The sequence below is a fragment of the Topomyia yanbarensis genome, chromosome 3, assembly GCF_030247195.1.
Source record: "Topomyia yanbarensis strain Yona2022 chromosome 3, ASM3024719v1, whole genome shotgun sequence".
Taxonomy (NCBI): domain Eukaryota; kingdom Metazoa; phylum Arthropoda; class Insecta; order Diptera; family Culicidae; genus Topomyia; species Topomyia yanbarensis.
The window spans coordinates 387,538,137-387,824,226 of record NC_080672.1 but is presented as its reverse complement, the minus strand read 5'-3'; the positions used below and the strand labels follow the sequence as shown (position 1 = coordinate 387,824,226).

Here is a 286,090-nt window from a genome sequence, read left to right as displayed (position 1 = left end):
GTATGTTGACTAATGTATGTTTTACTTGAATTCGGTATACTGTCATATGCTTTGGAATTCCACAAGTGATTAATGAATAGAAAGAGGAAAAAACACCGGGAGCGCACTCTGTTTCAAGATCACACGTTGTAGTATGCTTCACACATGAACGCGCAGCGAAAACGGTATGCTATCAACATTTTTGTTTTGATCCAGTTAATTAAAGTTTTTATTTCATTTGGTTTTTTTTTACTGGAAGTATAAAGCTAACAAATTTCAATTATATTTCGAACCTTATCAGTTTATTGCGATAGCACATCTGTCGGAGCTTTCCCAATCGATTGTTTAAATCGTTACTTTAGAAAAGTGTAGGAATTATATAGCACCTACAATATTTCATCCTTGAATATGAACCCTGTCTAAGAAAGCAGGATGAATTAAAAATTTTCCTCTGTATTGACGAATGATAATTACCATCACCTTACCACAAACGCAAGTGTTGTACAAACGATTGAAAATCAAATAATTAAAACTTTTCGCGCTATATCAGAAAAATCAATCATTGAATTATTTAAAATCCACCAAGAATATCATTAATTTATAAAAAAATACTTTAGGTATTCGAAAAATCAATAGTGTCCACAAGTTCCAACAGTGATAACAGAATATCTTCGGTGAGATATTTGTAGAAGTAATACATATTAACTGTTTCCAACTCCACTAGTTTAAATGAAATTATTGCAACACAGATAATTTACTATCAAATTTCATAAATTTATCGAATTAATGTTTTGTTCAAATGCCCCTCTATTTTGTTAATTTTTCCAAAAAAGGACGGGTCAAGGACTAGATGATTTAATATTCTTTAAGACCCTTTTCGAATTTTTCATTGCTGATGAACGTACGAGTACCAGTCCACTCTAGCTACTATTATTCAAAAGATATAGTATTATAATATTTAATTCTACATCTACAAACGGTTTCCAAATTTGTGGCAGCTGTTCAGCTAATATTAACAACTGCAAAAGCTGCGTCAAGTACCTCAAAATCAACAGCCAGTGCCATCAGTGAGGCAGCTCAGACTCGTGATCAGTATGGCATGAAGCAAGGAACGACATATGATCGTGAACATGAAGGTAGCAAACACGAAGATGACACGGAAGTGTACATTAGCGGTATAGAAGTGAACGATCCCTATGACGCAATTGGTGAGCAAACAAAAAAAATACCCACCTTGCAAATAGATCACCGCACGCAATGGCTGATGGCTCGCGAAAGATCTGCCGGAGAATCCTTAAAACTCGTTTTATTGTTTTCATTGTTTACCTTATGACGCTTGACATTAATACTCACAAATAATTTTTGATTCCAAAAGCGGGATTCCAGAATACTCACAACTCGTTATAAAGCGTTCACATGTATGGTTGCATTGATCGTCACCGAATTGATGTAGTTTGACGTTTTGCGGGACAACAATGTTCCTCAAATTATAACAATGATGTAGATGTAATTTGATGTGCCGCTTGACAGGAATATTCACCATATATTTTCGGGACCATATGACCGAATGTCATCGAATCCGGTAGTATAGTGCCAACCTGTATCTGGATTTTGCACAAATCCACCGCCTAAAATAAATGTTCTACAATAATATTCCACAATTTAGTGTGCCGCAAGATAGCACAATTCGCTAACAAATTTTGATCTGAAGAACCGGGTAGCGAAATCGTTTCCTGGATACCCTAAAATTATCCTAGATTAGTTCATGGACACGCAATTTGTATACTCGTGTTTTCTCCTTGAAAATCTGTGATGTTTGATGTGGTATGCACTCTTCTCATGTATGATGCTCTGTACAGGATCTCCCGGAACTGTTTCTAGGATTCCAATAGCATTCCAAATGGTTGTAAAAAGGTTATACGAAACTCATTAAACTATAAAGGAATTCGTTATATTAGGAGGAATAATTTATTAGTATATCGTTCGTATACATGGTTAAATTTCCAGAAATACGTCGCTAAAATTGTCTGTCATTTTTACTTTGGTTGATGACATCACGGAGAATTACATCAATACGATAGTACAGTGAATGTAGAAAATGTCTATTCTATGTAATTGTTTCTAAGGTGCTTGTAGTTTGCATCAGAACTCGAAATCAACGTATACTATTTTATGAAGCTCTCATTTTAGATACCATCTACCAATACGAACTAACTATATACGCAGCATGTGCTGTTATCGATGCTACTGTTTATCACAACGTAAGTTATTATCGTATCATCGTCAGTAATATGATACACGTTGTTCCGGTGAAAATCATTACTGATCATCAATTGCTCATGTGTTATTGTAGCTAAGATATTGACACGCTTGCACTCGATGTGGCACAATCGGTGCATTGCAAATTCATCCATTCCATTCCGATCTAATCAGCTCGAAATCGTTGAAATAATGTCTATTGCATTCTTATCTGGTTCAGTAAAACGAAACAAGTACTGACCGGAAAATCAATTTAATATCAATTAAGCTAGCACATCGTAGCGTACCTGCGCTTGACAGTTAATACACGGTCGTGAGCATACATCATCATCCTCATTCACTACACATATGATAATTGCATTTGGGTTCAGGTACTTTGTTTGTCACCCCGTTGAATTAATTGGAAGGGAATCCCCGATCCGCCGTGTCTGTTGTCTACACTCGTAAAAAAGAAGTCGTGTTGTTATCTGTATATCAGCACACATACTATTTGCAATGCGATATAAACAAAATATTTTAGCTATTGGAGCGCTACCTGCACTTGCATTACAACCGTTGATATAGGGTTACCCTCATTGAAAGATTGAAAAGTCTGCTTGATTGTTATCATTAGTTGGTCCCCAACATTGTTTATAACAATCATTGTGGAACCATAATTGCGTTTTTTAATCTGAGTGCTCCTCTCAATTTAACGACTGTGACAAATTGATGCTAGTCATTCATTTGGTTTGATTGTCAAGACAAACATACGTAAAATCATCCCATTTCTTCCGTTCTGATCCTTCCAATCTGACTCTACCGGTACTCAGACCACGCTGTGTACTTGTGACAATCAGTCTCTCGCGTGTCGGTACTGTGAACAATCTGCACACTGCGAAAAAAAACCCTACGCGAGATTGCCTACAGAAACAAATATAGCGGCATGATCAATTAATTCCCAGACTGCTATCCTACCACCAACACTTGTTATAGGGTTACATACCCTTTCATTTTTTAAAAATTCGATTTTCTGGAATATTTCGATATTTTCTTAAATTTGCATGAAGATCCGAGAAGTACATCGAATGTTACAGCGCTTTGTCTACTAAGAGCAGTGGTAACTTTAAATTTTAAACTCGATTATCTCGAAATGACATTTTTTCAAAAATTGATTTTCCACTCAACCGATTTTATTCATTTAATTTAAAAAAATATAAGATGCACATCTTACAAAAAATTGTAATGTTTACAACTTTCAAAATTTCGTCATTTTTACAAGATATTGCAAATTTTACAAATTATCCTAAATTTAACAAAATTTCTTAATTTTCACAAAATTTCGTAATTTTTCACAATTTTGTCATAATTTTGTAATTTTTACAATATTTTTTTTTTGCTAAATTTTCGTTATTTTTACAAAATTTTGTAATATCTACAATACTTTGTAATTTTTTAAAAAAAATGTGATTTCTACAAAATTTTGCAACTTTTACAAAATTTCGTAATTTTAATAAAATTTTGTATGCCTAGGTATTCAAAATTTCGTGATGTTTAAAAACTTCGTGATCTTTACAATTTTTACAAGATTTCAAAATTCTTACTAAATCTAATTTTTACAAAATTTCAAAATTTGTACAAAATTTGGTAATTTTTACAAATTTCACGTTTTTTACAATATTTTGGTTATTTTTGATTTTTTGGTTATTTTACAACTTTCTGTTATTTTTATAAATCTTTTGTAATTTTCGCAAATTTTTGTAATTTCTACATGAAGTTGTAATTTTTACAAAATTTGTAAATTTGTAATTTTTATAGAATTTTGTAATTTATAATAAAATATCGTAATTTTTACAAAATTTCGCAATTTTTACAATGTTTTGTAATTTTAACAAAACTCTGTAAATTTAGCAAAATTTCGTTATTTTTACGAAATTTCGTAAGTTTAACAAAATTATGTAATTTTAGCAAAATTTCGTAATTTTTGCAAGCTCGTAGTTTTTTAAAAGCTTGATTTTTTATAAATGTAGTTTTCACGAAGTTGTTTAATTTTTGCACATCTTTGCTTATAAATTTTGCTATTTTCATAATCTGTAATTATTACAAAATTTACAAATCTTTACAAAATTTTGCTATTTTTACAAACCTTTGTAAATTTTGCAATTTTATTTAATTTTAATTTTTTGTCATTTTAATAAAATTTCATTATTTTTACAAACTTTGTAATTTATGCAAAATTTTGTAATTTTTACAAAATTTCGTTATTTTTACAATTTTTTATTTATGTAAAGTTTCGTAGTTTTTACAAAATTTTGCAATTTTTACAAGATTTCGTCATTTTTGCATAATTTTTCTAATTTTTTCAAGATTTAGCAATTTTTACAAATATTCGTAACTTTTACGAAATTTCATACCTTTCATAATTTTTTGTATTTTTACAAAATACATTTCGAAATTTTTACAAAATTTCGTAATCTTTACAAAATTTAGTGATTTTACCAGATTTTGTAAATTTTTGTAAATTTTGCAATTTCCGTAATTATTTACAAAATTCTGAAATTTTAAAAAATTTCGCTGCCTTTAAAAAATTTTTGTTATTTTTACAAAAATTTTGTAATTTTTGCAAAATGTATTTTTTTACAAAATTTTATAATTTTTACTAATGTTCATAACTTTTATCAAATTCCGAAAATTTTATTTTTTTTGTAATTTTAACAAAATTTTGTAAATTTAACAAAATTTCGTTGTTTTTCCGAAATCTTGTAATTTTAAGAAAATTTTGTATTGTTAAGAAAATTTTGTAATTTTAAGAAAATTTGGTTATTTTAAGAAAATTTTGTAATTTTAACAAAATTTTGTAATTTTACCAAAATTTTGTCATTTTTACAAAATTTCGTAGTTTTTACAAACTCGTAATTTTTTCAAAATCTCATGATTTTTTTTTAAATGTAGTTTTTACGGAGTTGTATAATTTTTGCAAAATTTTGTTCATAAATTTTGCAATTTTTACTCCCTCCCCTAGGCTGAGGGGTTTGACGGTATTGTAAATATCATCAAGCATACTGCATGCATAAGTGCTACATAACCTCTGACTGACAATTGCTTTATGATGGTTATTGCATTACGCCTCGATAGTGGCGCATCGAGGAAACCGAGAGGGCTTATGGGTCTTTTTTATGATTTATGTTTTTTCACACTCTGCGCCACCCCATACTAACGCTCAACCACTAGCCTGTGCGCGCTGACGTGACCGGCTGGCGGGTCGACGTGCATTGACTTTTGCTGTGGGCTGTGTTTTTACGGCATTATTCCACAGCTAAATGGCAGTATTGGTAGAGGGGCTCACAGTGGGGGCCATTGTGTGTCCATTTATCGGCCGACTTGGTCATCATGCACAGGCTGATTAAATTAATTTAATTATTAAATTAATTTAATAAATCCATCAATAGTTGTCGTTTTGTAGTAATTGTAGTTTTTAGTACTAGTGTACAATTTTTATGTGCTAGTCGTATGTCTATCACAAACGCGACCATGCAATTGCAATCCTCTACACATACGGCCGCGATTTTGCCAACATTAGAACACCCCGGTAGTTAAGTAAACGTAACACCTATAAACTTACAAACGCGGTTTCAAACATTAACCCACTAGTCGCGCGATCGTGAAACGTCCACGTCCGGAAGTCCAATCGCGGTCCTAGCAGCCTAGACTAATGCCTCCAGTTGAACCAACCAAAAATGACGCTCATGTTCACTAGACAACACGTTCCTTGGCCTGAAACGCTAGTGATATGGGGAAACTGATTCTCTTCTATCATCTGTACCATACATTAAAAATTAAGCATTAGATTAACGGTCCGCGCGCGATCATTAAAAACTACACGCAACATGATTATAAAATTGAAATTATACACGCAATGTCACATACACGTGACAAACACGTTAATATACAAATGCTTGAGCCTTTCGCGACCATCCACGGCACCTACACCCGCTATCTCGTAAACATGATAACTTCCCGGTGATAAAGTGAATGTCTCAGCTCGTATAAATTTTCAAACGCGGTCTCAAGCGTGAACCTAAAAACTTCCGCGGTCGCACGATCGTGAATCGGTAACTTCCGGATGTTTCTATCCTTGATATCAGCAGACCAGGTGCATGCCTTCAATTGGATCAATTAAAAAAAAGAAAGCTCTCATATCCACTGGACACCACGTTACATGGCGACATGACCGAGGACTCTAGTGATATGGGGTAACTTACTCCCTGTCAGAATGTGAATTGTACACCGACAACTAACTATCAGAATGAAGGTCCGCGTGAGCATCCAAGAACGCACGCGTATATAGGAATGGTTACACAATCCAGTCTTGCACACGCGAAGTCACATGAAAGCGAGCACACGTGACAAACACGTTAACATACGAACGCTTAAGCCCTTCGCGATGCCATCCGCAAACCATTGCTCTCTGTCCTAATAACTTAGGTACATACATTCAGTAGGACCAATCACAAAATAAAGCTCATATCCACTAGACAACACGTTCCATGGCGACATCACCGGGAACTCTAGTGGTATGGAAGATCTCACTCTCTTTTATCATTTTAGCCGTTCACAAAAAATAAAATATTAGATTCACGGCCCGCGCGCGATTGTGGAAGAACACACGCGAATGTGCGAAAGGCACACGGTTATAAAATAGAATTTATACACGCGAAGTTACATACACGTTAGCACACGCGACATACAAACGCACACGTGATCGAACACGTTAACGTACAAATGCTCGAGCTCTTCGCGATGATACACGCGATCGCGAATCCTTGGTTTTAAAAAAATTAGCGTCTCTGCCGGATCGATATTTTAACATGCATTATATTCATCAACTATCAATGTATTTAAATCTATTTATTCTAAATATTGTGGTCTAATATTATTTCATAAAAATATGCAATGTATTTTAAAAAATTGTCGTGAGTAGCCGTTTAGTTTTTTTTCTTACACACACAACTAGCGACACCCTAGCACTAATGTATTGTATTATAAATACTCGCACACGAACTAAACTTGAATACATCTCTTTCAATAAACTTGCTTTCCCTCCCCAGCCAGCAGCTAGTCCGTTTGATTGTGAATTTGCTCGTCAATTTTGTTACGGTTCAATGATTTCGATACAGCATTAACTTTTGCTAGTTTGTTGCTATCATCATCGCCGTCATCGGTTTAATACATAGGTATGTCGATATCTAAAGCTGTTCGGTAATACTGGATCGATTTTATTCGTGATGTCTATGAAAAACATTGCAACTCTGTTATCTGTTACTTGTATCCTGTTATCGTGAAAATAAAAACAAAAACTCATATGCATTTCTGCGATGGTCGATTGTTTCATGAAGCTCTGTGTAGGTCAACTGTTTTTGACCCCTGAATCTCAACATCGTGATCTCGATGGCTAAAGTACAGCAATTTAATAATTAGCCATGCATACAATGTTCAATTTCACGAATAGTGCACCAATAGGACCATTTCGTGGCAAGTAAACCACAGTGCAGGTGGGATCGGCGGAAAGTACTACACTTTCGGGCTTTTATCCTCTGTTACGAGTCTCTCTGGCATTTTCTTGTGCCGTTTTCGCAATGTTTGGGCAATAATAGCTGGAAAATTGCAATTTAACTGTTCACGAATGTGTTCAGCGGCCATCGGTAGCAGTTCAAATGAAACAGGTCCGAAGTTGATCAATTTGGTTATTGAATAACAACGACAGTTTGTTGTTATAATTTCCATATTTGAAAATATCTGTTAGTTCATTAACCTTGTACTCGATTTATGGAGTATCGTTTGAATGGCATTTAAATACAAACTCTGTCTCGTGGATAAAAATTCCACCCACGAACATTTAGTGTTAATCCACCTATCACCACGATGTTTATGTCTTGAAACTAGCACATAGCAATATAAACAGTAATCAAAATAAAAGACTCGATAAAGCACGACTTCCTACCATGAACGCCTCTAAATCGCACATAAAGGGCGGCAAAATGCTCTAAATAGCTCGGGTGTAGCATTTCCACCAAATTTGGATCGCGCATAAATGCAGTGCTCGCCCTGACATATGACTACTGCAACAGCATCAGCACCAGCACTGCCAACAGCAGCAGCCACGCAACAACCCTTTATTGGTGCAGTTCTAGTGCTGGAAAGTCATAGTTTTATTTTTACCCCCAGCGCGCGCGTCACCCGTTTCGTTTTATTTGTTGCTACATGTTGGGCGGCAAGTTTATGTTTCGCTTGCCAGTCCGCAAGTCGAGTGTTTCCAATTTTATGAGTTTTTGATTTCTCATTTGTTTGCTGGCACTGGCAGCTTTTCTCAGCGCTCATAAACCCTACGTTTTGGCACGGCGATGCTGTCAGTCAGTCGGTTTGAGAGTCTAACGCCTACAGGTAGACTAGTCGTGCATTGTGGCAAGTCGTTACATATTGCCAGTGTTGCTGAAGTAACGTTTGAATATGGTCTTCGCCTGTTCACAAAATAGTTTGATGGATGAGTTTCGTCGAGATTGGAACGATAGTTAGCGTTCACCGTGTCACTGTAAGCTCGGGTAAAAATATGTCGAAAAGGGACAAGTAAAATTATTAGACGGATGATACTGGGGGTAAAATGAACAGGAGAAGTAAAAAGGCCGGTTGCTCGTTTATCTGTATCTATATGTCACCTTTGTATGAAATCGTTAGTGCGAACTAGAACTATCAACAAGCAAAACGTAAATAAACACCGACTTAATCCACCTAGCAGTGGGATGATACATTTCATACACATATCATTGCTTGATCATTCATTCGTTTTTAGAACTCATGCGAAGTAGACACCAACTAGAAAGGGGATGAATACAGTTTCGAGTCCCTCTCGAATAAAACATCGAATAAACTGAATAAATTATTAAAAAGCAATAAAAAATAAAAATAAAAAATTGATAAACCGAAGAAAATGGAAAAAAGTCATCAAACTCATAAAACATGCTACGTATTTTATGAAGCAAACAAATAAAATAAATCATTCAAATTGGGTCGGCTCACTGCATGGACAATTAGATAGTGAAAATCCGATTTTATCAGTACCCGATATTGTCAATATCTCCGTTTTGTCGGACAAAATTTTCCAATGGGCTGATAAAAACGGGTCTTCTCTGTATTTAGAATATTATAAAATTTATAAAATAAATTAGGTTAAGGCCAATTAACGCATTAGGTGGAATAGCTGAACAGAATTTTTAAATGTATTAATTGAACAAAATTAATAAATTGAATAAAATTAATAAAAGGAATAAATTGAATAACATGAAAAAATTTAAGAAATTAATAAAATTAAATTAATAAAATTAATAGAATTAATCAATCAATAGCGGCGGGCATATCGTAGTTGGTAAATCGATTGCCTTGCACGCAGCTCACCGGAGTTCGATGCCCAACCCCGCACATAGGTTTAGAGATTATTCTAACTTGTAGAAAGGGGCGATTTGACCCTAAGGTGAAAACCTCTATAATCAAAATTTAAAAAAACTAAACGATTCAAAAATTAAAATAGTTTAAAATAATGAAATAAATATTTATTTTCGGTAATGTAAAAATATAATGTAAAATAAAGAAATGGATATTATCGATAATTTTATTTAAATTAATAAATAGAATGACCAATGTATACAAAATTAATATAATTGAAATAAATTATTTGAAAGGAGCAAAGAATAAAAAAGAATGAATGATTGAAATGAAAAATTAAACCGTATTGACAAAGTTAGCAAACTAATAAAATAAATTATATTGCGTTAAATTTTTGGAGAAAATGAATAGCTCAATGAAATTAGATTTTTAATATGAAGAAATGTTAAAACTAGGAAAAACAATAATATGCATAAAATAAAAATAGTGATTAAAAGAACTAAATGAATTATCTAAATAAAAGGCATGAAATGAATATACTGATCACAAAGATTCCAAAGAATAAACAAATAAAATATATAATAGTAATATATAAATGAACTCAAAAGAACAAGATAAATATTGAATCAAATTAATGATAAAAATGAAATGACCATTTAAATGAATCAAATATTAAAAATGAATGAAATAAACAAAATCCATTTAATAAATAAACTGAAAAAAACATAGAATGAAATTTACAGCAAAAATGATTCAAATAAAGAAAATTAATAAAATGAATTCGTCTACGACACCATTGTTTCAGAAAGTTCTGAAATGCCTGTAAAAATCCCATTATTTGGAGAAAGGCTACTTAATATACAATGCACTTTCTAGTGTTTCCATTCTTTTCTAATTTCACTTTTTCGTTTTCGTTCGACTTTTCTTTACGGCATCGTTTGAAATTATCTGGTGTTTTTACATTATTGAGTAAACTTAAAACGTTACCAGGAAACTGAAACGTTCAATTTATTTTGGAATCCAAAGATATCTAAAAAAATATTTATTTTATTATGCTATATTTCACCCTAAGGAGGAAAATTTGGTAAAACCTAAATTTCTCGCTAGAGTGAAAATTTGTTGGTAAAAACCAGTCTTTGTACAGGAGGGCACAAATCCTTATTTCATACTGTGTTGCGTTTCGGCTTCGCCTCATCAGAAACCAACACTAACTTATTGTCGGAATAGATTAGCGCCGGCTTGACGCAAATCCCTTAATCATCGGCATAAACAGAACTTCTGCTCGAACGGGACATCACGTTTGATCAGTCGTTCGATTGAAACACAAAGTGTGTTTTAGTTTTAAGGAATTTGCGTCAAGCCGGCGCTAATCTATTCCGACAATAAGTTAGTGTTGGTTTCTGATGCGGCGAAGCCGAAACGCAACACAGTATGAAATAAGTATTTATTTTACTTCAAATGACACAATGCGCTATGAGAAGGTTTAATACAAACAGGTGGCTTTTATACAGAACATGTCCAGTGTTTCAACGCGTAATTGGAAATAGTAATAAGGGTTCACATATAAGGACGTATCTCTGTTCTATATAAAAATACATAATACGTTAAAAGAGCTTTTCAAAAATAATGCTGAAAGAAGTGCGCATTAGAAAAGTTATTTTATGCATTCCAAACGAAAATCAAGGAATATCTAATTAGAATGCTTCTAAAAAGCTTGGCTAATCTGCAAGTTGTGTTCACAGTGTTTCAAATCGTCTAATACTCGAGTGCCAACAGCTACAAATAAAAGAAACGCAAAATAAAATCTAAAGAACCGACCAAATGGATTCGATAGTGAGAATACATTCAGAAGAAAGTCAGTCCATTATGTTCGCATTGTTGATATGCAAATCAAAATATTAAAAGTATTTGTGCATAATTCGCAACATCATTAAAGAATGAATTCATTCAAGGTACTGACGGTTCCCTGCCATAGCAATAGGTAGAATGTGAGGGCTAAACAAATGTTCGAATAATATTTCGTGGCCAAATTTTTCTGCGTGATAATGGATGTATAAACTGAGGACGTAAAAGACTCCAACCTGTTTTATGGCTTGTTTTCCTATACTGCCATGTAGCTAAATGAGGTAACAAAATAATTCTGTATGATAGAGAAGTCCAAGTTCTCCAATAAATATTTGGTTTAACAGGACATCTGCAAAAGTGGATGAATCAGTAAAAACTTCGTACCAACAAAAAGGGACCCCAGAATGGTTACCAGGAAGATTGTTTACAGAAACGATTTCAGTGCACCCATAAGGTGGTATTTTTATTGTGATCAGATTTGGCATCTTCTCAATACGTCAGTGATGTTTTGCATGATAATGTCTACTTTGCACCGAAAATTCACCGAACTGTCCGGAGCTGCGTCCTATGATGCAGGGACAACAGGGCTCACTTGATGAAAGAGCTGTCTAAATGCCAATAACAGGTAACAATCATTGAAAAATACCAAAAGTTGTGGAACAAATCAGCTAAGTGACTATTCCTGATTTTCGTTTGGACTGCACATAATAACTTTTCTAACATGCGTTGCTATCAATGCTATTTTTGAAAGCTCCTTTGCATATCAATTATGTATTTTATATAAAACAGATATACGACCATATCTGTTAGAAATACTACATTTGTTGACGACATATTTCAAGATATCTGTGTGCTTTAGGTGTTCAGATTTTGTCGTGAACAAGCCTTATATGCACGTGGTTATTTTGTTTCAAAGTTATATGCTTAATACAAGTCGTGTTTTGATTAAATCACACATATCTCAGAAAGCACTCAAACCTAAAACAAATTATTAGCGTTGAGTTGTCACGATAGGCTTTTAGTTTGAAACTAGTTTCGTTAACATCGGTTCAGGCATGCTGAGATAATTTGGGCCAATGCGTTGAACCAAGATGGTAGATGCTGCACTAGCCAATGGCGTCATGTTAGTAGGGGATGATAGAAACGTGGTGAAAATAGAAACACTACCCTAGGTAAGGTCATGTGTATTCTAATTTTAACTTCAATTCTGGATTCAAAAAAGCAGTTGTTCTCGGTGATGCCACAAGTATAATATGAATATAAACTATATGAAAAAGGTATTACCTTACTACTAAGAGTATTGTGTATTCATATACCATCAAACATCAAACTCACAATTGATCGCAATGCATAAAGCACGAGTCAAACACCTTATCTTTGCAAAAAGTTTGATCTTTATCTTTAAAGTATGCTTACATATTAATTTTTGGGAAATACGAGGGTTCGTTCAATAAGTCCTTAGAAAAAGATGGAAAAACACTGTTTTTTTTGGAAAAATATAATATTTCTCACAATAATCTCCTTTCCTTCCTTCACGTTTCAAACTGTTTTTTCAAAATTTTTATTCGGTCCAAAAACTAGGATTTAGAACGTTCTGCAAAATATTCATTCGTTTAAGCAATGACGTCTTCGTTGGAAGTGAACCGTCGTCCGCCAAGCCATTTCTTCAAATTGGGGAAAAGAAAATAGTCACTCGGGGACAAATCTAGTGAATAAGTAGGATGCTGCAACAATTCCATTTTATGTTTTAAATTTTTTTCATTAAAAAAATCTTTTGGCCCTCTCTTGTATATTGAATCTTATTTCTAGTCTTAAGATGGCTGTAAACTTTCTTTTCCTTTGTAAAAAAATATTTCAACATTGTAACCTCCTAGTTTTAAGATATCCAAAATGTAAAAACAAAAGCATTTGGCACCGCCAAGCTAACGCATTTGTGCCTATCAAATAAACGAAATGAATAAAAAAAAACAATTCCATTTTCAATTCCACAATTTTGGCTATGTAATCAGCACAAGTGTGCACACGCGTTTTGTCCTGATGCAAGAGGGGGTTTTCTTCTTCTTCATATGGAGGCGTTTCTCTTTGATTTAATCACTCAACCGCTGCAATAACGACGCGTAATACGCTCCTGTTATTGTTTTTCCTTTTTCCAGATAGTCTATGAAAATGATGCCATGCGAATCCCAAAAGACCGTGGCCATCACCTTGTCGGCCATCGCGAAGGCTCAGTTTTTGCCTTTTTCGGGACCCATACACCCTTGAAAATCCACTGTGATGACTTTTCTGGAGTGCAGTAGAGTATCCAGGTTTCATCCACAATGACATAACGACGAAGGAATTCGGCAGGATTGCGAAGGTCCTGCAACGCCTGTCTATGATGTTCTAAAGTATATAGTCCTAATTGCAGACGACGTTCTTCGTCTGGTGGTAGGTTCGACGGACCATTTCAAAGCAATCGATGTAACGCATATCGAATAAATTTGCGCTAGACAGCTTCAACCTTTTGGATTCACGTTGCGTTGCATGGTAGGGGTGCAAGACGATGTACGTTTGCAATTCCAATATAATGCTTTGAAACACAAAGGATCCTAAAATTCGTTGGAAAGTTTGAACATTAAATCCAGTAAACGATTTGTTTTGTCAATGGTTGCTGAGTAGTGATGGGAGTTTATCTTGAATGACATCCTTCGCGGGGTCAACATGTTGAAGTTGAGATCGAGATTGCTGATCACAAAACATTTCGCAACCCTAGAACCATCATGTTTCTTTCACACCAGTTGTAAGAGGTATGTATTTCGCGGCAATCGGTTTCTTTCCTTATAAAATAATTTCAAGTCATCGGAGAAATACAGAAACTGATCTAGTGTACTACCTGGAGATACTCTGGAATTGTTATAAAAGGATTCTGAAACTTCGTCTCTAATTTGAATAACAACTTTACGCTGTACAAGGTAGGATCGAAGCCAATGGTAGAATCTTGCAGCACATCCAAGTTTACCAAGCTTCGCTAACAACATTCCAGGTTTAACAGTGTCAAAAGCAAACTTAGCATTTATTTGGAGTTTATTGGGAATTTTTTTTTAGCAAAACGAAGTGGAACAGACAAGATTTGTCTCATCCGATCGACCTGGACAGAACAAATTTATTCCAGGACTATAAGATGGACGCTTTGTAGCAGCAGCAATTTCCAACACTTTGGGTTGATGTTGTCTACAAGTAGTTGTTACTCTTGTCTGTACTCCCTCGTAACATTCCGGGAAGTGTTTACTAATATGCTATATCTCGGAAAATACTTGTCAGATCAATTTGTCGGATCGATTTCAGGAAATATTATCAGTTAAATATACATTCCGAAAAATACAGAAAAAAATCTCTACCTACTAAATATAGTAGCTAATTAGAATCAATGAGTGGGTAAACCGATGTTTATGTTTAATTTCAATTCAATTTTCCCTTAAGTGGTTACAAATTTGTTATCAGGATGAACAAAATCATTGTTTTAATTAGATTATCTGAAAGTGAATACGTTGAAGAAAATTTCTTAGAAATCTTATCAACATCGGGTCACTACAACCTAAATTACAGCTATTCACAGACCAGTATCTGTTGATTACTCGAAGGTGGCGTTATTACAGCGACCGTTAAACTTGATTATCTCGGATAAGTTCTTTTGCGGAGACCACTATATCTCAGGAACCAATTCACCGATCATTCTGAAATTTTTACCAATTATTCTTTATATCAATTAATTTGTAAACAAAAATACTTTTATTTGAATGACCATCTTAGTTTTTTCATCTGGAACACACAATTTGTGCTACGTTTGAAAGATAGGTTGAACAGTAATGGGTTAATAAAGCGATTGCCGCTTTTTCAAATAATTGAAAAATTATACTGTAATTTTGGCTTATAATCCGTATTAATTTGTATTACTAATCGTGTGACATGAAAAAGTGGTAGTCGAAAGGGTGCTGTAGTAGATAAAGGTTTCAGGGTAACTAATATACAAAAATAGATTGTGCCATTTAACAGTGCAATAACATTCATATATAGTGGCTACTTTGTCGGTAGCATAGCATGAATTACCCAGATTAAAAAAAAATACTGCAAAAAAGGCGTATTATATTTCTCAGTGTATTAGGTAGATGTATTGGGCTCCACAAAGGCGAACGAGATTTTGGTTTTTTATTCTGTTGGCTAATGTTAGAACGATCGCACGCGAATAAAATTCTGTGGCTTGGCAGCAAAAACAAGCGTCACGACAGGTGCAAGAGTGATTAAAATAAAAAAATGCTTTGAATTTTCAGAAAAACAACATTCAAATGTAGAATTTACCATATCAACTACAGAGTTTCCGCCGACCCTGATTATAAGTTTTGTTTTCGATAAAATAATATACAAAACAAAAGTAAAGTTGAATCGTTTGAAATTGATTGAATTAGTATCTCCGATCTCAAGCAGATGCTGTTACGTATCTGGCAATGCTGCTTAGATATTGTAGTTTAAACTCCTACAGTTATACTACCCAGCGTACTAGAGAAACGCAGCGAATGTCTCGATCTGCAAACCCGCAATCCATTTGTGCGAGTTTTAAGAGTTACAAAGTGTTTAAACAACTGTAGATACATGTGGTTTGAGATGAACAAGATGTAATTTTGATTCATCTGTAGATTTTTTTGTTCGGGTGATATTTCTCGCTTACGACTTACAACTTAAGGATAATTAGAAGGCTTAAGAATATATTAATTGTACAAGTCATGTAATGTGTTCGGTGTCGATCTTAGGGAGTTTGAACACCAGTATCAAATCTGTTTTCTTATTTCAGATGATCATTTATTAAAATCAATTTGAGTAATCGACGAGATAAAAACAGTGTTTTTTCAACGCCAAGCAAATTATTTCTCAAGCCATTTCTGTAATTTATTGACGATAATTGGTCAAACGGAACGGGCAATGAATTGGAAATGATGCAAGTAAATGGCGCCTCCGACTAAAATCTAATACATGATTAGAAGAAATTGATACAGTGAGATTAACAACTGGCTGGTTCTGCGCGATGTCTTGAAAAGCGAGCACACATGCTGTGGGAGATCTCTTGTTTTTTAGCTTAGGAACCAAACGCCTGGTACTATGCAAAATTTATTCCCAAAACGAAAAAACGCTTGAACCAATTTGTGTATAAGGGCACGGCGTAAAATTGGATAAAACCAATCGTCTAACTGGCCCCATGTCGGTGCTAGATACTGACGAGATGAATGCTAAACCCGAAAATTCGACTTGATCTTAGTTAGATTTTGCACCCTTATGTACAAATTGATTTAAGAATTGATAACAGACATTTTGGGCAGAACAATACTTTTTAAAAACCATTAAACTTTCACATTGATAACAGTTTTATTTCAATGTTTCACTATTGCCATCTACGTAACTGTTGCAGTTGGACGTTTACCAAACGTGTTTCAGGCGTCCGATTTATTTAGAATTTCAGTTGCGGCTATCTACACACACACTTCGAATCGAACCTAAACGTCTGTTATTTGTGGTTCAATCAATTTGTTGTGAGTATATTTTTAAACACATAATCGTTTATAACTGTGTTGCAGTTAGTTCAAAAGTTGCAGTAGTAAGCATCTGTAATGCTAAAAATTTTGGTTGTACTTTAATTAGTCAAAAGTTTATTTATACTGTTAAGGTTCGACTGAGATTGTCTCTTATAACGGCCATCTTGAAAACGAAAAAAAACAGTTTTCGCTATCCTTTACACAATCTTCTTGAAAATCAATCAATGGATTTGCGGCATTGTTATAATTTGCTGATTGATCTTTATGATGATTTTGCAACCGGTGTGCAAAAAACTACTTTTTTTCGTTTTCAGAAATGGTAGCATTTCGAGGATTCCTCAATTGAACCTTATATAGTGCTTGGTATAAGATCTGCGTAAAAATTAGACGTCTTTTGATTCGTTACACTAGCGTTTGTTCAATTGTTCTTTGAAATCGTGTGACCAATTAAAATTCGGATAGTTTGCTCTTTTAACTGTTCAACAGACCACCTTAACTCCGTACAATTCAACCGATCGAATGTTTTATGCCAGAAAATAAAACGTCCACTGCATATTATACTGCGACTTTAAATCAAAGTCATCGGAAAGATAAAACTCATCCCTATTCTACAAATCGTCGCACAAAAAATCACCTGTTTAAAGTGTCAACCTCGCAGGAGGACGTTTATTGAAGTGGAGCAAACAAAACTCATTTCCCTTTTCGTTTCGGCAAGCAACAGCAAAAGCCTTTCAAAGAGCATTGCTTTTTGAATGCAGGGAGAAAAAAAAACTGCATCCTGCGGCTGTTTACGCCTGGTCTCATTAAGGCGAAAAGGGGTGTTTTCCCCCCTACAGGATGATGGTAATGATGTTGAAAACGGGAACTTTAAAGTAGAGTGTGCATTGGATGTGAAGTTTATAATGTGGGACGGGGTTGATAACCTAAAGCTACTGAGTAGTTCCTTGAAAATCGTTAAAGATAACGATAATTAATGGGTTACAATATTCGTTTGATGTGAAATATTATTTAAAATAAAAGAAACAATATATTTGTGGATGCGTTGTCGAGTTATGGAATCAAAAATGGTGATAACATCTGTTCGGAGGATTTTAGTATAAATTCAAGTGTTTATTCTCCCTCCCCTAGGTTGAGGGGTTTGACGGTATTGCAAACATCATCAAGTATATTGCGTGCATTAGTGCTAAAGAACCTCTGACAGGCAATTGCTTTAAGATGGTTATTGCAATACGCCTCGATAGTGGTGAATCGAGGGGACTGACAAGGATTGGAATGGATGCAGAACTGGCGTATATGTTAGAATAACGGGTAATGTTCCTAGTGTTCAATTAGTGCGCTCGATTCTATTCTTTCGGGAAGATTGGGTTGGATAAATTCAGGTACAATTAATTTACCGACGCCCGTGAATCATCCATTCCCGGTCAGCATGATGCAATTCTAACTTTATTTGCTGGCATTTGAAGTAGTCTGATTGCATGTTACATGTGTTCTTTTCTTCTACTTAATTAGTCTGTTTTTGTTGTACTTCTCTTAGTTTGCTTTTCCACTACTCCTGTATACCAAAAAGAGTATCGGTCAATTTATAGGCTTTGAATTAATCCTTTGCATATTTTTTCTTTATTAGGCATGTTATGATGTCTTTTATTACTACAGGTAATCTTCGATACAACGTACCCTCGATATAATGTACCCTCGATATAGCGTCACTCGATATAACGTACATTTTTCCTCGATATAACGTACATATTTTTAAATTTATTTTTCAGGTCCAAATTTCTCTTCAATTACGCATGTATTCCATATTTTAGGAATTCAATACGTTACACACCATCTTAAAACGTACTAATTGGACTTCTAATGAGCATTTTAGGAATTGGCTACTTCATTGAAGGTTGCGAGAGCGATTTTTTCAATTTCATTTGCGTATGATCGTAATTTATTAAAACCAATCATTTATCTCAATAAATTATCCAAGATCAGTAAGTTCTAACTGAAAACTAAAATTGATAATATTTGTTTGACCATTATTGGTTGGTTTCGGGACTGCGGAATCTTATTCTCTGGGCCGAATGGCAATATTTATGTTCCACGGCATACTATACCACAAAAAGAGTGAGAGATCTTATTTGTAGTTACACGGCAACTGTGCACGCTTTACGATCGGTTTGGGGTATTTAGCGGACTGAACTATCTTCAGAAATTCTTGAATCGTGGATACAAGTGGATCTTTATACTCTATTCTAATGATTAAAGTTCATAAATTGCTTTTATTTTATGAGGCGCAGACGGTGGGAATATTAAAAAAAACACTTTAGAAGCCCAGACAGAATAATAATGACTAATGACTTAATAATTAGGAAAGGAGTCAGAATAAGAATATTTTCGGGGGTTGAGATAGCGTAGTTGGTAAATCGATTGCTTTGTACGCAGCTCACCTGGGTTCACCCTGAACTTGTGTTAGAGATTTTTCAAAAGAGATTTCTCTAACCCGACAAAGAGGCGAATGACCCTAAGGTTAAAACCTCTGTAATCAAAATAAAGAAAAGAATATTTTCACTAAATTTAATTCATATAAGCAAAAAAAAATTGATTGTGGCATCTTTTTTTCTGGAACCACTATAATTTTCTTATTAGAAAAGTTGTTTCGCACTGCTAGGTAAGTTAGATTTTCAAAATTACGTTAAGTTACGCGTTATCAAAATTCTACACAATAAAGTACCATGAACAACAATTCTTTGAACATTTTGCATGCTTCGATATAACATACAATTCGATATAACGTACAATTTTTAAACCGAGATGTACGTTATATCGAAGTTTACTATCCTAAATTATAACGCATAAACTCTCATGACCTTCGCAATTAACACAAAAATGGGCACAAACGCGAACATGCAATCGCAACCATCAACGCCCGCAATCTCGCCAACATTAAAACACCCCGGTAATTAAGAGAACGTTGTAGTACCTATAAACTTACAAACGCGTTCTCAAGCATTAACCCACTGCTCGTGCGATCATGAATCGCTCACTTCCGGAAGTCTCTACCCTCAGTCCTAGCAGCCTAACCTTATGGTATCAGTGGAACCAATCAAAAAAATGACACTTATATTCACTAGATAACACGTTCCATGGCGACAAGACCGGGAACTCTAGTGATATGGGAAAACTGGTTCTCTTTTAGCATTTATACCATACACTAAAAAGTAAGCATCAGATTCACACTCCGCGCGCGGTCATTCAAGAATGCTCACGAATATGCGAATGTTACACACACGCTAGCGCAAGCGACAAACACGTTAACATACAAACGCTAAATCTCTTCGCGATCATCCATGCACACCTACGCCCGTGATCTCGCAAACATGAAAACACCCTGGTGACTAAGTAAACTGTTTAGCACTTATAAATTTAGAAACGAGGTCCCAAGGGATCATGAATCGGTTACGTCCGGATGTCCTATCCTAGTAGCATAGATGCAATGCCTTCAGGTGGACCAAACAAAAATGACGCTCATATTCACTAGACAACATGCTTAAGCCCTTCGCGATCATTCACGCACACCTATACCCGCGATCGCGCAAGCTAACACCCGGTAATAAGGTGAACATTTTAGTACTTACGAAGCTACAAACGCGGTCTCAAACGCGAACCTACAATCGCACACGCGATCGAACACGTGAACGTGCTAGCGCTCGAGGCCTTCGCGATGAGACACGAGATCGCTAAGTCCCTTCACCCGCACATATCTGAACCGTATAAAGATTCAGAACCATGGCCCGCTGCAATTGCTCTTAAGCAGTGTTTGAAAGGGTAACATTTCCCGTCTTATCTGGCGGAGAGCCCTACCGTGAACCTAGCTCTACAGCTCCAGTAGCACAACTCCCGAAAAAAATTACGAAGGTAAAAGATTGGGAGGGTGCTTCACTATTTCATTAGTTATTCTACCCTCAATCGATGGAATGCGTATAAAAGGTTTGCTTCGTTGTTAAGAACCAATATAATAACACAAATGCCCTGAAAAAGGTGAAATGCTTGTGCTTGAGCGCAACGAAAAATCGCACCGAGTGCCCCAATTGTCACCATGCCATTTGACCCAATGCGTTGAACAAAGATGGCCGACGCAGCTGTAACCAACGGCTTCAAATGGGTAGGGTGATAATAGCAACATGATGAAAGTAGGCTCAGTACACTACTTTATTCCACTGAACACACGCCCGCTATGATATTATTGTGCAACGTTCATATTGTAATCGGCCGTTATTTTAAAAGCGCGATCTTAAGTTATAGTCGCTTCAATCTGCTTTCAAGCTACACCAAATAGCTTCATTTTCAGATTTTTCTGATAACGTTAATAAATCAATCAAACCGTCCTGCGACTGAGCTAATGATTGTTCCTAGCAAGCAGCAGCTATGGTTGCGGTAATTGATTTTTATTTATTATCATCCCTGACTACAACTACCGTTGTTGTAGGGTTCGGCAGTGGTTAGCGAGTTTTATTGTAATTTTACTACTGGTAATCATCACCAGTGACCACACGCTTTGTGCACGCGTGAAGACGCACGACTAATTTTGATGAAGGCTATCACAAGTAGGGAAGTGAAGTAATCAGATATTTGGAGGACACAATTTGCATTCCCTGTATTAAATATTGTCAAAACCGTGACCTAATGAAGCAGAAATCACGACAGTGCTCATGAAATTTTTTTGATTTATAATTCAAATTAATGAAGAGTATCGGTTTCATTCAACAGTTCCTGTTATTTTTTCTTTCAAGTCCTTCAACTTAACTCAACTACCCCACACACTACTATCAAAAATCTCTATGGGATTTCCCCGAACAAAATCAAAACATTTTTTATCGAATCAATTCCATTTTAGCAAAGCCTAATACATACATTTCTCCATGGCATTCTGCCAAACTGAGCTTGAATGTGGCAAAACCAACGACCAGTTTCACTCCCCCGCAAGCACATTATTCAGTTGACATAGTTTCTTCGCAAAAAAAATCCACATGCGGAATATTTTCCAACCGGTTTCACGCGATGAACTGCAGCGAAAACACGACCCCGTGTGGTGGGTATTCCCGGAATGCTGAACAGAGATTCACTTTTCTTCATCTTATTCGGTGGTTCAGTACACCGAAAAGGTAAAATTCATGTTCTTCATATGTTTAAGTCAGCCCGAAGCAGACAGACAGTTCCAATAGGACATGTGACTGATTCGCGCTTGAGATCAATGCTGGATGGGCCGACCGTGCTGTGATGACGCACGATCAAAACAACAATAACAACACAGCTATCGGAATTCGATAGCGCCACAGTTGCTTGACCTCTGGATGACGCCGGACGCCCAGTCTGTCTCATGTCACGTTCACATCGGCATCGTTGCTGTTTCTTCAGTAAGCTGTGTAAGCATGTAAACACACGTTTATTGTATTAACTATGTAATTGTAACCGCCTACGGTTCCTAGAAATTCCTAGATAAATGATTCTTTGTGTGCATCGATTATGAAATTCCGATAAGGAAGAACCATTCGAAGGCTTAGTTTTTGGTCGCTTTGAACCATTAAAAAGCTACAAATGTAATCCAAGGTTACCGGGGCCCTTCGACGGGACCGGAATATCTAATGAAGGGGATTGCCGACTGCTGCCCTTCTTTGAATACAGACGTGACGCTGGCGCTGGGTCATTCGCTTTAATTAAGCTGCTCGTTTCAATCACACCAAATGGGGCTCAAAGCGATAGTAGGTACATTAAAACACAAGTGAATAGATACACCCTTTGATTGGAGAAAAGCTGAGCTAAACAAACAGATTTACACTTCAGTGGATTAGAATCGATCAACAGTTATGTCGTAATCTCATGCAAATGCAGCAGCGATAGACTAATGAACGATGATATCAACACAGGAAGAGCATTTTTGATATAATAATCATCATCGTAAATTTACAGTTTTTTCTCGAGTTTTACCTTAATGGTATCGTTCAATGGCGTTGTCAACAAAAACATCTTTATATATTCGAAGAAAATATTGTTGGAATCACTCAGGATTCGACAAGGACACCGATAAAAATCTTGATAAGTGAGATATTGCAAAGGTTCATGATCGTTCATTAATTTGTGTAGTATTTGTTTGTTTTGAATGAAAAGTCGTCTTCTGGTAGCCATTTACAGTCAAATTTCAGACAGAGAATGTTGTTGCTCTTGATAATCAGGATCTCGGGTCTTTAGTTTATTCATCATATTAGATTTCAACCTTCCGTTTTAGCGAACTGTCAATATTCTTTTTTTTTGTTTTGCTCGTATCTGAGGAATTGTTTTCTCTACACACACTCCGACAGATGATTTTTTAAGTAATTGTTTAAGAAATTTAGAACAAAATATCAAGTTGTGGCAGCAGTGCTGCCAAATTTATATTTTTCATAGTTAAATATGCATATGCAATTTAATTAAAAAAAATCGAATGTTATCGTGTTTGTCCGACATCGCGCACAACGACCTAAAACGTGTGGTGAGTTCACATATAATTTATCGTGAAATAGATGAAAAATGATATAGAAAGAAGTGTTGAGTTTGTCTTTTGCTGGTAGGTGTGTTTTATGACCAGTTGCAGAATTTTCAATTTTGATCAATAAAAAGCAAATTGATATGAGAAATTGGGAAATGTTTGTTTTAAGGCTTGAATTATGCTAAGATTTTAAATATTTTATATGTCAAATTATTTCTACACCAGAGTTATGAGCAAAAGAAAATGAAGCTTTTTGACAATTTGTCGGTACAGTCCCATAGGTTGAAGGATAGTCCAATCAAGACCAAATTTGAAAATAATATATAGGCATTAGATGAAGAATTGTACTTAAATTGATGAAGGTGAATTTTTAGTTCGTGGTTACATCGCGCTGAATCATCCATACTTTTTTTTTTGAATGGGTAATTTCTAGAATACTTGACATTTGAAGTATGGATTTTAAAGTTTTTGTTTAACAACGATTTTTTCCGTCTTATTTTTTTTAACAGATCCGTTGCCTCGGTTCGAAACCAATTTTCATATTTTCTTAAAAAACAAACATATGAACCTTTGTTTCAAATCGTAAAACTAGAAGTACATGAGAATTAATTATATTTCATTGAGACTAAGGGGACCACCCAGAGATATTGTTAAGAACTATAGTATATATAGCTTATTTGACAAAAAAGAGTATTCAATTGGACTAGAAAGTATGTTGCCTTATGTATTATTCTTGGTACAGAGGAACAAAGCGAATTAATTCCAAAATCGGTGTAGAGATGGAGCATCAGTTAGAGGAGTGAGAGTTCGGAAAACAATTAAGGTATAGGAGGATGATAGGATGAATCCACAGGTAATGCTCTACAAGAGGCCACACGTTTAGGTCGCTTTGGCTTCGTGGCAGGGATCTGGTGGGATGCTTCGATAGAACGAACTGGAACATTATGTGATCTTATTTTGATCCAAAGCGAATCCTTTGAGCGAGATCTAGTGTCAGAATAACCGGCACATGTCCAGACAACGTGGTCGATCTCGTTATAGCCGTCACCACAAGGGAAAATAACCCAAATAAACGAAAATCTCTTCATAACCCCATGGACATGGTTCAATTCAACTCCCTACCCTTCCCCACTGCATAGTGTTTTGATAGTATTTTTAGATGGGATCTACCCATGAAAACGCCATCACCATGATCCGGTAGATCCGGAACCACCGGAACCAAGGTTCCGTCGCGACAAAAGTGCTTCATTTTCAATAATTCTTAGTTTCAGGAAAGTTAAGTTGGATTCTTTGATCACTGATTTTTTCCCAAATAATATTTTTTGTGTGCTGTATCCCATCCAACGCCATCCAACTGCTTTTTATGTCATCTAAAAACTTAGCTGTTAATAACACTGTTTAAGGAGAATATTTCGAACACAAACTGAATGAGCCAGCAGCACATGTTTTGACCTAATTTGTCGCAAACCTAGAGTTTTCGGTAAATGGACATGTATTACTTGTAGTGATCGGTGAACAGCACTCTAGAGTTGTTGGGCTTTTCGGCTATTTTCCACTTTGTGCAAATTCCTTTATAAATTTCCGTATTTTTTCTTCGTAGTTGATTAAATATTCTAGTTGAAAACGAAGCTCGAATTAAAACATATAATTTTTTATGAGCGTTGGAAGCGAAAATCGCTGTTAATCGGTATATGGGTCTTGCACGGTAATTCATTTCCAGCATCATTTGTTTTCCATATGCGAGAATTCAGAATAGGAGCTAATTTCTGCTTATTGTACCTTTAATCTTTCATTCATAACTTAATAACAATCCCGATTTTTTAAAATGTTCGATAAATTGCTTTAATTTCGGCAAAAATTTACAGATATAAAGATCTGCATCGGCCGCTTTGACTTGTTTTAGACGGATCAGGTACTGAAACAATTCTCAGAATTAACTGCCCATACCAATACCTTTTGCTAGATTTTCGATTTGCTAGCATATTTGACATCGTCTGGTGTTGCATCAATGTTTTCCGTGTAGTAGCCGTCGTTTGATAGAAGAGAGTGAGTTCCCCCTTATCACAAGAGTTCCCGGCAATGTCGCCCTGAAACATGTTGTCTAGTGTATATGAGCGTCAATTTTTCAGATATTCCAAAAGAGGGCATTGGCCTATGCTATAGGGGACCGAAAGTAGGGGTTTCCGAACGTGATCGATTCATGATCGCGTGGGAGAGCTTGTTTGTATAATCGTTCTGGAAACTACGTTTATAAATTTTTAAGTGCTACCACATGAACTTGTTCACCAATTGATTATGTATATGAGATAGCGAGGGTTGATACACGCGGATAATAGCGATTGCATGTTCGCATGTGTAACTAGACTTGTATTATAGCGAACGGACTAAGCGTTTCTATGTTAACGTATTTGAGCGTTATTATGTCGCGTATGCTAGCGTGTGTATAACTTCGCGTGTTTTTATATTACCATATAGCCGTTTGTATATTCGCGTGCGCTTTTGGATGTTCGCGAGAGCCGTCATTCTGATGTTTAATTTTGAGTGTACGGTTCAGATAAAGGAAGAAACTGAGCACCCTCATCTCACTTACTCGATCTAACTGTGTCTAATGTATATAATTTCCTTTTTTTAAAGTTGGACGTGTACGATTCATGATCGCGCGATACCGGGTGTTTGTATGTTAGCGCTTTAAATCGCTTTTATAAATTCGCAAAATAAATGACGGTGCAAACAAACGAAATATACTCTTCAGTGCAGCGAGCATGAATCGAGTTTTGTTCCTCTTGTAAGTTCACCCGGGGATGTCAATATTTCTGAGCTCTGCTCAACGATGCTCAACTGTGTTTTGAGGTAACCAAAATCTAATGGGTGCACAAACGGTTTTGTGCCGCATTGGCGTCAAAATGGCTTAGTATTGATTGTTTTAGTCATTATTTATTGATTTCACTCGGTTCGATGCGTAAGTTTAACCCCTTCATGCCCATGTCGTTTATAAACAACAACGTTTTTAAAGATCTAGGGTAAAGTGCCTATTTTCACCATACTAAGGAGGGTGCCTCACAAATTGATTATTTACTCGCCCTACAATCAATGACATGCGTACAAATTGGCATCAGCAGCTTTACTTTGCTGTTAAGAACCAAGATAATAACACATATGCGTTAAAAATAGTGAAATTCTCGTGTTGGGTGCAACGAAAACTCGAATCGAGTGCCCCTATTGTTGTGCTACCATTCGACTTAATGCGTTGAACAAATATGGCAGACACTGCTCTAACCAACGGCTTCAAATGGGTAGGGTAACAATAGAAACAGTGCGAAAATAGGCTTATCACCCTATAGCTTTTGATTGAGGCAAGAACTTACAAAACAAGTGAGGCTAATGAATGTGACTATTACCTTTCATTTGAGCCCCAACAGTTGTAAATATTATCCATATAACTGAAGATATTGCAATTGCGATGCGATTCTATGGAGCAGTGCTGCCAGGGACGGTTTAAGTTAACGGTGCGATATAAAATTTTGATATATCTTAGTTGTCGTCAAATATTATTGAAAACTGATAAAATCTATCAATTTTGACTACCTTTTCCAAGCAAATGGACTATTTTAAAAATTCTAGGAGAATTGTTCTGAGCGTCGGAAGGTAAAAATTGAGCAGATTCTAACGCTGCAAGAAATGCATCTATCTTAATTAAAACAAGTTATTCCTATGCTTGACCCCAACAGTTTTAGGGAAACATAGTTTATAAAACCCTATATTCGCTATGAAAAAGTTGGGCATGAAAGGGTTGAAGACGATTGTCTTTGAAATATTTACCACAAATAAATAATAGAAAATCATTCAATATGTGTTCATCAAATTATTCATTGAATTGAGATTTAGCAGTGCGTGCGGAGATTCTTTTCCACGGCAGAGGAACTTTCAGTGTCGACTGAAAGTTATTCGATTTGCATTCTTGGTTGTCGTCTTCGTCCATACTGTCATCACTACTGCTGTCAAGGAGGTTGTTGATTTTTTTTATTTGTTTCTTGGGTGTGCGTATTGCTGATTTTCGTCTTGTTGTTAACGATTCTGTTGGCTGGTTCAAATGTACTAAATGTAATGCTAGATAATTTAGGCGTTGGTGATCATTAAACAGGTGCTAGTGTTTGAACAATAGTTTGAAAATTAGTTGAAGATGATGAGGCCACTGTAAAATATATGCATTATTAGATCAATAAAATTTAAATTGGTAGCAACATTCCCTATGGCCACATACCCGGATTCTGGATTGATTCTTACGGAATTTACTCTCGATCGGTTATCCAGAATCAAAATACTTCACATGGAAATGTATATATTTATTCTAACCAATCACTAAACTCTTCAAACATAAGTAAATATAAAACTTTGACAACACAAAATATTATTCTCAGTTGCATCAATTGCTTTAAATGGACCCCGACTAAATATCTACCCACTACCCGATTCGTGGTGGTTATGTAAATGTCACTGAGTCGTGGACTTCCGTTAAGTAAGTACCACATCAATGTTTTCTATCTAATATACCAAGTCATGGTGAAGATAGTCGTGGCCCGCAATGATGGCTCTCAGCCCAAATTCTCGCTTGAACTGGTACAATTGTTATTCAGACATTATTCCTCAAGTAATCTGCGTGGGAATGAGAGTCATCAGTCTGCAATCTAGAATCTATACCGTGCTTACACAACGCAACGTAATTGAAGGTGATGAGGCCGCTGTATTTGTTATAGTGTTTGTTTTAGTTGTTTTTTTCTACGATAGTCCCGCGTAAGCTTTTCCGTTGTATGAAGATTGTTTCCAGTACTGACACGTGAGAGACAGATCGTCATAAGCATGCAGCGTGGTCTGAGCAAGGTTTGAGTCAGGTTGTATGGTTATGAGGAAAGGAATAGGGAGCTTCGGTCGCATTCTAAGAACTCGAACATCATTGCTGATGCCTGGCAATACCTGGGTGGATGGGTCCATTAGCAGGTATTGGGGCTGTGGCGGTGTTCACGATGCTGTCACCGTCCCGGTCACTCTTCCTTTCTCTTTTTCCATGGAACAAGGTCCTAAAAAAATGAACGTTTCTATCCCTTCTTTTCGGTGCCGTGTTTTCAGTGATTTATCACATCGGAAGTGAGATATTTTCTTTAAATTTCTGCTAAATAATGAAGGATATGTTTGCAATCGATATTGTCGAAGACACCTTCTTTCTTTAAAACTTTAAATGTTATTGCTCTTTGCATACTTAAAATACTTCAAACAATCTAACAACATATTGTTGGTTCATATATTGAAAACATGCGTTCTCAAAAATTCAAGTTCCTCTGTATTTAGAGTAGCTCTGAAACTTTGTCGGAGAACCCCACTTTCAATGTTTTCATAGTAAGGATTTTTTTATAGTAAGCCATGTCAAATTTATATGTTTGCGCGAAATCTTCGTATGACCGATTTCTTCACATACACACCGATTCTAGATGGTTTGTTCACTAGTTTTACATTTATTAACTATTGTCCCTATTTGAAACCTGCTGGTACAACACTTTCAATGAAACGATCCCACTAAAAATAATCTTAATGTAATATTATCACTCAGTAAATTTATTATCGATCAAACAGTATTCGGTCGAACTGCCGTTTCGACCAAACGACATTCGACCAATTATTTTAGTACCATTGTGAAGTACTAGATAGGTAACATCAGAGCCACGTACTACAGCATAATTATGTGCGACTCTCGTCATATCCCGCATCCAGTATCATTGTGTCGCTGCAAAACTAGGTAAGGTGATTTGACTATTTTAAACTTATTAGCCAGGTTGTCGTATCGCTTCGTTACTTACTCGACCTACTATTCTGCGCGAAACTTCGAATTGAGCGCTTCACTTTACACCCTAACTTTTGTACTCGTGCGTTCAACATGATAACAGACACTTTAATTAACAGCCTCAAATGGCAGGATGACAGTATTAGCATTGCAAAAATTGATTCAGTACCCTACCTCCACAAATGACACAAGATTTTTTGCATTTAGTTTCACACAACTTGACAAGAACCTCTTTGCAGAACGATACACACCGTACAGATAAGGCAACACTTTTTAATTAATTTCATTAGTTTTTTAGCACATAAAACTACTACCGCCATGAGGCGGCGGAGATCGTCTTTTGAAATGTTGTGACAACAGGGGCGGTCTCATGCTGGTATTCTGCTAATTTTGTGCCAGTGTAGGTCTGGTGGTTCAGAGGGTAATGCGCAGTTCTCATAGGCAACTCGTCGTATGTTCGAGTCTAAGCCAGAATTCTATCTTAGTGATCGGGAGGATCGTAGTATTAACTCTGCTATTACCCTAACTAACTAACTAACTATAAACTAACAAATGAGTACGAAGTTCGTCGAAATACAAGGTTAGGTTCCGCAACGGAATGTAGGGCTTCAATGCTATGTATTTCTGCTTGGTGCACCGGTTGTGCTGACCAGTATACATGCTGTGGGAATATTGTTTTCAATTAATTTAACTACAAACAAATCTGCTATTACTCCTAGTTGGCTGTTACGGTCGTGATTCAGAATATTTCACTCATCGAAAGCATATATAAATCATGCAGCTTGCAAGAGGATTGCAAACAGATGCTACTCCAATTCGAACCGGTACTAAAACGCCGAAACCACTCGACATATTTACCAAACCAATTAGCGAACCCGGTGTGTCGCAAAAAAGAATTTCCCCACAAGCATCCGTTAAGTAATTAGCGCTATTTTCAAGGTGCTTTGCCGTGATTATTCACAACAGTCCCATAGCTATCAATGAAACTGCAGCGCTTGTGAGTTACCAGTCGAAAAAAGCGGCCTTCTAATAGATGAATGAATGAGTAATATTCGCGGTTTGTTTGTTTGTGCACAATTATCGACCAAGTCTGCTAGAGCGATTATCAATGAATCAAAAACCTGCTTTGCAGTTATAGCGTAGGGAGTTTCGCGATGCGATTCAATGGACGTAAATATGATAATACAGGATAAAGTAGTGATCATTTATGGAAGATTTTGCAGAAATGTGACATAGATTTTTTCCAGGTGTTTACAGAAAACACTTGTGCCAATACCACTGCAGTGTACTGAGTTCGGTATTTTTGCGAACACAAGTGTGCAATTCCGACAAAATATTGATGGCAGATCTTATACGTGCGAAATTGAAATAAGAGGTAGTTAATCTTATTTAGCATGTAGCTTTTTTAATTAAAAAAAAATCAGCTGTTTTCCGCAAACGATACGCAGCTCGGTGACGGTTGATGTGGAAATGTAGACCAATCCGAATTACTCATTCGTCTACAGTGAATCTATTATTCAATCGGAAATCCTGTTCCAAGTAAGCTCTTTGGAATTCCCGTCATTCCAGACTTCGTATTGCGTCAACAAACTGTCTGTTCTTTTCCAAGTCAAATGAGTTTAACAAAGAATACCTTTCTCCATTAAGATAGCATTCATTAGACTCGTCAATCGCTGTGAAACGAGAAAGAAATTCCCACTAACCGTAGATTAATTGATGAATACTCAACAGTAATTCAATCGCTGAATGGACGATATTATCAGTGATCGAACGATCAGAACCAGCAATCAATTAGTGTCGAGTGGTTTGTCTTTGTTTTGATCCGCCGTGTGACTTCTGGGAACTTCGCCACAATCGTTACGAACAGTGGGGCAGATCACAGGCCGGTTCTGTTGAACAGCATTATCTGTAAATGGCAATCGGTTGTGTCTGTCATCTGGCATGGTAAACCAAAGCAACAAGCTAATTGAACGTGGTTGGAAATTCTACAATTTTTCTTTACAATTTAACTGAATATCGCGGAGGAAGAAAGTAAAATGTATTCGGTAAAACTAAAAGATTATTTTGTCATCTTAAATAGTCTTTTCAATCGGCTAAATGTTTACTGTTTACATTACAATAGTATTAATATTCATATTGAAGGTGCAAATTTTCTCGGATTTACGCATCACTTTTTTAAATTAGGCGCTTAAAGTTTTACATTATCCTCAATTAGATTTTTTTCAAATTTGTTAAAACTAAAAGGGCACAACTTTATATTTAATTAAATAATTTTTTTCTGCCGAATTTTGGCTTTTTGCTCCTTTTGCCGAATTCTCAACAGCTGAGATCTCAGCAAACATATTTTTTTGCTGAGATCTCAATAAAAGTGACATTTGATAGTTGAGACTCGGCAAATATTTCGCTAAAAAACTGTCACTATGCTGAGGTTATCAGTTTGCAATTTTTTTGATAACACGGTTGTGGGAAATTGCCGAGCTTAATTGACTGTGTAGACAAGATCAAATGAATTGTTTACTATAGTGGTCTAAAAAAGTTTTTGTTCGATAACGCAAAATAACGTAAAATTTCCACCCAAACCACTCACACAAGTCACTTGAAAGTATTTCGATGTTATAGTTACACCGAATTAACAATGCGTTAGTTCAGTAAAATACTTCGAGAAAGTTAATTGTGGTTTATTGCATTAAGTTCTATTTATTTGAACTTCAATTCATATTTTATTTTTCGGTCCACCCTAGCTTAAAAATCCGTTCGGAATGGGAGGGGACTCAAAATGAGGTAATCTGATAAAACAAAGCCCGCTACATTAAAGGGAAACGGTTTACATTCTGCGCGTCGTCGATATGAAAAAATTTAATCCCTTCCAAAGTTGACATGAGCCCTGGGGAAGACCATGTAACTGAACCTAAACGTTGACGAGTCGCCATGCGATTGTCGATGCGGAATCGCGTCACGTTATCGAACAACTTCCGAATACAGGACAGTATTCTAATCGGCCGATACGAGTTGTGATCGGAGGCTGGTTTTCCTGGGGTTTAGATGGTGATGACACTTGTCTCTAATCTAAAAATTGAAAATCCTACGGTTTGAATATTCGACACTTTCGTTAGTATTGTTTCGGTTTCGCGTCCGTCGGATTGTGCCCCAAAACGTGATCATCGATGTTTCTCTCGTTAACCAGTCGACGAACCGGTGCTCCTGGACAAGTTCTGAAAATTTTATTTTGGATTTTTTTTTATGATTCAATATTTATTAAGGTTGTAGGTTTAAAAAAATATAAAAACTACTGTTCTTCAAATGAATATATCTTTTCAGTTATAATTCCGATTATGGTCAAACCGGTTTCTTTTGGAAGAATATTCACTGGGTTTATGTTTGTCCTTCGAGTTGCTTAAGGTTCAAGTTACCTTTTTTAAGCATGTGTTAGAATTGAACGCTTGGTAGTGTGCGTAGAAAAATTTGTGTTCAGCTTTGCCACCGGATTATCCATTTAAACCTTTTTAAAACTCTAAAAGAAGAATATCAGTCGATTTATTAGATCATCACGATTCAATTCATGCAAAATACCTGCTGGAAAAACCATCGGCTTAGCTAAATGGTGCTTTTGAAAAAGTGGCTGTAGTTTTTTCATTGCGCAGTTGTGTTGCGTACCCCAGCTCGGTGTGGTAGTGTGATAAAAAATCACAGCCACTTTTTCAAAAGCACCATCCAGCTAAGCCGATGGTTTTTCCAGCAGGTATTTTGCATGAATTGAATCGTGATGATCTAATAAATCGACTGATATTCTTCTTTTAGAGTTTTGAAAAGGTTTAAATGGATAATCTGGTGGCAAAGCTGAACACAATTTTTCTTACGCATACTACCAAGCCTTGAGGTAACTTGAGCCTTAATGCGAACTTTTCTTCTTTTTTACAAAATGCACGATATATAATGAAGCGTGTACATAATTCCGTTCCATCGCTCAAAGGGGATGTACATTTTTTTTGAAACAGTTCGAAAAGATTGTTTGTAGTGCAGGAATATTTGAAAATTATTGTACTTTTCTCAAATGAACATCGTGTTCTGCATCTGTTTGCGCGAAGGATTATTTTACATAAGGATTATTTTTCATGAATGTTCTGACGTTTGGATATTTAAGTTTTGTAGTGTAGTTTATAGATGTCCTTCAGCTTTCCAAACTCGTCCTGAGATAGAATTTTCAGTGAATGTGAACGGACTCCAACATCGTTTTTGAAACAGTTGTCTACTAAATGGCTAACTATAACTATTGGTTTCGACAAGATATGTTTATAAAAGTTATATAAAAGTTTCATTTAAGCACTCACAGTTATTAGTGTAGAACTGAAGTTATTGCAATTAGCTTGATTGGAGTCCTTTGCAGCAGTGCTGCTAGAAACAGTTTCAGTTGACGGTGAAAAAGAAAAATTTTAAGATAATTTGGAATATTATTGAAAATTGCTAAATCGAATCTGTTTTCGACTAGAGCATTATATTTGACATCGGAAGGTAAAACTGGAGCAGCTTCTAACACTGCGAGAGTAGCACATATCTTGATCTAATCAGGGTTTTTAGATTTCTTGACTCCAACAATCTGACGCAAAAGTAGTTTATAGGTACTTATAAAGGTTGGGCATGAAAGGGTTAAGGCAGTTCATCACCCGTGGTAGAAACCGACAGACGGACGTTGTAGAAGATTATGTAGCTCGACAAATCGGATCTGAAAAGCCAATAAATAATAGTTATTTTTACCGACTAGCGCAAGGAGTCCTTAAAACAACCGACTCCATATTCCAGCATATGCTCGCACATTGAACGCTCATTGATGAAAACACCATCTATCTTAACTTTGTTAGCAGGTACACAGACATTCCTTCGTAAAATGTAAAAAAAATGTTATTTCATTTGCTTGCCTTGAGCTGCTCAATGCATCTCTAAGCTTATGACGGCGGACCTTTGTGGTTTAGTTCACCACCGATTAATGATTCATCCAGTATTTCGAGGTTAGTAGTATATTTAACGGTTGGTACTTCAAGGTTATCATTATATTTAACAGTTATTTTGAAAGAAGACCACATAGGAGTCGGTTACAACAGAACAAAACATTATTAGATTAGATTATATTATTATTCCACACTATTCACTCAAACAAGTGTGCAGAAATCCTTGACGAGGGTATATCCCTAAGGCATCTTGGTTGTACACGGTACTATGCGGTTTACGAGTGTGAACGATTCAGGAAATTCTGCTAGCCTAAGTAATCAGAAAACAATTTTATAATCATTTTCCTCGAATGTTTCAAAAGAACTTTGCTGTGGCGTTGGGAGTGTAATTCTTTTAAAATAATTAAACTTTTTGAACAACAAATAGAACGAATCTTCAACTCTTCTTCGAGCACAGCGAGCTTTAACCATTATGGAATAATGCTAGATGCCCGAAATCGCCAAATATTTACTAGTAATCTGGCTGTACCAAACCCAAAACTTTTGCTATCGTTTTGTTGAAAGTGAATATTAGCTTTTTTGCCCGAGGATTCCGATTGGATCGCAAAGGAGAAGTTCTCATAACATGGTCATCAGTAATCTAGGTTTTCGATACCAAAATCTTACCACCCAGATCAGCGACGAATAGTTGATAGTAATTCTCAGCCCTTTTCCCAAGGATTCTTCAAGGATTGTGGTCAATAATTCTAAGACCGAAAGAACAACCGGGAGGTTCTAAGATTTACAGTAGCTCAAATTGCTGTTTTTGGGCAACTTTTTACTTTTTACGATTCGTGGAGAGCATCATCCACCGACAGATTCAAAACTTGTTCGAATTTAATCCTCAAATCTTTTCCAAATAAAATTATATATAATTAAATATGGAAGTAACTCAAGTGATAACTTCAAGAGTAATTTAATTCAATGACTTTTATGATCTTACCTTATAATGCGTATGCACTGAATCAAGCACGTTGCTAGAGGGCCCCCCTAAATTTTTCAAAATAAATTAAAGAAAAAAGACATGGTTCTCGGTAACTCTTTAATAATTTGTATGTTTTTAAGTTTCAACAACTTAATAAGAAAATTTTGAGGAAGATTGCTATTTCGAACTACCAAGAACACCGGTCACGATAGACAGTGTGCTTTCTGCTTTTGTCCGAGCCAGTGGGAGCGAACGACAAAAACAGTTCCTTTAATATTGTTACCCTGTAGGACAGAAGAAACTGTTACTTTAATTCTCGCTGTGGCGATCTGTCGAGATGAGTAAGTTTCCGAAGTATGAGGTGCTGCCTCAGCCAATTACGGAGGCTATTGAGTTCTGGCCTTTTCGCATTCGTTATGCGAAACATTTGCTGAAGATGAAAATGGGAGTTAGGCCTGGGGAAATTGCTTCTATCGAGTTCTACCATGTCAGGCATTCAGTGCTGATTGCACTCAATAAATTGACTCAGGCGCATCCAATCATTTCCCTAATTAACACATGGATGTGTATGACAACGCTATAATTACGACGACGAGGAAATCAATGCTCGGCTACAAGATTTGATATCATTTACTTGCACCGTGACCATTAAAGTATTCATGTCACATTTGGGAAAATGGAATTCCCTATCAATAACACATTTAGGAACTGGTTCCCGGTATTTTAAATGGTGCTTTTTAGTGTGAACCCAGGTGGACCGACTCTTTCTCTCCTAACTGACCCTGCACGTACAGAACATAATGTAATAGTATTATTGCACATATTATATATTTGCACATCCACAGTCTCTAATACTATTACCTGAGCCACAAACAATTATCAAATTTGTGGCAGCTGTTCAGGTAATATTGACGGCAAAAGCTGTATCAAGTATCTCAAAATAAACAGCCAGCACCATCATTGAGAAAGTTGACACTCGTGACCAGTAAGGGCAAATAACAAGGAATAAATCAGTAACACAGTAACCACGACGATGACACGGATGCGTACGAGATATAAACGAACAACCGCCAAGACGCAGTTGGTGTGGAAAAAATGTTTCCCCGCCTAGTAAACAGGTCTCCACACGCAATCGCTAGTTGCACGCACGAGATCTGCCGGACAGCCATTAAAACTCGTTGATAATGTTTTATTGTTCAACATAACGCTGTTTTCCCGTGACAGATTTTTTTATTTTGCTGGTTATAAAATTTATACAACGATTTGTCAATTTTGTTAATTTTTGCGTCATATTTTGGCATACTAGAAACTATAGAAATGGACCAAAATAAAATTTTGTTAGGCTTACACAGGAAAACATAGCGGTATGTTTACCGAATAATTATAAAAATACTTTTATGAAAAGTCTTACTCGGCAGCAATCTCAACATCAATGTAATCAATGATGTTTCAAGGTCGCCAATCAAAATTCAAATTTAAAAACAAAACATGTCGCTTAAAAATTGAAAACAAAAATTCAAGTTCCATTCAATTTAGTAGATACTTTTGCAAAATTGCATGAAATTTTGTTAGCGTGATTCCACCGAACTGGTAGTAGTGGCAAGACGCCAGATCAAGAAAATAGAAGTTGAACCGTTTTCCACATCTACAAATCGCCTGCCGGATCAGAAGATTTAGAGCAAACTTCGAAATTCTCTCAGTTGGAAAATTTTATGGATATTTTTCTACTCATTTCGAATTAACACCTTCTTTGGTTTGTTTTGGACATCTTGCATATTCTAGCACCGTAAGAGATTGTCGTATTTGGTTAGCGCGTAAAAACGTTGAATTCTTGAACACCCATTGTTGTAACTATAGCAAATTGTGACCTATAAATAAATAATAAAAAACAGGTTAATATCAATAATTCGTCGATGTACTATAGACTTGCTTGTAGCAGAAAACATATGTTTAGGATTTTTTGTTTCAATTGATGTGGAATTGCTTTCAATAAAACATTTTTTAACAAATTTTATTTAATTTCTAGTGACTATCTCACACACCAAAAAATATGAATTTTTTTGGTTGACGTAATTGCAAGCATGACACAATTTAACAAACTGTAATTCACGAAATGACGAAATATAACCGTGTTCCGTTTAATTTTACATGAAACAGATACTTTACAAGCGAATTGCCATTCAGAACAAACGCTATATGTGGCGTAAAATAACGTGATTTACTAAATTCATCGTCATGTGAAGAATAAAACGTAAAACTAAATCATTTTTGAAGCTCGTATATGTCAGGGTCAGGAGACGTAAATTTTTTCTAGGTGTGCAGTTCATCAGAATTAATACATTTATGCAATATTTTTAAGCCCCTCCCGAAACAAAATCCTGGCTACCAATCTGCTCTTAATTATGTAAAGATTGTTCACCTTAGTTTCATTAGTTTTTTTTTTAAATTTCTATCAGTTGTATCAAAGAAATGCAATACAATCAAAATTGTGAAGTCGGAAAATGTTTTCTGAACACAAATGGCAACATGTGTCCCATGTTTGCGATCTAAGGCAACACAACAAAGGTTTTCATAAAACCGTCTGTGATCTTGAATAATGACATTTTTGCATTGCTAATATTCATTTCTATTATTCCTCTATTTTTGTATCTCTTTGGACACGATTGAGCACATTGCAGAACTTGCTTTCCTACTTCGTCAATATTTGTCACATTAGTGACGTTCGATCCATTTCATATCCAGTTGAGTAAACCACAGTTACTTCTGTTTGTTGATATACGTTCGAGAATAGCACGCAATACATTATTTCGAAAAGATTAAATTTGTTGGCTGTGACAGCTGGTATTCCTTTTCCGCCTATCCTTCACTCAAACGGCGTGTCGACCATGAATGCAACTTCCTGGCGCATGCAGTTATCCATTTCAGTTACATTTGCAGTATCTAATCCGCCCGAAAGATGTTGAAACTTCTGGTTAAAGTTTGGTTTCTACTGTTGCTCTAATGCATGGGTGCTACCATTACTTCGTGGTTATAGACGACGGCGTTCAGATCCGCTGAACGTGATATTAATTAGTGGCTTTTGGCCACAGTTCTGCAGTGTGATTGATTACGTATACAACTGCACGGTGCATATACTTCGCGTAATTGCAAATCAACTCCATGTTTCAGTAGCATAAAACTAACTTACCATTACAAATACTGCTCAAATAATAACATATAGCATCACAAACGTTGTATGAAAAAGTGACGTAAGCGCCACTCTGGTTGAAATTTGTTCTTCTGTGTTTATAAGTTCGCTTAAGAATTCTTTGTCTGATTTTTCCAGCGTTACAAAGCACAAAAATGTCCGAAAAATGTTCTCAATGGCATTTACGTTGCATTTGCAGACAAGGGCGCTTCAGCTATGTACAATTTACATTCAGTCTCCGTTGCTGCAATGACCTCCAACGGCCGGATTGAACGTCATCTAGGATGGTCGACGCCTTTCGCTGAAAATCGCTGTGTTAGTCAGCTGTTTAATGGGCGATGTTGTTCGTCTCCCCGTGAGCAACAAACTTCATTTAAAGATCAGCTGTCCCGACTAAGCCACATGATGAACGCTGAACCTATGATTAGTGGCGTGTAGTCATTTTTCTTTCTTTCTGCGAACTCACCTTCGATGAGGGAACACAGCGGAAAAAGCAACTTGCAGCACCAAACGTAACTCGACTCGTTTGGCAGCGGAGAAATGGCAAGCTTCAAAGTGAAGATTTATTTTCTGTTTTCGTGAAGCAGAAAATGACATCAAACGTCACTCACACCGATAAACAGTCTGCCGTTCATTGACAAGCACCGAGAAAAGCTCCCCCTCCAGCTGGCAGTTTACAAACGATCTGCTAGAAATGGATGCAAACAACTGGAAACCATATGGTTGAGAACCGGGAGTACGGTTTCTCCAAAGCTTATACTAGGAAGAGAGAGCTTTCGGCGTAGATCGGAGCATGAGAGTGCCGCGTTTTTATTCATAGGGCATGGATTCTCTGACTTCTTTGTCTGTGGAAATTGTATGTTTTACTGGTACTAATCATATGTTTTTTTTTTCTTTTCTTTCCAGGTAAGTCACATACATATACGATGTCACATAAAGCTCATAGTAGCAGTGCTGTGCTACATGTTGGTTGAAAGAAATGGTTCTAGTTATCTCCATGAACAGTAGGTTATATTCGAAATAGTCATCTCTGAAACTAAATGGGCATACTGTTGCAGCAGGTGATGAAATTCTTATATTAGCTATGGATATTGAAAGAAAACTTCAGAGAAAATTTTGCTTGAACGCCTACTAAAATGTTCACGAGACAGAAGCAGGATAATTTAATAATATAAGGGTTCAAACGAAACCTCGCGATTCAGAATGTTCGAAATTTCTGGCCGAGAAAATATCTAAAAAATAACACATTTTTACAAATCTTGGGGCCTTTTCAAAAAGACATCTACAATAAGAGACTCTTATTGTTTAATTTCTCTTCTGGTAATAATTTGGTCGCTTTAACATCTATTCCTCAACTCTTAACTCAACTTAGGGTGTTCCTTAAAAAAACCATTATTCCTTTTATTACTTTTGTAGTTTTTATTTTACACGAAAGTACCCTTTGGACAGCTTGATGATTATTTTAGGGTGCATAATTTGGTTTTATACATCAAATACTACACTAAACTTCGTTCCAAGTTTTGGAAATTTTTCATAAACATTTAAACGTTTCAAATAGCATTATCCTCGATTAGAGCACTTAACATTTAATACCGTTGCTGTCATATGAAATTTCACGCAAAACTACATAGGTTGACAAAAAATGGCAAACACGATATTTTTGTATATCTTGCAATATTTTCATCAAAAATATTTGAAGGTATTGCTAAAGTGCTATGAATAGAGCCATTTGTTAAGAATTACCGTGACTTTTGTGGCAAATTTCTTGTAAAATGAAAAGTACAAGATATAGAGACCAGCGTCTTCGATAAAGTTTTTTTTTATAATTTTGATTTTCTTCAATCTCGAACCATTATAAAGTTAATTTTCCAATTTTAATAAAGTCAGAGCCACCCTACCCACTATTTAAAACAATAGAAAAGTCCTGTAAAGGGCAAAAAAGGCATGAAATCGAAGCTGAATCTTTTATATCTTTCACTGAAGGTCGTATGGTTCTATCTACAATGATTAAAAAGCTGAGTTATTGAAAAAACCCGTTTAAATCCACCTAGTGGTGCAATTGTGCCTTTTTTTATTTATCCAAACTACGATTCCATGGCTGGTTATGTTTAATATAATGGTGGAAATGTCTATTAAATATTCAGTGCCATTTACACATACGTAGCTACGAACTTAAATTTTAAATTAGTTTCTCAACTCAAAATCATTTCAAACCAAATTTTGCACTAGTTTTTCAGACCCACTAGGAAAATTTATTCCAGAGGAATTCGAAAATTTTATTCGCGTAGAGGGGTACTTGATGAGGGAAGGGCGGTTTAGGAAAGGGTGGTGAGTGATGTGAGCGGGGAGGGCATCACCGTATCCCTCTAACTACGACCCTGTTAAAATACAGAAAACCTATGCAAGTCAAAAAAAAATAAAAACTAGGGATTAAGTTGACGATGTTCAAAGTGATTGCATAACCTTTCTATAGGAGAAAGGCAAAAATATGAATTTGCTGTGTGTCCGCACTCTTAAACCCGTAATACCGGAACCGGAACTCGGAATTTAATGAAATTCAGTAGCATAGCCTATGGGAACGTTGTACCTTTCATTTGCGACTAAGTTTGATGAAATCGGTTCAGCCATCTCCGAGTAACCGATGTGCATATTTTTGGTCACATACATACATACATACATACACACACACATACATACGCACACACACAGACATTTGCCGAATTCGACGAACTGAGTCGAATGGTGTATGACAGACGGCCGGGATTAAGTTGACGATGTTCAGAGTGATTACATAACCTTTCTATAGGAGATAGGCAAAAATAGAACAATCCCAACTTTTAGCAGAAAGGGGCTTCCAAACTACGAAAACTTTTCCAAAGGCATAATAAGGCTAAATGGTTTAATTTTAGTAAAATCTCCAAATTCCTGCTAAATATCAATCCTGGTCCACTGTGCATTGAGATAATTTGACTATTAATATGAACGTATATGATGCATATCGATCGATATTGATGTAAAATTATTGTTTTTATATAAAACAATACGTTGTTTATACAATACATTTTTGTATTTCCATTTTTTTTATTAGTAGAAATTCCAAACTACCTAAAAATTGCCATTTTTGGGATACTTTGACCATTGTACTGAGAAATACAAACTAGTATGAAAAGTTTATATAAATATAATTCAATGCAATGACCCAAATTTACAACATTTTTCGATAGATTTTACCGAAATAATATAGGATAAGGTGGGGCAAATCCGACCGTTGGATAAACCCGACCCCCTCTGTTATAGAAAATCGGAAGCACTACGTGGACTAATATCAATGTTGTCGTATAGAGCATTGAAAATAATCATAATTGTGGCATGACAGCATTTTATTAGTCTATATTGAGATGCTCAATCGACAATAAGTGTGTTTTTACAACTTTTGATTTGATTTTTGTGCATCATTGACTTCAAGATATTTCTGATTGTTAAAGTGATAGCATAAAAAATGTAAGTGGATTTAAATTCTTTGATTTAAGTCCTACAAAGTTCATAGATGAATTTAGACTTTTTTATATTTTTTTTAATCGCGTCGTAATGAAAAATGACGCGGTGGGGCAAATCCGACCTCTAAATAGTGGGGTAAATCCGACCGCTTTTTTGATAAGAAAATGTTTATTTATCGATTTTTATATTTTTATTTATTTTTTTATTATTATTTTTTCGCACAATGGTTCATAATTACAAACGAAAAACACAAAAACGTGATGAATATAGTATTCGTCGAGCAATTGCTCCGATGCAAATGGGAATATTTTTACGTGCTACTGCTCGTGATTTTGACATTCCAAGATTGACGTTGAATTCCATTTTCTCTATGTTACAATTGAATAACATAACATTCATCGATTTATCATTGAACAACCATAAAATTTGGGTAATATCTGTACTAAATCAATGGTCGGGTTTACCCCACCATTTTTGAAAACAGCAAAAATGAACTTTTTCGTAAAACGCTTTTATCTCCAAATTTTCTAAAGATACAAATAAAATGCTATATATAAAAAGTTGTCCAGAAGTCCAACCTGGTATATAAACCGACTTGATCCGATGTTAAATGAGCATTTTACAGCCGAAACCATTTACTATGTCGGATTTGCCCCACCTTACCCTATTGTTAATTCCATGAAATTGTGAAAATCGCAATATTTTTAAGTGATTTGTACGATTGGTTTCGGTTGGAATTTTAATTAAAGAAACAGCTTAAATTTCTTGTTTTTGGACCATAATTTCAAAATTCAGTTGGGGCATTATCATACGAAAAACATGTTTACCATCTTAATGCATAACATAGGTCCTACTCCCCGTATATGATGGGACGGAAACACGGCACAAAACAATCCATCATCATTCCGAGTGGTCACAATTTCACAATTGCTTGCGGTGAGCATGATATCTCGTAAATCGCTCAACTGAAAATAATGGATTTAGCAAAAATCGTTAATTTATGGCAATTTTTACTGATTAGGCGAAGGGTTTTCGAAAAAATCCATAAATGGGCACATACAAAATTATTTAGTTTTTTGGCAATAATATTAATTCAAATTGAAATTCCCTCGAATAGTGGTCACAAAGTTTCCCCTAACAAAAAAACTCCTTCGTCCAATCTCTAGATATTGTGATGCTAACCTCTAAAAATTTCAGATCTATTGGTTTAACGGTATTCAAAATAATTCGTCCACCGCCAGGTCAAATTTCGTAAAATGTCGATACCGAGATAATCACGTAGTAGAACGCGTTACTTGGTGCGGACTATATTTATTCATTGAAAATATCACAAGCATAAATTATTGCTTCCAATTTTCGGTCTTAAGTTAAGTGTATAATGCATTCGCTTTATATGACTGCCAATTGATGTTCATGTACATACGACGCAACGAAATAGCGGAGGGATATTAGACAATCAAGGAGAGCGACTAAAATGTTGCGACTGATTGAATCTATGAATTAGTATGTTGGGAATCCCTTTGCGATTTCATTTCATCAGTATATGGCAGCCTCTGAATCTTTTTGTTCGTTTGATATGGAGCAAAGAGAGAGAGAGAGAATAACAAAAATCAGGAGAAAAGAGAGGACAAAAGAATAAATCAATTAGAATCGACTCTTTCCTCTATTCTATACACTCCACGCGATAATATATGCATTGACGCATAATTTCATTTTTATACAGTGAATGTGGACAACACTAAAAGCCTGCTAATCCGAAAAATCATAATATTTCTAACAACCGTACAATAAACAATAATTATTGCTAAACAAATGAAAAATAAACACAGTGGAGGGACATCAATAGACAGTGAGGGAAGGAGACTAAAATGTTGCCACTGATTGCATATATAAGTTAGTAAGTTAGTATTAACGTTTCGGTTTCATCACATAAGGCTATTTCTGGTTCTTTTTTGTGGTAGTTATGGAACGGAAAGAGAGAGATTAAAAGAAATCTAGGAGAAAACAATGGAAAAATGATTAAATCAGTTGGACTCGATTTTTTCACTTATTTTATAAACTAATTTGGTTCTGACCAAAACGACATTTTCGAAAGCATGCCTTCGCTGCTCGTACAAACTTGATGCGTTCCGTTTTACCATCTTAAGTGAAACTGTTTCCCGAAGTATTGTAAAACAATTCTCCAATCGAGCAAACATTACTGCTTTTTTCAAGAAGACGAACATCTCGTCCATCAAAAAGCAAACCAGTTATTGCTCAGATTAGTGCAAAATAGTGGGGCGAATATAATGGTAAGTCATTTGTGTAAATTTAATTGTTTAACAAGTGATATCCCAAAATTTGTTCCACCCACAATCACAATGAAAATTTTCAGCACAATCAAACCTATAACAGAAACCAGTAATCTAATTCTTGGCTTGTTCCTTTCTTGCACTGAACCTCTCATTCATAGATTCGAGTTATTTTGGTGGTGTAATCATTAAACCATTTAATAAGCTTTGTGTAAATTTGATGAAATAACTAATCTGTGATAAGTTATGTTCTCACGATCTTAAAAATTATTTAGCGGGAAGCAAATATCTGCAAAATATTTGAAAATGAAACCAATAGGCAATAACGCAAAAAATCACAAAAAATCATCTGCTATGTCTTATTTTTCCACAAAAAATTCCCTTAAGACGTTAAAACCTGACGAAACATAAAAGTTACTATTTATTATTTTCGCAACATACTTGATCAATTCCGAATCTTGAGCAGTTTACTTTGGTAGATTAAATCATTTTATAGTTTATTTTGCACTGTCCGCAGGTCCATGAATTCCGGAAGATGGATTTTTGTTATCAAATATGCTGGGAAGTCTAGAAGCTTAATAAAACTGAATACTTCAATGCCACGCAGGTTGTTTTTCCCAATCACATCACATTGTAACTTAAAGGAATAGTTAAATAAGCAGTTGTTCTCACTCATCTGGCAGTATATTGCCGAGCACGTGGTGTAAAAGTATACTGAACTCTTTAATGTAGTTTCATTCCTAAATTGAAATTTTTCATGAAATTTTATTCGCGTTGTGTCACAGTACTGATAATAGTAGCAAAACGTGTGATAAAACCAAAAAAGAGTTTAACGATTTCACAACATCAACAAATTGCCTGCCAGATCATTTTTTTTTTTTGGGAAGGTTCCGAAAATCTCTTCTCTCGAACCTTCCCTAACCCTAATACCTAACCCCATACGATGAGCTTTTGAGATTTTTCAATTAAGAGGGCTTTCTACTTATAAAATAAAATAGCGGAATTTTTCGTGAAAAAAGCAATTCCGCCATTTTATGCGTAAAAAGCCCCTAATTGAAAAATTATCTCAAAAAATCATCGAGGGGTTAGGTATTTTTTTACATAGAATGTGAATCGAAATCGGTTAAGTAGTTTTTGAATGGCAGTTAACACCGCAAATCATATTTTTTTCCAGAGACGTTCCATAAAAAGCTTCGTCACCGACTCGCTTGTCGATATTTTTTCATAGAAAAATTACAGAATGTTATTGAAGTGATACATTATAATGTATAAAAGTTTTGATCAATTCGCTTTACCCAAATTTCTCAAAAAAAAATCGCGAAAAAAGTGTTTCTTTTTTCACGCTGAAACCCTTAATTAATATTGCGTTGAAATTATCTATGTTTACTGTTTACTAGGTTTACAAGAAGCGAGCTTTGGTCGCCCAACTGCTGGAAACATGAGCTTTCAGTCACACGCACTCATTCTCTTCAACAAGCACGCGTCCGCTCTTTCTCTGACACGAAATGAATGAGTGTGAGCAGTTGTTTCGACGATCCCTGAGCAACAGGTCTATTGGCTCGACCGATCGCCTTCAAGCCCCAGTTGTCTTCGGTATCGCGCTCAAAACAGACGTAAAAAGTTCCGTGCGGAACATCGCGTGCGTGTATTTTCCACTGAATATTTTCCTCGCTCTCTGCCGTGTGTGGCGTTGTCTTGGGGGCTACACAGCCCACAGGCTCTCTTTCCTGGAGCGTAGAAGCTTTCGAGGTGCTTTACGACGTGCTGATTAAAGTTAGTGTTGTTTCTTTGAACAAACAAATAGGAATAAGAGATAGATTTTATTTACTGTAAGACATTACCAATCGATAGCCGGTTTGTGAACTGTGATGAATGTTGGAACATTTTCGGTGATGAGTGACGTTACCCGTTGCTCCCAATGCCTAGAACTCTATTGCTTGAACTAGATCGCGTTAAGGGGCAAAGCGACGAACCCGCGCACTCTTGGTCTCGTGGGGCGTGGATTTGTTTTAGGGTCGACCCCGTTGTGCAACCCTTCATCATCTGCTCGTTGGAGTACGCCTCACGAGATCAGGTTAAAGCATGAGACTCTTGAACTTGAAGATCCGAGTGAAGTAGGAGAATGATGTGATAAAAAAAGAGCTCCGACAAGACAAGGACGGAAAGGAAGTAGTTATTTTATGTGTACATACTTTCTTTTCACCGAGCAAGAAACAAGTGAAGCCGACTCGCACACAGCAACACACGCGAACCGCGAAGGTGAACTCCGTATGTTTCGTACTTTTTCATGGGGAAGTAAAAAAGTACGAGGACAGAGCATCGTAGCGGTTGGGGCAGTCGGTCGTCAGCTGTGATGTTGCTATACATTTTTTACGAGGGCTCGATCGAAAAAATGATGTGAGAATTGCTTGTGTCTCGTGAAACCACCCGCGAAGACTAGAAGCGAGCCTTCTGAAACCATTCTCCGTGCGATGAATCAAATACTAAAACAAATGATTCGCGAAAAATTATAATAACAATTAAATTATATAACGGTTTAAAATAGGTATAAAGAAGTCGTAATTTTTTTTCGAAATTTGTGTTGTGAAAAAACGATAAAAAACAATCGAAGAACTAGCGATGAAAATCTCAAATGTACATAAACAATTCACGTGCGCTGTTTCCAGTAGTATTAGTTAAAGCTAGACAGTGAGCGTCGAGAGTGCAATCGCGCCAGAAAACTTCATGGAACAAAAGGAAGAAGAAAAATTAAATAATACATATCGCATCGTCTTGCACTCACCATGTACTTTTCTATGTACCTGACCGGTGATGTTGAAATAATGAAAAAAATATGCTTTTTTACTTGTGTGGTTGTGCAGTGCAGTGAAACAAGTCAACTAAACGAAAATGAAAAGAAAATCAAGAAAAAAAAATGCTATTTTTATTGTAATTGTGAACCGTAATTCATTTGCAGTTTCTGTGGCGTCCATTATGTGACATGATTAAATTTGTAGTTTTTTATGCTCGCGGTGAATTGATACGGTAACATGAAACCGTGTTCCGATTCCACTATTTTTGCGAGTCGCTGACACTCCCCCTGGCAAAAGTATGGCATGCTCGAACCAGTTGAAAAGCGATAGTTTTGCGCGCGCGAAACCATGAACAGAGACAGTCGGGACGAGGGAAAATGCACTTGCTTTTCTCTTTGCACGATGAGATGCAATTGATACCTGTCTTTGTGCGCCAGTGTGTTCGAGAGTACGGAATTAAGACACTGGGTCCAGGAAGAAATCATGTGAACTGTTTGAAGCTAGTTGACGTTGATGAAGCAGACTCCTTTGAAACAGCGCTCGTGAATTGTTGAAGATACCGGACAGCTGTGAACTACATGGTAGCGTTTGGCCGATCTGTAACAGGTGGGAGGTAAACATTATTGTAACAGAACATTGTCGAGTTTGCATACCGTTTCTAGAATTGATAAGGAATTTGTCAATTAGGTCTCTCTTGCCCATGTTTTACCTGTCATTTCATTCACTACTCAATTTATTTATGACGTAAATCGCTCTACTTTTGGACTTATAAAGTCTAAAGTGACTTTGTTTCCACTTTTAATCACGTAGTGTTTACAAATAATCAGAAACCGTGTACTTCCCTATTTTACGACTGTATTTATGAAGTTCGTACAGGTTTTTACTCGAGTTCCAACTAACGAGTATATATGTATTGTCTTTGACTGCATCGAGTAATTGTTTGGAATTAATTGAATTGCATCCCAGCTACTGTCACAGGCTTTTTGATATTCCATCTCAATGCAATTTTTGGACTTGTAGACGGTGTAGTCGGTGGTACAATGATTCAACCTAGCGTGTGATAAGTCTATCCCTCTTGTACATTACACCGGTGTAAAACGTGTTCTTTGAACTTTAAAGACAGACTTTTGTAACTTTTCGCGAATCATAAAAATCCCAAAAAAATATCTTTAAAATTAATTTATTAAAGGGGTGACATCCATCCAACATGCAGTGAAGTTAGTGCTCTATTAAAATCAACACTATTTTTATTCAGAAAAACGTACAGCCTTCGCGAAGCATATTTGACGATATTGAATTTAATTAATTCTGAAGCATTTTTCAAAATACATATTAGCTAATTTTGGTAGTACGTAGTTTCTTCTGTCAATGAAGTCAATGAAAGGAATCGTTGACAGCAAAAAATAAGTAAAAGAGTTGAATTAGAACATTTCGAGTTCCACTCATCAGTAACTGACACCAACAAGTTGCTTTAGGCGTTCACACATGTTGTGTAAACTGTTTGGATTTAGTGTCCAACTGGCGCCAATGTTGATGTTAGGTCTTGTGCCGTCATGCGCAATTGATCTATCCAATGTTAAAAAAAATGTATTTTCTAAATCTTGACGACAATTTGAGTTATCTAAAAATGATCATTCGCTTAACACAATTTAACAAAAATATGAAAATATTTCAAATTATTCTTCTGAAAACTAATCTAAATTATTATCTGAGAATCAAAACCCAGTGATACCGCTGAATACTAACTTGCATTTTCACCGCTATGCGGCATTGTATGTATCAGTTTATCACTGCATGTGAAAATAATGATAATTTTGTTGTCTAAAACTTTGCCGAAGACTACAAATTAATCCAACTTACTTGGGAGAAGTTAAAGTCTTTTAATGAAGTAATGTCTGAGTCAGTAACGTCTGTCACCAGGTCACGTCTGAAAACTCCAAAATATATCTAAAAACATTTTAAACGAAAAAACGCCAAACATCGTTTAAAACGTCTAAAAACGACTTAAAACGACGAAGACTGCAAAATACACCAAAATCGTTTAAAACATCTTCAAACGTCTAAACGCGTATAGTGATGTATAAAACGAGTAACCATCCAAAACATTAAAAAACATTCAAACACCTCTTAAACTTCTAAGAACGCTAAACCCTCAAAAACACCCTACACATCTTAGAATGTCAAATATGTCGTCGCTGTTGTGCTATCTTATGACAAGCGCCATTTAGCACATTTCGAGAAAAACGATTTTTAAAGTTTGAGATTGAATATCTTGAAATTTATAAATGGTATAAACAATCCAAAGAAGACAATTGATGCTTCTATCAATTCTGCATTAATCTCTCAAATATTACGAAGATCGGTTGACTAGTTTGCGAGTTTTTACTATGAATGTAAACAAAAGTCGCACTCACACGTGTCATAGGCGTGTATTGATGACAAAATTTGTATGACGTGTCATAATCGTGCATGGAAAATTTTCCATAGAAAAAAATCATCAATTTTTAACTTTTATTCATATCTTTGCGTTTATATGGTCTATGAACAATCAGTGAAATGCATTTTGAAGAAAATGAGTCAGGGAATCTAGAAAAAAATGTTATTTTTGGTTGCATTGTTGCCAAATATACTTTATTTCCAGTTTAAAACTAAAACTGTGTTTTTCTCACAACTCGTATAATTTTCTTTTGAAAATGTTTATGCCATTTTATTACTCAGACATTTTCACACATAAAAACATCTAAAACTTCAATATAACTTGAGCACATCCCTAGATACAGTAATTTGAAGCAAAAAACTCACAATTTCTCATCATGTTTCTCGCTATATCTAAGTAACCAAGTAGAATTTCAAAATTTTGAAAACGCCACTTTGTAGAGATTTTTCAAACAAGTAATATGGTATATCTAACTCAGTTTACCCCAAAATGGCATTTGTCATAAGATAGCACAACAGCGACGATGTATAAAAACTCTACTAATGTCTAAAAACGTCTTGAAGTGTCAAAACACATCTAAAATGCCTACAAACATCCAAAAACGCCTTCGAGGTCTAAAAACGCCAAACAGGGGTCTAAAACCGTCATAAACGTTTAAACATTAAATTGGAAAAGAAACGTCCACAAACTCCTTAAGCATCAAAACATACAAAAAGGACTGAGTACGTCTTAAAACGCCTAAAACTCCACATAATGTATAAAATCGCTAAAACGCCAAAGACGGTTTAAAAATGTTTCAAAAGGCTTAAAAAATTTTAAACTTGCAAAAAACTTCTAAAGATGCCCAAAATGTCTACAAACATTTTTGGTGGTATCCAACGGGGAAAACTTGATCAATCATTGTGTATTGGGTGGTAGCTGCTGTTGTGTGTGATCTCGCTTGGCAGGTAGGGTACGATCACCACTAGTGCGATAATCATATGTTCTTTCTTCTCCAGCGATAGCATAAGGGTTAGTGCATTGGGCCGGCATCTCGAAGGTTGCGGGTTGGAATCTCGATTCTGGAGGATTTTTTTTACATAATTACTTTTGCTTCACCCACCATTTCGATCAGTTTTCCCCGTTGGATACCTCCAAAAAATTCTTAAATAAGGTATTGGCACTTACGTCAAAAAACCAAATAAACTAATTATTAGTCTACTTCTAAAAGCGTGTTAGCATGTGTTAAAGCAGTTAAACAACATCTAAAAATGACTTAAATCGCTTAAAGGCAAACATCCTAAAAACGTCTCGGCTAAAACGCCAAAAAACCACTAAAACATCTAAATTCTATTCAAAACGTCTGAAACTTCTTTACAAGCCCAGGGACAAATGATCACAGTGTTAAAGACTCCTTAAATAAAACTATCCTATCCTTCATAACAAGCCAAAAACGCAAAAATAAGTCCAACAACGTCCAAAACGTTTTACAACGTCTCACAACACTGAAAAACGCTCAAAAATATTAAAAGCGCCTAACAACGTCTTAAAAGGCCAAAACATTTATAAAACGTCTAAAAACGCGCACAAGGGTCTTAAAATGGCTAAAATCACAAAAACATTTAGAAATGTTTAAAATATGCCCAAAAACGCGTTAACATGCCAAAGAATGTCTAAAATTTCAAGAAATCAATAACAACTAATATCATCTAAAAACGCCAAGAACGCCTACAAGTATCTAAAAACGTCTTAGAACACTGAAAAGCGCTCGCAAACATTAAAAGCTGTCAACAAAACGTATCAAACGTCAAAAAACGTCTAAAAATGCTTAAAAACGTCTTTAAACGGCAGAACACACCAAAACCCGTCAAAACATCTTCAAACGCCTAAAAACGTTTTAAAATGGCAAAATACGCCAGCAAACGTCAAAAACGTCTTAAACCGCCTAAATGTCCACAAGCGTTTAAAAATGTCTTGAAACACCTAAAAGCGTATAGCAAACTATAAAACGTCCAACTACATCTTAAAACGCTTAAAACGTCAAAAACGCCCAAAACTTGTTAGAACTCCAAAAAAGCACAAACAAATTTTCAAAAGTTTATTAACGTCTAAAAACGTCATCAAACGTCAAAAATCATCTAAAACGTCTACCAACGTCCCAAAACGGCTTAAATAGCCTAAGAACGTCTTGAAGACTCAGGGGTGGGTCGATTGAGTTTTCAAAAATTCGTTTTTTTTTCTGGGCAATCTATTACACACTTTATTGCATGTAAACCTGTTTTTTGAAGGGGCACACTATTTAGTCCCGTCCAGTGTGATAGCCGTTTAAAATCTTCGCTCGATGCATCAAGGGTTCCTTGGAACCACGAGAGACCGGTAGCCACACCGCTCAAAATTATTGCATGTACTCCGCGAAAACAATCGATAGTTGTTTAATTGTAGCCCTAGTAGCCCAACGTCGTGTCAACCAGCTCAAATCAAGCAAACGAGATTGTTTCTTCCGAGTGTTTTACGAAGTATATTTTGCATATTGACCAGCTCACAAAGTGCAAATAGATGGGGTCGTCCACGACGAGAGTTTGACATGCGAAGAATTGCTGAAATATGAGGTTGGCTGTTTTGAGGACCCCAACTTCAGCCGGTAAAAATGTTGGATTACAAAAGATTGAATTCAGTCTTAATCGCAAAAAACGGGAACGAGATTATATCCCCAATCAAATTCTTATCGAATGACGTTCGCTGGATCTACTTTGCCGAGCTACATCCTCTTGCACAAGATTCGTCTGCCTGTTAGTTTGTTTGTACCAAGGATCATGAACTGCCTTAATTGCACACAATTGGGTCACACAGCACCCCATTATAGCAATAAGGCCCGCTGTGGCGTACTTGCCACATAAGAGATTTATAAGGATGATTCATGCAGTAGGAATACTGTAATGTGCCCTTACAGTGCGTGGGGAGAATCTACATGATCTCTCGACATGTCCCGCATACGAAGTACGCGAAGATAAACTGAAATGTTCCCAACAACGTTCCAAGCGATCTTCTGCAAAAATGCCAAGGAATGCTATGCCACCATCTTCAACGAATCTCTTTGCTCGTTCGTTTTCCGATGAGGCGACTCTGATGACTCACAAGAAGGAACGTCTACTGGAGTGCCGAGAAGTTATAGGAAGAAAAGAAACATTTCTTTTCCGAAGCTTCCTTGGAAAGGTCAAAAAGTGTTCCTTGCGGGGACTCCTAAAGTAATATTTTTTGGAGGTTTTAGATGAAAACTTATTTTCTACACGCAGGAGAACATTAAAAAAAACCGTTTTTGAGCATGAAGAGCATAAAACCTACAATAAAGTTAGTTATGAAATTCATCTCATCAGTATCCGACACTTATTTAGTACTATTGGCTCCTTCTTGCTGAATAATGTCATTCACGATTTCAAGAGCTTTGTCATGATTTTCGTATTTTCTCTTCGCGTTACCGGGTTATTTTATTTGTGATTTTACTCTCGAACTTTTCGCGTGGAATATTGTGATTTTCGTAACTATTCTTCTCGTTATCATGATATTTTTTCATGAATTCATTCTGGGGTTTTTGACGCGAAGTGATGAGATTCATTTCCATGATTTCGTAATTTCTTTATGCGTAGCGTGCTATTTTATTCTTGAGATTACTAGCGAATGTGACACGCAGAGTAATATCACTCGTAGCTTTTCAAATTATGTCAATAACACAAATTATGACTGTATCGTACTTTTGGCGTACAGCATAGTTTTCGTTTTCTCTCTGTACGTTTAAATAAACCTTATCGAATGAAAACAATGTTCAAGGCCCTAAGACTTTTCTGTTAATATCTACTGCCCGAACCTGTGAAGGGTCGCTAACAGCGGAGCACTACTAAATTTGACGAACCATTTCACGGAACTGAAATGAATACTCCAAAATTCGTGAAAAAGCTCACATAAAAATTTCAAAAATATGAGCAGAGTAGCAATGGAATGAAAACGATTAGGACATCCTCTAAATTTGTGAACTTTTTCACAAGCATGCAAAATCGTGTATAATTTGAATCAAAAACCAGTTCTCAACAACCAAATATGTATCGATGAGTAATATTGAGTGTTTTGTCAAATTGTTCACGTGAAAATATTAGCGGTATACGAGGCATAAATAGATTCGTCGATAATCCCAATACTTCCTGGTTCACCATTTCTCATATATTTCCTTATACAACGATTTCAACATGTTGCGAGAGAGATTTCATGCCTGAATTACCACTGAATCATACAGTGAAGAACAAATTGTTATCAGCGTGAGTTATAATTCTGTTATTTCTCTCTGATCGGGTTACTATATCAACATAATTAATTTTTCTAAATTGTCAAAATTTGAGCTTGGCGATCGAGTTTTGACATTTCAACAAGCTTTTCCAAATTAAAATGTTCTCAATATGCCTACGACCAATAGAATGTGAAAGCATCGAAACAATCTAGAAAGCTCAGCAACCATTTAGCTCTGGAACTGCTTCTGCGGTTCCACGAGTTTCACCGCAATTACCTTGCCGTCGTTTAGACTTACATAAATTTTTCCTGGGAGCCTGCCAGCTGAAGCGTGTAGAACTAACAAGAAACTTCTCCAGCGAATCGTTTTGTTGATTTATTCACTTGGGTGTCTGCCGGTTAGCTGGCTGGTGCAACTAGACGTGCGTATGCTAAAAATGCCAAACCCCAAACGCGTTCCGCAGCAGTAGCAAGCAGCAGCACCACCAGCTTATAGCGTGCTTCTGCTGTTGCTACTGCAGGTTCGTGCACTATACACATGCATATCGTGGCGTGACAGTGTTTGGTCGTGCTATGTCTGACTCTGTGTACATAAATAAACATACCGACCTAAAGGTTTCAAACAAATTGTTACTCCGACTGGCAAGTCGCGCTCTCGCGCAATGGCTGTGATTTGACAGTAGCTGTGACTGTGTGTTGTTTTAAATTACGCTACAGCTCCAGTAGAGCGTTTGTTGATTTTTCTCCAAGTTCATTTCTTCTTGTTTAATTATTGTTGTTTTAAAATGATCAGTCCATTAGATTCCAAAATTGAAAATCGAAAAAAAAATCTAGACTAAAAATCAAACTGTTAAAATGCAACGAATTCACTTTTTTCTTAGCGTCCAATGGCTTTATTTTAGCCTAAAATAGCAAAAAGGCTTATAACAATTTGGATTATTTCGTTTTTATTTGCAATTACACAATTGATAACATGTAATGCCCTCGCAGGCCAGAAAGCCGGTCCGAAATGGGTACACAAATAAAACTATTTCTCGATTATCCAGTTCATATCATTCAGTAATTGGCCAATAAAAAAATAAGCATTAGACGGTTACACGCACAGCTGCCACAGCACTTGTTGAATGATAAGGAATACTAAGTTTTCAGGCATTGTATTGAATCAAAAAAAAATATCAGACCGCTTAGCCAAAATGTTTTATTCCTAACCAACTAGTTTTTCGTACATATACTATGCCTTATATAAGCACTGAATGCAATCTTAGCTCAAGGTCGAATAGGTTAGGTTGTGTGCACAAAACACTTGAGGTACTGGGTGCAACCCTTCAAGTTTCACCAATTCACGAAGTTATAAACAACTATGGAAAACTACCGCCGTCATCACGCGCAGAAGGTGCACAAAAATTAGTTCCAACTAATGTGCATTAATTGTCTTGGCAATCATTAGCAGAGTCATTAGGTATTGAGGCCCTCGCAGAACTCGCGCACAATACCTGCCGGCTGGTGTGGAGTACAAAAGCGAAAGGGTTTATTTTATTGTGACCGTTTGCAATAGATTGATGGTACTTTATTTATTGTATCGTAGATTTCATCGAAAAATATAATTCATTCGATGGTCCCTTCAGGAAATTTATGACGTTTAATACCGTGCAATATCAAAAGCGAAACGGTAAACGAGGAGATTTTGTGGGGACCATCCATGCTTTTGTGTTAGTTGAGTCTACAATGTGTAGTTGCCGCATAATTTTTGAAGAAGTATGGACGAAACTATTAGTTATTTGTTGGTTATGGTCTTGGTAACTTCGGCAATGTTTCTACATTTAAATAGATACTTTATTAGAATGGTGATAAAATTTGCTGTTAGGTGATATTTAAGTTATAGAATGAAATTTCGGTATATGTCGAGAGATCATGCAGTAAGGACTTTTTTCAGCATTGTCACTGCATTCCCACGATTCTCACCACACTTTCCACTGCGGTTCTTATTACTACAATGGATAGCTGTGGCGCCCAATTATTTATAATTATGAAGGTTCATGGCCCACGTTACAAATAGATGGACAAGCGTATGAAACTTGTGCAAGAGGTTGTATCTTGGTAATTAGGTCACTCGAAAAGAATTGAATTCAGTTTATGTAAGCAGTTACTATACCATAGAGCAGATCCTTGCACGTCAGACTCCCAGCGGTGACCACACCATCGATCTCAATTTCGCGAGCGGGGATGTAAATGTGGTAGCCGGTGAAGAGCTCACAGCAAACAATATCGTTTGCCTGCTTCGAACTTGCTATCACGGCCCTGAGTTTATCCGATCGAATATTGCTATTTCGGTCACACCATGAAGCAATTCATCAGGTCGTTTGAAATTTAAAAAAAAATCAAAGAATTAATTTTGTTTTTGGTTGGAAAAATGTAAACGGTTATACTTTAAAATCAATGGCGGAATTTCGGAATCGTTTTTTGTTATCTATACTTTAGCTTCTGAGCTAGGTAAATTGGTTTTTAGAAAAGCTCCTGGATCTTTTATGGAGAATTAAGATTCGTATTTTTTGCGTAGAGACCCTAAATCCTTGAAGAAGTGTACTGTATTTTAAATAGAATACATTTTTGCGATACATTCAGTGTCCTAAATTTTCATTGCGAAATGTATAAAATTGGTCGAATGGTAGTGATCTCTGGTGGCGGCGTAATACGGCGTGGGATATTTTTGGGTTGTGAAGGAAAGTAGAAACGACTTCTTGCACAAACCTTGTCATGCTGGCTATTATATCTGCGTTGAAACACGCAAACCAACAAAACCAAGGACTGATGACGTAGCGATATCATCAGCTTTCAATATAAAATAGTGATTTTCAACCGGGAATTAATTATATTTGAGTTAATTTAAATGTTACATGGGTGCGTTTCGACTTCGTCTCATCAGAAACCGACACTAACTTTTTGTCGGAATAGATTAGCGCCGCGGCGGTTTGACACAAATCCATAAAACTAAAAAAACACTTTGTGTTTCAATCGAACGACTGGTCAAACGTGATGTCCCGCCCGAGCAGAAGTTTTGTTTATACCGATAAGACACTGTGAAGCCGAAACCAAAAAATTTTCGCCCTGGTGAGAAATTTTGGCGTTTACCCAATTTTTCTCCTTAGGGTGAAATATAGCGTAGTAAATTAAACGAATGTTGGAGCTTTCGTGAAATGAAATATTTTATGAAAATGGATCTTAGACTAACGGAAGTCGCCTTTCTTCAATACCATCACTTGCACAATGCAGTACTGATATCATTTAACACGCTAGGCCAAGCAGAAAGCTTCGTCTTGCAGAACAATCTTAAACACATTAATGAAAGTGACAGGGTAGGAATTAAGGTTCCTGTGTACAGGAGAAATGTCAATATAGAAGTAAGGTTACATGACCTATCACCGCGTATCACTCCTAAGCTAATTGCAAAATGATTGTTGCAATACGGAGATGTAGAATCTGTTACACTTGATACATAAAGAAGACCTTTTGCCTTCTACTTGACTAAAAAAATTAAGAACTCACGGTATTATTATTAAACAAATCACGCTATGCACCCATTAGAGGCAAACTTCTACGTGCAAGTACTGCAATCAGAGACCACATCATGGACAACCTACGACCCCGTTAAGTTACTGCTATGAGCGATGTCAAATAAACGAAGGAAGAAAAACGATCTAGATTTGGGTCCGAACGTTTCCTGGGCTACTCTGATCGTATGATATACAGAACTCAATAATTTGACCACGCATACTTTAAGCAAAAGAGCTGGTATGAAAAAATCACGAAATGGCGCGGTTTTCTAGTATGGTTTTTAATAACATTAGGCCAAATTTTAACTGCGGAAAAGTTCAACAGTATCAATTTTGTTGGCTTTTTCGACAAATTGATGGCAATGAGAAACAAAAGAAATGAAAATTGAAAGGTGGATAGCTATTCTAGAGTGAAACAGTTATAAACTTAGAACAGAAAACTTTCCATCATACCGATATGAGTCTGTCCAGCCCTAGTCTTCAGTTCTAAGCTTCGTTTCGGCAGACTTCGCAGCCGAGTCTGAAAAATGAACAGGACAATTGCATGACTAGTGCAAGGATCCTACTGATTACTAAGAATCCTTCCTGGCTGATGCTCGAACATACGACGGGTTGCTTATGAAACCAACGTCTTACCCTCTGTACTGCCAAACAAAGGTTAATAGTTAAAGGCCATGAGTCTCGTTTGGTAACGTTGGTCAAGATAGGGGCTCAACCAAATGAAGCGTCTCTTACATTTTATGCATGAGATTATGTTTTGGGTGTTCAGCAACAGTCAAAATCGAAGGCATGATGTAATGTCAGTTGTCAGTATTCAGCTAAGTTGCGCCTGTCCAGACTCGGAACGGAAATGCCGTTCTGTTCGAAAACACCTTTGTTTCCATATCTTCCGAAGACTGAGAATGAAAAGTATCACACAAAAGTGTTATATTCAATAAGGTGATCGTTTCACAAAAAACATACCAGAGTTCTTACTTTCAGTGCATAGTACATAGGTCAAATTTAGAATCGACACGCGTTTAAATATGGTCGGCGGCGCATCTCAAAAAGGACCAACTGACCATTTTTTTACCAACATGTATTTTGCAATTGACTTACTGTGGGTATACTATGCTAGGCCGTGTAGTCGTACCTTTAGCTTGTTATCTTCCTTGTGAACGGAAATTTTAACACCCCTCACCATCAACCACGTGTTTTAAGTTGTTCTGTAAAATAAAACTTGCTACCGGAACTAATGCGTTGAATTGCGTAGGTGATGAAACTGGATCAAGGCGATTTCCGTAAGCCTAAGCTCCATTTTTACCTTGAGCAAATTCTCCTCCTCACGAATACTGAGTTGAATACCACGCAATTCACTAAAGCAGTCGCGGGTTAGATCATCCACTGGATCTATTCATTGTTCTGGAAACAATGTATATTAGTTCGAGCGACTATTAGTTGTCGTTCACTTTGCAACGTATATTTGAAGGATAAGAATTGTGGCAATTATTGACAAAAACTGGAGAGAGGGGTCCATTGTAAGCAATTTTAGCGTGGCATAATTTATGGATGGTATCCAAGGTATTGGGCTCCGCTTTTGAAAGCCTCTTTAAACTTGTTAGTTTTTATAAGGATCCATTTAAAAATTACGTAACGCAAAAATTACCCAAAATTGACTCCCCCATCCCTATGCCACAAATTGTCACAAATGTCGTTATCCCCCCCCCCCACTAGTATGCAACGAATTTTTTTTATTTTTTTTTCTTCATTAAAAATATGTTACGCCACGATCTAGTTTATTATTCATAATTTCAGAACCTCGGTCAAGATTTTCGTAAACCGTTCAGTTCACGAAATCGTGATTTTTTATCATGTATTTATGAACGGATTTTTTCCAGTGCATGGATGAATGTTTGGAAGCACACCCGATCAGCAAAGCATGCTCGCGACTCGAAACTATTTTGAAAGACGTTCGATATTTCATCGGCATAAGGAACGTGAATACGACAAAAATTATACTCGCTAAGCAAGAAAGAAGTTTAACCAATAACGACGCGCGAAAATTTTACAAAACGATCAATAGCATGAGCGGAAAAAGTTCCCTGGTGCCAATCATGTTGATCAACCGAGACGGAAATGTGTTGGATTGGATTCATCAACGATGATGGACACAATATGGATCCACCCATGCTAGACGGATTATGAAGGACTATTCGGTGAGGCAGTTGGGAAGAATGGAAATACTTCCAAAAGACGGGAGTTACCGGCTGTACGAATCGGTATGTTCTGAGTGGAAGAAGAAGTACCTTCGAATTGGTTGGATGGACTTATAAGCCCTACCTCCAAGAAGGGTCGCCAACTCGAGTATCGTAACTATTGAGGCAAAATAATCCACAATGCCGCCTATAAGGCTCTCTCTCTCATGCTCTGTTTAATAGACTACTTCCGTTGGCTGAAGCCTTTGTATGCGAATATCGAAGCGGGTTTCGAAAAGGACGATCAACGACAGATCAGTTATTTACTTTGGAACAAATTCTGGATAATTTGCGGGAATAAAACTTGCAGACTAATCACTTATTTGTGGATTTCAAGGCTGGGTACGATTTAGTTAAACAAAACCGAACTGTAGCAAATAATGGTTGGTATACGACAAAACTGCCTAATCAGATTCGTATTACGCTAGATCAGTCTAAATCAAGCCTTAAAATAGCCGGAGAGACATCTGACACGTCTGTGACGTTAGATGGATTGAAGCGGGGTTTGCTCAATGTAGCGCTTGAAGATGCAATACGAAGATCTGGTATACAAAGAAATGGAACTATCATCACGAGAACCCATATTCTTGTTGACCTCGCCAGCGACATCATTGGGGTGAATCGCAGAGTAGTGCAAGAAGAGATGTTTATGCCTTATAAAAAGGAAGCTGCGAAAATCGGCAGATAAATTGCCATGTAAAGATAGTCCGAACGGTGTTCGTTCTGAAGGGGAAGTGGATGGATTACGGTACAATGTTGTCGACGAGTTCACATGTCTTGGAACACGAGGAACATGCGATAACGATGTTAACCACGAGGTAAAAAGGCGTGTTAAAGCTGCGAATGTTATTTTCTACGGTTCGCGTAGTCGGCTAAAATCATGTAGTAATAGTCAAGTGCAAAACTTGCTCTATACAAATCGCTGACACTCCCTGTTGCTCTGTATGACCATGAAACGAAATAATTAAGTGTTTAGTATGTTCGAGAGACAAATTTTGCGCTTAATATCTAATCGGTAGCACGGCAAGTAGGAGCTGTACTAAGGCTACAAACATGTTGACGTCGGAACCCAAGCAAACGCAAAGCCTATAATTCCCCTTTGCTCATGGTCCAAATTCATCCCCACTGCATGGGGTTTTTCTGGTGTTTGAAATGGGTTCAACCTATGAAAACACCATCACGATGGTCCGGAAGATCCCATGTAAAAACCATATTCTGGTGTATTTATGCGTTTTTGAGACTATTTTATGGTGTTTTGATAGGTGTTAAATTTGGCGCAGACCATATTCATGGTATCTTCATGGGGTGGTATGGTGTTTAAACCCATGACAATTTGCTCGGGAAGGCTGATAAATCACGGTAGACTTCTGTAGGTTGGGCACATAGTGAGAATTCTGGAAAGAGACCAGCGAAAGTCATTTTCATCGGAAAATCTGGAAGAGGTCGTTAACTTCGCGGCAGACCTTGTACTCGCTGGCTGTGTATAATTGAAGAAGATGCGGTAATGGCAAGCATACAAGCAAATTTGCGACCCAGGATCGAACTACCTGGAAGTTTTTTTTTAATAGCCCGCTTCTTACCCCCACACCAAAAAGCTCACAAACGGAGCCCCCTGGTAGTGGACACATCAGTTCTCAGCGTACAAAAAAAGGTCAGCACAACAAAACAAAGTTACGAATCGCGGAAACGCTGAGAACAAAAAAAAACAATACGAGACCGACAAAACACAAAATTTGACAAGAAGCTACGGCGAGTACCCAGCGGAAAAGAATCCTTTTAAGGGTCCCATCGTAGCTTTGCAGGAAGCTCATAATAATTTAAATTTATTTATTACTTATTGCTAGAAAAAATGCATTTATCAATTGCTTTTATTAAAAAAAAATGTTAACCAATATAGCTAAAGGAATAAGCTCGATTGGTGGTGAACGAAGTTTATATTAAAAATTCTCCTATTTTATTTTTTAAAATTAGTTTCAATTTTGCTTGGAAACGAGTGCGACATGTTATTTGCTTTAAATCAGTAGGAAGCTGGTTGAATAACTTAGGTCCGATGAAAGAAATGCGTCTTTGACCAAGGTTCGTGGATACTCTGGAGTATAATAAATTATTGGCTTGTCTAGTGCTGTGAGCTCGAATGCCTGTTGTAAATTCTAGATTATTATGAGCAATAGTGTTATGCAAAGCATTTTGGATGTATATTATTGTTTGGGAGTTAGTCAACCCAAGCAAAGGTAAAATGTTATGGGCATTATTATTGTATAACAAAATAGTAGGGTACATAAATGGTTTTTTATAAATAATTTTAAGACATCTGTTTTGAAGCGTTTGTAGCTTTTTCAGATTCGAGATACTGGCACGGCCCCACATAGATACAAGGTAGTTCAGCAATGAGTGGATGTGCGCATAATAAAATTTTAGAAGTGCATGCTGGGGAACAAAAGAGCATACTTTACGCATAGCCCCACATAACGATGCAACTTTTCTCTCTATAGATGTTATATGCTCAGGAGAGTGTGGGGTCTAAGTGAAGTCCTAAATATTTGAAGCAGTTAGTTTCCTGAAGTTTGAAAGTTCAAAATTCGTTTATTTGACTTGGATCACAGCGGTAGCTTAACGTAGCCGTGGATCCTTGATATGTTTACAATATGTAAAAAACTTAAACAAGTGTTATTGATTATCCATCGGATCTCATACAAGAAACTTTCTATTGCGCGCGAAGACCTTCTTTCGTGGAGGGCAAGCGTTTGTCTGCTCACCTATTGCGTCATGAGGGTCATTTAATTCTGTCTTTTAAGGATGACCAGTGTAAACCCGACGTCATCTTTATTAACTTCCTCGCCGATGTTGCTTTCAATGGATTTCGGGGTGCTGGATGCTGCTTTTGCAGTTGTCATTATGGCCTCAACAGCTGCCAAAAATTTGGCTACCGTTTGTGGTTCATATATTGGTATTGAACTCTTTTGGATTGGTTTGCAATAGATGATTTGGCAATTGATTACAATGCATTCTCATCTGTATCTTTCGCACAAGCTTGTCAATAGTGAGCTGTCTGATTGCAGTTCTTACACGTAGGAATTTGCGCTCCATAGGTGCATAATGTAGTTTGTTCAATAATAGCTCCATGAGTGAGTTTTATTGTCAAGTAGGATGGAATAGGTGTTTGCGATCAGCATCTTTACCATAAGAACTCCGTATCCACGAAGAAGTCTACTTATCCGTATTGCGACATGCATCCTGCAATTACCTCAGGAGGGGTACGTGGTGATAAGTCGTGTAGTCTTACCTCTATATAGTCATTTTCTATATACACGGAAATCTAAATTCTTCTTTCAACCACATGTTTTAAATTGTTCTGCAGAACGAAACGTTCGGCTTGTGCTAACGTGTTGAAAAATATTAATACTGCATTGCGGAGATGATGATACTGAATATAAAGAACCTTCGTAAGTCTATGTTCCAACTCGCAACTCGGTCGTAATGAACAAAATTTAAAGTCAACGACCGCTGCACTATGGTCCCAAAGCTGTATTTAGGAAGACAAAACTGTTTGCGCCTAAACCGTTGGTTTTAGATATATAGTATCTTCGGCAAACTTTCTTAGAACTTTCTTACCGATTTTGTTATATTAGTTGAATTAGGGTGGTCCTTGTGGTTAGGGTGTTCAAAGTATCAACTTCTTAGATATGTAAAATTCAGCTACATAATGTTCTACAAAGTTATAAATCAATTAAATTGAAGCAACTTTTCCGAAGAAACTATGTGGCTATCTCTAATGGTTCATGTGCTATGATTTTTGCAATATTTAAGGTAGGGTGGCTCCTTAAAAATTGGTTTTCTATTAATATCTTTTTATGTGTTAATTTCTCGCTAATACTTTGTTCTATAGGTTTTTAGAACTTTTGTAAATACACATTTTTGCCGAAGCAATAAAGTTTCTATCTCTTTTGTTTGCATAGTTACAGGCGATTTTCAAAACAAAAATGGTTTTTTTCAAAGCTATATATCTTCCAACATTGCAAATGGATTTTCAATCTTTTAATTTCATTTGAAAGATCGAAACTTTTATAGTTTTTGGTGAAAAAACTGCGAGAGCGTTATTTCTGTAAAATAAATAATTAATTTTTGAAATTGGTGTATTTTTCAACAAAAATCGTTCATAACTTTTCAAATAGACGAGATAATAACTTTGTTACTTCAGCAAAAATCTTCGCCATGCAAAGTTCTAAAAGTACTGCAAACAAAGTATTTACGATAAATCAATGTATGAAGTGACAAATGAAAAATAGTAATTCTAAGAGGTCACGTTTTCATCGCTCAATCTCTTATGGTAAAATCAACTGAGAAATAGACATTGAGTGTGATAATACCGAATGGAATGGCAATTCTATTGGATTTGTAAACGTTTTTGAAAGAACAATCTACCGTACATCAAAATAGTACAGTGGATTTACAGTAGAGCTGCAAACTATCGTTAATCCTAAATCGGCCAACAAAAGTTATCTATGCTCACTTAAGTAAATCCTTTTTGGTTTGGACTAGTGCTCAAAACGAGTGTTAGAAAGAAAATGTTTTAGTTCACGGCTTGTTATCTTAAAATAAAATCTTGAAACGAGTTTGTTATTCATAGCAGCGGAAATTATTGTATGCTTTTCCGACATTTATGCAATGTTTGAAAGTATAAATTAATTATCGACTACAATGACGGCTGTGGGTAAGTTAAGGAAAGATTCTCAATTTTTTGTTACTTCAAAATAAATAAAAGTAGGAGGTCTGAAAATCGCTAACCGTGAACTGGTAAAATAACTCATAAAGCATAATTCCCTAGCATCTATATAATGCATGATGACGGTATTTGCTTTTTTGGCCCCGTAATAGATAACTTTTATTTAGAGTTTACTATAGTACGCTATTAACACTATTGTGAATTCACGCTAACATGTAGTTGTACGGTAAATTGTTGTGTTTTCAAACAGTGTCACATATTCAATAGATTTTCATTATAACACACATTGACTATTTCTTAGTTGATTTTACCATAAGAGATTGAGCGATGAAAACGTGACCTCTTAAAATCACTTTTTTTTCTTTGGTCACTTCATACATTGATTTATCGTAAATACTTTGTTTGCAGCACTTTTAGAACTTTGCATGACGAAGATTTTTGCTGAAGTAACAAAGTTATTATCTCGTCTATTTGAAAAGTTATGAACAATTTTGTTGAACAATACACCAATTTCAAAAATTAATTATTTATTTTACAGAAATAACGCTCTCGCAGTTTTTTCACCAAAAACTACAAAAGTTTCAATCATTCAAATGAAACTAATAGATTGAAAATCCATGTGCAATGTTGGAAGATATATAGTTTTGAAAAAAACCATTTTTGTTTTGAAAATCGCCTGTAACTATGCAAACAAAAGAGATAGAAACTTTATTGCTTCGGAAAAAATATGTATTTACAAAAGTTCTAAAAACCTATAGAACAAAGTATTAGCGAGAAATTAACACATAAAAGATATTAATAGAAAACCAATTTTTAAAGAGCCACCCTACCTTAAATATTGCAAAAATCATAGCACATGAACCATTAGAGATAGCCACATAGTTTCTTCGGAAAAGTTGCTTCAATTTGATTGATTTATAACTTTGTAGAATATTATTTAGCTGAATTTTGCATATCTAAGAAGTTGATACTTTGAACACCCTAACCACAAGGACCTCCCTAATTCAACTAATATAACAAAATCGGTAAGAAAGTTCTAAGAAAGTTTGCCGAAGATACTATATATCTAAAACCAACGGTTTAGGCGCAAACAGTTTTGTCTTCCTAAATACAGCTTTGGGACCATAGTGCGCTGCGTTGGAGCAGACCATCAACTTTACTCAGGTTGGCAAGAATAAATACAATGGTCACGATGATGCTGATGAAGTTCTATTGAAGATATTGTCGCCTTGAAATAAGAGTTACAAAATGCAATAAAACATTCCCAATATGAACTGTTTTGTTAATGTTAATGACTGTTAGTAATCTGACATTCTTTCCTGAAAACCGCAGAAAAGCCCCTCATTGTATACAAATAAACCATAATTCTAAAACTATTGAATAACAATACCAAATAGCCGCAACAGCCTCGCGTTCCGATTAAACCATTTGTGAAAGAACAGATTTTTTCCGCTGAATTTCAATCGCTAGTGTCAATCGTTCTGTATTGGTTAAGAGTGTGAAACTTACATCACACGCAGCTTCGTTCAATAGCGCGCGCACGGACCACACATCGGTCGGCACGATGCTAACAATAAAACCTAGCCTAGGTAAAACGTGATGAATCATATCGGCAGCTGCGAATTTGTACACACCCCTGGCATATGGTGTGTCGCAGCCCAACAGTGTGACTCTGACGACCGACGACAAAGATGACGAGAACTATGCAGATTAGAAATTGTGCCGGTGTGATTCAGGTTAAATGATTTAGAAAGATTTTTTCATGGTTTACGGTGGGAGGTACCAAATATGGGTCATGTGCGGCACGGAGCTTGAACGACGTATAGAATATAGGCCAGCCGCGTTGAAAGTTACGTGGCTTTGCACAGAATTAAACAATGCACTCACTTGTCATTTTCACGAACAAGATTCGGTCTTGTTCTCCTCGCCTGTTGAAATTGTACAGCGTTTCAGATAGCAATCAACAGCACAGAATTCCGATCGCAATTCCCCCTTCGCCCAGTCCCGCTTCAGTGATCGATTTCTAAACGAAACCGATTGTTAGTGAAAATAAAATCGCTCAGCTGATCGCGATCGTCGAAACTCACACCAGTAAATCGGGTTGAAAAAAAAATGCGCCTATACGAAGCGCGACGGATTTTTGCCGTTTTTTATTGACATTTGCTAGTAATAATGAGGGAAAAACATAACCCGGGATATAGGTTGAACAATTATCGACAGCCGGGGAGTTTGCTTAGTTCTAATGACATTCTCTCTCCCTCCATGCTGCGTAAGTACTGTACAGCTTCGTAATCCGGTCACTGAGCGACGAGAGTGTGTTACAAGTTCTTGCTAGCGATGCGTCGCCTGATTATTCCGATTTTCCTAGGCTGTACTGCACAGCAACTGGAGTTCCAATGGTTTGTACGGACTGCATTCAACCTTTCGCTCTCCTCCGGTCGCCACCAGTACAATTATTGATTTCGATTTAATTGCCTCTATACGAGCAGGATTTTATAGGCGCAGGCTTTTAAAATAATGACCGTGTCAGGTAAAGCGGTCCCGATTGTCATCCAACCAATCCGCTAGTAACAAGTTCAATTTTACCGAGTGTTACTTAGCTTTAGAGGTTTACTTAGACTGGTTTCCAGATTAATTCTTCGTGATGACTAACATATAGACAAATTTAAAATATTAGATTAGTAGTATATTAAAAAAAGTCGATGTCAGATATCATTGTAGCAAAAAACTTGTTTCCCATATTCATGAAATGGAATCTCGGGACATTTCAGAAAGCTTGTAATCAATACCTTCTCTATATAGTGATCATTCCAGCCCCACATTCTCTCCTCCAGCTAACAGAATAAGTTCTTCGCGAGACGACCGGCTCAAAGCTGTTTAGTTCTTTTAGATTAACGAGCAGTAACAACGTCTGCTCCCGCAAGCTCGTTTACTAAAGTCCAACTACTAGCAGACACCCTCTTCCCCATTTATGAAATCGTCATCAGAATGTAGTGATTCTTGTTATGCAAATTCCTGCTCATTCAGGCTTGTTTTTCTTTCCTTGTCGCACCTGTCCATCTAGTCTTCCTACTCGCTGCTGTCGGGTACCTGCTAGTTAGCCCTAGTGGCACCGTTCAGCTGACTCTAAGGCTGTGAAAATCGTTGTTTAGTGATGCTAATCTGTACACGTAAATTTCCAGCATGCCAAGCTGTTCTCAGCTGTGTTTCCCACAAGTAGCAAGTATCACTACTACTACTACTAAACACAAAACAAATCAGTCTGTCTCCAACACACCTTAGTTCCAGTGCAGTATTAGAGGTCCCATTCACCAACCGTTTCGTCGCTAACTGTTGTGTGTTCGGCTTCGGGTGTTCTGAATAGCCATAGTCTCCGGACTATATGTAGCACTACCTTTCAATGCCCGCTCCTCCGATCGGTTCGTAGCCATCGCTTTTAGTTCGTAACATCGTTACCCCTCGCCTCAATTAACCCTGTTCGTCAAGCAGTGCGCGATTTTAGTTTCACCGACATCGACTTGAATCTATTCCAAGGTCAATGAATTCATTGTATGTAAAGTTTTTTTTCAGCAATTGCTCTAGCTCTAGTGGTAGTGTGTGTGCAATGTCGGGCCCCTGGCTTTTGGGAGTGCTTTTTGTTCAATACATTAAGTACCCTCTCATCCGGCCACTCGTACTGATCCAGTTCGGTCGAGTGGATTCGGCTAAATAACGACAACAGCAGCAACAACAAAAAATCAATCATTATAGGCGTACAGTGAGCTAATTTCCTCCGCGCCCAATAATGGTGTGCGATTTTTAGGACCCACATGCTACTGTAAATTGATACAGGATATTAAAGCAGTGTCTCGATACCTAGCCGTACCGGTAGCTCCGGACGGATGTATACTTATGTATACTCGATTTAATGGTTGCTCTCGACAAACGGAGCCGATTTTATGAGTAATAAAAATTAATTGAGACGAATCAATAACGGGACCAGGTCTCATTTTTTTTTCCTGTGGTTAGCGCAGAAATATTTTGACAGAATTTCACACGATTAAAATTTATTTAATTTATTCGGTTCAAAATTCATTAAGCTAATGTTTTGGTCAAAATTTTAAATACTTTTTCTCGGTGGGCAATCTTTTGCAAATGCTTGGGGAAGGTTTAGTTCGCTTACGCATTCGTCCATATTATCGTCGCTGCTGGTGGCTTACTACTTACAATCGGTTTCTATGTTTCTTCGTCCTACGAGTTACAATTGCACTGCTCGACAAAAAAACTTGAATGTGTTGAAACCGCATTTTTTCGGAAAATAGAAGGGAAATGATGAATATGACGTTTTCGTTTTCTACTAGTACGCCATGATTGGTTTTAATACGCATTTGAAAATTTGTTGTGTTATCACTTATAAAAATTGCCACCCAGTGAGATTAATAATTAAGAGGAAATAAAAAAAGTCAAGTGAGTGGATGTTTTGGTATACATTTGAGTGCAGAATAAAATGATTTTGTGTACAAGCTAAGATCCAAGATATTTTTTTACGATCAAGAACACATAATTTTAAAACCGTCAAGTTTGGACGTTTAGTACCTTCGACATAGCATAAAAAAGCGCATATTTAAAAAACGATTAAATCCACCTAGCAGTGAGATGAGACATTTCTTACACATACCGTCGTTAGATCATTCATCAGTTTGCAGAACTCATGCGAAGTAGGCCCCCAATTAGAGGTGGGATGAACATAGTTTCTAATCCACGCACGAATAAAATATCACATAAACGGAATAAATTATTAAAATCCAACAAAACTCATGAAATTTAAAAAAAAAATTAAGCAAAAAATTAAAAAAAAGTTATCACATTCTCAAAATTCCTAAAACAAAGTTACAAAATTAATGAAATAAAGAAACTAAATAAAATGTATAAATTGAAAAAATGAATAAAATAAACAAAATGTGCTTTCATTAATAAAATGAACAAAGTGAATGAAAAAAATGAATGAAATAAATAAACTGAATAAAAAATAAAATAAATAAAAGGGATGCAATAAATAAAACAAATAAAATAAAGTAAATAAAAAACAAAATAAATTAAAAATAAAATAAATAAAATGAACAAAATAACTAAAAGAAATAAAATACATAAATAAAATGAATAAGATAAATAATGTGAACAAAATGAATTAAATGGAACTTAATTAATCGAATAAAATTAATTACATTATTCAGATTGATAAAATAAATATAATGGATAAAATGAATAAAAATAATAAAATAAAAAATTTCATAAAATCAATAAAAATCATGAATAAAAATAATCAAATGAAAAAAAATTCGAAAAAATCAATAAAAACATAAAATTAACCAAAATATTAAAATTAAAAAATAACGAAACAAATTAAATTAGTCAAACGATTAAAATTAATGAAAAAGTAAAATTAATGAAATTAATTAAATGGAAAAATTGAATAAAATGAATACAATAAAAATAGACGAAATGAATAGAACGAATTAAATAGCTGAATTGAATAAAATAAAATGAAAGTAGGGGTGGAGACAGCGCAGTGGTAAATCAATTGCTTTGTACGTAGCTCACCTGGGTTCAATTCCCAACTCCGAACATAGGATTAGAGATTGTTCTAAAGAGATTTCTCTAACTCTTGTCGAGACGCGAATGACCCTAAGATTAAAACCTCTATGATCAAAAAAATTATGAAAGCAATAAAATGAATCAAATGAACAAAACAAATGAAATGATTGAAACTAATAAAATGAATGAATGAAATAAACAAAGTAAATAAAATGATTTATATGGATAAAATAATAAAATTAAATAATTTAAATGGAAACCAATAAAATGAATAGGATGAATAAAATAAAATAAATGAATCGAATTTCTAAAATGAATAATAAGAAGAAAAAATAAATTTAATAAAATAAAATATGTGATTTAAATCTAAAGTTTATATTAAAAATGCAATAAAATTAATAGATTAAAATAATTTGCATCAAATTAATAATTTGGATTAAATAATTAAAATGGAAACCAATAAAATGAATAGAATGAATAAAAAAAAATAGATGAATCGAATTTCTAAAATGAATAAAAAGAAAAAATAAATCGAATAGAATAAAATAAGTGATCAAAATCTAAAGTTTGTATTAAAAAAGCAATAAAATTAATAGATTAAAATAATTAGGATTAAATAATTAAAATGGATGAATGGAAAAAATAGTAAGATTATTATAATAAAAAAACTACTTAAAATGTATTAACTAGAAAAAAATGAACAAAGTGCATAAAATGAAAACATTAATAAATTTAAAAAATGCATGAAATAAATAAACTATGCTCACCTTGGTTGCTGGGTTTGACGGTATTGCACACATCATCAGGTATATTTATGCGTCAGTTTTTCAGAACCTCTGACAGACAATTGCTTTAAGATGGTTATTGCATTACGCCCCGATAGTGGTGCATCGAGGAAACCGAGAGGGCTTATGGGTCTTTTTTATGTTTTGTGTTTCTTCGTACTCTGCACCTGTCCATACTAACGATCAATCATTAACCTGCGCACACTGGCGTGACCGACTGGCGGGCCGTCGTGAGTTAGCTTTTGCTGCGGGCCGTGTTTGCAGACATTGTTCCACAGCTGAATGGCAGTGTTGGTAGACACGGCTCGCATTGTGGGCCATTGGGTGTCGATTTATCGGTCGACTTCGTCATCGTTCACAGGCTAATTAAAATATATTAGAGTAGAAGATTCGTGCATTCGATTCGATTCATTCGAGATGATCGGATTGGAAAGGTACGGTTAATTTACCGACGTATGTCAACCATCCATTTCCGGTCAGAATTGCATGAGAAAATTCTAACAGAGTGCAACTGTTGTTATTGGTAAATAAGTATCATTTGCTGGTATTTAGACGAGTTCAAGTAGTTTGATTGCATATCATCTTTTTCTTTTCTTCTACTTCATTAGTCTGTTTTGTTGTATTTCTAGTAGTTTGATTTTACACTACTCATGTGTGCTAAAAACAATATCGATCATTTGTACGCTTCTACTTATTTTCTTTCCTTTTTCTCTTTATTCGGCATGTTATTTTTCCTTTTATTACTATATCTTTAATTGCATTCATACTAACACTCATTAATACAATAAATTGCACATTATCTGGTTCCATTCCAAACGCATAAATCTCTACCTTCGGTCCTAGGGACCATCCTCATTCCAAACGCATAAATCTCTACCTTCGGTTCTAGAGACCTAGGTCCATGTGTTCAGTTGGACCAATCAAAAAAATACACTAGACTACACATGACAGAGAACTCAAGTGAAATGGGGAAACTTGCTCTCTTATAGCATTTAGCAGGTTGACATGCAAACGCTTAAGACCTTCGCGATCATCCACGCACAGCAACGGCCGCGGTTTCGATCATGAAAATACACTGGTGATTAAGTGAATGTCTTAGCACTTATAAACGTATAAACGTGGTCGCAAGCGGGAACCTACCAACGCTCATGTTCACGCATCGGTCATGTCCGGAAATCTCTTAGCAGTCTAGGTCCATGCCTTCAGTTGAACCCAAAAAAATGACTCTCTTATCCACTACACCACGTTCCATGGCAACATGACAACTCTAATGATGGGGAATAACTCACTCTCTTCTAGCGTCTGAACCGTACATCGAAAATAAGGTATCGGTATTCACGGTCCGTGCGGGATCATTCAAGAACACACGCGAATATGCGAAAGGGCACACGATCATAAAATCGAATTATTACACTCGAGGTTACCTACACGCCAACACATGCGATATACAAACGCCCACGCGATCGAACACGTAAACACGCAAACACTTCGCGATGATACACGCGATACGACCCGCTGCAATTGGACTTAAGCAGTGTTTTAGTGGGTAACATTTCCCGTCTCGTCTGCAATTGTAGTGAGTAATTCTGATGGGAAGCCCTGCCGAGACGCTAGCAGCACCAGTGGGACAACTCTCGAAAAAAATTTACCGTGCGAAAAAAGTATAAAATCTGTGTCATAAAATCGTATAAAAATCTAGAGACACTAGGAGTTCTTTGCACGTTTTTTGAACGATTCCGGATATAACAATTACACATTTTACAATATTTTGTTTTTAATTTCACATTTAAATGAAAAAATATACTTTTAGAATTAATTTCGTATCAAAATGCTAGTTGTGAATACTTCTAGTTCTATGATATGGTTTTCAATGTTTATTTTTAATTTTTAAATTGTTTTGCAGAGTATGCTTTTTTTCGTTGTCGGGCCATTAGGGCGAAAGTCGTGGTGCCGAATGCTGTTAGGTCGAACACCAATGGGCCAAACATGTCATTGGGTTGAAAGCCATTAGGTCGAATGGGTCACTAGGCCGAGCGGGCCATTAGGCCGCATGGGTCATTAGGCCAAATTGGTTTTTAGGCCGAATGGGTCATTGGGCCGGATTGGTATTTGGCCAAATGGATCATTATGTCGAGTCGAGAGCTAAAGTAATATTTTGCCTTCATTCTATCCTAACGCAAGGCCTCTGATCTAGCGACCCATAGCAGTTGGCGACATTAGTGAACCATCCACAACCATTTCGACGTGTTGTAGTGGTTATCACATGAATTTAATGAGTGTGGAAAAATCAATTCTTATCTTATCTTGTCTTGTTGACTTTTCGCTGCAATTGGTTTTTACGGCTGGCTCGCAGGGTCTAACACCAACCCCATAACTTTCTGGAGGACCATAGTGCACAGTTGAGCGTAGAGTCCTTCACTGGCGCTCGGACGATGATCAGCCGCCCCTAACATGGGGAACAGACGGTGTTTCAGCCGCTCCTCCTGGAGATCAGGCGCTCAGGCTTGCAGCAGCAACCCCCCCCCCCCCCCTTTCCTTGTCAGCCTACGACCAAACTTCCACCTGGGTTGGTTACCCGATCTTCTATCACCTAAAGTAAATGAGTTCGTGGGAAGTTATCAAGCCGACTCCATCGATGGCCGGTCGACAACGGACCAGATCTTCACCGTACGGCAAATCCTCCAGAAATGCCGTGAATACCAGGTCCCAACGCATCACATGTTCATCGACTTCAAGGCGGCATACGACAGTATCGACCGCGTAGAGCTATGGAAAATCATGGACGAAAACAGCTTTCCCGGGAAGATGACTCGACTGATCAAAGCAACGATGGAAGGTGTACAAAACAGCGTAAGGATTGAGGGTGAACTTTCCAGTTCATTCGAATCTCGACGGGGACTGAGACAAGGTGATGGACTCTCGCGTCTACTATTCAACATCGCTCGGGAAGGTGTGATGCGACAAACCGGGCTCAACAGCCGGGGCACGATCTTCACGAAATCCGGCCAATTTGTACGCTTCGCGGACGACATGGGAATTATCGCCCGAACATTTGGAACGGTGGCAGACCTGTACACCCGCCTGAAACGCGAAGCAGCAAAGGTCGGACTGGTGGTAAATGCGTCCAAAACAAAGTATATGCTGGTAGGCGGAACCGAAAACGACAGGATCCGGCTAGGAAACAGCGTTACGATCGACGGGGATACCTTCGAGGTAGTGGAGGATTTTGTCTACCTAGGATCCTTATTAACAGCTGACAATAACGTGAGCCGTGAAATCCGAAGACGCATCATCAGCGGAAGTCGGGCCTACTATGGGCTCCAGAAGAAACTGTGGTTAAGATTCACCCCCGCACCAAATGCACTATGTACTAAACGCTTATAAGATCGGTGGTTCTCTACGGGAACGAGACTTGGACCATGCTCGCGGAAGACCTGCAAGCGCTAGGACTTTTCGAGCGACGGGTGCTAATGACGATCTTCGGCGGTGTGCAGGAGAACGGTGTGTGGCGGCGAAGGATGAACCACGAGCTCGCTGCACTCTATGGCAAACCCAGTATCCAAAAGGTGGCCAAAGCTGGAAGGATACGGTGGGCATATCACAAGAATGCCGGACAACAATCCTGCAAAGATGGTGTTCGCTAATATTTCGGTTGGTACAAGAAGGCGAGGATTTGGCGAGTGTTGGGTGTAACCGACGTTGGAGAGCTGCAGCTACAAATCGAGTACACTCAAGTTTTTACGCAGTTTTTTACGCGTTTTTGCTCGATTTTTTACGCGGATTTTGAAATTTACGCGGTTTTCATTTACGCGGATTTTGAAATTTACGCGGTTTTCATTTACGCGGTTTTCATTTACGCGGATTTTGTAATTTATACGGTATCCACTTTAACGCGGATTCTTAAATTTAAGTGGTCTTCATTTACGCGGATTTTGAAATTTACGCGGTTTTCATTTACGCGGATTTTGGAATTTACGCGGTTTTTATTTACGCGGTTTTCATTTACGCGGATTTTGGAATTTATACGGTATCCACTTTAACGCGGATTCTTAAATTTAAGTGGTCTTCATTTACGCGGATTTTGAAATTTACGCGGTTTTCATTTACGCGGATTTTGGAATTTACGCGGTTTTCATTTACGCGGCATGTATCCCCCGCGTAAAAAAACCTGAGTGTATTGTGGAGGCAATCTGTTGATTCAGTGTTATCATGAAATTGATGTTGAACTAAATAAATGAATGAATGGAAAAAAACAATTATGTATTTTTCCTTTTTAAAAACGTGTTTAATCCTCCTAACAGTGTGATGAGACATTTCTTATAACTCTTATCACTCTTCGGATATTATATCGTTTGAGAGCATTTAGAACTTGATGCTTCGCGATGTTTTTGATAACACATACTAAATGGAATAGTGGCAGGACTCAGAGAATCGCTCAAATCAGCATAGGACAACATCAGTGCTAGAAATCTCAAACCAAATCAATGGGAAAGCGAAAAAATGGCCCATAAAATAGACATACCAACGAATTATTGTTAATGCTCCGTTAATAAAATATCTATATTGTGGTGGAAAAACTGATTTTTCCTAAAGGGGTTATATATTGTACTGAAACAAAAAAACGATTTTTTTTAATCGATCTGAAGTTTATATTTTACTCAAATTTCCAACGCGACTGAGAACTAAGAAATCAACGCTTTTTCTTGAAAAGGGCGATACTAGCAGTGATACCATTCAAAGAAAATCAACAGTGTATATTTCCAGACTTGTTTTTATTTCCTATTCAAGAACTATTGTATTTTTTGCATCCTAGATTGCATGATTCAGTGATCGAAACCCAAAACTTCATAAAGTATTTGAAATTATTAAATTAAAATTTGTTTTTGCTATTGAAATTGACAAAATGATAGTATCGGCCCTTTGCCGATTGTTTACTTTTTCGGTCCCATCTATCAGCATTGAAGTATCGCCCTTACGTTTTTTTACAATAACTACCGTTTTACACCACCGATTTCGTCCGGGTTTTTTTCAATAGAGATCATTGTTACTATTTACAGCTGGTATCAGTTTGATAATCCTATAAAAATACGAAAATAACAGTTTCGCCTCTAAACTGCTAGCAAAAAAGTAACGCCCTGTTTGTTTGCATGGAGCGTGGAGGGCGAAACTTTAAATAAACAAACAAAAATACAGTTTCGCCCGTTGTATTTTTTGCTGTAGTTTAAGAAAGCAATATCGTAGAATCCAAATTTTTAGGTTAATTTGTTGCGTTTCAAAGCCCTCATCCGCATGTAAGAAAAAAGCCCTATGTTTACATTTGTAAGTATCGCCCTTTTCACAAAAAAAGCGTTGAAATGAAATCGCAGCTCCTGATATCACGTTATCTCTGAAGTGCATGCGTGCATAGTTCCAAATTTTACTTCGACATCGACTTTTTCTAAAGGTGACTTCCCAGTAGTATCCTTGATTTGAATTATTATCGCTAATCCTAATGCAAAAGAACAAATAAAAACCTCACGAAAACGAACCGTTTGGGAAAATCATCATCATTACTGGAATTTTCATTTTCACGAAACTTTTCGATAACCTTCCGTCACTTGCGTTAATGCACTGGGTGCACAGTAGGGCGACAGGAAAAAAATGACCCCTATCGGCCCACCTCTGCGTCGATTCCTAGTCCCACCAGGAGTACTTGCACCAAATTTGAAGCAAATCGGGCAAGTCTAACTACCGGACCAACGGACCTGTATGGGAATTTTCAATAATTTACATGGAGAAAACCCACTAGCACGCATTTTCGCCGCTAGGTGGCACTGTATGCATCGTATTATCACTGTAAGTGAAAATAAGAAGGATAATTGAATTGTCTACAACTTAGTCGAAGACTGCAAGTAAATCCGACTTTGTTAAAAGAAGTTATTAAACTTTTAACGAAGTGATGTCTGAGTCAGTTTTGCATGGGGCCTGATAGTGCATGGTTGTGTATCAGTACTCGATTCACACAACTCATAGTATGTACTGCAATTCTTCCGAACATACTATTCAGCTAAATCTAACCATTAATCCACAAAAATGTTTAGTTTGTTAGAACCTAGTACTGATACACTATCATGCACTGCTAGGCCCCATGCAAAACTGACTCAAGCATCACTTCGTTAAAAGTTTAATAACTTCTTTTAACATAGCCGGATTGACTAGCAGTCTTCAACAAAGCTTTACACAATTAAATGATCTTTCTTATTTTCACTTATAATGACAATACTATGCATACAGTGCCACCTAGCGGCGACAATGCGAGTTAGTGGGTTTTCTCCATGTAAATTGTCGAAAAATCCCATACAAACTTCAGGCACGTTGGTCCGGTAGTTAGACTTGTCCGATTTGCTTCAAATTTGGTACAAGTACTCCTGGTGGGACTAGGAATCGACTCAGGGGTGGGCCGATTGAGTTTTCAAAAATTCATCATTTTTCTGGGCAGCCTAGTGCACAGTGCTCTAAAAATCTAGCGAAATCGTCTTAGGGCACCAGCGGGTCTGTAAAGAATACTAAATATTAATTTCTATTCCATAATTTTCAGTTCAGCAATTCGAGAGATCGTGCTTACCGCAAGCCATGAAAAATAGACTACGTTGTGAAGCGATGGTCACTCTTTATTAAAAAATCACGGTTGAATAAAAAATAAAACTATTAAAAAATTTCAAATAGTTTATAATTTTCACAAACTTATTAGGAAAAATTGTTTAATAAGCTTTCGTAATATTGTGTAGGAAAAAAGCTGAAAATTTGAAAATAAATCCGAGGATTATGATTGATTACAGAACTCTGGAATTTTCTATTGGAATGTTTTCAGGCAGGAATTTGATATTGATGCTATTAGACAACTGTGAAATCAAGACCAATAGATCAGTTACATATCAGGACCCCATTCCGACAATTTATCAAAAGTCCTCATGATGTTTACAACAACAGGTTATCAATCTACGGATCAGATAATGTAATATTGAATTAAATCAGTTTGCATCAATAAATTTTCAACTCCAATCCAATTTTTTTTTGGTGTGGTGGCGGGGGGGGGGGGCTGTACGGTGTTAAACCCCAAAACCTTCTCTTGGCTACGCCGTTGCTTGGAGTTATTTATTTCGCTTTTCATTTTCCGAAAGGTTTCAGATCGATCCGATGGTTATAAGTTAGAAAAATTGCAGTCAGAAGGTTCGCATAAATGAACATTTTTGCACTGATAAGTTATCAAGTTTCTTCCAGACAACTTGGAAGTGTTCGGTGATTATTTCTAGCGGTTGTAGATAGAAAAATGAAATACAAAATTCGATTTATCGAAATAATGTTTGGCTTATTTCAATGGATTATTACTATATTGAACAATAAATAGGCGACGAAGAGTAATCAACAAACAACAAGCCATAACTTTTAAAGTATTCAAAATAGATATTTGAAGTCTTCAGTAAAGTTATTCGCAAAAGTAAGAGCTACAAATTTGCTGAAGACATCATTTCGATATAATCACTTCCAAGAAAATTTGTGAAAATATCTCACTCATAGGGGGATTAATCAGCAAAAGCACAATACCAAAAGAAAGGGCATATTACCTCCATTAAATTCTCCGAAGATACTATTGACCTAAAATAATCCGTTTTGGCGTTAATAATAGATTACATGTTTTTGGTCATATTTCTGGCAATGGGAAATGATAAAAATCTTTCGTCCGCATTTAATGTTAAATATCTCTTTTGATAATAGTCCGATTTCAACAATCTATGGCTTGTTCGAAAGGTATTCGTTGAAGCTGTCTAAAAACATATAAATTGGTAATCTATATTGTCAATTCCGGCAGATAATTTAAAAAAACTGCAAAAAACGCCATTTTTACGCATTCAAACATTTATATCTTAAAAACTAAACATCAGAATCAAAAACAAATTAATAGCGTTCATACTGTTTTTTAGTTCTTTCATTTAAAATTGGTTTGGATAAGATCGGTTCAGCCATTGCTGAGAAACACGAATGAGAATTTGTCCGTTACATACACACACACACAGACACACACACACACACACACACAGACATTGTCCCAAATCGTCGAGCTGAGTCGATTGGTATATAAGACTCGGCCCTCCGGGCCTCGGAAAAAATCTTGAAAGTTTGAGCGAATTCTATACATTTCTTTTATAAGAAATGTAAAACATGAGTTGTTCTTTTATTTTTTTACAAAACTGTGATTGCTGTATTTGCTCGACTTCGTAGCTAGAGTTCAAAGCAGCAGTAGCAAAGTCAGCAAGATAATAACCTAAGTCGTCATAAATGCACTTGTGTTTTTCCAGCTATTGAGTGTTGTATGTTCTCTTTGAATTTTAAACAATTTGTGGTATCTTTGTTATACACAATATATACAAAATACAGAACCACCGATAATTTTTTGGACGTCAATTATAAAACTATTTAAAAAACAAAATAAACAAAATTTTCTCTCTACATCAGTAGTTCCCAGCAGAAATCCACTTTCGATCAAATAGATGTCATCAACCCTTCCACCGAGAGGTCCTCTAGCAAACAAAGAACAACAATAACTCTGCTTTGCGGACTTTCCTATGCACTCGCCCATGTCACTGTGCAATGGTGTTGGACGGTCCTACTCGACTCACACTTCGACTCTCCACCTCATCGCTGTCTAAGTATGATCGGTTGTGCGAACTCTCGACTGCACTATAGCAAACTCATCGACGCTGTGGTGCGCGCTGCCTGCTTGCGTCTGCTTCTGTTGCCCCGCGCCTACCCAGCTAAATACGCGTTTACCGTGTGTGCGTGAAAGCTCGATGTGCAAGTTGCATTTTCAATTTGGCAGATTTAGCGTTCGTGTCTACTACTGCAACCAACCAACTGGAGGAAGACCATGGCCGTCACGAGCAAGAGTTTGAGCATGTTCAACAATCAAAGTGTGTTTGAATATTGTAACCATCGCCTTCAGCCAGACCCGGCCCAACCCGACCCGACCTGTCATACGAGACCCACACACCGTGCGGTTTACCCATCGATGATGCGCTTTTGCTGCCCGGTCGGTCTTCCTTTGGGTCTGTGTGCGCTATTAGCTTTTCAGACAGGAATGTGGCATGGTGGTGCAAATATCGTGTAAGGGAGGAGACGGCGGCAAAAGAACACATCCAATGCATGTTAAGCAGGCACCTCCCGGCTCAGCACGAGTTACCATAAAACACCCGTGGTGCGAAAATAAACAGAAAGAAGACTCAGCTAGCTGGTGGAAGTGTGACTGAAAGTAAAATTATCTACAGGCGTTAGTTGTGGTTTTGGGTCTCGCTCTAGTTTAGGGCCGATTCAAGTTTTTGCTATTTTGATAATGCGACGCACCAACTGCGAAAAAAAAAGAAATTCGCATAATATAAACAAATCCATGTATACGCCGAAAAATTATCATTAAAAGTACCAGCAACTCAGCGTGGTGAGCCACTCTTTGCCGTAGGCGCATAAACACAGCCACATGCTCTACTAAGATCCTAGTGTTGGTTTGCGCGTTGCCGCATTCGCAAACTATCATGTGTTTGCAGAAATTATGTAAACAGCGGTACCGTCTGTCGGTCACTGCTCGACCAGAGAGCATCCATCGTTTAGCACACTAAACTGGAGACGTGAAAATCGTACGCGACAGCGCAGCGTTGGCATACATGTACGTTTCCATTTTATCAGACTATTCACACTCGAGTCTTGTTCAAATAATGTGGCTGATGCGGGGCACTGGTTTATTTTCGTTTTCCCCTAACATCAATGTAAATACAGGGGCAGTGGTTTTCCTTTTTTATATTGAAGGAATTGTTTTTAATTAAACGAACTTTCAATAGAATTTCGTGTAGATTGAATAATCTTCTTTCGAACGGGAACCCTTAGCTAAACAAATCTCTTATGCCCACCGTTCATTCGCCGGCCAATTTCACACCTCGTCATCTGTTTGCCCATCTCTAACAAAGCGTTCAATTTTTGACAACTCCAAATCTGCGTACACCGGTTCGCAACGTTGGCTTCATCAACCTAGTTCGATCCGCTCACACGACAGTCATCGATATTATTATTATTATTGGCCTGGCCAATTAGCTTCATTTCGCGGAAGCAGCAACGGCAGCCAGCCGGCGGAAATTTTGTCGCATCACACCGAGCAAAAACCCGTGATTCCTGGCAGCGCCGGTCGCCGCCGTCATGACAAATGGCTTTCTTTCATTCGGGCTGACAGAGGGGCGTGAGCTCGCGAAATAATCCCCCTATTGAAGTGCGAAAAATACAGCGTAATGTTTTTGGTCCGGTCCCTGAGGCCGACTGGCCCCTTTCTGATGATGGATTAGGAAAGACCAGGGTTCGTGGCTTGAACGCGTTGGTGTCTCTTGTTGGTGCGCGACGACAGATTCTCGCAATTAAGGTCAGGTCAGCGGGTTACTTTTAAATCCAATCATCCAACCTACCTGTCCTTGTCTGTCGGGTCTAGTGCGTTTTATTTCGCGGGATTTTGCTCAATTGTGAGTTTATGTAATGTGGGATGTGTTTTGCTCTGCTAGGTGTTAGATAATGTGTTTACGAACCTGATTCGTCATAATCGGCAAACATGATTAATTGATTCTGCAATTATATTTGATGCGATTTCGTTTGTTTTGAGGTTACGATTGGCTAAGAACCAGATATGTATAATTTCAAATACTTTCCACAGATCGTGGTGATGGCTTGTTTCTTCACAAATCGTAATAATCGTAATCGTAGTGGAATGTATTGGGCTCTAATCTAAAAAAGGTTGGAGTAGTACATCAACTATGATTATATCCCACAACTTTGGCAGAAGAACCGTACGTTTACTTTTGCTCTTTACGCATATCTGACCTCACAACTTGTTATATTTGTGCTGTCACATTCTATAAGACTGCTAATAACATAGACAGGAAATACATGTTCAGCATATTTGGCGCATAATGAATCATGTCCTTTTGACGATTTCGAAAAGGTTGTATCATACTGTGGTGGAAATTAGTTTAACTTATAATCGGCAGTGATGCAAATGCCCATTACATAATTTAGCGCAGCTCGGATATCATTTTGAGAGGCTCTGAATTGACAGAATACCTGAGTAGCACGAATCTGCATGTGCAGGGAATCGCCCAACTTTTGCACGTTCTGACAGAGTGTTAGATCTAATTCTCTGCTCCGACAGTGTTAAGCATGAGTTAGCAAATCGATCTCGATCCATCCTTATACCTTTCCAAAAAGGACTTGGAAATTAGGTTTTATGGATAATGTAACAAATAACTCACTCATAGCAGCAGCATACTAAGAGACTTGCGCTTTGAGTTATGCGTGCTTCTAGAGGAACCCCTTGATGAAATCCTAACTAAATAAAATCAAAAAGTTATGTAGCTTGGCAAGCGATGCAACAGGACACACCACAAAACTATTCATTATGGATTTTGTTCTAGCTATTCGCACGCTTTTGCTGTTGTCGTTGCCGCATTAGAACAGCTAGAACAAAATTCATAGCGAACATTTTTCGCGGCGTGAATTCTGTTCCCTCGTCTGCGGATGACTTAAAACTGCTTTTGACAACTTGTTTTTCCAAGTTAGTTTAGAAGCAACAGGAGGTCATGGAGTACAGTTATATACCACGAACCACATGGAGTACAGTTATATATCACGATACACGCAATGCTGAGCAACCGACATCTGGGTTGAATATTTAACTTTTTACTAAAACTGAACCATTTAGCCTTATTAGGCGTATGGTTAAGTTTCCGTAATTTGACAGATATTTCATTTTACTTAAATAACTGCTGAGATGACTCTAATTTTATTAAGGGGGCCGTCTGGTGAAGTGGGCAAAAAATCGACTTCTTTTCTATCCGCTTAATTGTTGGTATTGAACCTCTAGAATATTCCCGCAATCTCAGTGGTCACGCTGAACTTTTGTTTTAAACAGCCATGCAGTCCTTGCACATGTTTGCTATAATACACGCAGATTTCAATCTATTTTAGAAAAACTGACAGCGATAAAAATATATAGTAAACAAGCGAAAACTCCAAACCACTTATGCCCAAATTTTCAAGACAAAATACCCAATGGGTTATTTTCTAGTGTTTTTTCCGTGCTTCAAGTTGATGTGGGACTCCCTTCAATAGCCTTTTCCTCGAAACCGCGTTTTTCAAATTGGCAAACTCGATAACTCAAAAACTAATCACCGAATTCACTTGATTTTTTTTTATGATAATGAACAATACGTGTAGCCTGTCGATGAACCACAGAAAACTGAATAAACTCTATTTTCACTCTATTATTTTGAAGAAAAGTGAGCGAATTTGTCAGTAAAATATGTGATTATTCGGTTTTTATGAAACCATTTTCCAAAACTCGAACTTTTTTCTATTTTTTGTGATTCATTGACTAACTACAAGTCTAAGCTTTCCAAACTTATTGAATTTTCCGTATCAGGCAATTTTATCGAGAGTTCTCGTGGTCACCACGGCACGCTTCCACGTGGTAATGGTTAGAAGCCTACTCTTGGAACGCTCGTATGTGACACAGCGTGCCTATGAATATATAAATCAATATTAACATTACACAAAAGATTTATTATTACCTGCTCTTCAAAATCGCAAATCAAAATACCTTCGGTCTGAGCACTTTACACCAGATGCAGCATCTGAAAATTATTTTTTATCGCTCTTGATAAAATATACTGGCCATATACACATTTTTCGTAGTTCTCCGTTCAGAATTGACACATGGAGATCTCACCTTGATATGTAAATAACTTAGTCTAAGATCGGCCTCGTATTTGATATTGTGGCATCAGATAAAACAGAATAGAGTGTGTCACTCGCATTTTCACGAATTAAGCGAGTTTCGACTCCATAATTCGACATTATTTTGTTAATAAACCTATGGGAAGTACACGTGAAGGTGTAGTTGTACGACATTTTTTAAGCACAATAATGCTTCGTCAGCTTAACAGTTGAACGTTATCAGTGCATAATTTTGAATGTGAGCTGTATATAGGTGACTTCCGAAAGCTTAAACTACACTTTCCGCTTCAAAAATTGTTTCGCATCGGGAACAGAGGTACAGAAACTGCAATTCTTAAAATCAACACCTACTGTATCAAACCAAACCGTGACCCCACTTTGCTGCATCGCTAGTCTCGATGAACCCACATCAAACAGAAATACAATCACCTATCAAGAACAAGAAATAACAGTACTTTATCTCTGATTAGATCGAGATGATTTGTCGTTTGCCTTATTTCTTTGTAGTAGGGAAACCTATTTGCAGATGAACGGGAGGCCGAGGAAATAGATTTCTTTGGCTGCAACAACCAGATAAATAAATTATTGTTCTCTTGTGTCAGTTTTATCATGCTTATCTGACAGGCAATGAAAGTACTAATGGTTTTGCACTGATAGAATAATCAGTTCGAAATTTGAAAAATAAATTGATTTTCTTCCATTTTCTAAAAGTAAAATATTTCAAAAGTAATCTGATAATTTCAGCCAAATCTATATATATAAATGTCAATGTTTGTATGTATATGATTTATAGACTCCCAAACGGCTTAACCGATTGCCGTAAAAATTTGTACATACTAGGCGTTTGTTATGGAGCGTGTTTGTGTGCTATTGATTGGGGATTATCTGCCTGCCAGATGCCGCTTCGGAACAAATTGTGTTTTCCTCCCATTTCGACGAAAGTCGCTGCAACGCGCGATTGGTATTAGCTAGTCGGTCTATAATTTTTTGAGTTTTGTAGCTGTCATCAAATCGTCCACGAAATTTAACACGAGTTTTTCTCGAAACCTTGGCTTAAGAGTCAATACTATGAATATCTCAAGAACCGTTTAAAGTACTTCCTTTAATTTTTTCTCTGAAAACTCAGTAAAGTATTCTAATCCCGTCTATTTTTATGAATCATGAATATCTTCCATTTATACAATTAAAGACGATTGAATTTTTCATTTCCGATGAACGTACCGTGCAACTGCATTTAATCTATTTTTGAATGGACATCTTCCAGGGATCTAGAAGAGATTATAGGTTAAGGGGTTTTTGTAAACCACTAAACATTATTTTCCACCATCTACGTCATGAGGTACCGATTATGTTCATAATCATTAGTCAAGCAGAATCATTTGCTACGCAGAACAATTTAAAACATGCCGTCGAATGTAATGACATTTTATACAGCATCCAAACATATATAGACAATGACACTATTGAAGTAAAGCTACATGACCTGGCACCGCGTACTAATGCTAGCGTTATCAAACAACACATGTCAAAACACGGAGCAATGGACACCATTAAGGAAGATACTTGGAGGAATTTCGTCTCATATCTTCGCAATGGCGTTCGTCTGGAGAGAATGCGTCCTGTAAAACCTATTCCCTCCTACTTGACCCTCCAATGCGAATCAGTCCATGGTGCTACATATACTCAGCGGACATTGGTCAGGCACCCAGGGCGGATACCTACATGCCTATTCTGAGATTAGCCGCTACTTAGCGGAAAACCTTGCGCAGAAGTTGCTAATGAAAATTTATCTATTACGACTAGAGATGGGCCATTCGTTCGCGAACGGTTCAAGTGAACTGATTCTTCGAAGTGAATGAGCGAACGGAAGTTCTTTTTAAAAGAACGGTAGTTCTCAACTCTGTTCAAAGAGAATGAACTGAATATAACCCAAAGCCCTTCGGTGAATTCCTCAGACCGATTTTTAGGCGAGCGAATGAAAATGAACTGACTTGCCGTCCCACAAACCGCTCTCTGTGCTCTCCCAGAATGAAACCGGCGAAGAACGACTCACAAGCGCACGACTGATCTCATTCTCTATTTCTCTAGTTATACATCATGAAGAAATCGCTACCCTTGAGAAACTTGTGAAGCATACAGAGGAATAATAGTTTGGGCAGCATCTGTTTGGTTCCTCTCCAATAATCGAGTGTTTTGAGAGACTTTCGGTAGATACAAGTAAAATATCAGCTGAACGGAAGAACGGTTCATCTGAACTAGTTCTTTTTACAGAACTGTTCAATCGGGAATGGTTCTTCGAAGTGAACTGTTTCGCCCATCTCTAATTACGACCAAGACCGGTACATAGTTGTCGTATACTAAACCACAACCGGTTGTTAAACAAACGACTGCGGAACGAGCAGTAATAAACACTAACTCAACAATGATAATTCCAAGTAAGGAAAGATGCGGTAAAACGCACCCCCGGGGCAAAATGTACCACTTGCTTATATCGAAAACAGCTGAAAATTTCCAGAAAACGGTAACATCAGTCGGAAGTCCGCCATAGTAAACATTCTCTGTCAAAATTTGATAACCGTACATCAATAGCAGCTCGAGAAATAAATAAAAAACAATAACGTGCTCTTCTCATGTAATTATTGTGGCTCGTGCAACAAGGATTTTCCGCTCTTATAAATACTGTTTTACTATTATATTTGAGCATTCTAGTTTTATTTATACCGTTGTTCATTATTCTGTCGCACTACATATGAAAAATCTACAAAATAATTCACTTTTTGCTAAATTTATATCTCTGCTCTATCGGAGGCAAAATGCCCTCTTCTCTGATTTTGCTGATTTTTAATCGAAAGCAGAAAAATCGTTCTGAAAACCTACCAATTGCATAACCTAAGGCTATTTAATGGCACGCTTTTGTGAAATCTCGTCAGAAAACAAAACTACTTGCTTGTTCGCCGAGCATTCTACCCCGTTGTTGTGGTGCATTTTGCCTCCGAACAGGAGCGTTTTGCCCCGCTTATTTTTCAAAAGGTGATTTTTATTGATTTTGAAGAATTGAATTATTTTCATGTTTTTGAATATTTTGCAAAGCGTTATGATTTTGATTACAGAGGAAAATGTTGGCTAAACGATATCATTAATTAAATTCTCCCAATTGATGTTCTATAGCTTAGTTATGAGCATATTTCCTTAGGGGGTGCGTTTTACCCCATCTTCCCCTACCACTAAACCAACTGCCATTACCAACAGCGAAGTAACAACGTCTACACCAAATGCCTACAAACCAACATCACCAATAAAGAACCAATGCCGATGAAGACGGATTTACAACAGCCACCCGTAAGCATAAGAAACAAATAAGAACATCCAACCGTGAGCAACATGAATGCAGTACCGATGACGCATACGTGCACATGAACGAAAACGCGAGAGAAGACCCCCAAGTTGTGGCAGATAGCGCAGCTTATGTTTCACCGCCAAGGAAGAGGACCTCAACACGCAGTAGCAACAAGACCCGAATATGGACACGCATTTTGAAAGCTAATTTTCTATATATTGTAAAGATTTTAAAAGACCCACGGCTCAGTTATGCTAACACAAAACTTCCCTTGCAGGATTTTTTTTTGCGTAGCCAAACTCTTTTGTGCATGAGGACACAGTACCTAACATTAAGTTTCGGATTCTCCTCATTAACGCTAGTTAGATAAATTTAAACCAGCTCCAATTTGGCACCAATTAGGCACTAAAATCCAAAAATTTACACATATTGCGTGAACGTTTTGAAATTTTGCAGTTCTTCTTCTCAATATTCCTCAGGTAATGACGCCAAAAACGTGAACTTAATTCACTAGAGGCCAAACTATCGGATATATTCACAGGGTGTCTTTGGATTGTTCATATGAATATTCCCCACAATCTGATAACAATTGAAATTAGGTATGGCTTACTATGATCGAACTAAAAAAAATAACTTTTTATACTTTATGTCGAGGTAGAAAGTTGGTGTCTTCGACAAAGTTGGAATGCTCATAGTGAAGAATTTTGTTGAAGAATTTGATCTTGTAGGACTAAAGGTTATCGATTTATAAGGCGTTTTCTATGGCAACCCCCTTAAATCTAGTTTTTTTTTATATAACTTTTTTCATTGTGACTTTTCGTGCAAACTATGTTCAAGACAAATGTGTAGGTATCAAAACTACATAATATTGTCGAAGACTGTATGTAAAAATACTCATTCATATCAAAGTTATTGAAGATTTTTACATTTTTTACACCAACTTCAACTACGCATAAGACAGAAAGGTACAAACCAAAATGCACGAACAGGCAATTTTTTCACTGTCTAAAGTATGCACAATTAATCTAAACTTGGCTGTATTACAAATGCTGAAATAGGATTACTATGCTATATTAACGCAAATGTATAACAAATATTGGCAATGGATTAAGGGGTCTTCTGGCTGCGAGCCCGAATTTCGAGGTTTTTTTTAGGATGGATTGCAAAAAACTACTCAAGATATTTTGATGCGATTTTTTTGGTTTATTTTGTTAGTCAACTCTTTTTCTTACAATTTTGAAATTTAAAAGATTTGTGTATGTACAATCTTGATCTTGAATGCTCCTGACTTTTTGCCAAGCTTTTACCAGTGCGAGTGGTTGATACTAGAAAAGAGCGAATTTTCTATAATTATTATTCTATTGGTTGTATCTTTTTTGGAAAAAGTAAATATTTCGCAAAATTACAAATGTTCAAACAAAAAAATCCTCCCTATTTTTTATACTAAAATAGGCCGAAAACAAGTTCCCGAAAAGCTCATGTCAGGCCATAGCGACACTTCTGCAGAATTAATGAAAACTCATGAACACCCGATATTCCAAATGTTTTAGACAGGAGCTTGCCAACACTAACAAAAAGACCATTGTTGGGAAAACGCATTTAAGGGGTTATACTTTTTTATTTTTCAAACAATTGATGTTGTTTTATTACTTTATCTGAAAGTACAACTCCTTGAGAATATTTTCCCAAATTTTTAAAGAGATCCGAGAAATAGATCAAAGTTACAAGCGCGCTTCGTGAACCAAGAGCAGTGGTAACTTAAAATTTTACACTCGAATATCTCGAAATGTCATTTTTCCAAAAATGGTTTTTCCGTGATCACGATTGCCGTAAAACCACTCAACCGATTTTCTTCAACTTTTTTCAAAGGATCGTAATTAATTTTTCTCTTACCTTAATGATTCCTTTTTATGCATAATTTTTTTTTTTTACAGATGAGAATTTTTCAATACTGTTTTTAGGGAAGAACGCAGGAAAAAAATATTATTTATTCAACTAATCGTTGAGGTACGAAGAATACGCAGATAGTTATTTTTTGAGTTTTGGGATTTTAATCGATCTATTGGTCCTGAATTGTGATTACCGCAAACCTCTTAAATAAAAAAAGGGTTTCAGGGAAAAAGCCATAACTCCACCCAATTGTCGATATATTTTTATAAACTTATGCTTGTTTATTTCACTGAAAAATATACTACCAAAATACTATAAGTTTGATGTAATGAAACCATTGCCTTATGCCTTTACGTAAATTCAAGCTTTCTTGACATTTTTTGCACAAAAAGGTATGTAACCCCTTAAAGATAAAATAAACAAATAAAATATGATTGAGGAAACTTACGATTTGTTCGGCTATGCCAGGGCCAAAAATATTCCAAAGATATTCCAAAAAAAGGATTTTTTTGAAACCCCGCAACAAGAAGGCCCCCTTAATGCTTATGGTTAAGCTAAATCTGAAAATTTATATAATGTATTACTTAACAGTGTTTCAGAAATTGTATTCATGTTCATATTAAAAGAAACTTTATTTAGTAGGAATTGTTAAAATCATTTTAGGGGTTCTTAAAAAAGTTTCCATTTATGTTCTTTTCGCAGTTTTCATTTTCTGCTTAGAAAGTCTTCCAGATATTTTGTAGGTAAACATTTTGTCATAAAATACCAAATATATAGCTTCTTTCGTTAAACAGCTGATGCCTTCAAGTCACAATTTCCTTGACCGTATTCATACTGAGTTCCTGTTATCGCCACCAGAGAGGTGACTCCTCCATCTGGACCCGAACCTACGGCTTTACTTCCCTTACGAAGGAAGACATGGCCAGAGATTCCCGATTGTGTCAATGCGAGTAACAAACATCGTCATATGTCAAATATTGCTGTCAAAATGACCCTAAATAACGATTCTTCCAAAACTACCCAAATTTTCTATTGAAATTCAAATCACGTTTCAATCGAGGTGTTCTGATACGGAAAAGGTAAAATAATATGACGGCTTACGGTCAGAGACGGAGCTAGACCTTGACGATGCAAAGAAATATTTGATTCAACTACCGGTTTTGTGCTTCGAGAACACTTGCTCGAAATTGCTCGATTTAAATAGAATCCAGCAAAGGTCATCACTTGTTTATGTTAACCTGCCAAGTACGTCGGTGAAACAGCTATGCATGGGAAACACCGTTCTAGTGCAAATATAAATGAACAGTGTTCTCACAGCGCTCTGTTATTTCCATGATGAAAAGAACCTGTTTAGTTGTTCTTGAATAATAAGTATCATTTATAAGCAGATACTTTCGTTTGAAAATTTGGTTTTAATTCACCCATTTTAGCATGGTTTGGCATAGATTTTAATTACAGCCATTATTTCTACAAGCGTTTGCCTAGCGTTTCATGGTACTACACAAGCCGTCGCAAGCAGTGATTAAGTCGAATTCTATTCAGTTTAGATACAGGATATTTTCTCGTCTATCTCTCAGTACTACTACTTTTACTATGCTTGAATGTGGGAAGTGACTAGCGAAAAATGCGATTTGTACTTGATATCAAATTTTGTCCCCTAACTAATTAATGTTTCATTACGAAAACAGCTGATCAAACCCGCTTCTGCACTCCACCCAGTGCATTCATGCCAGAAAACCACGGTCAGGACTTTGCCGTATCGTATGCACTTCGAGGACGCCGTCGTGTCTCCTTGAATTCACCATCAGCTGTGAAACTAGTCGAACAGTGATCGCCGCTCATTTACAACCCCCGTGTCAGCTGTTGAACTTTTCACAAATTCACACCCCATTACAGCCTAAATTGGCTACCCCCCGTCCCGTTATTTGTTCACGGTTAATAATGGCCCCGTTTTGTTCGAAAATGGTATTCGGCAGCACGCGAACATATTTATCACCGTGCAACCGTACACTACCGCTGCTGCTACTACTAGCCCGTCGGAGGAATTCCGCAGACACATTCTTGCATATCATCCGCTGTTTGTGCCTTTGTGGAAACAAGAAACTTTCTGGTGCACTACGTATGTACTCACCGCGTCCTTGAAAGCTCACCGGTAAATTATTTAACGAGCTGTGAACGTGTACAATCCGTAAACTCAGCGCCGTGTTTCGTCACTCCGACCTTAAGTGGTAATTGTTTTTATTCACATTGATACTGTTTTAACGTTCCACGTTAAAAGGATTTGTCTGGTAGCAGATCAGCTGCTGCTACTGCTGCTGACACATCCGACAGAACGGAGCAGGAAAGGTGGTGACGACTGACCGAGGGGGGTAAGTACAACTCTAAAAGCGTCCGCATTCGGCGTCTGTGCGACTTCCTCGAACTTCCTCTCGCCGTCGCTTCGCGCAACCGAGTCGAGTGAAGTTCATTGGCGTTGAAATCGAAAAGTGTCTCTCATTAGTCGTGCCGATCAATCTTCAGGCTTGTTTTAAGTGTCGCTTAATGAATTCAAGAGAAAATTCTTGGGTAATTTTAAACTAATTTATTGGAACGTGATGTAATCATTCAGAACATTGCGAAGGCCAGTATTTGAATTCTTGTTTTCGAACTGCAGAATATTAATTTGAATGATGCTAAATATGTAAAACTGTTCATAAAGTGTACGATAGTTGATCGAGAATTCATTACCCTCCTTTTTCGACATTAAAATAATAAATTGTCTAGTTCTGGACCAGGGCTGTCAGGGACATTTCCAGTTAACGGTAAAAAAAATGAAATTTCGATATATGTAACTTCATTATCAGTAAATATTGATGAAAACTGGTAACATTAATTTAAACTGTTTTCGAATGTCTTTTTCGTGAAATTGAACTATTGTAAATAGGCCAAGAGAATATCATCTGTAAAAATTGAGCAACTTATACCACTACGAAGGAAACACTGAATTTGTTCAATGCAAGTTCTTGTGTTTCTTGATTGTAGCGCTTCTTAGTAAACACGGTAACGCCAAACGCTGCAAAAAGAAGAGCACACCACTGCGCCGAGCAAGAGACGATCCGCTTTGGTGACCGAATTGGACGATGGCGGCTGTATACCCGCGCTTTGCCAGGGTGCCTACCAATTTGATCGCATCGCTGCGTGCGTCGTACCGTGTGGTGTGTTTGCAGGCAGGCACCACCACCAACAGGCAGCAGCAAATCACAGCCACCCGGCCCGGGTCGGTGATCGTGCGCGAACGCAAATAAGTGATATGGTCTTGAAATACTTTTTGCCCTGCTGTTGCTTTTTTTCCTCCCCCATTTTGCCCTGTAGCTTTTTGAACTTGAGCGAACAAGCCGCGCTTACTGCGGAGAACTTAGGAGGAGGGAAAAAAAGAAAAGAAATGCACACGCAAATGTACATTGTGTTCTAACGTTCATAAACACCGGCTTTTTATTGCCAGGGTGAACAATTTAATCTTCCCAGGCGTTTATCGGATGTTTATGGGTGTTGTACTGCAGTTTGTTTCTCCATTTCCTCTATCTTAATTGTACGTACTGAACATATCTGACCGCCGAATGGGAGTCTGAGGAAGAAACCTTTCTTGCCATCATGCAATGCCATCTCGGCTTAACCTCGTTTCGAGCGGATGCGGTTTGAGAGTTGTTCGAGGTTGGATAGTTGCAAGGGTGGAACTATTACCTAGTGGATCAGTAAAACTAACTATACTGATTTAGTTCTTAAATTGATTTTGTTTGTGACCACATTCCTGTTAGTATTACTTTAAAACAAATGGGGGGAGTTGAAACAAACAATTTATTCTTTGACACAATGCCACCATTTTTTTCAATTTCTCTGCATTTGGCCTATTGAACTAGTATTTTACTTTATAGTAGCACTATTTCATAAAATATACCACTTATTTTGTTTCTTTCTTTTTCATTTGGAAAAAAATGCAAAAATTCCCATGTAAAAATGTCCTATCATCTTTCAGTAAAGTTGGTGGTCTACTTTAGGAGGCAAAACAGACGGGGAAATTAAATAGATCAAATGTGTTGAGTGGCAGCTGCGGTTGTGTGTAATCTCACTTTAGAGGCAGGGTACGATCACTGTCACCAATGCAATAATCATGTGTTATTTCTGGGACGTCATCATATCCCAGGGATGCCACAAGGGTTTGTGCATTCGGTCGGAGTCCCAAGGGTTGCAGGTTTGAATCCTGTCTCTGGCGGGCGATTTTTTCACATAATTACTTTGGCTTAATCAACCATTTTAATCTGTTTTCCTTGATGGATACCACAAAAAAATCATAATACAGAAGTTATTTTTCGCGATTTTTGTTTTGGGAAGGGAGAAAGACAATCATCCTCCAAATTTAGGTATTTTTGTAGAAATATCAGAAAATTTTTGAAATATTTTTTCGTTAAATATGTCACCAAATTGGTGGACTTGTGGTTCATTCAACGAAGCCGCTCGTCACTGTAGTACCTATCTGGCGTAAGCACGTAATTGTTGTTCAAAATTACGAAACCAAACAGATTCACAATCTACATACGTATATTTGAATTAGTTATGGAAACGCATTTTGACCACATTTCACCAGAATCCGACACTAATTTTGCGCCATACTGGCACTAGTGTGGGTTAGTTAGTGCAAGCTATCGTGGAATTCTGATGAGACGAAGTCTAAGCGCAATTTCACAATTAATTAAGTTATAGGTTTTGCGCCCTTCGTGCGCAAAATGGTTTTACCAAATTAGAAGAAAAAATGTTTTGAAGTAGAATACGTTTAACGGGTCTCATTTTTCAGCTGGAACAGTTTTCTGGTTTTAAAATTCGAATAACTTCCGTAACTAGAATTTTCAGAAATAAGTGCAACATATAGCCTGCATTAATTGCAATCGATTGATGTAAAATGTGTATATATCATCGCATTGAAATCAAAGTTATAGACAGAATAAACTTTCGCTTGCAGTGCTTCCAATTATTATTCTTTGATAATGCGACAAAAACCGGCTGACCCCATCTTCATCGCTCACGGGGAAGGATGAAGGATAGGGTAGACAGAAAGTGTTAATGCTTTACCTACTTAACGGAAAGACGATGACTCATCAGACTCTTTTATAGATGTAGCAGAGTTTAGAGCGTACTCAAGTAGAGAAAATTTAGAAGGTCTAGGACTCGCGATGCGACCTGTAAAGTATAGTTTGGTAACTAGTTATTTAGTGGGTCTTCGGGTACACGATAATTCAAAAAAGAAAAGATCTTGTTTAGTTTGTGATTTTTTTTCAACTCTGGGCAGCCGGCTACCGAGAGTAAACTTTTTTTTAATAAAGACAATTTGAACTGCACACAGCTGGTCGTGGGAGTATTGCCTACTCTAGATTTCGCTAGTGTAGATTTCGTTATTTCAACTCTACGATGTATTTGAAAAGTTTTGATAACCTAATGCACGGGCTTATAACTAATAACCAACGGAATTAAATTCATAAAATCATGCGCGACGAAATTTCATTACCTACCCGTGATCATTGATACTAGTCAGGTTACAGTCATATTGGAATAGATTTGCGATAAACTATACATTTTAACGGTAGTGTTTTTACGGCTGAATCCGTTCGCATCCTCTTCTTCTGCTACTATCGCCAAAAGGATGATAATACCGAGTCGTCGCTTAGAGGCATGAGAGACACGAGACTTGTTAGAAGTATATTATCTCACCATATGGCGACCCTGGATAGCAAACGTAATAATAATATCTATCGTTTCCGAATGGATTTTTTACTGATATCAAAGATCCCTTTGGAGGTTCATACAAGAATCTAGAGAAAAATTTTGAATGTGTCCCATTGCCGAAAACTGTATTAAAATTCAATATTTATACACGCGCACAAATACCGGAATAGGGTGATGAGCCTATTTGCATCATGTTTCTATTATCACTCTACCCATTTGAAGCCGTTGGTTAGAGCAGTGTCTGCCATCTTTGTTCAACGCATTGAGTCAATTTGTGTTATTATATTTGTTCTTAACAACGAAGCAAAGCGGTTCATGTTAATTTTTACGCATTCCATTGATTGTAAGGCAAGAAATTACCGAATTAGTGAGGCACCTTGCTTAGTATGGTGAAAATAGGCTCATCACCCTAATTGATTTCAAAAAATCTTCTCAAAGATAATAACAATAGCTGAATTCGAATTAACAGGCTCAAATGTATTCTACTTCATTACGGTTATGTCTCTGATATAATCCACTTATCTTTTTACCCAAATACTCTATAGGGAAAAATATAGCTAGCGTAGCTTAATTTAAGTAGACTGCTCGTAGTTGCACTTCGGCAAAAAAAATCTCACTGTGCATGTTTACTGGTTCAACACTTTAACCGTTATGTGTCCGACGCGGTACCCGGGTACCTTTTTAGGTTTCAATTCATGAAATTCCTATGTTTTACCCATAGCTGGAAATTGAAACTTTGTGACATCTTAGAACTTCGCTAAGTCAAGCTTTTGGGGTAATAATATCGTTGATATAGTAAGGGGGGGGGGGAGTTAGGAGGGGCTCCTGAATTTTTTTAGGGGCCGTACACTAATTACGTAAGGCTTTTTTAGAGCTTTTCAACCTCCCCCTCCCCCTCAGATAAGAGTTCGTAAAATTTTGGTGAACTCCCTCTCCCCTTACATAAGATCTTATCATGATTATAGTAATTAAAAAATCGAATTGTTAATTCATCAAATAATAAGATAGCGAAAACGATATGCATAGAATTATTACAAGAAAACTCTTGACAAAATTTAACTGTAATCATCTGTAGAATTTTAATTGCATGCCAATCTCGCCCAGTAGAAAGAATAACTGTTGTCAGATATTCAGTAACTCCAATTTGGTCCACATGATCTGCTTTGCTATATTCCACTTTTTTTGTTGGAGACTGCGACCAGTATTTTGATCTATGACCAGTATTTTGATCTATGTGCTATATTCCCCTTCCTTTGAATATATTTTCTTGAGATGTAGAATTTAAAAGAGTTTATAACCTCTTCTGGCATGAATTTATTCTGAGTTCCAACTGTGACGCTTATCGTACGCATAGCTCCGAGTTAACCATCTTCGAATTTTCTAGAATTAAAATACAGTTCACACTCTGGAAATATTCGACATTCAAGATCTTTGACAATCGCATGTTAGAACATTTTCCAGATACCTTGCGGGTTTAAATCGAACGTTTGAAAAGGACAAAGTCGGTCTAACAACACGAAGGCTATCAACACTTCTTAACTTGTAAGGCATATTGTAACTCCAGTTCCCGAACAGAACAATGTACAACCAAGACCCAAAAAATTACTCATATTGTTTGATATACAAGGATTATATGGTACAAATGAAAATAATTCCCTTTTCTTATTAAAAAGAATATGTTCCTTATGGATTTAATTTTTTAAACTTGTTTTATGATATTACGTAAGAAAGGACAAACCCTCCCTCCCCCTCAGATAAGAATTTGTCAGATATTTTGAAACTCCTCCTCCCCCATATGCACTTACGTAATTAGTGTATGGCCCCTTACTACGTAACAGGCCGACGTGGGTACCCGGGTACCCACAAAACTGAAATACTAATAACTAAAGTAATTTCCAGCTGATTTTGATTCTTTTTGGTGTTTTGGATTTGGGAACTCATCCACTTTTAGACTAGGTAAAAATGAATCGGATTACTTCATTCGGTTTCCGGATTTCCGGAAGCATGTTCCAGTGCTGGGATACTATTTGTGAATTTCAATGGAATAATAGCAATATGGGTATCAAAATTTTTGGAAATGCAAATGGCTATATCTCCTGGTTTTGAAACCATTCCGAGACTTTTTGAAGAGTTTTGATACTCATATTGCTAAGACATTATTAAAATTTACAAATCATACCCTAGTACTGGAACATTACTTCAGAAAATCCGGATTACCAAGAACCAGATCCATTTATTCGGTTCAATTTTACAGAATCAAAAAGTGGACGAGTTCCTGAATCCAAAACATCTAAAAGTGTCAAATCCAAGGAAGCCATAGTTATGAGCATTTCAATTTTTTGTGGGTGTTTTTTTTGTTAGACACATAACGGTTAACGAACTAACCAGCAATGAAATAGTCGTAAGACATAGATTGTTCGTGTTTTTTCCGATCTGAAAATTTACTATTCCGTAAAATTTTTAAAAAATTGTTTATAAGAAAATGAAATAAAAAATAACATGTTGCCATGTTGCCAGCGAAAAAAAAACATGGACGTCATTTGTAAGTTATTCCTACGCCGAACGCCACCGCGTACGGATTTCGAACAACGAATTTGAGGCGTAACTAACATGCGACTCCACATGGATCGACAGGTCTGTTGCAGGTTTTCCCGCATTATTAAGAGATAATAAATGGAACCGCGGCAATCAAGCACACACTGGCACTTTCCCCTACAGAGTGGCGACAATATTATAAGAAGTGGTTTATATGGCTAACTATTGGGCTTCTAATTAATGTTGTGTCAGTGAATCCACTTCAGCTACTAGTTTTGAAATACCTTAATTCTTTTTTCCGACTTTGGGGGATCATCTCAAAAATTGTGAGGCGTTTAAAGATATATCACTGATATGGTACTCAATTTCTGAAATGCTTTTTCTTGGTGCAGAACAAAGGTAAATGATTTTTGCACGAAAAACTTAAATCTTTAGTTTAACCCAATCATTCTTCTTTCCAAAGAACTCAAAACTACTGAAAACGGCTGTAAAGTTCTTGAGATACCGCCATTTGAATTTCATATAAATTGAATTGAACAGAAATCCTCGACATCACTTGCTTCAGCGACATGTTAAAAATTCATTTTTTTATCCGATTATCGTAAAATTTTGGGATTTTTTTTTATTTCAATTATAGAGGTTTTAACCTTAAGGTCATTCGCCTCTTCGGGTTAGAAAAATCTCTTAGGAAAAATTTCTAACCCTATGTGCGGGGTTGGGACTCGAACCCAGCTGCGCTGCGTACAAGGCAATTGATTTACCAATACGCTACGCCCACTCCCCATAATTTATTTAAACTGAGAGAAAAATAAAATAAATATTTTGCAAAAGAATCACAAGACATTGATTTTTGGGGTTTTGTCACTCGTCGTGCCACTATGAAGTGTGGTAAACATTTATTCACCCTATAACTTTGAATTTAATGCGATGATATATACATTTTTATACATCGATCGATTGAAAAAAGGCGGCTACAATTTATGGAACAAAGTTTTTTGAAATTCAGCAGATAGCAGTACCGACCGTGAATGATAAGGATAAGGCAAATAATGCTTCACCGCCAAGGAAAAGAATCACAACACGCATCAGTAAACTGCTTCAACAAGATCTGGCAGACAGACATTCTTAGTTTTTTTATTTTTGCTTATTGTAAAAACTTAAAAGATCATCAGGCTCAGTTGTGCTACCACATTGAGCCGTGTCAAATAAACCTTTAGAAAAAAAGCACCCAGTCGTCGCCAGTCTAAGGGCCAAATGCCATCAATAGATTCAGACTCGCGTAGAGGCATGAGAGACGGAAGACTTTTAAGAACTATGGGATCACACCGTTTGACGGTCCTGGATAGCACACGTAATTTGGTGTGGATTTTCTTTCGATTCCGAATGAATTCTTTTACTGGTATCAAATCTCTTCAGAGGTTCATATAAGAATGTAGAGAAAATATTTTAATGTTGACGCCGATGTGGACGCTCGCCCTTGGTAGTAGCTTCCTCATTGATGGTACTGGCTATTTATTTTGAGGTACTTGACGCCAGTTTCCTTGCTACTTGCCCCGTAGCCACAAATTTAACAAACGTTTGTGGTCAAGGAGGCTGTGTGTTATGGTTTGTTTCTGTAGCTGATTTTTCCTCAGCGGTTTCTGAGCAGGGTTGTCCATAATGTGCCGTCTGTGCGTATAACTGTTACGTTTTAATTAGTTCTTGCGCTTGTACTCATTGCACAGAGTTCTCTGGGTAATGGACTATCGCTTGTGTGGTTTGCACTGCAAGGTCAGGTAGGAGGGAATTAATGGTCGATCCACTCACATGTTCACTACAAAATCACCAATTGGAAAGTAATTTATCCATGTGTTCTCCATAATGGAATCCGCTTCTTCTAAATACAACATGAGTCTTCTGATGGCCACATTGCAAGATGGTGTGCGCCAAATCATGCAGCCGAACCTCGATTTTGCCATCGTCAATCTATGATTTTAGCGTTGTCACACACGTATGTTTCAAGTTGTTATGCAGAATGAATATTTTTGCCCGGGCGAGTTTGTTGAACGTTATAAACATTGAATGGCAGGCATGGTCGAACTGGATAAATGCGACTTTTGATAGTCTAAGCTCCATTATCACCTTCAGTAAATCACATCACGAATGCTCGGTGTCACAGTGTATGCACGGAATACCACTTCTTACCTATACGAGTGATTCATTTATCCAGATGGGTCACTACGACAAGAATAAAAGGAATTAATTATTACGACAAGTAATTAAAATACACTGAAATGGTTTTTGTCATGAAAAAAATCATCAAATTTTCACGAACATTTCAAAAATAAAGGTCATTGCGGGTGAGATATCGCATGTGCGCCTGAGGCGCCGCACCGTGTTTCCAAACTGAAATATGATGAACAAAAATATTTTTAACGCTCGTCGATGTTTTCATGATTAAGTGTCGACAGCTAAGTTTCGTGAAGTGTTTTTTGCAATGATTTGATTTTTTCAAACGATTTTTGCACCCATTTAAAAAAATCTAATGGATCTCTGTGTCTCCATTCAGAACTGTAATGCTGCTAACTGTTTCATGTTTTTGTATTTATCTGGTACTTACCATAAACAGCAACTACTACTACATTACAATAATTAAAACGCACGCGGAACTAATTTCTTAGAATCATCATGCTATCTACACATTCGACTGCTATGGAAGTAACACAATTTACCATCTCTTTTAGTTATTCTTGCGGTTCAATATTAGTAAAAGTATCCCACAAGTACATGTTGCATAACGTTTCGAATTTTATTTGGACGATCACCGGAAAAAATGTTGACGGACAAAACCATGAACAATTCGCCACGTGATAGAAAATTGAATGATATCGTTGTATTAAAATATAAGCAATGCTCCTCAGTTTAATACAACAAAAGAATTTTTTCTGAATTCTCGGCAGCTGGCTGCCCAGAGCAATTATTACATGATAACGCTATTGTAACACTTAGTAGTAAGTCTTCCCTTTCCGTGATACATGTCAAGATGCAGAGGATTCCTTGGTCCCTAGCAGCGACATGTAGCGGACTAACATTCCTTATTTCTCCAGAAAATCTGCTTTCGGGCATGGCCGATATCGGTATTGATCAGCATGCATGGATCAATGTAGATTGCACAAGGTTATATCAGGTTATTCCCAAGCATGTTGTTTCAATGAACATTATAAAATCTCGATTGGTTCTGGTCAGTAACGGAGTGGCAACCACGGACGATTTCTTATGCTAATGTGTTATTTAAATAAAATAAATCGTAAATGTTGTAAGTGTTGTTTATTACATTGAGTAACATTAATTTAAACTTTTTTATGCACAAGAATGGACTTCAAATCTGAGCGACTAGTTGTACATTTTTTCACAAAATGTTTTTAAATATGAAAATGTTTCGGAATCACATTTACATGTTTAGCCTCCTGCGCTGGCTACGTCATCGATGAACGTAAAATTTATAGAAAACTGTCATATTTTGACGAATTTCGGCAGATTCTCTTTCAAAAGACCTATATTGCAATAATTTAGTTTCAATTTCCAACAAATTCAGTTTTTTCGTATAGTAGTTAATTATCTGGCGAGCTATCTGAAGCAGTAGTTAGTGAATATCTGCTATCGGGGATAAAAAATAATTTTTTTTTCCAATTTGTTTATTTGATAAGGCACGTATGCGTTAGCTTAAAGGTGCCATTTTTTCATTGTTTTACATTTTGAATTTCTTAAAACTAGGGGGTTACACATTTCAATATTATTTTGTTTTATATAATGAAACTAAAAAAAAAAACTTTACAGCTAACTTATACATATAAAAGAGGGTATAATATAATATTCGTAAGATTTGGGGGACGGGTCATTTTATGTGTTCTTTGTATAGTAATTCACTTTATGATTTTTAGAAGGGAGATTGTAGGAGAAATTAATTATTAACTAAGCGGAACATTTTACAAGCTTATTAACTAGAAATAACTAGAAAGAGTGGTTCAAGATTAAGGGGAATTAATTAGGGCTATTTTAAAGCAGTGGTACTGTTGGGCATTTCTTAACGAGATTAAATATTGATCAACTAAAACTAAGCACATAAGTTTTGGTAATATATTCAAGGGGAGAAGGGGGTGAAGTCATACATCTGTGTATCAGAGACATGGGAGGGAGAGCGGACAAGGCTGAAGGGGGGGGGGGGGGGGTGAGATATAAACTTTCAGTTTCCGGCATCAGGAATTAACGGCCAGGATTACAGATTCGAACGGATTGATCAACTAACACTAGAAGATAGGGGGCACATAAGTTTTGGGAAGATATTCAAGGGGAGAAGGGGTGAAGTCATACATCTGTGTATCAGAGACATGGGAGAGAGGGTGGACAAGGCTGAACGGGGGGGATATAAACTTTCAGTTTCCGGCATCAGGAATCAACGACCAGGATTACTGATTCGAACGGATGTATCAAGTATTGGGACGCCGGGCGGTTTTCCTCGAGCCGGCAGGGGTTCCTCCAGACGATTTCGTAGTACGGCTCAGATACGGATCGGAAACACACCGCGCTGCGCGTGTGATGTTGTACTGTAGATCTCGTGTTGTTAGTTCATTCGACAGATGTTTTGTCTCGTCTTGGAGTCGTATCAAACCATCGTTGGGGTACGGTAGGCGGAAGAGGGCACTTCTGGGAATGATAAGAGAAAAGATAGGGGCATTTAAATTTGGATATTGATGGTTTTGAGGAACGTGTATATAAGGGACATGTAGAGAATATCGCGGCTTGCTAGTACATCTCGAACCGGGACATTGGGTGATCTTCCTCGGGCCCGAAGGGAATCGAATAGTTGAGATCTGGCAGAACAGTACTCGGCGCATGCCCAGACAACATGTTCGATTTCGTGATAACCGTCACCACAAGCGCAGATACCGCTATCCACGAGCCCAATACGCCGGAGATGTGCGACCAGCGTGTAGTGATTGGACATGAGCCGAGACATCACGCGAATGAAATCCCGACCCACATCCGTCCCTCTGAACCAAGGTTTCGTCGATACCTTAGGGATTATCGAATGTAGCCACCTTCCCAGTTCACCATTGCTCCATGAAGTTTGCCAACTTTCGAGGGTTCTCTGATGAGTGATACTGAAAAATTCGCTGAAGCTAATTGGTCTTTCATATATGTCACCTTGTAAAGCGCCCGCCTTAGCTAAAGAGTCCGCTTCTTCATTACCTGGAATGGAGCAATGCGAGGGAACCCAAACTAAGGTAATCTTGTACGATCTTACAGACAAAGCACGCAGGCGCTCCCAGATTTTCCCCAGAAAATATGGAATGTGCTTTCTAGGTTTCATTGAACGGAGAGCCTCGATTGAGCTGAGGCTATCCGAGACAATAAAGTAATGATCGGTGGGCAAAGTATCAATGATCCCAAGGGTATACTGAATAGCAGCAAGTTCTGCGACGTAAACTGAAGCAGGATCATTGAGTTTGAATGAGGCGGTGATGTTTTGATTGAATATACCGAAGCCAGTGGAGCCGTCGAGGCTTGACCCGTCGGTGTAAAACATCTTGTTGCAGTCGACTTCTCGAAATTTACTATGAAAGATGCTTGGGATCACTTGCGGACGTATGTGATCCGGGATTCCACGAATCTCTTCCTTCATGGATGTGTCGAAGAATACAGTTGAATCAGAAGCATGAAAGAGATTGACACGGTTGGGATAGTATGAAGAAGGATTGATATTTTGTGCCATGTAATCGAAGTACAAGGACATAAATCGGGTTTGAGAATTGAGCTCAACAAGCCTTTCGAAATTTGCAATTACTAACGGGTTCAAGATATCGCATCGGATGAGCAATCGATATGAGAGTTCCCAAAATCGATTTTTCAGCGGAAGGACGCCCGCCAGCACTTCTAAACTCATCGTATGTGTCGAGTGCATGCAACCCAAAGCAATACGCAAACAACAATATTGGATTCGCTCTAGTTTGATGAAATGTATGTTCACAGCGGAGCGGAAATAGAAACTCCCGTACTCCATCACCGACAATATTGTTGTTTGGTACAGCCTGATCAGGTCTCCTGGGTGGGCACCCCACCATGTTCCGGTTATTGTACGGAGAAAGTTGATCCTTTGCTGGCACTTCTGTTTCAGATACCTAATGTGACATCCCCAGGTTCCTTTAGAGTCGAACCAGACCCCGAGATATTTGAAAGTGGAAACCTGAGCAATAGTTTGACCCATTAATTGAAGCTGTAGTTGCGCTGGTTCACGCTTCCTTGAAAATACGACTAGCTCAGTTTTCTCCGTGGAGAACTCGATACCTAGCTGGAGGGCCCAAGCAGACAAATTGTCCAAGGTATCTTGCAATGGTCCTTGCAGATCGACGGCTTTGGGACCTGTAATAGAGACCACACCGTCATCTGCAAGCTGCCTTAGCGTGCAGGAATTGACAAGACATTCGTCAATGTCATTCACGTAAAAGTTATAGAGAAGGGGGCTTAGACATGAGCCCTGGGGAAGACCCATGTAGCTAATTCGTGATGTCGATAAATCACCATGCGAAAAATGCATATGTTTTTCAGACAACAGGTTTAGCAAAAAGTTGTTTAGAGTCGGTGAAAGACCATGCTGGTGCAGCTTCTCAGAAAGAATTTTGATAGAAACTGAATCAAAAGCCCCCTTTATATCTAGGAAAACTGATGCCATCTGCTCTTTGCTAGCATAAGCCATTTGAATTTCTGTTGAGAGCAACGCAAGACAATCGTTCGTCCCTTTGCCTTTGCGGAAACCAAATTGTGTATCTGATAGTAAGCCATTTGCTTCAACCCAATTATCGAGGCGAAACAAGATCATTTTCTCGAACAACTTTCGGATACAGGACAGCATCGCAATCGGTCGATACGAGTTGTGGTCGGAGGCTGGTTTTCCTGGTTTTTGAATGGCGATGATCTTAACTTGCCTCCAGTCATGAGGGACAATATTACCCTCAAGAAACTTATTAAATAAATTCAACAAGCGTCTCTTGGCAGAGTCTGGCAGATTCTTTAACAAGTTAAATTTGATTCTGTCTGGCCCTGGGGCTTTATTGTTACATGATAAGAGAGCAAGTGAGAACTCCACCATCGAAAACGATGTGTCGTTCGCGTTATTGTGAGGGGACGCGGCGCGGTAGATCTTCCGTGCCGGGGCGGAATCCGGACAAACCTTCTTGGCAAAATCGAATATCCAACGGTTTGAATATTCCACGCTCTCATTAGTACTGTTTCGGTTTCGTAAGCGCCGGGCCGTACTCCACAGAGTGCTCATCGATGTTTCTCTCGTTAGTCCGTCGACAAACCGGCGCCAGTAGCTACGTTTTTTGACTTTTATCAAACTCTTCATGCGCGTTTCCGCCATCGCGTACTGTCGGTAGCTAGCTGGCAGCCCGTCGTCCCGGAAGGTCTTATACGCAGCGGCCTTCTCCGCGTAAACGTCTGAGCACTCTTTGTCCCACCATGGATTGGGAGGACGCCCGCGTGAGTTCGCGTCTGGTACGCGTTTAGTCTGAGCTTGAATCGCGGTATCGAGAATCAAGCCAGCCAGGAACCCGTACTCTTCCTCCGGAGGAAGCTCTTGAGTGCACTCGATTTTGTCGGATATCGCGGACGCGTAGCTCTTCCAATCAATATTTCGTGTGAGGTCATACGAAACATTGATTGTATTCGGTGGCCCTAAACCGTTAGCAATAGTAATTACGATTGGCAGATGGTCGCTGCCGTGGGGATCAGAGACCAGGGTTGCCAAAATTAAATCTGTATTTTAGTCCTAAAAAATCTTTTTATCTGTATTTACTCTTTGAAAAATCTGTGTCGATATCTGTATCGAATCAGTTGAGTCCTTGAGAGAGCGAACCATTTCAAAAGTTGACATATGGATAGTTATTTAGAATTTACAGCTGCGATGTCCACAAGTTGGTAGAGGTGTGAACATTTGTCGATATTTTAAAATTAGTTTTTTTTTTCTTATTACATTAAGTATGACAGTCATAGTCTCGAAAAGTAAACATTCGCATCATAAAATAACCCAAACAAATCTTTACACAACACGTCATCGTTTCCATCTTTATCCCTTAATTTTGTATTGAAAAATATTGACAACCTCAATTAGGTACAGAAAATGTTTCCCCCTTTTCATTCTGCATCATGGGAATAATTTTAACCATCGCTCCGTCAATTTTAACCATGCTCCATGAGTAGGGTTATTTTGCAAATAACTTTTGAAGTGTCAGATTTTAACTAAAAGTTAAAAATTTCACCAAATGGTTCACAGCCTAAGTCGACCAATGTAGCTGTCTAATTTTCGGACAAAAAAATGAGAATTCACAAAGTCACAGAGCATTACAATTAACGTTTCTGGAAGTAGACTTCAGCCAGGCGTTTGCTGGGTGCTAACCTGAGTGCATTACAAACCTTTACCTTTCAGAATGAGCGACCACTCGCAAATGTGAAAATATATTTTAATTAGGCTGTGCACGCAGACGAAGTCGACATAAATAATGACTTTTACCACTGAGAACTGACATACAAGTAAAGTTTTCAACTTGTGTAAGAAATAAAACTGTCGCTTTGAAATGACAACAGCGAGTAGCAACTTGCCACTGGTCGGCGCTTCGGTCGGCCAGCAATCGCTATACGGGACTTGTGTGCAAACTTGGATACAATGGTGATTCACGCATGCGAACCTGTATGCGATGGTGATTTTCAACGTGAATATACGTTAAATGTTTACACAGGTTTTTCGGGAAAGTTTGTTCCAACTTATATGTCTGTTCTCTGTGCTTTTACTGTGAGCCGTGTTTACCAATACTGCCATTAAACTGTGAAGCAATGTTTGTAAACACGGCTCACAGTAAAAGTCATTTTAGGTCGATTTCATCGGCGTGCACAGCCAAATTTAGAGGGCTAAGCTGAGAGAGACACAGAGGAAGTATTACTGAAACTAAAAAAATATTTCTAAAATAGGTTTTGTAACATCACTTCTCAAAAATCTGTATATCTGTACATACACGCAAAAATCTTTATATCTGCACATACAGATTCTTGGTCTGAAACTGGCTGAAAAATCTGTATAAATACAGATTATTCTGTATTTTTGGTAACCCTGTCAGAGACTACCTTCCACATGCAATCTAACCGCAGCGATGTCGAGCAGAGGGACAGATCTAAGGCGCTCGGTCGCGCTGGAGGGGCAGGAATCCGTGTCATTTCACCCGTATTCAAAATAGTCATATTGAAGTTGTCGCAAAGCTCATGGAGTAGGGTAGATCGATTATCGTCATGAAGGCAACCCCATGCCGTGCCGTGGGAGTTGAAGTCACCTAAAACTAGCCTCGGTGCGGGAAGGAGTTCCGCAATATCGCAAAGCCGTCGGTGGCTAACTGAGGCTCTAGGGGGGATGTAGGTGGAAGCAATACAAAGGTCTTTGCCTTTAATTCTGGTTTGGCAAGCGACAACTTCAATGCCTGGTATCGAGGGGAGGTCGATCCGATTGAAAGAATAGCACTTTTTGATCCCCAAAAGTACTCCTCCGTAAGAGTCTTCTCGATCCAAGCGAATAATATTAAAATCGTGGAAGTGTAGGGTTATTTCTGAAGTGAGCCATGTCTCGCATAGGGCAAATGCATCGCATTTCAAATTATTTAGTAAGATTTTAAACGAATCGATTTTCGGGATAATGCTTCTGCAATTCCACTGTAGAACAGTGATTAAATCCTTGACCTCGTTCGATGAATTAGCCATCGAAGGATACAATCGCTGAAAGAAGGGGCCATTTCGCAGTGAACTGCATCAAAAATGTTTTTACTGCGGGGAGAAAGCTTATCAAGATACTTTTAAGGGGGTCAGAAATGTTTAACGCTGTAAGAATACGGTCCACAATGTCAGAGAAATTTATTAAGCCAGCACTGTTTTCTTTCTCTGGCTGAGATATGGGAACACTTGGGGTTTTTGATGTTCCTGGAAGTCCTGGGAACTCCTTTTCTGAGCTCAGGTTACTGAGACCGGGAGCAACTTGCTTCGGTTTTGCACCAGTACTTCCTTGAGTAGTTATTTTAGGGGGACCATGAAGAGACACCTTCTGGCCTTTACGACGAAGCTTGGAAGAAGAAATGTTCTTCCTTTTTCTACTACTTCTAGGCACAGCAGAAGATGTTCCCTCCTGGGGTTCATCACAGTCGCCTTCGTCAGTAGACAAGCTGGTAAAGATGTTCGTAAAGACAGGTGGCGTAGCTATCTTAAGCATTTCTGCAAAAGATCGCTTAGAGCGACCCTGAAGGGAACGCTTAAGATTTTCCTCGCGCTGTTTGTACGCGGGACATGAAGGGAGATCATGTGGGTTTCCCCCACAGTAGAGACACTTTTCGACATCTCTACCACAGGAATCATCCGCATGATTCCCACCGCATTTCCCACAGCGGGCTTTATTGCTACAATGGGAGGTTGTGTGTCCCAATTGTTTGCAATTAGTACAGTTCATGACCCGCGGCACAAAGAGGCGAACAGGTAGACGAACCTTGTCAAAGAGGAGGTAATTGGGCAGGGCAGAGCCGGCAAAGGTCACCCGATAAGAGTCTGAGTTGACGTATATTTTCTTACCGTCAGCTGCGACTGATGCTGAATGCAAACGTTTGCATTCCAGTATCTTCACTGGCTTAAGCATGGGGTCTTTGAAACAGCCAGTCCCATATTTTAGCAGGTCCTCGCAATTCAGACTCGAATCGGAAACGACCCCACTGACTTCAACCCTGCTAGCTGGAATATAAACCCTGTACTCCTTCGTAAAGGGCTCGTAGCCAGCAATATCGTTTGCCTGAGCAGAACTGTTAACCACCACCCGAAGCTTATCAGGGCGAATTTTCGATATTTCTGTCACGGCCGAATACCGATCCGTCAGAACTCGAGAAATCTGCAACAGATTCAAACACTTTTTTTCTTTGGTCCGGAAGAAGATCACAAATGGCCCGGTGGCCGAGCTCGGATATACCTTGAGCCGGGGAGCCGATTTTATTTCGACGTCCATCTCACCTTGAGATGAACCGCCGTCAGGGGAAGTCATTTTTGCACGGGCCTATTGCCCAGTGCACGTTATTAAGACAGCCAAGAAGGGGAAACGAAAACTAATACTTAGCTTGTGTAAGTAACGGTATCCAGACGGCTTACTAAAAGAACACTGCTTCACTTCACTGACCGGCTAACGGTACTCAGAAACAGAAACACAAGAAGGGAAAAATAATGAAACCTCAACTAGGCGTAGAGTGTGCCAATAACCTTGAACGCGGATTAACACTATTTGTCGCTATTGACTAATCTATGTGGAGTTGTGTTAGTGCGAGATTGAGGTTAAATCGGGTAGTTTTTTTGCCAAATGAGGTTAAATCAGATGGCGAATTGAAAACATAGCGTTATATGTATGTTGTCTATACACATTGCAACTGTGTTGGTGTCCTAGACGTCAAATAAGTCAATAGAGTGTACGGACCGATGACAAAAGACTTCTATCTCGACTGAGTGCTCGATAACGAATGAAAAAATAATTAATCAGAGTGCAAAAGTGCAAGACAGATTTTACTAATTGTTGGTCGGATTTGGAGCGTCCTTCTTGCAGTGATGAGGACTAGAAAATGAAAGAACAAACTAGCCCTTGAACTTCTTGTTCAACAAGGAATAATAGGCATTAGAAGAAAAATCGAAAAGTCACCTAGCAGGAAGTACATTCTTGTAATGATATTTTTTTCAACTTGATATCTTTGATATCAATTCCGGATCTGTATTCACTTGTTCAGCCATACATTTGCTGTGTTTTTTTTTCTAACAAATTGCACATCCATTTGCAAGCGTTTATCTACACTATTTCGTGACATAAATCCACCAAATTGCTTCCACCTTCACCTGCAATTGATTCTACCTTCAGTTTGGCCACACAAAAAAAAACGATCAAAACAGGCCAAATGCAAAACGTTGCTGCGTGTTGACATCATCGCGGCTAGCGAGCACGAGCGTGCCCCGATTAGCCGCACCAAGCCGGTCGTGTACGGTTCATACCTTCCATTCATACGGTTAGTTAGACTAGAGTACAGTTAATTGTAATTATTCAAAGCCATGCAAACTCGCTAAAAATGTTCTGTTACAATAATCCGAAACCCATTGTTGTGGCTGTCGTTTTTACTCCCGCCAATGTTAGCCATCATGGAGTTCCATCGCGGTCCGTAGGCAGATGGCCTAGCAGCTGAATGGTTCGCTGCTGCTGTTCGGCAGTTGGACCCTTAATGAATGTGTTATACCCTCTCCCATCAACAGGTTCTTTCCCCGAAAGTTTGCTGTGCGTGCACTACCAGAAGGCAGAACTTTGTGAGCTTGTATAGTTGCTGAATCACGCGATCATCGCTCAAGTGTCACTACAGAAAAGCGGAAAACGAACGAAAAAAAAGAAGAAGAACTCTAGTTAATATTACCACAGTACAACTGAAGTGATTGACGCCTGAAACCTGGCCGAAAAGTACAAGCAATGGAAATGTTGTGATTTTACCCTCTTGCCATTAGTTGAAAAAGTTTGGTTCAACCGCGTCGTCGGAGGCGACCCACGGGAATCGAAAGAATCTGAAGAAGTGTGAAAAGAAGTAATTTATTTGCTATTGAAAGCTGATCGTTTTGTGTGATAGTAAATTATTTATTTAACTTAAACTAAGTGTGTTCGCGCGGTTGGCACCCCCAGAGAAGCGCGTTGTGCCCGATGTGACTCTTCGCGTCAGTTTATTTTTTTTTTCATTCCCACCGGATTCGCGGCGAACAATAGAGACGCGCTGGTACGTGATAGAATCTATTGGCTGAAATACAGACGAATCAAGGGGGGGATCGTAAAGCATGTCGTCGACGATGCCCGTGGTTTGGTGTACCGATCCGAACTCATCGGAGAAGCGGCAAGCATTTGCCCTACAGGGAATCCAGCTCCAAGGCAACATAACCGAGAAACATGTGCTGGCGATGAAAGAACTCATCAGTGCTGCATCCGAAGGTCGTTTACTGCTGCCCAGTGATGGTGCCATTGTCCTACTGGACTGTGGTCTCAGTATCGGTTCTATGGTGATTGAGGGCAAGGCCGGCCGGGAGGTGGCCAAGGCAAGTAGTCATAAATCATTCCTCCCGTCGGTACCCGAAGGAGCGTCTGCTGTCAGTAATTGTACGGCAAAATATGCACGAGAGGAGGGAAGTACTAATGGGGAAGGTGTCGATAGAAAAATTGAATGCGCCGATGATGATACGGAGGTGGTCGCGAACGGAGACGAGGAAGACAATCTTGAGACTGAGGATGTTTTTCTCGCCGAGCTGACCCTCGACGACAGTAAACCCCCGGATTTATATGGCACCGGTGGGGGGACGGAGAGTGAAGAAGTGCTATATGAATTTCTCTGCTGTGCCAAATGTATGAACGATCCATCGTCCAGTTGTTTGAATCCACCCAGTCATCGTAGTCGTAGTTTAAGTTCGCTTAATAACAAATCGCAGCTGTTGTCCCGGTTCCTTAATGGACGAGCCAAAGCACGGCTGTACTGTGATCCACTGTACAATATCTCCAACCGGTACTTTAAACGGTTGGTCAATCATAAAGGCTGCAAGTCTCGATCCGAATCCCGCCGAAATATCGTCCGTAAGAGTTCCATCCGCAGCGATCGATCCGCTCGGGGAAAAGTTGTCAAGAAAAGCACCGAAAACATTCCAATCTACGCCACGGTTAATAAGAAAATGAAGTTAAAGTCGCGGCTAGAGGCACTGCGACGACAGAATATAGACGCGAACGCCTTAGCGCTACAAATTGCACTCGATGGGCAACAATTGATCAGGAGCAGAACTAATCTAACCGTGACTGCTGCAGCATCATCGCCAATTATTAATAATTCATCTTCATCGTCACCCGCCGGGCCGTTGCAATCCCTCGGAAAGCCATACAATAGTTCCAGCAGGAAAACTAGTTTCGACTCGACCTGCACCGTGAGTTCAATGGATTCGGGCTTCATCGATCAGCAGCAGCGGCAACAGTTGAAGCAACTCCAACAACAACAACAATTACAACTCCAGCAACAACAACAGCAGCAGCAGAAAAATAAAAAGAATAAACCTAACCATTCCCTAGGTGAGCCAATAACTGTTAAATCAAACCCTCAGTCAGACGGCCAGGAACGACCGCACAAAGCAGAAGTACTATCGCCGGTTAACGATGATGGAAGCGCGTCCGACGGGGATCGTTTGAATGAACTGTCCAAACTACAGATAAAGGAGTGCTTGGTGACGCAATCGCGGAACCGTAGAAAATCATACGAAGAATTCAAATCGTTGTTCCGGCAGCAACAGCAACAGCAAACCGAGTGCCGTAGCCGCCTGTCCGTGGTAAATGAGAAACTCGACAGCTCGACCGACACTAGCATAAAAACGCGACGAAAATCTTACGAAGAATTCAAATCTTTAGTCAAAATTTGTGATAGTAGCGTTAGTAACTTAAAACCTACATCGGAAGAGGAGGAAACGACGAAGGAGGATCTGCAGCTACAGCAACACCACCCGCACACGATCCATTCCGGCATCAGCGGGCTGTTCAAAATGAAGCGCAAAAACTCGCGACGTCTCAGTCTGAAGAAACCGAAAATTAACGATAAGTCTGACCAGCAGAAAAAGGCGGAAGCCCTTTCCGCCGCGACAGTGATTAGCAATAGCGTTAGTAAGATTAACGAAGAGAATAGTCACGTTAGGGGTAGCACGATCTACGATATCCTACGGAGCAACAGGAGCAAACCGGAAACTGTTTCGCTCGGCAAAGAACTGTCCCCTTTCTTAAAGGACGAGATCTATAGGAAGAACTACAAAATCTACGACAAATTAATCTCCTACGGTAGTAAAGCTTACAAGAAGTATGACAAATATATGACCTACGGAACGATCTATGAGATACTGCACCGAAAATCGGATGCGGCGGAGGATGTGTTCCTGCGCAAGCGTGCCTTGTCTGAGAAATTTGCTAAGCGAAAATTGAGCGTCAATTCGCAGTATAGCTCACTTAAATTCGGAACCATATATGATATAATACAGGGCAAACAAACTAGTGCTCTAGATACCGGAACAATCACCGAGCGGACTCCGGTCGATTCTCCCAAAGAGACCGATCCGGTAAGCAACTCCAACTCTCTCTCCACAATCTACGACATCATACATAAAAAAACCGACTCTCCTAAACAGCCGACCAAGAACCGTTTTCTAGTGAAGAAAATCACCGAGGAAGAACTTCACAAGGGCAACGAAAACAACCGTAACGAGCTGAATACGGCTACCGAGGGCGGAAAGATTCAGACTAGTCCACCTTCGCCGGATTACATGACACCGAAGGTGGTGGACGCGGCTAAGAAAACTACCCGTACCCGTCGTTTCTCCAATATTCTATCTTACAGCCCTCGAAGCCCAACGGAACAGCCCGCCGCCGACTCAGGCAAACTGTCTGGCAACACGGTTCGCCTGAAGAAGGTTGCCGCCAGTGATGAGGATTTGTACAAACGTGCCACCTCCAAGCAACATTCCCACCGGAACCAGAGCCATAACTCGCAGGAACATGACCTAAACAAACCACAAAGCCCGCACCGGCGGGTTGGGGACACCACCGACGATTTGTACTCCCGCATCGGGAAACTACGCAAATCCGCCACCGTCTCCAGTGCTCTCTGTTCGAAAATTGACGAAGGATGTCCGCTGGATAGTTTTAAAATTTTCCCGGAAATTCGACAAAAACCCAACAGCAACCGGCTAGATCGGTTGCTGGTACCTCAGCCGGGAGCGATCTTCAAGTCCAACTCGCTGGACATGCTGGCTCCGTCCAAGTTCGCCAAGAATCCTCGCTGGCACAAACATACCAGCGGGGCAGGGGGACCAGTGCGAAAACTCTCCCCACTGGTAATGCCCAGGAAAAGTACAGCCGTAGCGTCATCCCCGCAGCAGAAGAAAAGTACCCGACGGATGTCGGAGTTTACTCGAGGCGAGTTCCTGAATGAGAAATTGTAAGTATAGATTCTTCTTATTCTTAGGTATAATAGATCAATTTCACATAAAAGCTTAACCACATTTTGCGTCGAAAAAAAGGGTTATGTTTCTCCTTGAAAGCGAAATTCATAATAAACAGTTTATCGACCCCCTTATCTGATATTATGACTGAAACCGTTTGTTTGGTACCACACTATGTGAAACTAATACGCCGCGCGGTCCGGCTACACTGAGCCATATGGCCTAAAGTAAAAGCTCTGAATATGCTAATGAGACCTACTGAAAGAAATATGCGAGAAAAATTTATTCTAATGCTCGTGTGGGAGTGTATTCGAAATTTACCGGTCGTGATGCGGAACTGATTAAGTCGAAAGTCAATTTTGATCATTGTCTCAAGTCCTCTTAATCACACTGCTGTTATCTTAAAATGGACGGTAGGTTCAAAACGAACTTTCGAACTTGAATAGCTCCCCGAAATATATTTTGTTTCGAAGCTGAACGCACAACATTGAGTTGACCGTTTTTTTCATGACTGTGTGCAACCGACGATGGCGCCGATGAAATCAGGATGCACTGAATTCAATGTCGGCTGGACTGCATCAGTCGCCACCCTCCCTGCCCTCGGGAATAGTCGATCGGATTATGCCATTCACAACGCAACTGTAGATTGTGATTATGTAATCCGCGTTGTGGAATCGTGCCCTGTAGTGTGCTTCTGGGGCAGATAATCAGCTCGGAGTAGTGTCATCTTGATTGCAGCAACAGAAGATCCGTGTGTGTAAAGGTGGGGCTTCTTTCGGTTTTGATGTCTGTCCCGGCTTATTCAGAGGCAAAGTGGGGATGTTCGGAATGTTACATGATTGGTTACAAGTCATTCATTTTATTGCTTCGAATGGGGTTGTGAATGTAGATTTGGGCTGTTTCTAGAAAATGCCCTAACATATGGATGGAGCTCCTATTATAAACGTTATCACGATCAAAATAATAATCATAGCTGCGAGTTTCCATCTAGGACGACTGCACGATTTTGACATTACATGACGCTGCTAAAATAGAGACGAGTGAAAGACACGTGCGCAATCAGATCAAGTATAAATGCTAGATAGATTCTAACCTATCTTGCACGGAAAAAATTGTTCCCAAAATCGCGAATAAAGTGCCATAAATTCTGGAACATTCACGTTTCTTTGTTTCGAGAACAGGACGATGAAAATAAATCATGTGTTTTATAATAATGTTAAATTTCTCTTCAGTAGCGCCTGCAGAATGCTTTCATTTATGGAGATATTTATTTTTGTAATCTGAACTTTCACGGTTACCACCATGATTTTCTGTGTGTGAACTAGTTCACAACTGTATTAACATTATTCATAACATTAAAAGCTTAATCATGATTATATTAATAGATTTAGGAACATTAATCAGAGTTCGACTATACGACGTGAACTGATTCATGATTTATTATATCTTCAACATGATCTGGCTTTCGTGGTTGTGAACTAGTTCACAAAATCAAAACATATTTTCTCATTAGCTATTTCGCGAAGCTCGGAATATTATCCATGAATCCTTTCAATCATGGTGAACTAGTTCAATATTCGGGCTCGTGAAATAATTCGCAAACTCATAAAATATTATTTATTGATACGTGAACTAATTCATGATTTCTAACGAATTAGTCACGACTCAACATTCGTGCTCGTGAAATAGTTAAAACATCACGAAATAATTACTATGTATTCGTGAACTAGTTCATGGTGCTTCATATTATAGTCACGACTGATCATGGGTGCCCGTGAAATATTTCAAAAAATCGTAAAATATTGTTCATGTATTCGTGAACTGGATCATGATTCCTAGTCACGATTCACGATTTATCTTTAGTACTTAAGATCTCTCTTAATTTCATGCAAATCTGCGCATGGAAATTTTCACGTGAACTATTGCACAAAATTTGGGTTTTTTTTTTTATTAAATACCGTATTGTTTTGTCCAGCTGCTAGCGACTAGTAATAGGTGCAAATAGCAAGGAACTCTTAGGACCTCGAACATCGTTATTATTTTGATATGGTTCAATGTGATGTCCGGACGCAAAACGAAAGCTACGCAGTGCACCAAACATACATTATACACGTGATATAGTTTGCATAACAAGATACCACGAATCATTCACACCTTTATGATCCTGTTCATATTGTCACGTTACTCCGAGTAAAAAATCCGATAGTAATATAGAAATAGCATATCACGATAAAATGAAGTGAAATTGCTGATATCACGTGTTAAATGTTAGCTCAAGAATAAAATGTCACAATAACGTGCATATAAATTACGAAAACCGTGAATAAGATCCTGAAATCAAGAACAAAAATCACACTAGTCGTGAGTAAAATATCAAAAAATCGTGACTAATATCCTGAAATCATGAACATAAGTCTGGCAAAGTAGCCAGAAAAATCCTTTACCAAACTAATGTATAAAATATCACGATTACGTGAATTTAAATTACGAAATCCTGAAATCATGAAAATAAATCTTCTCGGCCAGGAAAATCCGATAATAAACTCATGAATAAAATGTCACGGTGTTACGGTGATGAGAAATTACGAAAATCACAGCAAAGCTCCTGAAAACATTAACACCGTTTAAATGTCGGTTCTTTTATTTTATTTAGTTTTAGATATATTTTATACAAATAAAAGTATCCCCAAATTTTGAACAAAATCTAGTCTAGTCTAGTCTACACATACACAGCCAATACATGTAGGGATCCTGGAAAATTGCAGACGTCCGTCCACAATTTTTCTTGTCATTATTAATGTTTGTGGCACATATTTATTGAATATGACACAACCATTAAAGCGGCCAGGCCAACTGTGCAGCGTACAAAACAAAGGTGATTGAAAATTATACCGCAATCAAATTATTCATTCAATGAATAATTTAATCAACGGATTATTTTGAACCTTGAATAAGGAAGAAACGTGGACAACCGTACAATACCGTTTCAATTTGATGGAGGTTTGATAAATCGTTGGGAGTGACTTTGCTAAGAGGGTTAATGACACTCCTTTGGTCCTAGGTTCCTGGGATGGGACAGAGGTATTTTACCCTGCCCTGGCTAATGAGCCAGGGTTATAGCGCCATTACTCGTTCTTCCCCAAAAATCATAAAAAAAAACTTAACATATCAAAGGAACAACCACAGTAACCCACCTAAACATTGGAATGTAACGCCGTGTATATTTTTGGTGCAAATTAGTGGTTTGGAAGCACAAATAGTTTCATGAATAGGTTTATTATCCATAATATCTGGAACTTGGTCAAGATTGTCGTAAATCGTCCAGTTTACGAAATTGTGATTTTTTGTTCATGAGTTATGAACGGGTTTTTTCTTGTATAACCTACATCTTGAGCAATTTCAAAGCGCTTCCAGAACTAGGCGTCGGAAAGGTCGAAAATGTAAACTTAATTCACTGTATGCCAAACAATCAAAAATACTCACATAGTGTCTTTGAAGAAATTGTTCGTGTGAATATTTCCCACAATCTGATTAATATTAAAATTAGGCATTGCTTACGACGATCACACTAAAAAATTTAACTTTTTATACTGACGAGATAGAAAGTTGGTGTCTTCGACAAAGTTTTAGAAATGCTTATAATAAAAAATCGCTGAATAACTTGATGATTTTTAAAGCGTTTTCTAGGTCAACCCTCTTGAATTTAGTTTTTTTTTCCAGTATAACTTTTTTCATTACGACTTATCTTGCAAACAATGTTCAAAACAAATGTCAAGGCAATAAAACCACACAATATTGTTGAAGACTGTATGTAAATATACTCATTCGTTTCAAACTTATTGAACATTTTTACTTTTTTACACCAACTTCAAAAGCAAAATTTTGCAAGTACTAATACCTTTGAGTCAGTGAAGTGCCTCGTCACTGTTTGTACCTTATTATGTTCATAAACTTTTTTTATTGTGACAAAATACACAACCTTGCGGAGGAGACCAAATCGCTGTAGCTTGTTTCTTATGAGTGGTGTCCGATTTTGTGTTTATTGGCATTGAAAATGAACTGCCCTATCTGGGGTTCAGTGTTCTTCCAAAATCCAGTTGTTTTTGCGTCACTATTTTGAACGTGTTATTAATGGATGGATTCCCATCTTTCTACCAACAAAGAATTCGGAAATAACTGAAATTATGTTCTATTGCTATAAAGTTTATGTATTTCAATAGCACACTATTGAAAACCCCGTAAAAATGATTAGATATTGGAAAACGTAATAACTCCCATACACGAGTCAGTCTATTCCGGGAAGAGCCGTCAATAGGGAGCACCTAGCGACTCCATCAAATACCACTAGATTCGAAATAGAGGTACCGCGGGCCTGTTTGAGTCAGTCGATGCTTGCTTTCCAAACGAGCAACATCATGACAATATTATCCACCCAGTACAATAAGCGGTAGACGTTATGACATTTCTGCCATCTGCACACAGCTAAACTGTGTACAACTTGCACCCGTTTCCTTGCTGTGCGTAAATTTTATCGTGCGCTGCGAGAGCTGAAACATTGCATACACGAAAATGAAAATACGTTAGGTTCGAGTTGTGTACACACCATGATTGGAGAAAGGTAGGTTGGTAGGGTGAATTGAGTTCAACGCTGCAGGTTGTGACGTGTGTGTACTGCTTGTAAATTTGCGAATTGGGATAAATTAATTAATTTTATGCTTGCGTGTGCATTTAATAGTTTTCGGCGATTTGCAAGTACGAAAGTGGATGTCTCTTCATTATGTTAGAGTAGCTTTACTTTTAATTTGTTTTTAAAATGTTGCGAAACAAATCAGAATTTTGGAACACTACCCGATGAGCACGAAGTAGTTTTTGACCATTCAACACGGAAATTTCAGTTATGACGCTTAGTAGAATGGTTGGATAGTCCTGATTAGGACCGTTTGTTGTTAATTGTGCAATAATTTTGACATTTATTCTGCGGACCAATTTCACGAAGGGCGATGGTTTTTGGTCGATAATGATGCAACTTCTTAGCACGACCCTTGTCCAGGATACTTTGGCGAGCTGCTTTCGTTGCCAACTGCTTGCGGGGAACCTTCCGTTCGTTGAGCCAAAAAACGGTCTGCTTGGAACGGACCATTGCAGAATGCGGTTTGCTTACTGCTGCTGGTACGATATGAGTAATAAAAGTTATAGTCATCTTCATGGGCGGTGCTTACAATGTATTAGTATGTTCGCTCGCTGGTTGAAGACTACGAACCAATCATGGCTCACATCATGGCTGTTTTTACTAAATCCTGTTTACGTTATTTATAACATCCGTACAGTTTATGCATTTAGATACAAAATTGTGCAAATTTCCGATCAGATAGTGGTTGATTTAGTTGTTTTGGTCCATGGCTTTTAATTGGGAAAAAAATCCCAGTAGAAAAGCTTGATTCGAAACACCTGCATTAAAACGTTAGAAGTATTCTTCAAAGTAAATAGATATGTGCCACCGAGACATTCTAGTGTCCATCGACAACGCCGAATATGTCTAAAAATTGATTAACGAGGCCCATTGTACCAGAACTTATATTTCTGACAGTTCTTGTATATCAGAATCACAGATCGGTGACAGTTGATATAATATTGATTTAGTATGTATCGTTCATTAACAATGTAGTATTTGAATCCGAAATCAAATTGAACATGAGGGCTTTACCTACCGGTTATATTTTTTCTGAAAATAGAAATGTTAATGGCATTTTTAATTTTTTCAGCTGAGATCTCAGCATTTTGTAAATTTTGTAAATCGGTTTAAACACGGTCGAGATAAACATTGTCCCTAGTTCCATTTTTCCTGACATTTTAAGACGGCGCCGGTGGCTGAGTGGTAAGCGTGACCGCCACCCATCCCAGTTTGTCTAGGTTCAAACCTAGTCTAGGTTCAAACCTAGTCTAGATTCAAACCTAGACCTAGCACTACGTGCTGTGTCTAATAGCATGCCGATAAGGCATCTTCCATTCGAGGTGGTTAAAAGGGGGCAATATCGGAAGGCGCCCTAGAACACTATACTGATTGTCGAATAGCCAGACCGTTGGCAAATTTTAAAGGATTTAGTTAGCAAATCCAAAATCATTTCGATTCCTTGGTTCCCCGCTCAAATCTTTTATTCAAAGGGAAATACCAGAGAAATTATCGCCTTGCGTAAATCAGTACTAAAGTTCCGTTCTAAGTTTATAACTGATTCGCTCTAGAATACCTCAATTGTATTGCTTTCGTTTCTCTTAGTCTCAAATTTGCCGAAAATAGCCAACAAAATCGATACAGTAAAGTTCATTACTCATCTAGTAACAGACATTTTCTCTTTTAGAGCACACTTGGTCAAGTTATGAAAGTCTCAATATAGTACCTGCAAGTAATGCCATCAAATGGAGAAAACATTGACACATTCTATGCCTCTTCCACTGCTCTGCGATCATCGCCAACGATGTCGATGTCGTTCGCGAAGCCAAGAAGTATGTGACATTTGGGTCCATTCATTTGCACATCAGATCTTTAAAGATCGAGCTTTTGAGTACTATGGTGAATAGATTAGACCATTCTAAAATGGATCACCCTGCTTCAATCCACCTAACGATGTCTCCCGGGCTATTTTGACGCATCACTTTTGTCGGAGAGCCATGTTCAACCATTATCTGACATATTTCGGCCCGTTTCACTGAATCGTACGTTGCCTTAAAATCCACAAACAGATGGTAAACCCGCAAATTTTATTTTAAGAGTTTTTTTTTGAAAATTTGTCGTAGGGTATACATGTCATTGAGAGTTTTTTGTAAAAATTTCCCTCAGCTCACCATATCGTTTCTTGTTCAGGTTCGGGTAGCAGTTGCAAGCATTCGGTTCATAACCTGGTTGTATTGATCGCCGCATAGACATGTTACCATGCAGCGTTCTGGTTATATCTTGTTGGCCAATCTTTGATCTGTTCGTCGAGCTTTCGGGGGTGGACCTCGACAAACCGGTTATGTTGGTTATTTTGTTGACCCACTAAGCGTCGCTATTTTAAAACTTGATTTGTATCAGAATCACAGAATACACGGAGATCATAAAGTTTTGAATCAATTTGAAACTTTCATCGTTATAATAGATGCTAAATACAAAATAACCGAAGCGTTTTCCTTGTGTCATCCTAAATTTAACAGGGAATCATGCCGAGTAGCAGGGTCAGAAGTTACCTAGTATCTTTGCACTGATTAAAATATGCCACCGCCAAAGGTCAATACGAGAACTATTCGACGCTTAATATTTTTGAATTTAATGTTGATGTTGAGCACTATGTTCAATTTGGCTGTTCCGTGTGACTGAATTCAAATCGAGCACCTCTAGAAGCGCAGAAGGTTCGTAATATGCTATGCTTGACCAATAACCGCATCGACACAAAACAACCATCCCTACTTGATGATGTTCGCATTTTTTCTCATTCTCCATGCTTTCCGAAGCTATTTTTATCTTACTTTCCAATCCCATCTCGGGGGGCATCAAATTGCACTAAACGGACAATAATTTATATCTACAGGCCCAGACCGCTCGCGGGAGCACACACACACGCACGGGCGTCCCGCTTCATGGGTAGATCAGAACAAATTGGCACAGAACTCCCCCTAACCATTGCGACCGGATAGAACCTGCTCCCTGCCGCGTTGATCTAGCCCGTCACGCAAGCGATGCGATTATGCAAGAGAGAAGAACGTGATCCGTGCCAAGAACCGGACGACCCAAGGCTAACGATCTGCTGTTTTCTGTGGAAAATTGCATCGAACACGCTAGAACCATCATCTTGTTACTTGTGTTACATAAGCGATTGATCGGCCAGCCTCTTTCGTCGCGCACCGTGCATCGTCTGCCGAGGCTTTTGACCTTGCATCAGGTTCAACCAACCTGACGCGCGCGGTAAATAGTCATTGTGATCGTGTACCGTCGTGCTCGGTACCAATCACGCAAGTAGAGCGTACTAGTTTGCGGGCCACTTCGCAACACAACGGTTTGGGTCATTCGTCAAGTGTTGGCAAGCGTGCCAACGACTTATGTAAAGAAGCGGCCTGGCCCAAAATTGTGGAGTCTCTGAAATGATGAAGTATGCGATCTGTTTGAGCGTAAAGCTATTGGTTTGGTTGGGTTTGCGGTACGTCTAGTGATGCTATTTATGAGCAATACTTGAAGACAATGTTGCATTGATTTGACGTTAAATGACGTTCGTTTAAAGAATCAAATTGGTTGGAAAACTGTTTTTAGCATGTTCAAATAGCTGCTACAAACCCCAAACAGGCGATGAATTCAATTTTTCACTGTCAATGAATTCAACAAAGACTTGTTAGTCTCGGTTGAATTCATTGTCGGTGAAAATTGTTCTACTTAACGATGTCAAAGTTCTTGTTATCGGTAATTTCTAGTTATTTAAATTCGTCAATTCTCATTCTTCTTTTCGTAAATGATGTTAAGCAAGGGCGGATTCGTGCAATTCGAGCAGCATACTTTTTGATAAGTACCAGTTCGATTCAACGCAATTACTACGTTTTATACACAAAATCGGCCAAATACTATATAAAAATACTACTTCACTCATTTATCTCTTTTCTGTATTGTCGATGTCGATCGCTCTACGCCATCCAGATTGCTTTCACGTGGATAGTTTGTCATTCGACTTATCACACAATTGCTAATTAGAATCACCAATAACCTGTTCCGAAAGTAAAATTTTCACCACGCTTAAATTAAAAAGACAAATATTGGTTAGCACACGTGTGAAAGGTTACTCATGGGTACCGGTGCAGTTGCGTTCAGTTAACAAATCGGTTACGTTTTGTTTTTTCCTCAAGGGAAAGTGGAGAAGTGTAAAAATCGATCCACTCAAATCGATGATTAATTGAATGCGATAATTTTGATTTATCGTGACCATTCGCGAATACCAGTTACAAGTTCATGTTTTTGAGGTCAATATTTTAGGTTTAATTGAAACATTTAATCGAACGTGTATCCGTTTGTATTTGAGGAAAGAACAGAAACAATTTGGTCTACCAAACAGTTCTATGGAACCTTTCATATATCACTTTTTCCGCATACATTTAATAGAAATTCAAATAAAATGATTTTCATTATTTTAATTTATTTATGCTATATTTCTTCCTAAGAATAAAGGTGGATAAAACGATTGAAGAGCACAATTCCAAACGTTAATAAGTCGAGAAATTTTCTCTATGACTTCGTTTCATCAGTACTTGGCAAAATTTTCGCTAATCGAAACCACGTTGATTTTACTATTTTTCGTCAATAAACAAAACAATTTTGTATTTTCACTTATAAAATAGTGCATATCTTTTGAAGAAATGATTAATGGTGATTAATGGCCCTATACATTGAGAATCACCTTTTCAAAAAAAAACATTATTTGGAGAATTGGTGTCTCCAGCAATTTTGTTGTGAAGGGTGTTAGAAACAACTTTGTTGCTGACAAGACACAGCAGCTCTATTTATGCGGCATATCGAGATATAAGACAATATTTACAAAATTTCATTAAATTATTTTTTTCAATAATATTAGTTTTGCAGAAGGTTAAACAAATATAAGCATCCCTCTTTAACATTAATACTAGAACAACTAATTTAAAACGGTTTTTATAGAGCATTTATGTCTTCAAGAAAGTTGTTTTTAATACAGTTCTCATCAACTTTACCGAAGACACCAACAATCTAAGTAATATTTCTAAAAGGTTAATCCTACATTATGTGTTCTAGTGGGATCAGTTACAAACGCCTTCGAACTTGGAACTCATATGTAAACCAAAATAGCGACCTAGGTCACTTTTATTTTGTTTAATTTTCATTCTCGCGGGATGGCTATTTTTATAACTTGCTTTTGCTTTTAAAAATTTATCATGATGTACTGGAGACAAACGGAAAACGCTATTTTTTATCATGTTCCTTCTACTTGCCGAATGTAGCGATAGGTAACTTGTAAAAGATTGCCTCTCATGGGTTTCAATAGCTATATTGCTCAAGGTACAGTAGCTGTTCCTAAAGCGAGCTGACTCTGCGTTTGCAATTCCAATCTCTTCAGTGTAACTTTTTGAGTCGAGAAAGGTCGGTATACCGCCAAAGAATTTTTTTCTAGTAAAACGCATAACTCGAAGCGGATAATCCTCTTTGTATACTACTACTATTAATGAATTTGTTTTATCCACCTCATCCAAGTCAATTGAGAATTTTGGGATTACGATATGTGACGATAGCGGTTCGCTTTCGTTCGGCACGAACCAGCTTGCCGACTCATGCACAATACTGTCGGAGCAGAGAGTTACATATAACACCTCTTATCTGGCCGATCGTGCAAATGTGCATTTTTGCTGCTTAAGCATTCCATCAATTCAGTGTCTCTCCAATTGATATCGGAGCGGCCCAAATTATGTGATAGGCTCATTCCTGCCATAGTATGATATAACCTTTATTGGCAAGTTATGATAAATTATTCGGCAGATATGCCGAACTATAGACTATATTGTACTGACGACTATCTTTGTTTGTTACTCTATCTTTCCCGGCGATTTAGAGGATTTAGTTTAAGGGGGCATTCATAAATTACGTAACGCTTTTAGGGGGAGGGGGTACGACAAATTGTAGACCGTTACGTAACAAGAAAGAATAATTTGTTACGCAATAGGAGGGGGTATAGAGAAATTTGTGACAATTTGTTACATGGGGGAAATACCGAATTTACTTTCGCGGAAGCGGATGTACCAAAGACGATGCCTACAATGAGCATTCAGATTGTAAATAACTTGCAGAATCATCATTGGTTACTTAACCCTTAAATGCATACTGTTGCCATTTGGCAACATACCGAATTTTGTGATTCAAGGCCTCAACAAGAGGTATCGATCGTATTTGTATTTTGTGATACAAGGCCTCAACAAGATCGTATCCATCCTGAAAAATGAGTACCAAAGAAAAGTTAAATTCATGCATTTAAGGGTTAAATTCACGTATGTACACAAAACACTCAATTTCGAAAATGTACGATAAATTTGGGAAACTTTGTTTTCCAGTGTTGTTTCACATTTGTCGAGTCCTGATGCGTTTTCTTATTCCACGAAAATTCACTTATGTTTTTTGTTGTAAAAAAATATGCGATCACGAAACTAATCTTATTTCCATTGAAACAATTTTAATGTGTACTTTTTCATAAAGCCATATCATTTCTCTACAACTTCTTTTCATGCATGACAATACAACCCGCGAAAAATTTAGTCCTGGGTCAAGGGTGCCTATTTGTCGATTCAGTTGATCCTCGACTAATTTATGAAAATAATTTTTTTATATAATTAAATTTACCTAATTTAATAATTTTCGAAATCGGCTGTACCAAAGAAAATGCTTACAATGAACATTCAGATTGCAAATAACTTGAAGAAAAATAATTTATTACTTAATTTCACCTATTTACACAAAAACACTAACGAGACATTCAGAAAACTTTCTTGTCCAATTCTGCTGCACTTGTGTCGAGTCATAATACTGTTTCTTATTACACTAAAATCCCCTGAAACTTTTTTGTGAGAAAATTATTCGATTGCAAAATTAATCTAATTTCTTTTACAAAATAATGGGTCATTTTTATGAAGTCATATTATTTCTCTACAACTTTTATGTTTTGCGTTTTTCAAACTTTGCAACAGCCCAAACTAACGATCAACCATTGAATAAATGTAAAAGTAGAAGCCTATTAGTGCTTGTGGTGAATGACCACACGGTTATAAAATCGTATCTATGGACGCAACGTTACATACATCATAGCAAACGTGACATACAAACGCTTAAGCTTCGTCCACGCACAACCACGTCCGAGATCTCACAAACATGAAAACACCCTGGTGATAAAGTGAACGGTTTAGCGTTTGTAAAGTCATAAGCATTCTGCACTTCTTTAAGCATTCTGCACATTAACATACAAACGCTTAAGACCTTCGCGATCATCCATGCACACCAAAGCAAACATGAAAGCACATCGATGATTAAGTGAATGTTGTAGCAGTAATAAACTTACAAATATGGTCTCGATCTCATCGGGAACCTACAAACGCCCGTGCTCGCGCGATAATGCATCGGTCACGTCCGGAAATCTCTACTTACCCGACCTAGCAGGTCTAGGTCCATGCCTTCGGTTGGACCAAGAAAAATGACGTTCATATTCCCTAGACTAGTGATATGGGAAAACTTACTCTCTTATAGCATCTTGACCCTTTCATGCCCTACTTTTTTCTAGTGCAGGTAGGGTTACAAAACTATTTTTTCTTGAAAACGGTGGGATCAAGAAACACGAAAAGCTTTTTTCATAAAGATTGGTGCTACCCTCGCAGTGCTAGAAGCTGCTCAATTTTTTACCTTTCAATGCTCAATACAATTCGCCTAGAATATTTACAATAGTTCACTTGCGTTGAAAACGTAGCCCAAGACAGTCTAAATTGATAAGTTTTATCAGTTTTCAATAATATTGCAACATATCGAAGATATATGAAAAATGCATTTTCCGTCATCAACGTAAACTGTCCCTGGCAGCACTGTTCCATCGGAATCCAATCAGATTAATTGCAATAACGACAGTTCTAGAGAGGATTCTTGTAACTGTTAATTCTCAAAGAAAAGGCAATAGTCACATTTATTAGCCTTCCTGGTTTTTGTGAGCGAATTTTGCCTCGATCAAAAGTTGTTGCTGTTTGAAAACGTTGTCCACAAACAACATGGGCATGAATGGGTTAACCATACACTAAAAATTAAGTGTCAGATTCACGGTCCATACACGATCATTTAAGAATACATGCGAATATACGACTGGCCACACGGTTATAAAATCGAATTTATACAGGGAAACACGCAACAAACACGATAACATACAAACGCTCGAGAACTCCACGATCATCCACGCATGCCTGCGCCCTCAATCTCACAAATAGGATAACATTTATACATTTACAAGCGCGGTCTCAAGAGCAGAGCTGCGATTTGTCGGTCATGTAACATGACTTTGTCGAAGACCAAAACGTCGTCATCAGAAATCTATCCGGTAATAACTGAAGTCAAATGAGAGACTCATCAGCAGAACGACGCAGTATAAGCAAACACAAGTCAGGAGAATAGAGTAGTGGTTATTTGTCTCCCATTCTCCATATCACTCTGGACACTCAGAAGTATATGTATGCGGGGTACTCCGTGGCAATATGCAGTTTGCATTGGAAATATCGTGACTTGACCACACATAGGGAACGTTAACAAACTCTTATCCGATCCAATAATGCTCGAGAATTAGTTCATAAAATCATCAAATATTATTCATGTATTCGTGAACTGGGTCATGTTTCCTGGTATAATTGTTACAACTTACCATTCGTGGTGGTGAAGCAATTCACGAAAATATAGAATATTATGAATGTATTCGTGAATTGGCTCATGACTTCTAGTATAATAGTCATTTCTTACCATTCGTGCTCTTGAAATAGTTCGCGAAATCATAAAATATTAACGTATTCGTGAACTGGGTCATGATTCCTAGTATAATAGCCACGATTTACCATATGTGCTCGCGAAGTAGTTCACGAAATCATGAAATATTATTTATGTAATCGTGAACTGGTTCATGATTCCCAGTACAATAGTCACGACTGACCATTCGTGCGCGGATAATTGTTCACAAAATCATGAAATATTATTAATGGATTCGTGTTTCATGAATCCTAGTACATAATTCACGACCTATCCTGCGTGCTTGTGATATTTAGAAGATATCCCTAACCATTTTCAATGCCATGCAACATGGTCATGAAATTTTCACGTGATCTATTTCACAAAATTATTCGTAGAATCATTTTTTTTTTTTTTTTTTAGAATCATTTCAGAATAAAATATCAATATTACGTACAAATAAATTACGAAAATCGTGACTAAGATCCCCAAATCAAGAACGTAAATCACACTACTCGTAACGAAAATATCAAAAGTGTGACTATGATCCTGAAATCAAGAACATAAATCACTCTACTCGTTACTAAAATAACACGATAACGTGAATAGAAATTACAAAAATCGTGTCTAACACCCTGAAATCATGCGTATAAATCACATTTCTCGTGATTAAAATATCTAAAATCGTGACTAAGATCTTAAAATCATGAACATGCATCACTCCACTCATGATTAAAATATCACGACAACGTGAATAGAAATTACGAGAATCCCGACTAAGATCCGGCAATCATGAACATAAATCGCGAATAAAATATCACGGTAACTTGATGATAAATCACAACAATCGCGAATTGGCTCCTGCAATCATGAGCATCGTTAAACTGTTGGTTGTGTATTCTCTAAATATGAACAAGGATCACAACAAAAACTAAACATGTCCCGGGAACAACTACAGTAACCCTACCAAACATTCGAATGCAACGCCATGTATACATTCGACGCGAACTATTTTTTTGGAAATTCAAATAGTTTCATGAATACGAGGTTTATTACTCATAATTTCATGAACTTGGTCACGGTTTTCGTTAATCTTTCAACTCACGAAATCGTGATCTTTTTTCATGAATGTATGGACGGATTTTTCCCGTGTGGGACATTTCCCGTCTCGTCCGCAATTGTAATGAGTGATTCTGACGGGGATCCTTTTCAAGACCCTAGCTCTACAGCCCCAGTATGACATCTCTCGAGAAAAATTTCATCCACATTAAAGGACCTAGTTTTGGCTATTTCTGTTCGATTTCTTCTTGAACTGCTCTGTTATAAAAAGAAGGAAAACAAATGTTTGCAAAGCTATGTCTAAAAACAATCATCATTAAATTGTTAAATCTTACGATATGATAATATTGCTTATTCACACGCTGTAACGTTCTTCTTTATCATTTTTCAAACAGTCGAGATGAGTTGCTTGACATATGAAACACAGCGCCTCATAGCCTCCTGTAAGTTGATGCAAAATCTATACACTTTTCTTTTAAAAGAAACGTAAAAAAACTCCCTAAGATTGTAAAGGAGAAGTCAAAACGAAAACGAACCAAATGAAAAAAGATAAATGCAACACCAGGCACGAAAAAATCGATCGACCCCAAATGAGGACGGACATTGGGGCAAAAAAAGTTACAAGGCCAAGGAAGGCCAGCTTTTTTCTCTCCTGTGTGTAGCCCTTAACAACCAGCTGTGCGCAACTGCATCAGTTTGGCAGTCTTAAATTTCAATCGCCTGGAGTCCCAAAAATGCTTTTTTTTCTTCTTCGTATATTGTTCATGTTCAAAATTATTAATAACTCGAGAATTTCGTTTCGCTCATATTTCTAAAGGATTGTTCGTTACCGTGTGCCTTGAGGCCTTCAAGTGTCGCTTCGAATGAACCGTTCCAAGAATTCTAAAAAAAAATAAATGGCACTTCTTGCGAACCAAAAGGAGTAATGCCCTGTGGTATTTGGTGCATGTCTTTAAATGTCGTCCTCTTTTGCTCTTAGGTCTTGGATACAGCACGAATCCGTGTCCGGTAATTGGTAAGGTGAAGTAACAACTTCAAAAGTTGCTTCCCAACATTAAATTTAAATTATGATTATGTGATTATAAAATAATTTCTCAAACGTGTTGGTTTTATACTGTTTATCACAATTTTCATGAACGCAAATCATTACGAAACTTCAATACACATTTTTATTGACGAACGAAGCAACATAATCCTCATTTTCACAATTATTTTTTAAATTATAATTCTGAACCTAACGAGCGTTCCGTTGCGTCATTTTGCTTGATATTGTATAGTAGTACAACTTTAATAACCCGAATAATTATGCAAAACTTTTGTCCTCTGAACACGTTTCGAATTATCAACTAATAAACTTTTCTTTCTCTTTACAGGTAAGTCCTCAGCTTATTACCAAAACGTTAGCTTTAATGCGCCATTCAGTGAGTATCTTCGATAAACCCCTTTTTACATAACCCAACTTTATGCTGGTGCCAAATAGTCGCCATCTCGGCGTGCATTCCGCGCCAGTCTCCACTGACCAATGGCAATGTATGTATGTACGTCAGCAGCGCACATCCGTTCCCGGGATGCATTCCATCACCGAGCGCCGAACGCATCGTCGCACACACATCATCTGCCTTATTGGTGCATCTAATCTAGGTTACATCTTCCAACCACTGACGGACGGCGGCCGCTGCTGGACGTAGTTAGTTAGTTAGCAGGCTCCAACTTTCCAAATCTAGTAACGCAACATTCTTCGCCTGACCATAATCTCGGTGCGGTCGGTTGGTGGCCGGTGTTAGGAAAGGCGAACGGATTGATAGCTCCGATGCGTTTGCTGCGCCCGTGCGCAGCTCCATCCGTGTTTGTATCTAAAAATAAACTTTTCATCTAACCTTCTTCGTTGTGCGTTGATGCGTTGGTTGTCCCGCTGCTGATCGTCTTAATTGTTGGAATCTCCAGCAGCACTTCGCACGACAGCACGCGTCAATATCGCACATAACCGGTCGCGCCCTTAAGCGTCCACCAGGCTTTATGTGTAACTAGCTGGCTTCAAGCTTGTAGTTATGGACGCTGTCCGGTTGGTTGGTTGGAGATGCCTATCGACGATCTGCGATCACCAAGAGTTGTCCGCTTTTATCGTTCATCTCGGCAGCCGTGCTGCAATTACCGCCTATAAATAGAACTGAGCCGACTCGGAAGGGGGCTGTTGTCTCGCGAGCTTAGAAGGCTTGGACGCAATCGAGAAAGTCCTACGCTATCCGCGCCAGGGTTTTTATTTTCTCCTATATAAGGGACTCTCGTCATTGTGGTCTCTGGCGTTGCACATACGCCGGCAAACTTAGCCGTCTGAACTAGGCGAGCTAGATTTGCTCGAGAGTGTACTTTTAATGTTTATAATTTCATTAGACACTTTGAAATTGAATTATAACGTAAATTAGCTACACCACGAGGAGATTACCCAGGGAAGCTTCAACGAATCGATGCTCAGAAGACACACAACTACATTTTTATCCGTCCTGCTATTTTTCTATGCGTTTTATCTGAGATCTTTCATTTTTATTGTAAAGCACATTGAATTAGCCCTAGGAAAATTTCTAACGCTTGCGCGTCTCATTACGAGGATGAGTAAGCAACAGTAATTATCACTCTATGACAGCTGCTGTGTATGACGGAGGGTATCTAATTCACTGCTCTGATAGTAAATGACATGCATTACTTCCGCTAGAGACAGTAGATTGAAGAAAATGGAGCATTTTCTGCTAAAAATAGCTTGTTTTGTAGTGTCCCTTTAATGGTGATCTGGAATGGCAAATTACATCGTTTTTAATATTATTGATCCGTCAAAGTATATCTACACTACTAAACAATGTGAGTCAAAGTAGAAGTCTTACTCTCCTCAGGCGCTTGAATGATGTTACATTTGTCTGAGACAAACTATAACAGAGTACGCTTGGGTTGGGTTCGATATAGATGATAAAAAGACTGACAAAAAATATCAAACATGATTGAAGAACTTAGATGCAGTTAGTATATCTTGGTGAGAAGTTTCCTCCAGAATTAGAATATTTTTAGATGCCTAATTTTGGAATGATATATACAATTTGTATCCTTAAAGTATGAGCTAAATTTGTAAGAAAAGACAAATTTATGTGTTGGTACCCCAAAGTAAAAACCCCAAATCAGAGAACGTATTTTGGTTTAAATTTGCTGCCTATATATGTATCATTGTGGATTTGAATTTGAGAGATCGGAGGAAAATTCATATAAGTTTGTTTGTTTTTCACTTCTCCATGAAAGCGTCATTTTGAATTTAACATTTTCGACAGGATCAGAATCATCGACCCTGAAAACTCCTATGTAAGACGTTTTAGGTCAATATAAAAACATGAAATTTAGCCAAGCGCAGTCGCCATATTGGATACGCTTTTTTGAATTTCACATTTTCGACGTCAGAATCAGAATCAGCGACCCCGAAAATCCGGCCAAGCACGGTCGCCATATTGGATCCGCTATTTTGATTTTACATTTTCGACGTCAGAATAAGAATCAGCGACCCCGAAACCCCTTTGTAAGACGTTTTAGGCCATTATAAAAAACATAAAATTCAGCCAAGCACAGTCGCCATATTGGATCCGCCATTTTGAATTTTACGTTTTCGAAGTCAGAATCAGAATTAGCAACCCCGAAAACTCCCTTGTAAAACGTTTTAGGCCAATATAAAAAAAACGTGAAATTTAGCCAAGCGCAGTCGCCATATTGGATACGCTTTTTTGGATTTCACATTTTCGACGTCAGAATCAGAATCAGCGACCTTGAAAATCCGCTTGTAAGACGGTTTAGGCCATTATAAAGAAACATAAAATTTAGCCAAACACAGTCGCCATATTGGATCCGCCATTTTGAATTTTACATTTTCGACGTCAGAATCAGATTCAGCGACCTCGAAAACTTATAAAAATAACAGTATTAACAATGAAAAAACTACTGTCCCAAAGGGATAATGAACTATGAACAATTAAATGTTTATCATTTAAACATAAAAAGAGATTTTTTTCGGTGCCTTTGGTTCGTGAAGATGCTATTAATAAGAAAGCTTTCTCAAGACCAACTTTTTAAATATTTTAAAAATGCGTACTATTTGAAGTCAAAAATACAGTTTTACTATTCAATATAATTCTAAATACCATTTCAAATTAAAATATTCATAACACAAAATTTCGAAAATGTAGTTGTTTTCGAGATATTTTAAATTCTGTTGCAACAAAAACAATTATTTTGTTTGATTACGACCTCTTCATAAGTTATGCGCATTTCCCCATCAAGAACAATGGGTGTGCGAAAATACTTATAAAATTTACTCTAACTTTTCTTTTGACATCAAGGCGATATTGTACAGCACTTGAAACATTTTTTACATAGAAACAACAGATAATGGTGATAGTTTGATTATCAGACCCTATACTTTTTCAATGTTTTTGTAACTTTCATATAGTTCCCAATATCGCCATCGCGTCAAAAAAAAAATATGACCATTTTTTGAAAACCTATTGTGCTGGATGGAGAAACGCGAATAACTTATGGATAGGTCGTAATCAAACGAATCATTTGAATTCCTTTTTAAAAATATGTTAAACGTTTTTTTTGTTCGTTTATTTGATAAGGTACGTTTGCGTTAGCTTAAAGGTGCCATTTTTTTGTTTCACATTTTTAATTTTTAAAACTAGAGGATTACACATTTAATTCTTAGTATTTATTTATTTTATAATGGATCAGGGGGGTCATTTAGTGTTTTTTTATAGTAATGCACCCTAGGATGTTAGCATGGAGGTTTTTGGAGCAATTAATTATTAACTAAGCGGAACATTTTACAACCGTATTAAAACTAGAAATAACTAGAGCGATTGATCCATTTTTATTAAGACTTTTGGGGAGGGGGGTTGATTAGGGTAATGATCGGTGGGCAAAGTATCAATAATCCCAAACAGACAAATTTTCCAAGGTACTTGCAATAGTCCTTGAAAGACTGTTATAGAGACCACACTGTCATCTACAGGTTGCCTTAGCGTGCAGGGTTTGACAAGGCATTCGTCAGTGTTATTCACTTAACAATTGAAGAGTAGGTAGAGAGGGCTTAGACATTCGTGATGTGGATAACTCACCATGCGAAAAATGCATGGCAACAGAAAGTTGTTTAAAATCGATGAAAGATCATATTGGTACAGCTTCTCAGAAAGAATGTTAATGGAAACTGAATCAGAAGCCTCCCTAATATCTAAGGACACTGATGCCATCTGCTCTTTGTTAGCAAATACCATTTGAATTTCTGTTGAGGGCTACATAAGACAATCGTTCGTCCCTTTGCCTTTGCGGAAACCAAATTGTGTGTCTGACAGTAAGCCATTTGCTTCGACCCAATTGTCGAGCCGAGACAAGATCATTCTCTCGAACAACGTTCGGATACAGGATAGCATTACAATCGGTCGATACGAGTTGTGGTCGGAGACTGGTTTGGTCAAGTCATGAGAGATAATGTTACCCGCAAGAAACATATTAAATAAATTTAGCAAGCGTCTCTTGGCAGAGTCTGGCAGATTCTTTAACAAGTTGAATTTGATTCTGTCTGGCCCTGGGGGTTATTGTTACATGATAAGAGAGCAGAACCGGGAACTCCACCATCGAAGAAGGTGTGTCATTGGCGGTATCGCGGGTGAAGCGGCGAGTTAGATCTTCGCTGTCGGGGCGGAATCTGGACAAACTTTTGAGGAATCGAATATCCAGCAGTTTGAATATTCCACCCTTTTGGGTTCGCGCACGTCGGGCCGTGCCCCAAAGAGTGCTCATCGACGTTTCTCTTGTCAATTCGTCAACGAACCGGGGCCAGTAACTCCATTTCTTGGTTTTCGTCAAATTTTCATTCACATTTCTTACGTTGTGTATTGTCAATAGCCAGCGGGTAACCCGTCGTTTGGGAAGGTCTTATACACGGGGGCCTTCTCCGCGTATACGTCTGACCACTCTTTGTCCCACCATGGGTTGGGATGTCGTCCGCGAGAGTTCGCGTCTGGTACGCGTTTAGTCTGAGCTTGAATCACGGTGTCGAGAATCAAGCCAGCTAGGAATCTGTAGAATGTAGCCAAAGTTCCATTACTTTGCATACTCTTCCTGCGGTGGAAGGTCTTGTCTGGACTCGATTTTGCCGGATATCGCGGACGCATGGCTCTTCCAATCAATATTTCGTGTGAAACATAGATTGTATTCGGTGGCCCTAAATCGTTAGCAATAGAAATTACGATTGACAGCTGGTCGCTGCGTGAGGCGCTCGGGCGCGCTGGGAGAGCCGGAATCCGTGTCATTTCAACCGTGTTCAGAATGGTTATATTGAAGTAGATGCCATGCCATGGGATGGATTAAAATCACCTAAAACTAACCGCAATTTCGCAAAGCCTACGGTGGCCAACTGAGGCTCTAGGGAGAATGTAGATGGAGGCGATGCAAAGCTCTTTGCCTTAAATTCTAGTTTAGCCAGCGACAACTCCAATGCCTGGTGTCAAAGGAACAGCGATTTGATTGAAAGATTAGCAACTTTTGATCTCCTAAAGTACTTCACTCTTCTCTATCCATACAAATAATAATGTCTTCGTGGAAGTTGATATCTATTTCTGAGGTAAGCCATGTTTCACATAATGCAAATGCATCGCTTTTTAAATTATTTATAAAAGATTTCACGGAATCGATTTTCGGGATTATGCTTCTGCAATTCCATTGTAAAATAGTTATCAAATCCGTGACTTCGTTCGATGAACTAGCCATCAAAGGATACAATCGCTGAAAGGAGGGGCCATTTCGCAGTGAACTGCATCAAGAAGTTTTTTACTGCGGGGAAAGAGCTTATCAAGATGCTTTTAAAAGGGTCAGAAATATATAATGCTGTAAGAATACGGTCCACAATGTCAGAGAAATTTATTAAGCCAGCGCTGGTTTCTTTCTGTGGCGGAGATATGCGAATACTTGGGGTTTTTGATGTTTCTGGATGTGCTGGGAACTCCTTTTCTGAGCTCAGAATTATGAGACCGGGAATGACTTGCTTCGGTTTTTGCATCAGTACTTCCTCGAGCTGTTATTTTTGGAGGACCTAGCAGAGACACCTTCTGAACTTTACAACGAAGCTTAGGAGAGGAAATGTTCTTTCTTTTCCTATTGCTTCTAGGCACAGCGGAAGATGTTCCCTCCTGGGGTTCATTAGAGTCGCCTTCGTCACTAACCAAGTAAGTATAGGAATTCGTAAAGACCACTATCGTAGCTATCTTTAGCATTTCTGCGAAAGATCACTTAGAGCATCACTGAAGGGAAAGTTTCAGTTTCTCCTTGTGCTACTTGTACGCGGGACATGCCCCCTCCCCCCCCGTATTGCTCACAACGAACCTTATTGCTACAATGGGAGGCTGTATGTCCCAATTATATGCAATTTGTGCAGTTCTTGACCCGCGGCATAAAAAGGCAAACAGGGAGATGAACCTTGTTAAACAGGAAGTAGTTAGGTAGAGCAGAACCTGCGAAGGTCATCCGATAGAAGTCTGAGTTGACGTATGACACGGGGTCTTCAGCCAACCCCATGTATCAGCAGATCCACGCAATTCAAACTCGAATCGCAAACAACCCCGTCAAATTCAACCCGATTAGATGATACATATACTCTATAATCCTTCGTAGAAGGCCCATAGCCAGCAATATCAGTTGCCTGCTTCAAGCTATTTACCACCACCCGAGGCTTATCAGGGCGAATTTTCGATATTTCTGACACAGCCGAATATCGCTCCGTCTGAACTCGAGAATTTTGCATTAGATTTAAATATTTATTGTCTTTGTCCGGAAAAAGATTACAAATGGCCCGGTTGCCGAGGGTGGGTACAATTTCAACCGAGCACCATCTCAACTTGAGGCAAATCATTTCCAGGGGAAGTCATTTTTGGATGGGCCTGTTGCCCAGTGCAAGCTGGTATTATAGACAAGAATGGGGGATGTACTGTTATTGCGACACTTAACTTGTATTAAACCGATTTCCAGGTGGCTCCCTAGAAAAGAAACACTTCACTGCTGTGCTGGCCAAATAACGGTAAACGCGCACAATACAAAAGAAGGGAAAATACTGAAACCTCGACGAGGCGCAAAATGCGGGTTAGCACTATTCTTTATACCGTTACACTGCACGGACTGGAAAGATCGACCTATCGGTCCGAGAGTCACCGAACGAATGTAACTACGAATTTAAAGCACTAACTTGTTGACGGATGTGATATAAATATTGTCTTGAGGTAAAAAAAAATGATTCATTGGACAATGACAAAATAGGACAGTCACACCATACTACAGTACAACAGTCAGAGCTCTTCACTCCCGAAGGAATAATGGATAAGCCTATTATGAAAGGGCAAGGCTCGTAATACTCCGTTTGTAGCGGGTATGTTGTAATTCATTTCGCCATTCAGTCCTTGGTACAGAGTTCTGTCGCTTCCTACGACATGGGAGAGTGGTTAAGTTCTTGGCTGCGATACTTTAATCGGCCAGATACCACAAGGCTGGCTTAGTCCGAAGAAAGATAATAGACTGTTATCAACCTCCTAGTGGATCACAAGCTTACTTTGAAAATCATTAATGTAACCTAATTTTGATTGGTTATTATGAACGATTATGGACTACCAAGATAAAAAGTGGCGATAGATATGGAAATGGTAGATAGATAGATATTAGAGAGCACACTATAAAAACATAGTTAAAATCGGTTTGCCCTAACGTTTCGCGCTCGGTAATGTCTAATCATGTACAAATTATTAAGCTTGCTCGTTCGATCCTGTGACTCCTAGTTTTACCGCCTTGCATTCGCTAAGGCTATAATGTTTTCATACAATTCCTCTAGTAAGTTATCTCCTGCTGTTTTTAGAATTAGAGAAACCCAACAACCGCCAGCCTTTTTTTTAAATTTCATTGTGTAACTACATGTCTATTATTTGCAAAAATAATCAGCCATTCAAATTTAATTTCATTCTCGAGGGATGTGGATCTGAACAATTCAACGAAAAAATCTTCTATCTATTGAGCAGAAACCTTCAATCAAATAATACCTGCAGGCCATTCAAATAGAGATAATCATAGACGCCCCACCAGGTGATATTGTATATTTTTAATTATAAACCTTTAATCAACTGGCATTGAATAAAATTACGATGCACTTGCACTTGGCATATGCAAGTGTACACAAAACATACAGTTTGTCGATTATTGCAGAGTCTGATGTGTTTGAATTTAATTAAAATCTAGAAATTCTGCAAATCATTTGTCGTTTATTGTTTGACATGCTTAATCATAGACGAACACTGTCATACACATTCCTATCAATTTGATGAATTGATATCTAAGTTCACTCCCTAATGGTCATGTTGTCGCCCCGACAAACCACAGACGTATATGTGCGGCTCTTTCCACACTGAGCGCATAAAAATGAAAGTCTTTCGGTCGCCCGCGAAAGTTCGTTGACCCCAGCCGGACAGGTGGATCAAAGCTCCCACTTTACGCGATCATTACAACGGATCATGGAAAAAATATCGTAAACCAAAAAAGCGGGGAGGTACCTCGCTAGCGAAGAGAAGTCGCTAACTGTCACTTATATCGCACAACAACGTCCCAGCTGAGTAATAAGTGTTCCAGGGTTGTAGCCATTTCAAGTTTTAACGGTAGCAAATAGAGATTGCGTCAGGGTATGTTTTTGTTTTTGAGAAAGCCATGCTCTAGAAATGTCGAAAAACCAGAAGCACCATCCTCGATTGTAACCCCGTTCAAAACTGCATCGTAATTGGCCCCATAAACCAGCTGGAAGCATAAACGCTAGTAGCGTGATACAAGGAGGTTCCTCATTTGCATCCACGCCATTTGCATTGATTATTCGAGCTCTCCTGCCGAGCGAGTCGCAAATTAGACCCCCTCTCCCAGCTTTTTAGCAATCATTGTTGTTGCCTCAAGTTGTCAATCTTTTTAGTTTTTTTTTTGTTTTCGAAACTTAACTCGCAAAATTAACAATTCTCATCGGGTGACACTCGTGGGATCGATGGCAAACGTATGATTAGTGCTTTTAGCGTTCTGGAATAGCGCTTGAACAGACGAGAAACGGTTGCCTAAACGAACGGGTTCGACGAAGGTTCCGAAAAATGATTTTTTCTGGCTACCTGAACCTGCTTCACAGAGTAAGGCGATATCACGAAGGAATGGGACGGAATTTAGCCTGCAACATAGCGATTTCGAATAAGGTAAACAAGCAGGATCGTTTTCGGTTCGAGTCTGAGCAATAATTTGGTAGGAGAAGAAGAAGAGACGTATCAGGCCGAAGCGTTTGGTTTTTTGTTTCCGGGGCTTCAAAATAGTGAAATATTTTTTGTTCTGTTTCTAACGCATAGTTTTAGAATTTTTATGTCAAACAGTTTCGATTGTTTCAACCGTGTCAATTACATTTTCATGCGAGTCTGCACATAGAAGGATCTAACAATGCAACTGCTGTGTAAGAGGTTTATAGAAGTAATATTATTCTAACCACATCTGTTGCGACCCAGCACTATGGTTGTTGACTTCAAGTTTTGCGCTATACGACCGAGTCTTCATGAAGAGGCATATTTTTGAACTTGAGAATTGAGCATAGGCTCACTGAAATCCCCTATATTCAATTTCATCACCTGCGCCATTCAGAACTGGTATTATTCAATACTTTAGCCGTAGAAAAACGTTAAAATACATGCTTGTGACAGCACGATATAGTACAACAAAGCCTCCACGAGCCAATTGTAAAATGCATGTCAAAATACTAAGAAGTTGAATCCGTTACATCTGATATTTGAAGAAACTTCTTCATAAATATTCCTAACGGTGTTGTTGTGGTGAGGATCCAGTCGAGAGACCTATTGCTTTCAGCTTGACTATCCAATCCAAAAATGGAACAAAAATTAAACAAAGCACACTATATACCTTGCCTGGGAAGATTGATACGTGTCAGTACTACAATCACCATGGAAAAACTTGCGCGGAACATGCTAAGGAGATGACTTCTCAACAGTCTTGAAACCCATCACCTGAGCAACAAGCGATTTCCAAATTTTTGGCTGTTGTACAGACCATAATGACAAATGTACAAGCTGCGTTCAGCACCTCGAAATCAACAGCCAGCCCCATCAGCGAGGAAGCTAGTAAGAGCTAATGACAGTGGATTGGCGCTCGTGACCCGTAAGTGCTAGGGGCAAGGAAGATCATTTGATCGTGAGTAGCAAAATAACTGTAACGATGATGACATTGTCTTGGAACAACGAGAGAAAAGAAAGTACTGCATAATGGGAGTACTCAGTAAAGTGATTCGGGAAATGAGCCGCTATTATGGATTCTAGCTAGAATCGGTGTCACTGGATTCGGAACTCCAGCAGAAGTAAGCCAGAGTTCGGGCTCATTTTCCTGTTGGCTTTACACGGTAGGGGAGCAAACAAATGTACTCCGCCACGCAAGAAGGTTTCTATGCAAACCAGTAATCGCTTGCACGAACTTCAAAGGACACTACGTAATATTTGTTTCTATTTATTTTTATTTTTATTTTAACATCTTACATTAACAACTTTCGAAACGTACAAAAGCAGAAATGTGACGAATTATTTTTGAACTGACAACTGTCGAACAACCTTGCACAGTTGTTTTTACATTTTGTGAATATATAAAAGATCCACGGCTGCGTTAAGCTTCCAATGAACCGTGTCAAATAAATGAATTATTACAATAAAACTATAGGTAAAGATTTCTTTTAAATCACATTATTTTAAAAGAAAGCGAAAACGGAGCCACGTGTCTTTTGACTATTTTCAACAAATAAATATTAAAAATAAGTCTTTTATGTGATTGATTTTGATTCTTTTTCGCGGGCGTGGAGCATTTTCAGCGTTGGTTGTTAACACCTGGTATTATTCGATTCGCTTCCTTGGTTGTCACTTTCGTTCATACTATTGTCACTGCTGCGGGCTTGGATGTTGTTCATTATTTTAATTTATTTCTTCGGTTTCCGCATTTCGGTCGTGAAACCATCTTACTCTTTCCCTGTCCTATCGCTATGCTTCAAGCGCCCTGAGTTTACTCATAAAAAGTTTGGCATTTGCTGACGATTTAACAGGTGTTGGGTACCCTTCTGAGATTTAATTGTAGATGTTTAGGCTTCTACATTTTTTCTTGTGATCGCTCGCTGAGTTTTCCGTAGTGTGTCGACTATTTACACGTGGAAGACTGATTGTCATTAGAACACAGCGTGGTTTGAGCATTGGTAAAGCCAGGTCGCAAGGTCACGAAGGAGGGAGTATGGTGCATCCACCGCATTCTCGCCACTCACTCGCCCCGTGACTGATTCGTGTAAAGAAATTTGTCAATTCATTTATTGAAAAGACTCCATATTGATGTAACAACTTGCGAATTGCGATATCGAGTTTGCCTGGAGATCAATCGCTGCCATACCTCGATTGTTATATCTCAATAATACACGTCAATATTGACCCTATCGTTGGGCCCTATTCTCACAGTCACGTCACTTAGTGACTAGAAGGAAATTTTCGTCTAGTCACTAGGTGACGTGACTGTGAGAATAGGGCCCGTTATCACACTTTCATGTTTTTACGAGAAACAAATTGTTCTGTAAAGTCGTTATTGTAACATCCTATTAGTACGAGATTGCGCATATGTTGGAACTGAATAGTATGAACTTAAGTTGTATCGATACACATTTTATCTTTCAGTCAGAACTCCATATATTCATATGTGCGGCCTAATTTTGATATCCGGAATCTCCATGACTGCCGTACATTCACTGTGATATGCAGAATTCATAAATTAAATAACATAAAAAATATTTTAAAAATGTTTTCGGTGAGCTCATAAAGAAACGGAACTTTTATAATTTAAACTGTCGAAGTTGTGATTTATTTTTAATAAATTAATTTATTTGACATGGATCAATGTATTAGCTTAACTGAATCGAACGTCTTTCATGTTTTTACAATTCGTCAAAAATATATACAATTGATTTCCATTCATACCTATCGACACAGTTTTCTGATTATTGGTGGAATCTTCTTTCTTTGCGGTGATACATTAACTATATTGTCTACCGCAACTCGGGGATGAACCCGTCTGTCTTCTCTCGCAATTTCTCACGTCCATGTTGTCATCGTTAGTGCTATTTTGCAACACTCGGTCGAATATTCTCGTAAGTTTCTTGTTTTCACGGGTCACTTCGACGGCGTTTGCTTCTTTTTGTTGTTGTGCTGGTTGTTGATCGCGAGGTACTAGGCACAGTCGTTGTCATTTTGCTGTTATTACTGGCAGTTTAGATTGAGATACTCATTAGGTATTGGTTGGTGGTTTTATTGGGTTTTGTCAGCACAGGTTGATATTGGTGGTATATATTTGCCAGCTCCCAATGCGACGCTGAAGGATTTTTGAGTAACTGTTTACAATAATTTTTGATTTTTCCTCCTGCATGCGGAATGTCCGGGAACAACTTTTGTTTTACTGTGAAACAAATAGACCTAGCGAAACAGTTTACAAACAACAAAACGCTTTTAAAACCTTGCAAGGATGAGCTCAAATTCCCGAATATCTCGAGTAACTGCTTTCCACCGAATGAGGAATCTGCTTAAATCAGCGACATGCAAAGGCTACTAATTTAAATGTGACTCTGCTAATAGAACATCATAAAATCTTATTGTTAGTTCTTTCGACGCATGGCTTTTCGTAACTAGCACGTTGGTGTATCGACCGGGGTATACACAGAACTTTATTTGCATATAGTTAATGCCTACCCCTCCTTCGCCTTCAAAAGTTAGATTGGAAAGGATAGGTTTAGTCGGCCATGTTTTCACCACGTGAACGACGTTGAAGGCCCCAAGAAAAAAAATCTCCAAGTATCCTTTGTACTGGGTTCCACCGTATTTCGTCACGTATTAGTAAGGTCAATCAGCTTCAAAAATCCATATTTTTTTTGCTTCAATCGTTAGAATTAACATGTCAAGCCGATAAGTTTCCTTTAATTGGATTTTTTTACTTCTAAAAACTTTAAAGCCCAATTAATGAAAACCACGTTTTTTAAAGTTCCGTGCACGATTACATTTAAAAAATCAATAATGCTATACAAGTAAAACATTGTTTTTTAGATAATATAATTGTGCAATTTTTAGATAATTTAAGGCACTCATCCCCGACTACATAGGAGGAACGTACCATTTATGCCAATATATTTTGATTCCTGATCGATATCGAAAAATCGAGTACTTTATTAAAAAATAACTAAAATATTTTAAGTTTCATCTTTCAACTAGGGTGATGAGCCTATTTGCGCCATGTTTCTATTATCACCCTACCCATTTGAAGCCGTTGGTTAGAGCAGTGTCTGCCATCTTTGTTCAACGCATTGAGTCAAATGGTAGCGCAACAATAGGGGCACTCGATTCGAGTTTTCATTGTGCTCAAACACGAGAATTTTACTGTTTTCAACGCATTTGTGTTATTATATTGGTTCTTGACAACGAAGCAAAGCGGTTGATGTCAATTTTTACGCATTCCATTGATTGTAAGGCAAGAAATTACCGAATTAGTGCGGCACCTTGCTTAGTATGGTGAAAATAGGCTCATCACCCTACCATAATAGTCTACCTTGTGTAGAAAAACCTTCCGAATAAGAACGTATTTCACCTTTTTTGTTTCGGGTAAAAATAACCGACGTAATACGTGGATATCGTCTCGTTATTCATATATGGCCTGCGTTAAGCCAAACCGAACTGAGCGCCATAATTTTTTCTTGTATTTTTCGCGCCAAAATTGATTTTTCGCTAGCTTAGCATTCAAATAGAAAAATAAAGAACACTTACTTGCTTTCGTTTGCTATTTGAGTTCCCAAAAAATAATAGATATTGGAGTTTTTAGTGTTATATTGGATGCTATAGCGATTTTAGAGCATATACCTCAAAATGGCGCTTGGTCCTCTTTGGCTTAATACAGGCCATATAGATAGAAGACTTGGTTTTAACGCCATCGACATCGTGTTGAATATTGTCCTTCGTAATTAAGTTTTCTGCCTGAGCTAAACTTCTAAACGTTGTCAATATACAATTACGTACGTGATGTAGCCGTACATAGATCACTGTCTTGAGATTAATTTTTCACCCATTACGTGTTTGTTTAAAATCAATCACAATTATGTTTTCCTGTAAATGAGGCACTTTTATCTTGGTTGCCTCAATCATTTCAAAGCGCAGCCGGGCACGATATATTACTGTTTGTCCAGTGGATAAGCAACAAAGCGGCAGTTAGCATCAAGATAGTTACCAGATAGCTACAGCGGACAGTGCAAACCCCAGGTTTTTCTTCAGAATGCACCAGAAACAACGAAAAAGTTATTAAATTAGATATTCTAGTATAGTGTCACATTCGCATTTGGAAATTTCGATTTTTGACGTTTGAACGTAACGGTGATTTTAGACCAAAACTTTTATTTTACCTATAAAAAGTAAACAACGAGCGAAGTTCTATGACAAATAGTATAATAGTGTATTGGAATACCGCTAAAACAACAGGCAAATCGTCTGTTTGCATTTCGAGATGTTCGGGTCACCGATTCGAACAAATACCGAAAAAGACGAAAAATTTGGAAATGACGAAATCATGAAATTTGTCAACTAACATGGAATCATTAATATCAGGTATATTTAATAAAAAACATGAACAATAAAAATCCTTCTTTTTGAAGCTTCTCCCCAAACGAATCATGTCTATTTATTGTTGATGCTTTTATGCACCACAAATTAGCCAGTTGGCAGTTGACTGAAGCTCTGGACAATTTGGATGATGGTTTTTTTTTAGAAAAACTGTGTTTAGTTGACGGAACGATGCTAAACGATTGTAACAAACTTTAGCGCACGCTGTCTCATGAAGGCAGTTTTTGGGACACCTATTGAAGAAAATTTCGCGATTCCCATTTTCGGTACACAGAAATCTAACTCTATTTGCCGCAACTGCAGATCACTTGCCAAACCAAATATTTTTTGAAAAGATTTTTCAAAGGTTCAAATTTTAAACCTCAATTCTGATTCAAATATGATCTCAAAGCCTTATAAATGTTTTGTTACCCATTACATAACAATCGTAGGTTTTGAGAAATGAAAAAAAAAATTTGAGGGCGTGCATTTTAGACAGCCTCTTTACCCTGTGTACAGGCAACTCAATTAGAGCCTCCATTTTCTGCGCTCTGAAAGAAACGTTCAGTTGTTGAACCACAGTTATTATTTATATTTATTTTTATCAGTTTTTTATTATTGAAACTGAGTTCCAGCCAGAACCCAGGTTTATTATCGATGGTCTAAACTTCATTACACATACCGTAATGTCGAGCTAAAATGTTGAATTCTTTTTTGCGATTGTTTAATATTTTCAGTATGGTTCAGCGGAAACTGCTAGTATTTTTAGGTTGAAAAATGGTCTATCAACTATGTTTCTGTGTAATATGGCCATTTCACGTTTTGTGTGGCAGGAGTTCTGATCTTGTCGATTTTTCATAAATGAAAAACTGAAAAAACAGTTCAATGTTTTATTGATATCTTTTTTTAATTATTTTCATCGTTTCAGTAAAGAATAATGCCAAGAAGGAATATTTAGCCAAAATATAGTGAACGATGCCAAATTACCACAGTTGCAAATTTGCTTGCCATACTATCGTCTTTCTTCTCCACGTTTTCAACATTAGTGTCTTTGTTCATTGTGTAGCATTTTGAACCAACGTCACATATGCTACGTCATGTATTATGATGCATGTTATTCTGGATGAAAATAAAATCATACAATTTTTGAGGTCTTAGTTTCTCGCTGGCAACCAGGTTGGAGGTTCGTTTAGGTTGTTTATATTTCCTGTGGGCCATATATCTGGCCACATGACAAACTAGAACTCTCAAATATAGCATAGAACTCTTTAGGAGATTATTCAGAAAGAGCTTCTGTTTTTCTAGCCCAATTTGAGGTTTTCCTGTTCATTTATATGTTCATTTTAAGGGTCATGTACAAGGTGTGCCAAAAACAAGGTTGGGCAATAAACACGAAAATTTGGTATTTACAGTTCAACTGACCACTGTATTTTGAAGCAAAACAAGATAATTTATCATAAGCCTAAGCGAGCACCAAAATAAACAGCGAAACAGCTCGAAAAAATGCCGATTTGCTGCCGTACACTTCACCGTAAACACCTTTCATTATTTGATGATGACGAATCGTACTTCACATTTTCGCACCATAAATTAATATTGGCAACATTGAAGCAACACCAGTCGATGTTAAATATGCCAGCAAATCGAAATTTGAGCCGCGGGTAGGGTGTTACTATGGGCAGCCAGTTCTGAAAAGGATGTTTCAGGGCCACCAATCCGTCCAAACAAAGCTAAAGCAGTCGATGACGACGAAATTGAAGCAGTTCATCGAAAAATATTACGCATGTGAAGTAATCATGTTTAGACCGGATCTTTCAAGTAGTCATAATGCGAAAAACAGTGGATTGACTGAATAGCCACAAAGTACCATTTGTTCCGAAAAATGATAATTCTGCAAATGTTCCACGAACACGTCAAATCGTAAAGTTTTGGTCTGAATTTACAAGTGACATACACTGGAATTTAGTCTAAAAGCTTTCCGGTCACATGTTAGTTGTACAATTTTATCAACTACTTGGCCTTTATTAGTTTCACTGCTGCCCCGCTTAGTAGTGTCCAGCATCGAAATCACCTATCAAACTGCAACGATATAAGACGACCTTCCAGCGTAAAACTAATCCATAAAACCGGATCTTGCCATCGTCGTCGTCCCATGTGAATCATACTCCGGAATTTCCGCTGTAGTTTGTTTTGCTTAATCGCTTTCTGTTCGCATCACCCAATCTTGATGTCGCGACACTTTCAGATGGCTGACTGATCACAGCAATGCCCAATTCCAGGAATCAATTTTATATATATACGCTCATCGTCCCTGAAACAGCATGAAGTTCAATGTTTTTTCACAGTTCACGATTATTTAAAGAATAGTGCTTCATCAGACGATCGGTATTCCGCTCGTCCGACTGTCTACTCAGATTAAGTTTATCACAAAACTCTTCACGGATCCGGATTACACTCGCAATCTCACACTGCGATAAACTCGTTGATTAATGTCGACAGTTTTCCATAATCGATATCTCAAATCTATCAATTTGGTCTTGGCGCCATGTATGAGAGCTTGCGATGGCTTTTTTCCCATTGGTGCAATTAAACATTTGAGACTCTTTGATTACATTACGTTGCGTTGCGTTGATTCATTATGCAACGATGCACCACCGGCACGCTAAAAACGTAAACGTGCAAGGACTTATGCGCCACAGCTCCGACAGTCTCAAAGTGTTAAAGTCTGTATGCACCAATTTTCATATATGTTTAACTTGGATTACCTCCTCGTTGGTCTAATGAGAATTTTAACTTTAGAATAAATAGTTACCATCACTTCACTGTCGAAAACGAAAAGAAAAAGGATTTTGAAAACATATTAGACTTAATTCCTAACTTTGAATCCTATAGTTCTGTATGCTAGCTGAACTCGCTGCATACCGGCCTCGCTCAAAGGCTCGTCTGACTCCGAGTGGCTACTCGAGTCACATTCCTCGAGTTTTAAAAATAGCACGTTTTCGAGCCAATTGATTGGCGATGCATTTCTTATTTTAGACGACCCGCCCCTCGTTTGCCATTTAGCAGTGGGTTGTGAAAAAGAACGATCATTTAGGCATGTACACACACGGACGGCGCCAAACTTAGTGCTTATTGCGGCAGCTCAAGATGTGCCCCCATGCATTGCCATTGCATCCCCCCATTGTAATTTGATATGACTCGTTCGCCTCCCAGGTGGCGCCATTTTAGCCTCAATTAGCTTTGCCAGCGCATAACGCATTTCAAATCGCGCCAGCAAAATTCCATGCGTGTCGACTTAGCATCCGTTGGAGGCATGTAGGTGCTTGGTAGAAGTGCGTGCATACGGGCGAAAGATGATGCACTCTTCGAAGGCTGTACCTAACCGCGATGCAGTGACCATTTGTTTTGAAATCGTATTTGCATAATTGATAGAAGAGAAATTAAAAGAAAGAAAGAAATATGCATGGGTAATCAAAATGGCAACCCTTTCTTACCCCGCGTGGCATCGACGGCACCGTTCGAATCAGGCTAAAGTGATTAACGATGCACGGATAACCGTGACGACGCCGTCGAGGTTCCACCAAATTACACATGCTGTCCATCAAAAAACTAGTCCTCCCTCTGTCGTCCATGTTACTGCTGTTAAGACTGTCATGACGTTGTATGTACGGAGAAAACTTCAACACCGTCGAAGGCCGAACCTCATCTCATGCACACGGTTGAAGGAAAAACTTTCCCGGATTTATCGGCGACGACGGCCCCGGCGCGTGTAGCTCGGCGGTCCGGTCGTAAACAAAGTCGCACATTCTTTGCAACATTCTGCTGTTGTGTGTGCTGCGGCTACGCGATCGTTTTTATTTTTTCTTCCGTTGCGCAGAGCAGGTCGCGCGCGCGCGTTCCGCGAGATAAGCGAAGAATTTCCCCTGGTGGGTTCGTCTCCTCCAATGAGCGCGCGCGCTCGCACAGCTTGCAAGTCACTGGCGCCGTCGTCAAGATCGCGCGCAACTGGCTTCGCTTTTGGCTACCCCGATGATGGTTGGCAATTTGCGCATTATTATTATCAGCGCGGTGTAATCTTTTACTTTTTCCGCGCAGCTGTCGCACGAGATTGGTCGATTCCCGGTTTTGCGGCGAGTTTCTAACCGAGCTTTTATCAGAAAGCGGTAGCAAATTTCAATCCGCCATGATCACTTGGCTAATGATAAGGGATTGGACCTGCTATGCGGTGTGGCGTTTATAATATAATATAAAACAACTATAAGGAGCTATAAACATAAACACGGTAATTTTACATATTTTATGTCATCCATCGATTTAGCTTATAATTCGCAGACAAATTACTTGTCTGTATTTGTGCTAAAAAATTTCATAGAATATTTTGCTGATTTTATAAATTAATTGATACAATGAAAATAGGAGACAATCGATTTTTTTTAATCTCGAGCACGCGTCTTTGATCAAATTTACCATAGTTGTGCAAATATGATTAAAATATTTATTTCGGTTTTCATCGAAACTCCTACGAAAAAATCACTATCATGTTTGGATATGTTGTCAAACATTCTCTCTTTGATTCAATGATGTTTTTATTCTTTGATTTTTTGACTACGATTCTTCGATTCCTTGATTTTATTAATTGTACTGATTTATTGATTCTTCGCTTCCTTGATTCTTTGATCCCTAGATTCCTTTATTCTTGGATTTTTCGATTAATTGATGATGATGATTTTGATGATGCTATGCTGATATGATTCTTCCATTCTTGGATTCTTTCATTCTTTGATTCTTTAATTTTCTGATTTTCTGATTCTTTCATCCTTTCATTCTTTAATTCTATCGTTCTTTCGTTTTTTCATTCTTTCATTCTTCCATTCTTTTATTATTTCATTCTTTCATTCTTTCATTCTTTCATTCTTTCATTCTTTCATTCTTTCATTCTTTCATTCTTTCATTCTTTCATTCTTTCATTCTTTCATTCTTTCATTCTTTCATTCTTTCATTCTTTCATTCTTTCATTCTTTCATTCTTTCATTCTTTCATTCTTTCATTCTTTCATTCTTTCATTCTTTCATTCTTTCATTCTTTCATTCTTTCATTCTTTCATTCTTTCATTCTTTCATTCTTTCATTCTTTCATTCTTTCATTCTTTCATTCTTTCATTCTTTCATTCTTTCATTCTTTCATTCTTTCATTCTTTCATTCTTTCATTCTTTCATTTTTTTTATTTCAATTATAGAGGTTTTAACCTTAAGGTCATTGGCCTCTTCGGGTTAGAAAAATCTCTTTGGAAAAATTTCTAACCCTATGTGCGGGGTCGGGACTCGAACCCAGGTGCGCTGCGTACAAGGCAATCGATTTACCAATACGCTACGCCCACTCCCCGATTCTTTCATTCTTTCATTCTTTCATTCTTTCATTCTTTCATTCTTTCATTCTTTCATTCTTTCATTCTTTCATTCTTTCATTCTTTCATTCTTTCATTCTTTCAGTCTTTCATTCTTTCATTCTTTCATTCTTTCATTCTTTCATTCTTTCATTCTGTCATTCTTTCATCCTTTCATTCTTTCGTGCTTTCATTCTTTGATTTTTTAATTGTTTGATAGTTCATTATTTCATTATTTCAGTACTTAATTACTTGACTATTTGATTATTCGTTTATTTGATTATCTGATTGTTCAAATATTTGATAACTTGGTTATTTGATTATTCGATTATTTAATTATTTGTTCCTTTTTTATTTCGACTATGTTAGTCACATTTTCTTTTTTACATTTTAACGACATTCAATTAGCTAGAGATTACTGCGTAGAGAAAGTTATGAAAATTAGAGCCATAGTACTCAAGTGAGAGCAAGGATGTGAAGTAAACAGAGGAAAACTAGAAGTGACAGGGTCATTAGAACAGGCTTAATATCGTACGGGCTTAACTTTTGTCTTCTGCTGATGATGGTCGAGCTTAGGCAGCATAACTACGAAAAACCCGAGTTCACCAGCATGTGTCTTGGCATAGACAGACTTGTCCATCTTTACCGTGACAACCGACAAAAGAAAAGCCACGCAAGACCACCACTGAAAACCTGTCGACGATTAGCATCAATTTAATTATTTGATTATTCGGTTATTTGTTTATTAATCTATTTGAATAATTATTTGAATATTTGGTTGCAGGATTCATTGATTATTTGATATTTTGATTCTTTGGTTTTTTTGACTCTTGGTTTTTTTCTTTGATTAATTTGTTGATTCTTTATTTTTTTGAATTTCTGATGTTTTTTTTTCTTTGATTGTTTGATTCCTCGAGTCTTTGATTCTTTTAATCTTTTTATGTTTTTTTTGATTCATTGATTATTCGACTCTTTAATTCTATGATTTTTTTGTTTCTTTAATTCTTTGATTGCTGGATTCTTTGATTTTTAGATCACTGATTCTTTAATTCTTTGTTTTTTTAATCTTTGATTCTCTGTTGCCTTGATTCTTCGATGGTTTATTTATTTATTCATTTATTTATTTATTTCTTAATTTATTAATTTATTAATTTATTAATTTATTAATTTATTAATTTATTAATTTATTAATTTATTAATTTATTAATTTATTAATTTATTAATTTATTAATTTATTAATTTATTTATTTATTTATTTATTTATTTATTTATTTATTTATTTGTTTATTTGAGCAGGGAAAAGCCCACTGCAGTTGTGTTTCAATCATTTAAATTTTTTTTCAGCTGTCAGAATACCTCCTCATCTATAAATTTTCTATAATTTTTTTATAGAAAATTTATATAAATTTTTAATTCTGTAACAAATATACATTTTCTTTAAAAGAAAAACTGGAATGGGACTACTAGCATTCATTCAAATGCAACATCTGAAATATATTTTCGCAAATTATTGTTGTAAAATACTGAAAATTGAGCGAGTGAGAGTGAATAGCTCAAATTTTACCGAACCAATCGTTTTGAAGTTCTATACAGTATTTGTCCACCTAATTCTCCAGGTGAATATGGGTTTTTTTTCAAATTTTTGGTTTTTTTTTTGTTCTATCAATTTCTAGTAAAAATCATTGATTGCATGAATAGTAGAGTAGAGGGGGGTCAAGTAGATCAGTTTTTTTGCACTGATTTCGACAAACAGGCACTCATTGAAAATCTACATACATCTGGTAACATTTTGGAAAGAATGATTTTATGCCTGGGTAAATATTAATTAAGCTATATTCAACAACGCCAAGGTACTTTTTTCGATATTTTCGAAATCTGGGGGTGCGATAGGTAAAACAAAACAATGCGCCTAGAAAATCAGCAGTTCAACTTTTATTGGAAGACTATAAATACTGACGATTATTTAAAAATTAATAATACAAATAATCCATTGACGTCATTCAGGTAAGAAAATGAGAAATTGACAAATGATATAAAAAATCATGAAACCGCGGACGGAAATATTGACAAAACGTTTTATTTTAGCAGCTGCGTTTGGTTCTGTACTTGTGAATGATTTCTTTAGTGTTTTCGTCATCGTCAGAGTGTGAAATAGAAGTTGTGCATTCCGGCTCACGTGGTTGTTTAGCTGTGGGATTGCCATGTTTTTTTTTGGTTTTGAAAAGAATTTCCTTTTCTTTTTCGACCATGTTTTTTCGATTATCTACTTGAACAATACCTTAAATTATTTTATTGTTATCTAACACGAAATATCTGACGCACTTTCATTGATGACGAGCACTTTCTTTTCACACGAGCACGTTTTGTTTCGAACGGAAGTTTGAATTGTTTAGAGGTTAATGTAATACTGGCCTCATTTTGAACAGATGCAATTGCATTCTTGTCCCCTTTACTTTATTTTGGCGTTTTTTGCGCAAAATAACACACCATTTCCTGTCAAAATTATTTGAATTTTCTCATGTTCAGCATTATTTGCTACGTAAGAAATCACTCACTTGACATTTTTTTACATTGATTAAATGTACTGTACTAAGGCCAAAAGACAATGCGTTGTCGCAGAACAAAACGTGAAAACATACACGGTAACAGCCGAAATGACAGTCGTCAATGATGTTCTCTAGCACGTATCAATTTCACGCAACACGAGCGATCTCTGCAATAACATAGCAAAGATAATGCCATATACCTACTAAATCCCCATACCTATTTGACCCCATTCTACTCTAATAACAATGTTGTAAAAAACTCTCGCGTTTATTTGAAAAATGAAATGAAGATCTGCGCAAAATTGCAAAACGATTAATACAGTCGATTTTGAGTTGTGATGTACACCGAATTTTTCGAGGTGCTCTCGGAGGTTCACTATCACTTACCAAATTTTCAATATATTCTGAGGAAACTTTAAGAAAATATTGTTCAAATGTTGTATTATTTTGAGGAGCAAAATGCAGCAGGCTTTGTTGTCTCGATATTTGTTGCTGCCTTAGCAGCAGCTGCGGTTGTACTGTCAGTGACCACAAAAGGGGTGACAGCACACCATTTTGAGGACAGTATCTATGTGTTCTCATTGTTTTAGTCTCGTCGGTGTTGTCCCAACATTTCAGTAACCCATCCGACACTGGATTGCTCCTGTACCCTTTGAATTAGCCGCACGCTGAATCGATTCGAATACAGTATTGTCGAAAGCTGGCTCAATGCATGGTTTGGGGAGACTGGTAATTGTTGATTGCTTTAGTTGCTTAAAGCAGTGAATTGGGTAGAAGTTCAAGGCGGACTCAATCGTTCCACAATACCAAAAGAGGGACGCATCTTGCAAGAGTTGAAATCAACGACTACAATCAGAGCGGGATAAACTGTTTCCTTTTTACTCATTATGATCCGTTGCTGGTGAAGGTTAAACGTAAGCTTCAGTAAAACGTGACTTTATTAAAAATTAAACAAGAATTTGGAAGATAAATGATAACTTCAAGTTAATGGGACCGAAACGCACTACAGATCTGAGTGCTGCACATTTTAAAATCGAAACATCGATAATTAGATGCAACTGTTCAGAGAAATGTTGGCAAAACTAAATTGCTGTATTTTGAAGAAACAAATTTACAAAATCAAGGGGTGTCCTTAAATTAACGATTGTTCATCGGAAGCTTCATATTTTCAAAATATATTTTTAATCAACAAGACATACCATACCACAACCCTAGTAGCTTGGTGGCTTTTTGTCCATGAAGGCTTCCTTTTTCGAATTTAAATCAATTATCTAAGTCGCCCCAATAAAGATGCTTTTGCACAATCGTATCCATATCATGCAAGATTTCTATACTCAATTGCAACCCCAGTCGATTCGTAGACAGTCCTTCCTGTCTGTTCAGTTGCACGTGCCCCTGTCTCAACAACACAAAAAATGATTACTGTTTGTGCATTTTGTTAATTAACGAGCTGATCCAATCAAATGCATTCCCGAACACGCAGCTATGATAGCGTTATTACAAATTATGTCGGAACATCCAATACGAACATTTTAAAATTTCACTATTCCACACGTGTGCATCGTTTTTCACATCCTTCATAAATAATCATGTTGAGCGTGATCAACATCAATTTACCTATCCCACACGAGCTCGTTTTGGGCGGTGTGTTTCGTGACCCACCAGCCGAGATTGATGATCGAATCCCGACACCTTTGTTTGGTATCGCAAACCATATCCAAGCTCGTTTGACTCAATAATAACCCCCTCCAGGCAATTCTCCACACGGGCATCACTTTTCAACAGCACATCATAGGCAGCTTAGCTTTTCAATGTATGCTGCACCTAAACATCTTTAACCGGACTGATCGACTGCTCGGTTCAATTGTTTCATCGTGTGATCCAATTCGCGAATCTATAACAACCGGGTCAGATAACATCTGCGTACCTACTCACCGCCGACCGTTGTCTAGTTTGTAGTATTACTCACCCGGTTGCTGCTCGATTGTTGTAGCTTCGACTGTCTGAGATTTTCGCAACGATTAGCGGACTATTAATCTGACACGGTTTCAAACGCGCAAAAAACACAATCCACAACAGTCACCCTGCTAAAGTCCTGCAAGGCCATTCGCACAATTCAACTCCGTTGGGTTTCTCTAATGGCTTGAAACTATAAAACCATCGCATGGCGCCATCGTCGTGCGAACAGGTCGAGAAAGTAGTAGGTTTATTTCGCTACTTTCCTCTTTTCTTGCTGCTGCTGATGAGGCTAGGAGGCTATCCAGCAGCCAACGATTCAATCTTTTACTAGAAAAAGCGGGCGCGGGGGAGACGTTCCACGGAGATTTTTTAAAATAATCGTCCAACTTGTCCTGCATGTCACTTGTGTGCTGTGTGTGTTTAAAAAACAATCAAACAATAAATTTTATTGGATCGCAATCAAAAAACTCAAAGCCGGAGGCACTGACCTAGCAGTGGCCCGTATCGTCGTCCGCGGCTGGTCAGCTGGTAGCGTATTTACGGCCCGAGGCAGACAATGATGAAAGGAATTTGCTAATAGACGCGCTTTGCCAGTGCGCCTGGACAGAGATAAATATGTATTGGCTTCGTGGCATAGTAGGGTGGTTCAAGTTTTTGTTGAAGGAAAGTAATAATTAGCCGACTGGGTTGGAAATCAACAAAAATGGTTAAAAATATTCGGTTAAATTATGAAATATAAATTGAAGTAGATTGTCTACTCTAAATGTTTCCGGTGTGAAGGATGACTGTTTAAAACAAGGGAGTTTTACGAAACAGAAGACTGGCATATAATTCAAGATCGCATTGTCCCACATTTCAGCGCGTCTAAAAAATTTTTATTAAAAGATCCATGTAAACTGGTACTTTATCTTACTCAACAATAACAGCTTTATTTAGACTAGCATTTCCTAATTGTGATGTTTGCGACTTTCGTTTTCTTTCATCATGTTTTCACCTCGATCTGCTGCTTATCCAGTTCTAGCTTCATGGAATTCATTCATCCGAGTTCAACAGCACCGTAATCCAATTCCAGTCTGCTGACAGATTTACTAATCGGTCCGAGCGATTCAATCTCAATCGATTCTTCCAAAAATCCTTGGCCCTATCCCTGTGTTCGCTTTTATGCTTCTAGATACCTTTAAAGTGGTTTAAAACCTACCTGTTTCTTTGGGCATGGGACCTATTTTATCTCAAATCTTAATACATCTACGATAAAACCTCTATAAAACTTGAGCAAGAACAAATAGCATCGAAATGGTCTTGGGTTGTGGTAACGGGAATAACAGTACCGAAAATACCGGGAACATCGATCCAATTTTTGTACTGAATAAAAAGAAGTACTGGTATGTATGATACTATGAAAAACTATTAATAAAGGATATAGCTAATTAAGAGTTTGAATTTTATGAGAATCAATATGCCATCGTCTCCAGCAATCTATTCGGAAATAATTACCGTCAAATGACACACTCAGCAGTATAATGAGTCAGCCGTGGATCCTTGATAGGTTTGTAATATGTAAATAATATAAACAAATGTTATGGATTATGCTTTATATCTCGTTCAAACAACTGTCAATTGCGCGCGGAGACCTTCTTTCGCGACAAGAAAGCGTTTGTGTGCCTGCTTACTGGTTCATGGGGGTCGTTTAATTCTCAAGTGTCTATCATGTCAAGGTCATGATCGTTTAAACTGACTTGGTGCCCGCATAACCGTAGCGTGACCTTCTGGTGCCCTTGGCGAAGTCTCAGTTTTGCGCCCCTTTGGTGTTAACTTTGTGATTCTTTTTATTTCGACTTTCGAACAATGATTTCGTTCATGGAAATGGCTCCGTTCTCCTGAGGCGATGGCCACAAAGGCATTTGCCAATGCTATCAGTATTGTCAGCGAATATGAGCATGAATCCCCCCGAAGAAAGTCTTCAAATGTAAAGGTTTAAAGGATTTCACATGTTGTACGTTGTATAACATTCCACTGGTACCTACTCGAGGATCAGATGTTTCAGTTCGATAACACCAATTTCTTTTGTGAATTGGAATGGTCGAAGTAATTTACAATTCAGTCGGATGTTTTTTTCATTTATGGGATGTTTCTTTATTTATTTAAAAAGTTTTGATCACTTCACAAAACAGTTTCGGTTAAAAACCGTGGGGAATGTCCTCCCTTGCGGACCCCCAAACTTACCACATGTTTGCATAATTGTCCTTAGGCTTGTCTTTCAATTTATTATATCTTACCTTATTTCTGTCTCTACCTTCGTATTTTTAAGTTTTGCGCCGGGTTTTGGGCCCGGGTATAAATAAACTCTCCTGAAAAGACCCAGATTCCGACTTCCCGTTTAAAAACATTGATTGAACCCGGTTGGACCATATTTGAGTTTCTTTAGACCAAAGATAATCCGTTAAGTGTTGTTAAATAAATAAATAAAACAGTGACAGATATCCCGAAAGATCGTCCAGATAAGTTCAGAATTGTGATATTCTGTATAAAGCAAGCAAATGCCGTTAGTGGCTACAAGGCTTTAATAAAGTACTACCGCGTCTAAATGTTCACTAACAAAGTTGAGATCGACGGTGGGGTCACCGATTCGAAATCGGTTTGGCTGTTTCAAGGTCCCCTTTGCTTCATTGAGCAAAGTTCTTTTTTAATGGAAATCGCACTAGATGGGGCAAAATTGTGTAAGGGACACACAAATTCGTATCGTATGAACTATTGTGTTTAATTATGTCTTCTTGGACAAGAATCGTTTGCCTGTTCGGCTGTTGTACCGAGAATCGTAAGGATGACTCTTGTATTGAGAATGTTGAAAAATAGGTATGCCTATTATGAGAGAGTATCCCAGGAATCTGCAGCGTCCCATTTAAAGACGATCTAAGCACTCTTGCAGAAAAATTAAAAATAGCTACGCCACTCACCACAACAAATCATTATGCTCTTTTTGAAGAGTATCTCTGATTATCCCCATGTGGGGATCAGTCAGTTGAAATAGCAGTTGGAGTTAGAACGTGACGCAGTTTCTGCTCGAGCAAAAACTGCATCAGCTTGGAACCTTTCGTGTTCACATTCTCTTCCTTTTCAGTGTTCAGTTCACTTGTATATGGCACATTATCTTGGATCTATTTCATGATTCATCCTCACAAAAATTTTGATTTCAGCGCACCTCTTAGTCTGGCGCCCTTGGAGGGGATGCGATTTTGTGGTTGTCATTATGGCCGGAGCCGCTATCACAAATTTTGCTCCTGTTTGTGGTTTAGGTATTAGTATTGAAAACTCTGTTTTTCATTGATTTAACGTGGATGAGTTGGCATTTGTTGAGATTTATTTGTCTGGCCCCAATGGTGGTACTAAGCCTAGTTACATTTAATTAAAGAAAAACTTATTTTTAATCGTAGTTCTAGTCCAGCTGACGTCGAATCCTGTGGCAATTAATTCTATTGAAAACTCGCTGAAGTCCCTTAACAGCACTGTGGCGACCGCAGTTGGTTCTCCTAAAAGGTAGTCGCAGAAGAGAGTTAGTACGTAGTCTTCGAATGCAGGCTTGAAGGCGTTATAGAATTGTAGAGCAATCCACTCTAACAGAGATAGATCGGCAGATAGAATCTGTTTCGTCATGGGAGATGTCGAAGGGCAAAGCCTATAAACCGGCGTTCGACAGCCTCGATTCTGATAATCCCGTTCTGATAGTACGGATTCCAACAACAGAACAATATTCTAACGAACGGGACGACCAACAATAAAGCAATTTAAGACAGTATACGTCACTGAAGTTTTTTTGCTTTCCGGAAGATGAACGCTAACATTCCTGTTGTTTTGTCCACAATATATGAAGTATGTAGTTTGAACGTTACTGTCGAATCCAAGATGACTGCAGATCCTCAACGTGAGAGTGCCTTGGACGCTCGAGTCAAACAGACGGCAATTGAACTGGATCGGATAAAGTTTCCGTGCAAACGTGACGATTGAGCATTTGCTCGGGATTATAACCATTCTGTTCAGATCATAATACGTACTGAAGCGGTTCAGTTCAATTTGAAGAAATTCGGTATCGGTAGAATCCCGTACCTGTCGAAAAATCGACATATCGTCGGCGAAGAAGAGCCGGGATCGGGATCCTTGTAATTTGATATTGACGTCATAAAAATAGAGAAGAAATATTACTGGGCCGAGGCGACTTCCTTGCGGGACGGATGTAGCGAGAAATGGTGCAGATACATAGTCCTTAATGCTGGTTTGGAGTTGCTTTCCATCGAAAAGTTGACCAGCGAAGTCCATCGAAACCAGCGTAGAAGTTGACCGTGAATACCGAGTTTATCTAGCTTGGCTATTGCGATATCATGGTTGTTTTTGTCGATGGTCGCGAATAGATCCATGTAAAATGCATCGATTTGCAGCCCGTCAGTGAGACCATCGAATTCATACGTTGTCAATGACATCAGGTTGGTCGTTGTCCCTCGTTTAGGCATAAAAGTATGTTGGTCGTCTACGATGTAGTACTTACAGTGAAAGAAAATAGGGTCCAAAACAACCATAGTTTGGATATCGCCCTTAAACACGATCCTCGATAATTATCGATGTTCAATTTGTTCCCCTTTTTAGGGGGGGATGATGACGCACCTGCTGGAATAAAGGAAACGGATCCGTGGTATAATATGGAGCATACAAAACACAAAACAGAGATTCAATGTACGTCCATTCTCGTTTGTGCCATTATTGATTTGCTGAAGAGTGGCGCTATTGTACCAATCTAATATACTACTGGCGTTGACGATAAACGCAGATTGTTCAGTATCTAGTCGTAGAAATCCAATGCTTGCTGGACACCACGTCAATTCAGGTAGCCTCAAGTCGCCCAGATCAACGATGTTCGCGTCGGCAATTAAGGTCACCAAGAGTACGAAGGAAAGATGTACATCGAACATGCTGGAATCGCGAATTCTATCAGGTGAGAAATACACACAGGAACAGCGAGCGATTGGCCAGTTTCTCTGACAACCACACTTGCTCGTAGCTCGTCCACCGGTCATCGTTCATCGATCGGGCTTTTATGGCATAGCGAACAGCGATAAGCACACCACCACCCGACGTCTTATGGCTGTTGAGGGCGTTGCGGTCACTGTGGTACACATCAAATGCCGAACCAAGCACCACACGAGACAGAGTACGGTTGTCAAGCCAAGTCTCGGTTAAGGCGATGACGTCATAACAGCGGGCCGTAGTACCTAGCAATTAATTGTTCGCTGATGAATTTAGGCCACCGACGTCCCGGTAGTAAATCTCGATACTTTTGGAGATCTCTTCTGATTCGGCTGGAGTGGCGTCGACAGTACTAGTAGGAGAGAGCACAGCAATGTTGTCTTTTGGAGCAGGTTGAGAGATTTTTAAGTCACTAGCACGAGCAAAATCGGAACGACTAACGATCACTGCCTTAACTGCGGCGGTGGATTCGAGGCATCTCATATCAGCTGCGTTGTGTAGCGACGGAGGTAGCTTGAGGCAAGAGCTAGATGAGGAACTAGAAGCGTAAAATGTATCAGCCGTTGTATGGTTACAATTTAAATGAAAATACATGTCGGGAATGGCGGCCTGGAAGACCCTTTCTCCATTCAGTCTTTTGCCTCTGATGGATGCATAGCATAGGTTGTTTAATAGTTTTGAGTTTCATTTTGAGGTAAGACGGAATAGGTCTTTCGACCCGCATCCTCATTCGAGAACACCGTTAGGAGTACTCGGGAAGACGTTTCTCCAAGTATCAGGTTTAAAGGATTCTACCTCTCCGTATTTCGGCATGCGTTCTGCAATTAGCTCAGCAGAGATAAGTGGTAATAGGTCATGTAGCCCTACCTTTATATAGTCACTTTCTATATACACAGGAATCTTAATTCCACCGTAGTCACTTTCAATTACGTGTTTTAAGTTGTTCTGTAGAACGAAACAGTTGACTTGGGCTAAACTATTCAATAATATCAATACTGCATTGCTGAGAAGATGATACTGAAGATAAAAGACCTCCGTAAGCCTAACTTATATTTTCACTTTGGGACGATCCATAAATGACGCAGCAGCTTGTCCCCGAAAAATATAAAAAAAATAAAAAACGATGTTAGTTATTCCCCTTTTAAAAAGCTACGTAGCATGACATGACCCCATACCCCCTGTCGTCACACATCATCACAAAATACAATAATTCCCCCTTCCCCATATAATGCTATGTCATTTATGGATGATCCCTTTCAGAAAATTCGGTCGTGTTGAACAAAATTTACACTCAACGACCGCGGCGTTTGGTCGGAGCAGAGCTTTTTCATGGTGGCGCGAAAAAATATAAAGTTTCGTTTGTTCTCTATAGTCTAGACAATGCACACTAGATCAAGAGGCTGCTAGTTGTCCTTCACTTGGCACGATTGATCTGATTCGGAGAGAAGTAGAAAGTAGACTGACAGTAATGTTGTTGACTCTCTATACATGCCCCTAAACATCTATTTTAATAAAGGGGCTCATTTCAAAATATCGAAAAGGTGGCAGATGACAGTTTACCAATTATGTATAACCCCCGTCGTACTGAACGAAATATTCTAACTATTTGGTCGTAAATCATTACAACGACTTTGCATTAAATTTTAAAATATTTACAGCGAATGGAAAAATTATTGGAAAAGATGAATTTTTGAGAATGTTTCATAAGCGAAGTTCTGCTTAGCTCTCATTATTCGCTGTGTGCCGACATAATTAGTTTGTGGCGTCAGATCTGTTTTTAGTTCGCTGTTTAATCGTTATCTATAAATGAACACTGATTTAGTACATAATTATTTTATATTTGGCATCCGTATGAATCGCTTCGAATGGAGGGATTTGTGATTTGGTGACGAGTGGAAAATTCAATAGGAATAAGAGGAAGTACATGAAGTACAAAGGAATGTAATGTTGCATTGTTGAAATATTGTTGAAAACAGGGTTTTTACTATCTACAAGCTATCGAATTTTATGAAAGTAGCACCGCCAAAAGTAATTTGAACGTTTAAAGTCATTATGAAGTGTTTCTCGCTTTTTAGAAAAAAGAAAAAAAAAAGAAACAAGATCCGGTATTTTACCAGTACTACCAGTACTGATGATCTCACCAAAAAATGGCCTGATTACCTTATAACTAATTAAACAAATCTTCTATTTCGATAGACTTTCCAAATTCTTTTACTTTACTGTTTTATGTGTGTCGTTTTAATATGTCAACGCCTTTAGTGGCCTGGTATTCATTGATACCCATTCTGTTTTTCATGATTTTTCAAAAAATCAGTAAAAATTCTCAGTCATAGATTAAATAAAAATTGTTCTAAAGTGCATTCGTAGCATTCGTTGTGGAAAACTGTGGAAACAGTCAGTAGGTGACTGCACAGTTGGAGTATCGTTTTAAACTTATTTTTTTTCCGGGAGAAGTCGGATAAGGTAACTAAATAATAATTTGACTAAATAGCGTTTAGAATTACAGGCGGCATTCATCAGACGAATTTTACAGTATACATCATTGCAGCGCCGTAACAATCGCGTCGCGAATTGATTTTACACTAAATATCCTAGATTATCAACTCGTGATCATTCTAAAAGGCAAAATTGTGCACGGTGATTACATCGAAAGATTTTACATGTTATAACGACATTTAATTAGCAAGGCATTGGAAATTTTTTTAGTGCCTTAGTATTCCAAGTAAAGGAAAAAAATTATAGAAAGGATTGGATACGAGCAAACTTAAAGATTCTCGTCGACCAAACCTTCTATCATCTACTACAGAAGTGCATTGGCATTTATCAAATCCAAATATCCTAAGATTACAGCATGTCGGGATACTTTATGCTATCGGAACCCAAACCTTTAGAAAGAATTATTTTTTGTCCGATGTTTGGATGCCGGAGGGATCAGTATTTATACCAACAGTGTACGGTTGTACGTACATAGTCAACACTACATACTTTCTACCTTGAGAATGCTAATAATGCAAGAATAAAATTGAAATTAACAATTTCGAGTATAAGATTAAGTAAAAATGTTCGTATTGGATGACTTCGGAAATTACTACCTTCTAGAGTTACGACTAACTTATATATCACCACAACATCTTGCAACGGGTATCGAAAGAACAAACAGCAGCGCGATCACGCCACAGTACCAAACCTCCCCCCGGATACCATCATTTAATTCAATTGATGCTTGTACATCATGACTCAGACTTAACCCATTGCGAATGCTAAAGTTTTCAATCAACGCAATGCGCAGTGCTTTTGTTGTTGATAATTATTAACTACACTGCCGTGTTACACGTGGAGGTCTATTGTGTGCGAAAAAATACGTGGCTGAATATGTGCTTCTTGAAATAATTGCATGCTTTCCGCACCTCCGTTCCCGAGTCGCACTCATCGGTTCAGGCCCGCGAAGTTCCCTCCTGCACCTTCCATTAGGAAGCATGAAACAAACGAATTTAATAATGGGAACCCATTGATTGTCAATTAAGCTCTGCGAAATGTGTTGTGGGTGGATCTGATTTGCGATGACGGCGGTGATGGGTCGAATGATTTGGCTGAAAGTTGTGAACGGACCTCGAACATTTGGCTGCGTCAGAAGCCGTCCAGTGCAATGCGTCAATAGAATAGGTTTGATAAATAATTTGATCTCCATTTAGTTAAGTCGTTTCGTATATCCTAATATTATGAAAGGCTCGTAAATAAAACGCTGTACCTATACCCATTGCCTATGATACAAGAGATTCTGAACAACACGTTATAGTAGTCATCAAGAAGAATTAGAAGTATATCATATAGGTTTTCCTTATACTTTTTTCAATTGATCTTGCATAAATTTGGAAAGTAGAACTGAATCTGCGTTTAAAGAATTAAAATTGTTGAATTGTTTTAAAGAATTACAAATTACAACATCCCAATTATCAGTCTGGCTGAAATTAATGTCATAAATCAATTCAACGCACTTGAAGCATATCAAATGTTGGCAAAATAGTTTAAAATGTCCTGAAATGAAGTGCAGCCCAAATTTATAAAGTAAAATACAGGAATGAGCTATGGCAAAGAATTTAATCAAATCAAGTAACTGCAGCCAAGTTTCTCCCAACAGGAAAAATAAAGTGCAGCCATCCCATATTTGTTCCAATTAAACTTAGTCAAACTATGCTGGTATGAGAAATGTTTATGTTTGTTTATGTTTATTACCTTCACCAACAGGTCCCTTGGCCCTTTTCTTAAACTAATTACATTTTAAAATTGCCAAAATTTTCGCTTTTATCGCATTCCGCGTCCGGTTGAAGTCAAAGACCGTCGCCACACTGTTAAAAATTCGCTGGAGTCCGGTAACAGCGCTCTGGCAACCATAGTTGGTTCTCCTGAACTCCTGCAATGTGCTTCAAATAAACTGCCATTTTTAATTCACTATTTGGCATCAGATTTAAATATCACTGCAAATAATTTAGTGTGTAATTTTCACATCTGTCAAATATCATCGCAATTGATCGAATGGTTGTAGCGATTGTTATCATACCGAAGCCAATGATATTCATATCGTATCCAATCGCAAAATTTTTTTGAACTGAAAAAAAAATTGAAAATTGCCTGAACAGGCCTGGATGTACTATACTTTAATCAAGAGACATTTAGAATGAAAGATCAAATTTTATAAATTCATATGCTTAACAATCTTTCTTGAGACTGGTTACGAGCTCCTTGCTGACATCATTCGTATCTACACACGCTTTCTGAGATGTTCTGATTTGCTTTGTTGCTGTTTATCCCATTATTGTCCACTTAAGGTTAACTTAAATTTTAGGGCGAAAAAGATACGATCATTTAAATAAAAATGTTGTAGTTCTATCTGATAACTAGAAACCACAAACATCTTGTAAATAGAATTGTATTCCTAGTCTTAAAACACCTGCGAATTTTCTCATAAATATTTGCTCCCCCTTTTGTGTACCAAACTATATTGTTAGTTTTAAGATAACTGTAAATATTTCCTAAAAATTATTACTATTGAATTCCTTGTTTTAAATTTTTTTCATAAAAAAAATCTTTCGCCCCCTCTCTTGTATATAGAATCTTATTTCTAGTCTTAAGATAGCTGTAAAATTTTTCTTTTTTAAAAAAAATATTTCAACATTGTAACCTCCTAGTTTTAAAATATACAAAATGTAAAAACAAAAGAATTTGGCACCGCCAAGCTAACGCATTTGTGCCTATCAAATAAACGAAATGAATAATAGAAACCACAAATATCAATTCCATTGTTAAATATTACTGAAAAAAGCTCTTTAGTTCAGAGAAATCAAAGTGCTTTGTGTCATTTATATGATCAGACTGAATGCCAATACCATTGGAAGTGAACAATTGATCGGTGGCTAGTCACAATCGAAAGTGAATTCAAGTGAGAATTTGATTGCCTACTTTTAATTACTGCAGCGCATTGTAGCGAGAAACCAGTGATAGTGTTTAAATCTGGAAGTATTTTTTATTCTGTGGTAAAAATTTCATCAGAAAAACACATGCTCAAATGTCATGAAAGTTGCAATGCAAGGGACATGAAAGCATCTGCTTGCTATAACGTGGTCACGAGGAATAATCGCAATGGTTCTCAAATTTTCGAAAAAGTTTTACGTTTATTGACCGTGTTGGGCTTTTACCATGAATATGCACATTTTTCAATATTTTGTTGCCCGTAATAACTTAAAACACTTTGTTGAGTATAACAATATTGCAGTTAAGATCTCCGTGTACATGCAGTCGAGGTACGACAACACCGAGCTATCTCCGTATATACCCGCTATTCGCAATATGGTGAGGTCCGTTAAACAGAATATATAAAGGGATTTTTTTCATGTATTCTAGACGGTATTCGGTTGGTGAGAATGCGATTAAAACTCCCTTTTCCTTCCTCCGTGACCCTGCAACCTGGTTAAACATATACGCAGACTGCGCTGTGTACTTATGATAGCCAGTCTCCCACGTGTCCCTACCGTAAACAATTTACGCACTACGGAAAATTCTGATATGCAGCACTCATTACAAAAACACATACCACATTAAAAACCGAATGCAGAAACTTCAGCATCTTCAGGCAAATTAAACTGCTATTTACACGTAAAATTAAATAAATAAATTGCTAAACTAAACGGTCAGAATATCCGCTAAATTACCGACAAATATTCCATTTTCGAGATGAGGTAATTTATCGTGAATCGCTTAGGTGGCAATATTTTTTTCTGGCAAATTTTAAAGCATGTTGTGCCGCTAACAGGCTTTCAAATTTGGCTCATGCGATAAGCCAGCGTCAATTGGCAATGTTTCAAATTTTTACCTATCTTTCCTTGCACACCGACATCAATTGTATGAATAAAAAGGAGGAAAATTATAGAAATGTTTAAGACTGTAAATGACTCTCGTCTAATGATAGTCAAATTCGGTTCTCACATGACATGACTCACTTGACCTTTTACGAAAATGCGCCCTTTTTTGGTGCCTATGCTATACTGGATATGTTAGAATACTGAGAAATATGTCGAATGTTATTCTCAAGGAGTGATACATAACGACTAAAACCACAATAATTTAGCATTTTATTGGCCTTATTTATATACCCTATAAGAGCACAAAATGCATATGGGTCATTCCACGCGAAGTGATCAAAAAAAGATGCAAACTTGAAATCGACCTTCACGGATTTGAACAAAATTTGGAGGAATTGTTCATCTAGGGTCAATATATAAAAACCCAAATTTTTGTGTCAATTGAACCACCCCTCGGGTCATGGGAGCACCCCCCGTTTTGGAAAATTGCCAAAACCCTTGATTTTCTTTTGATCATATCTCCGGTTCTATTTACTCTAGTATCAAACCACAAGATGGCTTTTGAAGAAAATTGTTCAAGGAGTCTATAAAAAATATTATGTTTTGCCGACAGTGTTGCCAACTATGCAATTTTTTCAGTTAAATATTAAAAGTTAATTTTTCTCAAAATACGTATATTTTAATTTTGAAAATTTTAATGCCATCGCGTTCCTCAGACATTTTTACATAAAAAACACTTATCGTCCCAATATAATATGAGCGCATCCTGAGATATACCGTTTTGAAGGGAAAAACTCCGATTTTCTCATATAAAAATCCATTTTTATTGGCCAAAATTGAGAAAATCTTCAAACTGTCATAAAAATCGACTCTGATCTGCTAGAAGCAAACCAAATACGTAGTTTTTCATCATTTCTCGTCTACTTCAAAAATTATGTTTGAACTCAGAATACTCAAGTTGGTCTTTTAGTGTTGTGCGCTTGCGATTTTATATGGGAAATTGCGGGTTTTTCTCTTCAAAACGGTGTATCTCAGGATGCGCTCATATTATATTGGGACGATAAGTGTTTTTTATGTAAAAATGTCTGAGGAACGCGATGGCATTAAAATTTTCAAAATTAAAATATACGTATTTTGATAAAAATTAACTTTTAATATTTAACTGAAAAAATTGCATAGTTGGCAACACTGTCGGCAAAAAATAATATTTTTTATAGACTCCTTGAACACTTTTCTTCAAAAGCCATCTTGTGGTTTGATTCTAGAGTAAATAGAACCGGAGATATGATCAAAAGAAAATCAAGGGTTTTGGCAATTTGCCAAAACGGGGGGTGCTCCCATGACCCGAGGGGTGGTTCAATTGTCACAAAAATTTGGGTTTTTATATATTGGCCCTAGATGAACAATTCCTCTAAATTTTGTTCAAATCCGTGGAGGTCGATTACACGTGCCTTGATCACTTCGCATGGAATGACCCATATGTAGTTTTTAAAGATATTTTAGCTTGTAAACTTTATATTAGCTTTATATATGTATACGTGAATTGCATCATAAATGCCAATGTAGAGCTTGATTGCATTATAGCAACTTATGGCTAGGTGTTAGGGTAGATCGAGCGCCTCGTATCATTCATATTATTTTCCTACTTGCGATGCTTTCTTCATGGTCCGAATGATGCACCGTGAACAAAATTTTTAGTCGTAGAACTATCAGTTTTTACGTACCCGTTCACACTATCAAAGAATAACCGTTCAGGGTTCATATGTTCATGATCTTCTTCATATAGTAGTATTTTTGCATCATCGCATTTTGAAGTAAATTTATTATATGTTTCGAAATATATTTTTTTTCTATTATAGAGATTTTAACCTTGAGGTTCAACTGAGATAACTTGGAAAAGCGGCCATCTTGCAAAACGAAAAAGCGGTTTTTTGTTACACCGTTGGATCTTCATGAAAATCAAACAGTTATAAACTACCAATACCCCGAATACAGCGATTCATCTTCATGAAGATTTTTCCAATGGTGTAAGAATAAACGGCCTTTCCCGTTCTCCAAGAAATTCGCATGTCAGGCGTTCTCAGTGTAACCTTAATGTCATCAGTTTCTTTTTTCGGGTTAGAAAAATCTCTAACCATATCTATGTGCGGGATTGGGAATCGAACCCAAGTGAACTGCGTACAAGGCAATCGATTTACCAACTAGACTATGCCCGCCCACTCAAATATTTCATTATTTTATTAATATGAGTACTTAATGTAGAGCAAAATGGTGGAGAATAAAATTTTTAGAAGAACTGGAATAGGGTTATAGGAGCATACATAGAGTTTCTTGACGGCTTAGCTCCGATGATTCGGATTTGTTTAATAAAATGTCAAAATATCCTGATGCCTGACCAAAAAAGTAACTTCGTTGGGAAACTCTAAACTTGCTCATATGGCTTTCGTTTATACTTTACTAATACTTTCTTCGTCATCCCCTTGCTTTACCCTGAATACTAAGACTCTTAATAATGAAATGCTTCATACTTTTAAGTCTTTTCTAATTCGAGATCGTTACAACATAAACTAATTATTATAGACGGCAGACCTCGCTAGTGATTGTTGACGCAATTTTCGGACTGGTACTAGTAGTCCATATCTTCTAATAATATTTTCTGATTAGTACGGTGGACTTATAAGTTTAGTTCCTTATATCCGAGACAATGGCAGTGAATAAGTCATAATACTTTCAACAATACTTGCATATTAAAGATCATATCATATCGCAAGGTCGTAAAACATCGGGTGGAGTTTCAATTTCCACGGTACAGTGCACTTACGTAAACGGGTATGCAAATTCTTGAAAGTCATTCTTAATCTTGTATCCATATTAAATCTTGTATTATTGTAAACTACTTCATTGAATTGGGATAATTAATTTTAAGGTCATACAAAAAGAACAATTCCAGGATTTTCTTCGGAAGCATAGTGAAAGCTGAAAAAGTGTTCTTAAACGCACAAAGAACAATTCCTTCAGGCTACAGTAGTGTTTGAGGACCAAAACGGGCGAACCTCTATCTCCAAATTTGAATCTAGATCAAAAACCCAATTTCTTTCGCGCAATAACATGCAATCGCTTGAGCCTCTCACGATACTACAAACCCGGGTGCAAACGTGACCATTCACGCATCTCGCAATCATAGAAACATCCCGGCGATTAAGTTAACGTGGTACATTGAAGACCCGATTTTATCAGCACCCGATTTTATCAGCTTTTTGACCCGCTTTTATCAGCTTTATATGAAAATTTATAGTTGGTAGTTTGATGGGCTCGAGCAGACGAACCAAATTGAATTCGAGTAAATCCTTTCCTGAGCATATTTTTCTTATCTTAGAGATTCGAAACACGCATTTTTTTAAATTTTTTTTTTATTTTGAATTGTTCGACCCCCTTAAGGAAAGTTTAAGCTAAATAATCAAGAAAGCTTATGAGGCTATATCTAGGGACTACAGAAGAATATTTTAAGAGCTTCGGTTTCTTAAAAAGAAAGAATAATGTATGCCCCGATTTTATCAATGTCCCGGTTTTATCAGCCTAAAATTCACCAAGGGGCTGATAAAAACGGGTCTTCACTGTAGCACATATGAATTATGCTATATTTCACCCAAACGAGAAAAATTGGGTAAACACCAAAATTTTGCACTAGGGCGAAGTGCAAAGACTTATGAATTGGTAAACGCGGTTTCATGCACCAAACATACAAACAACCAGCACAATCATGAATCATATTCGTCTGGGAGCTCCCACTCTAAAATTCGGAACACTAGACAACAAGTCTCTGAGCGCCATAGTTAGAGACTCCAATGGGATGAAAGCGCTCATTTTCTTCCTTCATCTGAAACGTATACTCTAGTTGAACATCAGTATGACAGCCGGCGCGAACTTTTAAAGGTATATGGGAATATGGAAACGCAACGGCTTCATTGTTATATTCACGAAGTCAAATACGTGAAGTTATACACAGGCTAGTATACGTGACATGAAAACACTCGCGTTCAAACACGCTTACGCCCGCATTCTTGCATACAACAAAAACATTCCGGCCCTTATTCTCTTATACTGTGCCCTTATCCCGAGCAAACGATTAGCCCCCATGTATATGGTCCAAATTCACCCCGATTATATGGTATTTGGATAGTGATTGTAATGGGATCAACCAATGAAACGACCATCGCCATGGTCCGTTAGATTCCATCTAAAAACCATATTTTGGTGTATTTATGGGTTATTGAGAGCATTTTATGGTATGTTGATGGTGTTTTGATGCTTGTAACGAACCATATTCATGGACTTTTTAAGGGGTTGTATGGTGCTTGAGCCCATGAGAATTTGCTCGGGATACTAACGCCCGTTTCCGCGCGATTATGAATTTGATCCTAGTACCCCAGGTCCATGGCTTCCATCGTCGTCTCTTAAAAACCAAACTTAGTCCTATACGTTAGTTTCAGGGCACCATGGTTGGATAGGTGATAAGGAGAAATTCAATCTCTTCCAAATCTTAACAGTAAAATCAAAACTGCGATTCCCGAAAATATTCTAAAGCCAACACAAGCATGCAAGCGGTTATTCGAAGTTCCATACACGCTGCACACATGCCCTCGCTCTGATTAAACCCATTGATATACAATCGCTCGAGCTCCGCGCGTTAATACGAACGTGAACATACAAATGCGAACGTCCACGCAAACCTACACCCGCGACCTCGCAAACATTAAAACACCTATGTGATTAAGTGAACGTTTTAACACCTACAAATTTATGAACGCGGTCTCAAATGCGATTATACAAACGCGCGTTCCCACGTGAACCGCACACGCACTCACGATCCGCGTGAACATACAAGAACCCCATGCACAACTGTTTTTCTTGTGCATGTGGGGCCCAAAGGTACTTCCCCTTAATCTGTTGGGGTGAAGATTTAGATAAAGATAGGCGCTTTTCTATTAGCGCTAAAAGATGCTCAATTTTTATTTTCCGATGTTCAATACACATCTATAGCTTAATTTACAGTAGTTCAATTGTGCCGAAAAATAGTCCAAGATGGTCTAAATTGATAATATTTATTAGTCTTCAACAATATTCCAAGTCAAATATATGTCAAAAAATAATTTACCGATAACATATAAACGCTCGAACCTTCGCGATCATCCACGCGCACCTACGTTCGCGATGTTGCGAGTACGAATACGCCCCAGTTCACTTAGAGCGTTGTTGCGATTATAAATTTATAAACACGGTCTCAAGCACGAACTTATAAACACTTGTCCCCACGTGATCATGAAATCTTCACATTTGAACCCTACACACAATATCACAATCAGATTCATGGTCCGCTGCAAATTACCTTAAGCAGTGTTTAAGTGGGTGATGTTTCCGCCTCGTCTACAAGTGTAGTGCGTGATTCTGACAGGGAGCCCAGCTGAAAATCAAGCTCTACAGCTCCAATTGGACCACCTTCAAAAAATAATAACCTCAACTACACAAAAAACACTTCAACTTCTTAACCTTGGTAGATCTTTGTAATATCACGATAAAAATTGCGAAGTAATGAACAGATGTTTTCTGTGTATATCCATCGAAATTGGTGGGTGCCCAGTATTAGAAAACCGTCCTTGAAATTTCTTTCTGTCATACTACCATAGTTTAATGGACTGCTTCTGTTATAAGCACATACTGGCTTTGTATCTTTCATTCACAGATATCAGATACATATTTGCAATGGTCACCATTCACCATATTGAGCGTACATATAAACCACCTATAAATAGGATTGTGTAATCTGCTCAGTCACAGAAAACCAGTAGCTGCTAGGCGCGTGATAGTGGCCTTAATTGCCCCACAGGGAGAGTAATTAGTCGATTAGTACCCGGAGCGTGGCTCAGAATACTCGGAGGTTCAGGGCTTGGTAAATGTTGACGGAGCTGGTTTATCTAGTAAAGCGGGTACATGTAGCGTGGTGAATATGAATTCTGGCCTCCAATTAGGGTCAGGCAAGTGTCATAAAATTTGCACTAATGTTCCCAATTTAAGCCTATCTAGCTCACGTATCGGCGTTAATTGGTTTTCCCATCTTCACACAATACGTTTTAAAGCATGAATTGCAGAAAAAGTAATTTAATCACACACGCTCTATCTTAATCCGCATTGCGTGCACGAATTGCTACAAACCTCAGCAAGATTTCTCTAGCTTCGTTAAACATATATCCTGCCACTTCCGGACTGTGTCCACGTTTACGCATCTTCGGCACTGCCCACTGCAACCAACATCTTGTTTTCTATAAATAAATGAGTCCAGTTAACTTGCAAAACGCAATCAAAACATCCGCTATAAATATTAACCCCACCGCCCCCTCTCGCGAAAAAGAAATCCCGAAGCAAAACAATCCCGCTTACCGCGTGCAGGGCGCAACCGCACCCATTGCATCGACGACCGCATACGCGCAGATATTATAATAATCAGTTGCTGTATGGTAAAGAATGGCTCATTTATCAGCTCGGGCATCGATTTCCAAGCCCGAGGGGGATGTTATTTTCTACCGCAACATCTCTATCACGTTACACGCGATTTCTGGCTCGCCCCTCAAGGTTGTCCAGTTATTTGTTCGTTCGTTCGTTCTTCCGAGCCCGATTCGATTTGCCAAAGCTTACCAAAGTTTCTTTCTTCGAGGAAATAATTAAAAAAAAAACAAAAACGACATTTTCAAGAGGCACACAACCTCATATATCATTGCAACTATGCATTCGATGGTCACGTAAGGGTTCGCAGCGCAGGATCCATTCCACCATACACCGCAGATCGGGGATATATGTACAAACTTCATCTCGCTGACTTTAAAGATAATGACATTAATAATAATTAACTCGATCGACCGAGAATCAACGTTACACGCTTTGTTTACAGTAAGTTTTAAAACTCGTTGCCATCGGCCAGAACACGCGTACTGGTTGAATGCATTTTTCAATATATTCAGATTCCAATCGCGTACGCATTGCTACATAGCGTCTGATGGCCACTGACTGGCTGGCTACCTGTATTGTTTTTCTGCTCGAGTACTCTGCTATACCGCACACCGGGCAGTGTGTATGCACTTTGAGGTCACTCGTGGTGAATACAAAGTTGAAGCATGGGAGACCTCTAGGCTGTGCTGGTCGAGTGGGAAGATGATTTATGGGATTTTAATTTCGCAGGAAACGCACTCTTTGTTTGTTGATTGTTCTTTGGATGGGGGCAAGTATCAGTAATTAAATGAAGCTCACTCGATGTTTCAATTGTATGAGTGGTTACACGTGAAGATGCACATTCCTTTACTAATTTGATAAAGCTCACGGTTAGGTGTATCTACCGTGTGTAGCATAGCACGTAAATTGTGGTTTGCTTGCAATTGACTAGGTATGAATACCGGGACTGTAATCACAATGCTTTCGGAACAATAACTCATCAATTTTTGTGGGATTTTCATAATTGAGATTTTTCTCGATTTAATTCTAATTTCTGGGAGTCCGTTCCAAATAGGGGTCAATTATGAAATGTTCTAGTAATTATCTTGTTTTAATAATATGGGAACAATTTTTTTCGCATCAAGGTTCTATTATGTAAAAATCTTTGCATGCGTTGGTAGTATCATTTCGTTTGTATTCCCAAAGTCATATTCTTCGATCGACATTCCCTCATTAGTTTTTGTTGACTACCACAATGATGCGGTTTAAATTATTCAACTACTTTATTGAACTTGAGAAGTAACCTATCCGATACAAATACAAATATGTCGCTCAAGTAAAAAAAAATAAAAAAAAGTTCTGTGACAATGCAATCATGAATTATGCTTGCCAATCAAGATATGTTTTAACTTCAATCTGCTTTCTGTTTTACATCTTCCCGTTACAATCTATCTGTCACATGCAGGATGTTGGTTCGTATGTATTTCATTGTGTGCAATAATTTGAGAAGAATTGGCACGGCCACGTGAAAATGGCTTATTTTTCGTATCCGTCGGGTTTGTGGGATTTTTATAATTAGTATATTTCGCGTTTTAATTCTATTTTCTGGGAGTCCATTCCCGGTCAATTATTCCAGTATCTTATTATCTTAGTTTATATGGAAACAATTATCACTTTTTTCGCGTCAAACTTAGGTAACAATCTTTGCATGCGTAGATGGCATCATTTCGATTTGTATTCCCAAAGTCATAGTCTTCCATCGACATTCCCTCATTGGTTTCGGTTGTGTAGTACGATGATTCCTCTACTCTGTTGAACTTTATTCCTCTACTTTGTTGAACTTAAGAAGTAACCATTCAACGAATCAGATCAGATAATACAAATATGTCGCTTTCATTCAAGTGACAAACTTTCAAAAAAAAGTTCTGCGATTTAATCATGAATTATGGTTTTGGTTGGAACGATCTCTTTACCAGAGTCCGAACCTTCAAATTGCTTGCCAATCAAGATATATTTTAAACTTTGATTTGCTTTCTATTTTACATCTTCCCGATCAATCTGTCTGACATGTGCAGGAAGGAGGTTCGAAAGGATTTCGGAAAAAGCGTATCATGGTTTCTTGAATTTCGTTATTTTATGATCTGTGCGAAAAATCGAATGGTGACGTTTTTGTGTTCGTGATACGTTTAAAACACTTTAAAATTTAGTCTGACACAAGCCATCAACCTATCATTTTTAACATGGTTATCCGCTTTGTTATCTAATCCGTTTATTTGATACGGCTCGGTACCTAAGTTTAACGCAACCGATGTTTACTTTTGAAAAATAAATATGAAAAATATAAAAAAAACTTTACTACCTTTCATCAATATCGTGGCAGACCGACTTGGCCGACGAACAGACAATCAATCCACAATTGAATGATTAGTCATAGGTGTGACGTCCCACAGGCACAGAAGGTCCTTTTCCTGATGAGAAATCTAGCGAAATTGAATGCTGGTTTCGGCTTGAAATCTAATGGCATTTTAAAAAGACGGACATTCGCTTGATAAATTTTTTGCGTGTAAACTGAAATCTGGAATACCATTTCTTTTTTCAATTAAACTGTCCAAACAAATTAACAAATTGGAATAGGTTTGTAAAAATTAAGGAAATTAAAATTTCTTATTTCAACCCCTTGAACTACTCGAAAAAAATTGTGTATTAAGGTGCAAAAGAATAAAAATCCTCCAAAAATTTGGTGTACCCGTAAATGTGAGATGCAGTATGTGCTATATTTCACCTTTATGAAAAAACTGAATTGAATCATTTATGCATGTAGGATACAATATCTAACATTAATACGAATTGTTTGATTGTGAACACAAGTAGTGTTTACAATTTTAGATTGAACTTTCATCATTAATGAGATGTTTGTTGGAAAAAAGCAGATTCTGGTTTGGCCGGAAAACGACGTTGCAATTCGCGTATCGCTTTTTAGTGCAGAGCATTCCGTGGTGTGCTGCCTGGTCACATGTGTTTGGCAAGATTAAAATACTAAATTCCAGCAAACGCCATTTAGAAACAACACTGTTTAAAAAATTGTCACGTTGATTTTCACAAGTTTCCTCAAGTTTACTTTGTAGCAGGTGCTCAGTTCTCCGTATTGAGACAAGAATTTTGTAAAACGGCAACAGATCGTATAGTCGTACCTCGATTGTGCTATCGTTAATGTACCCAGCGAGTTAGAGTTTACTGGCGTTATCGTATTTTAATGTTTTTCGACAAATTAGGTTTAAAACCGCTTACTAGTTGAATGTTATCGTCGTTTCGTTTCTCATGTGTTGAAATTGGATACAGTCGACATCCAACTTCGGTGAAAGTCACTTATTTTCAACACTATCCTTGCTTAGACATTCGGTGTCCTCGTTTTCTGTGATAGAATCTAGAAGAGGTAGTAAGCAAATTTGTTGCTCGACTTACTACTTAAAAATATTTATATCTCGCAAGATGCACATAAAAGGAGCGTGTAAATTCACTTGAATTTACATTCAAGAACATGTACGAAGGCGCTTTGTTCTTAATTCTCCTTCTCCATTGAACCGAGTTCTGCATAAAAAGAGACACAATATTTTATTTCACATGTCAAAACATGTAAAATTCAATTATTTGACAGCAAAATACGTCGCAATGCTGTTTATATCAAATGTAATTTTTTATTTCTTTCTAATTGTATATAATCGCATTTATTACATATGTATTGTGTAGAAGTTGTTATTTACATGTAAAATTGTTTTGCCTACCTTCTACAGTTTTAGGAAAAATTATAAATGAAAAAATGCAGGAAAATTTTCAATGTTTTCTTTGGGTTATTAAGAACGAAAAATAGTCTACATGGAGTGATAGTTGAACCATTTGAGAAGAACTGCCTCTATTCACAATTTTTCCAATTTGAATAATAGCAAGGTTTTGTCACTACGGTCTAATGCCTTGCTAAAGTCTGTGTAAGGAGTTTCAATGTGGTTTCCATTTTCTATTGCAATCAAGTCCTTTGAAGAATCCATGCTGCATGTTAGTAATTCTGGTTTTGATTTGAAAGGCATACCACATATACTGGCAATACATCATTACATATGTCAGATTACATATGTCAGATACCAGTTTGGCTGATTCCTAATATGATTAGTTCGATTGAGTCCTTGCAGTTTGGCAAATAAGGCCTGCAGTGTTTTGTTTTCCCCAACGGCTGGAAGTAAGATCATTTTCAGTGTCTAAGAAGAAGTCATTGCTTCGTTGATTGAAGTTACCGTAAATATGAACTTTAACCTCAGGGGGGAACCTGGTTATTATGTCTTCAGCAATAGCAAAAAAAAAACTTATCATATTTACGGGCATTGTTTGGGGAGAAATATACCGAGGCAAAGATATGTGTTTCACCTGCCAGATGCAGTTTAACCGTTTTATGCTTAAATTCTTCGAATTTCTGCTTTAAATTTTGATATAATTGCTATAAGAGCTCCACCACCCGACTTCTTTTCATTCATATGAATGTCATAATTATTTCTAAACAAATTCCAACTGTTTACGAAAACTTCCTCACTTCTAACACTTTCATCCCAATTAGTTTCCGTAACCAAAATTATCGCATAGGAGCTACATAAAAATGAGAGTCATCAGTCTGCAATCAACGAAGTATACCGTGCTTACGCAACACAACCAAATGCAATAGAGTCTAGTTAATTAAAGATAGGAATGAATCTTTTAACCAGATCTTTTCTTGAATAACGTGTTGCTTTTTTAAATTATAGCGAGACTAGTGCAATTCTGCGTAGATATTTTGTCACAACTTTTAATAATTATTAAATTAGAGCCGCCAAAAAGTACACCCGTTCTATCCGCTTCGCATCCGCAGCGCCATCTTAATAAGACTGGCTGATGCATCGCTTTGATGATAAAGAAAATATTCGGCGAAATGTTCAATTAATTGGATATGAGCTAATCGTTTTTATTTGTTATTTTTGACATGTACACATCATATTTAAATATTTAAGCTAAACTAAATGCATGCAAGAATCAATTTGTTTGCAATTGCACGTATCCAAATGTTACGTGAACGTATTCGTGCGGGGCTTTTTATACCTGGAGGTGATCTCAGAAAGTACGTGTACCAGGTATTCTCGATGGGTCGTTGGATATATAATAGAGCTATCACCTTTCATCTCTAGGGTTAAAATGAGTTCATCTTTAAGCAAAACAAATACGTATATCTATAAATAGAAAAAAATAGAATCATCTGCAGGTACCGGATTATTACATGCACTAGGGTGGGACAAAAATTAGATTCCTGGACCGAGCAACATTTTAGGTACCATTTGGGTTCTAGAATAATTGTGCCATTTTTAGCTCGATCCCTGAAACCATATTTTTGCACACACTGTTTAAAGTTTACATGGGATTTTGCATGGGAAAATTAACTTTCACAAAATAATTCCTCCGGAAGTCGCCCATTGCTTCCTAAGAATAAATCGTTATGTGGCTTTTATAGTAAATTTAACAAAGAAACAAAGTGCGAAGACCACGAACCGATTTGACGCTTGAGAAAAAAATATTAAGCAGAAACCGATTAATGCTCTAACGATTGATAAAATGTTCCCTTTTTCTGGCACCACTGCTGTTGGTAATCCAATTGTATGCCATCACCACCAACATTAAATGAACTTAATTATTTACCGTTAGCTGAAATCGCCACTAGCTACTCTGAGCTAGTGAAAATAACCACTGTTGGATTTTTACAATAATTTTTAATACTTAAATTATGGATAGTATCCCCAGTTATTTGCATGTTTACTCATGGTAGTCCTCTAGGACTATATTTTTTGTGTTTCTGTCAATACTGAATGATATCTTTTTATATTAGATTATTTTAGATTTAATTATAAAAAAATAGTCATTTATCTAATCGCGTGGAATTATTTGAATATGGCAAACATTTCTTGCTACTATGATGCATCTATAATTCGTCGCTGTTGTACTATCTTATGACAAGCGCCATTTAGCACATTTCGAGCAAAACGATTTTTAAAGTTTGAGATTGAATATCTTGAAACTTATAAATGGTATAAACGATTCAAAGAAGCCAATTGATGCTTCTTTCTATGCTGTATTAATCTCTCAAATATTACAAAGATTGGTGTATTGATGACAAAATTTGTATGTGTCATAATCGTGCATGGAAAATTTTCCATGGAAAAAATCATCAATTTTTAACTTTTGTTCATATCTTATTTGGTCTATAAACAATCGGCGAGATGCATTTTGATGGAAATAAATCAGGGAATCTAGAAAAAATAGTTATTCTTGATTGCAGTGTTGCCAAATATGCTATATTTCCAGTTTCACACTTAAACTGCATTTTTCTCACAATTCAGTTATTTTTGTTTTGAAAACGATTATGCCTTATTTCTCAGATAGTTTTACACATAAAAACATTTTATACATCAAGATAACTTGAGCAAATCCCCAGATACAGTCATTTGAAGCAAAAAATTAAAAATTTCTCAGCACGTTTCTCGCTATATCTCAGTAACCAAGCAGAATGTCAAAATTCTGAAAATGTCACTTTTTTAGACAAGTGGTGTGGTATATCTAACTCAGTTTACTCCAAAATGGCGTTTGTCATAAGATAGCACAAAAGCGACGAATTGTTTAAATATTTACATTTTTATGAGCATCCCGTCCCTGTCTAGTTTTCAATTCATATGATATTCACGTTTCTGAATTGAGACACACCCATCCCCCCATTAGAAAACTATTCTCCGTCATAACGGATATTCAGATTGTGTTGTTTAATTTTCTCGTTAATACTTTAAAACAAATCATTTAGTTTAAATATGTTGCTTGCACATTCCTTAAAACAAAAAAATCTTTGATACCACAAGTCATCCATTCTGTTGTTGCTCTTTCATACTTTTAAAGAACAGCTTCAAAACCCTGAGCATCGGATCCGTAATCCACATGTACTTGACGGAAGCGAGTAGACTTTTCAAGAGTCACTTCCAGACCGCAAGTAGCGTGACGGCTACTTTTGGAAGGAAGAAGCTATCGCTTGTCATCGTATTTGGTGTGCGAATCTGCTCCGTCATATGTTATGCTCTGTCAGGGTAGCTAAGAGGACTGTTATCAAGCGCATTATTTGCAATAATTTTCGAGAGATCTTCCACCGGTATAGAATTACGAAACGAAGACAAGTTTGATACGGTGTACTTGTCGCTGATCACGGACCGTAAATGGTTTGATTATAGGCTTCGATAACTGAGTTTTTTGTGGATTATCCAAAGGATCTTCCCTTCTCCCAGAAATTAGTTTCTCTCCATCATCAATCTATATATAAGTGTAAGTAATTTCATTGACGATTGCAAGCATCCTGTTCGAATTACTACAAACTATTATTCCTAATCGAAAAGCTATTTACTAGTAGAACTACAACAATTTTACTTACAGGCCGTTAACCTGAGTTTGTGTACGTTTTTCTCATATTAAAACTTATCTCTTATTGTCATTTGAATAATGTGTTGTTGACGACAGGTTGAAACTCTGTTCCAATCGTTTCGTTCTCGAAACTGCAGTTTTACGATTCACAATGCAACTTGTTCCAAATACACATCTCACCTTGGGATGTCGCGTTGTTCCACATCGACACCACCAGTACGAGTTGAAGTATGTGCTGCTGGTCGTCAGCTGATCAGTACAGTTTACTCTAGAGTGGGTACGTTTCACATTGTTGCAACTCATTCGGCGCAAAAGTGACTACCACAAACGATGTCAAATATGTGGTCGGAACAAGTATAGTTGACGATTGCACACTGGAGGTAAATAAATCACCAGTTTAATACGCGCTGTTTCGGAAATGAGCTTTTGGTGGCTGTCACGTTCGCGTTCTGCGGAGATGGTCAATGATCAATGTTTGGTAATATGTACCGTGACTCGAATCAAACTTGTTTGAGTTCGTTTTTTTTTTATTTAACTGATCGTTCACTGCCGCACTGTAACTAATATCCGGGACTTAACCAAAACGAAGGCCCTGGTGTGACGCGTGAACAGTTATCCTAAAAGATACTGTAACGCCGCACGCTGAACCAACAAGATATATTCGTTGAATGATCGTGTCCGACAACTTTGCTGCTAATAATTAATCGCTTGTTTGTTTTAAAAAATTCAATTCATTTTTCACATACCGATCAACCGGTTATCTATAGGCTACGTCCGCGACGAATCGGTGTCATCCTTTTCATGGATGTCGTGAAATGAATTACCTTTTTTCTTTTTTCTGGCTGTTGTAAAATGATTCCACCTTAATTTAACTTGAAAGCAAGTAAGCTGTATATGTCATTCCTGGAGTCAGGGATGTCAAGGTTGCCCCATGATAGCACCTGATCCCAGGATCGCATTATCACTGATCTCGACCAGAGTAAGTTCGCGACCAGAGGCATTCATACCTACCGCAAGCGATCGTAAGATTCAATTAAAATAGATGATATTTTCTATTATTCCTGGTTGATCATCAGAAATGTGATTAACTAGTGATGATCAATTGCTGATTCCCTGCCGTAGAGAGGTGTTTTTTCGTGAAAATTATCATTACGTGTAATTACCGCCAGCTTGCGCAGCAACAGTAGAAGGGCTTACTGATCGAGAAGAACTAGCAGGATTTTTCTGCCACAACCTTGCGGATGTGTACGCTCCCATCGACAATCAGATGGTCGCATGATCTCAGCGATTTTTGTACCATACATTCCAGCATTGTGTTGTTCAAATTGCGATACTGTTAGCGATGATGCAATCGAGTAAGAATCCTCGGGAAATAATTAGCCACTTTGGTAGGACTACTTCTTGGAATTCGAAGCGAACTTAATCTGTTTGTTTGCCAGAGTATAAAAACAGTCTTGCTTTCCTGCGTACTCATCTACCTTTCCTTTCTAGCTCAGTGTTCGCTGTCACGGACACAGAGATCTATGCTTCCTGTCGAAATATGTGAGACTATACCCGCTATGGATTTGTGTCTCACTGTCGATTGTATTTCGTCTGTTTGTCTGTGGATATATTGTTACGGTTACTATACTTATCCTTATAGAGTTTCAATTTTTCATTTTAATTGTTTCACCAAATTAATAAAACATTGTTTTCTTTTTCTTTCCAGGTAAGTCTTTATACGTTTCTGAATACTTCACTCTACTGCCCTGGACTAGAAGGTTTGATCAATTAGATTTAAATAAATTCTATGAAGGTGAGATGAATCGAATCGAAAAAACTTTTCTAAACATCGCCATATTTCTACTTAATCGAGGAATTAATATTCTGGCCTGCCGTTATTTTATAACTGTACGCACTCGAGGCAACAAGACATACTCTCCAAAAATATTCAATATTCATTTTGATCTACCTACTTCTACATTGTTGCTGTTAAAATAGCTAGCCAGTCTCTGGAGCATCTGTTCTAAAATCAAGTCAAGTGAGTCAAATCGAACAAGTCTAACTGCTGAAACAACGTACTTGAAGTTTGTATAGAATTTTTCAATAATTTACATGAACAAAACCCCTTTGCTCATTTCGTCACAAAAGGTGAAAATAAGAAAGATAATTTTATTGCCTACAATCCTGTCAAAGACTGCGAATAAATCAAGCTCTTGTAGGAGAAGTTAATCAAATTTTCACGAACTGATGTGTAAGTCAGTTCTGCATGGAGTCAAACATAGTATAGTGCTGAATCAGTTGTAGTATTCCACGTACTTTTTTGTTTGCGAAATAACGATTGAGTTTAGCTGAATTGTAAATTCATAGGAGTTTTCGTAGCTAGAAAATTTTAGTTTCTTATTTCACATAATAGAGGACGCCATCGCTACCTTTTTAAGAAGAGAGATATGGAATTACTAAGTAATGTCTGTTTTAGAACTTTTTAGAAGACTTCTAGTTTCTATCTCACACCGTGAAAAGTTAGTGTTGACTCCAACTATGGATACCAAAATTTTCTAGCCAAAGGATGACTCATATTATGTACACCTAGGTTTTTTTACGCGTTTTTGCGCGGTTTTTACGAGTTTTTTTTACGCGGATTTTCCAATTAACGCGGTTTTTTTACGCGGATTTTCCAATAACGCGGTTTTTTACGCGGATTTTCCAATTAACGCGGTTTTTGCAAAAAGTCTTTTTGAATGCAAAAGACATTGCAATTTTGAAGATTTTCGGGAAGATGGAAGAGACGGGTCTGGAAGATTCCTTATGGCCCGCACCCCAGCAATATGGGTATTTTCGGAATGGACTTGAAGAATAAGTGCCAGAAATTGATTTTTGACGCCATTTCGAAATCAAAGATGGCGACTTCCGGTTTAGCGAAATTCGCTATAACCCAATCAATATGGGTATTTTCGGAATGATCTTGAAGGGTAGGAGCCAGAAATAGATTTTTGACGCCATTTTTAAATCAAAAATGGCGCCTTCTGGTTTAGCGAAATTCGCTATACCTTAATCAATATGGATATTTTCAGAATGGTCTCAGAAAGTAGGTGCCAGAAATTGATTTTTGACGCCATTTTGATAACAAAGATGGTGACTTTCGGTTTAGCGAAATTCACTATAACCCAATCAATATGGGTATTTTCGGAATGGTCTTGAAGAGTAGGTACCAGAAATTGATTTTTGACGCCATTTTGAAATAAAAAATGGCGACTTCCGGTTTAGCGAAATTCGCTATAACCCAAATAATATGGGTATTTTCGGAATGGTATTGACAAGTAGGTGCTAGAAATTTATGTTTGACGCCATTTTGAAATCTAAGATGGCAACATTCGGTTTAGCGGAAATTTCCTACAACCCATGCAATAGGGTATTGTCGGAATGGTCTTGAAGAATAAGTACCAGAAATTTATATTTGGCGCCATTTTGAAATCCAAGGTGGCAACTTCCGGTTTAGCGAAATTCGCTATAACCCAATAGTAGTAGCGAAAAATCGATGTTTGCCGCCATTTTGAATTTCAAGATGGCGACTTCCAGGTTAGCCACATTCACTATAACCCAGTAAATATGAGTGTTTTTGGAATGATCTTAACGAGTAGGTTCCAAAAATTGATTTTTGATGTAATTTTTAAATCCAAGATGGCGATTTCCGATATCGTGAAATTCGCTATAACCCAATCAATATTGGTATTTTTGGAAGTTGAAGTTGTAGCACAAATAGTTTTAATTAAACAGTTGAATTTACTTAAATTTAAGCAATATGTTTAATTTGAATAAATTCAAACCCCCAACTCACACCACATACGTCTCTTTCTTCTCTCTCTTCCATTCTCACCGCACTTTCCTAGATTAACACATAAAAATATTTTGCATTTTGCTGGTTTATGATTAGATTTTATATTTGATATTTGATTTTCATGCGGGAATTTCGGTAAACCGGAAGTCGCCATCTAAAATTTTAAAATTACGGCAAGCATCGACGTTTGTCTGTTAGTAAGCACATCGGCGTGACGTGGCGCACGCCTCTAACCGGAAGTCGCCATCTTTGATTCCAAAATGGCGTCAAAGATCAACTTCTGGCACCTACTCTTCAAGACCATTCCGAAAATATCCATATTGATTGATTTATAGCGAATTTCGCTAAACCGGAAGTCGCCATCTTTGATTTCAAAATAGCGTCAAAGATCAATTTCTAGCACCTACTCTTCAAGACCATTCCAAAAATACCCATATTGATTGGGTTATAGCGAATTTCACTAAACCGGAGGTCGCCGTCTTTGATTTCAAAATGACGTCAAAAATCAATTTCTGGCACCTACTCTTCAAGACCATTCCGAAAATACCCATATTGTTGGGGTGTGGGCCATAAGGAGTCTTCCAGACCCGTCTCTTCCATCTTTCCGAAAATCTTCTAAGTCTTTTGCATTCAAAAGGACTTAGAATATTGTTTGCAAAAACCGTGTTAATTGCGAAATTCGCGCAAAAAAGACTTCCAAAATATTCTAAGTCTTTTGCTGAGAGTTTTTTTACGCGGATTTTCGAATTAACACGTTTTTTTACGCGGATTTTCCTATTAACGCGGTTTTTTTACACGGATTTTCCAATTAACGCGGTTTTTTTACGCGGGATGTATCCCCTGCGCAAAAAAACTCGGTGTATTAAAATTCTTCCAAATGTGCTATTCAGTTAAACCTAACCGTTATTTCACAAAATAGCGAAGTTCGGGGAAATTGACTACTGATTCACTACCCACGCGGTTTGGCCCCATGCAAAACTGACTCAGATGTCACTTCGTTAGGAATCGAAGAAAGAGTTGGAGGTTGATGTGCATCCGCCTACAAAAAATTCTCTTAAAAAAACATGCAAAGTAACGGGTTAGGTAGTGTGAAGTAGGACGATGGAAATTTCACCATTGATTCCCAAGAAACACTTAGTATCATGATAGAGAAACATTTTTTCTGGTTCATTTCTCATTACTAATATACAAACACAGAAAGAAATGGAAGCAGAGTCTGACTCATATGACGCTGGTAGCGAAGCTCACGAAATATTCAGTGCTATATTTACAAACGCAAAGGTGGAATGGGCTATCGACTGTTTTGAACCATTGAAATCGCCGGGGATAGATGTAATACTGCCAATAATGCTACGAAAAGCAAATAGCATATCATTCCGTACATGACGAGAGCCTTTAGGGGAAGTCTAATACCAAACAACATACCTATAAGCTGGAGACAAACAATACCAAAATCGGGGAAGCGCGATACATCACTTCCACAATCTTTTAGGCCAATCAGCGTGACCTCCATATTTCTAAAAATAATGGAGAAAATGGTTGACTCGCACATTAAAGTAGAGTACTTGAAATAGTCTCCACTAAGCGGATTTCAATTCACATATCAAAGCAACAAATCAACAATAGATGCATTACATATTTTGGTTGGAAAACTAGAGAATTGCATTGAAACAAAAGAAATACCACTTGTGGATTTTCTCGACATAGAAGGAGCTTTCGACAATGCTTCTCATAGTTCAATGCAGAATGCTATGAGAAGACGTGGGTTTGATATTTACACAATAAATATGATCAACTCAATGCTTAAAAACCGTGAAATAACTAGCACGATGACTATGAAAACAAATAAGGGTTGTCCGTAAGTCGGAGTTCTATCATGCTTATTGTGGTCATTAGTTGTAGACGAGTTATTTTTTTTTTTTTTCAATTTGTTTATTTGATAAGGCACGTATGCGTTAGCTTAAAGGTGCCATTTTTTCATTGTTTTACATTTTGAATTTCTTAAAACTAGGGGGATACACATTTCAATATTATTTTGTTTTATATAATAAAACTAAAAAAAAAACTACAGCTAACTTATACATATAAAAGAGGGTATAGTATAATATTCGTAAGATTTGGGGGACGGGTCATTTGTGTGTTCTTTGTATAGTAATTCACTTTATGATTTTTAGAAGGGAGATTGTAGAAAAAATAATTATTAACTAAGCGGAACATTTTACAAGCTTATTAACTAGAGATAACTAGAAAGAGTGGTTCAAGATTAAGGGGAATTAATTAGGACTATTTTAAAGTAGTGGTACTGTTGCGCATTTCTTAACGAGATTAAATATTGTTCAACTAAAACTAGAAGATAGGGGGGCACATAACTTTTGGGAAGATATTCAAGGGAAGAAGGGGGTGAAGTCATACATCTGTGTATCAGAGACATGGGAGGGTGGGTGGACAAGGCTGAAGGGGGGGTGGTGAGATATAAACTTTCAGTTTCCGGCATCAGGAATTAACGACCAGGATTACAGATTCGAACGGATGTATCAAGTATTGGGACGCCGGGCGGTTTTCCTCGAGCCGGCAGGGTTTCCTCCAGACGATTTCGTAGTACGGCTCAGATACGGATCGGGAACACATCGCGCTGCGCGTGTGATGTTGTACTGTAGATCTCGTGTTGTTGGTTCATTCGACAGATGTTTTGTCTCGTCTTGGAGTCGTATCAAACCATCGTTGGGGTACGGTAGGCGGAAGAGGGCACTTCTGGGAATGATAAGAGAAAAGATAGGGGCATTTAAATTTGGATATTGATGGTTTTGAGGAACGTGTATATAAGGGACATGTAGAGAATATCGCGGCTTGCTAGTACATCTCGAACCAGGACATTGGGTGATCTTCCTCGGGCCCGAAGGGAATCGAATAGTTGAGATCTGGCAGAACAGTACTCGGCACATGCCCAGACAACATGTTCGATTTCGTGATAACCGTTGCCACAAGCGCAGATACCGCTATCTACGAGCCCAATACGCCGGAGATGTGCGTCCAGCGTGTAGTGATTGGACATGAGCCGAGACATCACGCGAATGAAATCCCGACCCACATCCATTCCTCTGAACCAAGGTTTCGTCGATACCTTAGGGATTATCGAATGTAGCCACCTTCCCAGTTCACCATTGCTCCATGATGTTTGCCAACTTTCGAGGGTTCTCTGATGAGTAATACTGAAAAATTCGCTGAAGCTAATTGGTCTTTCATATATGTCACCTTGTAAAGCGCCCGCCTTAGCTAAAGAGTCCGCTTCTTCATTACCTGGAATGGAGCAATGCGAGGGAACCCAAACTAAGGTAATCTTGTACGATCTTACAGACAAAGCACGCAGGCGCTCCCAGATTTTCCCCAGAAAATATGGAATGTGCTTTCTAGGTTTCATTGAACGGAGAGCCTCGATTGAGCTGAGGCTATCCGAGACAATAAAGTAATGATCGGTGGGCAAAGTATCAATGATCCCAAGGGTATACTGAATAGCAGCAAGTTCTGCGACGTAAACTGAAGCAGGATCATTGAGTTTGAATGAGGCGGTGAGGTTTTGATTGAATATACCGAAGCCAGTGGAGCCGTCGAGGCTTGACCCGTCGGTGTAAAACATCTTGTTGCAGTCGACTTCTCGAAATTTACTATGAAAGATGCTTGGGATCACTTGCGGGCGTATGTGATCCGGGATTCCACGAATCTCGTCTTTCATGGATGTGTCAAAGAAAACAGTTGAATCAGAAGCATGAAAGAGATTGACACGGTTGGGATAGTATGAAGAAGGATTGATATTTTGTGCCATGTAATCGAAGTACAAGGACATAAATCGGGTTTGAGAATTGAGCTCGATAAGCCTTTCGAAATTTGCAATTACTAACGGGTTCAAGATATCGCATCGGATGAGCAATCGATAGGAGAGTTCCCAAAATCGATTTTTCAGCGGAAGGACGCCCGCCAGCACTTCTAAACTCATCGTATGTGTCGAGTGCATACAACCCAAAGCAATACGCAAACAACAATATTGGATTCGCTCTAGTTTGATGAAATGTATGTTCGCAGCGGAGCGGAAACAGAAACTCCCGTACTCCATCACCGACAATATTGTTGTTTGGTACAGCCTGATCAGGTCTCCTGGGTGGGCACCCCACCATGTTCCGGTTATTGTACGGAGAAAGTTGATCCTTTGCTGGCACTTCTGTTTCAGATACCTAATGTGACATCCCCAGGTTCCTTTAGAGTCGAACCAGACCCCGAGATATTTGAAAGTTGAAACCTGAGCAATAGTTTGACCCATTAATTGAAGCTGTAGTTGCGCTGGTTCACGCTTCCTTGAAAATACGACTAGCTCAGTTTTCTCCGTGGAGAACTCGATACCTAGCTGGAGGGCCCAAGCAGACAAATTGTCCAAGGTATCTTGCAATGGTCCTTGCAGATCGACGGCTTTGGGACCTGTAATAGAGACCACACCGTCATCTGCAAGCTGCCTTAGCGTGCAGGAATTGACAAGACATTCGTCAATGTCATTCACGTAAAAGTTATAGAGAAGGGGGCTTAGACATGAGCCCTGGGGAAGACCCATGTAGCTAATTCGTGATGTCGATAAATCACCATGCGAAAAATGCATATGTTTTTCAGACAGCAAGTTTAGCAAAAAGTTGTTTAGAGTCGGTGAAAGACCATGCTGGTGCAGCTTCTCAGAAAGAATTTTGATAGAAACTGAGTCAAAAGCCCCCTTTATATCTAGGAAAACTGATGCCATCTGCTCTTTGCTAGCATAAGCCATTTGAATTTCTGTTGAGAGCAACGCAAGACAATCGTTCGTCCCTTTGCCTTTGCGGAAACCAAATTGTGTATCTGACAGTAAGCCATTTGCTTCGACCCAATTATCGAGGCGAAACAAGATCATTTTCTCGAACAACTTTCGGATACAGGACAGCATCGCAATCGGTCGATACGAGTTGTGGTCGGAGGCTGGTTTTCGTGGTTTTTGAATGGCAATGACCTTCACTTGCCTCCAGTCATGAGGGACAATATTACCCTCAAGAAACTTATTAAATAAATTCAACAAGCGTCTCTTGGCAGAGTCTGGCAGATTCTTTAACAAGTTAAATTTTATTCTGTCTGGCCCTGGGGCTTTATTGTTACATGATAAGAGAGCAAGTGAGAACTCCACCATCGAAAACGGTGTTTCGTTCGCGTTATTGTGAGGGGACGCGGCGCGGTAGATCTTCTGTGCCGGGGCGGAATCCGGACAAACCTTCTTGGCAAAATCGAATATCCAACGGTTTGAATATTCCACGCTCTCATTGGTACTGTTTCGGTTTCGTAAGCGCCGGGCCGTACTCCAAAGAGTGCTCATCGATGTTTGTCTCGTTAGTCCGTCGACGAACCGGCGCCAGTAGCTACGTTTTTTGTATTTTATCAAACTCTTCATGCGCGTTTCCGCCATCGCGTACTGTCGGTAGCTAGCTGGCAGCCTGTCGTCCCGGAAGGTCTTATACGCAGCGGCCTTCTCCGCGTACACGTCTGAGCACTCTTTGTCCCACCATGGATTGGGAGGACGCCCGCGTGAATTCGCGTCTGGTACGCGTTTAGTCTGAGCTTGAATCGCGGTATCGAGAATCAAGCCAGCCAGGAACCCGTACTCTTCCTCCGGAGGAAGCTCTTGTGTCGATTCTACTTTTTCGGATATCGCGGACGCGTAGCTCTTCCAATCAATATTTCGTGTGAGGTCATACGAAACATTGATTGTATTCGGTGGCCCTGAACCGTTAGCAATATTAATTACGATTGGCAGATGGTCGCTGCCGTGGGGATCAGAGACTACCTTCCACATGCAATCTAACCGCAGCGATGTCGAGCAGAGGGACAGATCTAAGGCGCTCGGTCGCGCTGGAGGGACAGGAATCCGTGTCATTTCACCCGTATTCAAAATAGTCATATTGAAGTTGTCGCAAAGCTCATGGAGTAGGGTAGATCGATTATCGTCATGAAGGCAACCCCATGCCGTGCCGTGGGAGTTAAAGTCACCTAAAACTAGCCTCGGTGCGGGGAGGAGTTCCGCAATATCGCAAAGCCGTCGGTGGCTAACTGAGGCTCTAGGGGGGATGTAGGTGGAAGCAATGCAAAGTTCTTTGCCTTTAATTCTGGTTTGGCAAGCGACAACTTCAATGCCTGGTGTCGAGGGGAGGTCGATCCGATTGAAAGAATAGCACTTTTTGATCCCCAAAAGTACTCCTCCGTAAGAGTCTTCTCGATCCAAGCGAATAATATTAAAATCGTGGAAGTGTAGGGTTATTTCTGAAGTGAGCCATGTCTCGCATAGGGCAAATGCATCGCATTTCAAATTATTTAGTAAGATTTTAAACGAATCGATTTTCGGGATAATGCTTCTGCAATTCCACTGTAGAACAGTGATTAAATCCTTGACCTCGTTCGATGAATTAGCCATCGAAGGATACAATCGCTGAAAGGAGGGGCCATTTCGCAGTGAACTGCATCAAGAATGTTTTTACTGCGGGGAGAAAGCTTATCAAGATACTTTTAAGGGGGTCAGAAATGTTTAACGCTGTAAGAATACGGTCCACAATGTCAGAGAAATTTATTAAGCCAGCACTGTTTTCTTTCTCTGGCTGAGATATGGGAACACTTGGGGTTTTTGATGTTCCTGGAAGTGCTGGGAACTCCTTTTCTGAGCTCAGGTTACTGAGACCGGGAGCGACTTGCTTCGGTTTTGCACCAGTACTTCCTTGAGTAGTTATTTTAGGGGGGCCATGAAGAGACACCTTCTGGCCTTTACGACGAAGCTTGGAAGAGGAAATGTTCTTCCTTTTTCTACTACTTCTAGGCACAGCAGAAGATGTTCCCTCCTGGGGTTCATCACAGTCGCCTTCGTCAGTAGACAAGTTGGTAAAGATGTTCGTAGAGACAGGTGGCGTAGCTATCTTAAGCATTTCTGCAAAAGATCGCTTAGAGCGTCCCTGAAGGGAACGCTTAAGATTTTCCTCGCGCTGTTTGTACGCGGGACATGAAGGGAGATCATGTGGGTTTCCCCCACAGTAGAGGCACTTTTCGACATCTCTACCACAGGAATCATCCGCATGATTCCCACCGCATTTCCCACAGCGGGCTTTATTGCTACAATGGGAGGCTGTGTCCCAATTGTTTGCAATTAGTACAGTTCATGACCCGCGGCACAAAGAGGCGAACAGGTAGACGAACCTTGTCAAAAAGGAGGTAATTAGGCAGGGCAGAGCCGGCGAAGGTCACCCGATAAGAGTCTGAGTTGACGTATGTTTTCTTCCCGTCAGCTGCGACTGATGCTGAATGCAAACGTTTGCATTCCAGTATCTTCACTGGTTTAAGCATGGGGTCTTTGAAACAGCCAGTCCCATATTTTAGCAGGTCCTCGCAATTCAGACTCGAATCGGAAACGACCCCACTGACTTCAACCCTGCTAGCTGGAATATACACCCTGTACTCCCTCGTAAAGGGCTCGTATCCAGCAATATCGTTTGCCTGAGTTGAACTGTTAACCACGACCCGAAGCTTATCAGGCCGAATTTTCGATATTTCTGTCACGGCCGAATACCGATCCGTCAGAACTCGAGAAATCTGCAACAGATTCAAACACTTTTTTTCTTTGGTCCGGAAGAAGATCACAAATGGCCCGGTGGCCGAGCTCGGATATACCTTGAGCCGGGGAGCCGATTTTATTTCGACGTCCATCTCACCTTGAGATGAACCGCCGTCAGGGGAAGTCATTTTTGCACGGGCCTATTGCCCAGTGCACGTTATTAAGACAACCAAGAAGGGGAAACGAAAACTAATACTTAGCTTGTGTATGTAACGGTATCCAGACGGCTTACTAGAAGAACACTGTTTCACTTCACTGACCGGCTAACGGTACTCAGAAACAGAAACACAAAAGAAGGGAAAAAATACTGAAACCTCAACTAGGCGCAGAGTGTGTAAATAACCTTGAACGCGGATTAACACTATTTGTCGCTATAGAGTGTACGGACCGATGACAAAAGACTTCTATCTCGACTGAGTGCTCGATAACGAATGGTAGACGAGTTATTGCTATCGCTAACTGAAATAGGATACGAAGTTATTGTATTTGCAGATAATGTTTTAATCCTCATGAGAAGAAAATGTGACTATATTATCTCAAATATAATGCAATCTGCACTGAACTTCGTTTCGAAGTGGTGTAAAAAGGAGGGCCTGAATATAAATTCCTCCAAAACAATCATAATCCCATTTTCTCGAAAAAGGAAATATTCCATGCCAATACTTTTTCTCGACGGAATAGTAATTGAAATGTCCTCTAGCCCGATCATAATGAAATAACAAGATTATAACAGAATACAATTTTCATAACAGATAGTGTTATAAAACTGGTCTCGTTGGTAGTTAAAATAACAGTAAAATTATAACAAGTAACAACGCGAGATATAGTTTTGGAATCTTTTTATGTTTTTCCGATTGGGAAGGCAAAGTATCTGGGATTGATGCTAGATAAAAAAATAAACTTCAATATACAGCAAGACAACTAATGCTCTTGTTGTCATTGAAAAATGAGCTATTCTCAATAGAAAAACGTGAAGAACTTCACAAATACTGGCGATTATGAATTGTCATTTTTGGCAAAGCTTGATATTTTAACAATGCATTAATAGAATTTAAAATTCATTTTAAACCGTAAGATTTAACAAATAACACGATATTTTTCGTGCAAAAGAAAAATTCTGTCTTAGAACAGTGAATTATGATATGCTTGAATAACATTTCCTAATCACTCAAATATTTGTATTTATTTTTATCAAGTGAGAGCAAGATTAGGGGATAAATATGAAATTTAACCGATTGGTGACCTTGGTCTTGCCCGTAAACTTTTTGATCTGAAACTAATTATACATTTACTAATATAGCAAATGTTACATGCGTTTTTTACAGGGTCACCGAGAGGGGGGGAGGTGGGGGGGGGGGTGTTTCCCCCCGGCCCGGAGTTTTGAAGGGGCCCGGATTCAATATCTTGTGTATGATTTTAAAAACTACTGCATATTGGATATCAAATATATGTATTTGTACCCAATTAGAAGATCAGACCAGGGCGGGCATAGCGTAGTTGGTACATCGACTGCCATGTACACAGCTCATCTGGGTTCGATTCCTAACCTCGCACATAGGAATGGAGAATTTTTTAAAGAAAAATTTCTAACTTGAATGAAGAAGTGAATGGCCCTAAGATTAAAATTTGTATAATCGAAAAAAAAAATTAGATCAGGCTTGCTAGGGGTAAAAAATTATGATTTGATTAGAAGCCATGAGGTTGTCTTCAAATTTCGTCAATATGAAATCGATTTTTTTTATTTATTGTCATGTCTTCGCAACTGCTGGGTAATTATAAAAAGTAATTAGAAAGAAAAAGAAAATTTCTCAACCTTCTATTTAGGGTTGCCACACCGGGTTTTTTGAGGCAAATTCCGGATCTTTGTTCATGTAATTCGGATTTCGCCCGGATGAATCCAGTGGATTATTTTGCAATTTTTTCCTCATCAGGGAACTCTCAGCATCATTTTATAAATCGTCTAGCACACAGTCATCATAAATATCATTCTCGGGTTGCAGACCCTAATCGATAAGTAGAGCCCCTCTCGGTGTTGGCCAATATATATAAAAAGTGCTCACCACCGTTTGGGTCCAGATTCACTTTACCCCACAGGACCTTCACTTCAATGTATTAACGGATTATATGCTCCTCACAAAGATTCTTGAAAGACACTGAAGTGTGATTTTACGCCCGCGTTTGTTTACTGTAGAGCAGAGCACAGAGGGTTATCTTTGACAGCGAGAGTGGCTGGTGCTTTTTGATTTTTTCAGATATTCAGGGATGTGAAGTACTGCGCCCACTAAATCAACAAAACTCTTCACAAATGCGAAAAAATACACCTAAATGCTCTACCACAACAATACACTCTGCGGTGAATGTGAAGAATATATGATATATTTTGTGCTACGAACTACATAAGAAATAAAGCAGAGCCTATTTAGCTTTTATGAATGTTTTCGAAACAAGCATAGCGTAAAATCCAACCACAACCCTTATTTGTAATTTGATCCATGTTTCGCTATTTTCCCCACTTTTACATGGATTTTTAAAAATTTTGTTAAAATTTCGTTGATCAATTTTTTTCAGCAGTTTTTGGGCGACTTAGTGGAATGTTATATTAAACACTTTTCTTTTTTGATGTCTTTCGCATATTGATACAAACACTGATGAAGGCATATTCATACAAACACTGATGAAGGCTGCAAGTCGTGGTATATCTGCAATTTCAACATTCCGCTTTTTTATCTATTTCCATTGTTACCATATTTATTTGTTTTTTCATTTTTTATTTTTCTAGAAAACATTAGATTTTTTATGCCATTATGCGCATGTTGTTTGAATTTCTGTCAAGTTTTATTTCTAATGTTGTTTTCCATTCTTTAAATAATCTAATCTATTTTTTCAATTTCTTGTTATTTTTTCAATTTTGTGTTTCTATGGTATACCATTTTAGTTTTATACTATTTTTGTTTTCTATTTTGTCCGTTTTTGTTCATTTCATTTTTTTAATTTCTTCATGTTTATTTTATTTTTGTCTTTTATATCTATTCCTCTACTTTTATGCATTCTTAACGCTTTATTCAGCTTTTATATCGCGTTAAATATTTATTCTTGTTTTTAATGTTGAATATATTTTATTATTTTCGAGCTTTTCAGTTTTATGCATTTTTATTTTATATCAATGTTCGTATTTTTTTCAGTTGTTTTTTTTTCATTTTCATTGATTCTCAAAATTTTTCAACATCTGCCAATTTTTTTGTAATTTTCACCATTTGTTCAACAATGTTCGACTTCTTTGATCTTTGCAATTTGATTGTCTAGTTTCCTGTTTTCTTTTGTCGATTCTTACAGGTTTTGTTTTGGTTTTTGTTTTCAATTACACATTTTTTGACAATTGACTTTAATTTGTTTATGTGGTTGATTTGGCGATTTTTAGTTTTTCTGTACACACTTTCAATATAAAGTTTTCCCTTTATTTTGTTTTTTGTACAATTTAACAAACGGATTTTTTGAATTTTTTTGTTTAGATGATGTTTATAGTTTTTGCAATTATGTACTACATTTTTAATCTTTCCATTTTTTTACTTTTACTAATACTATTGACGACAAATTCCTCTTCAAATTCACCTAAACGTACGAAGACGTATTCAAAATACTATAGAGTATTAACAGCCCTCCGTTTTTACCGTCATTGGTACTACAAATAACTAGAGCAAAAAACTGGTTCATAATATAATTTCAGTGTAATATAGGTACATAATATCAGTAAATACAATGGATTTCAAACTTTAACTTTGTGATGCACGGGAAATATATTGTGATGGGGGCCCGTACGTTGGACCCCCGGTCCCGCATTTTCTATCTACGGCCCTGGTTTTTTATTCTGTTAAAACATAGTGAGACCGTTGCAGCACTGCACTGCCCATAACAGCATAAGAGTCCCATGTTGAAAAACAGCAAGCCGAGAAAAACGCTGTTCAAGTTTGTCCCATCCATTGAGCCAAATGGATGGGACAACCATGTTTTGGTATTTTTTTTTTTGATATTTTCTGAACAAACCCGGTAATCTTATTTGTGCAGTGTGATTCAGTGGTGATACAGAATACAATCCAACGGATAACTCATTTTCGACAAAAATCCACATGGGACGCTTATGCGTTTATGGGCAGTGCAGTAATTGGTATAATTCTAAACACACTTGTATTTCTACCTTCAAGTTTTCATAGCCTCAAATCTCGTACATCTGCTATTCACAAAGGGCACACTGTTAATTATAAAACTTTCCACTATTCCCACAACCTACAAGGTGACGTGACAAATTCGCACGAACTATCTTTTGCGTGTTTTGAATGCAGAGATTGACACCGGAATTGGTCAGCTGATGAGATGTTCATCTTACGAAAAGCTTCTGGTTGGTTCCGTGGTTATGGCTGGAATTGTCATAGAAGCGGAAAAGGCGCATCATTTGTTAAATCAGACATTCAGCACGTTTTCACTCTGCTAATGCACCCACTAATTAGCTGTAAAAACTTCATAGATATTTACTGAAAGCAAACCGTCATTGCGATAAAATACGGGGTTCGTTGTGGTCATTTGTAAATCTTACGGTGGCTGGTAATTTTTATGATTCACTCAGCGAATGAATCTGCAAAACAATCTGCACTGAGGTAATGTGTATATTTTAGTGCTGCTAATTAGTCGCAGTTGACCTATTTGGTCGGATATCTCTTCGAATTGTTCATTTTCTCGGATATCCTGTGGCTCATTTTGTGAAATTTAAATATACAAAAAAGGGTACCGTGAAAATGCAATGTAGAGTTGTAAATTGGGAACAATAATTTTCGTAGTCTCTAATACACATCATATTTTGGACTAAGTTGAATTTTCGTGTTTCGAATTCATTTCGTTAGCACCAACTAGCACTAGGCCATGTTAGACGATTCATCCAAACTAGTACCCAAATTAGCTCTAGTTAGACACTATATCCAAACAGTCACAGTAATGAAAGGGTTAATAAAGCATTACCCTTGCTTTTTCATAGAACTTTTAATTTAAGAAGAATTCTTAGATTGCGCAGTTTGTCCCTTCATGCAAACAAATATTCGGGAGTGTTGTGATTATCTCATTCCCGCCTGAAGGTAGTTATAAAATTGCATTCAAGGCTTAGCCCTGTTGAGCGCTATACATAGTTCCCATCTTATGAAACCATGTGTTTTAATTAATCACCGCCATTAAACAACGGTGAATTTATATTAGTCGTGCCCGATTCATGGTGTCGGAATATAATTGCTGCAAGTCATCACCCTGTGAGAAGTTGCATCAGCTTCAGTTGAGCGATTTTGATCGTAGGTGGCCTATTTGTACTTGGTAGAAGCTATGACAATTGAACCTCCAAGTCGTGTTTATCAAATCATGCTTACTCGTTCTACAAAAGCAATTCGAAATCCTTTGCACAACAAACTGAACATTTCATATATATATATATATATATATATATATATATATATATATATATATATATATATATATATATATATATATATATATATATATATATATATATATATATATATATATATATATATATATATATATATATATATATATATATATATATATATATATATATATATATATATATATATATATATATATATATATATATATATATATATATATATATATATATATATATATATATATATATATATATATATATATATATATATATATATATATATATATATATATATATATATATATATATATATATATATATATATATATATATATATATATATATATATATATATATATATATATATATATATATATATATATATATATATATATATATATATATATATATATATATATATATATATATATATATATATATATATATATATATATATATATATTTACATTTTTACTCTCGTAATGTTAGATTTTGCGTTACGAATTCATCTCATTAGTAACAGGCACCCTCCTGGTGGCCAGTTATTCACTAAATTCTAAACAACTGGCTCGTACCGAGTGATGTCTCAGGAAGCAAGCACATAATCTTTGGTTTTCTGGTGAAAAAGAGAAATCAAAATATTGTTCTGTGCTTGCTTCCCGAACTATCACTCGGGAACAACCGATTGTTTAGGCCGTACTAGAAGTGGCAAGTTTTGGATTTAGTATCCGACAGAATGTCTCTATGCTGTACTCAATCGATTGTCATCTTTCAAACTTTGAATGATATAGAACGATTACAGCAATATTTTTTAGTGGGATTCGACGTGAGACGACGGTAAATCGATTGTCTCATACGCAGCTTACCTGCGATTGATTTTTTTTTAACTCGAGCGAACGATTTCTTTAGAATCACAAATAGAAAACAAAAAAAAATCTTTTAGGCACTGTAATGTTCTTAGTATGAAGACCAATATGCAAAACTAACCGATTTCGCAATCACCTTCAGCACAATTGTCAGAACAGCTCCTCCCTGGCACCGCGAGGTTTCTCAATCCTGCTCGCTATACTACCAGCTAGTTGATCATACAACTTCCACCATTTCGCGATATTACATTTGTAACCGATTCATAATTATGAGAAATTGCAGAAAACACCAGCGATAAGGCTATTTATAAAGCCCGCAGCAATATATTGCATCTAATTTTCGCCACTCTTATATCATCCGTCATCATCAGCCGGCTGTCGTCGTTGTCGTCGTCGGTTTTACGCTGGCGCCGGGACTTGTCGCCGCTTGCCGGTAGCAGCGGTGGCGGAACAGCATCACACCTTTCGATTGCTCCAGCACTGAATGAAGGGGGTGTGTTTCTTTCTTCGCGGGCAAAAAATTAACTAATACACACATAAACAAACATCAAATTATGCGTGAGCCCCCCCGTGGCCCCCGCGCTTTTGCGAAACTATTAACGACCTCGTTGTCACCAGTTAGTTGGTGAGCCTGTGTAGTAAGTGCTGCTATAATTACCTACATATATCAGGCAGTTATTTTTTTACGCGCGAACCAGCCGGCGTTTTGTGCAGTTTTTAGTGTAACTAACTACACGATTTATGCCATCCATCGTCCAACCGACCAGATAGCAATTAGTGCACTTTCTTCGTAATCATCCCTCATGTTGGCACTGCTGCTGCCGCCACAGATAACTGATGGCAATTGGCCAACGCTGGCCCCAAACGAGGAAAGTGTTGCTGCAATTATGCTCTCGTAGATTATTATGGAGGATCATATTGTATGTGGTTGACACATACAATATGATATGATATGGTGTGAGGCTAAATCAACCAACCACGGGATGGAAGGATTAATACAGACACTAAATTTATTGAATTTTCTCCAAAAAATATTTGGTTTGGCAAGGAATTTACGCATGTGGCAACCACTAATATACTCTTGAGGGCAACTTCACCTATTATTTTCATATGGATATAGCTGTTTATTTAGATGCCATGACCTTTTCTTTTTTCACTTGTCACAAACAAATATTGTACAATCGTGAAAAAAAATTCATTAAAATTCAGCTCAAAATTTTTAACCGCAAAAATTAAAAAAAAGAAAAGTTAGTGCACACCTGTATTGCGCTTTGCCGCCTAAATAATTTTGCCAAGATTTATGCTTCAATGCGCATCATGAACATTATCGATTTAAAATTGAATGATCCACAAGTAAAAAAGAATTTAAAGCAATATTTACGAATGTTTTTTTTATTTTATTTCATGATAAAAAATATCCGCTTGAATTATTATATTGTTGCAATACTACCAAGAATACCTGACCACCAGGTCAAACATTTACATTAAAATTGAATCAAAACTTTCGTGACCTTATTACCGCTTACCGTACTGGTTTGAACCTGTTACCTACCTAACAGAGGACCACCAACTCATCGAGACATGTGATCGAAAACGCAAACATGAGCTTGTTTCAAACCTATAAAGTAGAGCTTCAAAGGGGATTTTATTCGTATTAATTTCCTATCGGTCACTGTCTACTCTGAGACCGATGCCATGCCGGCGATTCCACCCTCTGGACCGTAGATATCGGACTATCAACACATGGAGTGACCGGAACCAACGGCTTCTCTTCCCTTCCTAAAGACCGGAGATTTTTTACCTCAGAAAGTTTCAACGTCCTCGGCTGTGCTTGAACCCTGATCCACTATGGTGATAAGCTGCCAAGCTTACCACTCAACCAATGCACACCGTCGTCTACTTTGTTCAGTATTATTGAACGTTAGACCACCTTCTTAGATTTGTTGTTTTGTCTTTTGATGTTAGGTTTTAAAAATATTCGGAATAGTTTTTAGTTTGTTTGTTGTTTGTTTCTTGTTGTTTGTTGTTTGTTGTTTGTTGTTTGTTGTTTGTTGTTTGTTGTTTGTTGTTTGTTGTTTGTTGTTTGTTGTTTGTTGTTTGTTGTTTGTTGTTTGTTGTTTGTTGTTTGTTGTTTGTTGTTTGTTGTTTGTTGTTTGTTGTTTGTTGTTTGTTGTTTGTTGTTTGTTGTTTGTTGTTTGTTGTTTGTTGTTTGTTGTTTGTTGTTTGTTGTTTGTTGTTTGTTGTTTGTTGTTTGTTGTTTGTTGTTTGTTGTTTGTTGTTTGTTGTTTGTTGTTTGTTGTTTGTTGTTTGTTGTTTGTTGTTTGTTGTTTGTTGTTTGTTGTTTGTTGTTTGTTGTTTGTTGTTTGTTGTTTGTTGTTTGTTGTTTGTTGTTTGATGTTTGTTGTTTGCTGTTTGTTGTTTGTTGTTTGTTGCTTGTTGTTTTAATTTTGTAGTTTACTCATTTAAACTTTTTAACTTCTGTACTCTGTACGAGATAAGGAAGAAGGCTGTTGTAGTAAATTATTTGTTATTTTGTACTGTATTGTAGTACCTTTTACCCTATTTATTAAACGATTAATCTACTTCAGACCTAAGAAACAAAACAGGACATCAGGGCTAAAAAAGAAATTAATTCCAAGCGAAATTTATTAGGTTTTGATAATGTTGATTTATTCTAATACTTTTTTTTCGATGTATTAGACAACATAGTCTATTACTATGAGCTTTGTGAAAATCGATATCTTCGTGTCAAAAAACGGGGTACTGTACACAGGACACTACAGTTGGACACGGCTATATGAAAAAAAAATTGCTCCGAGTAGCTTTCTGAGTTCCGTTTGGGTCTTAGAACAACTGTGCAAATTCTTTGCTCGCTCGGCGAAATTATATTTGTGCTCCCACGTTTAAAGTTTACATGGGATTCGAATGGATAAATCAACGTTTACAAAATAATTTTTCGAATAAGCGCCCATTGCCTCCGGGAACTCCAGTGATACGGGGAATTTCACTCTCTTCTAGCATTCAGTACGCTAACATACAAACGCTTACGACCTTCGCGATCATCCACGCACACCTACGCCCGCGAACTCGTGAACATGAAAGCACCCCGCTGATTACGAAGAGTTTTTGCACCAATAAACTCCGTGTTCGCGCGATCATGAATCGGATACGTCCGGAAGTCCCTACTATCGGCTCTAGCAGCCTATGTCCATGCCTTCAGTTGGACCAATAAAAAGACGCTCGTATCCACTAGACAATAAGTTCCATGGCGACATGACCGGGAACTCTAGTGATATGGAAGAACTCACTCTCTTCTAGAATCTGAAAATTAAGTATCAGATTCACGATCCGCACGCGATCATCCAAAAACACGCGAATATGCGAATGGATGGTTTTAAAATCTAATTTATACACGCGAAGTTACATTCACGCTAGCACGCGCGACATACAAACGCCCACGCGTTCGAACACGTTAACATACAATCGCTCGAGTCATTCGCGATGATACACGCGATCGGGAAGACCCTACGCTCGCACATATCTCAACTGTACACTGAACATCACTTTCAGAATCATGGTCCGCTGCAATTAGCCTTAAGCAGTGTTTCTCTCAGGAATCGCACGGAAACTTTTCGACTTTTGAGCAAATACGCGAAGTTAGGATTTTTGGACATTTTGTCATTCATATTATCCTTCAATCAATTTTTATAAAATATACCCTGTTGAACGTGGAAAAATTTTTAGGAACAAAAAAGTAGTAGTGCCAGTAAATTTTAGAAACATCTTATTTTTTGATATGTGACGTGTTTTCTAGCGCTGTCAAACTTTGCACAGCATCATGTCTTAACATAAGCTAGTTTTTGAGTACACTCTGAACCGGGAGAAACAGGAATAAAATAGAAATAGATTCGTGGCCAATAAAGTTTAGAAACGTCATATTTTTTGATATGTGACATTACGAGACGTGTTTTTCTAGCGCTGTCAAACTTTGCATAGCATCATGTCTTAACATAAGCTGGTTTTTGAGTATACTCTGAACCGGGAGAAACAGGAATAAAATAGAAATAGATTCGTCGCTAGTAAAATTTTGAAACATCTGATTTTTTATGTCACGTGACGTAACGTGTTTTTCTAGCGTTGTCAAACTTTGCACAGCATCATGTATTAACAAAGTGTTGAAAAATCAGCCAAAAAGTTATTTTTCAAATTTTAGTGACGGATTTTTTCTAATAAAATCGTCAAAACCAGGTGAAAAAATAGAAACTGAGGGCGTAGTTTAGCCTATAGACAAGACTTGTGTGAAAACATTGAGTGGAAGAAAAAATGTCGTTGATAAACCTTTATCATTCACGGTTATGGGCCACTTACTGTATTTGGTTGTGAGCCACCTTAAAATTCATTTATTTTGACATTTGTATCAATGTAATAGTATTTGGACTTCACCCAAGAAAATTTCCGATTAGAAAAAGAGAAAGGTAGCAAGAGAGAAAAGACCAACAACACCGCCGAAGAACGTATATAATCTATCTAGCAGTATTAAACGGCTTTTTCATGAATAAATTCTAGTATTTGTTAAGGTAAATAAGTTCTAACATCAAGGTTGTTGTTTGCTCTCATCCAGCGTAACCTCAGCGGGTTTTCGTCGTTTCCATTCTTTGTCTCTGGTCATGTCACAGCACCCAATCATTTTCGACATTACATTACCGATAATCGAGATTAATGATGCAAAAGTTTGAATATGGCCTAAAATGTTAAAATATTTGATTTCAATTACTTCATTCGACCTCTAGTTTGAAGCAACGTTTGAGCGACTAACAATAACACTTCACTATGTCAAAAGTCGATAACAATTATTTATTTATTAACAGATTAAAGCCGAAGTGGCCTGTGCCGTATACAAAAGATTCCTCCATTCCACTCGGTCCATGGCCGCGCGTCGCCAGCCACGCAGTCTGCGAAGGGTCCGCAAATCATCTTCCACCTGGTCGATCCATCGTGCTCGCTGCGCGCCACGTCTTCTTGTACCGGTGGGATTGCAATTGAGAACCGTTTTCACCGGGCTATTGTCCGACATTCTGGCTACGTGCCCGGCCCACCGTAGTCGTCCGATTTTCGCGGTATGACAGATGGGCGGCTCCCCCAACAGCTGATGCAACTCATGGTTCATTCGCCGTCTCCATGTACCGTCTTCCATCTGCACTCCACCATAGATGGTACGCAGCACTTTCCGTTCGAAGACACCAAGTGCGCGTTGGTCCTCCACGAGCATGGTCCAGGTCTCGTGCCCGTAGAGAACTACCGGTCTAATCAGCGTCTTGTAGATGGTCAACTTCGTACGACGGCGAACTCTGTTCGACCGAAGTGTCTTGCGGAGGCCAAAGTAAGCACGATTTCCTGCCACGATGCGTCTACGAATCTCTCTGCTGGTATCATTGTCGGCGGTCACCAGTGATCCCAAGTACACGAACTCTTCAACCACCTCGATTTCGTCGCCACCGATGCAAACTCGAAGCGGGCGGTTCTCATTCTCTTCTCGTGAACCTCTTCCTATCATGTACTTTGTCTTCGACGTGTTGATGGCAAGTCCGACGCGCTTGGCTTCTCTTTTCAGTCTGATGTAGGCTTCCTCCATCTTCTCAAAGTTTCGTGCAATAATATCAACGTCATCGGCGAAGCCAAGTAGCTGAACGGACTTTGTGAAAATCGTACCACTCGTGTCGATCCCTGCTCTTCTTATTACACCTTCCAGCGCGATGTTGAATAACAGACACGAGAGACCATCACCTTGCCGTAACCCTCTGCGTGATTCGAAGGGACTCGAGAGCGTCCCTGAGACACGTACTACGCACATCACCCGATCCATCGTCGCCTTCACTAATCGCGTCAGTTTGTCCGGGAATACGTACTCGTGCATAATCTGCCATAGCTGATCTCGATCGATAGTGTCGTATGCGGCTTTGAAGTCGATGAACAAATGATGTGTGGGCACATTGTACTCGCGGCATTTCTGCAGTACTTGACGAAGGGCGAACACCTGGTCCGTGGTAGATCGTTCGCTCATGAAACCCGCCTGGTACTGTCCCACGAACTCTCTTGCAATTGGTGATAGTCGACGGCATAGTATTTGGGAGAGTACCTTGTAGGCGGCGTTCAGCAGGGTGATTGCTCGGTAATTACAGCAATCCAGCTTGTCGCCCTTTTTGTAGATAGGACACACGACACCTTCCATCCACTCCTCCGGTAAAATCTCCTCCTCCCAAATCTTGGTAATCACCCAGTGCAGCGCTTTAGCCAGTGGCTCGCCACCGTGTTTTAGTAGCTCGCTTGGTATTTGGTCAACCCCAGCGGCTTTATTATTTTTGGCCGGCTAATCTCCTCCTGGATTTCTTGGAGATCCGGAGCCGGTAGTGTAATGTCTTCCGCGCGTGCTCCCAGGTGCGTTACCGTGCCATCCTCGTCGTCTGCTGCATCGCCGTTCAGGTGTTCTTCGTAGTGCTGCCGCCACCTCTGGATCACCTCACACTGGTCCGTGAGAAGATTCCCGTTTGTATCTCTGCACATGTCGGCCTGTGGTACGTGGCCCCTGCGCGAGCGGTTCAACTTCTCGTAGAATTTCCGTGTGGCTTTAGCGCGGTACAGCTGCTCCATCGCTTCGCGATCTCGGTCTTCTTGCTGGCGCTTTTTGGTCCGGAAAGCCGAGTTCTGCCTGTTCCGTGCCTGTTTATATCGCGCCTCGTTCGCCCTCGTGCGGTGTTGCAGCATTCTCGCCCATGCTGCATTCTTCTCTTCGACTAACTGCTCGCATTCGCCGTCATACCAGTCGCTTCTTCGGTCCGGGCCCACCGTACCTAGTGCAGTGGCTGCGGTGCTACCTATGGCGGATCGGATATCTCTCCAGCCATCTTCAAGGGCAACTGCGCCTAGCTGCTCTTCCGTTGGTAGTGCCACTTCCAACTGCTGCGCGTATTCTTGAGCCACTCTGCCATCTTGTAGCCGCTCGATGTTTAGCCGCGGCGTTCGGCTTCGACGAGAGCTATGCACTGTCGAAAGTTTTGAGCGCAAGCATACTGCAACCAGGTGGTGGTCCGAATCTATATTCGCACTGCGATAAGTGCGGACATTTGTGATGTCCGAGAAGAATCTACCGTCGATTAGAGCGTGGTCGATTTGATTTTTTGTTACTTGGTCCGGTGATCTCCAGGTGACTTTGTGGATATCTTTGCGAGGGAAGAAGGTGCTTCGGATTACCATTCCACGGGAGGCTGCGAAGTTCACACATCGTTGGCCGTTGTCATTTGATACGGAATGCAGGCTGTTAGGCCCGATCACCGGTCTGTACATTGCCTCCCTTCCTACCTGTGCGTTCATGTCGCCGATGACAATTTTCACGTCTCGCAGAGGGCAACCGTCGTATGTCTGCTCCAGCTGCATGTAGAACGCTTCTTTCTCGTCGTCGGGTCTCCCTTCGTGTGGGCAGTGCACGTTGATGATGCTGTAGTTGAAGAAACGGCCTTTGATCCTCAACTTCCACATCCTTGCGTTGATCGGCTGCCACCCGATCACACGTTGGCGCACCTTGCCCAGCACTATGAAGCCGGTTCCCAGCTCGTTGGTTGTACCACAGCTCTGGTAGAAGGTAGCCGCTCAATGCCCGCTTTTCCACACCTTCTGTCCCGTCCAGCAAAGTTCCTGCAGCGCCACGATATCGAAGTTGCGGGGGTGTAACTCGTCGTAGATTATCCTGTCACATCCTGCGAAGCCGAGCGATCTGCAGTTCCATGTTCCGAGTTTCCAATCGTGATCCTTTATTCGTCGCCTGGGTCGTTGCCGATTGTTCTGGGTCGTATTCTCTTCTGTATTGTTCGTTATGTGGGTTTTTTAAGGGGCGGCTTATAGGGCCTACGCCAACCACCTGTCTCGCCGGTGGGCCATCGTGCCAGGACTGCGTAAGGTCCCACCTGGACACCAGGACAGGTTTACACCTTCCGAAGAAAGTCGATAACAAACAATTCATAATTTCGACTATGGATCAACACAAGCATCTCAAAAAATTTGCTATGAAAAACAGCTCATGCTTAAAACAAGGTGAAATCTTTGATCAAATAATTACTCTCGATTGGCAATCAAAATCATGCAATGCACATTGGATTTTTTTTTCTTCTGAACATTAGTTGTTTTTCAATGCAAGAGGAAGTAAAATCTTAATTTTATATTTTGACCAGAGATTACAGTACACGTTAATAAGTTCTCACTCACCTTCACAGTAAAGAGTTGTAAGAATAAAGAGAGTATAGTATTCGTTCCGCTCCAGTTTGCATATTCTTGGAAAATACCCTTGGTGCAAAAATCGCACCTTTTCTTTCGCGCTAGATATTTATGTATTCAAAAAATTAAACCAGCTGCGCAATCGAGACGGTGACTGATTGCCGACTTTTACATCACATTTCTCTTCCTACATTGTACATATTTTTTGGCACCTGCTGGCAGCGCTTAGAAACAACAAAAAATCAGCCGCGACCGATCCGGCTAACTCTCTCGCTAGCGCCAACCAACATTCAATTAGCTAACTATGCTAATTAGCTTCTATTTTTTTCGTCTCTTCCCCCACAGATGGTACTTCCGAAAGATCAAGAGAATAGAGGCGGAGAAGAAATTGCTGCTGCCGGAAAACGAGCACGGCGCATTCTTGATCCGCGACTCCGAAAGCCGCCATAATGACTACTCGCTGTCGGGTGAGTTGATTGCTGTTGTCTATTTTTAGTTACATTTCCTGATTGTATCCAATGTATGTACTATTCCCGCAGTGCGCGATGGCGATACCGTCAAACATTACAGAATTCGACAGCTCGATGAGGGTGGATTCTTCATCGCCAGGCGGACTACCTTCCGAACACTGCAGGAACTGGTCGAACACTACAGTAAAGACTCGGATGGCCTGTGCGTGAATCTCTGCAAACCGTGCGTTCAGGTGAGTCATTTTAATTGATGCTTTCTTCTCCTATACACAATATTGCATCATTTGGATACATTCCAAATGGGGCTCTGAACACACGGGCGTCGTCAAGTGCCAATTTTTGACAGCTACCATGCCAATTTGCCGTACTGGAATCGAAAAGCCATTCAGCAGGAAGCTCTTAAATGTACCCGATCAATCCGTCAAATGAGACTAGAGATTTGGCTGTTGTTTTGGAAGCTGTCAAGGAATGTCACTACAACTGAACCACCAAAATTTCACGTCATTTTCTTCTTCATCTATATTTAGCGCTTTGTTTTGGCTGATTTATCATTTTATTGTTGGTTGCAACTCACTCACGCGATAACTTTCTTCCGAACACTCACCAACTGAACTGGTTCTTCATCAAGTTTGCTTTGATTTCTTCTTTCTCTTTATCTCTCTCTTTAATTCGTTCTCTCCTTGACGTGTGTTTGTGGTGTTGCATTCTGCTTCGCATCTCTATCACCATCATCATTATCAACAACATCATCATCTCATTAAAATTAACGGTGCACCATGCCAAACAAACATTTGACAAACATAAAACGAATCACGCATCAGTCTAATCGTTACTATAAGATGTTTGAGGTAGGACTCATTACTGTTACTGTTATAAATGCCGACAGTTCCCAGTGTAGTTTGCTCCCATCCCGCCCTGCTCTCTGTTTAGCTTCCCTCGGTCGGAGTGAGATCCTGTACCTACCATGTTGTGATTGTGTGAACCGAATTCGTTTTTAGGAAATTTGAAGAAAAAACTGAACTTTGCTGTGAAGTAGACTTATTCGAGCGAGGGTGCTGTTTTAGAACCAGCTTTTTATTGATCCTTAAAGTAGAAAGTTTATAGTTAATCTGGTCTAAGTTTATAGTTAATCTGGAATTATTTTCTGTAGGGTCTCAAAATGCGCTTAATATGCAAGTAGCCTAAAGGTCTTTGTGCAAGTAGTTTCATTTTTCAAATTAAATTTATTGATACCGATCTTTATTAATATGTGAGCATTTGATAGCTTAATGATGTCTCTAACCTGGTAACTAGTTGTATGGCTAGAAATTGTATCACGAATTTATGTCTAACTATCTTAACTTAAACATGAGCTCAGTGCTCACGCCCGATTGATATTAATTCGGTCATCTAGCTTTTCCCTAAATTAAACCCATCCTTATTTTTGTACCTTAAGGGTGCCCCGTCATAGAAGGAAAAAATCGGAAGAATCTTAAAAGCGAAACGTGGAGTAAGTAGGCACATCACAATTATCAGAAACGCTTTGCTTAGGTTCTGTTGTTTCTCCATCCGTTTGTGGATTTGTTTGTTGAGGGAGGGTTTGCTGGCAATTGATGTTGCTTCGTTAGAGGCTTTGGTACATGGTTTTACGTAGTTTATCCTTTTGTTACAGAGCTGACACATATGGGTCTGTCCTTCATATGTGCACAGCGAGATTTGAGAATACGTAATGGCTTATATTTCGTTTTTAAAGTTCCGGTAAGAAGGAATCGATTTCGTCACTAGCATTGTCACGATACGAGCACCGTTGGTGGCACCTGAAAAAATTCTGCGGGTTTCAAACTTAACGGATTCCACCGTTTCGTACTCCGACATGATGGTTATAATTAACTGTCTGCCAGTACGCGGGCATAGATCATGAAGACGCATCTCAAACTTATCATCGTCCATATAAACTGGTATTTTGATTCTAACATTTTTATGCTCAATGACGTATTGCATGGTTTCATCCATAGCGAAACTTCCCGCCATGGTCAGGGTTTTGAACGTTATCAGTACTGCATTACGTGTGTGGTGAATTGGATGGCGACGACTTCCGTAAGTCTAAGGTGTATTTGCACCGTTAACAAATGATCCACTTCTCGAACACTGGGGCAAATTGGGCAATATTTCAAGCAGATGGCCACTGTATTGTACCGAAGATTGATCTTTATGACCTTCACCCACAATGAAATTTATTATACGGCCTAAGGGCTTTTTAACACACTTTTGAAATAAACCATCGATTACACAACCGTGGAAGTAACGATTCTTTATTGTTCACACTGGCTTGGGGCGGATGTTGTTTATGGGTAGCTTTGGTTGCTTTTGGCACTGGCGCGATAAATGTAGACAATATTTTTGGTAGGTATTACGCAAAAACGTTAAAAGTATTAAGTTACTTCAGCGAAGTTGTTGGCAAAAAATGCTCTACAACATTGCCGAAGACATAATCTTGTTATATTTACTTACAAAAAAGTCCGTAATATATCCTACTTTCAGGGGGATTAATCAATAAAATAACACTATGTGAGAGGACCTATAGTGTCCACCGAAGACGCCATTGCCCCAAATCTAATTTTAAAGTGTGTCGGGTGTAGTCGAAGAAGCCCCTAAAATGTCGACCATCCTTACTGTAGGCACGAAACTTTCGGTTTAGATTTTATTATCCGTAGTGGAAATTAATACTATGTTCACACTACAGAGTTAAAACATGTTATAATAATTGGCAACAAGAAAAACGTCATCAAGATAGCGTTAAAACACGTTTTAACTCGTAGTGTGAACGTAGTATAACAGTACTTTCTTTGGATTTCTGGCTGGACAGCTGTATATATTTCTTCTCGCGCGCTTTGTTAGCTTTTCGTGACCGATGACTTTGCTGGTTGGAAACAGATTCGTTTTTGACCTACTGAATTCTTATAGAATGCTAAATTCATTTATTTCTGTACTCCTGTCTCAATCGCAGATTTTTTTATAGTTTTATAGAAGTTCTTTGCTGTATTTTTGAATTATTTGAAGCTTGCGCGACCGCTCCTGGCTGCTACTCTGTTATCGATCTGAACTAGGTGAAGTTGCACAGGGAATCATTAGATAATTAAGCTTGGGAGTAGCGAAACATCTTTCAATGTGCAACTGCTGGTAATCCTAACGTGCTTATTGATCAATACCGGCCCCGGCCAGGCCCGAACGTAGATCGCGGAAGGAAAGGGAAGGAATGTTAGTCCGATACCTGCTTTTGCTAGAGGCCACATATACTACTGCGCACTTTACAACTATCACGGGAGCAGGATATTTGTTAGTAAGTATAGGGGTGGGATTCTTCTTCATGTTCTAGCTATTTCTCATCAGCCCATTTCCGCTACGAAGTCATACGCCAGAAAGGTGGCTCCACTATCTGGACTAGATATCGACCCATCAACTCTTGGACCGGGAACCAACGGCCTTACTTCCCTTCCGAAGAAAGACGTGACCACAGATCTTTTTACCTCAAAAAAGTCTCAACGACCTCGGCTGGGATTTAACCCAGACCAACTAGGATGGGTGGCTGTCACGCTTACCACTCAACCACGGGCGCCGTCTTTTTTGCTGTATTTTTGAATTATATATTCAAAATTCTTGTTGTGAAAATCTGAAATTCCTTAAATTTATTGCTAGATATGCAGGTCTAAACACACTGATTTCAAAAATCCCTAATGTTAAGATGCAGTAATCCTTGATAACTGAATTTTTGGTTAGATTCCGGTTTTACTTTTTATTTACTTTTTAATTGTTGGTTATCTTATATGTTGGATTCCAACATCCCTGTTTTTATATTTCCTTAATTCATTGATTTTCGATCCATAAATTTCTCTGAGTTTCAATTATTTGCACGGAAAATATGTATCGAAAATTGTGGAAACATTGTCGTGCATTCTGGAATAATTTCGCAATTTTACGTTACGAAAACATGAACGTTAACAAAAACCATGTGTTTTATAATTTTGTTCAATTTTTGTTCAGTAACGTTTGCATAATAATTTTATTTTATAAGAAATTTGAATTTTTTGCTTGAAAAATTTAGTCATGATTTTCCCTATCACCAGATTTTTTTTGTTTACGTAAACTAGTTCAGAACTTTGTGAACATTATTATTACAACATGACGTGAACTAATTATTGATTTATTACATCTTGATAATGATCTGATTTTTGTGGTTGTGAATTAGTTCACGCAATCAAAACAATCTTGATTTCCTTGGGAGCTGTATCGCAAAGTTCAGAATATTGTTAATGGATCCATCCGTTTCTCATGAACTAGTTCCTGATTCATAATATATTGGTCACGATTCATGTACGTGAGTTTTTTTTTTCAAACCTATGAAATAGGTTCCACTTCCATGATGTAGTCCATATATAACGGGTGTTCAATCAAAAATGACAATATTTTCAATCACGTAAGTTAAAAAAAATTTGGACGAATTCAGTATTTTTTATTAAAAACATGTTTATTCTTCAGAATAATCTCAATGAATATTGGAGAAGGAGCTTTGGCCAGCCGTACGACGCAACTCACGATGCTCTCACAAGAGCGCTGGACGGCCATCTTCCGGATACAATTCCGGATCCTGGTGGTCAACTGCTTCGTATCCTTGGCCCGCTAATTATTTTTGTACACTAGCGCACTGAGGTGAATCGAAAAATCCTCAATGGGTCAGCACTGTGGCAAGTTGGTCGGGTTCCTTTCTTTCAGCACGTACGGTATCTTTTTCTGCTCAAGATACTCCAGCGTCTTCTTGTCCGACCAGAAGTCGTATTTCCTATCCACATGATGCTCCGTTAAGAACGACAGACGAATTTTCTCAAGACACCCCTCCTGGTACACTTGTTGATTGATGACCAGACTACTCGGCTTGAACCACGGTTTGGAAATCCCTCTGTTCGATATGGCGATGTACAGCGTAACTTTTTTTTTAAATGTATGCTTAAACTTATATTCTGCTTGGGGGGATGTGGCCTACTTGTCGCTGGAATAGTAGCTGTCATTTCCTGGAATGTGGGTCTACGAGAGCGGAAAATAACTTTCGTCGTCCAGCACGAACGACGTCCCGCGGTAGTTCTTCGTCATCCACCGGTATTGTGGTTTCATGATCGCTATCTGCTTGTCCGCGTACTCGGGGGACCGAGTCTTCTTCCGACAGATGATGTCCTCCATCTTGAGGCTTCAGTGAATCAAGGTATGGGAGCAATGATATTTTCGGCCAGCGTCACGTAATTTCGTTCCGTCCTTGTTTTCGAACAGCTTTTTCCATGCTTCCTTATTCTTCTTCATCATTATCTTCGCCGGACGGCCGCTACCGGCTCTCCGCTTCACGCTCAGGGATGCCAGGATCCGGTAAACTGAGCGCACGGGCGTCTCGAAAGGTGTCTACCGTAAACTTTTTTCCACGATGACCATGCGTTTCGTAAAACCGTACAACGCGCTCGCGGAGTGCTTGCTGTTTCGACGCCATCTTCGATTGAACTGACAGCACCCGAGCGAAAAGAATCATGCCACCTATTTCTAGCGAGTCCAGAGAGCAATTCTCTTGGAGAGAAAAAAAAAAATACGCTCTTTACTTTAATTACAAAAAGGTGTTGATATCATTCTCATTTTACTCTGAACACACGTTAGAGTGACAAAAAATATTACCCTCATCGGCCCACCCCTAAGCCGATTCCTAGTCCCATCAAGAGTGGCTGCTTCAAATTTCAACTATAACGGATAAGTCTAGCTACCCGACTAAAGTACATGAATTTTGTATGGGATTTTTCAACAATTTACATGGAGAAACCCCACTAATTCGCATTTATACCACAAAGTAGCATTTAGGCATCAAATTATCGTTACAAGTGAAAATAAGAAAGATAATGTTATTACCCACAACTTTGTCGAAGACTGCGAATCAATTCAACTTCGATAGAGAAATTGTTTGACAAATAGTTCACTGTTTGATTTTTGACGTAAGTGCCAATACCTTGTTTAAGGCGTTTTGGTGGTATCCAACGGGGAAAACAGATCAAAATGGTGAGCTAAGCGAAAGCAATTATGTAAAAAAAAATCCTCCTAGGGGAAAAATTCGAACCCGCAACCCTTGGAACTCAGGCCCAATGTACTAGCTCTTATGCTATCTCTGGGATATGATGAAGTCCCAGAAAGAACAAATTTTCTCCATGCAAAATATCAAACAATTCTTCAAAAATTGGTTGTTTTTCTGGGTACAAAATGCAATTTTGTGCATGGTCCTAATATTCGTCTATGGAAAATTTCACAGTATTTAGAAAAAAATATTCATGAATCTATTCATGCTTTGATAACTAAATCTTGATTTATTATTTATTAGTCACGTATTTAGGAAATATCCCTAATCATTTTCACTTACACGAGATTGTTAGTTTCAGTAACTCAGACCATGGTGTTGATTATTTCACGTGAACTGTTGCATAAAATTCGGAATGTTATTCACGGATCCTAGTGTAGTGTGTTCATCACGATCATTTATTCGAAATTCTCATAAAATAGTTCACAAAACCATAATACCGCCTTCATGATTCAATTCATATACGCTCAAGTAACAATAAGAATTAAGCTCTATATTGGCTTTGCTTTTGCATATTAGCAGATTAATGCATTTTTGATTTTACTGTGCTGAATTTTGACAGACAATTGATTCTATCTAACAATATGTATAGTAGGGTACCAGGGAATGTATGGAGAACAGTAACCATCGAATTTTGTAACCGGACACACTTCAAAAGCTTCAGCACCTCAAAAAGTCTATGCAAAATTTGCGCTCAATTAAGTCCTTTAATGGTGTAAGCAATGGAAAAATTGAGGTGCAATGTATGGTCAAACTAACCAATTGTTGGCCATACATGGTAGAAGCCGTGGTAGTTGAATGGGGTAAATATCGTCTAGTAAGGCAATATATGGTCTATATGGGTTTAATAATGGGACAATAAATTGTCTATTTAAGGACTATCTATGGTCCTACTATAGACAATTTTAAAGTTCAATTAATGGTTGTTCACATGGTTTATCGTTACAATCCACAATACTAAATCAAAGTGTTTTGATGGATTCAAAGCACCATACCATGGTTCTCGTCCTTGGAAACTATGGTTATTTTATGGGAGATTTCGTGGATGGATCCCATTTTAAACACCCATGCTAGTGTGAGTAGATGGTGTTTCTGTGTGTTTTCCGTTTACTCGTGAATGTACCTTGTGAACTGATGATGATGATTCATCGTTCGTACGCGTGAAATAGTTCTAAAAATCAAAGAATATGTCTCCACTTTCATGATATAGTTCATAAAATATGGAATAGTGAGCATAATATTGATAGTTTCATGTGAATAATTTCACAGAACCTAGAATATTATTCATGGATCCATGTTTGGCATTATTCACGATCGATTTCTCGTGCTCGTGAATTAGTTCACAAATTTAGAAGTTATCCTAATCATTTTCACTTTCATTCAACTCTGCCTATAGTATTGATACTTTCACCGAGTTTCTTAAAATTTGTAATTTATGCTTTTCCGTGAACTGGTTCATGAACTATAATATAGCAAAGCGCAACTGCTAACGATAAGTCTTAGGTTCGAGCAACGAATAGAAGACAACTATTGGGATCTCGAACATTTATCGATGTGCCACGTTACTCCGCTAGTAAGTTCAAGAATAACATATGACGATAACGCCAAGAGATATTACAAAAATTTTGGTAAAGCTGTTGATATCATGAACATTGGTCACATAACTGCGCGGGTCGTGATAATGCACAAAAATGTACGAAAATCGTGACTTCGCTCCTGAAACCATGAACATGATTCAGCTTACTGTGTCAGAAAAATCTGTTATCTGTTGTTCTACCGACTTCCACATTGTGCTTCGTCTATTTCATTCGTAACTTAATAAAACATCAAATTTCAGTCAAGAGACTATGTGGCCGGAATCGTTTTATTTGGATTGAAATTGTTGATACAGTGTGTAAAAAAATTTTAAGACACCCCTTTATCGTTCCAGTATTTTTGTTCATAGGAAAGATTTGCTGTATTGTACGATGAGCATACTTTTTAAATTTTTGATTTACCGTATCAAAACCAAAAAATAGAAAACCAAATAAGTTTATCATCGTCGGTCGTAATAAAGTGTAGTAGACGAGTAGTGGTAATGGGATTAAATAGAAAAGAACGAGGGTGTCTTTAATTATTTTACATACTGTTTGTGATCAAATTACTTTCTCTAGTTGGATTAATATAGAAAGCTCGAATAAATCTTAAATCATCGCACAAAAGTTCGTTCATGTTTTCGCATGTTTAATATTTTCTGTGCACAGTCCATTCGTCAAATGGCATATAATAAATTACACACGATTTTTTATCTAGCACCAATGCATGACAGATCGCTTGGCTTTCACTTGCCTGGTTCTTTTTTGATAGTATTATAGTTTCTCATTGATTACATTACATACACCTCCAGTATGGCTAGATCGAGTGAGTTTCTGTACCTTTACCTGTGCTTTTGATCTTAGTTGGTACCTTTGACGCAAACACATATAATTTATAGTACATATCACAATTCGCCAAAAGATCGAAAGCGGTGTAACAAGCAAGCTCCAGCTGGTTCTGTCGTTGACGATTAAACGCGTGCAAAAGTGAGCACGCAATCGTCGCTAACCGCACGAACCCGAACGACGACCTTGAATTTTGCGTGTGTCAGCACTGGACTCAGAGAAAAACAACCAGCCCGTGATACCACCCGTCGAACAATAGGTTGGTTTGCGCTGTTTTCATGCGTACGCGTAAGTACTGAAAACCGTTGCCAGCAGCAGTCAGTCGAAACTCGCGTGAACACTTCGGGACGTGCACTGACTAATTGTGGATTCTCACTGCACACCCATCGTCGCCAAAGCGAGCGATGAGCAATCGCAGGTTCTAGAAACATGAAAAGTGTTTATTATATCTGCGGTATTCTTCCTACTGTCATAAATTACCTTACCCGTCAATAAGTTATGCGCCGGTGCGTTCTGTATCGATCCTTACAGCAAGTGGTTCTTGAAATGCTCATTCGTGAAAGAACGATTAGGTCTACCAAGGTCTTTGTGGACAAGTACGAGCCCCCGACCGGGTGGAAGCAGCCTGTCTTGTCAGCCTGTCCAGGAAGTGGATGTCCGTTTTAATGTACATCTTGTGGTGGCATTGCGAGGTGGTGGTGCCCACTGAATGCGAATTTATTATTTTCAGAGGTGTGGTTCCAATAACACTGTGGAAGTATGCTGAAATGCTGTTTTTTGCCAGATTTAGCCGAAGTTTGTGGAATGTTTTCAATGTTATCAATTGCAATTTTTCGAAGGGAAGCTTAAATCCCATTTCTCTTGTTGATTAATACGATCTTCGAATACGAGCGATTGTAAATTCCAAACATCAGCTCAAGAAAGGTAAGGAGGATATCTGCCACGGGGTACTTTTTCCTGCAGTGCCATTGAAATACGCCGTACTATCGCCAGTAAAGAGCACGCAACCAAAGGCAGCACGAATTGAAACCGCATCGGCAATCAAAATAAACGATTAATTACTCTGTAAATGGATTTCTTCGTACAGTTCCGAGTGTTGCTGATGTCTTCTTCGTTACATCGAGGATGTAGTGATTTGGGACACCCACATCCGAACTGCATCTATTTGTAATTCGTTCGTTCAAACAATGCCTATTTGATATACTTCAGTTCGTATATTCGCAAGCTTTGTCATGCTCGTCTTATTTAAAAAAAACTTATGCACTTCTACAGTGAAGAAAGTTGAAATAAAAGTTTGAAATCAGTTTTTACGTTCAAGTTCCCATCATTTCGAAACAGTCAGCTTTGGAGGTTCAGTAAGTTCGAAGCAGTTTTATACTTTAAAACAGTGCAACTAAATAAAATAATAAAAGATAATTTTGGCGATCACTTCTCTTAGCACTAATTATGGAAATTTGATTCATTAAACTAATTTTCCGCCTTCAGAAAAGTTACTGAGAATACTATCAAATACAACTTTGTTGAAGACATGAAACTATTTAGAATATCGCGATATATTAGGTTATTCGTGAAAAAAAATCTTTTAAAACATTTTTTTCATTTCGTTTGTGGAGGGTTTAATCAGTGTCATTCGCTACTTTTTTCGGTTTAGAAACATTTAAAACAAATTATAATATAACTGTTTACGATAACTTCTAAACTTGCCTTCTGCAAAATTATTTATTTATTTATTTAGTACACTGTAATATCTTTTTTAGTTCGAGATATAAGTTTCTGAAGCTTACAAGAAGAAGTTCTATGAAAAATATTGGATTTATAATATTATCACACTTTCATTTATGAATTTTAAAAGGTACATTGCAATTTGCCCCTTGGTGTACCTTACCTTAATCGTTACGTTAGATACATTTTCTAGCCGTATTATTATCCTGCAGACTAAGAATCGGTTAGGAAGCCTATTGCAATAGAGTGAATTGAGCATCAGATTTCGTGTAAAATTTGGGGTCAAATCCCAAGATCGGCTTAATACAAAAGCACTTCCCTAAATATTTCTAGAATAAAAAATAGTCAAAGTCCTTACTGATGTCAATTTTTCAGCTGAAGCTTCGAGAAAGAGTCGATTGTCACGGCAAAAATGGACAAGTCTGTCTATGCCAAGACACATGCTGGTGAACTCGTAGTTATGCTGCCTAAGCTAGACCCTCATCAGCAGAAGACAAAAGTTAAGCCCGTACGATATTAAACCTGTTCTAATGACCCTGCCACTTCTAATTTTCCAATCTGTTTACTTCACATCCTTGCTCTCACTTGAGTACTATGGCTCTAATTTTCATAACTTTCCCTACCCAGTAATCTCTAGCTAATTGAATGTCATTAAAATGTAAAAAAGCTTCGCAAAAAAAATATTTCATAGTCCTATACTTAAACTTGCGATCCAGCCTATCCTTCAATTTGATATCACTGGTTCAGCAGTAGTGACGCGATAGGAACGCAATTTCATTCCCGTCACAACTTCCGGCTCATCAGCTCTCCAGCTTCTTGAGAAACGCGTCACGTCTACGGCGCCGCTGTTGATTAATTCGTCACGCTGAGAAATTCTTTTCCTTTTCGCATCCCATCTGTCAATCAATTGTTTCAGCATGCATCAACATTCAACAATCCAGCGCGCTGCGAGAAGAATAAAATGATCAACAAACATCAATGCACTGACAGGCGACGAACCCGAACAAGCCTTCATCGTGTGAAATATTTCCACCGAGCCGGTTTGCAACGGTGCATTTATGTCATCCCGGAGAAGAAAACGGATTCCGTTTTTTTTAGTCGCATGTTGGTTTTGCAACTGTCAATCAACGTGCGGTTGATTGTTTTCAATTGTTGGATCGGTTGTTTCGTCTGCAGCTCCCGCTGAAACACAATCGTCATAGACTTGCCAGATTGCGAATGCTACGAACGTCGGTTTCGTCAACGTGCAAACTGGTCGTATTTTTTCAATATCTGCCAGTTTTCTCAAGGTCGAATTGTTTGCTTATTTGTACCGCTTCATCAAGTTCGATCGAAAGACAGCCCTTTTCTTTTATTGCTTCATTTATAGTATTCGAAGAATTTGAAAATTGGGCATGATTTCTGAAGGCTGCAACTAATCGAATCAGTACTCAGTAAAGGTAAAACAAAACAACGGAAGCTATTTCACTTCCCAACCGTTTGAAATGCGGTACGGCTAACTAGCATTCACAGACGCACATATCAATTGAGTTGATTGTTTTCGACAAACCGAACAATACCTTTCCTGTTTGTCCAGTCCAAGGCACGTTCCCATGTTCTCCATACCGCGCCGGCGGTCATAGCCGGCTAATACTGATAGATATTAATCACCCTGCAGACAAGCGACGAACCTCTGCTGTAACCTCTCGCTGCTAGTAGCGAAATGAATGTCTAACGAACAGCTGAGCGGGAGCGGGTGTTAATTCTATTAGTGCAACCCTATTCGTCGAATGTTAAATCGAAAACATAAATGCAAAAAGCTGGGTTTCGCGAGTTAACAGATACAAATGTCTACTGTGGGATGGATTAATGAACCATTTTGATCGCACGATGTCTTGTAACAGATTTTTTACGAATAGGGTACTTGCTCCTGATTATGTATTAGTTTTCAAATTAATCGTTTTTCAAGAACTTGCCACAAATCTCTGCAATTGTTCTTATATTATTTAAATTATATTATTATAGAGGGATTCCATGACAAAGCAGTGAGCCGTAAAATTTGACTATCTTGGATTTGTTCTATTTATGAATAACAGTAATATTCCACCGACAATCAGAACATTTCAAGAGCAATTTTTTAAAAGGGCATATCAATTTTTGCCCGACTTTTGATAAAATAACCGTCATTTGTACAGTGACATCCTATAATGAGTAGCAGAGATATAGTTGAATCAAATATTCATTGGTCTCTTGTAGAACCTTGGGAAGCAAAGCGAATAACATATTACCTCTAGAAATTTTTTTATGAAACATAAATTAAAATATATTGTAACAGTCAAACATTCGTAACATTACTTGTTCCAGTTTCTAATGCAAAACGTTGGACTGCTTGTGGAGTTTGAACAATAGAGTGACGAGAAAAAAAATAACCCCATTGGACCACCCCTATGTCGATTCCTAGTCCCACCAGGAGTGTTTTTTTTTTATTCATTTCGTTTATTTGATAGGCACAAATGCGTTAGCTTGGCGGTGCCAAATGCTTATGTTTTTACATTTTGAATATCTTAAAACTAGGAGGTTACAATGTTGAAATATTTTTTTTACAAAGGAAAAAAAAGTTTACAGCTATCTTAAGACTAGAAATAAGATTCAATATACAAGAGAGGGCCAAAAGATTTTTTTATGAAAAAATTTAAAACAAGGGATTCACTTTGATATACAAGAGGGGGAGTAATAGTATTTTACGAAATATTTTACGGTTATCTTAAAACTAACAATATAGTTTAGTACACAAAAGGGGGAACAAATATTTATGAGAAACTTCACAGAAATCTTAAAACTAGGGATTCAATTCTATTTACAAGATGGAGGACAAGAGTTTCAATAAAGAGTAAAAATTATAGCTATCTTAAAACTAGGAATACAGAATACTAATTTGAATTTTTTAACTAAAACTTATGCTTGGTCAAGATATTCAGAGGGTGGCTTATTTCCGCATCAGTGTAGCAGCAGTTGTATCAAGGACAGGGGAGAGACAGGGAAAGAAGAGCAAAACTTGCAACTTTCGCTCGAAGGGGGGGGGGGGGGGGAAGGGGGATCAGCGAAACAAATTTGCGCCACCGTCTAGTAAGTCGTCGAGTTCCGGATTGGCGGATGGTATTCTTCGGACACGCGGGGAATCCTTCAAAACTCATCGGAACTCGAGTCGCTCTCGCTTCAGTTTCCTTCTATGCAGGAGTAGTGGTAAGGGCGACGGCGGTTACATAGTGGCGCTCTGGAGCTGATCGGTTCCACAAGGCAGGAGGAAACTCTAAAAACGAGAAATAAAAGAGAGGGGCTAAATTGGGATATTTATCGTTTTTATGAAGGTATAAATAAGGGACATATAGGGGAAATCACGAGTTGCCAGCATATCTCGGACTGGTACATTGGGTGGTCTACCTCGGGCCCGAAGGGATTCCTTTAACTGAGACCTGGCGTCACAATACCCGGCGCATACCCAGACAACGTGTTCGATGTCGTGATAGCCCTCGTCACAAGCGCTTCGTTGATACCTTTGGGATAATCGAATGTAGCCATCGTCCAAGTTCCCCGTTGCTCCACGAGGTTTTCCAACTGTTGAGCGTCCTCTGACGACAAATACTAAAAAATTCGTTGAAGCAGATTGGTCTTTCGTATATGTCACCATTTAATGCGCCCGCCTTTGCTAATGAGTCGGCCTTTTCATTGCCCGGGATAGAACAATGAGAGGGGACCCAAACAAAGGTAATCTGATAAGATTTTTCAGATAACGTACACAAGGACTCCTGTATCATCCCCAGAAAATACGGGAGTTGCTTTTTTGGCTTCACCGCACGAAGAGCCTCGATAGAGCTGAGGCTGTCCGAAATGATAAAGTAGTGATCTGTGGGCAGAGTGTCGATGATCCCAAGGGTGTACTGAATTGCAGCTAACTCTGCGACGTAAACTGAAGCGGGATCATTGAGCTTGAATGAAGCGGTGATAGTATTGTTGAAGATACCGAAGCCAGTGGACCCATCGAGATTTGATCCGTCAGTGTAAAACATTTTGTCGCAGTCGACTTCTCGGAATTTATTATAAAATATATTGGGGATCACCTGCGGGCGTATATGGTCCGGGATTCCACGAATCTCTTCCTTCATGGATGTGTCGAAGAATACAGTAGAATCAGAAGTATCTAGGAAACGGACACGGTTGGGATTGTACGAAGAAGGATTGATGCTCTGTGCCATGTAGTCGAAGTACAAGGACATAAAACGGGTTTGAGAATTAAGCTCGACGAGCCTCTCGAAGTTTTGAATTACCAACGGGTTCAGAATGTCGCATCGGATGAGCAATCGATATGAGAGTTCCCAAAATCGATTTTTTAGCGGAAGAATGCCCGCCAGCACTTCGAGACTCATCGTATGGGTCGAGTGCATGCAACCCAAGGCAATGCGCAAGCAACGGTACTGGATTCTCTCCAGTTTGATGAAGTGTATGTTCGCAGCGGAGCGGAAACAGAAACACCCGTACTCCATCACCGACAATATCGTTGTTTGGTACAACCTGATCAGGTCTCCTGGGTGAGCACCCCACCATGTTCCAGTTATTGTTCGGAGAAAATTGATCCTTTGTTGGCATTTCTGTTTCAGATACCTAATGTGACATCCCCAGGTACCTTTAGAGTCGAACCAGACCCCGAGATATTTAAATGTGAAAACCTGGTTGATCGTTGCATCCATTAATAAAAGCTGGAGTTGCGCCGGCTCACGCTTCCTAGAAAAAACAACCAACTCAGTTTTCTCCGTGGAGAACTCAATACCCAGCTGAAGAGCCCAAGCAGACAAATTGTCCAAGGTATTTTGTAATGGTCCTTGCAAGTCGGCAGCTTTGGGCCCTGTAACAGAGACCACCCCGTCGTCTGCAAGTTGCCTTAGCGTGCATAAATTGGCAAGACAATCGTCAATGTCATTCACGTAGAAATTGTAGAGCAGGGGACTTAGACATGAGCCCTGGGGAAGACCCATGTAGCTAAATCGCGATGTTGTTAAATCGCCATGCGAAAAGTGCATGTGCTTTTCAGACAACAGGTTTAGCAAAAAGTTATTTAAAATTGGTGAAAGACCATGCTGGTGCAGCTTCTCTGACAGAATGTTGATAGAAACTGAGTCAAAAGCCCCCTTAATATCCAAGAAGACTGATGCCATCTGCTCTTTGTTAGCATAGGCCATTTGGATTTCTGTAGAAAGCAACGCAAGGCAATCGTTCGTCCCTTTGCCTTTGCGGAAGCCAAATTGTGTATCTGACAGTAAGCCATTTGCTTCAACCCAATTGTCGAGGCGAAACAAGATCATTCTCTCGAATAACTTCCGAATACAGGACAGCATTGCAATCGGCCGATACGAGTTGTGGTCGGAGGCTGGTTTTCCTGGTTTTTGGATGGCGATGACCTTCACTTGCCTCCATTCATAAGGGACAATGTTACCCTCAAGAAACTTGTTATATAAATTCAACAAGCGCCTTTTTGCAGTGTCAGGCAGATTCTTCAGCAAGTTGAATTTGATTCTGTCTAACCCTGGGGTGTTATTGTTGCACGATAAGAGAGCAAGTGAGAACTCCACCATCGAAAACGATGTTTCGTTCGCGGTATCGTGAGGAGACGCGGCGCGGCACGTTTTCTGTACCGGGACAGAGTCCGGACAGATCTTCTTGGCGAAAGCGAATATCCAACGGTTTGAATATTCCACGTTCTCGTTGGTACTATTACGGTTACGCATACGTCGAGCCGTACCCCAAAGAGTGCTCATCGCTGTTTCTCTCGTTAACCCGTCGACGAACCGGCGCCAATAACTGCGTTTTTTGGCTTTCATTAGACTCTTCATTCGCCTTTCTAACGACGCGTACTGTTGATAGCTAGCGGGTAACCCGTCTTCCCGGAAGGCCTTATATGCAGTGGACTTTTCCGCGTACAGCTCTGAGCACTCTTTATCCCACCACAGGGTGGGAGACCGTCCATGGGTATTCGCGCTGGGTACTGGTTTAGTCTGAGCTTGATTCGCACTGTCGAGAATCAAGCCAGCCAAAAACCTGTACTCTTCCTCCGGAGGAAGTTCTTGAGTGGATTCGATTTTAACGGATATCGCGGTCGCGTAACTCTTCCAATCAATGTTCCGTGTGAGGTCATATGAGACATTGATTGTTTCCGATGGTCTTGAACCGTTAGCAATTGAAATCACGTTAGGCAAATGATCGCTACCGTGGGGATCAGGGATTACCTTCCACATGCAATCTAACTGTAGCGATGTCGAGCAAAGCGACAAATCCAACGCGCTTGCGCGTGCTGGTGGTGTAGGAATCCGCGTCATTTCTCCCGTGTTTAAGATGGTCATGTTGAAATTATCGCAAAGATCTTGGATTAATGTTGATCTATTATCATCATGAAGACAGCCCCATACCGTACCGTGCGAGTTAAAGTCTCCCAGAACTAGCCGCGGTGCCGGTAAGGATTCCGTGATATTACAAAGCGTTCGGTGCCCTACCGAGGCTCTAGGAGGAATGTAGATGGAAGCAATGCAAAGGTCTTTACCTTTGATTAGAACTTGACAAGCGACAATTTCAATGCCTGGTGTCGAAGGGAGGTTAATTCGGTTGAAAGAATAGCACTTTTTGATCCCCAAAAGTACTCCTCCATAGGGGTTTTCTCGATCCAGCCGAATTATATTAAAGTCGTGGAAGTTGAGATTTATATCGGAAGTTAACCAAGTTTCACATAATGCGAAAGCATCATATTTTAAACTATTTAGTAAAAATTTAAAGGAATCGATTTTCGGGAGGATACTTCTGCTGTTCCACTGTAGAACAGTGATCGAATCGGTGACCTCGTTCGATGGCTTAGCCATCGAAGGATACGATCGCTGCAAGGAGGGGCCATTTAGTAGTCAACTGCTTCAAAAATGTTTGCACTATAGGAAGAAAACGTATCAGAAGGCTTTTAAGAGGATCAGTAACATTGAAAGCTGTGAAAATTAAGTCCACTATGTCAGAAAATTTCATTAGTCCGCTACTGGACTGAGTATCTGTTTGAAAAAAGGGGACACTTGGGGTTTTGGATGTCCCTGGAAGTGGTGGGTACTCCTTGTTAGAATTAATATTTCCAAGTCCTGGAGCAAATTGCTTCGGCTTTTGTGCATCACTTCCGTTGGATTTATTGGTTGTAGATGGCGCACTCTGAGTGGACGACACCTTGGCACCCTTACGAGGCAATGTAGGGGAGGCTGGATTTCTCCTCTTCCTGGATTCCCCTGGGTTAACCAAAGATGTTCCCTCTCGTGGGTCGTCAGATTCTTGCTCAACGTTAGCCAAACCAGCATAGGGATTTTCGGACAGGACAGATGGCGAAGCATTCTTTAGCATTTCTGCATAAGAACGCCTTGAGCGTTCCTTAAGGGAGCGCTTAATTTTATCCCCGCGCTGCTTGTACGCAGGACATGATTTAAGAGCATGTGAAGGGCCCCCGCAGCAAATACACTTTTCAGTTTCTTTGTCGCAAGAGTCATCCTCATGCTCTCCTTCGCATTTGCCGCATCGTTTCTTATTTCCACAATATGTGGCTGTGTGGCCCAACTGCTTGCAATTGCTGCAGTTCATGACCCGCGGTACGAACAGGCGAACTGGTAGGCGAACCTTGTCAAGGAGGATGTAGTTGGGAAGAGAGGACCCGGCGAATGTCACCCGAATCGAGCCTGATAGAGAGTAGGTAGTCTTACCTCCCTCGGTGTTTGCGGTATACAATTGTTTGCATTCTAAGATCTTAATCTGTTCAAGAGAGGGGTCCTTAAAGCAGCCAACCCCGTGCTCCAACAGTTCTTCGCATTTCAGGCCCGGTTCGGACACTACCCCATCGATTTCACAGGCCACACAAGGCACGTATGCTTTAAATTCCCGCGTAAAGCGCTCACAGCAAGCAATCACGTTTGCCTGGCCGAGATCACTCACTAGAACACGTATCTTGTTTGCCCGAACACGTGTTATCTGAGTTACGGCCGGATAATTAGCAGTCAGATCTCGAGAAAGTTTTAATATATTAACCGGTTTCTCTCCGGTCCGAAAATATACCACCCATGGCCCAGAGGATCCTTCTGGGTACTGCTTTATACGGGGAGCAATGCGAGTATTAGGGGGATCAGGGACTTCCATGATTACATCAGATGGTATTTCGCCCTCGGCCATTTAAGCACGAGGGCAGAGCGTTATATAAACGGGAATGTGTCTTATTATTTGATTACAAGGTAGAGTAAAAGTAGGGAAAAGGAAAGAAAGCAAACGAGGAAAAAAAAATAAAGCAAAACTTATCTGCAAACAACGTCGATTGTTCCGCACCAGCGAAAACAATGTACTGGATTTACTGCCGGCACCAGCAGAATGGCAGCTAACGAACGAACAAAGGATGACCTTGAATCACTGAATTTACACACCGAACACCACTGTGAAATATAACGATCCGTTCCGTTCAAAGGTTGGGAGACGTATATGACCAGGAGTGTTGTTTGACCTAAATTTGACCCAATTCGGACAAGTCTAGTTACCGGACCAAATTGTCTGATGTTATCTGATGTTGTATTAAACCAATTTGCGCATTAGGGGCACAAAACCTAACTTCAATGAAGTGTTGATTTTTTGTGTTTCGAATTCATCTCATCAGTAACTGGCACCATCTGATAGATGCATCGTCTAACTAAACACCTAGATGGTGCTAATTACTGACGAGATGAATTCGAAACACAAGAAATCAACACTTAATTGTTTGAAGTTTGTTTGGGATAGTTTTGACAATTAACACGAAAAAAACCCACCAGCTCGCATTTTCACCGCTCGGTGATACTGTATTCATCAGTCCTGCCTGATATGAGTCATCCTTTGACTAGAAAGTCTTAGTTCTACATATCGCTACATAAAGGGAGCTAATACAAACTATTCAATAGAGTGAGATGGAAATGAGGTGGCTTAACAAAGTAATAGAACTGACCTTTTTCAGTAATTCTTGTGAACATATCCATATCTTATCTTTTGTGTGGTTTAAGTTCTTTTATGTTTTACAATGGAACTAAAGGCTAGATCATTTAGTACTGTCGATTGCGTGTATTTCATTAACTTTTTTTTCAATCCAAAAACATTCTGAAGATGACACATTTCAAAATAACTGAAAGAAATCATCCATCGTTATTACGAAGAAATTCTCCCACATTTCTGTTGTTCCTTCAGTCACGGTTTTGGCTAACTGATTCCACTTATTCTTCATCTGGCCAATTTCGCTGGTGATTGCTCCTTTCATCTACAGTTTTCAATTCATTGTGACTGAGGTCAATTCGGTAGATTCAGCTCTTTTGGGATGAACTGTACTCCCATATCGTTGCTCCATTGACGCACGTCGTTGCTGGTTTTCTTGCCACAGGATCAGATCCCTTGCCAAATTATAAATTTTTTCGCGATGCTATCCGCGAGAATAAATTTGACTCCGTCAGGCACATTGCTGTGAGCAAAAGCCTTGTAGATTTCCGAGATTTGTTTAAAATCCTTATTCTACAGCTTAGGAACTCGTGCTCTGGTCACTGTTTGTTGTGTGAGGCTTCGGTTTTGTTGTTTACTTTCTCGGTAACATTTGTAACCTTCTCAAAGATAGATTCACCGCAAAGTACAGCAGCTATGATACCGTGTTTTGCTAAATCGTAATTCGAGATGTTAAGATTAGCCGTGATTTTCCGAACGAGTTTTAATTGCAGTTGACGAGTGGATTGTATTTTACGGGCAGTTATCAGAATTTACTTTGAATAATCCAGTACGTTTGCCAGCGGTCAGTTAACCAAATTTTGGAGGTATCTTCACACAATTTTTTTTTTCTCTCCTGCATAAGAACCACGTTAGTTTAAAACTGTAAAAAATGGACAAAACGAAATAGCTACAATACTCACTCTTCTGCAGTTCAATAAATCCTGGACAAAACTAGTGGTTCAGACAGTGTACTCGTTGTTAGTGACTACAATCTTCCCCATCTCATGTTCGATGCAGATCTCAAATGCTACCTACTTGAAAATGTCATATATGAACAAGAGATAGCTATCACCTAAAAGATAGTCGGGGGAGGTCTGTGTCAAATCAACTCTCACTAACGCAAATGCACGGACGCTCGAGATGAGGTTTGATACCGCTTTTACCGAATCCATCAACGGACACGATTTTGACTTCAATCGGTGCAGTTTTGATAATGTTTCAGTGGCCTTCGATTCTGTTGACTGGTGTGATCTGTTAGTGCAAAAGATCTAGATGATGCCGTCACGATGTTCTACGGAACTGTATACGAGATACTCCACTATATAGTTCATAAGAAACGTATCAACATAAAGGCGGATTACATGTATCCGTTGTGGAATTCTGAGCTTCGTGGTCTACACAATATTTTCCGAAAACAACGTTAGCGATACTTCCGTCACAAAACCGACCGGCGAAAACAAAGCTGTTCTTCGTCATATCGAACTTCAATATAAAACTGCCCGGATCCAAAGCAACCTTCGGACCAACCTCTCGACATTCTGGTAGTTTGTGCACTGAAAACGTGCTGGTAGTGTTCCCATAAATGTTTATCTCGAAGATACCAGCCAGCGCGCAATCCAAAGCTGAATCCGTGAACCTTTTTACAGCACACTTTCGCGGTGTATTCAACATACCAGCAGTCTCTCCGTCATAATAGTGAAAACGTTACCATCATACAATATCACCCGCTTTACCCAGTGTTGACCCATTGGAATGACTAGACCCAGATTGCTTGTTTCCAATAATCATAAAACGATGCGCATGATTTTTGTCAGCTATAATTCCAATTCACAAGGCTGGAGACATTAATAATGCTGAACATTACAAAGAAATCTCGCTTTACTCTCGACCTGTTAGTCCTTGAAAAATTAGTTTAAAATGTTTAAGCTGCTGCTTCTCACATCATCGACGATCGTCAGCACGGATTTGTGAAGCAACGCTCTACCACTTGAAATTTGTTCATGTACACTAGCATCTTAGTCACCTCTGTTGAGAAGCGTCCTCAAACCGATGCAATATATATTTCCTTCTCAGAAACACTCGATAAAGTACCTTACAACACTGCTCTTCGGAAACTACAGGGACTGGGTTTTTCTCATTGGTTAACTGGAGGGTTGCGATCCTATCTCTCTAGTTGATGTGTTTTCGTTTCGTTTTGGTTCAACACGTTCTAGCTTGTTTGATATGCCAACCAGCGTTCGTCAAGGAAGTCACGTAGGGCCGTTGATTTTCATTTCATTCATAAACGATCTCTACATTCGTATCAAATCTGGAAAACTATTCTTCGCCGACAATTTAAAGATTTTTTGTCCAATCGCTTCTGAAGTTTACGCTTCTGAAGATAACGAAATTAATATTGAACGGGGCCTGTTGAATGACATGCATGCAGGTAAACGTCGACTAATGTGAGATAATAAGTTGCAGGCGATCGTCCACTCTACCCCATAATGAATACTTACTTCAAGCCCGCTTCATCGAACGAGCGGATTTTTTCCGTGACTTAGGAGTGTTGTTTGATAGAAAGCTTAGCTTCTCGGATCACATCACCGCAACGTTCGGATGCGTTCGCAACATATGGTTTCCTGAAGTGAAATACCACTGACTTTGACGATTTCTACACGGTAAGTGAATCACTAAGAAGCATTTTGGAGTATCCATGAATGAGCTCCACATCACATCTTCTAAATCAGTGGTTTTCAACCGGGAGTGAATTCACCCCCAGGGGTGAATTAGATTGTCGGAGTGAATAATGCGGGGTAAATTTTGACATTTCCATCAAATATTTACCCCGCAAGTCCGTTTGTCAGAATTAAGATGCTGACTGAGAGTGTTCAGGAACAGGTTTCTAATAAGACAGTATGGTTTTCATTCAATTGAAAATCAGTATTTCTTTCTCTGACAGCGTAATGGTAAGCAATTTTCGAAATGGGGTACATGATGGGGATCAATATTCGGAAAAGGGTACATGGAGTGAAAAAGGTTGAAAACCACTACTAAATAAACCGGTTGGAACGCGTACAAAAATGTTTCGTGCGATATGTTCTAAGCGTGTCTACCGTCGTACAACGATGGAGGCATGCTGCTTAAGGACATGCTGAATAGAGCCACAAGGTGGCAGCTAAAATGGCCGCCGTCGTTTCTGCTTCTTCTTTTTCTTTCATCGACAAAATCAAAACATTGCATTGGCGCGCAAGACAAAATCTTTTGTAACTTGAATGTCTTATCTCAGATTGTATCACTGTATGCAGGCATGTTAGCACAAGCAGATGAATTATGATTCTCTTCACGGAATTTTGATTCCTTTGGGAAATTTGCACCTTTTTATTTTTCAAAACAAATGAAACACGTGGTGCAAAAATCAGTCAGCTGATTGCTGAACGATACGCTTGTGTGCGTGCCATCTCATATCGGTATAGTACTTTCTAACCGCACACAGATGCTGCACGTAACCCGAACATAGCCGAACATAACCGAACCTTTGTTGTGATTTTGGCATCGCTTCACCTTAAGTTACCGACGTTCGATTTTCGCCGCACATTCTTGCAAAGAATGTTTATATTTGATATGTTGTGTAGTAATATTGACTGCCCAGATATTCTTGCACGTATTAAATGCATTGTACCCCCTCGTTCTCTAATGGGGTTTTCAATTGATTGACACCGGTGTAGTGGAGTGCACTGAAACTGCACCGTTTTTGCACTTTCTAGCAGAAGTGTAGAAAACTGGGTATGTTCCATTGACACTTCTGCTAGAAAGTGCAAAACCAGTGCTATCCACGGTGTCAATCAATTGAAAATCCCATAAGAAACCGGCCCCTTTGGTGGATTCCTAGACACCGTACCGTTCATGGTCAAAACAATCATGTGGATAGATGCGACGGTGCCGGTGGTTGAGTGGTAAGCGTGACCGCCACTCATTCCATTTGGTCTGGATTCAATCCCAACCGAGGTCGTTGAGATTTTTCTGAGGTGAAAAAATCTGTGGTCGCGTCTTCCTTCGGAAGGGAAGTAAAGCCGTATGTCCCCGGTCCATGAGTTGGTGGATTAATATCTCTAGTCCAGATAGTGAAGTCACCTCTCTGGTGTCGGTAAAGATCTAACTTCTATATACTTACTAACAAATATCCTCCTCCATCGATACTTGTGGAGTGCGCAGTAGTATATACGGCCTCTAGCAAAAGCAAGTATCGGACTAACATTCCTTTCCATTCCTTCTCCGATCTACGTTCAGGCCTGGCCGGTGCCGGTATTGATCAATAAACACTTTAGGATTACCAGAATTTGTGCATTAAAAGATGTTGCGCTACTCCCAAATATAATTATCTACTGATTCCCTGTACAACTTCAGCTAGTCCAGATCGATAACGGAGTAGCAGCCAGGGGTGGTCGCACAAGCTCTAGCTCAAGCTCAAAACAATCATGTGGATATATGTTGTTACAAATCCAACTAAATCTCACATCTGTTTAATTTAAATGTCACAAATCTAATTATAAATAGCTATAGGGCTTTTAAATAATTCAGATAGGGGCCATACACTAATTACGTAAGGGCATATGGGGGGAGGAGGAGTTTCAAAATATCTTACAAATTCTTATCTGAGGAGGAGGTAGGGTATGTCCTTTCTTACGTGATATCATAAAACAAGTTTAAAAAATTAAATCCGTAAGAAAAATATTCTTTTTAATAAGAAAAAGGAACTATTTTCATTTGTACCATATAATCCTAATATAATAATGTTCTAACATGCGATTGTTAAAGATCTTGAATGTCGAATATTTCCAGAGTGTGAACTGTATTTTAATTCAAGAAAATTCGAAGATGGTTAACTCGGAGCTATGCGTACGATAAGCGTCACAGCTGGAACTCAGAATAAATTCACGCCAGAAGAGGTTATAAACTCTTTTAAATTCTACATCACAAGAAAATAGATTCAAAGGAAGTGGAATATAGCACATAGATCTAAATACTAGTCGCAGTGGTTCGTCTCCAAAAAAAAGTGGAATATAGCAAAGCAGATCATATGGACCAAATTAGAGTTACTGATTATCTGACAACAGTTATTATTTCTACTGGGCGAGATTGGCATGCAATTAAAATTCTGCAGATGATTACAGTTAAATTTTGTCATGAGTTTTCTTGTAATCATTCTATACATATCGTTTTCGCTATCTTATTATTTGATGAAGTAACAATGCGATTTTTTAATTACGATAATCATGATAAGATCTTATGTAGGGGGAGGGGGAGTTCACCAAAATCTTATGAACTCTTATCTGGGGGAGGGGGTGGTTGAAAAGCTCTAAAAAAGCCTTACGTAATTAGTGTACAGCCCCATAGTAGATTCTATTTTTGTATAAACTGTACGGTGTCTACCGGAGATCGGAACAAATAGATAAACTATCCGACCACTGCACAGTGTTTGCAAATGGGCAAAAACGTGGTCAAAATTGTTTAGACCATGAAAAGTCAATGATCAAGCTAGACGATTTGTCTGAACTAGTACCCAAACTAGCACTAGTTAGACACTATATCCAAACAGTCACACGACGCATATGGCGCTTGAAGCAACTGGCAACGCTTTCTCGTTAGCAATCTAGAGCTTCAGCCTTTGCTTTCCGAGACATCACTCGAGACATACCAGTTGCTTTAAGCGTCACATGTGTCGTGTGACTGTTTGGATGTAGTGTCTAACTAGTGCTAATTTGGGTACTAGTTTAGACACATCGTCTAACTTGATCAAAATTGTTCTGACCGCGAAAAGTCTACAACTTTATTAAGCAAAGATGTAGAGTTTTAAAAAAGAAACAACTTTGCCGAAGAGAGTATGTTAATCTGTTGATTTTAATGGCCATTTGTGGAGTTTTCCATGATACATCCCTCAAAACTAATTCCATTAAAATAACTAATTCAAAATTTTCTAAAATTTCAAAATATTCTAGGATTGACATTTTTTGGGAGTAAAACCATTGATAACTTAACAAATCTAACCTTTGAAAGAAATAACCTTTCATGATAAAAAAGAGAATATCCTTAGAACATTTTGAAATTCCAGAAAATCACCAAAAAAGTTATTCTAAAAAAAGTCATTTTAGGTAGGCCTTACATGTTTCGTATGATTGCTTGGATATAGTGTTTAACTAGTGTTAATTTGGGTACTAGTTTAGACATATAGTCTAACTTGGTCCCAAGTTGGTGCTACTGACGAGATGAATTCGAAACACAAAAATACAACTTAATTTTGAAGTTAGGTCTTGTGCCCTGAATGCACAAATTGGTTCCATCCAATTTTTCCCTTTGGGAATATGTATTGCATCATTTTGATCACTTTTTTGCTTATTTAGAAAGAATATGTGGATAGTCCAAGTCGCCAAAATTATGTGCCCCATTTGTGCAAGCCTTTACTGGGTGCGTCATGAAACTGCAAAAAAAAAATCCATATAACATAAACAAAAGTGAACGTATAAGCTGCAAAGTATGGTTGCTCCCAACTGCGAGTGAAAGAAGTAAATCACAAAGTAAATTTTGCCCCTTGCGGGAGGACACAATCGCGATTGACTTTTCGCAAACACGTCTTAGACCCGCAGTGCGTGAGGCAGAACAGTTGTTCAAGGTTGTACTCACAGAAGTGTCACACATACAGCTACATTATATGAGACATGTAGTACTAATAATGTTCAACCTCTTAGTCGGTTTGTTGCGGAGAGCAACATGCAATACGACATCGAAGACGGAAATGTCAAATCCAAGATCCAAGAGTGTATATGAACGTTGATCTTACGGAAATTCGTGAATTGGCACCGCCTACTAGTACGTATTCGAAGTTTAAGGAAACGACGAAAAAAAAAATCGGTGCGAAACCGAAACAGTATAAGATGAATATTATGGTTGCTTTGGACAGCAGCATGTATAAGTTATGATACTTTGCAATTCTGTTTGTTCGGTATAACAATACAATGAACGATCATTATATTATTACATCAACACACGAAAACATCATTAAAAAATATATTGGCCAGTGAATTATGTGCTCAAACTCATTAAGACAATATGCATATTCATAAATTTCAAGAATAATGCGGAAGAATATAGTTCCTTAAAAACATTCACAGCAGTTTACAGTCGTCACTATCGGTTGAACTAACCATCCATTAATCAAATTCACGAACAACAAAACTGGTAAAGTGATATCGATACTTGCCCATCAGAAACGAAAACACATGACAGAAGCAAAACACAAAAGCACTAAGGTTAAATATCGCCAATGAATAACATAACATAACAAAACACAACAAATAAATCTCCGCGCTACAAATAATGCCGTTACTGAGCCGGTTCGCATGAGATTTTGTTTTTAATTCAGCTAAGCTCCCCGGAAATTGAATACACAACGTATCGGAACGTAGCGCTTTGAATATCATCCCTGAATCTGGCAACATGTGTTTATTGTTTCCCGATGGCAAATAAAGACGTAACCTACCGCTATACCTATAAGAATTTTCCCTTCTAATTTTGCCGCTCAAACACTCACGAACGGAGCATGCATGCGGCGAACGAATGCACGATTTACATTTATACGACTTTCTTCCTGGTTTTGCAGCCCGGGTATCCAACCGTCCGCTTCCCGGCACCTCAGGTATCTAGTTTGAATAATTTCAGCGCCAGAGTCAACACATTCGTTCGTACCTATATCTTTATCACCTGGCTGTATCTCCTAGCTCGCCACGATCCTCTACTACCTAATACTACCACCCCCTCTATGTACACACCTACAACTGTACAATACAGAACGAACGCTTGTTGCTTGACTGTTGCCGCAACTCGATGACCAGATTGTTAATAAATTTGCTACCGGTCACCGCGCCGCGCGACATGCGAACTACAGTAATCAGTCCGTTTTATGGCCCACCAGGCGATATCAGGAATGCTAATTGAGTGCGCCTCCATCGCAAGTCCAAAGATCATCCAACACGTCGATCGACTGACGCACGCCCCGTTATTCAAAACATTAAAAAAGTAGAATCACGTGTTTCGACAGAAATACACGAATTGTATTGTATTGTAGAATCGATTCGAAAACGGTATATGTTGGTTTGCGCGAAAAAAAAATCCCCCGTTTGGCTGTTCTTATAGAGGTCTTTGTTTTGATTTGTTTTTATTATTGTTACTAGCTCGTTCACCCTTCCATCGGTTGTTAGCAAAGGTCCACCTTAGCATCAATTCAAGTCACACCAATTCGTAACTACTTGCATCCCATTATTTCGCTTTGTTTGCTATAAAGTAATCAATCCACCACATGTCACTGAATGCAAACTATGTAGTAGACGGCAGAACCAATCTATACTAACGCAATGTTCCCCATTTCCGTTTCTTCCCGCAATCACACACAGATCGAGAAACCAGTGACCGACGGGCTGTCACATCGCACCAGAGATCAGTGGGAGATAGACCGAACGTCGCTGAAGTTTGTTCGCAAGCTCGGTTCCGGTCAGTTCGGGGACGTCTGGGAGGGACTGTGGAACAACACGACGCCGGTCGCCATCAAAACGCTCAAATCAGGTAAGTGTCGCTGTTGTTCGAGATCTGATTATGACTAGTGGAAAATTTGGGAGAAATTGATTTGTAAGTCTAGGACTTTTCAAGCAGAACATTAAATTAGAAAATAAAACAAATAAAAATGATATGATAGATAGTCCAAGAATCGCGGCGGTCTAACCTAAAATAGACATCGCACGGGAATGGGATTCACTGTAACAACCCTTGATACTGTTTATTTCGTAACATTAAAGTTCAGTTATGTCTTCACGAACAAAATCAGATAGCGAAGATATTGCCTTAGAACTAAGAACAATAATTTCGTATTTCAAACAGCTGCGGGTCGGCAGAAATGATACTCCAAATAATAATATGGCAAACATATCAAACTTGCTATTTCCTGATTTTCACGAAACGGCAAGGTCAATATTGCACTGGATATATGATTTTTTTTTTCTGAAAAAAAAACAAACAGGGATCATCGACGGCATTGAATGAAGACCGCTCCCTGCGATGCCCCGCTGGTTAGCTTTAATAAATGTGTTACCTTCTCCAAATCATTCTGAAGATTTTACTTTGAGATTAGACAGAGCTACAAAAAACAAATATTGGATTTCAAGTGATCGTTTTGGCATTTTTCATATTGTTGTTCTAAAATCGCACAATACTACTTACACAACAGTGTTATATTACTGTAGGAAAGATCTATTTTTCTTTTTTCTAAAACTGTTGAAAAATTGAAAATCAACTGAAAATGACAACGAAGATAATTTTTTTGTGCTGAAGGTCCCAGAATTTTTTTTTTTGCTACAGCTGAAAGTTTTAAGGGTGTACAGTTTTCAAATATTGTTTTGTGTTGCATTTGATGAGACCTACAACCTGTACTAGGTCACCTGAAACGTTCAAAATCATTGTAGCATCGCCTTATGCAACTTCTTCTAAGAACTGTGAGATGTTCCGAACAAACTCAACGAATCTCTACAGATTCTCACAACATCTCGACTAACTGTGTGAATGCAGCTACTAGTTGCATCTCCAGTTCTCATGTACTGAACAATTCGGAGGTTGTATAATATATTATCCATAGTTCTATATGTCCTGTATGATGCTATGAAATTCCATGTAACTCTATTGAAATGCGAGACAAATTACCAAATTTCGGAGACTCTACAGATAGCCCAATGACGATGCAATTTTACTAAAACCGAAGATTGCGTTACTGAAACAGACAGTCCTCATGTCAATATATATTGCCGTGATCGGCTGGCAGAACTAAAATATACTAGTTGCAAACGGAGCATCATGGGTAATCATGGTGCCAAGCGAATCCTTAAAACAAGGAACGTTTGTTTTTTGCAAACTGTTGGATTCAAATTATGGTCATGTTCCTAATACCTTCTTGAGGGTTCGCGATAGGCGATTATAAGGCCATGAGTTTGATATCTTCTAGTCGTTGTACAGTAAATGATGGTGATGAAATGAGCAGTAGGCACATTCCACGCACTTGTATCGCTTACCTCATGAAAATAAATCTGCTAATATAAGTAAAGTTATTCTGAAATATGTTGGTATAGGCTCCCAAATCGTAGATATATAGAAATTTTTTAAATTTTTTTTATTACGGTCTTCAATGAAAACCAGTAATACATTTATGACTCATTTTTAACAATTGAATTGGTTTATCCGTACCACACCGTTAGGTTAATAACATAATTATTTTGTAGTAGTCTTAAATGAGAGGCTGAGAGTAAGAGTGGGTTAAAATTTTGTTCAGAGCAAAAGTGGGTTAAAATATTCTGTTAGATCAGAAATGGTATAGTCATCACACCTCAGGCAAAAGTGGATCAAATGTTAATTCCCGCAAAAATGGTTCGACAAAATTTTCAGGGCAAGACTGGTATAGAATATTAACCCATTTTTGCGCTAAGAAAAGAATCAGAATTTTCTTATTCGGACTTGTGGGAAATGAAATTTTATTAAATTTTTCGAAGCCTTAGAAATCGTGTAATATAGGATCCGTATAGGTCAATAGGCATCGGAAATTGACGATTGCCGCCATTTTGAAATCCAAGATGGCGACTTCCGGTTCCCATAAAGTAGTGAGAACCACCATCAATATGGGTGTCATTTGAAAGGGGATGGTGAGCAGACATCGAAAATTGACCTTCACCGCCATTTTGAAATCCAAGATGGCGACTTCCGGTTACCATAAAATAGTGAGAACCACCATCAATATGGGTGTCATTTGAAAGAGGATGATCAGCAGACACCGAAAATTGACCATTTCCGCCATTTTGAAATCCAAGATGGCGACTTCCGGTTACCACAAAATAGTGAGAACCACCATCAATATGGGTGTCATTTGAAAGAGGATGATCAGCAGACACCGAAAATTGACCATTACCGCCCTTTTGAAATCCAAGATGGCGACTTCCGGTTACCACAAAATAGTGAGAACCACCATCAGTATGGGTGTCATTTCATACACCTTTAAAATTTGAAGATCAAGGAATATTAATAAACCCAAAAATGGATTGAAGTGAACCAAAAGCAATTTTATTGAAAATTAGCATTTTTTCGCTTTTTTCCTCATATAACCTATTTTAAAACCACTAAAATTAATATGGAATTGCATATATAATATTTTTATTGATGCGAGAAACAAATGACAAAATTTTAATTTCGCGCGGGTCGATCATTCTTATCCAGGGGGTGGCATCCGTATGTTGATGTACAGACGTTGACAGTATCCAACATATAGTGGGCCCGGTCGCTTCTAGGCTCATACCTCCCATGCTCTTGCGCTTTTAGGCTCATACCTCCCATGCTCTTGCATTGGGTTGTTTTATCTTTATTGTCTTCAAGCCTCATGGTGTGTGGTGCTGCATCCATGATGACTCCACCACCCTTGACGTGAGAGTGTCTTGGAATGCTCGAGTCGAATAAATGGTAGTTAAAATGAATCGGATAGCGTTTCCGAGTGAACGTAACGATTGAGCATTTACTCGGATGTAAAACCATTCTGTTTAGGTCACACCACGTACTAAAGCTCTCCAGTTCACTCTGAAGAAACTCGGAATCGGTTTTATCCCGTATTTGTCGAAAAAATTTCATATCATGGGCGAAAGAAAGGCGGAGTCCTTGTAATTTAATATTGATGTCATTAAAGTAGAGGAGGAAAATTAATGGACCGAGATGGCTACCTATTGAGATGCCGGATGTAGTGAAGAATGGTGCAGATAGGCAGTCCTTAATGCTGATTTGGAATTGCCTTCCATCGAGGAACCAACGCAGAAGTTGTCCATGAATACCGAGTTTGTCCAGCTTCGCTATTGCGACATCATGGTTGATTTTGTCAAAGGCCGAACCGATCCATGTGAATAGCATCGGTTCGCAATCCGTCAGTAAATCCATCGAGTACATAGGGTGATGAGCCCATTATCGCTATGTTTCTATTATCACGCTACCCATTTGAGGCCGTTGGTTAGAGCAGTGTCAGCCATCTTTCTTTAACGCATTGAGTCAAATGGTAGCGCAACAATAGGGGTACTCGATTCGTGTTTTCGTTGCGCTCAAACACGAGAATTTCACTGTTTTCAGCGCATGTATGTTATTATCTTGGTACTTAACAACGAAGCACAGCTGTTGATGCCAATTTGTACGCATTCCATTGTTTGTAGGCCGAGTAATTAATGAATCAGTGAGGCGCCCTCCTTAGTATGGTGAAAATAGGCACTTCACCCTATGTTGTAAACGAGAGCAGGTTGGTCGTTGTCGATCATTTAGGCATAAAACCGTGTTGTTGCAATGTAATGTTTGCAGTGAAAGAAAATCGGATCTAAAACGGCTACTACTGAACACCCCCTTTCAAACGTTACCATGTTTATGATGATTCTCACTATTTTCTGGTAACCGGAAGTGACCATATTGGATTTCAAAATAGCCAAATTGTCGATTTCCGATGTCTACTGACCACCCCTTTCAAATGACACCCATATTGATGGTGGTTCTCACTATTTTGTGGTAACCGGAAATCGCCATCTTGGATTTCAAAATGACGTATTAATCAATTTCCGATATTTACTGACACCCGCTTTCAAATTATACCCATATTGATGATGGTTCTCTCTACTTTGTGGTTACCGGAAGTCGCCATCTTGGATTTCAAAATGGCGTAACAATCGATTTCCGATGTCTACTGACCCTTTTTAAATGACACCCATATTAATGGTGGTTCTCACTATTTTGTGGTAACTGAAAGTCGCCATCTTGGATTTTAAAATTACGTAATAATCAATTTCCGATATCTACTGACACCCCTTTTCAAATGACACCCATATTGATGGTGGTTCTCACTATATTGTGGTAACCGGAAGTCGCCATCTTGGATTTCAAAATGGCGGTAATGATCAATATTCGGTGTCTGCTAACCACCTCCTTTCAAATGACACCCATATTGATGGTGGTTCTCACTATTTTGTGATAACCGGAAGTCGCCATCTTGGATTTTAAAATGGCGGTGATGGTGAATTTTTGGTGTTTGCTGACCATCCCCTATAAAATGACACCCATATTGATGGTGGTTCTCACTATATTATGGTAACCGGCAGTCGCCATCTTGGATTTCAAAATGGCGGTAATGGTCAATTTTCGGTGTCTGCTCACCATCTCCTTTCAAATGACACCAATATTGATGGTGGTTCTCACTATTTTGTGGTAACCGGAAGTCGCCATCTTGGATTTCAAAATGGCGGTGAAGGTCAATTTTCGATGTCTGCTCACCATCCCCTTTCAAATGACACCCATATTGATGGTGGTTCTCACTATTTTGTGGTAACCGGAAGTCGCCATCTTGGATTTCAAAATGGCGGTGAAAGTCAATATTCGATGTCTGCTCACCATTTCCTTTCAAATGACACCCATATTGATGGTGGTTCTCACTATTTTGTGGTAACCGGAAGTCGCCATCTTGGATTTCAAAATGGCGGTGAAGGTCAATTTTCGATGTCCGCTCACCATCCCCTTTCAAATGACAGCCATATTGATGGTGGTTCTCACTATTTTGTGGTAACCGGAAGTCGCCATCTTGGATTTCAAAATGGCGGTGAAAGTAAATTTTCGATGTCTGCTCACCATTTCCTTTCAAATGACACCCATATTGATGGTGGTTCTCACTATTTTGTGGTAACCGGAAGTCGCCTTCTTGGATTTCAGAATGGTGGTAATGGTCAATTTTCGGTGTCTGCTCACCATCCCCTTTCAAATTGCACCCATATTGATGGTGGTTCTCATTATTTTGTGGTGACCGGAAGTCGCCATCTTGGATTTCAAAATGGCGGTAATGGTCAATTTTCGGTGTCTGCTCACTATCTCCTTTCAAATGACACCCATATTGATGGTGGTTCTCACTATTTTGTGGTAACCGGAAGTCGCCATCTTGGATTTCAAAATGGCGGTGGTGGTCAATTTTTGGTGTCTGCTCACGATCCCCTTTCAAAAGACACCCATATTGATGGTGGTTCTCACTATTTTGTGGTAACCGGAAGTCGCCATCTTGGAATTAAGAATGGCGGTAATGGTCAATTTTCGATGTCTGCTCACCATCCCCTTTCAAATGACACCCATATTGATGGTGGTTCTCACTATTTTGTGGTAACCGGAAGTCGCCATCTTGGATTGATGGTGGTTCTCACTATTTTGTGGTAACCGGAAGTCGCCATCTTGGATTTCAAAATTACGGTAATGGTCAATTTTCGGTGTCTGCTCACCATCTCCTTTCAAATGACACCAATATTGATGGTGGTTCTCACTATTTTGTGGTAACCGGAAGTCGCCATCTTGGATTTCAAAATGGCGGTGGTGGTCAATTTTCGGTGTCTGCTCACGATCCCCTTTCAAAAGACACCCATATTGATGGTGGTTCTCACTATTTTGTGGTAACCGGAAGTCGCCATCTTGGATTTCAAAATGGCGGTGGTGGTCAATTTTCGGTGTCTGCTCACGATCCCCTTTCAAAAGACACCCATATTGATGGTGGTTCTCACTATTTTGTGGTAACCGGAAGTCGCCATCTTGGAATTCAGAATGGCGGTTATGGTCAATTTTCGATGTCTGCTCACCATCCCCTTTCAAATGACATAAATATTGATGGTGGTTCTCACTATTTTGTGGTAACTTGAAGTCGCCATCTTGGAATTCAAAACGGCGTAATTATCGATTTCCCATATCTACTAACCACCTCCTTTCAAATGATACCCATATTGATGATGGTTTTCCCTGATTGGTGATAAATCATTTTTGAAAACATTCTTAGAATAAAAATGGAATATATATCCTCTCAGGGCAAAAGTGGTATATCTTTTTAACCCACTTTTGCGCTAAGGTTTTTTATCCCATTTCTGCTCTGACTGGTACTTAAACCGGTTTTGCTCTAAATAAAACGTATACCACTTTTGCTCGCAGCGAATTTTTAACCCACTCTTGCTCTCAGCCTCTCAAATGCCATTTTATTGTTTACATATTGTGCGAAGATTTCATCTTTGGACGCAGATATATTTAGTGAATGGATCGCCGAATAAAAGGGGGGCAAAAATGGACCATTTTTGCGTTGTCCCTTAACGCAAAAAACATGCTTTTTTAATTTTTTTACGAAAACAAAGCACGCTACCTATGAAATCTTTTCGGAAGCTATTAGTACTCGTCAATACTTTTCTAAAAATGTGCTATTTGCATATAACAAGCTTTGAAATCTTTTTCTCACAGGGGTGCACTGAAGTGTTGTCCCCTAACGCTTTCCGTTACAGTACGATAAATCCTTCTGCAGAGTTACTTTGAGAGCCTACAGATCAGGATATAGACATAAAAGATATAGGGTAAGGTGGGGCAAATCCGACCTAGTAAATGGTTTTGGCTGTAAAATGCTCATTTTACATCGGATCAAGTCGTTCTATACCAAATTAAAGGTTAGACTCCTGGGCAACTTTCTATATATTGCATTTTATTCGGATCTTAGGAATATCTTGTGATACAAGCGTTTTACAAAAATGTTTATTTTTGCTGTTTTCAAAAATGGTGGGGTAAACCCGACCCTCTTTGTTTTTGGTTGATTTAGTACAGCTATTATCCAAATTTTATGGTTTTTCAATGATAAATCAATGAATGTTGTGTTATTGAATTGTAACATGAAGAAAATGGAGTTCAATGTCAATCTTGGAATGCTAAAATCACGAGTAGTAGCACGTAATGATATTCCCATTTGCATCAGAGCTATTGCTCGACGAATACTATAATCATCACGTTTTTGTGTCTTTCGTTTATAATTATGAACCATCATGCGTAAAAATAATAAATAATAACAATAAAAATATATTTCAACCTGAAAAATAAAAAATTTCTTAGCAAAAAAGCGGTCGGATTTACCCCAATATTTAGAGGTCGGATTTGCCCCACCGCGTCATTTTTCATTACGATGCAATTAAAAAAATATGAAAAAGGTTGAACTTAATTCTTCTATGCACTTTGTAGGACTTTAATCAAAGAATTTAAATCCACTTACATTTATTATCCAATCACTTTAACAATCAGAAATATCCTGTAGTCAATGATGCACAAAAGTCAAATCATAAGTTCTAAAAACACACTTTTTGTCGTTTGAGCATCTCAATGTAGACTAATGAAATGCTGTCATACCACCATTATGATTATTTTCGATGCTCTACACGACAACATTGATATTAGTTCACGTAGTGCTTCTGATTTTCGGTAACAGAGGGGGGTCGGGTTTACCCAACGGTCGGATTTGCCCCACCTTACCCTAAGCAACCAATTTCAGCAATAGCGCAGCCATGCAGTGGTATGAAGGGCATAAAGGGGTGGGGAGAGGTGGGGGGCATGCCATTAAGGGGGAGGTTATAATTATCGAAAAATAATCAAGTTTTTTATTACATCTATCAGTAGATAAACTATCTAAGGATAAATCAACAATTTCAGAACAGAGTTCGAAGTGATTGCAAAGATATAGAATGGAACGCATTAAAACGCACGGACGAATTTGGTCATAGGGAATGACACTCACTCGTCCTCCTTTAATATTCTTTCGAATTGACAGGATAACTATTGACCACTTGGAATGGTTTGTCTTTTCGGAATTTATTTTCGTTCACCTTCACGAAATTCCCCAGTTTTCTATCATTTCTGGATAAACATGTGAAAAGGGCATATCGCAAATCGTGTTTACTTTCTCTTCCGTCAATAACTAGGCCGCTTTTACGTTTGCTCCTTAACTCTTAGCATAATATGCTAGACGACATCAGAGTCTTTCGATGTTTATTGAAACATTAATGTTGGAAAGTTTTATGACTCCATAATAATCGAAAGAAAAAGTAAATACAGAGAGGCTCTCATTTGCGATATGCCCTTTTCACATGTTTATCCAGATTTAGGTAATTCAATGGCAAACTGGCCAGCTGACCCATAAGACCGCATTTGTGTGAAATTTTTTAACGATGTTTTTTGTGCTGTAATAGATCTAAATTTTCAAAAAGCTGGGTCTTTCCCTTCTTTTCCCTAAAAACGCGTAAAACGGCTACATTTTGATTGATTTCCGCAATCATCACTATTAAGGGTCGTCTTGCAGATCTATGAGTAGAAACGATTGTACAAACTGGAAGGGCGATATAGTCTTTCGAAATGATTACTTCAACTGGTATTTCGTGACAACGTTATATACTGCTTGATTGAGTATAATCGTTTGACAGCCTTATCTTGGTTGAGTTGTTTCAGAGTCACATTTGTTTATTTTTAATGCTACAAGAATATAAATATTGAACCACCCTAACGACATTTTTTTTTATTTTATAATGTCAAAATAAGCGCATCAAAATTACTTGAAGAAAACTTAATTGGTCAACAACGATAAAAATTTGTTGTATCGCCGTAATAAAAAAAATTAATTTTATCTATCTATATATGTAAAAGTCAATGTTTGTTTGTATATGATTTATGGACTCCCAAAGATTGTCGTCAGAATTTATACATAGTAGGCATTTGTTAAGGAACGTGTTTGTGTGCAATTGGTTGGTGATTATCTGCCCACCACATTGCGCTTCAGAATAAATTGTGTTTTCCTCCTATTTCGTTGGAAGTCACAGCAACGCGCAATGGGTATTAGCTAGTTTCATATATTTTCCGATGTCAATAATATATTCAACTTACTAAAACTACTTAAAACCACCTTTTTCGAACCATTAGAAAGTGACGATTGTGGTCTACAATCTCTTGAGTCGCCGACGCCGGTAAAACATGATGATGAGTTATGTTCTACCATAGACCATGCGGTAGACTTGGGTGCAACGCCCAACTCCTACTCTGCAGAATGCAAAAAATTCTTCACATTTCCTTTCGATCATGCCCATATGAGTCTGCCTAGTTCTAGTTTTCCGTTCTAAGTTTATAACTGATTCGCTATAGAATACCTATCCGTCTTTCAATTTCATTGCTTTCGTTTCTTTTAGCCTCAAATTTGCCGAAAATAGCCAACAAAAATCAATACAGTAGAATCTTGCGGCAACTAAAACATAGTAACACAAAATGCAACATGCATATCAGTGTGGGAAATCCACGATCACTCTGCTTCACGATGTTGTTTACAACATTGAGGAAATCTTCTCGCTCAAGCAATCTTGCTTGGGTGTATTCCTAGATATTGATGGTGCTTTTGACAATGTGTCCTTCCAGTCTATTCTGGAAGCGACGCGCGGTCATGGGATAGCTGCATGTATCTCGGGTTGGATAAACGCAATGCTTAGTAACCGCATACTTTGCTCGTCACTGCGACAGGCTGAGATGCGGAAGTTGAGTATTTGCGGTTGTCCTCAGGGCGGCGTTCTGTCACCTTTGTTATGGAACTTGGTAGCCAACGGCTTATTGAAGTGAGCTTGGATTTCCAACCTACGGGTTTGCTGACGATTACCAAATACTAATTACTGGCTTTTGCATCGGAACAATCTTTGACTTAATGCAACAGGCATTAAGAGCTGTCGAACAGTGGTGTCGACAAGTTAAATTATCAAGCAAAACTTCAATGGTTCTTTCCACGAAAAAGCGAATAACAACCAAGGTTCGTCCCTTGCAGTTCTTTGATTCTGAGCTACTGTGTGCAGATCAAGTCAAATACGTTGGAGTTATATTGGTTTCCAAACTGAATTGGTCTGCTCACATTGAGTTGAGCGTCAAGAAAGCGTGCATGGCCTTCGGGCAGTGCACACGAACTTTTGGAAAGACCTGGGGTTTCAAACCTAAATACATCTATTGGATTTACATGACAATTGTACGTCCATTATTGTCATACGGGTGCACAGTGGGACGAGCCCGGACTTAAGTCCAGATATGAAGGTCACGCGATATGTTCATTAATATTTTTCTTGTGTAGGCTTATGTGTCGGAGACATTTTGGCAAGAATTTAGGCTATTTGGATGAAAAATGAATTTTTCACAGCCAGTAGAAGGGCTTAACTCCAGGGCTTTTGGCATAATTTGCTCACAGGGATTTTATCTGGTTATTTTACTTTTTTGAAGAAACAGTTGTTCGTATGGCATAGGTTGCTTCAACAAAATTATTCGTTTGATTAAATTACATCGTAAAATTACCACAAATGAGTTACTAGCTTGTTTATTAATTATGCAAAAGGCTGTTTATCGTGATAATTAACAAAGTACGAACTTCCAATGCCATAACAACTACGACGCCCGTGAATGCCCGCTATCGCACTATACTCATTCGAAAGCTTTTAATTTTCTCTTTTATATGAGCCCATGGTAATTTTGCGAAAACTTGCGATAAGCAATCAAAATTTTAAAAAAACTGCAAATGGAGACGCGTGGTACTTATTGATATCAATTTAAAATAATTATTTTTAAGCTAGAATAATGATATAAAGACATGCACAGCTTTCAAATAATATTGAGAGGATGATCCATGAAGTTTTTACAGGAGCACAAATGGAGAGCCGAGTGGAAAGATTAGTTACTTAGATGTCGATAGTATTTCATGAAGCAGAAAATAAATTTTTAAATTTATGAATAAATGTATTAATTTTTATCAACATTAAATAAAATTGTAGATGTATAAATTCTCGTTTGCCCAACCTTTTGTAGATAAATCGGCTCAGTATCTCAAAATAACCCAAGTGAAAAACACTGTTTGATAAAACACATGTGATGTGATGTGATATTAAGCCATAATCATTTCAATACTTTTCTAGTGGATGCGAGAAGACTTACGGTAGCCCCGAAATACTTTATCATAAAACATTTACTCAATTCCTGCAGCCAAAAATCTATTTGAAGCTGTCACGTTGGAAAAAATTCGAACCATGACGAAAACAAAATAATGCGTGAATGAAACTACTGATTAGTGAAGTTATTTAAAAAATTAGTTTAAATCAAAAATAAATTCAACGTTCCAAAGTTATACATCTTATTTGAAACATAAAGATATAAAAATCATTTTAAAGCACCCTAATGGAAATTAACTTTTGAATATAAAACATAAATGCGGCGTACCAATATTAACAAAAAATTAAGAACCATAACGACAAAATAGTTATTTTTAGCCTCCCTGTTTTCTAATATGTTTTAATATCAAAAAGAAATGCAATGTACAAACATAACTACTAACAAATATTAAATGCTTGAGCTTGAGCTTGTGCGACCACCCCTGGCTGCTACTCCGTTATCGATCTGGACTAGCTGAAGTTGCACAGGGAATCAGTAGATAATTATGCTTGGGAGTAGCGAAATATCTTTCAATGTGCAACTCCTAGTAATCCTAAAGTGTTTTTGATAAATACCGGCGCTGGCCAGGCCCGAACGTAGATCGCGGAAGGAAAGGGAAGGAATGGTTAGTCCGATACTTGCTTTTGCTAGAGGCCGTATATACTACTGCGCACTCCACAAGTATCCCGGGAGGGGGATATTTTTGTTAGTAAGAGTATAGAAGTTGGATCTACTTCTTTTTTACCGTCAGAGAGGTGATTCCACTACCTGGACTAGATATCGATCCACCAATTTCATGGACCGGGGACCAACGGCTTTACTTCCCTTCCGAAGGAAGACATAACAGATTTTTTCACCTCAGAAAAATCTCAACGACCTCGGCTGGAATTGAACCCAGGCCAAAGAGTGGAAAGAGTGGCGGTCACGCTTACCACTCAACCACCGACGCCGTCGTAACTACTAACAAATATTAAATGCTATGACAAAATAATTATTTTGAGCCACGCTAATGAGATGGGATTTTTTTAATAGGTTTTAATATTAGAAACAAATTCAGCGTATGACCATTACCATTCAACAGTTTTATGAACGATTACATCAAAATATTTATTTTTGATCCACCCTAACGAGCGAGAATTTCTTTTTTGGGCGTGTTTAAATATCAAAAACGAATTTAGTGTACAACAGTTCCTTTAAAAATAATTTATGAATCGCCTCGGCAAACAAATTTTTTGAGTCACCCTAATGAACAGTAAATTTATTTTTAATGTATTTTGATATCAAAAACGAATTGTACGTGCCAAAATTACATAAAACCGTCTTACTTCAACTGATAGGACAACGTTTTGACTTTAGTCCACCTTTTGCTCTAAGTCGAGCCACTGTGCAGTGATATCTGAATTCTTCTATTATTAAAAAAATTGTCTCGATGAGCTTTACAAGTTGTCTAAAGACACCGTTTATGAGAAATAAAAAATAAAAAAGTGAAAGCAAAAAACTGTTTTTATTAGGAACACCCTTAGTTGCTCAATTAAAATAGCTATAAAATCAAAACCTTTAGAGATACAACTATGACGTCTTCGACAAAATTGCTTGATATAAGTTCCTCTACAATCTTGCTGAAGACCGCAATATTATATCTCCTCACATTCAGAAAATAATTTTTGAAGCACCCTAACAATAAGAGCCACCCTAATATCATCTACATCTGGAGATGGCCTATTTGATACTGATTATTTGTCCTTGAGACATCATAGCTCTAAATCGTAAGATTTGGCTACAAACATTTTTGTCTTCCTAAATTGTGAATTCGGACCACTGTGCATTGGTTTCTCTAAATATCCGCGTCAATATCTATATTTAGATGACCACTCGAAACTCTCAAGACGATTTCGCGAGGATCTCATTACATTGTACATTCAGTGCACGACACGACTTCCGCGGTTAAGCCGGAATGCGAAACAAATTTTGGAGGAGGTAGTAGCGAGATTATTATTTTAACATTGAAGTGTGCTTCTTTGGTTATTGGCAACTTTAATCAAAAAAGGTCCCTGTAAAATACAAAAAAGGGTTCCGCGAATAGAATCGAAGCTCAGTCTATTCCGTGAATTTCTTTCCGGAAACTACAGCAATATATTAAGAACAATATTCTACGAGCCGAATGTTTGCAGCGGCGACACATAAAGACCACGGATCGGTATAGAATGCTAACAGCAACCTAGTAAAACAGTACTGGTAAGTGGACAACGAAATGGAACACACGTAACCAGTGGGATAATTTGCTATGAACGACGCGTGATAGTTTTGAAACACAATCAACAGCATGAGTATTTCTCTATGGTTAACGACCGAAACGGAAACCTGTTGTCTGATCTGTTAGGGGTGGCTGTTAGGTAGAAAATGTTGTTTGAGTTGTTATTGATTCAACAATCGAATTTAAAAAAGCACAAGCAGGGTGATAGTTGAAGATGATCGTCAAGCTGTTGATCTCATCTTGCTAGATGGAGTGCGGAAATCTAAATAAGGGTGAATCTTGCTCGAACATCTAAAACTAGTTTCCTTTTGTCGAACGACACAATCCACCACGTGGTCGGAGAAAACATGCCTTTGGCTTGACTGAATGGCCTCACAATCAGAACTGAGATTTCTCCGACACGTCACAAGACTTTGACGAAAATCAAAATGTAATCGTCTTCATAAACCTATCCGGTAATAACAGAACTCAAATGAGGGACTCATCAGTAGAAGAACACAGTATAAGTAAGCACAAATCAGAACAGTAGAGTTGAGATTATTTGTCTCACATTGTCCAATCCGCTCTAGACAGTCACAAGTGTATGTAGAGAGGACAGCCAGGAACGACATGCAGTTTGTGTAAAAAATATTTTAACTGGAGCACACATTGGAAACGTTAACGAACTCATATTCGGCCTATGTTATGATTACTGAGAATTTGAGTAATTAATTGTGTACAGGACATTTTTCTACCACCAAAGACAACTCTGTCTGCTTTCTGCTTCGGCACGAATCAGCGCGAAGCGAACGACAAAATTTAAATACTTTCATCTCGTGTGCATTGTCTGAAGAACAAGTGAGAAACTACCTCCGTCTGGATTCTCATTTTGCTCAGTTCAGAAGTTAAAAATAGCTCCACTACTGTAGCAGGGGAAACCTACCCGAGCGCCGCGGTGTCTACTTGCAAAAGCAAAATATCATACTGTGCGAAACATGAACAAAAAATAAGTAACAATCCAAAGTTGCAATATTTCTCAGTGCGGGAGAACTATTTTGCTATTGATTCTTCGAAATGCCCCGTTAGACCAGCTATTTGTGAGCTGGAACAATTGTTGAAGATGAAAATGAAGCGTATGATAGCAGACGCTAGCAACGTGCAATTTTACCACCTACGCCATTCGGCACTGATTATGTCGTCGTCATCGAATGTAATGACGTTTTATGCAGCATCGCAGCATATACGAATTGAAGTAAAGTTACATGATCTGACACCCCGTCCCAATCCTAAAGCTATCAAACACCGCATATGAAAATACGGAGAAGTGGATACCGTTAAGGATGATAATGGGAGGTACTTCTTCTTAGGTCTTATTCTTGTGGAGGAAATGTGTCCGATACAACTACAACATACCTTTCTGACCATCTCACGCAAATTAATTCATATCAAATTGTCAAATCTGTAACAGTTGTTCAGATAACAACAACAACTGCAAAGGCTGCGACAAGTACCTCAAAATCAACAGCCAGTGTGCTTAGTGAGGTACCCGAGCAAAGTCGAACATCAAAATTACAACAATATAAATCATATTTTGATAATAGTATCAAATTGAAATCTTATTTTGCTATCAGTCTTAGCTTTTTAAATATGACATCAAATTTTGATCTCATTTTGGTATCCTTGTTTCTTAGAAGAATTTTCTATGTTTATATTTCTATGGTGAAACAACAAAGTGAATACATGTTTTGCTACCACAAAAAAATTCAACATCTCAATGAGCTTTCAATTTACTCTCACTGATAGCAGATTTAGTTTTCTCTGTTTGATGTCATAGGACAATTTTGCTGCTCTCCATAACCTGAGGATTGATTTGCCGAACATCACAACATCAAGTTTAGTTTTCAATTTGATGTCAGACTTTGCTCGGGTAACTAATCCCAAGGACGAACTTACCGTAAAGAAAGGAAGCAAGGAAGATCATCTGATCATTAAGCTGACACAATACTTTCAAGTTGTCAGGTGTGGAATTCCACACACGAAAATTTTAAAAATGTGGAGTTTGCTGTACTCTCGACAGGGCTTCCGCCGGCCCTTCAAAACCCCTGGCATATTGGACTAGTACCACACATTAAAACAGGTTCACGAAGATCCTGTAAGACCAAATATCAACGGTTAAAAACAATCGAATCCTCGATTTCGACCAAATAAATAACCGTCGAATGGACATTCTCCTCTTCGATAAGTGTCAAACCATTAGAAATAGTAGAAATGGCGTAGTGCTGGTCGTTGTGGAAGAACTTTTCCTGAGATCTAAATGATGAAAAAGTACCGTCTTTGTAGCACAGAAAATCTGTTCGGCAGCTGTGGACAATCCCTCTTCTTATGGAAAGCTTTTTGGTTAGTTACTCTGAACGCCTTCGCAAATCGAGACAGTCTACGCTTTTACTTTGCAAATTTTAATCCACTGTAGTCCATCTCTCAATGTATTCTTCTTTCAAAAAGATTATCCAACATCCTCCTGATCACAGAAGCTATGTCCTTTCGATTATTTTGTAGTTACAAATTCATTAATGAAAAAAAAAGAAGCTCTTGTAAAATTGCTCACGCGATTTATGAACTAACCAAAATTTAGAATAAATATGGTATTGAATAGAACAGATCAAACTTAATGTTTCTATTTCAACCTTCCTAATACACTGTATTCGTTCTCTTTCCTCTCCACAGGCACCATGGACCCGAAAGATTTCCTCGCCGAAGCTCAGATCATGAAAAAACTCAAACACACCAAGTTGATCCAGCTGTACGCCGTATGCACCCTGGAGGAACCGATCTACATCATCACCGAGCTGATGAAGCATGGCTCTTTGCTGGAGTTTTTACAAGGTACGTACCCGGCTGGAACCGATTCAGCAGAGCTCGAAATTAAAACGTAATTTATCCCTTCTTAGGTAAAGGCAGAAATCTAAAGCTTCAGCAGCTAATCGATATGGCCGCCCAAATCGCAGCCGGTATGGCGTATCTTGAGTCACAAAATTACATCCATCGTGATTTGGCCGCCCGAAACGTACTGGTGGGTGATGGCAATGTCGTTAAGATTGCTGATTTTGGACTGGCGAGGTATGTTTACGAAAACAAGGGCTGGTTGTGCATGACGCATTTTGACTAATCGTTGAACTTGTTTGTCGCTAATTGTAGATTAATCAAGGAGGATGAGTACGAAGCTCGGGTAGGTGCACGATTCCCGATCAAGTGGACTGCGCCGGAGGCGGCTAATTATAGCAAATTTTCAATCAAATCTGACGTGTGGAGTTTCGGTATCCTGCTGACAGAGCTGGTCACCTACGGTAGAATACCATATCCTGGTAAGTATTGATTGTATGTAGTATAAAAAGCAAAAGCTAACTAACCAACTATTGTAGGTATGACAAATGCTGAAGTGTTGACACAAGTTGAGCACGGTTATCGAATGCCTCAGCCACCAAACTGCACCAGTACCCTGTACGAGATCATGCTTGAATGCTGGAACAAAGATCCGATGCGGCGACCAACCTTCGAAACTCTCCAGTGGAAGCTGGAGGATTTCTTCACCATGGATCCAAGTGAATACAAAGAGGCGGCACCGTTCTGATAAATGGCAAATCTATGCGCACACAGTCCAGCTTCGATCGCCGCTAATACAGCTTCAATTTCTGCTACTGCAATTGTTACTACTGCTACTGCTGCTGCTGTTGCTACTACTACTACCGTTTCCAAAGCTGGCGGAAAAACTCGCCACAGACGACAACCAGATAAACGCCAGGTACTGCTATTTATTTAATTATGCTGCTATCGCTATTGACTACATAGATCCGTTTAGCCGTTACGTACAAAAAGCAAATGGGATTACGCAAAAAGTGTAGAGAAACGATTAAGTTACATACAAAGCTTTTGTCTGTCAGAAATAGATAATAATAGAAAGCAGATTAGAAAATTGTTTATTTTTTATGAAATCTATGGACACTCTCAGTCACAAACAATAAGTATTTTAGCTCGCCCACCCCCACCCGCAATCAGTTTTAACCCAATCCAGACCGGGAGTCTGATTTTGTAAAAAAAATCAACTGTGCCACCCGCTGTTGTACCGACGAGTGGCCTAATCGTGAAAGCATCAATTATTCATTCCTCTTGAATAGAAACAGTTAAAATACTAAATCGAATCGAAACAATCATAAGTTTAAGGTCACCACGGCTAACTACTATTCAGATGTTGCGTATTTTTTTGTCGGGAGCAGCAATAGTGATGACTAGGTTCGGGAAAACGACAATGTGTTCTTTTTTATTGTTCGTAGTAGGCACCGCCGTATTCGTGTTAGATTCTAGTACTACTGTTTCCTGTTGCCCTCGGACTCGATCTGTATCGAACGAGTACAATCTAACACACCCTAAGCGGTATTACGGTAATATTAAGTATTTTCTGTAGTTCGCATGATCTTCGATGAAAAATAAACAGACATTATCGACCAATACATTTTAGAGTAGCACATACGCAAAATACACGCATAAACAGCAGTAGGGGACTTTGGATATACATTTGCAGCATGCGTAGACTAATGTCGATTTTATTTGCGAACTCGAAACCAGGTTTAGAAAAGAATAAACACTTTTGTTATGGGGCTCACGTAAAACATTAGTAAAGCGGGCGAAACTGAGATATGTTTTATTGTTTGAACCTAAACAATTATGGCGGACCTGGTCGGTTCCTGCAAAATTGACACAAATAGATCCTTTTTATCTGCCTCGGATATGACTGAAACTACATTGAATAGGTAGATGATAATTTGAAAATGACTTCCAAAACTGTGCATTTCAGCTTTTCTGACATATTTCCATTTCTCGATAGTTCTGCAAGGGCTGACCTAAATATTTCGTTTTCTGCCCTTAAAATGTCTTGTGAAATCAGTGGGGTGCCCATAGATCAAATATGAAATTTCCACTACATTGTGGTACCCTCTGAATGTTTAGCTCTACTTACGAAGCTTTATTTTTATTTAATGTTTATGTTATTATTTAATTCCCCTGCCTACGTGGGTAATTGGGGCATAAGAGCGAAACAAAGAAGAAAATTGGGCGAGTCTCAGCAACTTCTCACAAATTGTAAATAATATTGAGCACTAAGCCAACAGATGATGATACTTCAACAACGGTATGACTTGTAATCGTTAAGTAACAAAGACTCTCGTAATAACAGTCACATTTCATGTAAACAAAATGAATACTGTGCTACCTATAACGAGCAAAATACTGAAAACTAAATTATTTTTTTGAAAATCAAATAAAACAACGGTTAGGAGAGAGTTTATCGCCGGACAGTTTGTGTCTCGCTTATTGCACATTTAAAGCGCCTCAGTTCACGTTGTAGATTTTAGGAGAAAAAAAACTACGAATGATTAGAGTAATGGTTAAATTAGCAAAACAGACTGAATCAAATTGTTTCAAAACAAACTTCCCTCGTCGTGCAGATTTTTTACATATGCACACTATATCACAACTTCTAAAGCACCGCTCGCATCCGGTGGATTGTGTCATTTCGTTTTCTCATTTTAGATTCGTGTTGGTCCAGTTGTTTCATCTCGTTATGCTTTGCACAGATCGTTTCGCGAATATTGTACATTTTTGTTCATATAAATAGTTTCTAGCTTAAACTATGTTTTTTCTCTCCAATTCAATGATTTTCGAGAAGCGTACGTGCATGCAATTTCGCTTGAAACAGATGCGAACGCAGGAAGTGGAACTATATTTACAATACAATCTAGGGAGATTTAGCACCATGATTCTAACAAATTGGAATAAAATACAATTATTCTACCAGTAAATGCTTCGAAATATGTGTGTTTAACGAAGTTAGCAAAAAAAAAGTTTCAACCTGTTCCAATTGTGTGTCCTGAATTTAATTCGAACCCGTACAAGAATGGTATATCACAAACACTTTTTCTTCGATCAAAGGCGCATCAAATATTGAAACTGTATATCACTGAACTCATTAATAAGCTCTCATTTGATCGGATATCTATCTACAAACACATCGCACACAAAACGAACAATGAAAAATGCAGTTGTAAGTTACGATACTACTGCACAAGCTCATACGTTCTTGTTGTACACGAATACGAGTCGTTTAATGTGAAAAGAAATGGCGTTACAATTGAGAAAAAGGAAAATTGCATTTGATGCCTACATAAAGTGTTTGCGAATGATATTTGGAACATGGAGCCACTACATAAACCGAATGGAAATACATAAATAGAACTCTTTTTATGATATTTTTAATTGTAAATGTTGATAATTAAAGCTAATAAGATTACTAAACTATATATAAAAATCTATGACGATGATAAATCACGCGATAAAAAATGTCTGAGAAATAAAAAATATATTGAAAATTTTATACATAATATTTGCTATCAATGTTACAAAACAGTATCCGAATGCCTATTACATATAGGTTTAACTCTTTATAAGACCCAGAGTTTAGGGCTAACAATGAATGTTATAATAATAGAAATACGGAGCATTCACCTAGTTTAAAATATATTTACATTTATTTCGTAATAAAAACTGTTTTGAAAAAGGTGACAATATAGTTACCACCGCCCGGTAAAAACATTCCATGAAACTCTATTTCTGAAGTATATAATAATAAGAAACCCAAACGAAAGCTTATACTAGCTGCCGTCATCACAGTATTTGCCGGTAATTGCTAGTTTTACTTTTTTTACTTTCACCTCTATGCAGGTCCGTGCGCAGAAAATTTTTAAGATGGAGGGGGTTATTTTATACGTTTCCTAATAAAAATGGGTATAGCAACTCTCAAACTTCGAAGATTTTTGCTTAGGTCTGAAAGACTTACTCTTTGGTATCAATCGAATCGGCTCAACAAATTGGAACATTTTCTGTTATCGAGAAAGAAGCCTCAACAGACACCGCTGCCTGCTTATCGTGGTAGTGCCGGATTCTTACTGTAGTGGTTTGTAGTAAACTTACCGACTAAACCGAAACCTCTTGTTCTACCTAACCTTCATTCTTACACAGTCATTTTTAGGTATTACTTTGGTAGGGATTGCGCTCTTGCTCTTTTTTTTGTGTTAATCGGTCGTTGCTTCTGTTTCTTACTTGCTGTCCAACTTTTGTGGTAAATCTAACTTGCTCGGGATTGCTACAAATATCGTCATCTACCGAGACGTGAAACGACCCAGAGGTGCTGACCGTAATGACCTACATCTCTTTACAGTTACCTTCCAATTCGGAATTTCTTCCAATACCGATGCCTGTTTTCGTAATCCATTTAGCTCTCCAACTCGGACAGATCACCGGCGGTGATATTTTTCTGGATGCCTACCAACTTGACTTACACCCCTTTACATCCACCCTCGCCCGGATTCTTCAATGACTTCACTTGCACTCTAGAAACAAAGTGACCAAACTCAAGTGACATTTTATGTGTCAAAACAGCTCGCAGTATATTTTTTTTCCTGATCAGGAAAATTTCAAAAGTAATTCAAAACCTTCATGGGACGGGTTTGAAACCCCCCTCTCCCACCGTTACCACACCACCATGCGCAAGGGCCTACCTCTATGTTGTTTATGATGTTTATGTTTATTACCTTCACCAACAGACCCCTTGGCCCTAATGATGGTTGCTTAAATGTATGTGTAAGTGTATCGTGGTGTATTAGCTGGCAACGGTTTTCATAGCTCAGCAGCTGAAATCTGTTTCGCCATGGGAGATTCTGAAGGGCGAAGCGTATGGCGTTGGACAGCCTCGATTCTGTCAATCCCGCTCGGGTACTACGGATTCCAAACAGCAGAACAATATTCTAACGTTGAGCGGATCAACGCGCAGTAAAGCGATTTAAGACAATATACGTCCCTGAAGTTTTTCGCTATTCGGAAGATGAACCCAAGCTGTCGTGGTTCCTTATCCACGATGTATGAAGTATGTGGTTTGAACGTTAGTGCCGAATCCATGATGACTCCGAGATACTTGACGTGAGAGTGTCTTGGAATACTGGAGTCGAAGAAATGGTAGTTAAGTTGAATCGGATGACGTTTCCGCGTGAGCATTTACGATTGAGCATTTACTCGGGTTTAAAATTATTCTGTTTAATTCACATCGCGTACTAAAGCTCTCCAGTTCATTCTGAAGAGACTCGGCATCGGTTTTATCCCGTATTTGACGAAAAAAAAATTATGTCGTCAGCGAAAGAAAGGCGTGGTCCTTGTAATTTGATATTGACGTCATTAAAGTAGAGGATTATTCCTGGACCGAAATGGCTTCCTTGTGGAATGCCGGATGTAGCGAAGGCCGCATTGGGGCACTTAAACACAATATTCCCCGATAATTGTCAATGTCCGATTTGTTTCTTTTTTTATGAACTCCATAGTAGCCATAAAGGTTTTATGGTACTCTTGAAGCCTTCCTTAAAACGTAGATTGCACGTGTAGTATGCTATAAAACTATACTAAGAAACTTTTCCAGTAGTGAGTGATAGCACGAAGATTAACCGAAGTGGTTCAGGAAGCCCTCTGATGCGCTTGTTGATAAAAATCGAGGGAACACCATCTGGGCCCGGGGAACTAGATGATTTCAGCTTGGAATTTGCAGTAAGAATGGCAGCATTATCGACACAAATTCGGTTGATGGTTTGTCCTAGAGAAGGAGTTAAATTGGCGGCGGCAGTGACTTGTAGTGGAAGGCTCTCGTCGAAAAAAAAGCTTGAAAATTTGTCGAAGAACAGTTGACAAACTCCATTAAATGACGTACAAGATGGTAAGCCGGATTCTTTTCGCTGCTCATTCACATACCTACTTCCAGAATGAGTTGGGCTTAGATTTCAGGTGACGCTCGACGTTTCGCTGGTATCTAAAAAGGCGCGTCCGCTTTGCTGTTTGTATTCGTGGTTGAGTTGAAAGTAGTGGTTTCGTAATGCAAGTGTCTGATGTTTCGAGAATTTTTAAAGCTCGTTTGGCTGTTTTTAAACGTCTAAGGGCAGTTGATTGCCAGGGAGCGTGTTGATTGGTGCTAATTGTTCGTTTTGGCACATGGCGGTCGATTAGGTAGTTAGGAATATTATAAAACGTGCTCCGTTCGCGTCGTCATTGTTAAGATTTTCGTCCCCGTTTATATCCAACAGCGTGCTAACGATGCTGTCGTAGTCAGCGTTTTTAAAATCGTAGACGATGGAGCTTGAGACGTCTTCAAAGTCCACTCCTAGGTTACCAGCGAGTACAAGATGTAGTGGGGGTAATGACGCACATGCTGGACCAAAGGAGTCGGAGCAGTGCAGCAGTACGGAGCGCAGTCCCGGGCACTTACAAAGCAGAGGTCCAATGTACGTCTATTCTCGCTGATGACATTATTAATTTGCCGAAGAGTTGCGTTCAGTCCGGGGACAACTTGACAGCTCCCATAAGTAAATTTTGTGGTAATTTGGTGAATGGTGAATGGAGCAAAATTTGAAAAAGGCGCATCCCATTTATTATTTCGATATCTGTGAAAAATAAACAATTTAAGTATTTCTACCATAAAATTAATTTCGCTGTTTAAATGAGAAACTATCCTCATTCCACCACATCTAAACAGAAACATAGATTCCAGGTTTCTATCAGACTGGAACCGAGTAAAATGACAGAATAATTATAAAAGGATCCGTACCAAAACCACTGCAATATCTTCCGGACAGAATTATTGCAACAGTCGAACAAAACTCTGGCAGGAGTCGAACAATATTGTATATTCCTCGCAGCATTTTTGCTGAAACCTAGTACTACCGGTCTGCTGTCAGAATTCTGTTAAAAGCGCACAAATTCCATTTAAAAACAATTTTGCTAAATGTGTAGAAAATCCTACATATATTGTTTATTTTCCCGATCAAAATACTAGAATTCTTGACGTTCTTAATAAACTTGAAACAAGATGTCGTAGGTTCACGAATCGTTAAGCTTGGTAATTTACTTTCATTGGCCAAAAAGTTTTTCATTTATATTTCTCGAGGAAAAAGCACCAATGATTTACCGACAACAAAATTCACATAACAAGAAAACCAAAACATTTTTAGGAAGAAAGTGAGCCAGTTTCTAAAAACAACGACTCCAATTTCTAATAAGATTCATGTAACTTTGCTGACGGTTTCCAGTTAGGGATGAATTTATTCTCTAATAATAGTTTTCTTTATCCACATTTTGGAATACGCTTTTTCTAAATGTTGTTCTAGCTGCATTGACGGCGTTCATAACACACGTAATGAAACACGCTTTTCTCTTGAAACTTTTTCGTTTTATACCATGGCGAACGGCGATAAGCACACTACCACCTGATATATTTTGGCTGTTTGGGGCGTTGCAGTCACAGCGGTAGGCATCGAATGTTGAACCAAACACCTGGTGAGACAACATACGGTTGTCAAGCCACGTCTCAGTCAAGGCGATGACATCATAACAGCAGCCCGTGGTCGCGAGCAAATAGCTGTCCGTTGATGAATTTAAGCCACCAACATTCTGGTAGTAAACCTCGATGTTATTGGAGGACGGATCAGGTACAGCACAGAGCGAAGCCATGTTGCTGTTTTGAGTTTTATTTCTTTCATCAATTGCACAAACAGTACCGGAGCGGCTGACGGTCGCTTGGTCGACCGTGGTGAGGGACTCGAGGCATCCCGAATCAACTGCGTCGCGACCCAGAAAATAAGGATCATCATTAGGGAGATACATGGTTGACATCTGGTCACAAGATGTCGAAGCAAAAGGCAAATTGCTGGAAGCGAAGAATGCATCAGCGCTTGAAGTGTTCGGATCAGATGAATACTTGCCATTTGTGGATGGTTGGAAGACCCTTTCACCTATCCCACACACAGGACCGGGACGACTGATGATCGCTGGCTGCAATTACTCGACTGTGGCGGGAGGATCGAGGGCTTCCATAGTACCAACTGCGGTGCGTCCCAGTATGCGATGAACCCCAATGGCACGATGCAGAGAGCAGGAAAGGAGCAGTAGTAGCTTACGGCGAGAGTCAGATGGTGAGCTTGAAGCGTGAATCGGTTCTATCGTTGTATCGATACAATTTGTACAATACTTGCGAGAAAGGCGGCTTAGCTTGGAAGACTCCTTTTTCACCCACGCATACAGGACCGGGACGACTGCTGGACGCTGTCGGCAAGGGCTCGACTGTAGCGGGGAGATCGAGGGCCTCCATAGTACTCAATTGCGTTGCGTCCCAGTATGCGATCAGCATCGACACTCCTTCACAATGGCGGTGTAGCTTGGTATAGTGGCATTGCTAATCATTGCAGAGTCCTCTGCAGGATCATTGATGGGCCGGGTTAAAATAGAGAAGGACATGCTTCTTCTGAAGGCGGAAGAACATCATGTTTTGATGTGTCTACAAATTCACAACGCATATCGATTGGAAACGTAAAGTTTCAGTTTTTAAATAAATTTTGTGCGAGACTATACGTCTGTAATCTGTGGTTTCATTTTTCAACTTATTCTCAAAATCCAGGAACAATTTTATATTCGTACCAGTCTCGTTTGAAATACATCAACCATTAGGAAGACTGACGTTCTTTAACGGGCGATGTTAACTATATTGCTACCTATTTAAGGTTCAAGTTACCTTTTTTGAGCATGTGTTAGTTTTGAACGCTGGGTAGTATGGGTAGGAAAAATTGTGTTCAGCTTTGCCACCGGATTATACATTTAAACCTTTTCAAAACTCTAAAAGAAGAATATCAGCCGATTTATCAGATCACAACGATTCAAATCATACCAAATAGCTGCTGGAAAAACTATCGGTTTCGCTAAATGGTGCTTTTGAAAAAGTGACTGTGATTTTTTGTCACACTACCACACCGTGCTGGGGCACGCAACACAACAGCGCAATGAAAAAACCACAGCCACATTTTCAAAAGCACCATTCAGCTAAGCCGATGGCTTTTCCGGCAGGTATTTTGCATGAATTGAATCGTGATGATCTAATAAATCGACTTATATTCTTCTTTTAGAGTTTTGAAAAGGTTTAAATGGATAATCTGGTGGCAAAGCTGAGCACAATTTTTCTTACGCACACTACCAAGCCTTGAGGTAACTTGAGCCTTAAATTCATTTTATTTTTTTATTTGTAATTTTTGCCAGTCATAAGCCAAGTTTTCGGAGAAACAATTATTAGTGGAGCAGTTCACTCGTGTTATTGGAAATATCGGTAGCATGATGGAGTTCGATCCTTTTCGTTTGATGGGGGTGGCGGACTTACGACGAGAAACACGTTGCCGTCGTATCTAAATTCTGGGAACGTTATCGATCAGAAGATTTTAATGTTTTGTGTTCCACTCATCAGTAACTGACACCAACTTGCTGCCAGTTAGACGATATATCCAAAATAATACCAAATTAGCCCAAGTTAGACAGGGCTTGGATATATCGTCTAACTGGTAGCAAGTTGGTGTCAGTTACTGAAGAGCGAAAAATGATACATTACAATCCAACTTTTCAAAATTAGGTTTTTTAGCTTTTGGGCAAATCGATAGATCCAATTTTTTCCCCTTGACAAAAAAGTTGCATACGATCAACAGATGCTCCTTGCCGGCTATTGACAAAGGCAACTTTTATCATCCACCAGTTGATGAGGTCGGCTTTCGTATTCGACTCGATTATTGTCATGATGGGCGATGGCATCTAAGGAAATCCAAGGGACTGGATACGTGCCTCAGACGGCATGTAAGAAGACGTACATTGTGCGGCGATCTACTTAAAGTGTACCGGGGTCCACGTATCCGATAAAGGCTGTCTATGTCTCTTAGTGCAGTAAATGTATGGGAGACAACCCTACCCCAAACCGAAATCATGATCAAAACCGAAAAAATATCTCTTTTCAAACAGTAACACAGAAAAGGCTTCAAAAGATGGCCTCAACTCAACCACAGACAAGAGGGACCGAACGATAAACATTCCCTGAAGTAGAATTCGCAAAACTAAATATGGGCAACATCAAAAGTAGATATGGTAAAGTACATCGAAATCCAAACAGCTTGTCGAAGATAGATCTCAGTAGCCGTTTTACGAAATTCAGCAAACAATCATAACTTCTCAGCTCTAAAAATTTCACGAAACCCACGGAATCTGTATTAGTCGATCGAAAAACGAAAAACGAGAATCAGCTATAAGAGAAATCGATTCTAGCGATGAGAAAGCAATAATGGACGCACCTCTGAGCCAATCAAGAACCATAAGAAAAGACAGTAACCCAAAACATGACTCCACAAGGAAATTCAAATCAAGAAACCATCGGGCGTTAAATGTGAATGAAATATCACGACCAATACGGTGAAGGTACCTCCAAAACAGCGGACAACACTAAGCTAGTTCAAAAGATTCGACAAATATCTAGCCAACCACGAAGCGAGAACGGATTTCCGACTAAACATTAAATACAGTGTTACGAATTAGCCTAATTCCCTGTCCTGTATGCCTGTCGATAATTCTAAAATGTCATTGAATCATTAGAAAAGCAAGAGGAATAAACTTTGACTATTATACGAACAACCGAACAAGTATCACTCGGTTCATTTTATCCTGCCACCAATCCGAAACTTGGCCATCGATTACAACATGCATATATCGCAAATGGTAAACCACGAAAAGCGAAACCGGACCAATCGACCCCAGTAAAGAAGCTACAACCATGCCCACATCGGCGCTGGTCTCGATCGTCCCACCGAAGGCTGCCGGCGTAGATAAATTGGGCATCCTGGCCAGTCCAAATTACTTTACATCCAATATAACTAGAAGCGCACTTCAAACCATTCCAGCTTATCCACTAAAACCTATATTCACCGTCACCACTCGAACGTTGGCGGAATCACCAGCTCTCTTAGCCACTCCGATGACGATGCAATGTGCGCTAGGTCACCTCTCATAGCCACACGACCTAGCGCTTGAACCCGGAGTCTCTAACATATCGGGCCCTAATCTCACAGAAAACTTCCTTCTAGTCACTAGATGACGTGACTGTGAGATTAGGGCCCGATGGCGAGCTGGAATCTCACATTGACACTACTGCTGCAGGGTATGATGAACCAGCACGGCCTTTAATTCTATTCTATTCTATTCTAACCCTTACACAGCCAATATTGAAAAGCATCCTGGCAAACACTGTAGTTATTCTGTAGTGTTTTTCTTGTCAATATTAATATTTGAAGCATATTTTCATATGTCGCAAATATTAAAACGGCCAGGCCTACTGTGCAGAGTTGGGTTTGAAGATGTTTCAAAAATAGACGGCAATAAAATTATTCATTTAATGAATAATTTAATTACTGAATTGTTTTGAATCTTAAAGGAGGAAGAAACGAGGACAACCGTACCGGCCGTTTCAGTTTGAAGGGGATATGTATAATAAATCGTTGGGAGTGACTTTGCTAAGAAGGTTAATGTCACTCCTTTGGTCCTTTGGGATGGGGCAGAGGTATTTACACCTTGCCCTGGCTAATAAGCCTAGGTTATAGCGCCTTTACTCGCTCTAATGAACCAGCACGGCCTTTAATGATCAAAAACTTCATCAACACTATCCCAATCCAGTAACTGGGCACCTACATTGTCCATGTTGGCAAGTCAGTCCCTTGACTGGGATACCCTATCTATATGGGACTGACTTGAGATTATATGCAGTACAGCCCGTGGAGGAATTTCAAAACCCGGGACAATCAACATACACTTCACAAATCTGCCCGTAATGTAAACCGAATTACAGGCTTTTCTTGGTATAGTTCTTCAATTCGTCCAAGCAACCAAAAATAGGTAACAACAAGCAACTGCAATACACCTGACATTACTCACTCATATCCCCTGCATGGGGCACCATTAAACGCAAATGCAGAGTCTTTCCCACCTCTATTCTCTGCAGAATACCAACGAAATTTGAGGGGTTCCATCACCAGACTTCCGACCGAAATGGGTACAAGCCTTAATGATAGCACACCGTATAACGTACACATGTTCCACTTCCTCGCACACAGGGACAACAGACTAACCCTCACAATACAACAAAATCCGAACGGTATCAGAAGGTTCCTTGGAGACCTGCAGGACATCGTTATTACCACTCATGTCATTTGCTCTGTATACATCCCCAGCGGAGTCAGGACCAGTGGACGTAGTCTCCTATCCAACCCGGGAATAGTAATAATTTTTCTAATCAGATCCCTTACACTAGCTCATCACCTTTCACTGTTCGGCGCCGTCGTTACTTTGGAGAAATTTTCGTTCAACCCCCAAACCAATGAAGCTCCTCCGACCGAGTCGTCCATTGGCAGAAACAGGAGGTCAGTCAAGCCATACAAGCCCATCGAAGTATCTAACGAACTCAGAAGTACCCATATCCACAACCCCTAATGGGAGAGAAGCGCAATCAGTTTCCATCGATTACAGGACCTGGGCCAGGAAGGCTATTGAAGTAACCAAAACGCATGTTGAACAAACTTCCTTGAGGTGATCTCCCTTGATTCCACAACTACTGAACTGTGGAGAGGAGTTACCGCTCTTAGCGGGTAGCGGACATAATCAGGATACTCCAACCTCACCAACGGAGTCGCCGGAATTCGTCAAAGTGCTCGGGAAGCATTCCTCGTCACCCTTCAATGGTCTTGAACTGCCAAATTTCCTTTCAAAAAGGCGTGGGCAATCCGCTGGCTACGACAACGTAGATTACCCCCACCTTCAGTATGTAATGCTCTTTCTCATCAGCACTAACTCTCTTTTCACACGAACACGAACAAAGATGCAGACCGCCGTAACCGCAATCTACCGGTGGGCAAAATCCCTTGGTTTCGGTATAGCTGCCTCGTGATAACACACTTCTGCAAAACCCACCATGAGGCCACCGGCAGACCGGTTGAGCTCGTGGAAACGCTTATTCCATTTCGACGGGAGGTTTTTGGTGTAACCATAGATCGCTGCGATAATGTTCCCAATTAAAACAGGAGCACCGCCCTGAATCTCCGCCAAGTCTCATTCCACAGTAGAAATCTGCTCCGTAGCAATATTCAACAGCAGACAAGAGAATCTATCATCCTGCCGATTTCAACAGAACTTGAAAGTGTCTCTGATACTCGCATATGTATACGTGATAAAGCGCCACTCGCCATCTAGATTCGCCAGGTTGTACCTGTTGGATAGATTGACATCCTGGTCGTAGTGTATAAAAACGAAACGGGTACTCCAACATCCTCTAAAGCGAAAGCAAGCATTTTAATTTTGATCTGTCAATACATTCGGATAAATCAAACATCGAAATATTTCATGCTACTTCTTAAAACCCTTGTTTTATTGATTAAACAATTCCTTAGCCTAATCAACAGATTGTGTGGACAAATGAAAACGACGATTGTTACCATTGTTTGCCGAAAATTTTCTTTGATGATGCAGCATACGTTAAATGCCTGATACGTCCTTACGTGAGACTATGATACTGAACACACGACTAGAGTGGTACTAATCCTCCTTACCTTAAAACACGAGGTTGACCCCGCTTATCGTTCCTTGTTGATTCGACTGATTAATGAGTTGACCGACCGATGTACACGTAATAACAGCAGAAAGCCTAAATTCAGGCCAATGAATACAATATAACTGCCGATACCCTCGTAGATGAACCGTGGGGCAAAAATTTTCCACACCATCAAGTGTCGACAGTGTAGCGTGCAGGCGAACATGGCACAGAATATCTGCGGCGTCGAAAGTTCATGTAAATTATGAGCAAACTTTAAATAAAATGGCAATACTTACTCGAATTCCCTGAATTAGTAACAGCTGGCAGCCAGTTTTGAACACGGTTCCAATAAACAGTTTTTCGTTTTCGTATAGATTGATCTCACCCTTGGTCACATCGAAGTCGGTTTCTTTTCTTGCAGATCCGGGCCCAGCATCGCCAGTATCATCATCCGTTTTGTTAACGGTCACGCTTCTGTACTCAACATTGCCACCTTCGGTTCGGCGAACATTCTTGGGACCTGGCGGCTTAGGTGCTCCAGTAGATGTCGTCTTTTTGTAGACTTTTTGTGCTAGCGCAGGCCACATGGTGTAAACGCAAAACGGAGCGAAGATGATCAACGGGAAGACCACAGAGAGTAGAAACGTAATTGAGAAAGTGTTCAGCAGTACCAACGTAGCGGAGATAAGATTGTTGTTGTCGTAGTGCCACGTTCGGCCTATAAATGCAGCGTTCCAGTCTATTTGGGACATTGTCGGCTGGTGGGAGGTGGCATAGAAACCAAATTGCATCAGAATAATCCAGGAGAGAAGGGTGGTAAATGTTGGCTGTAAGCAGGTCTGCAAACTGGTGGAGTTTTCGTATTGTAGGATGGAGGATATAATTCCATAGCATATGGTGATGACAAGGGATAAAATTAGACCGCCAGTTCCGGTAGAACCGAGTAGGAGGGAAAGTAGAATAGTTATAAACACTCCGACAGCTATAAAAACGGATGAGTAGACGGTCGCCAAGCCACAAACGATAGGAACATCATTCGATGGATTTTTAGAGCTACAGTTATCTTTTAACTGTCTATAAATCTCGGGAATAGGATTTCGATCACTGTAGAGGACCATATCTTTCTTCTTGGGAAGAACGTAAATCATCAGCGGTTGGATCACAATAGTCACGATCTGTATCAGAAGCAAAACGTAAACCACCCAAGCGAGAGCATCCATGTGGATCTGTGGAATCCCTTTCGTGTTACTTTTGGCCAGAACAAAGTGACCACAAGCACATACCGTTCCTACCGTTGGACCGTATCTGGCGAGTAGAACGTTAACAGCATTGCCGGTTAAATTACCACAAGCTCTCAGATATAATCGGGCACAGATTATGTATAGTGCCAGAGCGATCACAGGAACGATGTCAAATTGTGGTCCCGCTTTCCTTCGTACGTCCGGTGTTAGTGCTGTCATGATATAATCCGTACAGTTACCTTGTTCCTCGCGACAACGAAAGTAGTTGCTCGATATCCTCAACAGTAAGATTCCAAAAAGAGTCAAAGCAAACAGTTTCAAGAGAATAGATCTACGCAAAACCTGCCACCGGACTCGTGTGACCTTGAATTGGCTATTCATTTGAATGTTATACAGGGCAAGCAGAAATAAACCAATCAGCACGTAGGACAGAACCTTTTGTTCCTCCACGATAAAGCTGTTGGAGAAAAACACACACGTTGTGAAGGCAAACGATATCCGAGTTACAAAGTTCTTCGAATGCTGATACTGGCTAATGTTTTCAGTAATATTACTCCAGTTCTTGATGATGAGGAAAAACAAAACGATGTTGGAAGCCATAGAAGCAAAGAATAAAGTTCCATGTTCCGCTGACGACAGATTGAAATCCCGATGGAAGAAAAAACCCGAAGCAGCAGCCATGAATGTTAACACGACAATATAATAAATAGTGGTTCCGTTGAAAATTCGTCCTAGCTGGTGAGCGTTCGAATTAGCGATCAGCATGAAAACTGCGAAGCAACATAGTACTGTAATTAAGAGGCCGTGAGAAATTAACTGCGCGTCGAATTTGACCCAGATGTCGCGACAACTTTTCAGAATATCTCTCAGATACAGCCGAAGGTCTTTCGATAAACTCTGGAAAGCGGCTTCCGTGTACACAGTATTGACTCTCTGCGTTAGAATGAGAAACTTGTTGTCGAGATCGTCCAACTGATCAACGGTAAAAGTTCCGCGGTTTGCCTCTGCGTATTGTTGGAAATAATTTTGAATTTGTCGTGCATTCTGCCACAGATGTAGAAGTGCCACCTGGTATCGAAGAAAGGAATCAACTTTCACGTCTGGGAGAAGTTGAAAATTAACTTGTCCCAAATTTGAGTAGGGAATTGGAACACCAAGCAAGTTCGATAGCAGTGGCACAAGGTCAATTTGTTGAATTGTTTTGCTGAAACTGTCGTACTCTTCCGGCATCAAGTCGAGTCCTTTCGAGTACATGAAGAATAATGAATTCACCTCCTCAGCAGACTCTCCACCGTGATCACCAGTTTGAGTCATTCCGTGGTCACCGATAACTATCAAAGTCGTCTCTTCATCCATCTGTTCTGTAACATTCCGAATAACTTCATTCATTTCTCTCAGTTTCCTTTGCATTTCACCATGCAGTGGTCCATATCGATGCCCACAATGATCAACTCCAAGCAGGTGGGCCACAATCACATCCCAGTCATTTTTTGCTATTTCCCGAGGAAGCAAGTCTTCAATTGCTCGGTCAACAGTATCTAAATCATGAATGTTAAAACTCGGAAAATCATATTTCCGTTTGAATCTATCCGGAAAAAGCTCGATCCAGGTGCTGTCCCCTAGAAATACGGCTGTTCGATTTGTTCGCACCCATTGATCCACCACGTTGTCTTCGTTGATTTCGGGAGATGCAAAGTTAGACCCGATATCGATAAACGTCGGCAGACTTCCAGTCGTCATCCCTTTGAGCCGCTGAAGTGTTGTTGTTGGAGGATCGGCTACAAATTTCAATTTCCTGGTGCGCTCTGGAAAACGGTTCAGCAATTCCGTCATCACCGGAAGATTATTTTGGAACGGCAGCGGTTGTTCCAGACTTGCATTGAACGTTCCGAAGTCATAGCGCAATGCATCTATGACTAAAAGAATAACTTTACTTTTCCGCGGTAGACATATGTTGGATGAACGGTCCACGTCTCTCAGAATGGACAGGACTTTTTGTGTACTGTTGCAAGATGCCTGAAAAATATATTACTTTTCAAAGCATTTTTATTTGTAATAAGAAATAATCCTACATACGCTCGAGTCGGTTTCCGATGGGCACATGTATTTTTCGTAACGAATGCAGGTGCTGTAATCCGTCTGCGCGATCCTTGTCAATAAAAATCCTTTGGAGAATAGATGAATTCCAGCACCTAGAATTGCCGAGAGCCAAACCAGCACAAAGACGAAATTCCACGACTGTCCCATTTCTATTGCTTTCTCACCGAACGATTTTTGACGGAATATTCCAACTGCGAATGGAACAGCAGAAACAAGAGGATTACACAATTTGAACTCTCCGCTACACTTCAATTTAGACTTACCTCCACTCTTCACTGATCACGCTTATCACACATTAGTGAAGCGCTAATTTAGATTAAAATATTAGGCAATTTTGCCTGCCGCTTCACCGATAAAAATATCTTTATTTGTGCGACAATTCCAGTCTGTTTTATCGGTTTTCTCTGACAGCACGAACTAAAAATAATGATCAATGATGACAGCTGCGAAGCAAAACAAATAAACAGCTGACTGGTGGTGGATTCTGCAGTAACTGTTCATCACCAAGACGGATACAGGTGTGCACATTTTTTTCTGTGTGTGAGCGCGGTTGTCATTTTTCTTTTATGAAGCCAAAAAAAACAAGAGGATATGAAGAAGAAAATCACAAACAAATGACGTAGTGGGCCTTTCTGTTGCCATAAGTTTTCTTTCGGTTCGGTCATAGTTAATTTAATCGGTTTTTTCAAAGTAAAAAGTGTCCCTAAGTGTTCTAATAGGTAGATCCGAGGTGAAGCTCGGCCTTTTCTCACTTTTCATCGTGCGCCAAGGAATCAGGATGCTCATTCGTTCACTTCAAGGGCCCCGGCCGCCATGCCTAATTTTGCAAGTATTAAATACACTCAAAAGTGTCAAATGTTCCCACCTTTCTCTCCATCTTGGTTCATCACATCGAACCAGAGCTGCCAGATGTTGTTGACAATCTATATTCAAATTTAATTCATTATTTCAAAAGGGCTAATGAGATTTTTGTAAACAAACTTATTTTGCTCATTATTCCGTTGCCGAGTTCAATTTCATGAAAGATGCACATGAATCAACATCTTTACCCTTGGCAGAATCAATTTCAAATGTTTTCTGTAGTGAAATTATAACAAATTAAGAGAAATCAGCAAAACCAAAGATTGTTTACAAATCTTATTAACCCTATTCAAAAGTTGATATGGTATTTTCCGTGCTTTTCCAAAGGAGACGCGAGGGTTTTTTTTTCGTAGCGCTATTTTGGTTTGGCACACGATTCGTCGCAACCCTCTAAGAACGGTTTGTTTCAAAATTGTCCAATGAAGGACGTTCGTTGGACCAATTTAGACAACGTCCAAATAACCATTTAACAAACGTCCATCGTTGGACCCGTGTTTAACGATTTTGAAACGATTTTTTGGACGTCTCAGTGGAAATGTATTTTATATGGGATGAATGACACTTTAATAAGAAGTGGTGCAATTTTGTGTAAAAACCTTATTGTAAATAAAACATACGAAAACCTGAAACCTTTGTTGCAAAGTGGATGGATGTTTTATAGATATCTAGATTGGCATAAACTCAAAAATAACATTTCTTTACAGCATTAATTTTTCACATTTCGGACCCTCTCACACTAATTTGGACAGTGTTCTAAGCATATTTTAGACACACTGAATGTGAATGCGAGTGAATGAATATTAGGTTTTACACCGACGGACATAAACCTGCAAAATGAGCGGGATGAACGTCGTTTGACAATTCTCGGTGGTTTGTTTACATGTTACATGTTTGTTACGTGATTTTGAATGTAACACATGAGCGCCCGTTGCACTCGCACTCACGCAACTGATAAAGTAAACAAACCACCGAGAATTGTCAAACATGAACTTCATTCATCATGAGTTCATTCGTGTCGTCATCTTGTAAAACTCAATATTTTGCAAGCAGTGAAGTTTATTCTACTAAACTAACCTACTTCTCTTTGCAATATATTTAGTGTATGAAAGAAGAACATAAACAAATCAGTGACTGTCAATCAAAAATGGTACATTTATCTATATAGAAGGCTAACTGCATGAGGTATTAGTTTATCTAACTTCGTTACAGTTAGGTTGCTGCAGACTTGACAAAGTAAGTAAACAATATATTTCGTGTAACAATTCATTTGTAACAGTATTATGGAGTAACATCCTCAAGTGAATGATATATCAAGGTTCAAAGTTCGTCAGGAATCTTCTTGGATTAAATATTAATTTTCAATTCTTTTGTTTACGAGATGGTTTCTTGTTATTCTTTCTAAACTCAGCTTTTCTTTGATTTTCTTCCTCTACTTTCCATTTTCTTCAGTTCTCGCCTTGCGATATTCAAGTCTTCGGCGAAATGTTAAATCAGCAGGACTACGTCGCTTGAATCGTAATGTTCCCGTTCGTGTGAGTGTTTCAGACGATTCTGAGAATTCAGCAAGCACACACTTATCGTTATTTTGCTGTAATGAGGTCTCCTATATGGTCATATTCTGTTCTTCAATGAAATATTTCTCAATCTTTCGATTTTCGACATTAACTGATTTGAATATATTTAAATATTTGACCAAAACGAGCAAGTGCTCTACCGTCTCGAAACAAAAAGCTATAAAGAAAGAAGATCTCGGGGTGTTCAAAATATATTGATAACATTTTTTAAGATATTTTGTGGACACTATTTATTTAAGACTTTTTAGATGAAACATTATGAAGAAATCTTTGCAAACACATGTAATACCAAATCAGACAATCCAATTAAATCAATAAAAAAAATATTACAATTCTCGACAAACATATGATTACGGCCTAAAAGCCAACTGTCAAAATCCAATTTGAATGCAAATTTCGGACAAACCGTTACACGCCAATCACAGATGTTGGTAGTAGACGAAAGAGAAAAGTTTTCTCTTTCATAAACTGTTATGAACTGTGTTCGACTAGTAACGGTTTGTCTGGAATTTCCATTCAAAGTGGATTTTGACAGTTGGCTTTTAGGCCGTAATCATATGTTTGTCGAGAATTTTACATTTAAATCCAATTTGAAAATGTATCACTTCCACCGGTTTTTCTTGGCTATCGTTGAAATATGGTACGTTTTCGGTGATATTTTTCGAAACTATGATTTCGGTTTAATTTTAAACAATTAAAGATGAACTATTGATATTGATATTGCAGGAGGAAAATACATTAACAGGGTCCAAAATATGTAGGGGCCCAAATTTGGTTGGTTACTTTAATGGATCCATTTTTCATCACCCGTGACTATCCGACGAAGAAAATCTTTCCTTTTTTGTCGTTGCAGCAATTGTCCACAGGAGAACAAGCGACGCTTAACGTCTCTCGGCTTAAAATTATAATGAACCCAAGTTCCTTGTTTTTGCATCATCCCTAACGCAAGTAACACAGTAAACTAAGGCTGTGAACCATTTGGTGAAATTTTTTAACTTTTAGTTAAAATCTGACACTTCGAAACTTATTTGCAAAATAACCCTACTCTGGAGCATGGTTAAAATTGACAGAGCGATAGTTAAATATGACAGCTCGATGGTTAAAATTTTGCCCATGATGCAGAATAAAAAGGTGGAAACATTTTCTGTACCTAATTGAGGTTGTCAATATTTTTCAATACAAAATTAATGAATAAAGATGGAAACGATAACATGTTGTGTTAAGATTTGTTTGGGTTATTTCATGATGTGGATGTTTACTTTTCGTGGCTATGACTGTCATACTTAATGTAATAAGAAAAAAAACTAATTTTAAAATATCGACAAATGTTCACACCTCTACCAACTTGTGGTCATCGCCGCTGTCAATTCTAAATAACTATCCATATGTCAACTTTTGAAATGGTTCGCTCTCTCGGTTAAATTTTTCCATTCAAGAGAAAATAACTTTCGAACTGTCAAATTTTAACTAATAGTTAAAGAAAATCGCCAAATGGTTCACAGCCTAAAAGGCGGCTAGGCGGGTTAAACTAGATGCTGGCGATCGGTGGACTATTGAAACTTTGTTCTAAGCTACCCGCCGTAACTTGCCGTTTGCTGTGAAAGTAGTGTGGAAATCGTTTGGTAGCTTGATGGGCAACTCGTAATGCTCAAGAGAGCTGCTCTTGCGTTTGGGCTGTATCCTCATCGAACAATGTCTCCAATTCATGTCCATGTCTTCGAATGTTTTTGGTCTCCTTCACGCAGAAGATCGTCAACATCAAAATTACCATATTTAAAGCGACGGATCCAATCACGGCGCGTTGTTTCATTCATCTCAGTAAATTTTTCAAAGCTCTCGATTCGCTTCAGCCGCTGTTTTCTTCGAATGGTAGAAGTGAACACTTCCCAAAAATAACGATGATTTGGCACATAATTAGACATTTTTAAGGTTCAATTGAGAAAGCTCGATAAAGCGATCATCTTGGAAATAGAAAAAAGTGAATTTTTCTCTAACACCAACCTATCCCAACTATCCGTCAAATCGATTCCGGAACCGGTTCGAAATCCTGGATGGATTCAGCATGGAATCTAGCTCAAAGAAAACAACCGATTCTGACTATCGGTTGACGCATTTGAGCTGGAATTTATGCTGGAAGTCCGAATCGGTTTCGGACTAGTTTGACTGGGTAGAGGAATAACCGCTGTCAATTCTGTCGCACTCAGCCACAAAAAAACATGACGACAGTAGCGCACCTGGTTTAGATATCCAAACTACCTTCGAAACCGTTAGAGATTTTACACAAGTTGAGTACTGAAGATGGACGTCTGTTCTCTGTGGAGAATCTCTCATTGTTACTTACGTCCTATTGAAAATTTTCTCTAGAATTAACCATTCATAACGTTTTGCTTACACTAAAAAAGTAAACGTTATGCCTATTGATTTTACACATAGATTTTTGCAATTAGCGGAGGCAGATAGACACTATTTGCTGGCACATAAACCTAATGTGTGTGTGTGTGTTAACAAGACATTAATCTTACATTCACATTTCATAACTATAAGGCACAAAAAACCCGATTCTAAAACAATACGCACATATAACTTATGTGTGCGCATACATATACAGTTCATACAGTTGACATATAGAAGGTATGTGTGCGCGTGATAACATTAGCATTTCTTCTTCATATGGATTTTAAGTGGTTTGAGGAACAGTTTATAAAGAAAAGTTGCGCAAAGACTGAAGCAAATCTACCTATTGAACACTCAAAACGTCTACCTATCGGACACGAAGAATAACAATGCTCGAATGAGTGGGGAGTATCGTTATTATGTGATTATAATTATGAGAAAAAATTCAATGATGTAATATTAACATTTAAATAATGTTAATATTTCGCTTAATGACAATTATTAAAAAATATATGTTCACTGATATTCAAACTTGGCACTATTTCAAACACCGGAACAGCTCTGGGTAGTGTTAATAATCTTCCACCGACAGTGGAAATATGAAGGTATTTCTCATAGTTAAAGTGCAGCTAAAATTTTGACAAATTTGTATATGCATTCCACTTATACATATGTACCTGTTTCAAATTTATCTTACGCTGCAAAGTCGACTATTTTTTGTCACACTCCAATCAGACGGCAAGCGGCAAAAATCAATGCATTTCGTTCTAAGTTGCGGATCAGTTGAGAACCGGAAAAAGCTTAAATTCTTTATACGATGTTATTTATCGTACTGATTTTTAAACACTTAATTTTAAATTTTTAAATGCACAAAGTTAACTTCTAACTGAAGCGTTCGGGTTAAGTCATTTGAAATTTACTAAAAATAAAAGTTTGCCAAAATTTAAAAAAGACCAATGATTGGTCCAATGTTGCCAATCCTCTTTACGCAACTCTACTATTAAAAACCCTGGTTTGAGGTAAATAGAATTAACGTTTGGTCTTTTTTCAGTGTATATCAAAATCGATCAGCTAGCACCATCTGTAGACAAACAGCGAGAATTTAGTTGCGCACCTAATAATTCTCGACATACAAATGATTAGGGCTTATGAAACAAAATGATGATAATTTTTTTTCGATTTGACTTCAAATTTCGGATATTTTGCTTCAAAAAGCGGCAACTGAAAAGTGCGTCTTAGATAATTAACTTCTGGTTTGCCGTCTTTGCCAGTACTGAATTCATAAGATGCAGTTATGAACACTTCAGAAAAGTGACGCTTATGACAAAATATAGAGAGCCACACATACGAGCGTTCCAAGAGTAGATGTCCAACCATTTCCATGTCGAGGAGCGTCGTGGCGAACACGATAACTCTTGATAAAATTGTCTGACACAGGAAATTCAATAAGATGAGCTGAAAAATATTCAGTCTTTAGTGATTACTTAGCGTGCTGAAACTAGCATTTTGTGTAATTTTACCTGAAAGGAAATATTTTTAAAAACTTTGGGTGAAGGTTGTTGTTAGAATATGGATGTTCTTATCATTTAATAATATTTAGAGGAGTCGGGGGCTAATTGGAGGATTCTTTTTCTCCTTTTATATTAGACATATGGCGTTATCTCTAGTTCTGCACTTCAAGTACTGTGCAATACATGCTCCAATGTGTTTATGTTGCATTACATTCTGTTTCGTACACGTTGTAATCGATATTGAGTTTTCGAGCGTATTTGAGTAAAGAGCCTGTTGTAGTCGTATTAAGGAGGGTGCCTCACGATTTCATTAATTACTCGAACTACAATTGATGCAATGCGTGTGAATTGGCACCAATTGCAACTTGCCGACGGATGCAATCAGCCCGATTCCACCAACGACGTTCATCTGCTTTCCACGGAACTTATATGTTATGGCAGCGACCTTTCTCGGTCAAGTAAAGCTAAGGAGGGTATATGTCCTCCCGAAGCTACTCAAGATACTGCGCACCTTTAACTAGATCCACAATTGCAGCTTGCCGGCAGGAGCAATCAGCCAGATTCCATGAACGACGTTCATCTGCTCTCCACGGAACTTTTATGTTATGGCAACGACCTTTCTCTGTCAGGTAAATGCAACGAATGTATATGTTTTTCTGAAGCAGGACTTACACTTGCTGCCCACGGCTTACATATACTAGGCTAGCTGAAATTCATATATTGATTGCTGCTAACGAATGATCGGCACCTGATAGATCACAAGAAAGTTATTCCGATGTCAGAAACCTTTGCTGGGAACAGGAAATTAGGGCTAGATATGCTATCTATGGCATGCAGCCAAATTCCCAATTTTCGCTAATAATCACATAGATGTACCGATTATCCAGGAGCTAGTGTAATTATGGCGTAGTTTACGTCAAAAATGCAGCACATTTTTTTCTTATCAACTTTCGAGAAATCCTTTTGTTTATCTCAACGATTTCTCTGACGTCACCGAAAACTGGCAATAGGGATCTTTAATTTGGAAAAAAAATGTGTCAGTTGTTCATATGTATTAATAGTGGGCGTCCTTACGAGTACACTCATATCATTCTTAAACCTTAATTATTCTTTTCTGATTTTTATATTTAAAAAAAACAAATTAAATTCAACCAACAAACTGACAGTTGTCCTACTAAATGACGTATCTGCAAATATCTCGTTCGCCTAATTGTTAACCGGGACAGCACCCCACACAGCATGATCTGGTACTTTTGCAATCCGCTAGCAGCCTGCCATCCCAAGTTTCATATGCAAACTATGGTAGATCTGATAAGGCAACCTATAGAGTCGTGCAAGTCGCATGGGTTTGGATGTGTTATTGTCCTAACAGGAAACAAATTAAAAAAATGTTTTTTTTTTCAATAGTTTCGGCCTAAAAATTGAAAAAAGACTGAAATATTAACTCACGGTACTATTCTGCATCAGGATATGCCTTAACCCGCACACCCCTAAAGATCCCTATTCGCGGAGTAGCAAGCCTCGTTTCTGTGAGCCGTGGTTGCTGCCCGCGCTGAAAATCTACCCCCATTACAGGCGGACGCAACCACCATCACCGCGGACATTACTTGCAGGAACATCACTAGTATCTACTATCAGAACGTGAGAGGACAACGCACCAAAACTGACGAGTTGTTCATCGCGGTTTCAGACGCCGAATATGATGTTATTGTTCTAACCAAAACGTGGCTGAATGATCAAATCAATTCACTCTAGTTATTTGGTTCAAAGTACACGGCTTACCGTAACGATCGCGATCCAGACAGTACAGGGAAAAACGCGGTGACGGTGTGCTTTTCGCAGTGTCCAACGCTCTCGTCCAAACATAAAACTGATAGAACCGGTCTCGAACAACTATGGGTAGATATTCGCGGTAGCGATACTAATATTTGTGTGGGTGTAGTGTAAATGCCACCCGCCTCCGCAAGTGATATAGATATTATTCAGAAGCACATAGACTCAGAACTTAGCATCGCAACTTCTATTCAACCGTTTCCAAAGCCCTTGAGCCGTTAGTTGCTTGTGTCGCACACCATTCTTCTCTTCTAGTAACGCAGGTTTGTCCTCAGTTTTAGTTGTTTATGACGAGAGGCTGGATGTCAGGGAGTTCAATTTTTCGAAGATTTCCATAGGCTCTTAAACTTACTGCAGGCAATCGATTGGGAGACTTTGTTGAATTCCACGATCGATGAAGCCAAGATCGATGAAGCCGTAGAAAAACTTACACTGGTCCTAAAACAGCTTTTCAGAATGTTCCCGCACCACGTCTCCGACCAAAACCAGCATGGTCCAATCGTCAATTACGTAAACTGAAAAGATTGCGAGCAGCTGCGCTTCGACATTACACCAGCCGACGAACCCCATTACAAAACGAGAGTTTATTGAAACCTGTAACACTTACAAGACATATAATCGGTTTCTCTATTCAAGACACGTAGCACAAACCCAATCGAACCTGAAATAGTTTTGGTCTTTCGTTAACGGGAAACGCGAAGAAAATGGGCTTCCTTCCAGTATGTTCCTTGCAAATGAAACACCAAGCACCCCAAGCGGTATCTGTGCCCTATTTGCGCAACATTTCTCAAGTATATTTAAAGAAGTCTCGGCCAACTCCACTCAGGTGGAACATAGCCTTCAGGATGTCCCTCATGATGTAATTAATTTAGGTATTATTCAATTTACTGACGAAAACTGCTGTGAAAAAGCTAAAGTGTTCAACATCGGCAGGACCAGATGGTATTCCTTTCTTATTTTTAACCAATCACTGTCGCAATCAGCGTTCCCCATGTGTTGGAAAAAATCAGTTATATTTCCCGTTTTTATAAAACGTAATAAGCAAAATGTTAACTATGTTTTTCTCCATTAATTAGAAAATTGTTTAAAACCATCTTTGCGCGTGAAGAGCACAAAACCTATAATTAGTTATGGAATTTGCGTTTCGACTTCGTCTCATCAGAATTTCGACTACGCCTCATCAGAATCCGACACTAACTTAGTGACAGGACCAATTTTGACCTTTTTTGGGATACCGCTAAATCAAATAGTAATTGGCTCCACAAACCAATTGAAAACTTATCCCGACAACTCTAGTTCACTCACAAGAGTTTTCAAGTTTAAATAGGGGAACTGGGCCAATTCGGACATAGTAAGGGTTTATGAGCTATAGAACTGGAATGTGTCAACCAATTCACAAATAAATATTATTTCCTGAAAGCCTGACCAAATGCGCACATATTTTTCTAAGGTGACATTTTCGAATCTTTTACCATATTGTGCATAAAGGGTTACATGAAAGGTCCGAATTACCCCAACCCTGGTCCAATTCAGGCCACCCATTTCTTGTCGATTTTTTGCAAAAGAAATGAATTTCTATTTTGGCCTAAGCTATTTTTATCTGACTTTTACTAAATTTCGAATTGTGAAATAACAAGTTCTTTTTGATACACAAAACTTTATAGCAAATATATAATAAAAAGTAAGAGCCGGGCTAAATTACTGTAAAATAGGTAATGAGCTATAATGAGTCGAAATCTGTCAACCGATTTGCGAAAACTTATGTTTTCCGGAAAGCTCGACCGACTGTGCACACTTTTCTCTCAAATGGTTTTTCGTGATCGCGTATTAGATCATATATACGGTAAAAGGTCCGAACGAAGCCAACCCATATTCTATTATTCACACACCGATTGATAGTCTCGCTCAAAACAAGATATCAAATAATAGATATTGTCCGGCAGACCCAAAATCACCATAATGCACTTGATTTAATTAATTGTTGTTGCTAACAAAATTCTTGTTTTTTGCTTTGAAAATGCTTTACTCTACTATATGGGGCTGGGGCTAGGTGTAAAACTAAAACCTGATTTCGAACAGCGTCACGAAAATGTGGCATAAATTCAAATTATTGTAGCTTTGTTAATTGTTGATGGATTTGACAAAGTTTTCGCTTACGTTTTGTTAATTGTTGATGGATTTTCATAATTCGAACACCAATCGATTCTAAAAATTGCCAGTAAAAATTTTTTATCAAATTTATCTGTGTATTTTTTTAACACATTATTGAAAAAAATCGTAAATATGGAATGAATAGGGATAAACGTATACAATTTTCACAAATTTGCGCAAGACTTTCCCTAACACGGACCTCATCTCTACATTCATAAGCATTCTATATATTCCATCGCTTGATACAAAAGGAATGTTTTTGACCGAATTCCTTCATTGCCGTGCCTGCTCTGCTGGCAGAACCAATTAGATTATCGCTACTGTTGCTTGTAGGATAACTGTTAGATCTTTTATTAGACACGAGCTACAGAAGGGGAACGTTTATCTGTCCGCTGGAAGGATTTTGTTCGCAGTTCCCAATGATGATGGCTGAACAGAAGCGAGATGGCGAATTGCTGGTTCATGCCGTGCGTATCAGCTGTGCAGGCAAGGCTCCATATTAGGACGAATATATAATGGAAAAACAATTCAATTAGAAAATTCCTTTAAATAAGTTGTATTAAGTTTGTGCTTGTTAATTCTGTTCCTTTACCAATGAATCATGATTTAAGCAAATATTCAAAATAATCCCCGATGATTTCTGCAAAACCTTTAAGAAAATTAGGGAATGTGACAACCCTGCCACTAAGTGAAAGCCACACCAAAAAGAATGATGAAAATATTTTTATTTATCGTACAAAAGGAGGGTATTCCATCTGCACCAAAAAAATTGAAAAAAGAGATCGCCGAGCAGCGAAAGAATGTCTGTGTGTATGCAGCAGAAACAAATCGCCGGTTAAGTTCAAATTGTTTTAAAGGATTCTCGCCCCGCATCCGTAAAATAGTTATTAGCAAATCGTTCTTATTAGGACGAATATATAATGAAACAAGAATTCGATTAGAAAATCCCTTTAATTAACTTGTATTAAGTTTGTGGTTGTTAATTCTGTTCCTTTACCAGTGAATTGTAATGTAAGCAAATATTCAAAATAATAATCCCCGAAGATTTCTGCAAAACCTTTAAGAAAATTAGTGCCACTAAGCGAAAGCCACACCCAAAAAATGCTGCATTTTCAATGTGCCTGCGTCGTGTCTTGTACACAACCCTTTAATTTTTTCGGCTTACACATTTTTTTAAAAATAGCGCTCCAAAACAACATTCATCTCTAGCGCATGCACATGAAAACTGAGAACCGCAAAATTGTACGAAATAGAACAGAGTTACATGACAGCCATGAAAATGATATATGCGCTTTTCATAATATTACCTTAGCAGAGAAATAGCTAGGGGTTCAAATTGACCAGCGGTCCGAATTGGCCCACTTCCCCCTGATAATATATATGTAAATCGGAAATAAAAACTCAAAGTTCAATAAAAATAGTAACTCTGTAGAGCTAAAATTTTCGGGCCACTTATCTTATTCTATAACAATCACTTTTGTTCAAGGTTCCTTATTGATTGGAGGTCACTAGACAAAGCTATTAAACTTTAAAAGTCAAAAGAATTTTTGTGAAAATCTTCTATTCTAACTACGTGCGAGAAAGAAAGGCAACACATAAATTTATATAAGAATATCTTTTTACTACAAAATCGGATTAATTTGCAGGCTACCGCAATGTTGATTCTTACACACAAATTATTAAACTGTGGAATTTGGGATGCGCAAGATGATTCTGGGATTTTTTTACTGATTTTTTGGGTTGCTTTGCCGACTTTTCATACAAACTTAGAAATTCTTGTGAGTAAACCAGAAGTAAACGCCCAAGCTCATATTTGGTATCCGACGTATGTACCCAATCACTTTTCGATTGAGCGGAGTTCCGAAAAAACTCAATTTTGGTGTCGATCTCTTCAGTAGTCTTGAAATGGCTGATACAGTCAGACAAGCCAGAATGATTGTTTACCGAGCGGCCTTTCACGGTAAACAATCAACCCGAATTCACAGGGAGGCGCTACATTATTTATATATTGCAAAAAAACTACCCGCTTTGAGACGCCCCTATTTTATACTCGTATTAGCTTGTAGCTTAGCCAGGTGGTCAATATGATACGAAGTATAAAAAGATTACTTCAGCTCTTACTACCATTTCGGTGAAATTATCCAAAAGTATACCTATAGAAACCATTTATTTAAGTTGTCAACTGAGGCAAGCAGTTCATAACGTATTTAGTTGTCTGAACAATAACGGCTTGTGTCGCATTTATAATACAATTGTTAAGTGATGGTGGTGCTTCTGGAGAAACCGATTGACCGATCGGTCTGTACAACCGATTCGTCCGAACAGAAGCCGTACGAAGCAAGCATGTGGACTGCCCTGCTAGAAGTCGCCTCTAAACGCTACGAGGAGCTGCTTGAAGCCGAACTACAGCAAAGACTTGAAGAACGACATAATGGGCACTCTTTTCAGCACGCAAATGAAACCTCAGAAGAGAGCACTTTGACCCTCAAGGAAGATTGCAAGATTCAGAACATCGATGAAAGCATCAACAACCGCTCGATACAGAGCCACACCTCAACCAAGAGATCACAAACGGTGTCAGAGACCGAATCCGAGCGGGAATCCCGAAAATCAACCTCAGAACCAGAAGGAAATTCTCAGGGTTGGAAACCAGGTGTGATTAGATCGTTAAGACGTGTGAGGAACCTGCCAAAAGTTTCGCTAGATCGGCTAGCATTGTATGGAATCCCGTTGACGTACAACAAGAACATGGCACGCAGGTTCCCTGGAGCGGAAAATCGAACTCCGGAGCAACAGGCAATACGCGAGAAGAACACCCTGGCAGCTAGGCAGAGTCGAGCAAAGATGCGACTCATGGGCGAAATGCTCAACCAGGAGGCTAAGGTCGAGGAACACATGAACACGCACATGAAGGAACGGCTCGCCGCTTGCTTTATGTACGCCAACTTGGTGCGTGAAAAATTGCAGATGGAAAGAGTGATTTTCCTTGATGAATTTGCACAAGGGGAAGGCGATCGTGTTCCGGAACCGCAACGAGTACGACAAGTCTTACGTCCTCGGGTGATAGTGCACACTAATCAGGCGGTAGTCGCTGCTGCGGAACCCACCGACAAAGCTGTCGGACTGGACCCACGCAACACCGAGAAAGATGAGGAGTCAAGTGGATCTGCTGAGTGATGACTGATACGTGAAATGACGTTACTAAATTTTGTTTCCTTGTGATTCATGATTGTAGAATTTACAATATGAAGTACTTTTTTAAATAAATTGACATAATGCAAAAAAATACATTAAACATGTGTTTGGTTTTTAGGGCTAAAGAAGGACAGAAGTTCGATTCCAGTATACTTGATTTTTCAGACAATGTTTGAAAACTCAATTCTTGAACGCAATGACGCCCAATTAAGCGTAAAGCTTGATTCGGTTTCTTTTTGTGGAGAAAATTTATATAAATTTATAAATTTACGTAAATAGCATTGAGAGCCTCTCTTTGATTACTTTTTCTTTCGATTATTACGCCGTAACTATATCACTTTGTACCAATTATCCAGTAAGGGAACTTTGGGTAAACAGAGGGGGAGGGCTAAAATGAACAGATAGCCAAATCTAGTCAATATTAAATCCGAAACAAACTTCACAGCAACTTGGCGTGGCAAGTATTCAAAGGAAACCTTTTCTTTTGATAAAAAGTGTCGAATATGATGAAAATATAATAAAAACCAAAATCGGCATTCATATCTATCGATGATGTTAAATTTGGCACATAAAATATTTTTGGAGATGAAATTTTAACTTTTTCCGAAAATGGGGTTACATCATAGTAATTCAACCTATTACGGATAATTCACCGCAATAAGTAGGCATCATGGCTCATTCCTCACGGCCAGAGTTAAAAATCAAATTCATTCAATGAAAATTGATCATATTCAGCCGCATTCATTTTCAATATTCAGTAACGCAGCTGAAAACGTCAAACGAACAAACCGCCCATTCATCCATTCAGCGTAAGCGATGATGATTGTAGTTTCATATGCTTTACCGGCATTTAAAAACATTTTCCTATATAATTAGTGAAATGAATACATTGTACGATATTCAACTGAATGAATAACATGGATATTTGAATGAATATTTTTTCTATTCACCGCGAGTCGCATCAGGTTCATTTTCAGCCGTCAAGAAAGAGCTTCGATTATTTTTAACTCTGCTCACGGCTGCTCAAAAGTAAAATGCCTTAGGAAGTAAATGAACAGGTTGTAGTGGGGGCAATCTTAACACTCCAAATACCAAGCCTCAAAATTATTTCAAGATTTCAAGTTGCTATATCCTTATTGTTCTTCAACAGATCTTAAAAATTTTGACAGCCATGGGTAACTAGATGTGTTTATATACCACTAGATTGAAAATCGGTAAATATTACAACAAGAAAATTTAATTTACGCGTGACAAGTTTTTTTACCCACAAAATATCCATGTGTGCATGCAATTCTCATGTCCCGCTGGGACATCAGCATTGATCGAAAAGTGTAAATCAACATTGCGCATTGCATACATACAGGGCATTCTGTCCGTAAAAACCATTCTCACTAGCAGAGTTAAAAATAATCGAAGCTCTTTGTTGATGGCTGAAAATGAACCTGATGCAACTCGTGGTGAATAGAAAAAATATTCATTCAAAAATCCATGTTCTTCATTCAGTTGAATATCGTACAGTAATACTCATTTCATTGATTGAATACTTTACGGTGACATCACAAATTAACTGAGTGTTCATTTTTGACAGTTAGCTTGTACTATTTACATGGTAAAATTTTTCTAAGTCCATGTAAACAGTACAAGCGAACTGTCAAGAAAGGTAAACCGAGTCAGTGAAGAACCTAATTATCTAGGCAAGTGTTTTCAAATGCCGGTAAAGCATACAAAATGACAATTATCATCGATAATATTGTGCCAGGGCCTACTGTGATGCGTTTGACTCGTTGCTACACATTCGCTTTGTGTAAAAAGAAAAAGGAAAGGCCTAAACCTCGGATCTACCGATTCAAACATTTAGTGATACTTTTTTCCCTTTTTTATTTCGACTATGTTAGTCACATTTTCTTTTTTTTTACGTTTTAACGACATTCAATTAGCTAGAGGTTGTCACGGTAAAGATAGATACGTCTACCTTTATCAAGGACACATGATAGTGAACTCGAGTGATTCGTAGTTATTCTGCCTAAGCTCGACCCTCATTATCAGAAGGCAAAAATTAAGCCCGCACGATATTAAGCCTGTTCTAATGACCCTGCCACTTCTAGTTTTCCGATCTGTTTACTTCACATCCTTGCTCTCACTTGAGTACTATGGCTCTAAGTTTCATAACTTTCCCTACCCAGTAATCTCTAGCTAATTGAATGTCGTTAAAACGTAAAAAAAATTTAGTGATACTTTATTTCGAAAATACCGATTAAAAATAACTATGACCGAACCGAAACAAAACTAATGGCAACATAAAGACCCATTACGTCATTTGTTAATGCCTTTGCCTTCATCATATAGAAAGGTTATGCAATCACTCTAAAAATCGTCAACCTAATCCCGGCCGAGTGTCATATGCCATTCGACTCAGTTCGTCGAGATCGGAAAATGTCTGTGTGTGTATGTGTGTATGTGGAAAAAAATATCACCTCTGTTTCTCAGAGATAGCTGGACGGATTTGCACTTAGTCTCAAATGAAAGGTACAACCTTCCCATCGGCTGCTATTGAATTTTTTATTGACTGGACTTCCGGTTCCCGAGTTACGGGTTGAAGAGTGCGACCACACAGCAAATTTCAATATAAACTGAAATGAAAAAATCTCAAAGAGGGGAGTAAGGGAAAGTTTCAATATCGAATTTGCATTTTTGATGCCAAGTGACTTTAAAATGCATGAAACGTTGAGATTTGATGAAATCTCGAAAAAAATAAATTTTGACGAAAATTGACTTTTTTGGACTTTGGCACATTTTTGCCTTTCTCATATAGAAAGGTTATGCAATCACTCTAAAAATCGTCAACCTAATCCCGGCCTATAAAGGCTTAGGTAGGAGTATGCAATAAGGGGTTGCTACTTTAAATTTTTTAACAAGTTGAAAATTTTCGGCAGGGTCCAGATCCCCCAGATCTTCCTCCTTGATCCGCCGCTTGTTTCAAGCGATATTTCGGTGTCGACACATAGTAGCTCAAGATCTTGGCTGTCGATTCATTGCAATACATGCAAATCGTACTGAATATGTAATATACATTTCCATCACTGTATTGAACATAAATAGCCATGGAATCGTAGTTTGGACAAATGAGAAAGGCACAATTGCACCACTAGGTGGATTAAAACAGGTTTCTTCTTCAAATCCTCTTTTTTTAGCTTCATCAAAGAAAAATGACACCCGCACTCACACAGAAAAAATGTGCCCACCTGTATCCAGCGATGCCAACCTTCCAGTTTTTTTACAACATCCAGTGAAACAGACAATCGGAAAATTCTTCCAATTTTTTGAAATTCGAACCAGTTTTATCCAGTTTAATATTCAATTATTTAGTTTTTTTTCTCACAAATTGTAGCTTGATCCATAGAATTTTCAAGCAAGCGATGGGATAATGCCGAGTGCCCCAGAATAAGTTTTTAATCCACCGTAACCTGAACTCTTTTTATACCACTTGTGAGTAAAACGGTTCGGGAATGTACATTTTGATTCGATTTCAAACGAATTTCACTCAAACAAAAAAGTGGCAGTACACTGTGTCAAATATTTTGATGAACATTTGTTGAATTCTCAGCCAGTTGCACTAGTGGTATCGTAAGAATGGTTTAAGTGCACCCTAAAGTCTTAAATTTAGGATTTTGTGGATGTGTAGATTGAAACCTTCAAAACAGTATACTAAAATAAAATTCGACTGTAACAATTACAATTACAAAAAAAATCGAATGCTTTATTATTTTTTTTAAAATTTAGACAACAATATCAAAAAACCGACTCAAATTTTCAGTAAAAGGTATGGAACATATCTGTTTACTTAAAATTACGTTCAGTTTTTTTTTTCAAGAAAGGTTTCAGTGTTTTGGAAAAAATTTTGGAAACGCTGCCTTTATCCGTCTTGCGCTAAAACTAAATAGGGTTAAAACAGACCTTGCGAACATGTTCGCGATGGCCCCGTGATGCTGATGCATGCTCCTATATAAAACATAGGTATTCGCGAATCTCAAATAAACGAGGCAATCGCTTCAAATGTGTTCACCGAACATCCTTGCGAAGCTCTGTGTAAATGTTTTAAAAACATCAAAACCATGAGCTTACTTGTGTTCGGTGATATTTGATTTTAAGCTTCACTAGAACTATTACGAACATTAAAAAAGCGAACTAGAAAGAAAGCTCGCATTCGTCGAATGCGAAGATCAGTTTACCCCTAAATGTTCGCAATATTTGTGTCAAACTCATCGATTGCATGTGGTATGTTCGAGAGTGCATATCATATCATATCGTAAATCATTTAATTTTGCGAATTTTTCCTGCCCTGGTAATAATCGGAGACGAATGAAAATCTGCTTGAATGAATTAACAAAAGGAAAAGAACAGCTGTGCTGCAGAAAATAGCTGGTATATGCGAGGAATCGAAAATATGAAGGTTCCACTCTTGAAAAGTAATTGACTTTAGAAAATTCTCACATTAGCATATTCATAATCTTTAATAAATAATAGATTAAATACATATACGGCAGATCTCGGCTGGATCACGAATATGGATATTGGGTGGTTCAGCTCGAGCTCTTAAGGAATCTTCGGACCAAACAATATGCTCGATGTCTAGGTATCCCTTGCAACTCACGCATAGTTCACTATCAGTCATCCCAATATAAAAGAGATGTACACAGTGTGTATATCCAGCGAACGTAGTTGATTTGGACTTCTACGAAAATTCTCTTTCATTCTATGCAAAACGTTTAATCTTAATCTTAGAGAGACATATGTAAAAGAATTAATATCTTGCGCACGTGGGTAAAGTACACTGTCAAAGTCATAAATTTTTTGTTGCCATCAGAGCCGGCGGATAACGTGGGTAGTATGATTAGTACCACCCACTCGAAAATAGCCAAGCGGGTAATTACTCAATCGAAATGTTGGAATACTGTAAACATTTGAAATCAGCAGCGTACCTCGGGCACACATTGCGCTCATTTGAAAACATCATTGTATCACAAATACATTTGCACAAACGTACTGCAAATGATTTATTGGCTATAATGCGAGCGTTGTAATGCGAAAACAGGACAAACCCCTAGTAATGAACCCATCACCCTATGCTTACTAGCCACAAGAGCTAAATGACGGCCCTGGTTGGCATATTGATAGCTTCAGGTACTGAGATGCGATCATTCCATTCACTATTAGAAGCTTAAGTTGAGCTGACCACGCTTCACTGAAAATCAGCTAGGTTTCCTTTTTGGAGAACTCGATACGCGAAATTACTGACAGAGTGCAAACATTTTCAAAGATGCCTTGCATCGATTTTCGCAAATCTGTAGCTCTGTGACATAAAACTACGCTATAATTCACCATTTGTATTGGTGTTGCGCTGACATGATATTTATCAATAGCAACTCACCAAAGTTTCTTAATCATTCTTGAATGCAGGTTTGCAGCAGGGAATATTATAAAAGAATTAATCAATTCCCCTTAGTTCCAATCTCCAAATAAATACAATCAAATTAGGACATATCAAAAACTGTTGTTTATTTCTAATAATATTATTGTTTAACATTACATTCTTTATAGTTACGTAGAGACCATTCGTCTAAGTACATTTAATACTCAATTTATATATTAATTTCACTAATTCAGAACACTTCACCTCACTACTTGCTTAATTCGTTGCTACATGACTGCATAGCAGCATTACCCTCGGCCAGTGCTCGATCCCACAACCAGAGGAAGTTTATTGGCGGCAAATTCAATTTTTCCATTAATAGTCCTGCATGCCCAAGAGTAGCCGCTAGCCTAGCTTTCAGATAGAGATTCTTTTTTCGCGCATCCGAGGCTTGCTTTTCCAGCAGGGCGTGCATAACTCGCATCTTTGCGCGACTTTCACGGGCCGCTATGGTATTTTTCTCACGTATGATACGTTCTTTTAGGGTGCGGTGTTCTGTTGGACCGTACGACCGAGCCATCTTGCTGCTGTATTTCACCGGAACAACCAGTTCGGTCATGGCGGTCGACGATAGTTGCGACATTCTGGCCGGGATACGATCGATCTTTTTCGTGACTAACCTTGTGCTGGCTGCATCGACAATACGAGATAAAGCGTTGTCGGAAGCAACCGTTGCCGGAGATGCCACTGAATGCGATTTATCCTCAATGCATTGAACTGGTATTTGTGAACTCACGTTTGATACCGGCTTTGGATTGTCCACTTGCGAAATACGCTGCTCAACGGTTAACTGCTCGTTAGATTGCTCTTCTCCTTTCCA

The 286,090-nt window shown here is 38.4% G+C and overlaps 2 protein-coding genes across 2 annotated transcripts; one reads left to right on the top strand and one right to left on the bottom strand.

The window, feature by feature from the left end:
* Positions 1-45,867: 45,867 nt before the first annotated feature.
* Positions 45,868-251,902, top strand: LOC131693215 (uncharacterized). The gene is made up of 9 exons (XM_058980862.1): positions 45,868-46,057; positions 109,285-113,021; positions 204,911-205,032; positions 205,105-205,268; positions 232,770-232,938; positions 249,146-249,304; positions 249,370-249,538; positions 249,617-249,783; positions 249,841-251,902. Exons 2-9 carry the CDS (start codon positions 109,849-109,851, stop codon positions 250,047-250,049), a joined length of 4,332 nt encoding a protein of 1,443 aa, XP_058836845.1. The 5' UTR covers positions 45,868-46,057; positions 109,285-109,848; the 3' UTR covers positions 250,050-251,902.
* A 10,854-nt stretch (positions 251,903-262,756) lies between these two features.
* On the bottom strand, positions 262,757-266,684 carry LOC131690612 (GPI ethanolamine phosphate transferase 3). The gene is made up of 4 exons (XM_058976516.1): positions 266,545-266,684; positions 266,258-266,472; positions 263,237-266,197; positions 262,757-263,175 (listed from the first exon to the last, which is right to left on the bottom strand). Exons 2-4 carry the CDS (start codon positions 266,426-266,428, stop codon positions 262,981-262,983), a joined length of 3,327 nt encoding a protein of 1,108 aa, XP_058832499.1. The 5' UTR covers positions 266,429-266,472; positions 266,545-266,684; the 3' UTR covers positions 262,757-262,980.
* Positions 266,685-286,090: the final 19,406 nt, after the last annotated feature.

What these genes read in the sequence shown, in the direction of transcription:
- LOC131693215 (XM_058980862.1), top strand. Translation starts at nt 109,849, where the DNA reads ATGTCGTCGACGATGCCCGTGGTTTGGTGTACCGATCCGAACTCATCG. An exon ending in GAGTTCCTGAATGAGAAATT is followed by an intron (nt 113,022 to 204,910) that starts GTAAGTATAGAT and finishes CTTCCCCCACAG; the next exon opens with ATGGTACTTCCGAAAGATCA. An exon ending in TTTGCTGGAGTTTTTACAAG is followed by an intron (nt 249,305 to 249,369) that starts GTACGTACCCGG and finishes ATCCCTTCTTAG; the next exon opens with GTAAAGGCAGAAATCTAAAG.
- LOC131690612 (XM_058976516.1), bottom strand. Translation starts at nt 266,428, where the DNA reads ATGGGACAGTCGTGGAATTTCGTCTTTGTGCTGGTTTGGCTCTCGGCA. An exon ending in CATCGGAAACCGACTCGAGC is followed by an intron (nt 266,198 to 266,257) that starts GTATGTAGGATT and finishes TATATTTTTCAG; the next exon opens with GCATCTTGCAACAGTACACA. An exon ending in TACTAATTCAGGGAATTCGA is followed by an intron (nt 263,176 to 263,236) that starts GTAAGTATTGCC and finishes TCGACGCCGCAG; the next exon opens with ATATTCTGTGCCATGTTCGC.